General features: G+C 38.6%; 29 protein-coding genes and 2 non-coding genes across 47 annotated transcripts; 17 read left to right on the top strand and 14 right to left on the bottom strand.

Moving 5' to 3' along the window:
- Positions 1-1,079: 1,079 nt before the first annotated feature.
- On the bottom strand, positions 1,080-5,217 carry LOC121760369 (beta-glucosidase 13-like). The gene is made up of 15 exons (XM_042156051.1): positions 5,107-5,217; positions 4,961-5,030; positions 4,755-4,834; positions 4,548-4,614; positions 4,385-4,443; positions 3,772-3,847; positions 3,515-3,592; positions 3,212-3,299; positions 2,875-3,124; positions 2,607-2,722; positions 2,317-2,531; positions 2,113-2,144; positions 1,824-1,929; positions 1,641-1,731; positions 1,080-1,539 (listed from the first exon to the last, which is right to left on the bottom strand). Exons 1-15 carry the CDS (start codon positions 5,215-5,217, stop codon positions 1,368-1,370), a joined length of 1,611 nt encoding a protein of 536 aa, XP_042011985.1. The 3' UTR covers positions 1,080-1,367.
- Positions 5,218-10,431: 5,214 nt separating this feature from the next.
- On the top strand, positions 10,432-11,188 carry LOC121761737. Its single transcript, XM_042157362.1, has 2 exons — positions 10,432-11,007; positions 11,102-11,188. Exons 1-2 carry the CDS (start codon positions 10,436-10,438, stop codon positions 11,157-11,159), a joined length of 630 nt encoding a protein of 209 aa, XP_042013296.1. The 5' UTR covers positions 10,432-10,435; the 3' UTR covers positions 11,160-11,188.
- A 42-nt stretch (positions 11,189-11,230) lies between these two features.
- On the bottom strand, positions 11,231-15,907 carry LOC121760368 (uncharacterized transmembrane protein DDB_G0289901-like). The gene is made up of 4 exons (XM_042156050.1): positions 15,682-15,907; positions 15,292-15,567; positions 13,437-13,587; positions 11,231-11,234 (listed from the first exon to the last, which is right to left on the bottom strand). Exons 1-4 carry the CDS (start codon positions 15,905-15,907, stop codon positions 11,231-11,233), a joined length of 657 nt encoding a protein of 218 aa, XP_042011984.1.
- Positions 15,908-25,366: 9,459 nt separating this feature from the next.
- On the top strand, positions 25,367-26,193 carry LOC121761717. The gene is made up of 2 exons (XM_042157345.1): positions 25,367-25,956; positions 26,046-26,193. The coding sequence occupies exons 1-2, from the start codon at positions 25,373-25,375 to the stop codon at positions 26,083-26,085; spliced, it is 624 nt and encodes a 207-aa protein (XP_042013279.1). The 5' UTR covers positions 25,367-25,372; the 3' UTR covers positions 26,086-26,193.
- An 8,530-nt stretch (positions 26,194-34,723) lies between these two features.
- LOC121760367 (B3 domain-containing protein At1g05920-like) lies at positions 34,724-35,203 on the top strand. Its single transcript, XM_042156048.1, has one exon. It carries the CDS (start codon positions 34,724-34,726, stop codon positions 35,201-35,203), a length of 480 nt encoding a protein of 159 aa, XP_042011982.1.
- A 644-nt stretch (positions 35,204-35,847) lies between these two features.
- On the bottom strand, positions 35,848-36,537 carry LOC121761776 (transcription factor bHLH91-like). Its single transcript, XM_042157442.1, has 3 exons — positions 36,488-36,537; positions 36,096-36,417; positions 35,848-36,017 (listed from the first exon to the last, which is right to left on the bottom strand). The coding sequence occupies exons 2-3, from the start codon at positions 36,306-36,308 to the stop codon at positions 35,892-35,894; spliced, it is 339 nt and encodes a 112-aa protein (XP_042013376.1). The 5' UTR covers positions 36,309-36,417; positions 36,488-36,537; the 3' UTR covers positions 35,848-35,891.
- Positions 36,538-37,717: 1,180 nt separating this feature from the next.
- On the bottom strand, positions 37,718-39,532 carry LOC121761257 (transcription factor bHLH91-like). Of its 2 annotated transcripts, none has more exons than XM_042156890.1 (4): positions 39,451-39,532; positions 38,501-39,356; positions 38,030-38,419; positions 37,718-37,958 (listed from the first exon to the last, which is right to left on the bottom strand). In XM_042156890.1, exons 2-4 carry the CDS (start codon positions 39,332-39,334, stop codon positions 37,854-37,856), a joined length of 1,329 nt encoding a protein of 442 aa, XP_042012824.1. In that variant the 5' UTR covers positions 39,335-39,356; positions 39,451-39,532; the 3' UTR covers positions 37,718-37,853. The 2 variants fall into 2 exon arrangements, with proteins under 2 accessions (XP_042012824.1, XP_042012822.1); XM_042156888.1 differs by having other exon boundaries at positions 38,501-39,370; positions 39,451-39,513.
- Positions 39,533-69,373: 29,841 nt separating this feature from the next.
- On the top strand, positions 69,374-70,992 carry LOC121761233 (F-box/kelch-repeat protein SKIP25-like). The gene has a single exon (XM_042156863.1). The coding sequence runs from the start codon at positions 69,677-69,679 to the stop codon at positions 70,835-70,837; it is 1,161 nt and encodes a 386-aa protein (XP_042012797.1). The 5' UTR covers positions 69,374-69,676; the 3' UTR covers positions 70,838-70,992.
- A 5,314-nt stretch (positions 70,993-76,306) lies between these two features.
- LOC121761007 (3-ketoacyl-CoA synthase 20-like) lies at positions 76,307-78,747 on the bottom strand. Its single transcript, XM_042156590.1, has 2 exons — positions 78,056-78,747; positions 76,307-77,329 (listed from the first exon to the last, which is right to left on the bottom strand). The coding sequence occupies exons 1-2, from the start codon at positions 78,713-78,715 to the stop codon at positions 76,562-76,564; spliced, it is 1,428 nt and encodes a 475-aa protein (XP_042012524.1). The 5' UTR covers positions 78,716-78,747; the 3' UTR covers positions 76,307-76,561.
- Positions 78,748-99,510: 20,763 nt separating this feature from the next.
- LOC121760048 (AUGMIN subunit 7-like) lies at positions 99,511-103,502 on the bottom strand. Its single transcript, XM_042155650.1, has 9 exons — positions 103,247-103,502; positions 103,079-103,164; positions 102,685-102,746; positions 101,982-102,073; positions 101,751-101,876; positions 101,301-101,391; positions 101,056-101,163; positions 100,190-100,288; positions 99,511-99,892 (listed from the first exon to the last, which is right to left on the bottom strand). Exons 1-9 carry the CDS (start codon positions 103,378-103,380, stop codon positions 99,695-99,697), a joined length of 996 nt encoding a protein of 331 aa, XP_042011584.1. The 5' UTR covers positions 103,381-103,502; the 3' UTR covers positions 99,511-99,694.
- Positions 103,503-109,481: 5,979 nt separating this feature from the next.
- Positions 109,482-110,924, bottom strand: LOC121760366. The gene is made up of 2 exons (XM_042156047.1): positions 110,106-110,924; positions 109,482-110,021 (listed from the first exon to the last, which is right to left on the bottom strand). Exons 1-2 carry the CDS (start codon positions 110,922-110,924, stop codon positions 109,482-109,484), a joined length of 1,359 nt encoding a protein of 452 aa, XP_042011981.1.
- Positions 110,925-123,912: 12,988 nt separating this feature from the next.
- LOC121760365 lies at positions 123,913-127,068 on the top strand. The gene has a single exon (XM_042156046.1). It carries the CDS (start codon positions 123,913-123,915, stop codon positions 127,066-127,068), a length of 3,156 nt encoding a protein of 1,051 aa, XP_042011980.1.
- Positions 127,069-129,560: 2,492 nt separating this feature from the next.
- On the top strand, positions 129,561-131,138 carry LOC121762559 (xylulose 5-phosphate/phosphate translocator, chloroplastic-like). Its single transcript, XM_042158457.1, has one exon. The coding sequence runs from the start codon at positions 129,731-129,733 to the stop codon at positions 130,955-130,957; it is 1,227 nt and encodes a 408-aa protein (XP_042014391.1). The 5' UTR covers positions 129,561-129,730; the 3' UTR covers positions 130,958-131,138.
- Positions 131,139-138,771: 7,633 nt separating this feature from the next.
- LOC121761325 (B3 domain-containing protein Os04g0386900-like) lies at positions 138,772-139,860 on the top strand. Of its 2 annotated transcripts, none has more exons than XM_042156978.1 (3): positions 138,772-138,825; positions 139,101-139,208; positions 139,333-139,860. In XM_042156978.1, exons 1-3 carry the CDS (start codon positions 138,799-138,801, stop codon positions 139,639-139,641), a joined length of 444 nt encoding a protein of 147 aa, XP_042012912.1. In that variant the 5' UTR covers positions 138,772-138,798; the 3' UTR covers positions 139,642-139,860. The 2 variants fall into 2 exon arrangements, with proteins under 2 accessions (XP_042012912.1, XP_042012911.1); XM_042156977.1 differs by having other exon boundaries at positions 139,101-139,232.
- Positions 139,861-140,958: 1,098 nt separating this feature from the next.
- Positions 140,959-141,981, top strand: LOC121761421 (B3 domain-containing protein Os04g0386900-like). Its single transcript, XM_042157071.1, has 3 exons — positions 140,959-141,061; positions 141,295-141,420; positions 141,511-141,981. Exons 1-3 carry the CDS (start codon positions 141,032-141,034, stop codon positions 141,826-141,828), a joined length of 474 nt encoding a protein of 157 aa, XP_042013005.1. The 5' UTR covers positions 140,959-141,031; the 3' UTR covers positions 141,829-141,981.
- Positions 141,982-146,126: 4,145 nt separating this feature from the next.
- On the top strand, positions 146,127-151,239 carry LOC121762715 (chromo domain protein LHP1-like). The gene is made up of 6 exons (XM_042158678.1): positions 146,127-146,539; positions 146,645-146,670; positions 146,742-146,828; positions 149,210-149,992; positions 150,782-150,842; positions 150,953-151,239. The coding sequence occupies exons 1-6, from the start codon at positions 146,234-146,236 to the stop codon at positions 151,004-151,006; spliced, it is 1,317 nt and encodes a 438-aa protein (XP_042014612.1). The 5' UTR covers positions 146,127-146,233; the 3' UTR covers positions 151,007-151,239.
- A 594-nt stretch (positions 151,240-151,833) lies between these two features.
- Positions 151,834-152,497, bottom strand: LOC121761397 (non-specific lipid-transfer protein 8-like). Its single transcript, XM_042157047.1, has 2 exons — positions 152,123-152,497; positions 151,834-152,030 (listed from the first exon to the last, which is right to left on the bottom strand). The coding sequence occupies exons 1-2, from the start codon at positions 152,455-152,457 to the stop codon at positions 152,021-152,023; spliced, it is 345 nt and encodes a 114-aa protein (XP_042012981.1). The 5' UTR covers positions 152,458-152,497; the 3' UTR covers positions 151,834-152,020.
- A 1,306-nt stretch (positions 152,498-153,803) lies between these two features.
- Positions 153,804-157,370, bottom strand: LOC121761159. The gene is made up of 5 exons (XM_042156754.1): positions 157,008-157,370; positions 155,948-156,463; positions 155,143-155,382; positions 154,963-155,054; positions 153,804-154,776 (listed from the first exon to the last, which is right to left on the bottom strand). The coding sequence occupies exons 1-5, from the start codon at positions 157,104-157,106 to the stop codon at positions 154,026-154,028; spliced, it is 1,698 nt and encodes a 565-aa protein (XP_042012688.1). The 5' UTR covers positions 157,107-157,370; the 3' UTR covers positions 153,804-154,025.
- A 6,563-nt stretch (positions 157,371-163,933) lies between these two features.
- LOC121762073 (serine/threonine-protein phosphatase PP2A-2 catalytic subunit-like) lies at positions 163,934-171,686 on the bottom strand. Its single transcript, XM_042157835.1, has 11 exons — positions 171,308-171,686; positions 167,665-167,721; positions 166,953-167,036; positions 166,490-166,561; positions 166,133-166,204; positions 165,947-165,987; positions 165,237-165,303; positions 164,757-164,948; positions 164,593-164,682; positions 164,392-164,499; positions 163,934-164,295 (listed from the first exon to the last, which is right to left on the bottom strand). Exons 1-11 carry the CDS (start codon positions 171,398-171,400, stop codon positions 164,230-164,232), a joined length of 942 nt encoding a protein of 313 aa, XP_042013769.1. The 5' UTR covers positions 171,401-171,686; the 3' UTR covers positions 163,934-164,229.
- Positions 171,687-177,120: 5,434 nt separating this feature from the next.
- LOC121761495 lies at positions 177,121-178,510 on the top strand. Of its 2 annotated transcripts, none has more exons than XM_042157137.1 (2): positions 177,121-177,417; positions 177,520-178,510. In XM_042157137.1, the coding sequence occupies exons 1-2, from the start codon at positions 177,171-177,173 to the stop codon at positions 178,287-178,289; spliced, it is 1,017 nt and encodes a 338-aa protein (XP_042013071.1). In that variant the 5' UTR covers positions 177,121-177,170; the 3' UTR covers positions 178,290-178,510. The 2 variants fall into 2 exon arrangements, with proteins under 2 accessions (XP_042013071.1, XP_042013070.1); XM_042157136.1 differs by having other exon boundaries at positions 177,121-177,459; positions 177,553-178,510.
- Positions 178,511-183,826: 5,316 nt separating this feature from the next.
- Positions 183,827-183,900, top strand: TRNAV-CAC. The gene has a single exon. It is a non-coding gene; the product is annotated as a tRNA-Val (tRNA).
- A 391-nt stretch (positions 183,901-184,291) lies between these two features.
- Positions 184,292-189,662, bottom strand: LOC121762504 (3-hydroxyisobutyryl-CoA hydrolase 1-like). 2 transcript variants are annotated; one of them, XM_042158394.1, is made up of 14 exons: positions 189,434-189,659; positions 189,087-189,167; positions 188,356-188,424; positions 188,148-188,211; positions 187,454-187,533; positions 187,243-187,326; positions 186,805-186,889; positions 186,343-186,428; positions 185,680-185,801; positions 185,255-185,315; positions 185,058-185,156; positions 184,799-184,900; positions 184,673-184,714; positions 184,292-184,584 (listed from the first exon to the last, which is right to left on the bottom strand). In XM_042158394.1, the coding sequence occupies exons 1-14, from the start codon at positions 189,461-189,463 to the stop codon at positions 184,447-184,449; spliced, it is 1,143 nt and encodes a 380-aa protein (XP_042014328.1). In that variant the 5' UTR covers positions 189,464-189,659; the 3' UTR covers positions 184,292-184,446. The 2 variants fall into 2 exon arrangements, with proteins under 2 accessions (XP_042014328.1, XP_042014329.1); XM_042158395.1 differs by having other exon boundaries at positions 184,443-184,584; positions 184,673-184,706; positions 189,434-189,662.
- A 5,209-nt stretch (positions 189,663-194,871) lies between these two features.
- Positions 194,872-198,439, top strand: LOC121762384 (uric acid degradation bifunctional protein TTL-like). 2 transcript variants are annotated; one of them, XM_042158249.1, is made up of 6 exons: positions 194,872-195,168; positions 195,242-195,333; positions 195,871-195,928; positions 196,458-196,559; positions 197,041-197,200; positions 197,819-198,439. In XM_042158249.1, exons 1-6 carry the CDS (start codon positions 194,935-194,937, stop codon positions 198,271-198,273), a joined length of 1,101 nt encoding a protein of 366 aa, XP_042014183.1. In that variant the 5' UTR covers positions 194,872-194,934; the 3' UTR covers positions 198,274-198,439. The 2 variants fall into 2 exon arrangements, with proteins under 2 accessions (XP_042014183.1, XP_042014184.1); XM_042158250.1 differs by having other exon boundaries at positions 194,875-195,168; positions 197,816-198,439.
- Positions 198,440-198,831: 392 nt separating this feature from the next.
- Positions 198,832-199,608, top strand: LOC121761789 (late embryogenesis abundant protein 6-like). Its single transcript, XM_042157458.1, has 2 exons — positions 198,832-198,930; positions 199,115-199,608. Exons 1-2 carry the CDS (start codon positions 198,853-198,855, stop codon positions 199,373-199,375), a joined length of 339 nt encoding a protein of 112 aa, XP_042013392.1. The 5' UTR covers positions 198,832-198,852; the 3' UTR covers positions 199,376-199,608.
- A 202-nt stretch (positions 199,609-199,810) lies between these two features.
- On the bottom strand, positions 199,811-199,883 carry TRNAA-AGC. Its single transcript has one exon. It is a non-coding gene; the product is annotated as a tRNA-Ala (tRNA).
- A 139-nt stretch (positions 199,884-200,022) lies between these two features.
- Positions 200,023-202,236, bottom strand: LOC121760223 (protein ABHD11-like). The gene is made up of 5 exons (XM_042155870.1): positions 201,991-202,236; positions 201,402-201,637; positions 201,014-201,126; positions 200,514-200,654; positions 200,023-200,424 (listed from the first exon to the last, which is right to left on the bottom strand). Exons 1-5 carry the CDS (start codon positions 202,226-202,228, stop codon positions 200,172-200,174), a joined length of 981 nt encoding a protein of 326 aa, XP_042011804.1. The 5' UTR covers positions 202,229-202,236; the 3' UTR covers positions 200,023-200,171.
- Positions 202,237-206,199: 3,963 nt separating this feature from the next.
- LOC121762976 (pentatricopeptide repeat-containing protein At2g33680-like) lies at positions 206,200-208,587 on the top strand. The gene has a single exon (XM_042159003.1). It carries the CDS (start codon positions 206,356-206,358, stop codon positions 208,513-208,515), a length of 2,160 nt encoding a protein of 719 aa, XP_042014937.1. The 5' UTR covers positions 206,200-206,355; the 3' UTR covers positions 208,516-208,587.
- A 605-nt stretch (positions 208,588-209,192) lies between these two features.
- LOC121761227 (RING-H2 finger protein ATL52-like) lies at positions 209,193-210,284 on the top strand. Its single transcript, XM_042156854.1, has one exon. It carries the CDS (start codon positions 209,428-209,430, stop codon positions 210,178-210,180), a length of 753 nt encoding a protein of 250 aa, XP_042012788.1. The 5' UTR covers positions 209,193-209,427; the 3' UTR covers positions 210,181-210,284.
- Positions 210,285-216,837: 6,553 nt separating this feature from the next.
- On the top strand, positions 216,838-227,317 carry LOC121761802 (putative acyl-activating enzyme 19). 4 transcript variants are annotated; one of them, XM_042157474.1, is made up of 18 exons: positions 217,061-217,193; positions 217,377-217,399; positions 217,766-218,257; positions 218,403-218,599; positions 219,015-219,218; positions 219,590-220,297; positions 220,378-221,036; positions 221,521-221,596; positions 221,692-221,778; positions 222,516-222,559; positions 222,932-223,040; positions 224,369-224,428; positions 225,024-225,108; positions 225,399-225,463; positions 226,120-226,179; positions 226,385-226,429; positions 226,606-226,715; positions 226,784-227,317. In XM_042157474.1, exons 3-18 carry the CDS (start codon positions 217,855-217,857, stop codon positions 226,974-226,976), a joined length of 3,105 nt encoding a protein of 1,034 aa, XP_042013408.1. In that variant the 5' UTR covers positions 217,061-217,193; positions 217,377-217,399; positions 217,766-217,854; the 3' UTR covers positions 226,977-227,317. The 4 variants fall into 4 exon arrangements, 3 of the variants coding, with proteins under 3 accessions (XP_042013406.1, XP_042013407.1, XP_042013408.1); XM_042157472.1 differs by lacking the exon at positions 217,377-217,399 and having other exon boundaries at positions 216,838-217,193; XM_042157473.1 differs by lacking the exons at positions 217,377-217,399; positions 226,606-226,715; positions 226,784-227,317 and having other exon boundaries at positions 216,838-217,193; positions 226,268-226,397.
- A 6,312-nt stretch (positions 227,318-233,629) lies between these two features.
- On the top strand, positions 233,630-250,722 carry LOC121761827 (protein transport protein SEC23-like). 5 transcript variants are annotated; one of them, XM_042157506.1, is made up of 14 exons: positions 233,630-234,185; positions 234,560-234,838; positions 235,086-235,259; positions 236,208-236,369; positions 236,703-236,845; positions 237,200-237,275; positions 237,355-237,530; positions 237,636-237,717; positions 239,006-239,083; positions 240,051-240,212; positions 240,845-241,108; positions 241,518-241,622; positions 243,059-243,206; positions 250,403-250,722. In XM_042157506.1, exons 1-13 carry the CDS (start codon positions 233,715-233,717, stop codon positions 243,200-243,202), a joined length of 2,316 nt encoding a protein of 771 aa, XP_042013440.1. In that variant the 5' UTR covers positions 233,630-233,714; the 3' UTR covers positions 243,203-243,206; positions 250,403-250,722. The 5 variants fall into 5 exon arrangements, with proteins under 5 accessions (XP_042013440.1, XP_042013438.1, XP_042013441.1 ...); XM_042157504.1 differs by having other exon boundaries at positions 243,059-243,228; XM_042157507.1 differs by lacking the exon at positions 250,403-250,722 and adding an exon at positions 244,126-245,059.
- On the bottom strand, positions 246,004-250,393 carry LOC121761828 (probable replication factor C subunit 3). 5 transcript variants are annotated; one of them, XR_006042109.1, is made up of 7 exons: positions 249,350-250,393; positions 249,070-249,102; positions 248,174-248,342; positions 247,919-248,096; positions 247,311-247,818; positions 247,166-247,240; positions 246,004-247,071 (listed from the first exon to the last, which is right to left on the bottom strand). XR_006042109.1 is itself a non-coding variant. In XM_042157508.1 (5 exons), exons 1-4 carry the CDS (start codon positions 249,869-249,871, stop codon positions 247,966-247,968), a joined length of 855 nt encoding a protein of 284 aa, XP_042013442.1. In that variant the 5' UTR covers positions 249,872-250,393; the 3' UTR covers positions 246,004-247,818; positions 247,919-247,965. The 5 variants fall into 5 exon arrangements, 2 of the variants coding, with proteins under 2 accessions (XP_042013442.1, XP_042013443.1); XR_006042108.1 differs by having other exon boundaries at positions 247,166-247,818; XR_006042107.1 differs by having other exon boundaries at positions 246,004-247,240.
- Positions 250,723-284,873: the final 34,151 nt, after the last annotated feature.

Raw genomic sequence — 284,873 nt, 5'->3', positions numbered from 1 at the left:
TTTTTGAATTTAGAATTTTGAAATCATAATTTATAGTATTTTTAATAGAGACTTTTCCTAAATACTCTATACACAATATATTAGTGCGATAAATTTATAATACAGTACTTAATATTTTATCTTGATAGGCTTTACTAGGATAATTAAGGTGTATACACGCCTATTAGACATAGTTGTGTATATTTATTATTCATTTTGACTAGATTCGTTTTACAGCTAGCTAGTAGTATCATACGAGTAAACAGATAGGAATATAAAAGAACTACAAATAAAATTTGATACTTCATCTAGGCTTTGATATAAAAATACTATACAGAATTGTATTGTCAAATAACATACTGCTAAATAAATTAAATATAAATTTTAAAGGTTGTATCACAGTAGATTCTAGGAGTGTCGAAACGGGTAGCGGGTATCGGGAAACCCTCAACCCGACCCGCTACCCGGGTACCCATTACCCGACGACAATGGGAAACGGGGCGGGATCGGGTAGTGTGTTTTAAATTTTTGCGGGTATGGGTATACCCGTTAAACCTGATAATACCCGTTATTTTTAGGATTAGGGTTTTCAAATATTTTATTTTAGGTAATTAGTTTCAAATCATTATATACTCCCGACGATACACTTTTTTTTCAATTATTTATCCGTTGTCAAATGAAGGATCACAAGATTGGTGAAAGTGAAACTTTTATTAGTTTAGTGTCTTAAGATTAGAGATTTAAAATATTTAGACTTTTAGTTGAAGTTATTTATATTTAGACTTCTGATGAAAGTGCATTATTTTTTATTTTATATTAAATTTTTAAATGGTGATTTAATTTTAGACATGCTTGATGTTTCTATCTTAATATTTGCTTATTTGAAATTTGAATTTGCATTATATTTCATACGTAGTCATATTATATTTAAGAGATGAGAAATCACTGCATAGTTAATAGTTGGAAATTATGCAAATACAACAAAGTAAAAAAATACAAATCTAAAATCATACTAGTGTAGCAACTAGCAACAATCCCAAAATTCATTCTAGAATTTCAAACGTGTACATAAAATTATTGTATTAGATGACTAGCATTGATGATAAGCGAAAACTAAAAGTATAATATCATTGAATAATATAATACACAATTCAAATTATGCCTGTGGGTTTGGGATACCCGATGCGGGTATGGGTTACCCGTTTAACTATATGGGTCGGGATTGGGTAGTGTAATATTGAAGTTTTCGGGTACGGGTACCTGCAAAATCGGGTTTGGGTACCCGCGGGTATCCGTTTCGACACCCCTAGTAGATTCAAATCCGTAATCTCTAGTACAAATATTAACCACTCTACTACTAGATCAACATATGCACACAAGAACAATTTTTACTTGTAGTTGAGGAAATTCTTAAACCATAAAGCAGATCGTTTAGGAATTCTTTTAAGCCCATTCTCGAAATCCACGTAATAAAACCCAAATCGAATCGTGTAACCCAATGCCCATTCAAAATTGTCCAAAAATGACCATGCGAAAAAGCCCTTTACATTTACACCCTTCCTGTCATAAAGAAATAAAATTACTATATTAATAACATTTGTTGTATATATATAGGTCTATTATTTCACAATAATACTATATGCATGAAAAGAAATACTTACTCAATGGCTTGTTGAACAGCTCTAATATGACCATAGTAAAAATCAATTCGTTGTTGGTCTTCTGTACTGCTATTGTAAAAGTCAGCTCTACCTAAAATTAAAAAGATAATGTTTTAAAAAAATAAACATCTACCAGTACAAATACATACATATAGTAATAAAAAAAAGAACATTTTCAAATACCTGTTTCTGTTATGTAAATAACTTTGGAAATATTGTATTTTTGCTTGGTGTAGAGTAGAATATCATGAAGTCCTTGTGGATAGACACATAAAAGGCTAACTGCAGTCTAAAATTTTATCATTAATTAGATCGCTATGTACAAATTATCCATCACGGATCAAATCATACATTAAATATTTAATTCAACTTGTTTCTCTATGGATCTTGCTGAATCACTAAAACCAAATTAAGCCTTCTAAAATTATGATAACCAAAAAAACAAGGCATTACGATCAAATTTACAACTTACCGGTTCACCAATTGGCACACCATCAATATCCACTGCCAAATCGTAAAAAAAATAAATGAAAGTCAATAAACATAAAAACGAAAGCAGATATTTTACATTCTATATTTTTTCTTATTTATGAGAATATTTTGAAATCACTAATATTTTGCATGATCCAAACAAGAATAAATTCATCGGAATAAAAAAATCTAATAATTAACTTACAAGAAAAATGAACCATATTATCAGTGGAGCAGCTGATATTGGGATTGGGAGTGGAGATATGTGCTGCATAATTTGCTGTATAATAATTCAATCCTATGAAATCGAATGACCCTTTCAACATTGAGCTTTCCTCCTTTGTAAAATTTGGCAACCGATTTTTTACAATGGAACGCATTACTGCTGGATAATCTCCTTCTACTATTGGATTCATAAACCTACATTTACAATGCAAATATATTTCACATTTACAATATCGATCAAATTATATATGTATTTTACTCGTAACTCACCATCCATACATAAATTCAAGGGCTCTTTCGGCAGCTTTGATATCGAGGTCGGTGCTCGAATAAGGTACAAACCAGTTGGAATATAGTGTTATGCCTATTTCACCCTTTTGAGTTGTCTATCCACGAATATATATCAATATAGTGAATAAAAAGATTAATGAAGTTTCAATATATTATTGTGCATGCAAATGTAAATGTATATCAATATAGTGAATAAAATGATTAATGAAGTTTCAATATATTATGCATGCAAATGATGAATTCAAACCTGATATTTGTGTTTGTATAGTTTGACAGTTGTGGCATGAGAGAGAAGCAAACGATGAGCGACGATGTAAGGTTCGTTTGCAGAGTCACCTCGAGGGCAAGAGGAGCATCTCCCAGGGGCTAACTCTCCGTACAAACCTCCATCATATCCATTTAGAGAGAACATATATGCCTCGTTTATTGTAATCCAATGCTTAATTCGATCGCCATATTCTTTGAAACAAACTTCTGCGAAATCTCTAAAATCATCTCTGAAAACCCCAAAATATATAAGTACTATGTTTAGTACTATCATTTTATTTTGCTTAATCAATAGTTATATACATTGATTGACTTACATAATGAGTGGACTTAGGAAACCTCCATACTCATTTTCTAGTGCTTGAGGAACGTCCCAATGAAATAGTGTCACAAATGGGGTTATACCTTTACATCCATCCATCCAAAGAAATTGGGAAAAACAAGTTAAGAAAAATAAAATGCAACCTAAATGAAAAATTGGAGAAAAAGTCCAGCTATTTTTGTGTGGTTTCTTGTTCAATAAAAAAAATTATGCATGGGATCAAATGTTATAAGTTATGATGCAATTCTATATAAAATATTATCTTTCAATACATAAATCTTTCAAGAAATAAGATTACCATTTGATATGAGCTCATTCAAAAGGTTGTTGTAAAAGGCTACTCCTTCTTTGTTGATTCCACCACTTAGCTTCCCAACTGATAAGAGTTTTTGTATAATAAATAATTCGGTTATGTTAACAAAATGAACTCTACTAAGGATGTTTGGGTATACTTAATTTTGGACACTTTGTAAGTTCCATATTTTGTTACAAATTATAACTAATGAGTTTATAAGGAAGTAATATAAAATATCCCATCAATTTACTTATTCTTACGAGGTAATATTCGAGGCCAAGAGATGGACATTTTGAAAGCATCAACTCCTAAAGTCTTCAGCAACTTTACATCATCCTGCCAAATCAAATTTCCACATCAATTATTAATTTATTCAAATGCAAGTTTTGGAAAACTCGATAATAACATTTTAATTGAAACACTTTGATTTTCAATGAAAGTGTTAGGGTAGAAAATATTTCAATTCAACAAATGTTTGATTTGCATGATATGGTATGTGATGGATAGCCAGCAGCTCGCATCTCTACTGATCTAATTAAATCATTAGTATTATGTTATAGCTCCAAAATTACATTGAGTATTTACTTATATATACTTCAACATACAATACAAAATTCCAAAAATACTGTGCCACCAAATTTGGTTTTAGTTTGTCCCCAATTTTATGTATTTTTGCACGACTATAAAACAGGAATTCTAATTTTGCATTTTAATCATATACAGTTATTTAACCATTCAAACACAAAATTAGATAATCCAAATGGTCAAAACATGATGAAAATATACACTTTAGATCATATAAATATAAGATAGACGAATTATCTATCTTACTTACCAAATTGTTAAGAAAAAGATAGGAATAACAAATTAAACCTTATAAAAATGGTAGAAGTTTGTAGCCACATCACCGTTGGTCCCGTCTGATATTTTGCCTGCAAACTTTTAATTTCAGTAAATGTCACAATTTTAAGAATTTATAAAATAAACATTAAAAAATTATTCGAGAGCATATTATAATATAAACATTAAATTAAACCTGGTGTGTGGCTGAATGTGTCCCACACACTTATTCCTTTCCCCCCTTCAAATGCAGCTCCCTCATACTTCCATTGTCACAAAATTATAAACCACACAAATTTTATCTTCAATAATTGCAATTATGAATGGGAACAAAAAAATATTAATAACATCTCTAGTTTGATTAAAATGTCTAGCAGAAACTATTCGATGAATTAATGTCTACTTGATAGGCCGATGATGCAGCACCAAATATAAAATCTGGTGGGAGGCTGCTTCGATTCAGATGTGATGAATTATCATAACCTGCATTACGATATTAATTAATCACATAAAAAACAAAACATTAATAATACTCCTAGTAATTAATTTAACTTAATACTAGTAGTACATCGTTAAACAACAGATAAGAAAGTAGTGCCAAATTAGAACCTGAAATCTCTTGATTTAAAATGCTCCAAGAATCTAATATTTTATCAGCATCTCCTTCCCAAAAGCCGTACTGCCACACAAAAATGAAAGTTATAAAACGATGCATAAATATACAAGGAAGTGGTGAGTAAGGAAAAGCTTAGTACTTGTTTGGAATTGGGGTTTGAATAATTTATTGATTGAGAAGAAACAATCACTACTTCTTTCCAAATCAAACACACCACAAGCAGAAACAGAAACACAAAATGCGAAGCCATATACAGACGCAATTCCGCGAAAAGAAGATGGAGACATGTATTTATATCTCGAGGAAGCTAAATTACAGATTTACCCTTACGATGTGACATGTCCATTTGTATTGTTTGGGCTACGCTATCATTAATTTAATAATTGACTAAAAGGCGCATTTGATCCTTAACATATTGCGATTTTTTGATTTTGGTCAAAAATATTATCTTTGAATTATTCGGTCCATCACAAATAAAAACGGGTCACATTTGGTCCATTTTGGACGGTTCCGTTAAAATTTGACGGAAACCCTAAAATTTGACCTAAACCTCACGAGGAGGCCATCGGCGCCGCCGATCTCGATGAAGATCAGCTCCTCTAACGAGGAATTGCGGGGTGAGGGTGGAGTTAGGGTGGGGGGGGGGTTGGGGGTGTCGTCGGAGACATATCCGAAGCTAAGCTCGGTGACGTGCGAGGTATGGCGGGGGTGTAGAAGAAGTCGCAGACGACGCCGTGGGGGGCGGAGGAGCAGAGGTCGTCGGGGAAGAGGCGGCGCCAGGCGGCGTCGGTCGAATTGCCTGCCCTTGCACGTCGCCGTGCACTCGAGGACGATTTTGGCTGAGCTTGGGGAGGGGCAGTGCGGCGGCGGTGTGTAGGCGGCGAGGACTGGCGGCGGGCCGTAGGTGAAGGAGAAATCGTGTTGGAGAAGGAGGTAGGAGCATGGTGCAGTGGCAGTGAGCTGGATTAGTTTGGTGAGGGAGGAGGAGGACCGAAGGTGATGGTACGGTGGAGCGTGGCAGTGGAGATGCTGGAGGGAGGGATTTCTGTCAATAATTTGACGGAACTGTCCAAAATGGACCAAATATGATCCGTTTTTATTTGTGAGGGACAAAATAATTCAAAGGATAATGTTTTGGACCAAAATAAAAAAAATCGCAATATGTTAAGGATTAAAATTGACCTTTAGACTTAATTATTTAACCAACAAACTAATCAACTTTAATTTCTTGAGCTATACATCTTGATCATTCAATTTTCTCAATCAGTCATTCAATGTTGACGCATCCACTCCTCCTGCGATTGCACCCCTTTTTCGATTTGTTGTTTCTCGAACTACATATGGATAATTGGGTGATTATATTCGACAAATCAAGTAGGAATAACAAAATTAGAAAATAATTCAAACATTCAACTTTCTATTTATTTACTTTATTTATGTCTCCTATTTTAAATCATTAATTTTTTTTCTTATTTTATTCATTTTTGATACTTTAACACATTTATCACTATTTTCTCTCTACTTAAACTCCTTAAAATAAGAGGGTATAAAATCCAATACAATCCCAAAATATGTCATCTTCCCCGTGATAGATAGAGTACATTGTACGTTGAACCGAAGCAAACGGCCAGAGATTGTATCTTTTACATAATTATATTACAAATGCCCAAAATTAGTGTCAATTTCTTTAGTTCACTAAAATTAATTAATTTATAAGAGTACTCCCCTGGCCTATTAAAAATAAAACATTTCTTAAAATGAAAATAAAATTATCTCTACTTTTTCATCTCTCTTACTTTATTTTTTCTTCATTAACTCACAAAACAACATTATATAAAATCCTTACCGAAAAATAAATATTTTATATTTAATGGAACGGGGGAGTACTTCTAAAAACATTTGTTTACTATATTTTACACAACTAAGAGCATCCACAACGGTGCTCATGCAGACGAGACAACTTGTCCCGGTGGGAAGAGATGGCATCGAGTCACCGTTGCGGGTGGCTCGCCGCGGAGACCACGACTAGGTCTGTAGCTCACGTTTAGCCCTTTTTGTCTTATTCATTATTTTTATGAATTTTGGGTGTTGATTGACCTTGCATATAAACTTTATAAATGTGTTATTATATGCTTAGACTTTCACAAAGACTATAATTTTATCCAATCTGTATATCCGTTCAGTTATTGACTTTGACGTAGCATGTCCAATGCAATACTATATAGTTACATTACATATGTTGGGTTTTCTATTACACCATAGTGAACTATATGAATATATAGGTGATAGAAATCCATGGGTTCCATCCTAAAATCAATTGGTAATAAGAGGAGAGGCCCATGAGACTTATATAGTGGATTAAGCTCTTTGTGTACACTGATGTGAGATATTTTTATGTTCATTTTATGTTTCAATTGCCAACACCCTCCCTCAAACCCTTCAAGGTGAATCTTGGAGGGGTTGGACTTTTTCAAACCCTTCAAGGTGAATCTTGGAGGGGTTGGACTTTTTTATGATCGATTGGACAATCGGCCCAATTTTTTTTCGATCGGTTGGACCACTGGCCCAAATTTTCAGCCCAGTTATACTGATGGGTCAGTCATTTTTTCGGTTTCAGCCCAGTTATACTGCTGGGTTAGTCAATTTTAGCCCACAATCGGTGACCCGCTCTGATACTATGATAGAAATCCATGGGTTCCATCCTAAAATCAATTGGTGATAGGAGGAGAGGCCCATGAGACTTATATAGTGGATTAAGCTCTTTGTGTACACCGATGTGGGATATTTTTTTATGTTCATTTTATGTTTCAATTGCCAACAATAGGCTCAATTCTTTATAATATCCAATAGGCCCAATTAATTTATTTAGTGTTAGTATTTAATGCTAGACCATCCACTGCAAAGGGTAGTGAAATTTTGTTTCCAATTTATAATAAATTTGTGTATCATATTCATATCAATTTTATATCAATACTTTTTACTTTTTTTCACATGATTAAATTAATTTTTAATTAGTACATAATTTCTAAAAATACTCTTTTATTGTGAAGTAGTTGTACCTAGCACTACGGTGCTAAAATGTCCAAACCGTAAAAAATAGATAGTTGTTGATATGGCACATACGTGATTGTTCACAACAAATTGCGACAGTTCACAACAATTCCTAACCCCAGACTCGGCACAAGATACTGACATTTATATAAAGATCCAAAATGATTGGTCTTAGGAGACGGTTTGTTAAATTTGTTTACAATAAAGGTTTCGCTTCGAAAGGAGAAATTATCTTGAAGGAGAGAACACATAACTAGAAAAGAGCAATTATGTTTGAGAAAACCTTTATCTCAAAAGAACATTCATTCATTGTACAAAAACATAAAGTTCACTAAAATCGTTGAAACCCCCTTGCGATGCATTAACATCGTAGATGGTGTTCGGTTTTCAAAATAAAATAGTACCAGGATATAATCTAGGATTGAGTTGTGAGATTATTTTAGTCATATGGGGTTAGCTATGACTAATTATACCATGATTATCCATCTAGGATTGAGTTGTGGTAATGAATCTCATGAACCAAATACAGTACATATTTAATTTCGAGATACAATCTTGCAAATTGAATACACCTAAGGTACAATTCTAGCTTTGGTTAGCAATATAAAAGTACAAAATGCTCCCTAGATCTAAGGACTTAAAAAGAAATTTACAAATTCAAAACTTTATTTTAGAGTCACGAAATGGATCAAAATTATCAAATTTTAAAGGTTTTTTGTTGGCTATTTGCTCTTTTTCTTTTTTACATTACTTGGACGAGTAATATTACTAATATTGATTACGGAGTACTACTCTATTCACATGTTTTTAAGTATTGCCCACAACCATTGAATATATTAAAAAATTAAACATTTACACTATTCACCTACTTCATTTATTTCTCAATTCTTATTTATAACTTAAAATTTCCAATCTAATTAATTTACAAATAAATAAAAATACAACTTTAATAAAATGAATCCAATTTTCAAATTTATAAAAAAATATCACCCAGTGATTGGGCGACTAAAGAGAGTAGGCTACATCAATAGCATTTCACACTCATCACAAATAAAATCAATAGTATATGAAGAAGAATTGTTTCTTGAATTGCATTGCCACTATTAAGAAATGACGGAAGAAGACGGCGGCGCAGCGTCGAACTTTCGCAAAGTCAGTGTGATCCACGAATTTAACTTCTTCGACGAAAACCACACCACCAGCCTCCCCTCCCAACAATCAAGCTCCACCTCCGCCGCATTACACGCCGAGGACGATGCGACGTCGTCGAGTCATTCCCGAATTCGACGAAAACCGCACCGGCCCCCGATGCAGCCACGTCGTCCCCACGCAGGAGAACAAGGACGCCGACGAAGGCCTCCCGCCGCCCTTCCTCCGAAGCATCGTCGAAAGAATCTACGACCCTCAAGTGGCGCTGCTGTTCGAGAAGAGGCTGGCGGTCACGGACGTGAGGGAGAGGCTGAACAATCTCGTCGTGATAGAGTGATGGCGGCGCTGACGGAGGAGGAGAGGAGGAAGATGGTTGAATAGTTTCCTTTATAATTATCCAAATTATAAATTAATTTATCATAGTTTCCTTTATAATTATCCAAATGACCAGAGTTATGATGATTGAATAGCACTCTGGTCTTCCTCCGATGTTAAATAGAGTCCAAATACTTTATCACATGGAACAATTTGAACTCGTGAACCTTTTAATTTGATGAAGAAGATGCAAAAAAAAGTAAACTTCGCGCTTAGCATGATTTGGTGGGGACTAAACAAGACTTAATTTCAGGATTTCATATATTCACCGCAAAAAACTTTTAGGATGCAAAAGAATGCATCCCTAAGTTGAGGGAAAATTATCTTAATATTTTGTTTTTTTAGGATGCTTCTATTTTGTACCCCTAATTTTAGTTGGGATACTGAACACTTTATGAATCGTTTATAGTTTAATTATATACAAAAATTAGCATTCTTAACGGTATTAAAAAGTATCCTTATATTTTTAGTTGTAGTGATTGGAAGATAAATGTGATTTGTCACAATTTGAATTTCTTGCATATAGAAAAGAATGTACTATTCGATAATATTTTTAATGCCAGGATATATATAATCTTATCAACATAGATACTAACATGCAAAAAGTAGAATACATTCAAGCAAAGAATTAACAGGAATTTTATATTGAATAAAATAACATTAAGATATACACAATTCTTGGATATGTCTTATTGTCATTGATTTTAGAAGGCTACATAATAGTCCTCCGATTTCGAATATATATCATATACAATAATTATAAGATATTAATTCTCAATATTAATTTTATTCGTTCTTGAATTGGATTCACAATAGTACCGGAAATCCTATATAAATATAAATAGAGTTGCATTCCGTCGACAAAATATATTTAGAGTTATAGCAAAAGAGTAATGGAGATGAAGAACGATGAGGATTCATCGTCGGAACAAAGAGTCGTCTATGAATACGATTTCTTCAACGAAAACCGCACCTGCCCCATTCGCAGTCACATTCTCCCAATTGAAAGAGAATCAACACCAGCGGAGATGAAGAAACAAAGAGTCGTCTATGAATATGATTTTTTCGACGAAAACCGCACCGGCCCCATACGCAGTTTCCTTGTCCCAATTGAAAGAGAAGCAACTCCAGCAGATATGTTTGAAGTGTTTGAAAAGACGCTGGAGGCCATGGACTTGTCGAACACGCTTTTCGTGAGGGAGATCGAGAGAGTAATGTGGTTTCTTAGAGAAAAAGAGAGAAAGAAGCTAGAGAGAGGAGGGTTTCTTGAGGTTCCAACGATAGATCCAAGTGGCAACGTTTACAAGATGCAGTTGAAGCAAAGCCCTATCTTCATCGGCGTGGCTGAGATGAGTGGAGAATGGGCCAAGCTTGTTGGTGACAACAAATTGAAGAAAGGGGATTGGGTTTATGGTTGGGGATATCGCAGAGACGGACACTTCTGCATCGCCATCAATTACCTGAGGTTGCCCTAATTTTTTATATTGGGGTTTTCTTATGTAATCATGATTTTGTTTTTCCTTTGTCTTAATGAGTTAATGTTATGTTGTTTCATGCAGGTTTAAGGCCTCATGCGATTGCAATAAAAGTTTACTTCTACCTTTTAGTTGTTTTTAGTTTTGACTTAGAGTCAAATTCTATCCCGTGTTTATCTTTTTGTTTCTAATTAGTAATAGGGTTTTTATTGTCTATCTAAAGATATTATTGTTTGTTTTAATGGTATCTTTTTGGAGAATTTAATTAACGAGATTTGAAAACTTGTGTTTTTTTTTATCGGATTGTTTCATTCCCTTTGTATGTTCAGCCGTTCTCGCGAATGATTCGGTGTCATTGTTTCTTTTCTCTCTCGTTTTCTTTATCGAGCATACCCAAATTCACAAAATAATCATCATTAAGTATTGCACTACTGTGCTGCTTTACTTTATGATTATTAAACCGTAAATTAAGCGGGGAATTAATATGCAATAATGTGTTAAATGGTATAGACAACATATTTAGAGAAGAAAGCAATGTGAGAAGATTATTGTATTTTGATTGAATGATGAAATGGTACTCAACACCCATATATTTATAGGGATGTTGGTGACTTTTGAGATCCTACAATAAATGTATATTCATGGAACTACACTACTATTGGAACAATGCATGCACATCTTCAATGCTTCTTGGAACTCCATTCTTGGAACTATATTCTTCTTTAATGCTTATTGATACTTCCCCTTTTCTCAACACTCCCCCTCAAATTGAGTGGTGGGATCTCCAAAACTCAATTTGGAAAGCACATCTTCAAAGCTCCTTGAGTTGACTGCTTTAGTTAGGATGTCGGCAAGTTGATCCTCAGAGCGAACAAAAGGGAGTTCGACAATCCCATTCTCAATGTTTTCTTTGATAAAGTGTCTGTCAACCTCCACATGCTTCGTTCGATCATGTTGTACTGGATTTTGTGAGATGCTTATAGCGGCTTTGTTATCACAATACAACTGGCACTTGCTTGGAGGGAGATTAATCTCTTTCATCAATCTCCTTAACCATAAAATCTCGGTCAACCCACTTTTAATCCCACGAAATTCTGCTTCGGCACTCGAAAGAGCCACCACCTTCTGCTTCTTACTTCTCCATGTTACCAAATTACCTCCAACAAAGGTAAAGTAGCCTGCTGTAGACTTCCTATCGTTTGGGTTCCCTGCCCAGTCAGCATCTGTATAACCATGAATCTCAAGATGCCCATTTTTAGCGAACAACACTCCATGCCCTGGAGTTCCCTTCAAATACCGACAAATCCTAAGTGCTGCCTCCATGTGATCTGTCTGCGGCTTATGCATGAACTGACTTACGACCCCAACTGCATAGGCAATATCTGGCCTAGTGTGCGAGAGATATATGAGTTTTCCGACTAGTCGCTGATATCGACTACGGTCAGCCAACTTGGCTCCTTCTCTGATTTGTAATCCGTGATTAACTGCCAGAGGAGTGTCTGCTGGTTTACATTCCAGTAGGCCGGTCTCTGCTAGGATGTCCAAGATATACTTCCTTTGTCGCAGAAAAATTCCTTTGATTGACCTTAGCACTTCAATCCCAAGAAAGTACTTGAGATTCCCCAAGTCCTTCATCTCAAATTCCTGAAAAAGATTTTTCTTTAATTCCTCAATCTCTTCTAGGTCGTCACCTGTAATAATCATGTCATCAACATATATGATTAAACATGTGATCTTATCACCCTGCTTCTTAAAAAATAGCGTATGGTCTGAATTGCTCTGTGTATATCCATAGCTAATCATTGCCCCAGCAAACTTCCCAAACCATACTCTTGGAGATTGCTTCAATCCATACAAGGTCTTCCTCAATCGGCACCCTTCACCTGCTTTAAAATCTGTTGCAAAACCTGGGGGTGCCTCCATGTAAACTTCTTCTTCCTTCTTCAACTCTCCATGTAGGAAGGCATTCGTCACATCAAACTGGTGTAATGGCCAGTCCCTATTAGCAGCAATGGATAACAACACCCGAATTGTGTTCATCTTAGCTACTGGAGAGAAGGTCTCAGAATAGTCAACTCCATATGTCTGAGTATAGCCTTTTGCGACAAGTCGTGCCTTGTACCTTTCTATCGAGCCATCAGGTCTTCTTTTGATAGTGATGACCCATCGACAACCCACTTGTCGCTTCCCTTCTGGTAGAGCACATTTCTCCCATGTGTGGTTTCGAATCAGTGCATCAATCTCTTTCTTCATTGCTTCCCTCCAATGCTTGTATTTCATAGCTTCTTCCCATGTCTGTGGTATTTCTTCTTCCTCATATAGTGCATTCTCGAAAGCCCGAGCCATCTCTGATAAATGGCCTTTGGCTAGGTTCACAACAGAGTACCGCTTTTTCTTGTCAATCCTCTCTGGCGTATACCTTTTGGGTGGAACTCCTCTGTTTGACCTTGGTGGAAGTATGTACCTCCCAGTGTCAGGGTCAACTCCTTCGACCTCGACTTCCTCAATTTCCCTTTCTTCGGCCTCAATTGAATTTTTTTCTGCACTTACAGTGTTAGCCAAACAATTATCTGTATCCACAGGATTACTTACAGTGGATAACCTTAACGGAGAAATATTTGAGGCGATGCCACTTTCTACGATGGACTCTACCACATCAGAGACTTGCTCAGCGGAATTGCTTACTGTTTTCTCTTATAGATCCGCATCAGGATTGCTTGGCGTTGGCAGTGGCATTGAGATCCAACTTAGCGGGTCCGTATCATTGTTATCCCTAACATTACTCTCCCCCTGACCGCTAAGATGGGTAAAGAAGTACTCAGTTTCAAGAAAGTTGCAGTTCATTGTAACAAACATCCGGTTGGACTTTGGATCGAAACACCTATACCCCTTTTGATTTACCCCATATCCTACAAAAACGCATTTGATAGCGCAAGGGGATAGTTTAGTTCTTTCATGTTTAGGAATGTGGACAAAAACGGAGCATCCGAAGACGCGAGGTTCAAGAGTCAAGGGCGGAGGAATTTTTGTGAAGGTGGACAAGACTTGTAGAGGAGTTTTATGTTTGAGAATACTTGTGGGCAATCGGTTTAAGAGATAGGCTGAGGTGGCAATGGCTTCTGGCCAGAAGTGTTTCGGGGCTTTTGACTCTATAAGCATAGAACGAGTCATTTCGAGGAGAGATCGATTTTTCCTTTCAGCCACACCGTTTTGTTCGGGAGTATGAGCACATGTGGTTTGGTGTATAAGGCCTTTGTTTTGGAAGAGTTATTTCATGGTAGAATTAACGAACTCCCCCCCATTATCTGACCGAAGGACCTGAATGGTTTTGTGAAACTGAGTTTGGATAAGGTTATAGAAATGGGTAAAGTGTGACAAAACTTCAGATTTTTGTTTCATGAAATATATCCAGGTCATGCGAGTGCAATCATCCACAAAAACTAAGAAATATCGAAAACCTTGCCCCCCAATAACTGGTGCGGGCCCCCAAACATCAGAGTGTACTAAGGCAAATGGGGTTTCAACACGAGTATTACTTAATGGGTAAGAGTTCCGATGACTTTTGGATAAAAGACAAGTTTCACAGTACATGTCATGCTTAGGAATAATACTAGGAAATAATAATTTTAAGTAACCGATAGATGGATGACCCAAGCGCCGATGCCAAAGCCAAGCTTTCCTGTCAGCTGATCCGTGAGTTAACATGGCAGTCCCTTTTTGAGCTATCTCATCCACATAGTAAAGCCCATCACGTTCAGTGCCACGCCCAATTATCTCTCCGGTTCGGATATCCTGCAACAGACAAAATTGTGGCTGCATTAGTAACGTACAATTCAATTCCTTTGTGACATGACTAATGGATAATAACTTATGAGACATCGAAGGAATATATAGACAATTTGATAACTGCAAAGTTGGGGAAATGTTAACGGTTCCAGCCCCCTCAACCACCGTAAATTCCCCATTGGCAATTTGGATATGAGATTTTAGAGGTTTCTGAAGGTTGGTAAGGTCTGAGGCATCATATGTTATGGTATCGGTTGCCCCACAGTCAAAAATCCATTTATCATTTTTCTCATGGCCATTAGATACTGCACACACAACTCCAAGCTTCTCGAGAGGCTGAAATCGATTTTGGCAAGTGGTTTGGGAAATTATGGAATTTTCAGGAGATTTGGGGGCTAATTGTGACTGAGAATTTTGGTGGGGTAAAACCTGCAATTTCCCAAAGATTTGGGGGCTTCCAATAAAAGAGCCCCCTAACCCTAATCTACCTGAATCGGGCGCCGCCTCTCCCCTCATCAATTCTTCACTCCAATCATGAATTACACTCCCACTTCCGCTGGCAACGAAGTTTGCTGCCCCGGTTGTATTCGCCGGCTGAGCAGCTTCATTTCTGGTCCTTCCTCCTGGCTGGACAGCACCGGCGGTTTGCGCGACCCCCTGCACGGCGTTGCCTCCGTCGCCTCCAACTGCTGCGGCGGCGTGCCCGCCACGGTTCCATGGTGTTTGCGGTTGCGGCGGCTTGCCGTGCTTCTCTTCCCACCAATCTGGATATCCAACTAGTTCAAAGCATGAATCTTTTGTGTGTCTTTTCCGTTTGCAGTAGGAACACACCAATTTTGACTTGTCTTCTTCATCACTTCGCCGATTTCTATCATTGCCACTGCCGCGACCACCACTGTTGCTGCCGCGACCACCACCGTTGCTGCCGCGACCGCCACCCTGAGAGCCGCCGGTAGGGTTCTGCCACCCTCGGATGGCGAGGCCAGTTCCAATTCCATCCATGGCAGCTGCTCCGCCGGTGTTTGCCTGTTGTAACACTCGAAGTCGTGTCTCCTCCTGCTGAATCAGGTTGTACGCATAGTCGACGGAGGGAAGTGGGTCCATTTTCAGTATCTCCCTCTTGGTTGTTTCATATTTGCTATCAATTGCATAGAGAAACTGACATACTCTCTGATCTTGTATGAATTTGTTATGAATCTCCATATCCTCTGGACATTTCATTGGGTTCGTCTGTTTTTGGTCGATTGAAATCCAGATCTCTCCCAATCGGCTCCATATTTCTTCTAATGAACTGCTTCCTTGCCTCAGTGTGGTTGCTTTGAACTGAAGATCATACACCTGGATTTTATCTCTTCCGCTCCCATATGTGACGGCCAACGCATCCCATATATGCTTTGCCGTCGGATGTTGTGAAACTCGACTGACCAGTCGAGGCTCAATGTTTTGTATTAACCAAGTGATCACACAGTGATCGGCTTGTTCCCATTGTATGAAGGCTGGATCGGTTCGCGGTGGAGAATGAGGCACTCCGGTGACGTGAGATACCATTCCCCGACCGCTTATTGCCGTCTTCATCAATACGGACCAAAGGGCGTAATTTTCTCCATTCAACTTATTCCCACCAATGTGGAGGGGCTGCGTGTCAATTCTGAATGGCATGGCAGCTGTTTCTGGTGGATTTGGTTGGTTCATCGCAAAACTATTGCGCATAAAGTTGGCAAATTGCCGGGCAAATTCATCTGCCATAGATGAATCTGAGGTTTCGGTTACTATATAGTTGTCATTTGACATTTTGGCTTATGGTTATAGATACAGCGGAAAAAGGAAAAACAAAAAAACGGGAAAGGGCCGAGAAAGGTATCAAAGACGATGATGATACCTTATCTGAGTCCAAACCCGCTCTGATACCATGTTAAATGGTATAGACAACATATTTAGAGAAGAAAGCAATGTGAGAAGATTATTGTATTTTGATTGAATGATGAAATGGTACTCAACACCCATATATTTATAGGGATGTTGGTGACTTTTGAGATCCTACAATAAATGTATATTCATGGAACTACACTACTATTGGAACAATGCATGCACATCTTCAATGCTTCTTGGAACTCCATTCTTGGAACTATATTCTTCTTTAATGCTTATTGATACTTCCCCTTTTCTCAACATAATGAACTTAAGAAATGGTTAGTTAATTTTAAGATTGAAACCAAAATACTCCCCCCATACACAAAAAATAGTTCCATATGTGGAAGACACGAGTTTTAATGAAAGATTTGGTAAAGTAAGAAAGAAGGAGAAAAAATAAGTAAAGTAAGAGAGATGAAGAAAAAATAGATAAAGTAAGAAAGATGTAGAGAAAAAGTATGTAAAGTATGGGAGATCGGAGAAAAAGTAGGTAAAGTATGAATGGGAGATTTTTCATTTATAGAAATTGGTCTATTTTTTATGGACATTCCAAAAATAGCAAAATGAGACTATTTTTCGTGGATGCAGGAAGTAATTGATATTATTAGACATTCGATTTCCATATACCACAAAGAAAAAAGGTGTTTTGCATAAGAAAAAAGATGTCAAGCACCAAAAGTGCCCGAAAATAACCAAATGTTCTCGCAAAGGAGGTGTTTTCCAAGCACTTTGCAAGTACACTTGTGCTCCCCATTAGCCTCGTCGCAAATATTGCGGGCAAAAGGCCATCACATTGCTTGAAATGTGCGTGCCCGCAAATTCTCTAGAAAATTTACTAGTACAATTAGGTAATTTTGAGCAGCTTTTTGGTCGCAAATCTCCTTAATGTGGTCGAAAAATTCAACCACATGCGAACATTATGTTGTGCTAGCAAATAATTCAACTGTCTTTTTAATATTTTTTTATATTTTCAAATTAATATTAGGATTTACTTTTATTACAAAACGAATGAGCCACTAACTGCTCCTAAATGCCTAGCCAAACACATATAAGTCTATTTATTGCTTCTCGTTTTTTGAACTTGTTGAGTAAGGACCTTTACTAGCTTCCGCAATTCTTTGATATCCTGCTGCATTGACTTTTCACTATATGTCTTAAAATTTGTGCTCAGTCAAACGTGGCCTTTGTATTCATGGACAATGAGAATACACAATTCTTTTAGAAGTCTCACCGGTATTGTTTATAGAAGGCTACATAAATAAATTCTATCTGTTCTTGAATTGGATTCCCACTAGTGCCGAATCCTCTATATAGAGCATACATAGAGTTGCATTGCGTAGACGCAAAACATATTTAGAATCATATCAAAACAGTGGAAATGAAGAACGGTGATGGTCCAACATCGAAACAAAGAGCCGTCTACGAATACGATTTCTTCTACGAAGACCGCACCGGCCGCGTTCGCACTCACCTTCTCCCAAGAGGTTACTGACATGACCGAACTTCTCACCGCTCAACCAATTCAGGTAGAGATGCAATGAGCAAGTTGAGGGGGAAAGGAATACGCCACGTCGACAAGTGAGTGTAATCGTCTAATATGAGCTGGCGGAATTGAGCTGACTCAGCGGAGTGTGCAACTATAAATACAAGGCAAGGGGCAGTAGCTAAGGAGTCATGAAAATTGTGTGTGTGGCGTGATCAGCACTTGGGCTAGGATCCGGGATCCGTAGCATTTTATCAGTTCTCTTTATCGTGTTGATTTCACTATCATTTACTTATCGCATTGTTTCTCTGATTTCATTATCAATCTACATTTGGTGATTATCTCGTTCCATAGTTGCGTTCAATTGTTTGTTGTGTTGATTGTGTGGTTGGTTGTTGTGTCGATTGGTAGTTGTGTGACGATCTTAGCTGGATCGGGCTTGAATCGTAACAAGTGGTATTCAGAGCTGTTCATCCTCGGACATTTGAATTGGTTGAATTCATATCATGTACTCCCTCCGTCCTCCAAATTTTGTCATAGTTTGACCGGACACGTGTTTTAAGAAATGTAATGGAAAGTGAGTTGAAAAAGTTGGTAGGATGTGAGTCTTACTTTTAAAGTATTATTTTTATAATGAAATGTGAGTGAGAATAAGTTAGTGGAATGTGGGGTTCACTACCAAAAATGGTAAAAAAGTGAAATGTGGCAAATTTTACAGGACGGACGGAAATGGAAAAATGAGACAAAATTTGAGGGACGGAGTATTACATTTGATCAGTGGTGTAAATTCAAACTATGTAATTAAGAAATTACTACGAAACTACAATAAATGACTACAAATCTACAATCAATTGTTAAGTTAGACGCACTTTCTTCACACAAATATTTATGGCAAAGTAAGTGCTTCATGTATCATTTATTTTGAGTGATATATTAATAGATTTATAAACACAGATGTATTTGGAGATGTGAACAATGAATTGGATCTCCTTTGCGTTTCAGTATTTTTTTTTAGTATTGTTTTGTGAATTAAGTAGAAGAGAGTGATATTTTTAATTTTAGGGTGAAATGTTTGAAAAAGAAAAATATGTGAGAGAGTCGGTGGGGCTGGGTGATAGGGGCTCAACCATGCAGGGTTTGATCCAAACTAAAAATAGATCTGTGGATGAAGAAAATTCAGAAATACTACAACCACAATTTCACACCCTTGACCGACCACCGCCTATACCTCACCGACTTCCTATTCGATTATTCCGCGACCGAATGGTTTGGATATTTATTGGGAGGCTAACAATACGGTACACCATGGAATGATTTCTTCATGGATGTTAAGCTATGGTTTGATCCTCATCTCTACCTATTTATTTAGTTTATGAGTAGTCTATGATTTATTATTGCCTCATTGGTGAATTTAATGTTTTTGTATATACTAATCTACTCCATCCTTCCCTTAAATTTTTTATTTTTTTTTTATTTTTGTATGTTCCACAAAATTTGTCAAATTTCAGATTTTACCCACTTTTTGTAGTGGACCACATGTTTCACTAACTCATTCTCACTCACATTTTATTATAAACCTAATATGTAAAAATATGACTCACTTTCCACTAACTTTTTTCAACTCACTTTCCATTACATTTTTTAAAATCCGTGCCCAGTCAAAATGTGACAAAATTTATGGAAATTATTGCTTCTAATGTTGGTGTATTTCTAAGTGATGGAGAATATGGTTATTCACTTTTTAAATTGATTTTTTAAATATTACGATCCAATTCCAAACAAAATAGAGAATAAGAAGGAGGAGAAATACAAAAGATGGAACAAAAGGAAGAATAGCGACGCCCTATACATACTCCATGTCAGTTACTCTATGTTCTAGAGTAGTTGAGGCATTTCTTTTGACTATGAAATTTAAGAAATAGGTGTGTTAAAGATTAACGTGGAAACAATAAAATGTGAAAGTGAATAAAGTATGTGCGAGATTAAAGTGTATACCAAAAAAGAAAATGACTCAATTACGCCGAAAACGAATACTCCCTTCGTCCCTTAAAAATATTCAAAGCACAATTGGTAATGTAATAAAGATATAAAAAAATGATTGAAGTAGGGGAGAATGAGTCGAAATAAAAGTTTCCTTAACTAAAAGGTTGATAATATTAAGAGGAAGTATTAACTTTGAAAAAAGAAATGATAATTAATAAAATTTATCCGGTGGATCTTGAATTGGATTTCCCTTTTGGATCCCTTCTATAAATAGAAGATAGTTGGAGTTGGATTGCAGAGATAAACACATTTAGAATTATAGAAAGAAAAAGAAAAAGATCGGAGATGAAGAGGGGAGAGGGTTCATCAAGAGTCGTCCATGAATACGATTTCTTCGACGAAAACCGCACCGGCCCCCGACGCAGCCACATTGCCCCGCCTCTGCCACTGTTTGCGATAAGAAGTATAGTGAACGAAGATGAAACAAAGATGATGTTCGTGAAGACTCTGGAGTTTTGGGACGTCAATTACTGGCCGAACTGTATTTCTCTGAGGTCGGAGGAGATGATGTTGCGGACTCTGAAACAAGAAGAGAGAAGCAAATTGGCGAGAGAAGGGTTTCTTGAGGTTCCGACGCTAGATCCAAGTGGAAACGGTTACAATATGCGGTTGCATCATAGGCCGTGGGCAAAAGAGGCTGCGATGAGTGGTGAATGGCACAAGCTTGTGGAGACCAACGGCCTCAAGATTGGGGATAAGGTTCAAGGCTGGGAGGTTCGAGGAGAAGACGGGCGCCTCCGCTGCGTCCTCACACTCATGCACAGAGTCAATTGATCTGATCTGATCACCAATTTCTTTCGTGTTATGTTGGTTTGAATCTTTTATACTCACGATTTTCTTCGTGTTATGTTGCTTTGAATCTTCTATACTCGAGATTTTCTTCGTATTATGCTTGTTTGAATCTTCGTATTATCGTGTTATCTTGTTTCTTCTCATTTTCTCTTCTTTTTTTGTTTATTTATCATTTGCACTACTGTTTTACTGCATGGTTAATACTCAAGAAATGGCTAGTTAATTGATTTTAAGTTTGAAACCCAAATAATTGGTTATTTGAAACAAAATGAGACGTGCCTACATTGGTTTGTATAGTATATCAAAATATTTCTATAAATTTTAGGTTACATTTGTTCACAATAAAAGGGAAAAATAACTTGAGGGAGAGAACACTTGTGTTTTAAATAAAAACTAATTTTTCGCGACTGCAATTCAAGAATCAATTTCTTGTGAAGCTAATGTAAGTGAAAAATCAAATATGTAGTTGAAAGATAAGAATACTATTAAACATCTTAAAAATTAATTAATCCATTAGTAAATTAGTTTTTCTTAATTATTTATCTTACCATTCAAAGTAGACATAATTACAGAGGCAGCACCTCATTCTAACAAAACATAAATAAAGCAGAAAATAAAAACCTAAAAATAAAAATATGGAAATTTAGCATTTTTGGCCAATGCCCTCTTTAATAAAACAAGTAAATAAAGTAGTCCTTTGATTTGGAATATTACTTTTAGTTTTGTACCAATTGTCCCAACCGTTCCCAGGGGCAACAAGTTTTTGCTTGCCCTACTATTTTCTTTTAATTGTTGTTTTGTTAGCATTGGTTATAAATCATAATTAAACTGATTTCATGCGTCTAATTGAAATGGTTACAAATAATTAGTTTGAGAAAATAATTACTATCCGAGATGATATAAAATGGTCTCCGAGAATATATAGCAATACACTTTCAAACAACCATAATATTTCAGCTTGTATTCGTCTAGTTTAAAGTGAATTAAAGGTAATACTAGTACATATTTTAGATAAGATAAAGGGTGATTCTTGGAACTTCACTTCAGCATCAAGTGTTGTTTAGAACAAATCCCCTCTCTATAACATAAAATTTAATTGATCAACTTAATTATGACAAGAAACGCTATATACAGATTAGAGAGAAGGCATGCATTAATTATCAAAACAAAATATGTTAATTGGATTCCATAAATGCACAAACATGTGAAATTAATTTTGCCATGTGCTTAGGTCTTAGGTACTCGAAAATGCGACGTATACAGCTTCGGAGTCTGCTTATGGGAAATATATTGTTGTGATCCGGCTTACCCTGATATTATACGTCTTCGGAGTTTGCTTATGGGAAATATATTGTTGTGATCCGGCTTACCCTGATATTAGCGATGCCGATACGATAACAACTGTTGTTAAACAAGTAAACTTATTTTTCCTTCATATTCGTTGCTCTTTTTAATTGCTAGTTGTTGATAGTTAAGTTTTGAGCTTGTTTGATCTTTGATTGTGTAGAATCTACGGCCACCAGACATCCCTCGTTGTTGCCCAAGCTCTCTTGCAAGCATAATGAAACGGTGTTGGGATGTGAACCCGAATAAACGGCCGGAGATGGATGAGGTTGTGAGAATGCTCGAGTCAATCGACACCAATAGAGGCGGCGGCGACATGATGCCGGAAGACAAGTCATTAGACTGTTTGTGCTTTGCTCCCACTAGGGGGCCATAAAAATTGAAAAAATGTCTATGTTTTAGAAAACTTTCCAATTGTTGGTTTATTTCTTTTATATACTCCATTTGTTTCATTTTAAGTGAAAAATTGTAAATATGTTACATTTTAAGTGAAAATTTGTAATTTAAATACAAATATTTTGTAAGTTAAGTGGAGAGAAAATAAAACAGAGAAATAGATGTTTTGTATTTTAGGCATTACAGTGGCTTCCCCAACAATAATAATATGCCCCGCTGCGAATACTTGCATATTAAGATATAATCGGTTTCCTATGTCTACGCATTTAGTTTATGAGTAGTCTATAATTTTGTTATTGCCTCATTAAGAATTTAATGTTGTCTAAAATTTTTATTGCTTCTAGTGTTGGTCATTTTCTTTAAGTGATGGAGAAATTTGTTACTCACTTTTAGTTATTACGATCAAATTCCAAACAAAACAGAAAATGGGAAGGAGTATTAACTTTGGGAAAAGAAATGATTATTAATAATTACTAAATTATTTCCGCTCGATCTTGAAATGAATTCCCCTTTAATTCCCACTACGGATGAATCCTATAAATAGAAGATAGAAAGAGTTGGATTGCATAGATAAACATAATTAAGAATTATAGCAAAAAAAAAGATCGGAGATGAGGAGGGGAGAGGGTTCATCAAGAGTCGTCCATGAATACGATTTCTTGGACGAAAACCGCACCGGCCCCCGACGCATCCACCACATTCCCCCACCTCTGCCGCTGTTCTTGATAAGAAGTGCGGTCAACGAAGATGATGCGAAGATGATGTTCGAGAAGACTCTGGGGTTTTGGGACGTCAATTACTGGCCGAACCATATTTCTCTGAGGTCGGAGGAGATGGCGTTGTGGGCTCTGAAACAAGAAGAGAGAAGCAAATTGACGAGAGATGGGTTTCTTGAGGTTCCAACGGTAGATCCAAGTGGAAACGGTTACAATATGCGGTTGCTTCACAGGCCGTGGGCAAGAGAGGCTGCGATGAGTGATGAATGGCACAAGCTTGTGAAGACCAACCACCTCAAGATTGGGGATAAGGTTCAAGGCTGGGCGGTTCGAGGGGAAGACGGGCGCCTCCGCTGCGCCATCTCTCTCATGCACAGACTCAATTGACCTAATCACCAATTTCTCTTCGTGTTATGTTGGTTTGAATCATCTATACTCGACATTTTCTTCGTATTATGTTGGTTTGAATCTTCTATATTCATGATTTTCTTCCTCTTATCGTGTTATGTTGTTTAGTTCTTCTTTTTTTTCATTTTTTTTTGGTTTATTTATCATGTGCACTACTGTTTTCCTGCATGATTAATACTCCAGAAATGGCTAGCTAGTTAATTGATTTGAAGTTTAAAACAAAAATAATTGGTTTTATGAGACATTTTATTTCCCAGAGTTTATTATTTAGAAACAAACCTATTATTATCAAAACATTTCGTTATGAATTTTACGTTACATTTGTTTACATTAAAGGGGAAAAAAATAAAACACAATGAAAGTATTTTTAAATTCTTAAAAATACATATGAAAAATGACCAAAATTTTTCGCGTTTGAGAACCGACTGCATATCAAGAATCAATTTCGTGGAGCTAATTAATGTAACTACTTCATGGATCATTTAGTTTGAGTGAAAAATCGATATAATTGGCTTTATGAGACATTTTATTTCCCAGAGTTTATTAGTATTTAGAAACAAATTAGATGCAACTATTTTAGTTAGTTATTATCAAAACATGTCGTTATAAATTTTACGTTACATTTGTTTACGTGATTTGGGCTCTGAAACAAGAAGAGAGAAGGGTTTCTTGAGGTTCCAACAGTTACAAGATGCGGTTGAGGCATCGTCGGTTGACAAGATCGGCTGTGAATGGTGCAATCAAGGAAGGGGATAGGGTTCAAGGCTGGGAGTAATTACTCTTTTTCTTATGTTTTTTGTTTCAGCATTTTCTTTCTCCTCCATCTTCGTCTTTTGGGGGTTTTTTCTCTCTTTCGTTTTCTTTCTTTATCGATCATATCCACATTTTGCAATACTGCATTGATTCCGGTATGATTAATAAACCATAGATTAAGTTGCAATAATTGGTTAGTTAGTTGAATAAAATTTTGGTGAAGATGCAAAAATAGTAAACTTCGCGCTGAGCAAGATTTGATGGGGACTAAACAGGGCTTAATTTTGGGATTTCATATATTAATTGGAAGATAAATGTGATTTGTCACAATTTGAATTTCTTGCACATATAGAAGAATGTATGCGATAATATTTTCAATGCCATTATATAAATGATCTTATCGACATAGATACATACTAACATGCAAATAGTAGGAAATTTTAAGCAAAGAATTACGAAGGAATTGTTTTTAATGATTTTTATATTGAATAAAATAACATTAAGATATACACAATTCTTGGATATGTCTTATCGGCTTTGATCATAGAAGGCTACATAAACACTCCTCTGATTTCGCATATATATCCGATATAATTATAAGGAATTAACTAAAATAAATTTTATCCGTCCATGAATTGGATTCACAATAGTGCCGAAATCCTCTATATATAGAACATACATAGTGTTGCATAATAAACTTAGAATTATAGCAAAAGAGTGGAGATGAAGAACGATGAGGATTCATCGTCGGAACAAAGAGTCATCCATGAATACGATTTCTTCGACGAAAACCGCACCGGCCCCATACTCAGTCACATTCTCCCAATCGAAAGAGAAGCAACGCAGATGAACAACTGTGATGGTTCAACGACATCAAAACAAAGAGTAGTCTACGAATACGATTTTTTCGACGAAAATTGCACTAGCCCCATTCGTACTCACCTTGTCCCAATCGGAACAGAAGCAACTCCAGCAGGTATGTTTGAAGTGTTCGAAAAGACACTTGAGGCCATGGACGTGTCGAACACGCTTTTCGTGAGGGGGAGCGAGAGAGTTATGTGGTTTCTTAGAGAAGAAGAGAGAAGGAAAGTAGAGAGAGGAGGGTTTCTTGAGGTGGAAACAATAGATCCAAGCGGCAACGGTTACATGATGCGGTTGAAGCATAGCCAAATCTTCGTCGGCGTGGCTGAGATAAGTGGAGAATGGTTCAAGCTTGTTAATGACAACAAATTGAAGAAAGGGGACTACGTTTATGGCTGGGGATATCGCAAAGATGGACACTTTTGCATCGCCATCAAATACCTTAGGTTGCCCTAAATTTTTTTATTGGGTTTTCATGTGTAGAATATTGTTTTTACTTTGTCTTAATGAGTTAATGTTATGTTGTTTGATGCAGGTTTAAGGCCTCATGCGATCAAGATGAAGAATTGCAATAAAAGTTTACTCCTACCGTTTAGTTTTGACTTGAGTCAAATTTTAACTTGTTGATGTGATTGAATTTATCTTTTAGTTTTCTATTAGTAATAGGATTTTTTGTTGCCTATATAAAGGCATTATTGTTTGTTATAATGGTATATTTTTGGAGGATTTAATCAACGAAATTTAAAAACTTGTGTTTTTGTATTGGTTGGTTTCGTTCCCCTCGTATGTTAAGTGTTCTTGAGAGTGATTCAGTGTCATTGTTTCTTCTCTCTCATTTTCTTTATCGGTCATACCCAAATTCACAAAATAATTCATCATTAAGTATTGCACTACTATACTGTTTTCCTTTATGATTATTAACCATTAGTTAAGCACGGAAATAAGATGCAATAATGTTAAGAATTGGTTAGTTAATTTTAAGATTGTAACCAAAACAATTGATAATATGAGATATTCTGTTTTCCAGAGCTTATTCAAAACAAATGAGATGCACCGATATTGGATATAGTAAAGTTAAAATATATCCTTAAATCATAACTTATAAATTATGTATATGGGATGAGTCTTATTAGGCAGCTTACACATTAAATTAATAACTATTGTCAAGTCTAATTCATTCGATCAGAAAACAAATGATCAAGATCAATTTCCACGGGATGTTAACTAGCTGTTTTAACAATGTCAATATGTGTGTACTGAATACTGATGTCAACATGGTGTGTACATAATTTCAATCAAGTGTATTAATGGAAACTAAATTTTGTTAATTACTCCCTCCATCCCACAAATTTTGTCACACTTTAACCGGATATGGGTTTTAAGAAATATAATGGAAAGTGAGTTGAAAAAGTTAGTGGAGAGTGACTTCTACTTTTAAATACTCCACATGTCCCATAAAAATATGTGCACTTTCCTTTTTCATCCGTCCCATAAAAATATATGTGTTCCATTTTTGGAAAGTTAACCAATTTAATAATGTAGGTCTCACTATCCGCTAACACTACTTTAACTAACATTCTCCTCATCTCTCTTACTTTATTATACCATTCTCCTTCTCTCTCTTACTTTATCAATTTTATTTTCGTGTCATAAATATGGGACGGAGACTGTATTAGTTTTATAATGAACGTCATGCATGCACGTAGATAAGAATGTATTCAACAATATTTTGAATACCATTATTTATATATGATATATCTCATCGACATAGATACTAACATGCAATTACTAGTACTCCAGAATATTTCAAGAAAAGAATTACTTAATGAGGGAATTTTTATACTGAGTAAAATACATTATGATACACACAATTCTTTCATCAGTCTCATTGGCATTGATTATGGAAGGCTACATAAATGAATAGTATGAGTTGTTGAATTGGAATCCTATATATAGAGCATACATAGAGTTGCATTGCGTAGACGCAAACAAATTTAGAAATATATCAAAAGAGTGGATCGGAAATGAAGAACGGTGAGGCTTCAACGTCGAAACAAAGAGTCGTCTACGAATACAATTTCTTCGACGAAAACCGCGGCCCCACACGCACTCACCTTCTCCCAATGGGAAGAGAATCAATGACGAATCAAAGAGTCGTCTACGAATACGATTTCTTCGACAATAACCGCAGCGGCCCCATTCGCACTCACCTTGTCCCGATGGGAAGAGAAGCAACTGCAGCGGATCTTGAGATGGTTCAACCAGTTGAGCTGCGGTTTATTCCAACTGAGGAAAATGAAGCGGACATTTTGTTTGAGAAGACGCTGGAGGCCATGGACGTGTCGTCGAGCACGCTTTTGGTGAGATGGAGCGAGGAAGTGACGTGGGTTCTTACAGAAGAAGAGAGAAGGAAGGTAGAGAGAGGAGGGTTTCTTGAGGTGGAAACGACAGATCCAAGTGGCAACAGTTACATGATGCAGTTGAAGCAGAGCCGTGTGTTCACCGGCGCGGCTGAGATGAGTGGAGAATGGTCCAAGCTTGTTAGTGTCAACAAATTGAAGGAAGGGGATTGGGTTTACGGCTGGGGATATCGCAAAGAAGGAAGCTTCTGCATCGCCATCAAATACTACGTACCGCCCCTTGTTTTTTTGTAATCAATATTTTATTTCTCTTTCTCCTTCTCCTTCCTCTTCATGTTATGTTAATTCATTCTTCTCTCTCTGATTTTCTCTTTCAACAATGACATGAATTGGTTGAATTCGTGTAAATTCATATGTATAATCGAATTACTTTTCATATGGCAAGATATACAAAATAATCGAATTACTTTTCAAACCATCTATTACCTTCCAGCTCATCGGTGAAGCAAGTTTGTTAGTAGAAGTTATAGAGTTAGTTTATTTGTTAGTTAGTTGCAGTTTTATTTCAATCTTTGATTATGATTTCATTTTTTAATTTGGATTTTCTGCTATTTTGTTTCTTCTTCATCTTCATGAGTATGTTGTTTCATTTCACTCTTTGATTATGATTTCATTTAATTTGTTTCCCCGAGTTTATTATTATGACGTACCGATCTTGGATATACAAAATTAAATATATCCATCCATAAATTATTAAAACATACTAGTACCTCCATCCTTGGAAAATAGCTATTTTGAAGTGGCACAAATTTTAATGTACAATTGATAAAAAAGAAAGAAGTATTGACAAAAAAAGAAAATGAGTTAAGTAAGAGAGAGAAAGCAAAAAAGGTAATGGAAATAGAGTTAGTGTGTTTTGGGAAAATGATACTCCCTCAGTCCCAGAAAATTTGTCATATTTTTCATTTCCGTCCGTCCCACAAAATTTGTCACATTTTTAACTATTTGTGGTAGTGGACCTCATATTCCACGAACTCATTCTCTGTTACGAACACAATCGACTTGCCGGGGAGTAACCCAATAAGAGACGAGGAGAACACATGTGTGGAGAGAGAACAGGGGTTAGATGCAGAGGGAGAGATGACGCCCGACACAAGTGGGGAACTGGAGGAGCCGGACAAAAGAGGTGCGACGACGGTGAGGACATTTCTTTTGGCTATGAGATTTAAGGAATTGATGTGTTAAAGGTTAACGTGGAAAGAATAAAATGTGAGAATGAATAAAGTATGTGTGAGATTAAAGTGTATGCCAGACTCAACTACCTTGGGACATGCCGAAAATGAATACTCCGTCCGTCCCCTAAAAATATGAAATTTTGAAGGCACAAATTTCAATGTATGGTTGAAGTAATTATTAGTGGAGAATTATCTCACCTCACTAGAGAAATAAAACTTTCCTTAACTAAAAAGTTTTACAACATTAAGTTTTTAGTTTTGCAATATTAAGAGATGGATTAAAAAATGAAATAATTCATATTTTTAACTTTGAAAAAAGAAATGATAATTAATAAATTTTAACCGGTCGATCTTGAATTGGATTTCCGTTTCCGATCCCTTCTATAAATTGTAATGGTAGCAAATACGCGACTCAATCTTGCTATCACAACAAGATCGATTCCGGAACAAGAAGAACAAACACTCGGTATGAAAATGAATAAAGCTAAGAACAACTCTCGGAGAATTAATGGAAATCTTGTATTCAATTTCTTGTGGAAGATTACAAACTGATGGATGAAAAATCTTTTTCTCTCACTCCTGCTTGCACAGCTCGGTTATTCACTCTATATAACACTAATCTAACAACCAAAACAAATCCAACGGCTGTCATTTAAGCTAACTAACTAATCGCATCCGACGGCTCACGTTTGTCTATGCATCAGTTAATAACAACGGCCAACACCGAACTCGACTAAGTTCGGCCAACACCGAACTCGACTAAGTTCGGCCAATACCGAGCACGATTAAGCTCGGCTAACACCGAGCTGCAATCAATCACCTAACAGTATATCAGTCCCTGCCGCGCACGATTAAGCTCGGCTAACACCGAGCTTGACTGATTGTGCAGTTTTGCCCCAATCCTCATAACAAATCTCCACCTTGGGACACAACTGGACAATCCACAGATCATATCCATCTTCCACAATCACTCCAGCTGAATCAGATTCACCAAATCCATGCAATACTTCAACTTAAGTCCGGGTAACCCCTTTGTTAGCATATCAGCAGCATTGTGCTCAGTAGCTACTTTCTCAATCTTTACTGAGCCCTTTTCAACTTCATCCCTCACAAAATGAAGCTTAACATCCACATGCTTGCTCCTCTCATGGAATGTCTGATGTTTTGATAGACATATGACACTATTTGAATCACATAATACAGTCACAGCTTCTTGATCGACTCCAAAATCCGAGCAGATTCCTTTCAGCCACATGCTCTCCTTTACAGCCTCAGCCATGGAAATATATTCTGCCTCAGTTGTTGAGAGTGCCACCACAGATTGTAAACTCGATTTCCAACTTACAGCAGCTCCATACATGCAGAAAACATAGCCGGATTGGGACTTCCTTGTGTCAATGTTAGTTGCAAAATCAGAATCACAATATCCCAATAGAGGCTGTGTATCAAAATTCTTACTTCCATCAAACAGTATGCCATAATCCCGAGTGCCATTGAGATACCTTAATATCCATTTTAAAGCTTGCCAATGCTGTATACCCGGATCAGCCATGTACCTGCTCACAACACTTATTGCCTGGCTGATATCTGGCCTTGTACACACCATGGTGTACATGATACTCCCCACTATGTTTGCATATGGGACCTTATCCATTTCTCTTCTCTGTTCATCATCTTTAGGGCTTTGATTGCTGCTGAGCTTGAACTGTGAACTCAGGGGCATGCTCACTGGTTTGCTATGATCCATCTGGAATTTCTTGATCACACTACTGATATAATCCCTTTGAGTCAGCCATATCTGCTTGTGATCTCTATCTCTGATAATTTCCATCCCAAGAATCTTCTTGGCATCACCAAGATCTTTCATATCGAATTCAGATTTCAGATCAGCCTTCACTAACTCCACCTCTTCCTTATGCTCTGCAGAGATCAGCATATCATCTACATATAACAGTAGATATGCTACAGCAACTCCACCTCTTCTCTTGATGAACACACAGTGATCATACAAAGATTTTTCAAACCCAATCTTCTGCATGAACACATTGAACCTCAGGTACCGCTGCCTTGAGCTTTGTTTGAGACCATAGAGACTTCTTTTTAGCAAACACACTTTCTTTTCATCTCCTGGCTTCACAAAACCAGGTGGTTGCTCCATGTATATTTTTTCTTCAAGTTCACCATGGAGAAAAGCAGTTTTAACATCAAGTTGTTGCAATTCCCAATCTCTTTGAGCAACTATAGCAAGTAATAGCCTGATGGAGCTGTGTTTGACAACAGGTGAGAAAATTTCATTGTAATCCACACCCTCCCTCTGTGTGAACCCCTTAGCCACCAACCTTGCTTTGAACCTGATATGGTTGTTGTTGAAGGCCTCAACCTTCTTTTTGTAAATCCATTTGCACCCTACTGTTTTCTGATCAGTAGGCCTCAGTACCAAGATCCATGTGTGGTTTTTATACAAGCTATCAATCTCCTCTTGCATAGCTAACAACCACTGATCCTTTTCAGGGCTTCTGATTGCTTCTTTATAAGATGAAGGTTCATGGTAATCCATCTGTTCAGCCACTGCCAGTGCATAGTGCATCATGTCATAATCATTAAATCTAGAAGGGAGCTTAATATTCCTCTTTGCTCTGTTTCTAGCAATCACTCTCTCTGGTGTTCTGATTTCAGCTTGCATTCCAGAAGCTCCACCACCACTGACATCAGATGTAGCATTTAGATCAGTCTGAGTTACATCTGTAGTTACTCTCTGGTTCTCCACCTCAAAATGAACTTTCTGATTATCCTTGTTGAGGAAAGGCATTTCAGATTCTTTGAAGATCACATCTCTGCTAACCACCACTTTCTTGTTTCCTTCCTCACAGCACCACAGCCTGTACCCACTGACTCCCATCTGATACCCAATCATTACACACCTGAGAGCTCTAGGTTCCAATTTACCTTGCTTTATGTGAGCATAAGCTCTACACCCAAATGGCCTCAGTTTTGAATAATCCCCATAAGATCCATACCATTTGCTGTCTGGGGTCTGATTTTCAATGGCAGCTGAAGGACATTTATTGATCAAAACAACAGCAGTAGAGGCTGCGTCACCCCAAAATGGTTTAGACATTCCAGACGCTATTAACATGCACCTCACCCTTTCAAGAATGGTTCTATTGATCCTCTCAGCAACCCCATTTTGTTGTGGGTTGTGAGGGACTGTTCTGTGCCTCTTTATCCCCTTATCTTTACAGAATCCATCAAATTCATGGGACAAGAACTCAAGCCCGTTGTCAGTCCTAAGACACCTCAATGGCTTTCCTTTCTCCAACTCAACACCTACACACCATTCTTGAAACCTCTGGAATGTTTCTGACTTGTCTTTCATTATTACTATCCAAACCTTCCTTGAAAAATCATCAACAAAGGATAAGAAATACCTGCCTCCTCCAAGGCTATTCACTGGTGCAGGTCCCCATATGTCACTGTGAACATATTGGAGAGGCTCTTTCGATGTGTGCTTGCCCACTCCATATGGCAGTTTTTTGCTCTTACCAAGTATGCACTCCTCACAAGATCCAATGTGTCTTTGTACATCAGACTCAGACATCTGAATTATGCCTTGTTTCACCAACTGCATCATCCCAGCAACTCCTACATGCCCGAGCCTTGTATGCCAATTGATGGTTTGTTGAGTTGAATTTGCAGAACCATCAATAGGCTCAGCTTGTAGATAATAGAGTACATTACTTCTGATAGCTCTCATAATCGTCTGGCCATCCTTTGTAACAAGCATTTCTCCACCATAAAGGGTCAATCTATAACCTATCTTCTCAAGAAGTCCCAATGAGATCAAATTTCTCTTGATGGATGGGATGTACCTTACATCAGTAAGCTTTCGCAGTGATCCATCTTCCATCCTCAAGCATATGTTCCCAACACCTCTTACATCACACACATGATCATCTCCTAGCAACACCGAGCCTTCAGATTCCTTTAAATCTTGGAACCAGTCAAGGTTGGAGGACATATGGAAACTGCAACCTGAATCCATGATCCACAGCCTTGATAATGGACTATCCTCCACCACATTGAGAGCTCTTGCCTCTTCAATTTCCTCAGTGATAGCTGCTGTACCATCTGCTTTGTGATTTTCAGCTTGTCTTTTCTTCCAAGCAAAGCAATTTTGCTTGATGTGTCCTGGTTTCTTACACCAAAAACAACTTCTTGACTCCTTCTGATCACCTTCCTTCGCACCCCGTGGTCTCCATTTATCAGATGAGGGTTTCTTGAATTTGAATTTTTTCTTTGATGCAGTCTTCACATTAAGGCTTTCAGCAGCTTGATCGATTTGCTTGCTGACAGATTTCTGCATTCCCTTCAGCTTTAATGCAGAATATACCTCCTCTAAAGTCACCTTCGAATCCCTTCCAAGAAGTATTGAGTCTTTAAATTGCTCAAAACTCTGAGGCAGAGCATTCAATAACATCAAAGCTTTATCCTCATCTTTCATGGCATCATCCACACTCTCAAGATCATCTATGCACTTGCGAAAATCTTCTAATTGATCTGCTAAGTTCTTGGAGTCAGAAAACTTGAAATTGAATAACCTTTGTTTGAGATGCAATCTATTTGAGATCGACTTCTCCATATAGATTTTCTCTAACTTCTCCCAAACTCCTGCGGCATCATCTTCCTTTTGAACCTCCCTCAAGACTCTATCGCTGAGGCACAAGACAATCGAGCTATACGCCTTGTATTCCAGTTCTTGAGATTTCGCCGCATCCATTCCTTGAATCTCCTCCTCATCCGCCTTGGATTTGACATAATCCCAGACTCCTTGCTGCATAAGAATAGCTTTCATTTTCAATCTCCACAGGCCGAAATCATTTTCGCCGGTGAACCGCTCAACGTCGAACTTCGTGGTAGACATTGTTGAATGCGTCGTCCTTCTTCGTTTTCCCACAGACGGCGCCAATTTGTAATGGTAGCAAATACGCGACTCAATCTTGCTATCACAACAAGATCGATTCCGGAACAAGAAGAACAAACACTCGATATGAAAATGAATAAAGCTAAGAACAACTCTCGGAGAATTAATGGAAATCTTGTATTCAATTTCTTGTGGAAGATTACAAACTGATGGATGAAAAATCTTTTTCTCTCACTCCTGCTTGCACAGCTCGGTTATTCACTCTATATAACACTAATCTAACAACCAAAACAAATCCAACGGCTGTCATTTAAGCTAACTAACTAATCGCATCCGACGGCTCACGTTTGTCTATGCATCAGTTAATAACAACGGCCAACACCGAACTCGACTAAGTTCGGCCAACACCGAACTCGACTAAGTTCGGCCAATACCGAGCACCAGCAAGCTCGGCTAATCACCGAGCACGATTAAGCTCGGCTAATCACCGAGCACGATTAAGCTCGGCTAACACCGAGCTGCAATCAATCACCTAACAGTATATCAGTCCCTGCCGCGCACGATTAAGCTCGGCTAACACCGAGCTTGACTGATTGTGCAGTTTTGCCCCAATCCTCATAACATAAATAGAAGATAGTTTGAGTTGGATTGCAAAGATAAATACATTTAGAATTATTGAAAAAAAAAAGGATCGGAGATGAGGAGGGGAGAGGGTTCAAGTTCATCGTCGAACACAGGAGTCGCCGTCCCCGAATACGATTTGAACCACCACATTGCCCCACGTCTGCCACTGTTCGCGATAAGAAGTGTGGTCAACGAAGATGATGCGAAGATGATGTTCGAGAAGACTCTGGACTGTGGGGACGTGAATTGCAGGCAGAACTTTCTTGTCCTCAAGTCGGAGGAGATGGTGTTGTGGGCTCTGAAACAAGAAGAGAGAAGTAAATTGGCGAGAGAAGGGTTTCTTGAGGTTCCGACGCTAGATCCAAGTGGAAACGGTTACAATATGCGGTTGCAGCGTAGGCCGTCGACAAGAACGGCTGCGATGAGTGATGAATGGTACAAGCTTGTGGAGACCAACGGCCTCAAGATTGGGGATAAGGTTCAAGGCTGGGCGGTTCGAGGAGAAGACGGGCGCCTCCGCTGCATCCTCACACTCATGCTCAGACTCAATTGACCTAATCTCCTATTTCTTTCCTACGTATTATGTTGCTTTGAATCTTCTATACTCACGATTTTCTTCGTGTTATGTTGATTTGAATCTTCTATACTCACGATTTTCTTCCTCTTATCATGTTATGTTGTTTAATTCTTCTCTTTTCTCTTCTTTTTTTTGTTTATTTATCATTTGCACTACTGTTTTTCTGCATGGTTAATACTCAAGAAATGGCTAGTTAATTGATTTTAAGTTTGAAACCCTGGTTATTTTGAAACAAAATGAGATGTGCCTACATTGGTTAGTATAGTATATCAAAATATTTCTATAAATTTTAGGTTACATTTATTCACAATAAAAGGGAAAAATAACTTGAGGGAGAGAACACGTGTGTTTTAAATAAAAACTAATTTTTCGCGACTGCAATTCAAGAATCAATTTCTTGTGAAGCTAATGTAAGTGGGAAAATCAAATATGTAGTTGAAAGATAAGAAATACTATTAAACATCTTAAAAATTAATTAGTAAATTAGTTTTTCTTAATTATTTATCTTACCATTCAAAGTAGACATAATTACAGAGGCAACACCTCATTCTAACAAAACATAAATAAAGCAGAAAATAAAAATATGGAAATTTAGCATTTTTGGCCAATGCCCTCCTTAATAAAACAAGTAAATAAAGTAGTCCTTTGATTTGGAATATTAGGTTTAGTTTTGTACCAATTGTCCCAACCGATCCCAGCGGGATTTGGGGAGGTGGCATTGGTTATAAAGCATAATTAAACTGATTTCCCCTGCAACTGCACTTGCATACACAATTGAGCCCTCACAAATCTGCCACCATAATCATGTAGATTAATATAGATAAACAAGTGCAAAACTAAAATGAAAGTAGTATACAAGTTAATTAACCTTGGAGTTAAAATGGTAAGTGTAGTAATCACCAGCAACATGATTCAGGTCAAGCTGCATTTCATCAAGCACCTTGGATGCAGACAGCAGGCAGTTGATCCTCCTCTGCTGCACCAGCTTCACCGTGATCTCATCGTCCACGATCCGCACATCCACCTCGGTGTTCTTCGATTTCCTGTGCAGCCACGATGATCCACCACCCTTCTCATCCATCCTCTCTCGCACGTCTCTTTCTCTCCACCAGAACCTTCAGCTCAGCCACAGTCGTCTTCAGCTCCTTGATGTAGCCAATGGCGTCGCCCACGATCGACGCTCTGTCAATCTTCACTCACCAACATCAGTCTTCAATTAATTAATTCAATAGAATGTAGATGAGATTAGTAATACATTACCTTAGTTGGAGTTGGAATCAATGCTCGTACACAAAATTACCTTATAATTGAAACTGTATAGTACCAGAGATTCGGATTCCAAAAAAGAATTATTGGTCAAAAACTATATGGCATTTTAATTTATTACAATTTGGCATTAATTCAAATTTCTTTCGCTAGTACTATATCAGATTTGATGCTAAGTTGATTCATCATTAACCCAATCGTATACAACAAAACAAACATCAAACACCATTTCATTCTCATGTGGCAATAAATTAAATAATTGTACATCAATAATGTCAAGAAATAGAAGAACGATTAAACAAACATCTACTAAATAAGTGGGATTTTGATTTTTGCTGCAATGTGTTTTATTATTATTATTATTTGGGATGGTTGTGGTTACTTATATGAGTACTATGTCGTTACTAGCTTGGCTTTGAGCGTATTTATGCATAAAAATATTAGAATAAATTATGTATGATTTCAGTCAAGGATTATGTGTATAATTTAGATGAGACGAGAAATAGGTCCCTTTCAACTACCTACGAGAGTCGCAAGTTGGCTTTCTGAATGAAGAAGGAGAATGAAAATGGAAGAAAAGTAGTAGTAACTCTTAAAACCAAGTAGCGTAGATAAGAAATAGTACTCTTATACGTACTACAATAATTACGATGATACATGTTGCCAATAAGAATAATATATTCACATAATACTTGTTTTACTTAATAAAGCTACTAAAAATATTGAGCAATAAGTTGTATGCTATGTCTATATATAGTTATAAAACATTTCTCGTTCATGAAATGAATAATGGTCAAATAAAAGTACAATTTGCTTTTCCGATCCATTGTCCGTGATCAATAATTGTCAATGTAATCATCATCATCATTATTATTAGTCTTGTCTGTAATTTAAATCTAGTTGATATATGCTCGGGAGGGACTGTTATACAAGTAAACTATTTGTAAAGTAATTAATAAATATTATGGTATATTTTAAGAATATTATAATGTAGTATTATGTATAATAGTCAATTATTTTTATTTTACAGTATCAACATTAATCATCCAAATTATTTGGCTATCACCTGTGTTTTATGGTGCTTAAGCATTTTACACAATGATTGAAGGTGTCAATTGTGCTATTCTTTGGCCTCGTTTTATTAGCATATTAGTAATAAAACGGTCACATTAGGAAACATGAACCATCTAATCAGTAGCTTGTAGTAATTGACATAACCAAAATAAAGATGTTTAGCCATTTGTGCACCTTCCACAAATGCATTAAACTATTACAAGCATGAATTAATGTTATAATGTTGAAGTAAGATTTTCTAGCTACAGATCAACTGTAATAGTTAAAACTAATTTTAAACATCAGCTCAATAGCTACCTACCGGCGGTGGAACCGCCGCATACTGCTTGTCCACAACCTCGATAAGCTTGTTCGCCACAGCGCTCGCGTACACGATCGAACCCTCGCAAATCTACATATCAAAACGACTGAATAAAATGGAGAGAAAGTGGTTGAATTAATGGAAATAGCAATGAAACAAACCTTGGAGTTGAAAAGGTAACTGTAGTAGTCCCCAATAAGGCCACCGGCAACATGGTGGAGATCGAGCTGCAATTCATCAAGCACCTTGGATACAATCAGTAAGCAGTTGATCCTCTTTTGCTGCACCAGCTTCACCGTGATCTCGTCATCGATGATCCGCACATCCACCTCCGTGTTCTTCGACTTCCTGTGCAGCCACGAGCTCCTTAGCGAGGATCCATTCATGTCGCCAACGCACTTCGATTCGCCTTCATGCTCCTCCGTCTTCGGCCGCTTCAGCCTCTCCCTCGCACATCTCTTCTTCTCCACCAAACCTTTCAGCTCCGCCACCGTCATCTTCAGCTCGTCGATGTACCGGATCGCGTCGCCAACGATCGAAGCTCTATCATTCTTCAATTTTCAATTTTCAATTTCAGTCACAATTAGTTGAATTTTACTCAAATTGATGAGATTAATCGATTGATTTCATACCTTAGTTGGAGTAGGAACCAAGGATCTGAGAGCTTGATACTTATCATTCAACAGCACTCTCCTATGCTTCTCCGTCGCGAAATGCTTCGCGTCTTTGATTCCGTCTCGATTTTTACCACCGATATCGGCCGCGTTGAATTCGTAGACACGATCAACGCCGTTTTGGTACAGACCGACGTTTGGCTCTCTCTCGTCAACGCCGTTAGTGAAGAGACCTCCCCCGAGTGAGTAAACCCCACCGCCGTGGGGGAGAGAGTGGAAGAGCTCTCTGAGGAGAGGCGGCTGAGGGGGGAGATTCAGCGGGAGGAGAGGATCGTAGAGGACGCCGCTCGAGGCGGAGGAGCAGTCGGCGGAGGGGCTGACGTTGACGTCTCCGAGCAGCCCCAGCGAGGTGAGGAAAGCCGGGGATTTCTGCGAGAAATTGGGGAGGAGAGACGAGAGCGGGAGGGGGAATATGTTGAGCAAATCGGGGGCGTCGGCAACCATGGAAGATGCGGCGGCGTACATTTGGTTGAAATCGGCCGCCGGATTCTGCGATTGGTGGTGGTAGTGGCCGTTCTCGGCGTTGAAACCAGCCATCTCTTGCCAATTTGAGGAATCGTGGGGGATCTCGGCGCCGGTTTTGTTGGTGTAGCAGTGCTCGATCTCGAGCTGCTGCTGCAGCTCCATCTCCAGGGCTGAGGCAGCTGCGACGGCGGCGGCGACGTTGTTTTGGGGGTATGATTGCTCCTCCATTGAGAAATGGTTTTGGGAGAAAGCGTTCTCAACTTGAGACATTCCACTTCCGTGTGAAATGCTGCTTTGATCGAAATCGCCGTTTTCCTGATTATACATCTTTCTGCGATTCAGTTGATTTCTGTGAAAAGGAAACTAAAAAAAACTGTTAAACAGATGTAACTGAAGAAAGCATAACATATTTGAGCTTTTTGTGCAGTTGAAGAAATCTTTACCAAAAAAGCGAAAATCAGAAGTCTGAGTGAAAAGGGAGGTGAAATTTTTGTGGGTTTGGTTGAGTATGGTGTGGGTTAGGAGGGGACTAACGCTTATATGTATATTTATTTTCTCATTATGGAAAAAATATTTTACTTTTTAGGAATTCTTTTATTTGTATGCTTTCTATTTTCAATAGTCTTTTTGTATATCTCTGTTTCCTGTAAGGAGAAATTTGTTATACTGAACTGTTGAAATGGGGCCCACACATGATCCTCTGTGCATTTCTGAATGATATGCATACACCGTTTATTCTCCATAATTATGTCTCAAAATATATAACCAAAAAAAAAAAAGTTGTTCAGTTTAATGAATTGATTGATTCTTCAACTTACTATGGTGGGGAATTTTTTTGCCATTATTAGAGAAATAGGAGTATCGTTTTATCTAAGCATCAAGGTTTATTAATATTCAGGTGATTAAGAGTTTCGGTAAAATCGAGAAATTATCAAATTTGATCGATTTCTGGTTAATTCCTCAATTAAAAAAATAATGATTGATTATATTACTCCCTCCGTATTCAAAAAATAGAAACATTTGAAACGACACGGGTTTTAATGCACAATTGATAAAGTAAGTGAGAAAAATTGGTAAAATAAGAGAAATGAAAAAAAAATGAGTACAATAAGATATAGGAAGAGAAAAAGTAGTGAAAGTAGAGTTAGTAGATTGTGGGATTCATGTCCTAAAATAGAAATATTCTAAAGTTTCTATTTTTAAAAAACGACCCAAAATAGAAATAGTTGCTATTTTTAAAAAATGGGGAGAGAATATAAATTTGACATTTTTCTCAATTTCCTTATAATCTCAAATTTGGAGGAAATTATGTATGATAAGGCAAACGGAACATACTATGTGAATATTTTCATTTTTCCCCAATTTCCTCATAGGACTAGTTAGTAACGTCCTTATTATTTACACATGTACACATCGTGTCACATTAATAAATTTAAACATAAAGCACGCCAGTATATATTTTTTTGTCATGGGTGAATTAAGAAAAATATCAAATTTATTATTTGATCGACTTTTTTATGATTGTGAAACTAATCACAAATTAACCAAACTTGATGGTTTTTCAAAAATTTGCCGAAATATAATTACATTTATCGACGCATTTTTTTTTTCTACGGTTTAAGTTGTCAGTAAAAGAGTTTGTTAACCTAGAATTAGGTCTCTTAGAGCATCTTTAATAGTAATAGGTCAGCCATATGCTAGTCACAAACTCCTCCTACCACATCATTAGGACTAAAACTCTTCCTGTCACATCATCAGGACAAGCTACTGGACAAGCAATAGGCTAACCATAATAAACAAAATTATAAAAAATAAATAATTAACAATCACATAAAATACGGAATTAAATTTACACAGATACGAGAAAATTCAATGATAATATTTAAATTAAATAAAAGTACATTAATTAAAAAAAATTACATAAATTAAAAAAAATCTAACGACGTGCAGTCCTCCGCACCCACAACTCTTTAATTAAATCCTTTTGGAGTCGAATATGAGCATCCACTTGGCGCATGTCGGCATGTGCCTTGAGGCGGCCGACTTCATCGTGAGGTACCCCCCTTCGTACGTTGGGGGCGGCCACGCCGTGGCTTGGACCGACTTCATTAGCATCGTCATTGGCCCAACTAGTCAGTTGTACACCTTCATCTTCGACAATCATGTTGTGCAGGATAATACAGGCGTACATTATATCAGCAATGCAGTCGACATGCCACAAACGCGTTGGACCCCTAATTGCCGCCCATCGAGACTGGAGCACACCAAATGCGCGCTCCACGTCCTTGCGTGCCGATTCCTTCCGTTTCGCAAAGTAGGATTTCCTCTCATCTGATGTACATCTGATCGTCTTCACAAAGACGGGCCACCTAGGGTATATCCCATCCGCCAAGTAGTAGTCCATATCATGCTGGTTCCTGTTGGCGATAAAACTGATGGCCGGACCGACGCCCTGGCACTGCTCGTTGAAAAGGGGCGACGAGTTGAGGACGTTGAGGTCGTTGTTCGACCCGGCTACCCCAAAATATGCATGCCAAATCCACAGCCGGTAATCAGCTACGGTCTCGAGGATCATCGTGGAATTCTTTCCCTTTTAGCCGGTCGTGTAGAACCCTTTCCAAGCAGCAGGGCAGTTCTTCCACCCCCAATGCATACAATCTATGCTGCCCAACATCCCGGGGAACCCATGATTCTCCCCGTGCATCTGCATCAGAACCTGGCACTCTTCAGGGGTAGGGCTTCGAAGATACTGATCACGGAATATTTCAATGACGCCCTGACAGAAATACTTCATACAATCCAGGGCAGTCGTCTCACCGATGTGGAGGTACTCGTCCCACATGTCTGCCGCGCCTCCGTAGGCCAACTGCCTGATTGCCGCAGTGCACTTTTGTATAGGTGTGTGGCCGGGTCTGCCAGCCGCATCGTACCTGAACCGGAAATACAAATATCGACTTTCCAAAGCATCAACGATTCGCATAAACACTGCCCTACGCATCCTAAAACGCCGCCTGAAAAGCGGCGCCCCAAACCGCGGCTCCTCCGCAATGTAGTTTTCATATAGCCACTGATGTGCAGCTACGTGATCCCGATCAATCACTGCTCGTCGGTGGACAACGGGTGGAGGTCGAGGTATCGCCGGCTGCATGGCCCTTTGTATTAACCGGTTTATCTCGCGGAACGTATAGGCCTCCAACTCTTCATTCATTTGCCGTTCGTGCTCCTCAGCATCCCCACCACTACCACCACTACTACCACCCGCGTTACTCATTTCACGTTGTTGCTATTGTACAGAAATTAAGATGGAGAGAAAACTCGTTAAAACAAGTGGTGCGAATGAAAATGACGTGCAAATCGCGTATATATAGTGTTTCAAAAAATTAAAAAATAAATAAAAATCGAGCTGACCGATCGCTCGCCGATTGGGAGCCTGCAATGGCGGCCAACCGACCAGCGAGCGGATCGGCTAGCGCCCGAGAATTGGCGTCCGCTCGCCGATTTTTTCACCGATTTGGCGCTAGCCGACTCCAATGGTTCGGCGTGCGGACCGGTCAGCGCCGGGAATCGGCTAGCCTCCATTGGAGATACTCTTACCAGTTTTTTGGTAATATATATAGATTATACATCCCACCATTTTTTTAAACTCTCTTCTGTACGTCTTTTTTTCACAATATACTTGAACACGAGACCTTTAGTCTTAGAAATTACTATTAAATCAACATACGAGCACACGCATAAGACCAACTCTTTGTTATGACTTAATTTGTCAATACTGGTCATATAACCATTTGTCTATGTTTTTAAACTCTCACATATGTAGAGAAAGCAAATATCTTCTCAATCCAATTATAATGGTTCGCTTTCATTTTTCACGTCAGATATTTAGAAAATAAATTTATTGTTCTTTTCTTTGAAGGAAAATAATAGTTAAAAACAGATAATTTCACGTTTATTTTAATCTCTTTTAACATAATTTGTGGGAGTGGGATGGAGCATGGCATCACACAAATTTACTCATATATTTTTTAACCCTTTTATTATAACCTTGCAACCAATTAAGTGAATTCACCTTAACGTTCATTGGAAAATAGAATTGATGCGCAATTGTTATTTTTGCCCCTATTAATTGCTTTATACTAATATTTTTTTTCACAAATATTAATAAGGGTTTTTTTAGTAAAACAACAATTCAAACAAAGAAAACAGATTGCATTTTAGGACATACCAAAGAAGGATAAATGATTAATTTTGAGTTGATGGAAGGGTGATCAATGTCTCTGTCAAACTTCTAAGGTTCGAGCTCATTATGGTGATGTTACAATTAAAAAGAAGAATTTTGTAATTTATCACTTTTTTCTGTTTGTAATTTTACCGCACTATTGATTAAAATATTACTCCGTATGTAATCTTTAAAATAAATTTCCATAATTAAAAAGATTCAGAATTATAAAAATTTCAAATTTGAACTGACCGTACCCTGTGCGTATCAGATATAGTTAAATTAGCTAAAAGGAGATTCGGTTTTACGAATAGAAAATAAAATTATATTTTTTGTTATCTTTACACTCATGTTGATTTTTAAACAAAATATAATACTATTCCCTCCGTCCCAACTAAGATGATACACTTTTCTTTTTTATTTTTCTCAATCCAAAATGATACATTTATGTTTTAGGTAATTTTCTCTCTTCAATTAACACACTCAGCCATTTTTTTCACTCCAATTAAATATTCATCTATCTTTCTCACTTCATTTAATAGTTACACTCACTCTTTCTCTCCATAACTAAATACATTAACCAACAATACCTAAAATCTCGTGCTGACTAAAATATGTGCCAATCTTAGTCGTGACGATGAATGTGTTTTGATTTTTTAAACTTTTCAGCAATGATAACTTTTCTTTTATAAAATAAGTTAAAATTACAGTTTGGTGGGCCCGGAACAGGTAAGTATTCTGTCCACGCAATTTGGGCACTCTAACTAACTCAACTATAACAGCCATTAATTTTATAAAAATATACTCATAAATGACGGTTTTAAAGAAGTAGAAGATGAAGAAAACATACACCGTATATCAATAAATTATTTCCGCTCCTCAAAAACATTTCCGAATTAATCTGCAGACGCATATCGTAAATGTGTTAATGCAAATACGCAATTTAGAAATATATTAAAATTCACCCACGCAAAGCTAGTGTGCAAGATTATCGTGAATTTTACCAAACCATTCACAAAAATTAGTCTGGGTAGTCGACGACACGTGTTTTAATGCAAATTAGTAAACTAGAAGAGAGAGATAGAAGAGAAAAAATGGTTGAAATATTGGTAGTGGAAAATAGGTCACGTCCAATTCGAGAAAATAACATATCATAAATAGAATGCAAATTGTTAAATAAATCACGAAATATAGTTAAATTATGGTCTGTCCATACTTTTCAATATTGCAATGACAACTCACCATGTTTCAAGATTTCGCAATTATTCATATGTTGTTTTTTGCGATGAAATACACGATGACGTGACAACTAGATTTATCTACGCGGACAAAACGACGGTGACGCATAGCGATGTTGTGTGGTTTATGGTTTTCCTAGAAACGGTGGTGGGATTGTTGTGTAATCTGTTTGTCGTATCAACGCAGGTTTCATCGGAAAATTGGCATATGAATAATTGTGAATTTTTGAACACTTCGAGATTTATCATTCCAATTTTGAAAAGTAAGAGACAAATCAAAATTTGACTAAACATTGTGGTTTATTTAGCCATTGGTTCTAATTAAATAGTGACAAATTATGGTACACAAACTAAAATGAAAAAACATGATTATTTTTTAGTTTTAAATATTATAATTAACATCATAGCCTAATACACATTTAAAGTTCAAACCATATTAACATTGCTATTATATACTCCTCTGTCCCAAAGAAATAGACCATATTTCCTTTTTTGCCCGTTCCATAGAAATAGTCTATATCCATTTATGGACACCATTTTCTCTATTTTTTTCCTTTATCATTTATGGGCCCCACTCCCCGCAATCCATTACACAATTTCAACTAATTTTTCTCATTCTCTCTTACTTTATCAATTACACATTAAAATCCGTGCCGATCCCAAATGACCTATTTCTATGGGATGGAGAGAGTATTGATTTTTGAGTACCAAAGATACCATCAAGTATGTTACTAAATTCATAGTAGAACGAGATCTCTAGCAACAGTATATATGTTCTTTTAATGTAGGAAATATTAGTTGAGGTGATGAAATTCATTATAGAATTGACATTATTACTATTGGAATTGGTGTTATCATAATTTTGTTATTAGTTAGAACTGAAGCTTCTGCGATATATTTGGATAAGAAACGATCAATGATTGGATAAGGTTGTTCACACAAATGCTGTGGAGGCAAAACCAGCAGATTTGAAGGATTCTGTTTATCTCTAATCAAGCATACATGGTAGTAATACTTTTTCTATACGTTATTTCATTCAATTTGAATCCCATAATTTTATACTGCATCATTATTATTAGAAATAGAAATGAGTATTCACGACAGTGACTTTGTTTATACGTAATTTCTGTAGTTATTTAATTTATGATTTTTTTGATGAATTGTATTCACATCAAATTTTATATTGAGGGATTTTTTGAAGAATTAGTATTCACACGAATAGTGGTAGTATTTCTATAGTTGGTTGCATCTGTTTGGACGAAAGTAATTTTTTTTTTATCGTGGAATAAACAAAACAGTAAAAGATAAATGGATGGTGAAATATGAATACGGACTTCCTTGGTCTTACTCGATCATCTTTTGTTTTAGCTTCGCAAGCATATTTATAGTGTTGGAGATGGTTGATATAGTATAAGATCTGAGCTTTATGATATCCATCCAAGATTGAGAATTGATTTGACATCAAAATGCAAGATTATTTTGCGCATTTTGGATGATGATAGCCTATCGGCGTTGTCGAGCACACGTAATCGATGAATTTGTGAACAAGAAGCAATAAAACCAACCCTAACGTGAGGCTAGGGTTTCGAGAGCACCAAGATGAGAAAACGTGTGTTTATTACTTTAATTCTCAATGACTCGATCTATGGGAATTCTACAATATATAGAATTCCCCCTACTTGATTCGGACTTACGATTCGGGAAAGAATCAAGAAGAAAACCCGAAAAGATTTGACTCTATCTTTAAAAGTAAATAGTTCTGCAAATAAGGAAATAAATAAAAAACAAATCAAAATAAATCAAAACAATTATATCTCTAATGTTGGACGTAATCTCGATACTTTGCGGGTCGAGATGCATTCCTTCTCGGTCGATCCTTCTTGGTCCATCTATTCTTTGGTCTGCCTCTTGCACTCGGCTCCGCGTCCCTGCTCTGCTCTGCTGGACCAAGCTGCATGTAGTCGTCGGGCATCTCGCAGTTGATTAGGGTCGTATAAGATGACCTACATGACTGAGTCACTTTGTACCAAAAGTGACTTGGTCGAGTCATGCTCTTTGAAGTCATTCGATTGCCCTTGTTGTCTCGGCCTAGTGGCTTAGTAGCCCTCATTAACTTGGCCAAGTCACACTCTCAGTTCTCCAAAACTTGTCAAATGTGAATACTTCTTTTATTTCATCTATTTTTTCTATGTGTTGCTATAAAACTCTGCCAAACACGTTACAAATTTTGACCTTAAAACACTAATTTATGAGTGCATAATCGGATCATGAGCGTCAGTCTTACGTAATATGGCACTTCCTCCGTCCCATAAAAATATGTGCAATTTACATTTTTATCCGTCCCACAAAAATATGTGCATTCCATTTTTGAAAAGTTATATCAATTTAATAATATGAGTCACACTATCCACTAACACTACTTTAATTACCATTCCCCTCGTCTCTCTTAAATTACCATATCATTCTCTTCATCTCTCTTATTTTACCAATTTTATCTTAATTTTCGTGTCATACCCAATGCCCATATTTTTATGGGATGGAGGGAGTATATGTTAAGGGTAGCCTTCCTTAACGTTCGAATTCCACACACAATCAAGAAACGAGAGCCCTCGTTGTCGAGCGCTCAAGCGTTTGGGTCGGCGACGTGAACGGCGGAGGGGCGGCTGAGCGCGAGTTGTGCTCGTCGGCAGCCTAAACGAAGGTTTCTTGATGCACAATTTATGTGAGCCAAATAATTAATTTCATAGATTGATTGACTGAATAAAATGATAACAATCTATCCCTATTTATAATACTAGAATACTAGCTTATGGAACAAGAAAACAATACTAGAATACTAGCTTATGGAACAAGAAAACAATATATGAAAAGATACTATGAATCAAAAGATAACTAAATAACAATATATGAAAAGATACCATGAATCAAAAGATAACTACATAAAAGATATGGAAGATATGACATTAATGTCTCAGTATATTTGATCTGGGCTAGCTTTGAGTTTAGTAGTGATGGACCGACTTGGGCCTAATAGTGTCAAAATTTGATGAATAACTAATATATATATATATATATATATATATATATATATATATATATATATATAGGATTGTATTCAAATCATTTTCCCCTTATTAATCCAATCTCCTTCTTAATCTCATCCATGGATTTGTAGTGATCGGATGGTTAAAATATTTGGCTGAAATTAGTTAATTCTCTTAATATTTAACGTGTAAAGGGCTTAATAGACATTAGCATTTGGAGTTAGTTATGGAATGCTCCATGATTTCAGCGGTAGAGTATTCCAGCAGTTTAGCAAAATATTTTATGCAGATTTCGTTGAATTGTTACTCCATTCGTCCGGGTTTAATTGAAGAAGGTGAAGCAGTCGATTTCCCCCGGCGGCAAACTCGCTGAATTCCTGAACTCGCTCTTCGCCGGCGGAAACATGAAGAAGAGCAAAATCGGCGGTGACGTGTCACCGTCGCTGAAATCCACAAACGCATCGACGTGCTCCTCCGCTTCGTCGTTCTCCCGATCCTGCCTCAGCAAAACGCCGTCGTCTAGAGGCAACCACTCCGCCGGCTCAAAGGGATCCGTGAGATTATCTCCGGACAGCGTGATTGTCGACGACGATCGCCGCCACAATTCACTACAATCAGAAATCAGCAACAAATCATCACCAAATCGCGACGTTTCCATGAAGAATCACAACAACATGAACAACATCAGAAGCGTGATCAACGAAGAGCTCATGGCGCCCGTCATGGATCAAAACCGCCGCGTCGAGGAGGTGGCGAGAGATCTGCTGAGGAATTATCAGAGGAAAAATCAAAATCCTCACGTCAAACACGAGGTTGTCGATCGAAATTTCGATGAAGACGAAGACGACGATGCATTATATGTGATATACATAATCTACATATTGTATAGTATAATGCAGAGTGTAGTTTCTGTAATGCATTATATGTGATATGCAATGAATATTTATCTTGACCCGTTTAATTTAACTTATGTCGTGTTTTGATGTTTGGCGCACGTGTCTTGTTTTCTCTAGGGGTTTAACAAGCCTAGGGGCTAGGGTGTAGTATGTTCTAAGTCTAATTAACGTTGTCCAAATACACGAGCTGCAGTAATTCATCTGGGGTTGCACATTCATAGCGCGTAGCTTTATATTGAAACATGATTGCCAGTTTTTGAATGTGGGGTTTATGGTTCATTCATTCCCCTAGGGTTGCCCAATTATGGGGGCTAGGTGTGTAGTATACTGTGAGAAACACAACCTCTACGAAGGACCGCGAGTATGAGGCATTCCTTTACGATTTAATTTTCGGTTTGGCTAGGTTAGTAGTTTAAACCGCTACAAGTAATGCATCAAATGTTATTAGATAATGGATGGTATTGATTATATAATGCATGATATGCGAACGGCAATGTATAGGTTTTATGAGCGGTTTGTTTGTATATGTTATAGAATTTCGTGAATAGGTCAGTCGTTAAGGGTTTAGGGTTCATTCACTCCCCTAGGGTTGCCCAATTCCGGGGGCTAGGGTGTACTATAGTGTAAGCAACACAACCTCTACGAAAGGCCGCGAGTATTAGTCCGTCCTTTAGATTTTGGCGCGGGTAGGGTAGTAGTTTAAGCCGACACACATAATGCACCAATTATTTATAGATAATGCATGTTATTGAATATATAATGCATGATATGTTAACTGCAATGTATTGATCTTTTAGTCGTTTAGTCTGGTTTTGATTATTTGGGGTTTAGGGTTCATTCATTCCCCTAGGGTTGCCCAATTTCGGGGGCTAGGGTGTAGTATATTGTAAGCAACACAACCTCTACGAAAGACCGCGAATATTAGTCCGTCCTTAAGGGTTTACATATTGTAAGCAACACATAATGCACCAACTGTTTATAGATAATGCATGGTATTGAATATATAATGCATGATATGTTAACTGCCATGTATTGATCTTCTTAGCCGTTTTGTCTGGTTTTGATTATATGGCGTCGCTGTTGTTTTCTATATAAGCAAACAAAGGATGCGGAAGTGTTACAACATGGTATTATGTTGTATGTAATAGCGATACAACATAATGACTAAAAACTAATACATGATGTACTAATAAATAATGCATAGAAAAAGCCAAATAATGTACAGATTCAATCAAGTAATGAACATACAAATAATGTATTCACTCTTTGCACCATGTAGAACAGCAGTCACATAATGGCTAAACCATGATAAATAGTGCATCGAAATATCAACATTATGTACAGATTCAATCTAATAATGAACATGCAATTATTGCATTGACCCATTGACCCATGTAAAACAGCAGGTTTATAATGCCTAACACATGATAAATAATGCATAAAAAAAGGTAAATAATTTACAAAAAGGTAAATCCTGCCCCGTTTCATTTAAGTTGTGCCGTGTTTCGATGTTTGGCGCACGTTTCTTATTTTCCCTAAGGGTTTAACAAGCCCAGGGGCTAGGGTGTAGTATGTTTTAAGTCTTAAAAACGTTGTCCAAATACATGAGCTGCAGTAATTCATCTCGGGTTGCACATGCATAGCGCGTAGGTATTTTTTAAAACAGACATACATAAAGAATATTTTAGTGTAGTATAATGCGTAGTTTAGTTTCTGTCATGCATTATTTGTAATATGAAATGAATATTTATCCTGACCTGTTTAATTTAAGTTGTGTCGTGTTTCGATGTTTGGCGCACATTTCTTGTTTTCCCTAAGGGTTTAACAAGCCTAGGGGCTAGGGTCTAGTATGTACGACAACAACCACGTGATGCATAAAACATGATAAATAATGCATTCAAATAGTCAAATAATGTACAGAATCACTCAAGTAATGAACATACAAATATTGCATTCATTCTTAGAATCATGTACAACAGCAGTCTAATGATGCATAAATCAAGATAAATAATGCATAGAAATAGCTAAATAATGTACAACGGTCAGAAATTTCAATCTCTAGAGATGGACGACGTTACAACCTTGTATTATGTTGTATGCAATAGGGAAGGCAAGAAGAAGTCGAACGAGGATGACCAATTGAATGCACGAGTTTCACTTATTCATCTAGGGTTCAGATATCATCTCGGCTAGGGAGTAGTTTTTACCTATACACATAATGTACATATAATGCATCATTCACACATGTACACAAGCAGTCAATTAATGCATAATACTTGGTAAATAATGTATAATACTTGATAAATAGTGTACAGAAGCAATCAAATAATGCACAAAGGAAAATGACTTCCACCCATTCACATATGTACACAAGCAGTCAAATAATGCATAATATTTGATACATAATTTATACTATTAGTTAAATAATGTACAAATTCAATCAGATATGCACAAAGGAATATTATATAAGCAGATTTGGGAATTCTGGTTTTCACTCATGCACCTATGTATACAAGCAGTCACATAATGCCTATTACTTGATAAATAATGTAACGTACTAGCTATATAATGTACAGCTTCAATCAAATAATGCACATAGGAATATTACATTCACCCATTCACCCATTCACCCACGTCCCTCAGCAAGCAGTCAAATAATGCCTAATAATTGATAAATAATGTATACTACTACATAAACAATGGACAGATTCAATCCAATAATGCGCACAGGAATATTGCATTAATCCAATCACTCATGTACACAAGCAGTCAAATAATGCCTAATACATGATGAATAATGTATACTACTAGATAAATAATGCACATATTCAATCAAATAATGCGCACATGAATATTGCATTCACCCAATCACTCATATACACAAGCAGTCAAATAATGGATAATACATGATAAATAATGTGTAATCATTAATTAATAATGTACCCAAACAATCAAATAATGCACACAAGAATTTTACATTCACCCTTCCACCCATTTACAAAATTTGTCGACGAATGCGCCAACGAAGACTACTTGATGTAGATCCTAGCCAATGCCATTAGCGAAGGCTCAATGATACCTCCCCTAAGCCTCAATACCAAATGCAGAGTCGGCTCTATAGAATTATTCATCACTCCGCTAATCAGAATACAGAGCGTAACGGCATAACTAAATCTAGAAATGGAGAGAGAGAATTACCTTTTTGTATGTTGTAATCAGCAATTGTTAGGCCATCTTCAAGCTGCTTTTCGGCGAAAATCAATTGCTTCTGATCTGGTGGGATTCCTATACATAATTTCAAATGGAAATCACATCAATTTACCATCAACAATTCGTCACACCCCATTTTCTTCAAATTAACATCGAACGCCATAGAAACCTTTTGCAACCCTACCTTGTCGACGCCTTCAACAATTTGTTCGCGCGCTACCGGAGTGAGAGTTGGAAAGTGAAACCGTCGAAAACGATCACTTTCTGAAGATACCCGACGAAAAAAAGTGGCGGCTAGGGTTTGAAGAGTGGTGGAAAATGGGAAGACAAATTGCAGAGACGTAGAGAGAGGGATAGACGTTTGGAGTGAGAGAGAGGGTGAGTAGATGGAAGGTTGTATCAAAATCTCGCTGAAAATTCGCTCCTTCCGTTTTGGGCGGTTTTCAATTTGGTTGTTTTACTAGTTTACCCTTATAATGCACACAATCCATCATATAATGCACAAAATCCACCATATAATGCAACACGGGATTAAAAAATGGGATTTCATCCTGTCCCTCCATCCACCAAATCCAACGACCCACATTAAGAAGGAACTTAAATCTAAGGGAGGAAAAGGAGATTAACACTACCCTATATATATATATATATATATATATAATATATATATAACAATAACATAGTATATATGAAATTATATAATATTTGCAGTGAGACCGTTTCTTGCAAGAGGTTGAGCAATGCTGAACATGCCTCCTAACTTAATTCAAGGTTGTTGACTCTATACTACTCCGTATATACTTAATTTCTCGTCTAAATCAATGGTTTAGTTATAAAATTCCAAATACCTAAAAGAAGAAATACTAATTAAAGATATGTGAAATCATAATAGAAAATATGCTTTGTCTCTTGTAAAACAATTTCCTTCCAAGAAAAAGGATCAACATTTCGTTACAACTAAAACACTAATTAAATTATAAGTGAGTTGTAATCAAAACATATCTTTTTTCTCTCTCATACTAAAATTGTTAAAACGATTGCTTAAGAAGCGGCATTGGAATAGCTTCCACGCAGGTTTTGGGAAGTCTGACAAACAAAAGTTTTACAGTCTTGCATCAAACTGGACTCTTTTTAGGGAACAATATAATTGTGGGTTTCATCTATCTTTCTTCAACACAATTAATCTCTCTCTAAGTCTTTATATATATATATATATATATATATATATATATATATATATATATATATATATATATATATATATATATATATATATATATATATATATATTGCGTGCACCTAACTAATCAAAATTGCTAAAAATATGGGTAGTTTTGAGTTACTAGATAAGGACTTGTAGGACACATCAAGTAATCAAGAAATACTAACCATAACCTCACTAATAAAATAAATATATGTTGTGGAAATCATGAGAAGCTCATGACTCTTAAATCATTTAATTAGGATTGAGAAGCAACTCTCGGTTGTTTTTCTAGAACGTAATTTTTTTTAATTTTCGATGGTAACGTTAGAATTTCCATATAATTTCACCTACTAAGTACAAATATAGAGAATTTGAGATGAAACAATGGGACGGGCTACGTGCGTAAATATACTTAGTTTGTCCAGTCAATCATAATTAAAGAAGTACTCATTTTTTTCTTCGTTCTGCAATTGTAATTGTCTGGTCCACTAAATTTTTACTCCTAGTTTTTCAGAATTCTAGCCACTCCATGCTAGTAGGGGAGTTGCAAGATGATTTTAGAAGCAAAAATATTTTGTTGCGATTTGATAATTTAGATTTTGTATACTAACAACAAAATAATTGTTTAAATCGAAAGTTTCGCCTGAAACTTTTTAGCAATGTCTCAGTCACAAAAGGACATTCATCATTGAAAGGAGATTTGCTCTCCATCTCTCTTTCACCCTTCTATTCTATTTGCTTATCGTTGTGGTTGAAATAAAGCGATAAAATGCATGAAGAAGAAGGAAGTTCTCTGAATTGTATGAATAAACATATTCGAGTGAAAGTATTCACTGTTTCTTTCTTTAATGTCAAAATGCTCAAAGTGTTGTTACATATGTGTAGCATAGGAAACATCTAAAACTCTACACTAATCCATCTAGTACAAGTTAAAGCAAGATTATAAAGTTAACATAACAAACTCTGCTAATCTACTTCCTTCTTTAATCCCTTTAGCACCACGTCTCTCCAAGTACATTCATGGTCCTGCATCTTAGCTGTGAGCATGGGTACAGTCACGAGCTGAGCTCGTGAGGTGTTGGCTCGTGCGATAACAGCTTGTTGGGAGCTGTCACTTGCTTTTTCTCGTGCACGACTTTCATGCAAACTCTTCACATGCACATCTTCACTTTTCTCATGCAACAAGGCTTGGTTGATCAAGCCATCGGCTTGGTTGATCAAGTCATCAGCTTGGTTGTTGATCAACCCATCGGCTTGGTTGATCAAGCCATCTTCAACACGCCCCCTCAATCCAAGGGAGGCTAGAGAAACCAAACCCAATCTCTTTCTCAGCTTCATGAAGGATTGGTGACTGAGCGATTTAGTAAATATGTCTGCTATCTGATCACCAGTAGGCACATGCCTTAATTCCAGTTCATGGTTCAAGACTTTGTCACGAACGAAGTGCATATCCAGTTCAATATGCTTAGTCCTTGCATGAAGAACTGTATTTGAGGCTAGAGAAATTGCACTCACATTGTCCACCCAAATGACTGGAGTATTCCCTTTCTTAATCTTTTGTTCTCCAAGCATTGAGGTTAACCAAGCTACTTCGGATGTTGCTTGAGCCAAGCTCCTATATTCAGCCTCAGTACTTGACCTTGCCACCACAGTCTGCTTCTTGACACACCAAGATATCAGGTTTCTCCCATGATAAGCACACACTCCAGTAGTTGACCTTCTATCATCAATTTTAGCAGCCCAGTCAGAGTCAGAAAATGTTGTAATGCCTCCATGTGATTTTCTGATTTGAATTCCATAATCCAGTATCCCTGATATATATCTCAAGATCCTCTTTACTGCTCTCCAATGTGTATCAAGAGGATTCCCCATGTATTGACTCACCTTATTCACAGCAAAGTTGATATCTGGTCTGGTAATAGTTGCATATTGTAATGCTCCTACTATGCTTCTGTAATGCTTTGTATCTGAGATAGGTTCACCAGAATTCTTGCTTAGTTCAGAGTTGGACACCATAGGAGTAGGACATCCCTTTGCTCCAGTCATGTTAGCTTTCTTTAGAAGATCTTTGATGTAGCTAGATTGACAAAGATGAAGTCCATTGTCACTTGTTTTAACCACTTCAACACCTAGGAACAAACTCACATCCCCAAGATCTTTTAAAGAAAATGACTTGTTTAACTTAGATATAACCTGCTGAATAGAAGAAGGAGCATTTCCAGTAATGAGCATATCATCAACGTAGATTAATAGGTATATGACCTCATTTCCCAGCTGCCTGAAGAACATAGAGGCATCAGCCTTTGACTGAGTGAAGCCCAGAGTCAGTAAGACAGAGTGCACTGTGAAGAACCAGGCTCTTGAAGCCTGCTTAAGGCCATACAAAGCTTTGTTGTGCTTACAAACAAGATGAAGTCCACCTTGCTCAAATCCCAGAGGCTGCTTCATGTAAATGTCTTCTTTCAAGTCACCATTCAGGAAGTCAATTTTCACATCAAGGTGAGTGACACTCCAACCAAGTGAGACAGCTAGACTGAGGATGAGTCTAATTGTAGTAGGCTTCGCAACTGGACTAAAAGTTTCATTAAAATCAAACCCAGGTTGTTGAGAGAAACCTTGACCAACAAGCCTAGCTTTGTGTCTAGCAGCAACACCAGAAAGGTAAAATTTAAGTTTAAAAATCCATGTGCAACCAATAAGATTCTTGCCTGGTGGAAGAGGTGTCAAAATCCAAGTTTTGTTTTTAATAAGAGCAATAAATTCATTCAGCATAGCATTTTTCCAGATGGGAATGAGAAAGGCCTCAGAGGCTGATTTAGGCAGGGAGGGAGATGTAGAAATGGTGAAGAGTTTAGGCTTAAAGATCCTAGATTTTGATCTGGTTGTCATGGAATGTGTGGGGAGAATTGTTGTATCTAGAGAAGGAGGGGTACTTTCTGCAACAGATTGATCAGGAGAATGCAAGATATGTTGAGAATGTGCAGAGGCTGACTCAGAAAGAGGCTGTGAGTCACTATGTGATGATGATGGAGGAGATGGACTAGCGTCAGGTGGAGGATAGTGATGAGTTATAGGAGCATACTTGAATGGAAAGAACAAGGTATGAGAAGGTGGAGAAAATGAGTCAATGGATTTTAGCTGATCTGAGGAAACCTGATGAAATGGGAAAACAGACTCATCAAAGACTATATCCCTGGTTACTACGACTTTCCCATCAGGAATGAGAGCTTTATATCCCTTATGTGAAGGACTATACCCCAGGAAAGTACACTTCGCAGACCTAAATTGCAATTTATGTTTATTGTAAGGCCTGGTGAAAGGGTAGCAAAGCCAACCAAAGACTCTTAATGCAGAATAGTCTGGTTTATTGTGGAAAAATTATTCATATGGAGAGGAGTTGTTGATGACTTTGGAGGGCATTAGATTAATCTAATGAACTACTGTGATGAAGGCATCATCACAAAAAGGTTGAGGTAAAAAGGACTGGGCCAAAAGGGCCAACCCAGTCTCCACTATATGCCTATGTTTTCTCTCAGCTATGCCGTTTTATTGGGGAGTATAAGGACATGCGACTCTATGCATGATCCCACACTCCTTAAGGTAAGGTACTAGACCTTGAAATTCACCTCCCCAATCAGACTACAGGGTTTTGATGTTAGAACCTAAGAGGTTTTCAGCTAAGGCCTAGAAATGTTTAAAAACTGAAGTCAGATCACTTTTAGCCTTGAGAAGAAAAATCCAGGTAAATCTAGAAAAGTGATCAACAAATGACACATAGTAAGAGTATCCATTTCTGGATTTGACAGGAGATGGACCCCATAGATCACTATGAACAAGTTCAAGAGAAGAATGGCCTTCTGATCCATAGTTAGAATATGGCAATCTATGTGCTTTGGAGACTGAACAAGGCAGACAAAGTGAAGAATCTTCATTTCATTAAAAGGGATATTACAACTGTTTAGAACAAGCCTTACTACATCAAGAGTAGGATGACCTAATCTATTATGCCACAAGGACAAATTTTGACTAGATACACGGGAAAAGCTACTGCTGGATTTAGTATTGGCTAAACCCAAAGAGTGAACTGCAGGAAATCCTTGACTGGAGGGAGAAATGGAGCTAGTGTTTTTCTTGATTGGTGAATGATCTACTAGAAAGTGATAAAGACCTCTCTCAAGGGTTCCTTTGAGCACAACTTCCCTGGTGCTCAGGTCCTTAACAAAACAGAAATTAGGGTGAAACTCAAAGAACACAGAGTTATCTTGAGCAAATTTGGATACACTGAGGAGGTTTTTAGTAATGTTAGGGACATGCAATAGATTTTTAAGATGAAGCTTTCTTGAAAAATTAGCTGAATGAGATTTAAAAGTACTCTCACCAATATTTGCAATATTAACACCATGTCCATTACCAAGCAAGAGTGTCTTACCTCCAGTATACTCTGAGCTGATTTTGAGATTGTTGAGATCATTTGACACATAATGAGTGGCTCCTGAGTTAGGGTACCAGCTTGAAGAAGAGCTTGTCCCATAGTTAAATTCTGATGGAGTGGCAACCGATTAGGAACTTGATGGAGACCTTGGAACTGATCGAAGCAGGTGTGCAGAGGGATTAAAGAACCCCTGTTGTTGTTTCTGTGGTGCACTTCCTCTTAAGTGAACTTGAGGAGGTGTATAGTTCTGTTCAAACCTATGCCAACATTTGGCTGCAGAGTGTCCAGGTTTCTCACATAGCTGGCACACTATCTTGTTCCCTCCTCTTCCATAGAATCTACCACCACGGCCACCTCTTTGGTTTCTGCCTCCAAAGCCTCTTCCACCTCCAGATTCAAATCTGTTGCCATTAAAGCTCTGCTGGTCCCTCTTCTGTCTAGATTGATGTTGAACAAGGTTGAGTGTTGGTTGAGATCCCTCTTAACTCACTGATTGAGCTCTAGTAGTTTCCATCCTTGATTCAAAACTGAGCAAAAAGGCACTAACATCTCCAATGTTCCATGGATATGTCCTCGAGGTCACAGCACACACTGCTGGATCATAATCTTGGCCAAGACCTCCCAAGATGTGGAGAACCTGTTCTCCTTCAGACACTCTACATCCAACAGACCCAAGAAAATCAAAATAGGTTCTCATTTTACCTAGATAATTTGTCATGCTCAGACCATCTTTCTTCAAGCTCTGCATTTGTTGTCTATACTGCATCACTTTGGCAGTTGACCGGCTTGCAAAATTGGTTTCTAGGGCTCTCCAGATGTCCCTTGAAGATCTCAGCCCAACCACTAAGGTTAAAGCATTTTTAGACAGAGAAGACAACAGCAATCTAGCTACTCTTCTGTCTTGTCTCTGCCATGTCACAAAGGTCGGGTTGAAAACCATTGTTTCACCATCTAGGATTTGCCTCTCCGGAGGATCCACTTCTCCTGTGAGAAAGACTTCAAGGCCATAGCTATAAACCACAACATCTACCTGTTGCTTCCACATAAGGAAATTCCCATCATTTAGTTTAACTGAAATTGGAGGAAGTTGAGAGAAAATGGGTGGCAGTGTTGCCAAGGGAATGGTTTCATTGGCTTCTCCCATTTTTGGAAAATAAGGAGCAAGCTAAGTTCAAGATATAGGAGAGACAGGATCAAAGGGATCCTGCTCTGATACCATGAAATAAAGCGATAAAATGCATGAAGAAGAAGGAAGTTCTCTGAATTGTATGAATAAACATATTCGAGTGAAAGTTTTCACTGTTTCATTCCTTGATGTCAAAATGCTCAAAGTGTTGTTGCATATGTGTAGCATAGGAAACATCTAAAACTCTACACTAATCCATCTAGTACAAGTTAAAGCAAGATTACAAAGTTAATCATAACAAACTCTGCTAATCTACTTTCTTCTTTAATCCCTTTAGCACCACGTCACTCCAAGTACATTCATGGTCCTGCATCTAAGCTGTGAGCATGGGTACAGTCACGAGCTGAGCTCGTGAGGTGTTGGCTCGTGCGATGACAGCTTGTTGAAAGCTGTCACTTGCTTTTTCTCGTGCACGACTTTCATGCAAACTCTTCACATGCACATCTTCACTTTTCTCATGCAACAAGGCTTGGTTGATCAAGTCATCAGCTTGGTTGTTGATCAACCCATCGACTTGGTTGATCAAGTCATTAGCTTGGTTGATCAAGCCATCTTCAGTGGCTTGCTCATGTTAAATCACCGAACTGATCCAGTCAGCCTATATATGCCTGCTACCTGCAAAATGCGGGTGAGTGGATCCAGAGAAAGCTCAGGCTGATCAGCCCAACTTGGATTCGACTTGAGATGAATATAAAGGGTAAAAAAAGATGTGTCCTCTAAAAACCTTAACTCACAATACTATTAACTAGTATATGGAAGTAATGATCGATCCCACAAAGATGAGGCGTTTGATATTTGTTTGCATGAAAAGAAAACCAAAACAGATCAGAAGTAACATGCATGAGAACGAAACACAATCAGTTGGAAACGAAAACATGGCTTCAGATTTACTAAATCAAAACATCAAGAGTAATTAACATCAAAAGCAAACTAAAAATGAACTACGAAAGCTGTAAATTGTTTCATCACCCCTTCTCGGAGTGGAATAGCAAGAACAGAATGATTAAAAGTGCAGGAAACTACCACCAAAAACTAACTAAACTAAACTAGAATGGGATCAAGTGTGTGTGTGCAACGAAATCAAGAAGATGAAGTGAAAAGAGCTCCGATTTCAACCCTAGAAGAGAGCTGAATTCCTAAAGATATTCTATTTAAGAAAGCTTATGAGACCCCCCTTTCACCACTGGCTGGGACTCCATCTTTCTGGTGTCGGGCTTCCTTTATATAGAGAGGCGTAGGGCTCTGGTCCCTAGGGTACCATCCTCTCTGAAATGTCGTTCTTGCCCTTCACAATTGGTGGTGGGGTCTTTAGCTTTATCTCTCAATGCAGAACTCCTGCTGGCTCCGCTTGATTTTTTACTTGATCAACTCAATGCTGCAATTTTTGTCTTCTTTTCTTGATCCGTTCGTCCGCCCTAATGATTTGTTCCTTCCTCTGAATATGGCGGTTTTCACACACACCTGGCTCAAAATTGGCTGTTAGTTTACAGAATTTGATGCAGAATTTACTATAGAGGACATGCATGAAACGAGCCACATCAATCATCTTAGTACAATGTCATAATTTCGTTCTAAGAAATATTTGGACATACGTCTATTTCCATACAAACTAAAATATTATTGCTACAATTTACAATATAAAATATGTCCAAAATCAAAGTATAGTAAAAAATTGTAGCAATTATGTTGTTGGCCAAAAAAATTGATAATGGATCTAATAGGACGTGACAGAGCCAGGATTTTGACGTCAGAAGAAAAACTATGGGTCCACGATAATTTTCCCAAAGTTAGAATTGCAGTTGTTACAACGCCTTATCCTGTTGAATACGAATATGAGTATGAATATGAATACATCATTCGTCCTCCTATGCATGCATGCATGAGAGAAGAAATCCTCCCGAATCAAATCGTATATATACATCCAAAAATATACATTTAAAAGAGGCAGGGAGAGATAGGGAGAGGAGGGCAAAGGACATTATTGAAGGAGGAGGAAGGAAAATAAATTAATGGAAGCTGATGAAGAAAGAAGTTTTATCATCCCATTGATCTGCACCTTCTTCTGCTTGTGCGTGACCATCGGCGGCCTTCTCCTCGTGTTCTACGTCTTTGTTCCGGGCCTCTCTCGGCCGTGGCAGCCCGTTGCCGCCCTTGCCCTTATCTGCTCCACCTGGCTCTTTTGGCTCATGGCCTACATTTACGCCTGCATCAAGCACTGCCTCTTCCGCCCCAACGACAACGACCACAAGCCCCCTGTCGCCGCCAGAAACGCCTCAATGTCGGTCTCCTCCGCCCACCAAGGCCGCTGCTCCGCATGATCATTTATACATACATTAAAATGTGTTTTGTCACATTTTTATTAATATTCATATATGTATGTATTTTGATTAGAGAAAAAGATGATTTATCACTGATCGTAATACACATTTGTTGATGATCAAAGAGGGAAATTGAATCCAATTAATCCAAGGCAAGGCATTTCTTCTGTTTAATTTTGTTGGATCTTGCTTTAATTTGAACAAAAAATGAGCTTATATAATGTTGTTTATATGTGTTTCTATAAAACAAAACTTATTTACCTGTAATCATATGTATGTATCCAGTTTAACTTCAAGCTATGCTATATATGTAAATAAAAAACATACTCGAACTTAGTTTTGTATATATGTATACATTGTCTTCATTTTCTCTAGTTAAATTGTAGTTTAACTTAGTATGTTAACAAAATTTGGTGTACTACGTTTTTTATATATTAATATCTGAATATAATTATTTTTTGTACACTTAAAATCAATTTTTAGTTATAATACGAATATTTCTGATGATGGTGGTAGAAAATACGTAGCTTAGAGTCTTTAAATACTCCCTCCGTCCCAGGATAGGAGTCACATTTTGGTGTGGGTTTTAAGAAATGTAAAGAACAGTGGGTTGGAAAAGTTAATGGAATATGAGGTGAACTTTTTTATATTGGTTTTATAATAGACCGTGAGTGAAGTGAGTTAGTGGAATGTGTGACCTATTTATCATTTATGGTAAAAGTGAAATGTAACTCTTATTATGGCACGAACCGAAATGACAAAATGTGACTCTTATTGTGGGACGGGGGAATAAAAGATTATGTTTTTTGAAAAACAATACTATAAAAAAGATAGTAAAGATTTTAGAAAATATTTGGTTAGAAATTGTGACCGAGTTGAATATAATATATTAAAAAATGACGTATATTTAATTTTAGTAGATATTAAGAAGTAGAGAGATTGAGTGGTTTGGATGGAACATAGGGAGCATATAAAAGTGCGGCACATATTTTCTTACATTTTTAACTTATATGTTTTTCACATTGCTTATAACTCGGGTTAAAAAATTATACTTTTTATTGTGGAATATGGGAGTATGATTTTATGTTTTGACCTAATATATGTTGAAGTATTTGTACTCCCTCCGTCTCACATTACTTGAGGCATTTCTTTTCGGCACGGGATTTAAGAAAGTTGTATTTAGTGAGTTAAATAAAGTAGAAAAAAGAGTAAAGTAAGAGAGAGGAAAGATGGTAAAGTAAAAGAAAAAATAAAGTAAGTGTGATTAAATGTTTTGTTTTTAGTCAAAAAGAGAAATGACTCAAGTAACTTGGGACAACCCAAAATGGAATACGACTCAAGTAACTTGGGACGGAGGGAGTATGTATTTAATATTTTGATAATAGTATTAATATCATTGTTACTCTATTCAATCATCATATATACGAGTCATAAGATGTGTGTTTCACTTCATTCCATTCTTATCTTTAATTAATTATTTCATTTCTAAATCTATTAGTATTTCCCATCTTTACTGATTCATACATATCAATTGTCACCTTATTAGTAGGATTAAATATCACTTTAATAATAGCCAAATTCCAATCATAGGCAGGTTGGTTGTTTGAAGATCAAGTCGAATTAAGTCGTAGCAACAATTACTATGGTAAGCAATCATCCATATGCACGTGCTTTTTTATATATTTTCCATCTATCATTAAATATTACCAAAATATATGGATTTCATTTTCTTATAAATTCTGAAACTGTTAAGCCTGAAGAAATCATAAACTGAAGGATCATAATTCTACACTTTGCTGAAAAAAACACAAATTGAAGGATCATATTTCTACCCTCGATTGGTTGCAATGAGGAATATTTCTGTTTTCATAACTCTCATGCTTTTTGTCTTCCTTTTCGGTTAGTTCTCGATCATATGTTTGTTATTAAACCTTATAATTTATTTTGTATAACTATCTCGATTTAAATTATTTTTCATAAGCCTATATCAAATTAAAAGTAATTATATCAGGATTATGGAAAAAGTTCTAATTGCATATTTACGTACGAAGAAATCTGCACAATTAACTTGAATTATAACAATGTTCATTTTGTAATATTATAATGCCTTAAATTTATGTATGTAGTGCCATGAATTCAATGTTATAATAATGGATAAGTAACCAATCAAAATTCACACATAAGCCACATTAAATTAAGGTTCTTTGTTTTAATTGATTTCTCAATATTAGTTTTGTATTTTTATCAAAATTAGCAGTATGTTATTATGTGAATATAATGATTTATGAATATGTTATATTTTGAGTAAATTCAGGCAGTGGGAGTGTAGATGGAGCTGGGAAATGTTGTAGGAATTTCCCAAGTGTTGGGAAATGCATACCAAAGGTAGATGATAATCCAGAAAATGATGGGAAATGTTGGCTTTATTGCATCAATGACTGTGAACGAGGAGGTTTCTGCAAACTTGTTGGAAAAACTCATGTCTGTCATTGTTATTGTTGATCTTACAAATATTAAGTGTGACAATTTTATTCAACTAAATATGTAAAAGTGAAGCAAAATGTTACACTTCTATATATTCTTATCCAAGTGGGTGTTATCTACTAATGCTAATGCTAATGCTTATATAAATTTTAATCCAAGTGGGTATTTTCACTATAAGTCTATAACCCTATGTTAAATAACTATAACCACTGTAACAAAGTACGGTTCACTTGATAATACTTTTTTCTTTGACCAATAGATTGAGAATTCTAAATAATACTTAGTGATAGCATAAAATAATGCAATGATTTAAGTCTCTAATTATATTATTAATAGCCTTCTATCAAGGGATTGTATCAATCCTTGATTTATCTCTTTCCTTGTTTAGTTTAGAAAATCCTTATATATATTGTGAAGTGTGTGATGAATATTCTCAATGCAAATACAATATTTACATTCACATGGTATCAGCCTAGGATACTGAAACCCAAATCTCTTCTCGTTCTACATCTCTAGTGCTCTCCCTCAATTCACAGGCCTTAAACCATGGCTGCTTCTTCAAACCCCTCTTCTGATACATTGCCATATGGTACTTTGATCCATATGCTCACTATTAAATTATCATCAACAAACTACTTGTTGTGGAGAAGCCAAATATACCCACTTCTCATTGGTCAAGGGCTTATTAGCCTAGTTGATGGATCACGTCCAGCACCACCGACTGATGTGGTCGATGATGAAAACTCAACACCAAATCCAGCACACCAATCTTGGCGTGTTGATGATCAGAGACTTGTCAGTCTCATATTCTCTTCCTTGTCCGAGGAAGCAATGTCCGTGGTGGTTGGCTGCACCACTGCTCGCGATGTTTGGCTCGCACACTTTTAGTCATCAATCTAAGGCTCGAGAACTCCGTCTAAAAGGACAACTTCAGTCCATCAAGAAAGGAGGTCGCTCGGTCTTTGAATTTGGACGAGATTTCAAACTCGTTTGCGATCAATTATTTGCAATTGGGCGATCCGTTGATAAAACAGACAAAATCCATCTATTTATTTATGAAAGGACTTGGCTCTAACTTCTCCAACTTCTCAGCAACTCAAATGGCTATGTCCCCAATACCATCCTTTTCTAATCTTCTCAACAATGCTGAAGTTTGGGATATGTTTCAACAAACACTTGAACCAAACATGTCGTCCCCAGCTGCTTTCACCGCGCACACATACTCTCGGTCTTCTAATAACCAAATGTTTCATGATCGCGGTTCTGGTCCGAAAAAGAGTGGTCGTTGTGATTTTAGCCAAAAAGCACCAGCCTCACTGTCAAATATGCAGGACAACTGGCCATTATGCCAACGTTTGTCCCAATCGATTCAATCGTGAGATTGCTACTACCACACATGTGGCCAACATTGCTAAGGCTTTCTCCGCATCAAGTATTGCCTCTGATCCTCCCATCTCTAACTGGTACTTAGACACGGGTGCATCAGGGCACATGACTCCTACTCCGGCACAACTCCACTCATCTACGTCATACACAGGTTCAGATTCAGTTGTAGTCAGTAATGGTGCTTTATTACCTATCTCTCATATTGGCACTTGTTATTTGAATAACTTTATTCATCTGTCTGAGGTGTTAGTTGTTCCCGGACTCACTAAAAACTTGCTTTCAATGAGCAAATTAACTACTGATTTCCCTATTGATGTGGTTTTTACTAATAATTGCTTCAAAATTCAGCATCGGGGAAATCAACACATTCTGGCTCAAGGCAATCGTAGGGATGTTCTGTACGTGTTGGATGATACTAAGTCAGCTCTGGTTGCAGTTCGTAAACCTAAAGCATCTTTTGAACTGTGGCACTCTCGGCTTGGTCATGTTGCATTTGATATAATTTCTTTTTACATAAAATTGGGAGCCTGATACTGCTTTGTTACCCAAATCGATGATTTGCGACGCTTGTGAGAAAGCTAAAAGTCATCGATTACCTTTTGTTCGTGATGAAAAACGATCGTCTTCTATTTTAGACATTGTGCATTGTGATTTATGGGGCCTTGCGCCGGTTAACTCTGAATCTGGTTTTCGCTATGCTATTTTTGTGGATGATTATTCTAGATTTACATGGCTATATCCATTGAGATAAAAATCTGATTTCTATGAAGTTCTGCTTCAGTTTAAGGTTTTTGTTGAAAATCAGTTGTCTAATCGACTTAAAACTTTCACAGTGATGGGGCACAGAGTTTACCAATAAAAAGGTGCAGATGTTAGTCCGGGAGTCGAGCATACACCATATATTTTCATCTCCATATACGCCTGCTCAGAATGGACGAGTGGAACGTAAACATAGGCACGTTACTGAAACACGTCTTACAATGTTATTTAATTCCTTTACTCCTATGAAATTTTGGATGGAAGCATTTAGTACTGGCGTATATGTTATAAATCGTTTGCCCTCCAAGGTGTTAGATGGAAAATCACCCTTTGAGTTATTATTCTCAACTGTTCCAAACTTTGCACACTTTCATCCGTTTGGCTGTAGGGTTTATCCGTGTATGAGAGACTACACTACAAACAAGTTTGAGCCACGGAGTAGAGCTTGTATTTTTTTAGGTTACAGTAGCTCGCACAAAGGGTTTCATTGCTACGATCCTTCTACTTTCCGCATCTATATATCTCGTCATGCTAAATTTGATGAGTCATCTTTTCCATTCCCTAAGTCTCCTGATAGGCAGAATTCTCAATTTCTTCCTATCTCGAAATTACTGAACCAATGTGATTGGATGGTCCATTGAAATTGCAGCTCCCAAATGTTGATTCGGCTCCTCAACCAAGTTCTTGCAATCTATGTGATGAGCCGCCTCTACTTTCTGGATTACAGTCACACACCAACCAAGATGAGCCTACTATCAACACTCATGAGCTGCCTGCTATTCCACATGAGACACAGTCACAGCCCAACCAAGAAGAGCCTGATATCAACGATCAACATGTTAATGAGTCGTCTCTCGATCCTACCATTGAGCCCGCTCTACAAATTGAGATGAATCCACTTGTTCCTCCACCAATTGAGATGAATCCAATTGTTCATCTGCCAAGAGTATCTTCTACTCATCATATGCAAACTGGATCACGGGCAGGTATCATCAAGCCAAAGTACATATCAAATTATGCATGTACTCGTTTATTTCAGGCTCTCATTACTGTGATTACACCTCGTGGAATCAAGTCTGCCTTAAAAAGACCAGAATTGGTTGATGCACTAAAGCAGGAACTTCCTTCCATGGCTCTTAAGGACAGTTGGGATCTTATTCCTCGTCCTAAAGACGTAAATGTTGTGGGATCCAATGGGTTTTTCGAATGAAATTCAAGGCGAATGGCTACTTGATCGCTATAAAGCCAGTCTTGTTGCACAAGGCTTCACACAACTTCCAGGTTTTGATTACTGCCATACTTTCAGTCCAGTTGTTCAAGCTTCTACAATTCGAGTCGTGTTATCCATTGTTGTTTCCAATAATTGCCCTCTACATCAGTTGGATGTCCAAAATGCCTTCCTAAACGGCGTTCTATCCAAGCCAGTATATATCGAACAACCCCCTAGCTTTATTGATCCTCAATTTCCAAATCATGTATGTTGTCTTAAAAAGGCGATATATGGCCTAAAGCAAGCTCCTCTTGCGTGGTATCAACGACTCAGTGATTTTCTCGTACACGTTGGATTTTTCTGTAGTCGTTCTAATCCCTCACTGTTCATCTATAATCGTGGCTCGTCCACTATATATCTCTTGGTATATGTTGATGATATCATTCTGACATGAAATTCTTACGATGACATGAAATCTTTCATCTCTCTCCTTCATCAAGAATTTGCCATCACTGACCTTGGAAAACTTGGTTATTTTCTGGGTCTTGAAGTCACTTATACTTCTTCTGGCATTTTCTTGAATCAGGCTAAATATGCTCGTGATATCCTTCAACGAGCATCTCTTGAAGAGTCAAAACATGTCTCTACACCCTTTGTTGCAGGTTGCCAACTTTCAACGGACGGCCAACCATTTGAGGATCCTACTTTATATCGGTCATTAGTTGGATCGCTACAATACCTGACAATTACACGTCCTGATTTGTCCTTTCCTGTAAATCTTGTTAGTCAGCATCTTCAACATCCTACCATTGCTCATTTTCAAGCGGTAAAACGAACTCTTCGCTATGTAAAACACACTCTAGCTTTTGGCTTAAGTTTTATACGTAGCTCTTCCTTTTCTCTTGTTGCATATTCTGATGCCGACTGGGCTCGTCGTGTTGAAACTAGCGATCTACTTATGGATATTCTATTTTCCTTGGCGGTAATCTAGTATCTTGGAGTGCTAAGAAACAACCCACGATCTCTCGCTCTAGCTGTGAATCCAAGTAACGAGCTCTTGCAAATACAGCTTCTCAAATGGTGTGTGTGCTCCAACTTCTTCGTGAGCTTCAAGTCCAGCTGTCTTCTTGCCTGACTCTTTATTCAGATAACAATAGTGCTATCTTTCTCAGTCAGAATCTGAGTTCTCATAAATGTGCTAAGCACATTGATATTGACTTCCACTTTGTTAGGGAGCTTGTTTCCAATGGTCAGGTAGAGACTCAATTCGTATCATTAGACTTACAGGTTGCAGACATTTTCACGAAGCTCTCCATCGCCCTTTGTTTGAATTTTTCAGAGACAAGCTACGCGTTGGACCTCATCCGACGTCTTGCTTGAGGGGGATGATAGCATAAAATAATCCAATGATTTAAGTCTCTAATTGTATTATTAATAGCCTTCTATCAAGGGATTGTATCAATCCTAAGATTTATCTATTTTCTTGTTTAGTTTAGAAAATCCTTGTATATATTGTGAAGTGTGTGATGAATATTCTCAATGCAAATACAATATTTACATTCACACTTAGTACTTTTTTTTGTTACAACTCACACAAACCTCGCTCCATGTCTTGAACTTCCAACCTATTGAAGATGAAGCGTCTTACCACCATGGTTGCACTTTGTCGTTGTGCATTTGAGTAATCTTAGGTGTGTGAATGTTTTAACTTATTTGTGTAAATTTGAAGAAAAATAAGTTGTGAACATTCTTATTAAATATTTTTGTGTATTTTACTTGTCATAACATGTGACATGAATCTCTAGTTATGCGACACACCACATTACTTTCACAATCTACCACTTCATTAATGGCCGCAGTGGCAGATCCAGGGGGGTCGGGAGGGGACTACTGCACCCTCCATGCGACTAATTTTTCTTATTCCGACGTAAAATTTCCTTGTCTACCTTCTTCATTTGCTTCCGACGTCACCCCGAACACTAAAAAAATACCTTGTCTGCCACCCCTTCCATTTCCGAATCTCGGAATCGCCCCTGAATACGAAATGAGATCAATGTCTCTGTTTTTAGAAGACAAATGAAGTAATATAACAGAACTAGTGTATGGTTTATAGGTTTTTTTTTATCCCTTTTTAGTTGGAGGTTGAGATTCGTAATGCAATCTTTCAATTGATATAGGTAAAAAACTAATCCACTGATTTAAGATTTATAAAATATCAAAATAGAACGAATCAAGAGTAGAAATTCGTTAATTGTATGTTGAAAAGAGAAAACGACAGAAAGGATAAAACAAATCCAACTTTAGAATATTATTTAATATTTCTTTATATAAACCAACCAAACATCTAGTATTAATTTTTATTTAGTATATATCATTTATGGGAATAAAATGCTTCATAAAAATTTTTTGCCAATCGGAATAATAATAATGAATTTGCACATATATTAATGAGAATATATTTATAATACAATGGTAATATTTTAGGTATTTTATAAATATTTTTTAAAACACTTTACATATTTAATAGTACACACTAAATAGTTAAGAATTTAATCCAATAATTTCTATGAAATGTTAGTAACACTGACAATTTTTTCCAATCTTTTATCTATTGAATTTACTCAAATATCCACCGAAATATCCTCAAAAATGAGACAAATATTCCTTTTCCAACACACGTGACACGTTAGATAAATAAGAGAGTGACATATTGTTAGATAAAATTCTCTAATTCACAATTCATATCATATTATACTATATCCCACTACATGAATGAGAACTTAAACTAAAAGTCTAAAACAGAGGAAAACAAGAAAAATTAAAATAAAACCTACTTTCCTCATCATAACAAGCAAATCGACAGACATTTGTTTGTATCAGTTGAAGGTTAACATTTGTCCTCTATACTTTTGCAATATTTATTAGCCAAAAATGATGGTTGCATTAGTTCATGCAAAACCTACTCCACTTTGGCACATAAACTGGTCCAAAGACAATGCTTAAAAGGCAAGTAAAGTTGATTACCTTTTATCCTCATCAATCATTCTTATACAAGCTTTCCCACAAGACCAGCAACAGCCTCCATGGAAGCTGCAAAGAAACAGTGCAAAAACAAAGACATCACCCTCGATGGGAACGACTTGCAAACCGAGCCTGTCCTACTCCCCGGCCTGCCAAACCATCTAGCCTCCCTTTGTCTTGCAAATCTCCCACCTTCCCTCCTTTACCGAGTCTGCATTTCATGGCGCCGCTTCATCTATTCTCCCAACTTCTCTCCATTCTATTCTCTTTACGCTCTTCTAGCACCAACCTCCCCTGCACCGGACTCTGCATGCCAATTCCATTCGGCTAGTTTCTTCTGCTTCGACCCCGTTGCATGGAAGTGGAGATCCCTTCCAAGCCCTCCCACTTCTGGTGCACCTCTCTGCATGCTAAGCCGGCATCCTTCTTACATATCAAGGATCCTTCCAGTCCAATCTATCGCGGCATCAGGCCATCTACTTCTCATAGCTGCCAACACTCACAATTTTCTCCCAGCACTTAACCATCCACTAGTATTCAACCCTCTTTCCAGCAAGTGGAGCTTTGGGCCTCCGTTTAACTCTCCTAGGCGTTGGTGCGTCACTGGCTCAATGGATAGCTCAGTGTACGTGGCAAGTGGGACGGGCGCACAGTACCAAAGAGATGTGGCAAGATCTCTTGAGAGATGGGACATGTCAAAGAAGGAAGCCGACTGGATCTGGGACACGAGGACAGCGTGTAAAGATGCAAAGTTTAGTAGAGAAGCCATTGAAGCGATCGGGTACAGAGGGAAACTCTGCATGGTAAACATTAAGGGGAGAGCGCTGAAAGAAGGCACTGTGTACAACATTTCGATGAATAAATGGGAGCAAATGCCGAGGGGGATGCTTGGGGGATGGACTGGACCAGCAACGACAGGCGACCAAGTTATGTATGTGGTAGATCAGGAAACTGGAAGCCTGAGCATGTATGATCCTGATAATGATTGCTGGGAAGAGTTTGTTGGGCCTTCGAATCACCTGAAAGGGGCTCAGCATATATCTGCAGGCCGTGGAAAAGTTTGCGCTGTTTCAGCTGATGGCGCCAAGATTTTTGTGGTGGATGTTTCGGCATCTGTAATTGCAAGGCCTCCTAACTTTTGGACATTGGAGCCACCCGAAGGTATGGAAGTCATTGCAGTCCACATATTACCAAGGATGAGCATTCATCAGTCTTCTTGTTGAATTCTCCCAACTCTGTACAGAATCTGAAACTGTTTTAGATAAACACAAAAGGAGGAAAATATCAATTTTTTAACTTCACTTTTAGAACAAACAAATGATAGCCTTCTCTTTGCTTCATTAGTTCCAAACTTTTTCTTCTCTATTCCAAATTTGAATATTCTCCCCATAAAGATTCCAATACTTGTTTCTGCAACTTATGGAACTTAATTTCATGTCTACTGAGTGCTAGATCTTCCTATGTATCAGCAGCAACCAAGGAAAAACTACATAAATCATAGTGTCTTTTAATTTTGCATAACAGTAACAATATTAATGACAACTCACTTTTAAATAACTGCTACATGAGAAGTTTTCAATAATTAAGCGCTGGATATGAGGAGTTTCGGCATAGAGCCTATGGACAGGACAAGATTAAGCAAAACAATTGTATGTTACAGAACTCCATTGCACGCCTACGTATGTTAATAAACAAGAGTCCAAAGTCCACAGTCCAAAATTAGTCATCTAAAAGCATAAGTGAGATACAACAGTAATCCAGTAAATAGTTCACTCTATGGAGATAAAAGTGCAGAATATAACTCATAGCTATTTAATTTATGCTAAGTAATCCTTCGACCGATCAAGGATCAAGACTTAACTGTGAAGCTTTCAAAGATTCAAGATCCCCCAGATATATTACAAGATTCATCAGATTCTTTTATGGGATATTTGGTTTCTCAAACTTATTTCTATGGAATATCTACTAATATACAAACTGGGACTTTGAAGAAAATGGAATATAAAGGACAGGCTTGCCTTTAGAATTTTTTTAACTTTAGCCTAAAGCATGAATGTTCTCGTACTTGAATGGTCCCAATAAACGGATCATAACCTTTAACATATGCTGTTGGAAAGAAGGTCCTCTGTTCAGCCAGTCAGAGTCTAGACATAACATCTACTTTTTGACAAAAGCAAAATGCACCAAACATAAAAAATTTCCTGATTGCTTGAACTTACCCTATAAAAGGACAATGATTATTAGTAATAAGGATTCTTTCATATAGTAAACTTAAATAGACTTCAGCTATCAAGAAAATGCCAAGAAGAAACCTTCCAGTTGGAATTTTAAAGCATGTTATTGTTTAATTATATTTATCAGTCTTTGAACACCTTTTCAACCACTAAATCAATAACCCCCAAACAACTCCACCATCTTCCTGTTAGGATAACAACTAGGATACTATTATACAACCAGAACTTATGTGTTTGTCTTGTTCTCATCCACTAAAGATAGAAAGTCACCTAAATGTTCAAATTCTAGAATCCTAAACCTTATTAAAATAAGCATCTACAGAGGTTCTAATTGAAAGACATCCTAACTATCAAGCTGTCAAATGCCAGTTGGTATGCATATGTAAGAAGTGGCCTAATCTTTGAAGTAATCAATAAATCAATAGTCATACTTCCATCCCTGCATAAGTCTCTTATAATGACAATTCTACCATATTTGCAACAATCTTCATAACTCTGCTTTCACTTGTACATGCATACAACATCAAGATTAGGTGCAATGGCTTTACATGTATCACTAAATGTACATTAGACTTTTCAATGATGTGGAATGGGAACAGTGAACTAATACCTATTATCTGCTTCCTTGTATAGTTTCAATGAAGAAACAATGTAAGCAGTGAAATAATTAAACAGAAAATTTCTCATAGAGAAATCAAAGTACCTGCAATGTTCCCCTTTTACTTAAAACCTAAATTGTAGAGCACGCAACTTCTTCTCGCCTCCTCCAGCCTACCGTTCTTCGCAACTCTGTCCAAGAAACTATGATGGGCATCGAATCATTTCGTTCTTAATGTACCAAAAAATCATGCCACAATTCTTGATCTAGGTGTGTTTGTAAAATGTGTTCTCAATAGGACACAATTCTTAAATCAGACAAGTGGCAATAGCTTCATTTTCGACCCATTTGCTAATCCTGCTCCAAAATTCGTCCTATTGCAGTAGATATTGTGAGCATGTCAAGCTACTTTACTACTTTGTAAGTTTATACTGCCTCTCATTTCAATAATGGAAACTATCTCTTATTCAATTTTTCTCCTTTTCTCTTTATTCATGATGCACTTCTTTTAGAGAAATTTCGGAATAAGGGTTTAAATTCGCTGACCTTTCGTAATTAGGGATTCAATTCACTGATCTTTCATAATTTGGGATGGAGGCATGCGTATTCGTCATAATAAGGGATTTCTGATATTTTAGCTTATTTATGTGTTTTTTTAATATTATTTCCCTCTAACCATTTATCAATCGTCTAAATTACCTCCGTCAATTTTTTACCAAAATTCTATAAAAATAGAATCAGCTCCACGATAATTCAACGGTCATTATCTATTATAGTCCTCCTGTCCTGTTCAAGAAAATAAAATGTATGTCAACAACTGAATATATATTTACACATGCAAATACTAATGCTAGCACATATGCCTGCAATGTTAAAAGTAGAGGCGTGTCGTCGATTAATGGTTTCTATTAGTATTTACCAGCAGTATCCCAGAGGCCTAGGTTGACGGTAGCACCATTTACGACAACATTTGCACTGAAATTATCAAATACACCGGGCACTCCATCGTCGATTACAGTAATCTCTCCTCTCCCCTTCAATTCATTACCTATTTCTCTCGATCCCCAATTTTCTCTTCTCTTCCCACGCAGACATTTGCATTTCTCCCCCAAAATTTTAATGATTTATGCTTTGATTTGATTTGATTTCATTTTTCTAGGGTTCTCAAACATGTTTGATCATTCCCATTCACATTCACATTCACCATCACTGATCAATTTCTCCGTTTGCTCGAAGAATAATGAGCGTCGCTTCTAAATTCATAACGTGCATCACCATCGGTGACGCCGCCGTCGGGAAGACATGCCTATTGATTTCCTACACCAGCAACACCTTCCCCACGGTCTGCATTTCTTTCAATCCATCGCTATATTCACTTGCAAATTCTATTTTTATAGAATTTTGGTAAGAATTTGAAGGGGTAATTTAGACGATTGATAAATGGTTAGAGGGAAATAATATTAAAAATGCACATAAATAAGCTAAAATATCAGAAATCTCTTATTACGAAGAATACGCATGCCTCGACCTCAAATTACGAAAGGTCAGTGATTTGAATCCTAATTACGAAAGGTCAGAAAATTTGAACCCTTATTCCGAAATTTCTCCTTCTTTTAAGCATAGTTTTATGAAAATGATCCACCCTCCATCCCGACCTAAATGAGACATCTATTTTGGGACTGAAATTTAAGTTGTTGTGTTAAGTGAATTAAATTACAAAGTAAAGTAAGAGAAAGAATTAAGTAACAAAGCAAAGAGAAAATAAAAAATGAGTGAGATTAAGGTAATAAATAAAATAAGAGAATAAAGTAAAAGAGATAATAAAATAGAAATGAAGGAGATTAGTGAGTTAATTATTGTCATAAAAAGAAAAGTATCACTTAAATTGGGTCATACTAGAGGTGCCCAAGTTTACGGTTTCCGCGGTTAACCGCGAAACCGGTAGTTACGGTTCTGAACAGAAACCGTGAGAATTTATCCAAACTGAAATCGTCGATTTTAGAACCGTGGTTCAGTTCAGGTTCGAAAAACCGAAACCGTTTTAGAACCGTGGTTCAGTTCAGGTTCGAAAAACCGAAACCGTGCCGGAACCACTGGTTACGAACGGTTCCAAACCGGAACCGCGAAAAACTGTCAGAAAACCGTAAAACCGAGCTGGAACCGCCAAAAACCGCCGGTTCGGAACAGTGAAAAACCGCTGGAAAACCGCCAGTTCGGAACCGAAACCGGCAGTTTTGGAACTGGAACAGTTACCGCGAAACACCCTCGCAGTTCAGTTTCGGTTTGGCAATTTCCAAAACTGAAACCGGCGGTTTCGAACCGTAACCGCCGGTTCCGGAACCGTGGGCACCTCTAGGTAATACCAAAATAGACCGGAGTATTGTGGAGAAAGAAAGTAAAGTAAGAAAGAAAATAAAGCATGACTATTTTATTCTCAAATTTTAGTTATGGATAGATTGTGAAATTTGTCATAGTCGGGGAACTCAGGGCCGTCGCCACCCTCTTGCTGCCAGAGCGCCACCGCTGGAACAGTCACCGGATTCCAGCAGAAACATGACTCCAAGATAAGTAAATAGCTATATTATTTCATTATTTTGGTGAATTTAACGTGCTTTTGTATTATTATTATACTACTACACATCTGCATTATTTTGTGTTTATTCTTTTGATGGTATCTTTGCAACATTGCGGCTGCTTTGAGTAGAAAGAAATTCTTTAACTAATTTTTTTTAAATGACGCATGTATTTGAAAGAATATAATTAGAGGTTTCATACCAAAAGTGGAGAGGAAGAGATTGTTGAGTATGAGGATAGATTGTCCAATTGTTTGCACCTCTTCTCCTTTGATTAATAACTTGAGATGATTGAAGATTTCAATGTTTTGATGGTGGGGCAATGAAAAGTGTAAGGTGTTTTGTGAATTGTGAAGAATTCTATACTCCCTCCATCTCCGTCTCCGTTAAATAGTAATTTTTGAAATGTTACAGGTTTTAATATAAAATTAGGAAAATAAGAGAGATAGAAAGAAAAATATATTAGTAGAAAATGAGTGTCACCTTATTCGAGAGAAAGAAATTCCCTTAAATAAAAAGTTTCTACTTTTAGAGGACGGACAAAAAATGAAAGAATTTCTATTTTTAGGAGACGGAGTGGATATATATATATTATTGCAAAATTGTAGACCCTCTTCCTTGAGTCTTGTAAAATCTCTTAGCTTGTGGGATTTCTTTTGTCAAATCTCTTAGCTTGTGGGATTTCCAAATTCTTAATAACTTAGTTTTGCTTTAAATACACATGTCTATCTTTTTGCCAAATAAATCTGTATTACGAGCATTAAATGCCATAAGAGTTGTGGGGATTCTATTGATATTTTTAAATTCATTATATGTCGTCAACTGCGATACGCTCCTGCAGGCTATTTTTAAATTCATGCATCAATTAACTCATGACATACGTTTTTGTAAGCCTAAAAGTTTTCGAAGGTTGGGTTTTTGAATTATATTGGAATCAGGTTATTCACACCAGTCGTCCATTAGGGCAAAACTGCCCATAAAATCCGTCTCTCACCCGTTTTCCCAGGCACTCAACATTTTCATTTTCAACCGTAGCACCTGCAATAGCGCCAACACCAAATTCAGCCCCCTACTTATTTCATCATTTTTATCTTTTTTTTGAAGTGACGGTAATTTATTTAAAAACAAAAGAAATTGTCTTTAAATGAATAAAAAGCGTAAAATGGACTTCATTGTTGTAAATTTATTTTTGTTGTAGTGAATGGATATATAAGTTAAGGGGAGCACTACGGTGACAACATAGTTAAAATGACAACCTAGACAAGCAATTCGGCATATAAAGTAATCTGTGATACGAAATTAGAGCACTATAGTGACACCATAGTTAAAATGACAAATCAGGCAAGCAATCTGCTATACATAGGCAAGCAACTCGACATATGGTTCCAAACAATCTGCGATACAAAATCAGAAATAATCAAGCAATCTGCGATACATTCCTTAAATATAACATTCATTTGCTCTATCTATGAGAGCAATATACATTCACAAAATAGGAGATATAATATGAAATACAGGTTCGGTTCGGGTTCGGGTTCGGGTTCAATTAGGCAGAGAAATAGGAAACTGATCGATGACTTGTAGCCACGGGTTATCCACCTCATGAGGAGGAATAGTCCTCAACGCCCTCCACACTCCACTCGCACACTTGAAACCCGACCCGAACCCGAGCTGCCAAACCCGGTCTCCCCTCCGAACCCGTCCCTTCGCCTCCGCATAAGCCAACTGATACCACACCGAACTACTTGACGTATTACAATACCTATAAAGCGTCATCCTCGAAGGCTCCATATCCCACGCCCTCAGCTTCAAACTCGTCTCCACCGCGTCCAGCACCGCCTTCCCGCCCGCGTGGATGCAGAAATGCTCGAACGCCGCCTTGAAATCCGGCACGTACGGGGCCAGCCCTTTCATGTTGAGCCATTTCCGGCCGATGAGCGTTGCGAGGAACATGAGTTTCTCGGAGGTGGGGAGCACGAGTGGGCCCAGGGAGGTGATGTTGGCCTTGAGGGCTTCGCCGGCGACGGAGGGGAGGTCTTTGGATATGGTCATGCCGAGGCCTCCTTCTTTGTCGAGTTCTTGGAAGACGCATTTGTAGGAGCGGTCGTCGGCCCCGCGGTGGGTGCGGAGGGTATGGCTCAGCTCGTATTTGGAGATGCGGCGGTCGGAGCGGCGGTTGGATAAGAGGACGGCGGCGCCGCCCATGCGGAAGAGGCAGTAGGGGAGGAGCTTTGATTTGTCGTCGCCGAGGTAATAGCTGCTGGTTGGGCTTTCTAGGCTCACTATTAGGGCGTAACTATTGCGTTGAACCTGCGTGCGTGCACTATCATTAGGGTTTATCAAGGTATAAATGGACAATTCACAAATTTGTAGTACTAATACTACAAGAATTGGTGTATTTGACATATGATTGACACAAGCACTTAAACAAACAACAACAAATCTAAATTAGAAACACATTGGTATTGATTACTATAACCAAAATCACAATTTTAATAATGAAGTTGGTTTTATAAAAAAAAGGGAATATTAGCTATTGAAATCACAAAGTTATGTTATTTTTGGTCAGCAAATGATGTTTTTTGGCAATGTTCATACGATACCACTTCAATAAAATTAGTACCTAGACGAGATAAATTAAAATTTTAGATTTAATATTCATTTTAGAACTTTATGGGATTGACAACTATGTGATTTAAATGTATATTACTTTTTCAAGGGCAAATTATCAAATAAATCACAAAAGATTGCACAAATCCTGGTATGTCAGATGTAGTTCAAAATCTGAAAAATAAATCACAATTTGAATTTTTTGCAATTATCCCATCTTACCCTTTTTCTAGCGGACAACGCCATTTCAAACTTAATTAGACGTTTTCATTTTTCACAACGCCGTTTTTTCACATGTTTTAAATCAGCTACCACATCAACGTGCAATTATTCGCTGGAATGGGAAAGATGAGATTATTGCAAAACTTTCAAAGCTCGTGATTTATTTGGCAATTTATCCTTTAAAAAACTATGTTAGTATAAAACCTGGAGGAGGCGTTTGGCGAGGTCAACGGCGATGAGGCCGGCGCTGCAGCCCATTCCTCCCAAGTTGTAGGTGAGCACATCCTCTCTGAGCTTGTATCTATTGACGATCATGGCCGACAGCGACGGCACCGGATTGAACGTCGATATATTCACCACCACCACCCCAATCTGAGCAGCCTCCACCCCAGTCTTGGCCATCAGATCATCCACGGCTCCGCAGAGTACAATCTCCGCCTCCCCCATCGCGCATTCGAACGACGATTTTGGCGGGAAGTCTCTGAGGCCGTAGATGAAGGTCTCCTCTCCGGTTGCTGACCTCTCCATGACCTTGGTCATGAAGGAGAGGTTCTCCGGGCTGACCAGGCCCGACATCTTCTCCATGAAGGTATCCCGGTGGGTCGAGAAGGCCGGGTCGTGTCGGTAGCATGCGAAATCCACCAAGTAAACCTTTCTCGGACGGAGGAAGAAGGACAGTGATATGCACAAGACCAATATGGCGGCGGCGGCGGTTAGGTAACAACTGTCGTTGTAGAGGTGGTTGATGATTGAGAGATGGTGGATTGCGGCGAAGAGGAGGGATGAGATGATGAGGAATAGGGCGTTAGTGGTGATGTGATGGTAGCATTGATTCGACAAGATTTTGAGGTTTTTTGGTGCCATCTTGTGTTTGGGTTCGGGAATGAGAAAGGTGTTGCATGGATTATATCATTATATAGAAGAGAATGAGTGATGTGTCATTTCTTTGCATAGTGCAGTCCATTTTAGACTTAAATTAGATTATTATGATTAAAGTTAGAGCATGTGATTTGGTTCCCCTTTCATTTTCAATTATGGCATGAGTTGGGACCGAATTTTTTGTATCACATCATTGTGATAATAGTCATATATTATCTTTATATGATTTAAGGAAGGGATGTTATTAAATACAAATTCTAAATATTGTATAAATTTTGAATTATTATTTGGATCATTAAAAATTGTCAACAAATAATAAAATAGTACAACATCCGTCCACTCTAAGTGAACCATTTTTCATTTTGGGGTGTCCTGCTATAATTGACATATTTCTAAAAATAGAAACATCACTCTCTCTACTTCTTCTCTCTCTCACTTTATTCTCTTCAATTAACTCACGAAACAACACTAGATAAAATCTCGACCGAAATAGAAATGCTCCACTTAGAGTGGGACAGAGGGAGTAACAACAAAAATGTCAACACGGTGTTAACGGTTGATGTTGTGTTGATAATGTGTTGACATTTCTTGTTGCTACTATTTAGTCATCTGTTGATATTTTCAAACGCTTCAGGTCATAGTTTGAAGTTTGCACAATATTTAGAGTTTGCATTTTATTACTATCATATTATTGAATAATCCCTTTTTTACAATATTCTTTTAAGAACGTGAGTAACTCATTTTCATAATGTATCATAATAGTCAAAATTAATGATGAGTTTCTTTGTTTCCCATGTAGAAATTCGATAATCATTTTAGTCCACACTAGGCATGCACAAACCGACCCGGCCCGGCGGTTAACCGCCAGTTCGGGCCCGCCGGTTCATGAACCGGAACCGGGCCCGGAACCGGCGGGTTGAACCGGCAGAAGGGTTGAAGGGTCGCAAGGGCCGGTTCAGGTTCGGCAATATATTGAACCTGAACCGGCGGTTCGGCGGTTCGAACCGCCGGTTCAAAGGGTTAAATAGTGTTTCGTAGGTTAGGGGTTCGTAGGGTTCGCGTAGGGGTTTAGTATAGCCGTTGAAACCGGCGGTTCGCGGGGTAAACCGTCGGTTTGAGGGGTAAATCGCCGGTTTGTCGGGGTAAACCGCCGGTTCGGGAGCCGGTTTCTGACGGTTCCGGCAACTTTTCAGAGGCTAGGCCGTAGGGTCAGTGTGTAGGCCTGCAAAACCGGTCAGAAACCGCCGGTTTTCGGTCAGAAACCGGCAGTTTTCCGACGGAAACCGTGGACAACCCGCCGGTTTAGGGTTGAACCGCCATATGTTTTTGTATATGCAAAAACAATTACATAATTGTATTTGTATATACTCTAGTCGATGAAGTATATTTAGGGCTGGGAAAATATACCGAAATACCGCACTTACCGTACCGAAAAAATACCAAAAATACCGAATTTTCGGTATACCGTACTTTTCGGTACGGTATCATACCGTACCGACAGTTTTAGGTACGGTAAAGGTATGCAGTTTGCATATACCGCGGTATACCGCATCATACCGCACCATACCGCAATTGCGGTATATACCGCAAATTTGCGGTATATACTGTAAATTTGAGGTATATACCGCTATTGCGGTATGGTTCGGTATGATGCGGTATACCGCAAATACGGTATATACCGCAGATATACCTGGGTTTTTAATTTTTATTTGGATTTTTCTTTAATCGAGAAATTAGGATTAAGAGTTAATCTGCTGACGTGGGTGATTACTCATTCTTTAGTCATACGCGCGCTATATAGATTATCGAATAGTAGTAATTATTTTATTGATGAAATTTTGAATAAGTTTACAATATTTGCAAAATTAATTTAACATTCGGCAGTATTATGAAGAATTGAAGATCATATATGTATTATACATACCATTTCCAATTTATTTTAGTCAAAACGGTCACCCATAGAAAATCTCTGATTAATAAACAATTCAAATTCAAGCCGATAAGGAATTTTTGGTTAACTGCAACATTGTAACATTAAAATGATGTATCCCATCAAAGTATCATTTTATGATGCAAAAGTATCATTTTATCATCCAAAAATCTAAAACTATCATTGTAAAACAAAAGTATCATTTTATTATTTGAAACTATCATTTTATCCCGTCAAAGTATCATTTTATGATGCAAAAGTATCATTTTATCATCCAAAGAACTAAAACTACCATTATTAAACAAAAGTATCATTTTATCATCCAAAAATCTAAAGCTATCATTATTAAACAAAAGTATCATTTTATCATTTGAAACTATCATTTTATCCTGTCAAAGTATCATATTATCATCCAAAAATCTAAAACTATCATCATTAAACAAAAGTATCATATTATCATTTGAAACTATCATTTTATCCCGTCAAAGTATCATTTTATGATGCAAAAGTATCATTTTATCATCCAAAAATCTAAAGCTATCATTATTAAACAAAAGTATCATTTTATCATTTGAAACTATCATTTTATCCCCGTCAAAGTATCATTTTAATGATGCAAAAGTATCATTTTATCATCCAAAAATCTAAAGCTATCATTATTAAACAAAAGTATCATTTTATCATTTGAAACTATCATTTTATCCCGTCAAAGTATCATTTTATGATGCAAAAGTATCATTTAATCATCCAAAAATCTAAAACTATCATCATTAAACAAAAGTATCATATTATCATTTGAAACTATCATTTTATCTCGTCAAAGTATCATTTTATGATGCAAAAGTATCATATTATCATCCAAAGAACTAAAACTATCATTATGAAACAAAAATATCATTTTATCATTTGAAACTATCATTTTATCCCGTTAAACTATCATTTTATGATGCAAAAGTATCATTTTATCATCCAAAAATCTAAAACTATCATTATAAAACAAAAGTATCATTTTATCATTTGAAACTATCATTTTATCCCCTCAAACTATCATTTTATGATGCAAAAGTATCATTTTATCATCCAAAAATCTAAAGCTATCATTATTAAACAAAAGTATCATTTTATCATTTGAAACTATCATTTTATCCTGTCAAAGTATCATTTTATCATCCAAAAATCTAAAACTATCATCATTAAACAAAAGTATCATATTATCATTTGAAACTATCATTTTATCCCGTCAAAGTATCATTTTATGATGCAAAAGTATCATTTTATCATCCAAAAATCTAAAGCTATCATTATTAAACAAAAGTATCATTTTATCATTTGAAACTATCATTTTATCCCGTCAAAGTATCATTTTATGATGCAAAAGTATCATTTAATCATCCAAAAATCTAAAACTATCATCATTAAACAAAAGTATCATATTATCATTTGAAACTATCATTTTATCTCGTCAAAGTATCATTTTATGATGCAAAAGTATCATATTATCATCCAAAGAACTAAAACTATCATTATGAAACAAAAATATCATTTTATCATTTGAAACTATCATTTTATCCCGTTAAACTATCATTTTATGATGCAAAAGTATCATTTTATCATCCAAAAATCTAAAACTATCATTATAAAACAAAAGTATCATTTTATCATTTGAAACTATCATTTTATCCCCTCAAACTATCATTTTATGATGCAAAAGTATCATTTTATCATCCAAAAATCTAAAGCTATCATTATTAAACAAAAGTATCATTTTATCATTTGAAACTATCATTTTATCCTGTCAAAGTATCATTTTATCATCCAAAAATCTAAAACTATCATCATTAAACAAAAGTATCATATTATCATTTGAAACTATCATTTTATCCCGTCAAAGTATCATTTTATGATGCAAAAGTATCATTTTATCATCCAAAAATCTAAAGCTATCATTATTAAACAAAAGTATCATTTTATCATTTGAAACTATCATTTTATCCCGTCAAAGTATCATTTTAATGATGCAAAAGTATCATTTTATCATCCAAAAATCTAAAGCTATCATTATTAAACAAAAGTATCATTTTATCATTTGAAACTATCATCTTATCCCGTCAAAGTATCATTTTATGGTGCAAAAGTATCATTTAATCATCCAAAAATCTAAAACTATCATCATTAAACAAAAGTATCATATTATCATTTGAAACTATCATTTTATCTCATCAAAGTATCATTTTATGATGCAAAAGTATCATATTATCATCCAAAGAACTAAAACTATCATTATGAAACAAAAATATCATTTTATCATTTGAAACTATCATTTTATCCCGTTAAACTATCATTTTATGATGCAAAAGTATCATTTTATCATCCAAAAATCTAAAACTATCATTATAAAACAAAAGTATCATTTTATCATTTGAAACTATCATTTTATCCCCTCAAACTATCATTTTATGATGCAAAAGTATCATTTTATCATCCAAAAATCTAAAGCTATCATTATTAAACAAAAGTATCATTTTATCATTTGAAACTATCATTTTATCCCGTCAAAGTATCATTTTAATGATGCAAAAGTATCATTTTATCATCCAAAAATCTAAAGCTATCATTATTAAACAAAAGTATCATTTTATCATTTGAAACTATCATTTTATCCCGTCAAAGTATCATTTTATGATGCAAAAGTATCATTTAATCATCCAAAAATCTAAAACTATCATCATTAAACAAAAGTATCATATTATCATTTGAAACTATCATTTTATCCCGTCAAAGTATCATTTTATGATGTAAAAGTATCATATTATCATCCAAAGAACTAAAACTATCATTATGAAACAAAAATATCATTTTATCATTTGAAACTATCATTTTGTCCCCTCAAACTATCATGTTATGATGCAAAAGTATCATTTTATCCAACCAAAGAACTCAAACAATCAATTTATCATGCAAAAGTATCATTTTATCATTTGAAACTATCATTTTTTCCCCTCAAACTATCATTTTATGATGCAAAAGTATTATTTTATCATCCAAAATTCTAAAACTATCATTATGAAATAAAAGTATTATTTTATCATTTAAAACTATCATTTTATCCCCCCCAAACTATCATTTTATGATGCAAAATTACCATATTATCATCCAAAGAACTAAAACTATCATTATGAAACAAAAATATCATTTTATCATTTGAAACTATCATTTTATCCCGTTAAACTATCATTTTATGATGCAAAAGTATCATTTTATCATCCAAAAATCTAAAATTATCATTATAAAACAAAAGTATCATTTTATCATTTGAAACTATCATTTTATCCCCTCAAACTATCATTTTATGATGCAAAAGTATCATATTATCATCCAAAAATCTAAAACTATCATTATAAAACAAAAGTATCATTTTATCATTTGAAACTATCATTTTATCCCCTCAAACTATCATTTTATGATGCAAAATTATCATATTATCATCCAAAGAACTAAAACTATCATTATGAAACAAAAATATCATTTTATCATTTGAAACAATCATTTTATCCCCTCAAACTATCATTTTATGATGCAAAAGTATCATTTTATCATCAAAAAAATCTAAACTATCATTATTAAACAAAAGTATCATTTTATCATTTGAAACTATCATTTTATGATGCAAAAGTATTATTTTATCCAACCAAAGAACTCAAACAATCAATTTATTATGCAAAAGTATCATTTTATCATTTGAAACTATCATTTTATCCCCTCAAACTATCATTTTATGATGCAAAAGTATCATTTAATCATCCAAAATTCTAAAACTATCATTATGGAACAAAAATATCATTTTATCATTTGAAACTATCATTTTATCCCCTCAAACTATCATTTTATGATGCAAAAGTATCATTTTATCATCCAAAAATCTAAAATTATCATTATGAAACAAAAGTATCATTTAATCAGATTATCCATAGTGTTTAAGAACGAAATTAATCAATGTCAATATCACTCTCATCTCATGTATTAAATCATTCCACAATAAGAACACAAATCTAACCATTCAACACTAGCTACTGAGCTAAAATATAGAACTCCATTCTATAAGAAAAAATATATGTTTAAAATATAGGGATTAAATGTTTTTTTCATAAATAAAAATTTGAATATTCGCCTTCAATATATTCTATTGTAAATATGTAAAGCTCGAATTCAGAAATGATTGTCATTATCTTTATAAAATATATTATTATATAATTTTATTAAACATAATACATAATTGGGGAGGAATTCGGTATTCGGTATACCGTACCGTGATTTCGGCATACCGCATATTGCGGTATACCGAAATCACGGTACGGTATACCGAAATGTCGGTAAGGTATCGGTATCGGAATTTTGGTATACCGACTTTTCGGTATACCGGTATGCGGTATACCGAAAAAAACGGTACGGACCGTACGGTAAAGGTATGCATTTTGGCCATACCGCACTTTTCGGTACGGTATGCGGTATGGCCATTTCGGCGCGGTATACCGTACCGTTCCAACCCTAAGTATATTTCTCTATACGGCTAAATGAGGGAAACTTTTGACAATTCTACTATATTTGTTGATTGTTAGACGAAACTCAACATTTAAAGTTGAATTGCTAAAGGTGTCCTTAATTTAGTTATGTAGAAAGATCTTCTTCGCCGGTTAAGAGTATATATATAATACACTTATACGTTTAAGAACTTCAACATCGTTTCTTGTCATTTGTAATTAGTTCTTCACTAGTAGTCTCATTTGTATTTAAATTTTGTTTAAGACTTCAAGACCGCCATATGTTTTCAATTTGTAATTGTTGTAACTTGTAACGTGTAATTTGTAAACATGCAATTTCAATAAAATTGCAGCTTTATCCGTATTTTTTTCAATTTTATTTACTCACATTTCATACAAAAAACAAACTTGAAAAGTGTAATGTAAGTTGATTAAAATTGAAAAGTTGAAAAATGCAAAAAAAAAAAATCGTCGAACCGTCGAACTGGCCCGGAACCGGCGGTTCAAGCCGAAAACCGGCGGTTTTGAACCGCCCCGTAACCCGCCGGTTTTTTGAACCGGAACCGCCGGGAGCTAGGCGGGCCGGTTCAGGTTCATACATTCCCCGACCCTTGAACCGCCGGTTCATGACCCTGAACCGGCGGTTTTCGACCCTTGTGCATGCCTAGTCCACACGAACATGGGTTTGTTGAGAAAAAGTTATTGTAGTATTGTTAGTGGAGAATAAGACTCATCTTAATAGAGAGAGAAAAAAAATTCTTAAATAGAATCGGTCTACTAATTAGGTGTGCGGAATCCAAATTTTTTTAATTGGGTATGCAAATTTTATGATAAAACAATATTAAAATAAAAACAATATTAGTTTATGATATTAAGGGTGCAAATCCAGACTAAAAATAATATTGGTCTATTAATTAGGGGGTGTGAATCCATACAAAAAATAACATTGATCTATTAATATTGGATTCACGCCCCCCAAAATCTACACTAAAACTAATATTGATCTATTAATTTATGATTTTGATTGGATCCAGATTTTTTAAATTGGGGATGTGAATTTTATAATAAATAAAAAAATAACACATAAAAATATTTAAAACAATATTGGTTTTAAGTATATTTAAATAAAATTTAACACACAAATTAAACTTAAAATTGATATGATGTAATATTTAAAACAATATTAACTTTAAAGTATATTAAAATACAAATTAACACGAAAAATTATACTCAGTTTTTATGACGTAAAAAAAGCTACTACTTATATAACCACAACTAAAGAATAAAAAAAATGTAAACTAGATAGTTACAAATAGAGTATGTGTTCAACAACTCAATACAACTATGTTTTAAAGAGGAATAAGTATAAAATAGTAACTGAATATAAAAATGTAACGGAGGAATCAAACTCGGGTGAGTACCGTGAGAATGAACTCGGCAACCATTAGACCAAGTTTAGACTACGTTTATCGGTGGCATAGGTCGACCGCTACCTCATTTAATTGTTTAAAAAAGAGTAAACCATATCAAAAGTCCCTAACATTTCCATTTGTGTTACTGCAGACTCCTAAAAACAATATCATCAGACAACCCTAACCTTAAACATAATCACATATCGTATATTTATAGTCATTTTTTGGACCAAAATACCTAAATGCCTTCAAGGGCATTTTAATCAACTTACCAAAAACCTGTACACCTACACTGCAGACCTCCACTGTCAAAGCATTTGAAATAGAGAATTTCGAGGAAGAAAAGCATAATAATAATTTCTTCTCAAGCTTCAACTTGTTAGGGCCATTTCATAATTTTAACTAAAATGTATTTAATCCAATTTACACACACATGATTGGTCGACTATTTCTCGTCCAACCTTTTCTTTTCTTTTTTTTGCTTCCAACCACAAATGAGTCTCCACAATCATTTTCTTTTTATAATTTTATTATCAATTCATCTCAAAAGAAATAATATTCACTATTCTTAAAAAATTATCATTTTGAATCTAGATTAATAGTGTAAATATTAGAGTTTAAAAAAAACATTATCCTATATAAACATATACTATATGAAATGCAAGTAAAAACTCAAATAATCTGTATATGGAGTATAAAAATTAAATAAAAATGAAAAGAAACACATATTTGGCAAATATAAAAAAGAAACGTGTATGATCATGTCACATGAGTGGCAAAGTGGGTAAAGTCAAAGAAAACTTTAAATGAGAAAGTGGATAGACCATGTTTAATGTGGTTATGCCCATTGAGTTTCTTGCATTTAAAAACACATAAATCAAGTTTGCATTTAAATAGTGGAACATGAATTAAGGACAAACTTCGTTTTTTTCACGTTACTATGAGAATACGACGCTAGGTTGCAATTATTGTATATTTTCACGCATCTATCTACCTCCCTTAATTTCTATTGGTGCGAATTTATTCTTCACATAAATTTTGAGCTTGTACTTCAAAGGACATAGTATTATATTACAAGGTGAATATAGTGAATACGTACATTTATTTGTCGAGTGATATGTTGTAGTATCTAATTTTATTCATCTCTTCAAAAATTAAAGGAGATATAATAAATTATGTTTTCAGTTTTATATATGTGATTTATATAGTTGATAATTGCAATGATAATTTATGAGAAAAAAACACTAAAATACTAACAAATTACATGTCTAAATAGCATTTCATTTTTTTACTGGAAGTTGAGTTTAAACGCACTGATCAAGTGGCTGAAGTAAATGGTAGATTTTGAAAATAGAGTAAATTTTTAATGATGATATTATTAGGTAGTATAACTAAAAAATTTAGTTACATGGATGAAAGCCTGAAAATTGCGGGAGGTCTAATTTCGTTATAGTGGTTTGGATTTCTCATTTGTCCACGTCGCGCACATGCACGTCACAGCGACCGTCAGCATTATTTTTTTTTAAATCTCAAATACAAAGTTCACAACACTATCAAATGCATCAATTATAAGAGCATCTGGTGAGCACTGCCGCGTTCGTCTGTCTGTGCCAGCGGCACAGAGACGCGGTCCGCCGCTGCGCTCGCGCCGCTGGCACGGCGCTACTTGATGCATTGAGCACGTCCGTGCCAGCGAGCTGGCGACGTGGCAGCGTCTGATTGGCCAACGGCTATCCCTTGGAAAATCATTTTTTTTATTTTTTTTTTAAATCGAAAATAATACTAAAAAATATAAAAACATATTTTCCTAATCCCAAAAAATGACCGTTTTTTCCCCGTTTTTCTGTATTTTTCCCCCCAAAATCATCTATAAATACACATATTCATCATCCATTTTTCACATCAAATCATCTCTAATTCATCTCTTATTCATATTTTTCATACCACTTATCTACACATTCATCTCTCACTCAAAACCTCAAATGGATTTCACTCATCTTATTGCAGAAGCGGAGTGCGAAGAACAAGAATACTATGAACAACATCGTGCCGCTGTTGAAGCATATGTCGCAGCGAATACCCCCGCCCCTCCTCCTCAACCAACTTGATCAACTAGCCGCTACATCCATCGTGACCGGGAGAGAGCCCACCGACTATTTTTCCGACTCGCCGCGGTTTCCGGAAGATTACTTCATGCGCCGTTTTCACATGTCAAAGCGCTTGTTTATGCGTATTGTCAACTCATTGTCCTCCCGTGTTGAATTCTTCCAAACAGGTCCAGATGCAGCCTGTCGACAAAGTATCTCAGCGTTGCAGAAGTGTACGTGTGCCATCCGAAAACTCGCTACTGGGCAAACGGCGGACCTCTTCGACGAGTATTTGCATGTCGGTGAGTCCACTGGAATCCTTTGTCTTAAAAATTATTGCGAGGGCGTTCGTATAGCTTTCGGTGATGAATTCCTTCCGGCACCCACCACCGATTATTGCCAACGGTTGCTTCGTCTTCACGAATCAGTCCATGGCTTTCCCGGAATGCTTGGCAGCATTGACTGCATGCATTGGAGGTGGAAGAATTTCCCGACTGCTAGGAGGGGGCAACACTTAAGCGGCCACAAAGGTGGCGGCCCAACACTTATCCCTGAAGCGGTCACCGACTACCGCCTATGGATTTGGCATGCATATTTCGGCGTTGTCGGATCCAACAACGACTTGAACGTGCTCTATTCTTCACCCATCTTCAATGATGTGTTGAATGGTGTAGCACCGACGATCGACTCCACCATCAACGGAAATACATACCACATGGGTTACTATCTCGCCGATGGTATCTACCCAAGGTGGTCGACTTTCGTGAAGACGCTCAGCAACCCGCAAGACCCGAGACAGGTTCTTTTTGTACAGCGTCAAGAGTCCGCGCGGAAAGACGTCGAAAGAGCCTTTGGGGTCCTTCAAGCCCGATTCACAATTGTGAAGGCCCCGGCTCGGCTATGGTACGTGAATAATATCGACGACATCATGTACACGTGTATTATCTTACACAACATGATTATAGCCGACGAAGGACCGGGGGCGACTAGCTTCTACGACAAGGATGAAGCCTGAAGCTCAACCGCGAGGTCTCCCTCACGCCGAGGTGTGCATACGACGGTGGGTGAGAGGATCGAAACAAGGCACACAATGCGCGATACCCGAACCCACATTGAGCTACAAGAAAACCTAATCAAACACATGTGGGCGAAATTCGGCAACGAGTAGTGGGTTTTTTTAATTTTACGAATTTAATTATATAATTTTTAATTTTTAGGAGTTTAATTATAAAAATTTTAATTTTTAGGATTTTAATTATGTAATTTTTAATTTTTAATGTATTTTTTAATATTATTCCGGGTATGTGTAATGTATTTTAATTTTGTGGAAATGTTTTTATTTAAATTGAATAATGGAATGGTGGGACTCTTGTGCTCGTCCTTGCAGAAGAGCACAACTGTGGGTGTTGTTCTCTTGCTTAAGAGCAGTCAGAAAAAGTGGCGTTGGGCCAACAACCGTGCTCGTTTGGAAGAGCACGGTTATGGGTGCTCTAAATCAACAAGAGTTAATGTTCCTAATCGATGTGCAAATTTTGCGTCGTTAATATTTGGTACATGAATAAACTTCTCACTCTGTCGCCGGCGAAATAGCAGCATGCAGGCTGCCACTGTCAGAATGTTCACTGAAATAATCGGAATGCCATTTTAGGGCTTAAGGGCAATATAGTAAAAAATACGATATATGATTATGTTTAAGGTTAAGGTTGTCTGGAGATATTTTTTTTTGTTAGGGACCTGCAGTGACACAAATGGAAACGTTAGGGACTTTTGATATATTTCACCCTTAAAAAAAGAAAAACAAATGAAGGATCTCTCTATCTCTTCGACCAATGGTCTATTTGACATCAACCACAGACCGCTTGGTCTCTCTTCTTTTTTATATATCAACCAATGAGATTGTGCCAAATGGCACAATTTCATTGGTTGTTAAATATTTTATTTTTAAACTAAAATATCTTTTATATATAATATTTAAAAAATATAAAAATTATACCAAAATTCATAATTTTTCATGGGTTAATTCTTTTTTGATTCTAAGGCATTATTTACATTCTTATTGTGTACTGCGTTTTTTTAAAATTACAAATTTGGGAGAGACGCATAAGTGTCATGCGTCTTTTGTTAATGAAACGTATGATGCTCTTGCGTTTTAGGCTAAGACGTAAGACAGTTATGCATTTTTAAATTTTTTAATTTAATTGCAAGACGCATGAGCGTCATGCGTCTCTACCTAAAACGCATGACACACATGCGTCTTTATTTTGAATTGTTCTGTAAGCTTATGCTGCCTGATATAATTCAAAATAAAGATGCATGTGAATCATGCGTTTTAGGTAGAGACGCATGACGCTCATGCGTCTTTCAATTAAATTAAAAACGCATAACTGTCTTGCGTCTTAGTCTAAAACACAAGAGCATCATGTGTTTCATTAACAAAAGACGCATGACACTCATGCGTCTCTCCCAAACTTGTAATTTAAAAAAAACGCAATACACTATAAGAGTGAAAATAATGCCCTAGAATCAAAAAAGAATTAACCCAATTTTTAATTCTCTATATATAGAGACCACATTTGGTATAGTTTTGCACAAAAATATTTCATCTTTTCTCCTCATTTAAAGGTCATTTATTGTGTTTTTTTTTCATAAATTTTATTGTACAATAATAAATTTTTCATGTAATAATATTATTTTTATAAAATGATATAAAAATATATATATATAATGGTGTGATTGAGTGGTCATTGATAAACCTTTAAAATATGTATGGTTTGGTTGGCTGAATATTGTGATGTGGAAGAGGATGGGAGGAGATAGAAATTAATTAAATATTGATAAAGTAGATGGTTGGGTTAGGTTAGATGGTTGCTGATAAACATGGTCTTATAGGTTGGGGGAGGCCGACCTCCATGTCATTACACAATTAAAAAAATAGAATTGATGGTTTATGTTGAATATTGGACCACATCTCATATTGGGCTGAATCATTCTTTGGTCCATTGTGAATTAAATGATGGTCCAAAAGTTTTGTGGCTCATTTACTTGATTCACTACCCTGATAGCTCCGATGGCCGATGATAAGGCTAATTTCGTGCATTGGTTAAATGGTTAAATTCGTGCATTTGCAGGGTCTAACACATGTTTTAAGCCAGGTGTGTAGAAGGGTTTCGCCAGGTCCAGGAAAAGAAGAGGACATATGCATGGTCCAAGGAAACTAGCGAATAAGTGAGCAATTTGGAGAAAATGACTAGACGGAGGAGACAACGAAGCTGAAGGGTAGAATGGAGATTTCTACGAAGGCTTCTAGAAGATCAACTCCGCGCCTATATAAAGAGGAGAGCATGCAATCTGAAAGGAACGACTCGGTGGAGGACTGGTGACCAGATTATAGCTCGTAGCTCACTCACTTTTACACACTTGGGGAGAATGTTCGGGAATTTGTAGGGGTTCGGTTCATTTCACTGGTAGTCAGTAGTTGGGTAACACCGTTCTTGTGGAGGACGAAGATATAATTTAATTACTTTCGTTTTAATTTGCTGTCGTGAATTTCATCGAGCTTCGTTGTTCGAAGCTCGGCCTTGTTTTCTGTTGAATTTCCGTTGGTTTATGAAATTTCTCTTTTCCGTATTTGAGCTGCTGTTGATTTCGATTATGGATGCAAATTGTTTGAAGTTTGATGTCGTTGCTGAGTTGGATGTTTGATTTTTGCGTTGGTTTACTGAGTTTGAGTGGAATTATTGGAAGCTTGTGTTGATCGGGGCAGATCTGTTGAAATCGGAAGTTATGGAGTTGATGTTGTGGATTGTTGGGTTCGGAATGCTTGGATCCGGAGTGGATTAAGCATCCGACGTCTGGATCTGAAACAGAGGATTCGTGATTGATACCAAGTTTTCGTGTGTTCATTTCATTTCGTCTAGTATATGTAGATCTGTTTAATTTCCGGCTAATTGCAAGTTTCCGACGTCCGCACTTTTACATTCTGTTTGAATCTGGAAATGTGCTCTGTTTTCTTCATGTTCGCGTGTGATTTAGGTAATGAAATGCAGGTAGCTGTTAGTTAAATCCTTAGTGTGTTATTTGCAGTTTTTATTCCGTACTTGCTGTTTCTGGAAAATGGTCCCCGCTGTTTACTCACTTTCTGTCTAGCTATATTAGGAAGTTGTTTGCTCGATCTAAGAAGTTAGTTTAATATCTCGCAGTTATGAGGAAGTTCGATGTCAGCATGATGTTTTCAGTTTCCTAGGTCTAGTGTTTAATTCGTTCCTAGGTCTAGCAGTAGTTATACCTCAACCCAAAATTGCGTGGCAGCAGCCATTCACCATTTCCAAGGTCTTCTAAATGTTTTCTTACGCGTCCATCTTCGTGGGATCGATCTCTGCTTTTCTGTACTAATTCATAGTATAGCGGGTTGTGGGTTTTGAACGCGGAATCAGTGTGTCCAACGACTGAGATTTCTGATATCTAGCGGATTCTCTGGATCTGAGAAGCTTGACCTAGCATTAAAAGCACACACGTTTCCAAAGCGAGTTTCAGCCGACACCTGGCACTCCACGCAAGTCTTGACTGATAGCCGTCGGATTGAGGGTTGTGTTAGTTTACTGAGTAAGTTACTCCGCCTATTCTCTTTTCACTCATTTAGTGTACTCTATTCTTTCTCTCTCTCTCTCTCTCACTCTCTCTCTCTCTCTGTAATGATTTGTTCTTCCTTCTCTCTACTCTCTCTCTCTTCTCAAGGTGGTTATCGTCGGCCATCTTCTCTGATCATCTGTTTCCACCGATGATTCTCTATTTTAGTGAGATATATCGGTGAAGACCTTGAGTTTAGGCTACTGCTTCGGTTTCCTTCGAGATCTGGTTTAGATCTGACTTTGAAGTTAGATCAGAGTGTGATTAGAGATGTTCTTGAGAGATCCTATGTTTTGAGGCTGAGATCTGTGAGAATCGTGACGATCCGCGTGTTAAGTAGGCCATGGTGAGCGGTAGTCGGTAAGATCTAGGGTTTCTGTCTAATGGTCTAGTCCATTCAGCGATTCTTTCTTTGTGACAATTGGTTGAGATTAGGGGAGGTCCGAGGCCTAGTGCAGTCACTACTGTGATCTGAGCCATATCCTTACATCTTTGATTCTTTTGTCTTGTTTTCTTTTGCTTAGATCCTTTGAGATCGCATTGTTGTATTACTGATTCTGCTACTTAGTGTGTAGGCCTTTCAATCGGTGAGAGTTTGAGGTTCAGTCATGGTGGAGGGTCTGAACATAGCTAGGGTTCTGATTGTTGGTTCTTGTACTTAGTGTACTTGTAATCTTGTATTCTCTTTTGTATTCGGCTTGTATCTTCTGAGATTAGCCATCTCAGGTGTAACAAAAGAGACACTGGTAATTAGTGAATCCATGGTGGTCTGATCTCTACAGTTGTATCAGAGCCACATGGGGATCACCGTGGCATGCCGGGTAGCAAAATAAGGAGGTGGGCTCGTCAGAATAAAGATCAAGCCTCCGGTATAGGATTTGAGGTAAGTCGGATACACCTTAACAAAGGGTATCCGCTCTGGTATATTGGTTAAACCTCCCCCTTACTGCTTTCTAGACTTAGGGATGGGTTTTGCTGCTGGTAGTGTCAATGACCGAGACTTAGGCCTCTGTGCTCTTGTTTATTTCATGCTAGTTGCTTACTGTTATTTCTTATTGCTTCCGCTTCTGCTTGCTGCTTGTGATTTCTCCAAAATAAAAACCCCAGAGCTGATTTCTTTTGTCTAAGAGTAAATTGCCTATCCACCATGTGCCTTAACCGTCTTGAGTGACCCCCTGTGCCCTATACATTGGTTGATTGCGAACTGGGAAATCCTCCTATCATGGTACACGTTACAGATAGGGAGGAAATCCTTCTTGACTAGATCTCTGAGTCTGGAATCATTTTGGGCTTGTTCCTCTGTGTATGTGCACTTGTTGTTACTTGTATATGTGAGCTTCGTGCATGTCAAATTCATGCAAACTTGTTCTCGGTGGACTTCTTGATTGTTCTGTGTTCAAGTCCACTTACTGTGTATGCATGGTTACTTGTTGTGCCTTGTGTGTGTTGAGTTCTTTTGTGTGTGTTAAAATCTTTTCTAAAATGACTCCTCCGGTTGGTATCACTCCCTTTAATGGGAAAATGATTTTGTAATCTGGAAACTGAAGATCAAATGTGTTTTAATTCACAAGAAGGTTTTCAAAGTTGTAGAAGAGACTATAATCCTATAATCCTAAAATGGCTGAGTCTGCTGAGAAAGTGGCTGAAATGAATGAATTAGCCAGATCCACTATAATCCTAAACGTTTTTTATTCTATGATTAGAGAAGATTGAGTTTGCTTCTGAGATGTGGACAAAGCTAGATACTCTCTTTACTGAAACCTCTACGTCTCCGTGATGTATTTTCTTGAAAAGCTTTTTAAATTCAAACTTGACCTTTCCAAAGACATGAGGATAATATTGATCGTTTTCAAAAACTTGTCTAAGACAATATAAAGGTCTAGGGACAAAACAATTGATGAGTACACTAGCATTGCCCTCATAAATGGTTTTCCTGACACTTACAGTGTTGTTAAGGCTGCCATTAAGTATGACAGGGATAGTGTCCCTCTAAACCTTATAATTAGTTCTTTAAAATCAAAGGAAATGGAAATTAAGCAAAACTCTATCACTAAATCTTCTCAAACTAAGGTTTTAAATGTTAGAGGAATGTCTAAATCAAGTCTTTACTCTCTCTTACTTTTTTCTCTCTTCATCTCTCTACCTTTTTCATTTCCTACTTATTCTTCCTTTATTTAACTCACTTACCACACTTTTTTTAAAATTGTGTGTCGAAAAAAAATGCATCTACTACTATGTAACGGAGGGAGTATTATTTTAGTCATATATTATCTGTTGCACATGTCTTTTTAACATTAGTCAAGTAGATTGTCTATACTTAAATAGCATTAACCTCTTTATATATTAAGTACATTTGAATTCATTTTAGTAGTAGTAGTACTGTAGTAGTATATTTTAATTATAATATGATAATTATATACGAAATTTTTGTCCATATATTACTCTCTCCGTCCCAAGGAAAATGACTCATTCTTTGAGCGGCACGAGATTTTATGCAGTTTTATTTTGTGTGTTAGGTTAAGAGAATAAAGTAACAAACAGAGAATAAAGTACGTAGAGATAAAATGGTTTTTATATTTAGTAATGAGACATCTTGAATGAGACAAACTAAAAAAGAAAGTAGATCAAGTTTACTTAATTGTCCCTCATAAACCATTTAATTGCAAGAATACAGTTTTGTGTGTAGTTTTTAAGGAGTCGATCCACTGAAGTCGAGCCACTTTCTATCCGGCCGATCCAGTGCCAATTCAGCACCAAGCTATCCACTCGGGAGCCGGGTGGATCCTCCTGGTCATCATTCTTAGCTCTCACATTCGTCTAACTCTAACAATGAAATAGTATACGTAAATGTGTCCAAAAATGTGTTTATGTAATTTGCTATGATTATAATACAAAATAATTAAGATATAGTATATTTAAGAAATACTGATGATATTTTTTTCCAGAGATTTCTTAATAGTGAGGCTCAATTACAGTGAATTCACATTCTTCATGGATTTACACATTTTTGGACACATTATACGCGTTTAATGCAGTAGTTTCATGAATAAAATGTGTTTTTATTTCAATCATAAATATGGCTCGAATTAATAGAAACCCCACCCAAGTTATGTAGGTTCGTTAGGTTAACCAGATCCAACCCCTCTGTGCTCAGACAATTATAATCTCACGTCTACATCTCCATTCTTTCCCTAGCCTCCCACTCTTTAATATATTGGAAATTGAGAATTCAACTAATAATTTAAATTCAATGAAAATTCTGAAATATACTACTCCCTCCATCCCAGCCTAAGTGGCACATTTCTTTTTCGCACATGTTTTGTGAAAATGATAATAAATAGTAGTAAAAGTGAAGGGAAAATAAAGTAAGAGAGACGATAGTAATAGAGTTTATTTATTTAGGCAGATTCAATATGAAGTTTAAATTCAATAGTCTGCTCTGCGGATTAACTGTCAATTAAGCCATTAGAAAACGTCTCTTTCTCCATTACTGGATGGTGCAATCAGTCTGCTTGAAGGAGACGAGCTTCCTCGTGAGATCAAACCCCACCAAGAAATTGACTTGTGCCAAATTCCCAAGAATGGCTATGCGGACGATGCAACGAGTTTTAGTTTGCATAGCAGTGGTGACTACTCAGTGTAAGAATACAGCTTACCTCAAATGGCGGTGTACCAACTGATAGTTTCACCAGAAATTCTCCACCAGAAGGTAACACATCAGCGGTGGGAGTACCCGATGCCAAATAATCAGTACGCTTCTTGGAGCGCTGTAGGGCTCCGTTTAAGAGGTTTCTGTAACTTGGTTTTGAGTTTTGCATTGAAGAAACCAAGGAGTCTCTGTGAATCATATCAATGGTAAAGCCATCATAGTTTAGTAGTGAGACAGAACATGTAGCCAATAAGGCTAAAAGCAAGAAGGATAGAACTGTATGAAAGGACATGATTAGGGCACCCGCAACGCTGTGCCGTTGCGGTTCCTATGCCGTTCCGGCGGAACGGTTCCGCGGCGGCACGCGTTGCAGGCCTCGTTCCGTCGCCATTCCGTTCCCATACCGGGCCGCGTTCCGTTCCGGAGGAACGCGGAACGAAACGTTCCGCCACGCGCCGAGGCGACGTGGCGGCCTCCCATTCGACGCGTGAAGCCCACCCGCTGCCCCGCGAGTGGGCTTCGTCCCGGTGACGCAATAATTCAATTTTTTTTAGAAAAATTCGAATTTAATAAAAAAAAAAATTGCAACGGTAATGTGACCGATTTTTATATCCGTTTTGTATTTTTTTTTATTTTTTTTTATTTATTTACTCTATAAATACTCCTATTTCATACTCATTTCAATCACAAACACACATCTATTCCTCTCTATTTCCACCACAATTTTCATCTCAAATCAACTCTGCTTTCCTTCTCCCAAATTTAATCAAACTAATGGATCCTTTTGAACAAATGCGTCAAATATTGCAACAATCACTTGAAGAAGATCGACGACGGGAGGCCGAAGAAGCCGCGCCGCCCCAACGACGCTCCCGTACGTACATCCATCGTAACCGGGAGGAAGCCGCTGCAAGGTTAGTACGCGACTACTTCTGCGATAACCCGGTTTGGAGAGATACGTACTTCCGTCGCCGTTTCCGCATGGGGAAACCTTTATTTCTCCACATCGCGAATACTTTGGCAGCCCGGGAAGAGTTCTTCCAGGAAGGGTACGACGCGGTTGGCCGTCCCAGCCACACGACGCTGCAGAAATGTACTGCAACAATCCGCCAGCTTGCGACTGGACAAACGGCCGACATGTTCGACGAATACCTCCACATCGGAGACAGCACTGGGCGAATGTGCTTGCTCAAATTCTGCAAAGGCGTCCGGGCAGCCTTCACCGACGAATTTCTCCGGAGGCCAAGCACGACCGATTGTCAGTTCCTGCTCGACCTTCACGAAACAGTGCACGGATTCCCCGAGATGCTCGGCAACGTCGATTGCATGCACTGGCAATGGAAGAATTGCCCGGTGGCGTGGAAGGGGTCCTACACGAGCGGCCACAAAGGCACCCACCCAACCGTTATACTTGAGGCCGTTGCCGACTACCGCCTTTGGATCTGGCACGCGTACTTCGGGGTCCCCGGGTCGAACAACGACGTAAACGTGCTCCACCAGTCCGACCTCTTGACCGAAGTTTTGGATGGTAAAGCGCCGGCCATCAACTTCGTCGCCAACAACCGGCTTTATAAAATGGGGTACTATCTCGCCGATGGCATCTACCCGAAGTGGCCTACCTTCGTGAAGACGTGCAGTGGGTCTGCGAACCCAAAGCAGGCTTTTTTTGCGCAGAAGCAGGAGGCTGCTCGCAAGGATGTGGAGAGGGCGTTCGGGGTTCTCCAAGCGCGCTTCAACATCATCAAAGCCCCGGCTCGTACGTGGTTCATGGAAAACATGGTCGACATCATGTATACGTGCATAATCTTGCACAACATGATTGTCCAAGACGAAGGACCCGAGGCGGGAAATTGGTTCGACGACGAATCCCCCGGAAGCTCAACCGCAAGTAGTCCGCCTCGAAGTGGAGCGCATCCGTCTATACAAGAACGGTTATCTATTCGTGCAAGGACACGAGACTCTAGTGCCCACACCCAACTCCAACAGGATCTAATTGAGCACATTTGGGCAAATTTTGGCGGATGAAATTATTAAAATTGTGTACTTTTATTTTTTTAAGATTTTAATTGTGTGCTTTTAATTTTTTTAGGATTTTAATTGTGTGCTTTTTATTTTTCTAAAAGTTTAAATTTTTTTTAATGTTGTGTGTTTTTTAATAAAGTGTGTTTGTTTTTTAATAAAGTGTGTTTATTTAAATTGAAGTGGGTTGGAAATTAAAAAAAATGAAATTGAATGAATAGTAATTTAAGGAACGGTTAAGGAACGGAGGGTTGCAGGTTCCGTTCCTTAGTTAAGGAATGGAGTAAAAAAGTACAGTAGGGCCCTCAAATAGTGGTTTAAGGAACGGTATAGGAACAGCGTTGTGGATGGCCTTATCGCCAGATTTATATTCTATGGTCTTCATATACAATGAAGTAGGTAGCTTTATATAACACAATGAAGAGCTTATACAGAGAAATGGAAATCAAAGCATGATTATGAACAACCTCTATAATATTTCTTTCCCAGTATCTGCACTCATTGCTAGATCCTTACAGATAACAAAACATATCTGGATGGTTATATTGATATCTGGAGTTAATGTAGATATTTCAGTATGTTAGAACTTAGAATGGGCTAATTGATGAACTTTGCCAATACAATAACAGAGCGAATACCACAACACATACTCAACCGAACAATGAGATACACAATTAAAACATTGACCAACTTCTCTACACATTTATAAAGAGACGTCCTCGCCCTTTTCACGAGCAATAGATGCAGAGAGGATTCCAAGATCCCTGTTCAAGAATGTTAAAGCAGTTTCACACTCTGAAATTATTCGCATTACTGAGGACGGCTCTCCAGCAACTGTTTCAGAAGATCCAACTGCTACTGCTGCATGTGAATCCCGAAGATTCTTCAAGTTTCCCAAGAACTATCACAACAAAAGAAAAGTATTACTTCATTTACTTTGAATCAAAGTTCGAGGGATAAACGTAGTTCAGTTCAGGATATTTAAAATTTGAGGTCATAAATCGAAAAATGCTGAAGTTGAAGGTAGTAAACTACTATTAACCCAAAGTTTAATATAACCAAACGTGTCTCGAAGAATAAATCACAACTGGTGACAACCACTACATTTGAAATTTTTAAACGCTTCATTGAGCTCAACAGCATTGTTGATGCTAAGAAACATTCCTTTATGGGATGCAAGTATATTAGCATTAGGTACCTTCAAAAGCATTTTATATGCCTCCAACAATCTATTTGCAGCTGGTCCAAAACCATGAAGTTGGGGAACCTCCATCATATGTGTCCAAGGACGTATTTCCTACAGATAGTAAAGTAGTTAGAACAAGATTATAAACATAAATGGCATGTAAACAGATTTATAGTACAAAATTGACCAGTGACCAGTACACTCGAAATTTACAAAACGTCATAAAGCAATGCAATCGATAACTCAGTTTTGATAAGAAATTCTTATGATATGAACTAGTGTTCTAAAATTCATATATTTATAGCTCTAAGTTTGATAAGGTGCCTAAGAGCATAGATGTTTACATCAATATAGTAGACCTAAATGTCAGCCATTCAGAGAGATATTACAGGTCCAGGTAAACATTGGGAAACCCGATTTCATTTTCAAGGAACCAGTTTAATCAAGCTGAATTTTATTTTGGCTGATATTTAAATTTAGCAAAAACTACTTGGTAAAATACTAATCATAAGCACTAGATGCTCAGTACTCAACTGAAAGTTGATAAACTTAGAATACTCAAAGTATAATTTTTTGTCACCATTTTGACTCAGATCTCCCAGGCAAAGGAGTACAATACATGTATGTACCATATTCGATAGAATAGTAGACTTCAAAGGTCAGGACCAATTAAGACTTCAATCATCAGCATTGCTTATTTCATGCTTCGATAGTAGTAGTCTTTAACTAAACTGTAAAAACACTAATCATTCCACAAGTCATTAAAATTAAAATAACAATTGATCTCGTTTGCCACCAACAGAAACAATGCAGTAAGCATGTGAGTTGAGCCACAAGAGGCAACTCAGAGAAGATTAAATGAATTAATGAAAAAAAACCTTGGTGTAAATGGTGTTGAACGATCTTGCAGTTTCAAGGAAAGATTCTAGATGTTCCCGTAATTTTGCTTCAACGTCAATGTAATCTTCATCTGGGTTATACGGATGCTACAGAAGGTAACAACATAAATACTGTTAATTGATAATGTGATAGCATCAGTGCAGAGAAAAGAGATGAAGCTAATGCCACAAGCAGGTGAAGCTTGTATTATTAAAGAATTAGAGTATAAAAGCTTGATACGAACCTTAGAAGCTAGATCATCAACCATCTCCTGAAGGTTTAGAAGTCTGTTTGATTGATCTGAAAGCTGTTTCTCCAAATCAGATATATCTGGCCTACAAGTAAAGTTTGATTAAGGGAACAGAAGATAGAAAAACACTGAGTTCAAATCTGATTATGAAAACCAGGTAGACAATACTTCGTTCTAACAGAATGTAACTAAGGGCCGTATTGCAGTAAGAAAACGAGTAAGAAAGCCAATCTTTTCCATAAGCAACAAGAAGAGAGCTCAAGCCAGTAAATACGGCAATAGAGCAAATTCATTAGTAAAACTGAGCTAGTTCACAAATCAACCATCCATTACTAAAAGGCTAAATGGAATTCAAATCAGTATTACTTCATATTAACAACAAAGGGAATATGAAAAGTGGTTCAAAGAAGGGTACCCCATTGATCTAGAAAAAAATCTACTCACAGTGGATATATTGATTGGATCTGCACATCTGCTGGAAACAATTTGCACTCTTCAGAAAAAATTTGAGCTTGTTTCTCAGCTATAGCATCAATGAGCTGAATATCTTTAGCTACTTGCTCATCTACACTGGAAAAATGAAGATATACACATTAGCTGCATAAACATATCATGTAATGATCAATAAAAAGAGGATATACACATATTGACAATAGTTATACTAGACATAAACACCTCCACTCAGGATTATCAGCATGGATGCTTGCCTCCACAAGATCCACAATAAGATGCAACATTTCGGTACGATCATCATAACTTCCTCGACCCTGCAATATAAGTTGACATGTATTAACAGCAAGAAATATATATAAATAGTATGTGTACTGTATTCTATACATATTCAGAAGCAGATGCAACCTTCATGGCCAGGCAGCCCAGGCCAGATGAATTATATAAATGTCACTTGAATAAAACGCAAGAGATGAAAGAAACAGCACCAGTTTCATGTAGTTTCAGATGTTTATTATCAATAGAACACAAGACTGGGGAATTCAAATTTTGAGCATAAATAGCTGGTTCGCTTGTAGGTAAACATGAATGATTCACAGATATATTTGCCTTTTTTCATTCATCCAAATGCACAAAAACAGAAAATTAAATAAGCTTATTAAACCAAGCGACCAAGTTGTAGGACGTTCAACAGTGAAAATTCTCAGGGGCTTATGAGGACCGGAAGAAGTAGGGATACTAGGATACATGTTCCCCCTTGATCCCATATTACTTCTATACATCAAAAAGGAAAACAAAAGAAGAGGATAGGCTTGACTTGGGGAGGTCCAACCACAGTCCTCAAGACATGATATGATGTATCACGGCATGACAAGAAAGCATATTCAACCAAAACTCAGAAAATCAACATAACATAATCCGAACTCACTTGGATAGCTTCAGTGTCTATAGTAGTGGTGATACCCAAAAATTTTGCAATCTCTGCCAAATCTGTAACACAAACAAAAAATTGAAAAAAGAATTGTATGTCACGTATAGTTTAGATGTTCTATTCATAATTCTAATCAACGATACTCCAAAAGATGCATTATATGGCAGCACAGATTCAAATTCTGCAGAGTAATCAATCTAAACACAATGTCGACAAAGCCTACATCAAATTATTCTCCGGATTAAAAAAACAGAAAATGAAAAGGTAGGTAGGCCTTCAATAACAGTTACAAAAATTGTTAAACACATTCAATCTGGAAAATGACGCCGATGGACTAAAATATGGAAGAAACAAATCAGGGCTTAACAGAGGTTCAGAAAAGTATAACTACATTGTATCCTGGAGGTCTCTTCATCTCGATCCACAGCATCTCCCTGTAGATTCTGCTGCGAGAAAGGAGATTTATCACCCAATAATCTGCAATCATTCAAAATATTCATCATCGAAATTCAAACACAATTCACGCACGGTAAAATCAAAATAAGTGAAGTAAGCCTACTTGAAGAAGAGCCATTCAAGAAGGGCGTAGCGCTCCATGCCGGCAAAGAGGAGTGACTGCGCCGGCGTATTGGCTCTGGGGTAATTCAACATCGCCAATTTCTTCTGCACTTCTTCCATTTGCTTCGACGCCATGAGATGTGGCCCGATTCCAACGTGAGCCCGAGGAATTAAAGTTCGGATTTGGGGGATTTTACAGCAAGTGACAGTGGGAGCAGATGATTTAAAATTTGTTTTGGTTTTTCTACTAAAGTGGATTTTCGTTAGTTCAAAACTTCAAATCCAGATTGTTTGTTAGGGTGTCGTCTATAAGCGGACAAGCCCAATAGCCCCACCTCAGTTTTTGTCCATAACCCCAATTTTGTTATCTACAGCCTCAAAGTTCTATTTCCGCCACTATAGTGGATACTTCCAATAGCCCCAAATTTTATAATCAATTTTCATTTTAAAATATTTTTACTTTCAATCAAGTGTAATTTAAATAATCGCAGTGTAAATAACTAGAAAACGAGGTAATTAGGGCCGAATATTCGTTGTATTGCAAACCGGTAAAATTATACAACGAATAATTAAAATAAAATACAACTACAAAACTCCGCCACCGTCTACTCGGTGTCGGAGTCGGCTTCCTCGTCTTCCTCTTCTTCTTCTCCTCCTCCTCTCTCGCTGCTGCCGGCCGCGGTATCCCCAGGCGCATTATCAACCAACCCCAGTCGACTCTCAATCCGAGTGATGAGCCTCTTGTAGACGTTCCTGACGTACGGGCCAGTTTCCCCTGCGTATGACCTGCATACGTCTTGCAGTTGTTGCATCAACTACACGTCTATGGTATTGGCCAATACCTCGTGGGGTTGCACCGTGGGCTGTGGGATTGGGGCGGGCTAGTGGATGCGCGATCCGGACGCGCCCGCCGATAGGAGGGAGGCACTTCTACCCCCTCTGGCGCTGCGGATAGAGGCCCTGTTGTCCCATGGGCCGTCGTCACCTAGTGTGAGTATTGGCTGGCTCTTCGACTTGTTCGTCGGACTGCTCGAACTCGTGCGAGCCGCTTCCACTGCTGTAGTCGCCGGCAAGGTTGTGCCTTGTGCGCTTTGGCCCAGGAGCTGTTCCCACCTTGTGCGCCACGATCGACCTGAATTTCGGACAATCCGCGAGGACAAGATACTCTTCCCACAAGGTGAACTTCGGCCAGCCCTCCGTGTGGTATTGGCCCTCAGACAGGCTCTTAACATCTGCTGCGCTGCGGCCACTCTCAGCATGGCGAAGGTTGTTCTCGTATATGGACGCGAACCGCTTGGTCGCCCGGAGAATCCCACCCCACTTTTTCCGGAGCTGTTCTGGGTCGTGCCTCTCGGCGCCGTCTGGTTTGAACTCCTCGTATGCAAACATGACGCGCCTCCAAAAGCTCCCCTCGGCCTGATCTGTGCCCACCACGGGGTCCGAAGTGATAGCATCCCAAGCCTTCGCCACGGCAATGCTCTCGTCTTTGGTGTATGGCTTGCCCCGGTTGGACCCAGAACCAGAGCCACCGCTACCGCCAGTGCCATTGCCCTCGCCACTCGGAATGCCGGCCCCGCTACCCGTGCGCCCACCGACGTGGCCGGTGCCACGACTGCCGCTACCTCCTCGGGTCAGAACGGGCGTTTCCACCCGTGCTGCCGGCGTATCTGGGATGTCGGAACTGAGCAGACCCATCATAGTATCAAATGCGTCTTGATCTGCTTCGGTGAACGGAGATTGGCTGGCTTGGAAAGGGAAACCCGGACGCGGCTGGTGAAGCGCATCTAGGTTGGGTCTGTAATCTCCAAATGCGGAACGACTCAGATTCCGCTGTAAAGGTGGCGGAGTTGGAGAAGACCTCCACGACTGAGATGGAGGAAGGGGTGGACTCGATGCCCACGGTGGGGGAGATTGATTCCAACTCCAATGCTGGGACGGAGGTGCATATCCGCCAAAGCCCGACGGCTGCGAAGGATAGGTCGAGGGGTTTGATGGATTGCTGCCATATCCCGATTCCTGAGAGTCAGGTGATTCGTCGTCTCCTCGGTGCATTTTTTAGAGAGTGGTTGTGTAGATAGTGAGTGGATGGATTTTGTGAAAATGGTGAAAAATAAGTGGTGGGGAGTGGTATTTATAGAGGAAAAAAACAAAAACAAAAAATTAAATTTTGTTTCGAATGCGCCGCGGCGGATGTCCGCACTATAGTCTCCGCGCCTATAGGCGCGGCTATGTCCCCCCCGCCGTGTCCTCGCCCCTCACCCGGCGATCGCACGTCCGCCGTCTCTCGCCACATCCGCCGTCACTCGCCCCCGGGGCGGACAACCTCGCCACTATAGTCCGCCCACTAACCGCCCACCCTCGCGGTTATAGCCGCGTCCACTCCATAGTGGACACTCTTATTAGTAGGTCATCTCTTTCAATTATATTGATGATTTGTTATGTTAATGAAATTTTTTATCCATCTTCACATGCCGCATTTTTAATTTATCTACCAATCCAATTTTCTAAATTTTTACTCCATTCGTTCCTTTTTAATAGATACGTTTCTTTACGGCATGGAGTAGTGTGTTAAGTAAATAGTGAATAAAATAAGAGAGAGGGTTACTTTTTGCTAAAAATAAAAATTAGTCATTATCTTGGAACTTCTCAATATAAAAAAATAACTCAATTAACGTAGAAAGAACTGAGGAAGTACTTATTTACTATTTGACCCTCGTTGTGAAGCTTATGTTGTGTGGAGTACTTATGGCTCATGTCATTTCTCACACATTTTCTGCCAACCTGATACGGAAGGGAGTTGTATTGTAATCTGACTCGTACTGAGCTCCATAAACGTCCACGGGTCCTCGAAACACGCTATCAAACATTCAAGAAGGTTGTCACTACCCAGGGATATGATGGGATCCGAGTCAAAACATTGGGATTGTCATAGATAGTGTTTGGAAAAAAAATAATGTTTGTTTCGGTTATTCCATACATATAATTTTATTTTATTTTGTTGCTTGTAAATATTCAAAACACATCCTTGTAGCTAGGCATGCACACGGTTCAAAAACCGCTAGTTCCAACCGGAACCGGTCCGCCAAGGGTTCCGGTTCCGGTTCATGGGCCGGTTCAAAACCGTTGGTTTTTGGCCGAAACAGCCGGTTCCAGGCCGGTTCGGCGGTTTGTATTTTTATTTTTATTTTTTGCATTTTCTTATTTATTTATCTATGAAATGTGCGTAAATAAAATTCAAAAAATCACGATGAAAATTGCAATTTTATTGCGATTACAAGTTACAACAATTACAAATCACAAAAAACTTGAAGTCTTAACCAAAAAATTTAAATACAACGACACTACTAGTCTACAACGGAGCTAATTACAAATTACAAAAAAGACTAGAAGTTCTGAACAATAAATTTATAAGTATATATACTCTTAGTCGGCGAAGGAGGTGTTTCTACCTAACTAAATTGAGGACACATTTAGCAATTCAACCTTAAATGTTGAGTTTAGTCTAACAATCAACAATTATAGTAGAATTGTCAAAAGTTTCCCGGATTTAGCTTTATAGAGAAATCTACTTAACTGATTAGAGTATATATAAATATAATTATTTAATTGTATTTGCATATTTTTAAAGTAGAAACAAATGGGAAAAAAATAAAGGAAAAAGGACTTAAGCTCAACTTAAATTTTAAATTTAAGTTGAGGTGCCTACGTATGCCCAATACTCATTTACATTAGGGAATCAAAGCCCACGTAATTCTCTTACCTTACTTACCTATTTAGCTTGGCCGACGGTTGACGGTTGGCCTACGATTCATCCCCGGTGAATTCTTCTTGTGATTCCTCCTGACGATCATCCAAATCATTTTATTGTTCTCTGACGTCAGCTTTGGCCCAATCATCAAGTAACATCACAGCTTCAATATTTTTCACGGAGAGCTTACTTCTTGATTCATCCAACACACGTGATCCAACACTGAAAGCGGACTCGACGGCGACAGTGGAAGCCGGAACTGAAAAAATCTCCTTGGCCATTGACGCAAGTATGGGAAAATCTTTCTCGTGTGTTCCCTACCAATAAAGACGTCGATTTGGGCGGGAGAAGTAGGACCTTCATCACCAAAGGAAAAGAGTGAATCGAAATATAAATCTAACTTACTTTTCATACCTGAGGTCGACCTTCCGTCGGTGTTGTAGCTGTATAGATCAGCTAATTGGGATTGCGCGTCGGGGTCATCATAATCAGTATGAAATGCGACGCCAAAATTATGTTGTTGAGGAGGGGAAGGTCTTCTGACTTGGTGGGTACTGTTATACTTGGTTTCATATTCGGTGTAAAGAATACACAAGTTAAACTCGAAGGTTTGTTGTACAATTGACCGGTTCGGGAGGTTTATTTGAAATGTTTCGGTTAGGTTTACTCCCCATTGGTCATTGGTATCCGTTTGCAATGCTTGAAGTGGACCGATATCAATAGAACTCAAATTGTTATAATAAAAATCTAAAATCCTGGAGGTACCGGCTAATTTCCATTTTGGATCCAAGACCTTTGCAATCAAAAACACCGTTGGAATCTCACTGAAATACTTAAGCCATTTCTCAATTACTCCCTCCGTCCGCGAATAGAAGTCCCGTTTTTCCGTTTTTGTCTGTCCGGCAATAGGAGTCCCGGTTCTACTTACCATATTTGGACAATTTAATTACCCTCACCCTTCTCAACAAATTACACTATATGCCATTAATTAACACACCCACCCAAAATCTAATTTTTTCCCTCACTCTCTCTCACTCTCACTCTCACTCTCATTCAACCTCATTTTATCTCTCTCTCTCTCGCTCACTCGGTCTCTCACCCTCTCTCTATTCCAAAACCCTAGATCTACTCGCCGCCTCCTCCTCCTCACACTCGCCGCCTCCTCCTCCTCTTCACTCTAGCCTAAATGGACTATGTACCCTCTGAAACCCTATCCCCCATCAATGGGTTCGATTCGTTCGATTCGATGTCCACTGTGGTTGATGAAACTCCGATGGTGGAATCGAAGGTCGATTCGACCGATTCTAAGCCATCTATGTCCGTTGAAACCCCAGATCTGGAATGTAAGCTCGATTCGGAGCTAGTCGTCACTGATACGCCGGAGACCATGCTCGATTCGGAGCTATACGTCCCTGATATGCCCGATGCTTGGCTCGATTCGGAGCTTATCGTCCCTGATACGCCGGGTTATGGTGTTGATGACTCCACCGTGGTGCCTGAAACACCGCGGGTGAAGAGGCGACGGCGGCCTGTTGAGGAAGAGGAGTGGTTCAAGGAGATCCTCTTGATTCTCTTGCCTGGCATGAAAGACCTCCTCTAATGTTGTGAGTTTTTAAGAATCACCCCCTATCTAGGGTTTGGAGATTCTCGTTTGGTCTGATTTTGGGGGTTTCTGTAGGGTTATTTTGAGTTGTTGTTGTTTAAGCCACCCCATTTTGGGTTAGGAGGTTTGATCTTGCCCTATGTGCTGATATTAGGTTTGTTGGTGGAATTGAATGTTTGTTGGTGGAATTTGTGCATTGGGCTATTCTGTGGTTATTGTATTCTGTTTAAGCCACCCCCAGTTTGGGTTAGGAGGCTGAATCTACTGATATGTGATGGAATTTCGAAAATTAGTCTCTGCTGCTTTAATGATGATGTATGTGCTGGTTATTGTGAGTGAAAAGCCACCCCCTTGGTTAGGTTTGGAGGCTTTACTTGCTGAACTATGATGAAATTATTCTGAGTTGCTAATATGATGGTGAATTGTGGCTATACTTGGTGGAATATGTTGTTTGTAGTCTCTGTGATGATGGGGTTTGTATGTGTTCAATATGGTTAAGTTAAAAGCCGCCCCTTTAATAGGTTTGGAGGCTTTACTTGCTGCAATATGATGAAATTATTCTGAGTTGCTAATCTGATTGGAATTGTGGCTATACTTGGTGGAATATGCTGTTTGTAGTCTCTGTGATGATGGGGTTTGTATGTGTTCAATATGGTTAAGTTAAAAGCCACCCCTTTAATAGGTTTGGAGGCTTGTGTCCATACCCTATGATGAAATTTTTCTGAGGGTCTTGTATCATCATCCTATGTGCATTACATTAGGTTTGCACTATGTCTATACACCAAAAAAACAAAAACAGCAGACCCTAACCCAAAAATAATAGGGGCTGACCAACACACCAAAAAAATCAGACTACCCTATTCCAAAAACATCACTTTGGCTTACTTAGATGCCAAATGCACTTAACAGGTGGCCTATATCATACACTGACCCATAATTGTTCTCTGGCATTTGTAGCCATTGTAGCACCTCTCTCACAACACCCTCCTCCACCTCAAGCTGATTGGGCAGTCCCACTGTTCTTTGTAGCCTATCTTTGTTGATGTGTGGAACTTTGTAGCCATTTCCACCCCTGCACCTGAGGATTTCAGTGAGGCAAGCCTGCAAACTTAGGAATACTCTGTTGAGTGTTTGTGGTGAAAGCTCTGCAAAATAGCTACACACATTCCCCACAAGTTCATCCACAGTCTTGCATGGTTTCTCATACTGCAGTGACTGAATTGCTCTAAAAAAACCCAAGTCTAAGATGTTAGTGTCAGGGGAATTAGCTGGTTGACAAATCAGTTGGATTCTAAATCCATCTGAATTGGCAACAGCTTGAAACTCTGGATCCATGGCTGTTATGTGTGGGGTTGCATTATCTTGCTGAATGTAGATGTCTTTACTTGCCCAAACAGGCCACCTGGCCTTTATTGCAGGTATAATCTGTCATGGAGAACAATATGGTTAGCTAAATGATGATCTTTCATGAGTTGTTAAGATCTGATAGCATGAAAAAGTTGGATATACCTTGTTGATCAGGCAGTCCCTCATCACTTCCTTTGTTACTGAATGGACTGCCTTGGTTTCCATGGTCCCTCTGGGCCTGTTCTTTGATCTCCTCTGTGTTGGCATTACTTCAGTGAAGGGAAATATTCCCACCTTACCATCATATGTTGGCTGCCCATCCATACCAAAATGTGGTCTACTGACAGCACACATAAACATAACTTTGGTTATGAATCTCTTGGATTTGCATGCCCTATATGGCTCATCCTCATCCGGCAAGAGGTAGTACCTGTCTGAGGCCTTGGTCATATAGAACCATTTTTCATCTATATGCACTACATTGTGCATGCTTTGATATGGAACTCTACCTTGAGTAATTTGTGGCTGAAGTTGACTAAGACTCCATCTAACCCTTGCTATCTTATTGACATTGGTGAGTGCATGTTTGATTGCATTTGTATGTGGCCTTAGTTTACCATGCTTTACCCACTGACCTAATGTGCTCTTGCTAACATTTAATTTGAAAGCCATTTTTCTCAGTGAAGCTCTCTCAAGAGTAGATAAGTTTCTAACCTTTTCTTCATCAATTTTTAATTGATCAGCATGATGGTATCCTTTAATCTTTCCTTGCATAATTGCAGGTTCTCCCCTTTGCATCAGCTCCTTGGCTGTCTTCCATACCCTGTACACGGTTTTCCTACTAACTTCAAATGCATCTGCTGCTTCCATAACAGCCCCTCTTGCGAGCACTCCATCATGGCTGTGCTTGAGTAGAAACTGCACCATGTTGTTCTTGATGCTGCTATTCAAGTGTTTTGTTGGCCGCTGCCCAATATCCATCCCTATGATGATTTTTTTCTGAGGGATTTACATCAACAAAACTGTTAGGAGCTTTTTTTGGGAGTTTTTCAGATTGAGGTGGTTAGAAGTGGAGTAAATGAGTGTAGGTGAGGTATTAATAGCAGCTTTGAAGTTGTACTTTTAGGAGTTCAAATTTCCCTCATTTTTTTTGTAGAAGGAAATTTGATTTTTAGCTTTCCCTCTTTGTACTTTGAATCAATAGCAGTGACTGAATTGTGTATGGTGAACATATTTCAAGCTAATTTGATGAATTATGATTTGAAGGGTTTTTTTATTATGTTGAGTGTAAATTTTAAATTCAGTGTGAAGGGTTTTTTTATTATGTTGATTTAAATTCAGTTTTAAATTGTGACTTTGGGATCAAAAATCAAATTTTGGAAGCATAAGTAATGCAATTGAATTGAATTGAAGAAGCATATTTAATGCATATATGAAGGCAGCAATTTTTGAAATTTTGAGAGCCAAAAAATTAACAAACTTGAAGTGGGTCCCAAATTCCACTATCATACACCATTTATTACACACTCTAACAACTTTCTTAAAACCCGTGCCATGGAGAAATGGGACTTTTAATGCTGGACGGAGGGAGTATATAATACGAAACACACATCAATTCAGGAGAAGAGTAAGCATTTTTCATCGCAGTTTTAAAACCAAGTGATATATACATGCAATGCTCTAAAACACGAACAGTAGTGCAATAATAAACACCCGATAATTCAACAGTCGCATTTTTTAAATATTTGAAAATTTTAAATAAACTCACGCTATGATCCCAACAACTATGCGATAGATATAAATCAGAAACGGGATAGGTTCTAAAAAAATCACATAAAGAATCTTTATGCGCCAAAGTATAATTCAGACAATCATATGTCGAATTCCATCTATGAGACACATCCATGGTAAAATTCGTATATCTTACCTTCTTTTGATGGAAATCCTTCTTCCAAGCTTTGCCAATAGGCGGCTTTTGATGGATTAATCTAACTGCAGTTCTAATAGGACTAACATGCTTTTGCCATAATTTAAGCGCATCTTATACACATAAATTCAAAATATGACATATGCATCTTTGATGAAAATACTTACCACCAATAACCGGAGCACAAGCCGCAATCAAGTCATTAATACTTGCAGTGATAGCAGTTGCATTATCAAAACCAACAGAAAATATCTTATTGCATAATTGAAATTCATTCAAAACTTGAATAATTAAAGAAGCAATTTCGGGTGCAGTGTGTGGTGTCTCAAATTCTCTAAAACCAATCAAACGCTTGTTCAAAGTCCAACTATTGTCCACAGAGTGAACCGTAATGCCCATGTATGAATGTCTATTAAAAGAATCAGTCCATACATCTGAGCAAATGTTCACTTTGTGTCCCAAGTTGAGTAAATAACGTGATAATTCAAATTTTTTCTCCAAACATTGTCGAACGGTAGATCGTTGAACGATCATTCGACCTACTCTTTTGATAGCTACGTTCAAACCACTTTGCATAGTAACCTCAAATTTTTTGTCATCATAAAGATTAAAAGGATAATGCTTCATTGCAGCCCATCTAGTCATAACGTCAGCAAATTTTTTAGGATCATATTTAAAAAGAGACGTACCTGACGAACCTGAGCCACCGGGTTGGAAGTTTAGTTGGGTTTGGGTAGAGACAGTGTCACATTCTACCGGATGCTTTGTCACAAAATGACGACGGAGGGTGCCATATCCCCCACCACTCGCAAATTTGTAGAGTTTATCATAATAGTTACAATATGCATGAAACACCGATGTCTCTTCTTGAGAGAGCAGATCATTAGGATTTGAAATTACCACCGGGACCTTCTTGTAGTGTTTAACAAAAATATCAGATTTCAATGCTTTTTTAGTGGGTGGAGGGGGAGGCATGTCCTCAATTCCGTCGGTGCTAGACGGAATACGAGAATGAGATCTATCATCATTGTTGTCCGTACCCGACGATATAGACACGTTGTACTCGTCATCTTGTTGTTGGGAACTACCACCGCCCTCCCCCTACCTTGATGCATTTGAGCGAGTAGCATGGCGGTCCAATGATCTTCTTCTATCTATAAATATTATATAAGTTGAAGTTTTAATTAGGAACGCAAAAAAATTTTAAAAACTCAATCTTATGAAATCATGAATTATAAAAATAATTTTATTTTTTAGAACTTATTTGCATGCGTTCAGCCGCCACTCGGGAAACCTCTTCCATAACTTCTCGACGACTAGGTCGCTTTGATTTTTGGGGACGACTACTTTGATCTTGGGCAATTCCATTGCCCCGATCACCACGTCCCGGTCCACCACGAGAAGAAGACATAATGCAAAATGAAAGTAGTATGGAATATGTAGTATTGAACAAATGGTAAATTACGAACACAACAACAAATATAGTATAAATAACTTGAGCAATTAGAGAGAATGAAGATAGAGGATAGAGAAATTGAGATTGAGAAGGAAATACTTGTTAACACAAGAATGGGGTGGGTAAAAATGATGGGGGAAGTAGGGTATTTTATAGGAGTAAAATTGGAAGAAATAAAAACAAATTTAATTCAAATTTTGGCCGGTTTACCGCCTGAACCGGCAGTTTCGGACTGAACCGGCGGTTCAGTCCACGGTTTCTGACGGAAACCGCCGGTTTCTGGCCGAAAACAGGCGGTTTCTGACCGGTTTTAAGGCCTATACTGATGCGATTATTATTATTATTATTATTATTATTATTATTATTATTATTATTATTATTATTATTATTATTATTATTATTATTTAGTTAGTTAGTTAGTTAATTATGGATTTGCATATCTTTTTCATATCTTTTGTCTTGCTCATTAAGTTAGTATCCACTATTATAAATAGTGGACATTGTTAGTCATTTTGATCATTCAAGAAATATCAATTATCCTTCTATTTTCTTTTCTCTTACTCTCTTTCCTTTCAAACGTGCAAAACGCACAAAACTCTAATTTTGACGCAGATTGATCGCGGGCAAAAGCTCCCGCGACGTTCGACGCAAAATCAACGAGTTAAGGAACTTCATCCTTAACAATTGGTGCTTTCATCATGAGCTCTTCCTCCGAATCGCTGTCTACATGTCGTACGGCTACACCGGATATCAACTCCGGCAGGAGGATTACCACCCATGGCAGCCCGTACCTCAACCCTTGCTCCATCCGATCAGAGCGTTAGATCAACAAACATCATATCCATATCCACAGGATGTGAGACTCCACCCACAACACCATCCCTACCAAGCCCGTCAACCCACTTCCTGGGACCCGCCATGGCTGCGCCAGGAAACCGCGTGTCAGCAACCATCGTCCTACAAGACAGATTTGTACTCGCCACCACCGCCCTCTTGTTGGGACCCGCCAAGGTTGTGCACGCAGCAGGGATACTCTCAGCCTTATCAACCGCCTCAGCAGCCACACCACACCGCGCTCAGACAACCCACTAGCTGGGATCCACCTGCCTACTGGGAGACACCGGGACAACGCCCCTTCCACGAGGTCTCGTCATACGATCATTCGCTGCCCCCCAACCATAACTCAGGATGGAATCAGCCCGCGCCGCAGCCACCTTGTCCAGCCATCACCACGGCACATCCGACTCTCGCACAACTTCAACAATTGTTGGAAGCGTGCTACAGGATGGAGTCTCGCCTTGTTGCAGCCGACCGACGCATCGACAACATGCTTCCTCTCGAGCTGCCTTAACCTATGCATCCCTACGGCTCTCAAATTTTTGGGTTTGGGGACCTCGTTCAGCATCTTCCTCCATCAGGAAATAGCAAGGCTTCGCCGGGGCCGTCGGATTTAGTCCCCTACGACTCATTGGCTCCACCGTAGCAGTCGAGTACAACACCACCACCCTTTGCGCTGCTTCCCGATACCGCCCTCGATCCGCCGTATGCTCTGTCCAAGACTTCAGTTGGGAATGTTTTAGAGTGCAATAAGAAAGAGATTATGATTCTAGACTGTGATCGAGTCGATGAAGGATTTGATGATTCTTCGAAGAAGATTCTACATTCTTCTTCTCGTTTTGGTGGAGTTGAAAAGGTTGAGAAGATAGAGAAGTCCAGTCCGGATTCCGCACGTAAAGAGAAACCGGTTCACGGTTGCATCGAGATTTAGTGCGCGCGACAATTGAATGCTTCTCGATTCAAGATTCCCCAAGTTCAGATTGGTTTGGGTAGTTCCATTGTGGACAACGCATCGCTGAAATTATTGAGTGATTCATCTCATGTCAGGGTTATCGCAAGTATGAATCATCGATCAACATCGCTCGACGCCGATGCCAGAGTGATTCCTCCGCAAAATGACACTCTATGCTTGAGCCTTCATGGACGCATTGATGCAGAGAGACACTCAACTATTCGGTGTATGTTTGACCCAGGAGGATTCCTCAACACTCATCGTTGCTTCATGGTGCCCACCTTGAGGGCAATGTGGATTTCAACCGTGGGGGAGTTGATACAATTATTATTATTATTATTTAGTTAGTTAATTATGGATTTGCATATCTTTTTCATATCTTTTGTCTTGCTCATTAAGTTAGTATCCACTATTATAAATAGTGGACATCGTTAGTCATTTTGATCATTCAATAAATATCAATTATCCTTCTATTTTCTTTTCTCTTACTCTCTTTCCTTTCAAACGTGCAAAAAGCACAAAACTCTAATTTTGACGCCGGATTGATCGACGGGCAAAAGCTCCCGCGACGTTCAACTCAAGATCAACGAGTTAAGGAACTTCATCCTTAACATATACACTGCCACTTATACGCTGCCGCCTGAAAAAGGCCCCGAACAGTCGAAAACCCCAGTCTCTGCCGCAAACCGCCTGTTTCTGACGTAAACCGCTGGTTTTTCTGCACACCTAGCCTGAAAACCTAGGCCCTAGCCAGAATCCTACCGTTGGAACCACTAAACCGGCTGTTTTGAACCGCCGGTTACGGTTCACGCTTTTTTGAACCTGAACCGGCCCGCTTGAACCGCCGAACCGCCGGTTAACCGGCGGTCCGGTTCGGAATATGCATGCCTACTTGTAGCGAAACCCCTTCTCAGATGCATATTACCACAAAGAAGAGCAGAGTTTTCTCACCTTACAACCGTTTTAAGGCTAGCTGGCGTGAAAGTGGATGGTGCACAGGAGATTGTCACCTTCTCGAACTCATGTTGATTTAAAAACCACAACCCAGGAATTAAAAATCAATTTGTCGAAGATTCTGACGAGGTTAACTCTCTACACGTTGGCTATCCTATGACGGCAAGGCGCAAGCTAGTCAACGATGACCCTAATTCACTTGATCGCGAGTCTTCAAACGTGAAGCAGACGTATTATATTGCCCCACAACCCAGTGGAGAACTCGAGTACATACTTGGGAACCGTCCTCCACGCCGCAATCTCCCTTCCTGTCTTCCCCATGGTACTAGTTCATGTGCATCATGGAACCCTTACACCACAAGACGCAAAACAACTCTTCGGAATAACAACATTATTATGGGAAATGTCTCATCTGAATGCATAATGAAAAAATTTATCGATCTCATCATATTCACATTCTTTAAAAGATGTTTTAGCACAAACAATAAAGACCATATGATATATTTCTTCATTCTTTGTTACAAAATACATAGCCTAAACACCACATAAAAACCATGGTGTTTGACTGATCATGTGCAAACTTACCTTAGAATTACTCCAGTTGTGTGATCTTAAAGTCTGAGTGCTTGGTACTGGGTAAACGAAACAAGAAATACAATACTTACAAGATTACACAGTGTGCATAAAGAACTGATAACTATACCTACACGAGGAATAATTTTATACGTATGATGTGAACTTATTTGACTTACTCAAGACTTGTCTTGTAGCTTCTACAAAGATAAATCACAATGAAAGTTGAATTAATAGTGTTTATACTAAGTGGATACCACCCAATACATAATGTTAGAAGATACACAAAATCAAGGAGAATATCAAGGAAAAGATTACATGAGATCAGGGAATTATATGGAAAATATTGTAAATTAATGGTAATTAGGGTTACCTTAATTGTAGATATTTTAGTCTATATAACTTTGTAATAGCTTTGTTCACAGTGAATACAATCGAATCCTTTTCCCTACCAAGTTTTAACATGGCATCAGAGCAAGTTGAAAAACTTGGCTCAGAAAACTTTCATCATCGCCGATAATACCTTTCCCGACCTTTTTTTTCCGGCTAAGATCAGGCCATCCGAACGACCTTTCCCGACTTTTTTTTTCGACCAGACCTTTCACAGAATCAAATCATCCGAACCTACACACAAAATGTCAGATACAGAGGAAGTAAAAGGAGTAGATCAGGCAGTAAGCCTTCGAAACAGTAAGAGTATCACTGTACCATTCAAACTGAATGGTAGGAACTACCCGCTGTGGGCCCGTTTAATCAAGGTGAAGATTGGAGGCAGGGGTGCATACCCCTACATCAAGAACGATCCCCCAGAACCGGGGAGTAAAGGGTATGACGAATGGGAAGAGAACGACCTCGTGGTATTCTCGTGGATCGTCGATAACATTAAAAACGACATCATTGCTGACTTCGCACACCATCAGACGGCAAAGGCTTTGTGGGACAATCTCGCTGTGACGTTCGAAAGTAAAGCCGATCGGTACATCATCTATGACCTGGAAGAAAAGGCAATTAACATCAAACAAGGAAGTATGGACCTGGAAACATACTACAGAAAAATCCATGGATTATGGATCAATATAGATCGAAGCCAAAAACAACCGGTTAGCTGCTGTGACATGGGGATCGAACAATTCAGAAACTACTCAAACTCCAAAAGGCTCATCAAATTCCTGACCGGATTAAATCAGGAATACGATTCAATCCGCAGAGAGATATTGAAGGAAGAATCGGCGCCATCAGTAGAGGCGGCGTACGGATGGGTGAAGACAGAGGCGGCTCGACGGAGAATCATGCCACCGACATCGCCCTCACCCACCGACGAAGCCAACGGCGGAACCGAATCGTCATTTGGCGGAGGGATCGGACAAGGGTTTATTGCACAGAACCAGCCGTCATTTGGCGGAGGGATCGGATGCGGGCTTATCGCACAGAACCAGCGACCACCACCCCGCAGCAACGCGCCACCATCGCGACCCATGGCCGCCAGCCGGCCGGGAAACAGACCCGACACCTCCAAGTTGTGGTGTTCCCATTGTGGGAGACAAAAACACACTTGGGAGACCTGCTTCAAACGAATCGGCTATCCAGAATGGTGGGAGGAACGACAGAAGGCGAAGGCGATTCCGGCCCAGGCAAAAATCGCCGTAGGCGTGAATGGAGAAGGAGCCTCGCGGAGAATCGAGGCTGGAAACCATGGGGAATCAACCGGAACCGGAGCAGGGGTGCGTCAGGAGCTTCCACCGACCGGCGGCAACATCAGGGGCGTCGGAAATTTTGCTGAATGGACGGAGAACGGTGGGATCGGAGGCGGCGGTATGACTAAATGAGGTAAAGTGTTTGGATATAATCCAAACCCTAATCTAACTCCCTCATATTATTACTTCCCCCCTCATAAGTTTGGAAAATATACAATTCGGCCCCACCATGTTATGCATGAGACCCCCAACTTCCAGAAAATCCAAAAAGGCCCCCCAGCTGCTCATAAATCCGAAATTAGCCCCAATTTTGTGTCTGAAAATATTTTTTCACCCTTACGAGAAATTTCCGCTGCATTCCATGTCTATGATATATCAGAAAAAAATTCGAAAGGCTGGATATTTGATTGTGGGGCGACTGATACCATGACCCCGGATAAAAATGACTTTATTGAGTGTACTGAAGGTTCTGATAGATCTTATATTCGAACTGCGAATGGGGAATTGATTACTGTCGTAGGTTCTGGCACTATTGAAATATTGTCTTTATGTTCCTACCTTGTCTCAAAGATTGATGTCAATAAGTCATGTGACGAAAGAATTAAACTGCACTCTCCTGATGCATCCCGATTTCTGTATTCTGCAGGATATTCAGACGAGGAGGATTCTTGGGCGTGGCACTGAGAAGCAAGGGCTCTACTACGTGGACGAGATAGCTCAAACTGGAAGTGCGATGCTGGCTCACGGATCCACGAAACAGGAAACTTGGCTTTGGCACCGAAGACTAGGACACCCTTCTCCTGGTTACTTTAAATTGCTTTACCCGAATCTCTCAATTCCTTTGAATTTTTCATGTGAAACTTGTGTTTTGGCCAAGAGCCACAGACAGAATTTTAAACCTACAAATACTCGAATGTTATCCATGTTTTCCTTAGTACACTCTGACGTGTGGGGCCCCGCGCCTTTTGTTGGTGGGAATGGCTTTCGTTTTTTTGTGATTTTTGTGGATGATTGTACTAGGATGACGTGGATTTATTTTTTGAAACATAAGTCGGAAGTTTTTGATAAATTTTCATCCTTCTTTAAACTAGTCCAGACACAATTTCAAACCACCATCAAAACCCTTAGGTCAGATAATGGGAGGGAATTTGTTAACAGTGCTATGACCCAATTTTGTAAAGAGAACGGAGTTATCCATCAAACATCTTGTGCATATACGCCTGAACAGAACGGGGTAGCAGAAAGGAAAAATAGGGTGATCCTAGAAATGACCCGAGCCCTCATGATCGAATCCAAAGTTCCCAAACATTTCTGGCCAGAAGCCGTCGCCACATCCATCTACCTCATAAATCGCCTGCCGACCAAGATCCTAAACATGAAAACCCCCCTTGATATCCTTTCTAAACAAGCCCACATTCCCGAATACCTTAGCCTTCCACCAAAGGTCTTTGGATGTACCGTCTATACTCACATACCTAAACATGAAAGAACGAAATTTTCACCTTGTGCCATCAAATGTGTCTTTGTGGGATATGGGGTAAACCAGAAAGGGTATAGATGCTTTGACCCTAATACCAAGAAAATCACTACCACCATGAACTGTAATTTTTTGGAAACCGAACTCTTCTACCACACCCACCTTAGTAGTCAGGGGGAGAGTGATCCAGGTAGTTCCATAGACTATCTAAGTTGGGTTGTGCCAATTCCAAGCTCCTCGATTGAGGAACCAACCGATCCAGTTGTCACTTCCGCCGAGCAGGTCTCACCACAATAGTCATCTCAGCCAAACCCTGGAACTCCTCCTCTGACGATATCCGAGGTAATTCTTGACCCGAATATAGTTGAATTACCGGTTACCACTGACCCTACTGGAACAGAATCTCAAGACAATACAGTTGACGGAGATACAGGCAGATATGTGCTCCCTCATCGGAGCACAAGGGGAATCCCACCGAAACGATACTCCCCAGAGAAGATCGGGAAAAAGAGTTGCTATGCTGTAGCAAACTTTGTGCAAGGGAATCTGACCAAAATGGCTCGGGCATTTGAGGCTGCGTTATATGAAGAAGAGGAAATCCCACAGACAGCAGAAGAGGCAATGAAACACAAACGATGGAGGGACGCAATGATGATAGAGATGAAGGCGTTAATGAAAAACAGTACTTGGGTACGAAGCAAACTACCTGAAGGAGCAAAGACGGTTGGATGCAGATGGGTATTCACGATCAAGAGGAAACCAGATGGTACTATTGACAGGTATAAAGCTCGCCTCGTGGCGAAAAGGATATACTCAGACCCATGGTGTAGATTATGATGAGACCTTTTCACCAGTGGCAAAGATCAACACTGTCAGAGTATTGTTTTCAATTGCTGCTAATAAGGAATGGCCACTTCATCAGTTCGATGTGACAAATGCCTTCCTTCACGGGGAATTGCCAAAACCGGTGTACATGGAACCTCCACCCGGGTTCTCTGGAGACTTTATAGATGGGGAAGTGTGCCAACTAAAGAAGACACTGTATGGTTTAAAGCAATCCCCGAGAGCATGGTTTGGTCGGTTTACAGAAGTGATGAAGAAGTACGACTACGAACAGAGCAATTCAGATCATACGTTATTCATCAAGAAGAAGAATGGCAAGATCACGTGTCTGATTATATACGTGGATGACATGATCATTACCGGAGATGATGAGAAGAAGCTAGCCGAGTTGAGAAAGAACCTGTTCCATGAATTCGAGATGAAGGATCTCGGGCCTCTCAAATACTTCTTGGGAATTGAAGTGCTAAGATCAAGAAAGGGTATTTTCATAAATCAGAAGAAGTATATACTCGATCTACTAGCAGAAGTTGGGATGATTGACTGTAAACCAGCAGATACCCCAATGGTGCAGAATCACGGATTACAGATAAAGGAAGGGGCAAGATCAACCAACATCGGGAGATACCAACGACTTGTGGGAAAGCTCATCTATTTATCTCACACGAGACCAGATATTGCATATGCAGTGGGAGTGGTGAGCCAATTTATGCATGCACCTCAAGAGGAACATTGGGAAGCAGTCTTAAGGATCGTCCGATATCTGAAGGGAACGGCGGAACACGGGCTTATGTTTGCAAAGCATGGACACATGGAGATACATGGTTTTACTGATGCAGATTGGGCAGGAAACCCGAATGACAGAAGATCCACTGCCGGGTACTTTACATTTGTGGGGGGGAACCTCGTAACATGGAGAAGTAAGAAGCAAAAGGTAGTATCACTATCTAGCGCAGAGGCAGAATTCAGAGGAATCAAGAGTGGACTAACAGAGATATTGTGGCTACGAAAGTTGATGACAGAACTGAGTCTTCGACCTGCTCTTCCATGCAGATTGTTTTGTGACAATAAGGCGGCCATAAGCATCTCGGAAAACCCGGTACAACATGACAGGACTAAACATGTGTAGGTAGACAGACACTTCATCAAGGAGAACATTGAAGCTAAAGTGGTAGAAATGCCTTATGTTAAATCAGAGGATCAACTAGCAGACATCTTGACAAAGGCCGTGAATTCGAACTCATTCCATGACGTATTGTGCAAGCTAAGTATTGGGAATCCCACTACCTAGCTTGAGGGGGAGTGTTAGAAGATACACAAAATCAAGGAGAATATCAAGGAAAAGATTACATGAGATCAGGGAATTATATGGAAAATATTGTAAATTAATGGTAATTAGGGTTACCTTAATTGTAGATATTCTAGTCTATATAACTTTGTAATAGCTTTGTTCACAGTGAATACAATCGAATCCTTTTCCCTACCAAGTTTTAACACATAAAGTGCGACTTGATTGAAAAGTTAGGATCTGTCGGTCACTACCTGACAGGGTGCGCATAGGCACTCAAAAATACTCGGTCAGGTATATAAACCTCTCTTTCTCAGCCGGTGTTTTACCATGTCGAGTAAAATAGGTGACACTCAGATCATCCAATCATGTAATACTCTAGGATTCCACAGTTCACGCATGGTTAGATGGTTTACTCGGTGTGGTGCCACCCTCTAACTTACATTCTTGACCCGAATGCTCAATCTGGACTATGAGCACCAACTTTATATTGGAAGCCAAAGTTATAGTAGTATTAAGTATAAATATTATATTTGGTATAAATCTGGGTATGTAATTTATTTGAAATATGAAAATGTACAAAATGTCCTTCATAGATTAAGGGGCATCTTAATCCCAAAAAAGTTTTTATAAAATGTAAAAGCACAGTCCAAAAGCTTCCCTTAATATTCTTTTTCCATAGACCACAAATATACAAACCTAAAAATTCATTTAGTTGTTCACTCTATTATTTACATGTTGGGTTTATTAGTGCATGTCATTCGTTACATTATTCCTCTACTTAAAATGAGTACTTCCTTTATTCCAAGTTAGTTGATTTTTGTTTCTTAAATGTTAAAATAAAGAGAATAAAATGAGAGAGAAAAATTAAAAAATAATTTAGGAATTAAAAAATAAGAAAAAGAGTAGAAGAGTTTTTTAGTAAAAAATAATGGAGTAATTAGAGGGAAGTACTACTTTTTAAAATTGCATCGGACTCAAAGTGTCACTATTTAAAATGGTACTTATTGCATGACAAACACACTAACATAGCTTATTATTTTTACTTTATTATTGGAATCATTGTTTTATCACCTTGCTTTATTAATGATTAAAGTCTTCTTTCCTCTCATTTTTTAATGAAAAACACACTCAACAAAAGTTCTTTTTTTTTTATCTCTATTTCGTAGGAGTATATTGAAATAGAGATGAGTACAAAGGCTGTCGCATTCGCACAAACAACATACCCCAATTGTCCGTTACGGCGGCGACGGATGTATCGCTGTTACGAATGCATCCACACCAACCCCATTGGACGTGAGTGTAGCAGGGGAAACGGCTGGCGAGCAGTTGACGGAAGCGCCAGCCGAGGACGAGGAGCGAGCACCATCCGAGAACGAGGAGCGAGCCGAGGACGAGGAGCGAGCACCAGCCGAGAACGAGGCCGAGAACGAGGAGAGAGCCGAGGACGAGGAGCGAGCACCAGCCGAGAACGAGGAGAGAGCAGAGAGAGACGCGGAGCCGAGCAGGAGCTTGAGGCCAAGGGATCGGTTGAAACCTCCCAACCGATTCCTTTAATTAGTTAGAGTCTTTTGGTCATTTAATTATTTTTGTTATTTAATTATTTTTGGTAATTAGTTAGTCATTATGTAATTAACGTTTTTATTATTTTCCGTCGGGTTTTCTTTGTTGGTTCTTTCCCGATGTAGTTAGGATAGGTCGAACCAACCCTAGGGTCCATAGATTATAAATAGGGCTCTTCATTGTTCCGAAAATCTTATGAATGAAGAATATTATTTTGCCCAAGAAATTGCGTAATACTTTGAACCTTTGTATTCTGCCGACGAAGAGTGAATCTTCGCGCCAGATTTTGTTTCAGCCGCCGATCTTCTTGTTGAAGACGCCGGAACGAGTGTTACTTGGTGGAATTGGTCAGGATATTCCCGTTAAGAGCAGGAGCATCTTAACAAGTGGTGCTTTCATTCCGTACTCATGGATGTGTGGGACGTCAACAACCCGTCTCGCCCGCCGCTGACAGGGGGCAACGCGACGGAATTGGGAATCGGCTCATCTCGCCGCCAATCTGGGGTTGTGATTCGGGAGAACGCGGGTCAGCCGCAGGAGCAGGCGCGCGGGGTTAATCGTGAAGGGGACGTCGACCCTTTCAAACTAGGGTTTGATCGAATTATGTCTCGTTTCGATCAATTGGAGATGCGTATGGATAATTCTGATCGTCGGATGGATAATATGGAGGGTCGACCCATACAGGAGGATGATCTCTCGGTTGAGGAGTCCGATTCCGACGATCGCGAGTATCGTTCTTATCGCGATACGTACGGCCAGCCCAAGGATTGTAAACCTAGACGTCAGGCAGGTTATCGCGGAGGGCGACCGCCACGGGGCGGGCGAAAGGACGTGTATAAAGGGCGTGATTCTTATCGACGAGAGGAGGGAGCATCGCCCGATACACGCCCGCGGCGCACGACAAGTTGGGACCGGCCCTCTGCGCGCCTGAAAGGGGGCCCTACTCGCCGCCCAACGGTGTGGGACAGTCCCCGACATCGGGAGCAGGGTGCTTGGAGACATGGAGGTGATGACAACACGGGCGTCACTATGCGGGCACCGCACTTCGACGGCTCAAATGCGACGAATTGGATATCACGCGTCGAATATTACTTTAATCACAAACTGATGCCCGAGGAGGACAGGCTACATTACACAGTTATGTTATTCGAACCTCCGGCGGCAGAATGGATTTTTAACTATCAGAAGAACAATCCCTACGTTACTTGGCCCGAATTTTTGGAGGACGTACGTCATCGCTTTGATCCTCAGAGTTTCAAGAATTATACGGGTCCCCTTGCGAAATTGGTACAAACGGGCTCTGTTACTGAATATCACAACACCTTTGAGAGGTATTTGGACAGAGTCCAAGGTCTTTCGGACGAGGCATTGATCCCAATCTTTATTGAGGGTTTGAAACAACCGCTCCAGGAGACGGTGGAGTTGCAACAACCGCAATCACTAGCCGAGGCAATGGCGCTGGCGCTGCGGTTGGGAGCAAGTCAGGAGCAGCGCGCGCAGCAGGCTGCTGCAACCCAGAAGCGGCAGTGGCAGAACAGGGACTCCCGGCTCGCTGCGGGGGCCCCGACGACCAGCTCCGCCCCACCACCGACTGGGGCGCCATCGACCAACACTCGCTTTGCTCCAGTCAGGGTTTCGCTGGCTGAAAAATCGGAGAGATCGAGGAAGGGGTTGTGTTGGCATTGCCCCGAGAAATATACCCCGGGACATGTGTGTACGGTGAAATTGTTGTGTTATGTCGGGGAGGAGGATGACGAGGATACACGACCGGATACCGAGTGTCAATTACAGGATGATCATGTTATCACGGCAGACCTATCTCACCTGCATTCGTTGAATGGGAACAGCCGGTCTAGGCCATTTAGGGTGACAGGAAACATTGGATCAACGGAGGTGGGCGTACTTATTGATACAGGGAGCACCCACGACTTCCTGCACCCGCGAATTGTGGAGCGCCTCCAGCTCGCTTTGACACCTATTCGACCCTTTCGGGTATACGTCGGAAACGGAGCCTCGTTATTATGTGCCCACGTGTCTCGTCGCACGAAGTTGACTATACAAGGTGCTCAGTTTTTGGTGGATTTGCACATTCTGGAAGTGCATGGAGCGGATGTGATCCTAGGGATGGACTGGCTCGAATCACTTGGCAAAATCTCGGCGGATTTTGTTGGGAAAACCCTGGAGTTCCGACGGGGAGAAGATGCGATCGTGTTGAAAGGGGATAGACCGGGACCGCAGCAGCTGTCCTTGAATTCATTGATGATGCTGGCAGCTCACTCTCCATCACACGAATTTTATGAGATTGTGCCCTTCGATTCCGAACCGGGGACAGGCGAGTTGTTATCCGTCGAACCGTGTTTTCCACCTGATCTACCGCCACAGTTTAGAGCAGTATTGGAGGCTCATCAGCAGGTGTTCGCGTTGCCAGTAGGGATGCCCCCTAAGCGAGCTTTCGATCATAAAATCCATTTGCTCCCCAACACCAAACCAATTAACGTGCGACCATACCGTTACCCTTACTTTCAGAAGAACGAAATCGAGCGTCAGGTTCAGGAGATGTTAGAACAAGGGATAATACAGAAAAGCCAGAGCCCTTTCTCGTCTCCAGTATTGTTGATTCGGAAGAAGGATGGTTCTTTCAGGTTTTGCATAGATTATCGTGCCCTGAACTCGGCGACTATTCCGGACCACTTCCCGATCCCGACCGCGGATGAACTATTCGATGAGCTAGGTGCGGCCAAGTTCTTTACGAAGTTGGACTTACGTTCGGGATATCACCAAATTCGGATGAACGGCGAGGATATTTTTAAGACTGCATTCCGCACCCATGATGGGCATTTTGAATTCCTGGTCATGCCTTTCGGACTGAGGAACGCGCCGTCCACGTTTCAGGTAGCCATGAACGGAATATTTCAGCCCTTACTCCGAAAATTCGTCATCGTGTTCTTCGACGATATTTTGATATACAGTCCGTCTCTGGAGGCCCATTGCGAACACTTGTCCGAGGTTCTATCCTTACTACAGTCCCATCAGTTCTTCGTAAAGTTGACGAAGTGCGTGTTCTGCAGCACTACTGTCGAGTACTTAGGCCATCTCATTACGGAGGGCCTCTTGAAGGCGGATCCGGCGAAATTGGAAGCTATGACCGCTTGGCCTACCCCGCGGTCGGTCAGGCAGTTACGTGGATTTTTGGGGTTGACCGGGTATTATCGCCGCTTCGTCGCGAACTACGCCATGATTGCAGCTCCCCTTACTGATCTTTTAAAAAAGGACGCCTTCGAGTGGGATGCCGGGGCAGCGGACGCCTTCGAAGCTCTCAAGTTAGCTATGACGTCGGCGCCGGTGTTGAGTCTGCCCGATTTCTCGAAGCCATTTTGTATTGAAACGGATGCCTCCGATGTCGGCATTGGGGCAGTGATCATACAGGATGCTCATCCGATCGCCTTCTTCAGCAGGAAATTGGGGCCCCGTCGACGAGCTGCTTCCACTTATCACAAGGAGTTATTTGCTATTGTGGAAGCCGTCCAAAAATGGCGCCAGTACTTGTTGGGAGGGAGTTTGTAATTCGTTCCGATCAAAAGAGTTTGAAGGAACTGTTCCAACAAGTTGTTCACACGCCGGATCAGCAAATGTATGTCGGGAAGTTGATGGGGTACAAGTTTAAAATTGAGTACAAGAAGGGGATATCGAACAAGGCGGCTGACGCTCTGTCGCGTCGTGAGGATGGGGTCACACCACCGGGTGAACCGGAGGCTTCTTTAGATGAAGATGCTGTCGCGGGAGCGGCGCTGTTGACGGCTGTGGCCCATCCCCTACCGCGCTTGCTGGAGGTACTTCGCTCCGAGACAGCATCCTTTCGCGATTTGGTGGAGCTGGCGGCGAAAATAAAAAAAGGCGAGGCCCCAGCGCACCTTTCATATACAGATGGTCTGATCTACTTTGGCCGCCGGGTCCTTGTCAGCCCGTCATCGGCCATGAAGAGGTTGCTGTTAAAGGAACACCATTGTACCCCACTCGCAGGCCACCCCGGTCATGAGCGTACGTTCCGTTTGTTAGCTGCGGGGTTCTACTGGCCCAAAATGCGGAAAGAAGTGCGGGATTTTGTAGACGCGTGTGTCGTCTGTCAATCTACGAAGTATTCAACCCAGAAACCGGCCGGCCTGCTACAACCGCTCCCGGTCCCGTCGCAGGTTTGGGACGATGTCTCCATGGACTTCATAACGGGTCTGCCGCAATCCCGGGGATATACGACCATTATGGTTGTGGTGGATAGGTTGTCCAAATATGCTCACTTTGCCGCTTTACCCACTCGGTTTGACGCCCTGCGCGTGGCGCATCTCTTCGTCAATACAGTGGTCCGTCATCACGGATTTCCAAGGACTTTAGTGTCGGATCGGGACCCGGTTTTCTTGAATTCCGTGTGGGAAGGAATCTTGCGACTTAGCGGCACGAAGTTGCACTTTTCGACGGCCTATCATCCGCAATCCGACGGCCAGACGGAGAGTCGGAATAAGGGACTAGAGCAGTACCTCCGCGCATTCACCGCGGATCGCCCCTCGACGTGGTCGAACTTCCTACCTTGGGCCGAATTGGCGCTGAATTGTTTTCATCATGAGGGTCTCGGGACGTCACCATTCCGTGCTCTGTATGGCCGAGAGCCGCCACCCTTGATTGCTGCTCCCCCGTCGGCCAAAACCCCTCCAAACGTGGCAGATTTGATTAAGGAACGGGGTGCGCTCTTGGTGGAGTTACGCCGGAACCTTCAGAGGGCACAACAACGGATGAGAGCGTCGGCTAATAAACATCGCCGCCACATTGAGTTCGAAGTGGGGGATTTCGTGTGGCTGAAACTGCAGCCGTATCGTCAGCACTCGGTGGCAAAACCGGTTTCGGCTAAGTTGGCGAAGAGATTTTATGGACCTTTTGAGATTCTGCAGAAGATAGGTCCGGTGGCGTACAAGCTGCGTCTTCCCGAGGGGAGTCGGGTGCATAATGTTTTCCATGTTAGCTTGTTGCGCGCTTTCGTGGCGGGGGATGAAGTGGTTCCTCTGCCCGACAAGTTCAGCGGGGTCAGACCCATTGCTCATCCGGTGGCCATTTTGGAGTCTCAGATTTTGTGGCATGAGGGAAAGGCGGTCGAGCACGTGTTGGTGCGTTGGTCGGATGGAACGGACTCACCCTCGTGGGAGCCGCTGACGGAAGTCCGCAAGCGATTTCCAGATCTCCCCCTTGAGGACAAGGGTGCTGCTAAGGAGGGGGGAGTTGTTACGAATGCATCCACACCAACCCCATTGGACGTGAGTGTAGCAGGGGAAACGGCTGCCGAGCAGTTGACGGAAGCGCCAGCCGAGGACGAGGAGCGAGCACCATCCGAGAACGAGGAGCGAGCCGAGGACGAGGAGCGAGCACCAGCCGAGAACGAGGCCGAGAACGAGGAGAGAGCCGAGGACGAGGAGCGAGCACCAGCCGAGAACGAGGAGAGAGCAGAGAGAGACGCGGAGCCGAGCAGGAGCTTGAGGCCAAGGGATCGGTTGAAACCTCCCAACCGATTCCTTTAATTAGTTAGAGTCTTTTGGTCATTTAATTATTTTTGTTATTTAATTATTTTTGGTAATTAGTTAGTCATTATGTAATTAACGTTTTTATTATTTTCCGTCGGGTTTTCTTTGTTGGTTCTTTCCCGATGTAGTTAGGATAGGTCGAACCAACCCTAGGGTCCATAGATTATAAATAGGGCTCTTCATTGTTCCGAAAATCTTATGAATGAAGAATATTATTTTGCCCAAGAAATTGCGTAATACTTTGAACCTTTGTATTCTGCCGACGAAGAGTGAATCTTCGCGCCAGATTTTGTTTCAGCCGCCGATCTTCTTGTTGAAGACGCCGGAACGAGTGTTACTTGGTGGAATTGGTCAGGATATTCCCGTTAAGAGCAGGAGCATCTTAACAATCGCCCACTAGCGCTCTTCTTCACTATTTTGGTTTAGACACGTACGATTTATTTAAAGTTTAAACGAATCGAATCAAGATCCATCCTGTCATTACAGAAAAGAAAATTTAATTATTTTTCCCTTAAGCATATGCGCCGAACCTAAACCCTGCTACTTTAATATTGGGGGTAGCTGCGCTGCGCTGCGCCCCTCCTTCATATTCAAGTTTTTCTACTCTTAAACCTATCCTCCCCAGTTTCTCCCCAACTCCATTTGTCGAAAAATCTGCAGTAAAAATGCTATCTTTAAACCTTCTTCCGCCCTCAAATGTCATTCTCTCAAAACCCAGCAACAGACACCGCATTAACGGATCCCTTCTGGATCGAAACAGAGCTCAATCAGTCAGAAATCAGGTTAATGGATTCTCTCCCGCCGCCCCCATTTTCCGGATCCCCGAATCAAGATCGGATTTTGGGAGGTTTCGGGTGCTCCCTTTGGGATTTTCAAGATTCCCATCTCAGAAGGTCGGGGCAGCAGCATCTGGAGCCCCGCAAGAATCGAGCCCGGATGGAGAAATCGGAGCCCCGAAGTCCGGCATGAACAAGAAGCTAGCGATTGTCTTCGGGCTGTGGTATTTTCAAAATATTGTTTTCAATATTTACAACAAGAAGGTTTTGAATATCTTCCCGTATCCATGGCTTCTCGCATCGTTTCAGCTATTTTGCGGCTCTGTTTGGATGCTAATGCTCTGGTCCTCTAAGCTGCAGCCATGCCCGAAAATAGATAAATCTTTCATTATAGCTCTTCTTGGACCTGCACTTTTCCACACTGTAGGCCACATTTCAGCTTGTGTTTCATTCTCTAAAGTTGCTGTCTCATTCACTCATGTCATTAAATCTGCTGAGCCTGTTTTCACGGTTGTGTTTTCGTCGTTGATTGGTGATTCGTACCCGTTGAAAGTGTGGCTCTCGATCCTCCCTATTGTGTTTGGTTGCTCATTAGCTGCTGTGACTGAGGTTTCCTTCAATTTTGGGGGGCTGTGGGGTGCTATGATTAGCAATGTAGGGTTTGTGCTTCGTAATGTTTACTCTAAGAAGAGCTTGCATCGTTTTAAAGAGGTGAATGGGTTGAATCTGTATGGTTGGATCACAATACTCTCTCTGTTTTATCTGTTTCCGGTGGCAGTGTTTGTGGAAGGCTCCCAATGGGTTGCCGGGTATCATAAGGCCGTTGCAAGCGTTAATCCATCAACCTTTTACCTTTGGGTGTTGGTATCTGGGATATTCTATCACCTCTATAACCAGTCCTCGTATGAGGCCCTCGATGACATTAGCCCCCTCACCTTCTCTGTTGGCAACACAATGAAGAGAGTTGTGGTGATCATAGCTAGTGTCTTGGTGTTCAGGAATCCGGTCCGGCCTCTGAATGCTCTCGGATCCGCCATTGCCATTTTCGGGACGTTCTTGTATTCGCAGGCGACAGCGAAGAAGCCAAAGATCGAAGGAGCTGAGAAGAAGGAGTAGAATTGCATGAGGAGGTGTTTTACTTGTTACTACATTTCATGTTGGTTCAGAAGTTGGACTGCCTTTAGTCTTGCTTGTTAGGAATTTTGGACTGAATAAAGCTTTTGACATTAATTCTAATTGTTTTTGGTGAAATGGTGAATGGTTTGGGATCATGGTTGAGTTAAAGCTTTCCAGATTATGACTGTCTTTTATTTTTATCAATCCCTTGTGTGTTGAGATTTCTTGGATGCCTCTTTAGATTAGTGACTCCTTGAACAATCTTTTTAATTTTCTTTGGTTGAAGCTCTTATGGAATTAGTATGATGAGTGGAATGGAAGTAGAGGATGTGAATTGTGATGCCATCATTCTTCAAGTCCAGATCTTTATCTGCTGTGTGTAGTGTTAGGTTTTTATGTTTGCCTCTATTTTGTGGAGAAAGTGATACTATTACAAATACTATAAACAGTAAGCTTGTATGTTTAGGAGGGTATGTTAGATCAAAGGTACTGATATCATATTGGCCTAGCAGTGCAACCCCACCATTTCACCACTTTTTTATTCATTTTTTAGTTTATGAATCACCAATTTCATACTATCTCTGTTTACAAAAGTGGTAAAATTTTATCCTTAATGAAGGGAAATTTATCTTTACTAACAACATATCAATCACTTTTATCTTTATTCGTCTCTTATTTTACTAATTTTGCATTAGAACTTGTGTCATTCACTTCCAAATTTATGTTTCATGAATAGAGTCAATATAATTTTTTTTAAACTACAATATTTATGAAATTTTATTATCCTGTCAACAATTTAAAAATTATACTCCCTCCGTCCCGCACTACTTGCACTTATTTCCTTTCTGGGCGTCCCAAGTTATTTGCACTCTTTCCATTTTTAGTAACAATTTATACCTACAGCCGTAATTGTTGACTTTGTCTATCACTCATTCCTTAATCTCCGTATCCAAAAGGAAATGTGCGAGTAGTGCGGGACGGAGGGAGTAATAAATAATTAATTTTTCTATAAATTGAAGTTGACTTGTTTGCCGAATGGGCCATATGGCAAAAAACAATGAGTAGTCAAACGATGTTTTCTGAATAGAAAAAAGTAATACATGAAACTTTCAAAATTTCTAAAATTTCCTCCAAACTTTGAGATTTTATCATCCTCCCCCAAACTTGTAGAATTTTCTTATTTTCCCCCTAGTGATAGATTTTTCAAAAATTATTTAACACCCAACACTTTTAAAATTCAGGTATGAGTATACATTTATATATTAAAATATAAAGGGAATGAATTTTTTTTAAATAATAGTAATTCATTAATTTCTATAAGAACACATCATTTAAATAAATAAAAAAAACTACACATAATGTTAAATCACAAAAATAAAGCGTATATAAAGATGAAAACAATTATCATTCTAATCCAATGCAATTTGAAAGATAAAACTCACTAATATCTCAATTTCCTACATCTCTTAAAGTTTGTTATTTTTTCAAGACATTAGACATATTTCAAGATAATTTAAAAAAGATTTATTGTCCACAACAATAAAAAATTATAATTTAGAAAAGGATAAATTTAGATTAAATCACAAAATAATTTTATTTTGATTGAAATTGTTCATTAGGTGGAAAATCAGAAAAATTCGTAGTTTATGTATTTAAGTTAGAAATATGTAAGTTTAGGAGGAAAATCATAGAAAATTTAGATTTATTGTCATCTTTCGCCGCCACGTAGATGGTAATTGACAAGTGTACTTCACATCAACTGAAATTTGACCGGAATTGCTTGTCGGGGTTAAATTAAAAATGTTTAAAGTTCATATATTTATATTCAAAAATAAAATTATGGAGAAAAACAAGAAAACATTGAAAATTAGTTAGTATATTAAAGATACATTACATAACTAAGCACAACAACCGATTTAATGTTGAAATAGTTGAGAATGATATATTAGTCATTAATAATAAGAGAGTAAAAAATGATGAACGGTATTTTGTGTTGTACGTATTGAATTGAATACTTTTTCGTATAGAAGTACTGTTGCTCTGCATAACTTATTCATGATATTTTTCCGATATCTTTTGACTCTAGAAATTGATATTCATCTTCAATTGATTCTTTCCTTTCTTGTAATAGAGATAGGTCAATTGACCAGATCATGTACAATTCCCTTATCCACTGTGGATACAGAACAAATAAAGTTCATATTATTTCTTAATATACTTGTAGTGAAGCAATATTATAGCATATATTCAAATATAAATTATGAAAACTAATATTTATAAAACAATAAAATGTAATTAATAATATATATCAAAAAGCTTCTCGCTTAATATATGAGTATCATCATTTATGTTGTATTTTATAAATTTTCAACTTCAGATTCGGTGAGATATCGTCATTTCTCTTTCTGATATTATAGTTACACGACATAATTTTAAATTGCATAGGTTAAATATTTTTTTTATTATTTTATGTATGTTACATGTCTTAATGTTTAAATAGAAATTTCAATTCATCTCATAAAAAATGATATTCATACGTATCTATCTAAAGAGAAAAAAGATGTATATTAACTTATTTATGATTAATTTTACATAAAAATAATTAATTTAGTGAATGATAAAGTATAACTAAATGGATGATACGAGTAAATATATTGTAATTTATAATTATTAATTATAATATGAATTTTTTATTAGTGTATATGAAAATTTTCATAGTTAATACATATATGAATCATTACTCTTCAATGAATACCACTCAAATCCATGTGGTGGAGTGGTATAGGTCTTCCTAACCTCCCAAGAGGTCTTTGTTCAATCCTTGGACACTACAAATTTGAATGATTTTTATGAAGAGACATAAAGAACCGGTTTCCGATTACTGGTCTAACCGCCGAGTCAACTGGTTCAAAGCGACAGAATGTACAGGTGGTTTTTAAGGCTGACCGGACCGGATTGCTTACCGGTTCGCGGTCGAACCGGCCAGTTCGGTTCGGTTTTTAAAACACTGGAGCTAATATCCCACAAAATAATTTTTTCCTAAATTCAATCCAATGTGATACATTTTTGTGCACCATTTTCTTGTTGGGGCGTTGCAGTTTTTTCTGTCTATAACTGTATTAAGCTCGTTAAAGTGATGGAGCTCCACAAAAAATTAAGTACTACTACTATCTTTAAACCCTAAAAAATCAAGATGCAATCACTTATTGTAAAATTTTTAAAAAATTACAATTTAGGACTCCAACGAAAGCATTCTTAAATTAAGTACAAACTAACTCAATCTTTTGCTTTTTTAGGACGCTTTCATTAACAATCTCTAATTTTAGTTGGGACACCAACAATAAGGATATTTTTTGAAGAGTTGGTTGTATATTTAGAAACACAAATTAGCATCCTTAATTACACACAAAAAATGTCCTTAACAGTTTTTTTTGTTGTAGTAGATGTTGCGTCGGTGGTGTTTTATTCTCACAATGCTTTTTGCAATCTCCAAATATCGTGGACGCACCTCGATTTAACTTTCACTTGTGGTCGAGAAGCTCGAGCTGATGACCGTCTCTCCTCGTTCACGGCCACGTACTTTCTCCATCGAACTTCAGGGTCAGAGGAACCTTTAACAAATATTGATCGACGACTCACGTGATCGTGCAAATCACGTGACCTTGACCCAGTTATGGTTCCAACATTGTTGTATTCTAATCAAACTAGGATGCACGAAACCACATTAATGTAATGAAAATCACGAAATGAAAATCTCTACTATGTCTCATTCACAACTTGATAAGAGTAATTGCCTTATCAAGATGCAGGAGACTATAAAAGAGATAAAAGAGAAGTCCCGGGAGGCGGAATCCCGTCGACAACTCAAGCTTAAACAAAGTGCATAAAATAAAATAGAAAAAGACGTAAATTCATATATTCATTCATTCATTGAAGAGAATAACAATAGCCCTATTTATAATACTAATACTAACTTAATGAGCAAGACAACCAAGATATGAAAAAGATATGCAATCCCTAAATTATCTAACTAAATAATGCAACTAAATAATTAAATACTAAACGTATCACAACTACAAAGAGGTAATTAATGGAGTACAAATTTGTAATATAAATTAATCAATTAGATGGACAATTCCTCAAAACTCAGGATTCCGTTCCGTGTATCGTTAATGGTAACTTCTAGTTTCCGCTCCACATTGTAGTATGTATTTTCTTTCTTAGCCTCTTTTTATGCACTTTTTCTATCAAAACTTGACAAATTAATTAAACAATCAATTAATAGGATTATATAGACAAGAGTATACTTATGATATTCGATAAAAAAGCGTAACCCGAAAAAATATGCATAAAATTCAGGTTTATCATATGGACGATTCCTAAAAGGCTAAAACAAATTACATAAAATTCAGGTTTATTCATGATATGACCTACACTAAATGACAATTAGTTCGTAATATAATTCATAATTCCACAATAAAATTCGTAAATACTATATCCGTCCATAAAAATAATCTTGTTTTTCTATTTTGAGCCTTTTTCATAAATTAGTTCCTATCTTATTAAATTCTCTTTTTGTATAAGGTGAGTCTTATTTTCCAACAACAACACTCCAATCACTTTTTATCTATATCTCTTTCTTACTTCACTAGTTTTGCAGTAAAACATATGCAGGCCCGTCCCTTGGCCCGTGCGGCCTGTGCGATCGCACAGGGCCCCCAATTTTCAGGGGCCTCTGAAATATTTCAGCCCATATACATGTATTCCTATTTTTTCAGCCCAACAAAGCTATTTCTCTTGTATAGCAACGCCCAGGCCTTTTTCTAGCACCGTGACTCCAATTCTGATCGGTTTCTTTTCCCGATCGTAGACCTGGGAGCCGCCTGTTCGTGTTCGGTGTTCCTCATCGACAAACGCCGCAACAGGGACCAGCTCACCAGAGCCATCGTTGATCGCTTCTGCAGCGCCTGCCATCGTCGGCCATTGCAATTGGGAGCAGCGCAAACGCATCAATTTGTCTTTTTTTCTATAGTATATTTCTTTAAAATGCATTGTCTTTTTTTCTTTAATTATCATATAGCTTTAAAATGCATTGTCTTTTTTTTCTATAGTGGTAGGCCTCAATTTTAGATTTTTGCACATGGCCTCTGATTTTGTCGGGACGGCCCTGAACATATGTATAATGTTCACAAACAAGTCTACTTTTATGAACGAATGCAATATTTACATGTCTCTTTCTCACGAATTGAGTATATAGAAGGAAATACTACGAGAGAATTGTGTGGTAGTTATGATTGTTAACAACTCAAAACACCTCAAATATTTCAGTTGTTTTTTTTTAAAGAAATTTCATTTGTTTATAACTATCACTATCCCAAAAGGCTAGATCACTATTTGATATCCTTAAAATATCCGTCCTTCCAAAATAATCATGTTTTTGTTATTTTATATTAAACTTCATGTCATACTTAAAAGTCTCTATTTTTAAGAGATAGAAAAATTATAGTTTCCATAAGAATATAATTCAATATTGTATAATGTACTCATTTCATTCCATTCGAAATGAAAAGAATGTAACACATTTGAAAATATCACCCTCTTTATTGTATTTTCTGTAGTATTTTACTTTGTCACCATTTAATATAAAAAGCAAACTACATAAAATCACGTTCTACAATAAAAATGTTCGACTCTCACTATTTTATTTTCTATACTACATTACTTTTACACCATTTAATATAAAAAAACAAACTATATAAAAAAATAATATGCTTCACTCTCTGAATGATAAAGTCTTAAAGAGGAAAGGCGTGAATGTGTGTGTATCTTTCTAAAAAAATGAAAGTCAATATGGATTGGAAAAGATGTGTCGATATTGGTTAGAAAATTGGGCGAGATCACATGAGTTGATCACTACTATTACACACCGGATAAACCTATTCATTAGTCCATTAGGCCACACGCAACGCGTCACGCGGGTGGCCTATATTCCGTCACGAAGGAACGAGACGGCGGCGTGACGCGTTGCGGCGCCCCGTCTCGTCTCCAGCCCGTCCCCAGCCTTCCGTGTTCTGTCACGGCGTGACGAATGGCGAGACGTCTCGCCACGCGCCGAGGCGCCGGGGCGCGCCACGGCGCCATGCGTGAAGCCCACTCGCCGGCCCGCGAGTGGGCATCGTCACGCTGATGCAATAAATCATTTTTAAAAAAATTCTAATTTAAAAAAAATTAAAAAGTGGAAAACGGTAATATTACCGTTTATAGCCGTTTTCCATTATTTTTTATTTTTTTATTTTTTACTCTATAAATACTCCTAATTCATCCTCATTTCACACACAACTACACATCTATTCTTTCCAAATCATCTTCATTTCATCTCCAATTTTCATCTAGCATCTCATCACAAAATGTCCGGCGACGGAAACTCCGACGGTGGCAGCTCCGGAGGGTGGGATCTCAACGCGTTCGGCGACTGGGAGAGCATGTACAACACATTGGGTGGTTCCGGTTCGTCGACGCCAGAGGGTACCAACCACCCAATTTTGACGTGGATGCATATGCCAGTCCCTCCGCCTCGTGGTATTCGCCGGGATTATCCCAGATTCAGGAGGATTATTCCGTTGAACCCACTCCGGAAGAAGGGCGAGGCGGTGGAAGCTCCAGGGCGGAGGAGGAGGATCAAGGCCGACATCCGTACGGCCCCAAAGAAACGATGGCGATGTACAACGCCTGGATCAACGTCTTGTACGATCCCATCGTCGGGAATCAACAACCCCGGAAGTGCTTCTAGGAAAAGGTCACCGAGGCCTACCACCAGATTAAGCCTAAGGGGTCCCGTCACCGCACATATAAGATGCTCCGAGCTCACTTTGACCGAGTCGACAGAGAGGTCAAACGATTCTGCGCCATCCACAAGAATGAAGCGGCTCATTACCAAAGCGGAGCCACGGGAGCCGACATTCAAATATGTCGATGTTTGGGAGGTCGTCAAGGACGAGGAAAGGTGGCCGGCGGTGTGCGGTCCAGCACGGGCTCGACCTCGAAGCGCACGAAGCACACGGCGAGTGGCCAATACTCGTCTGGTGAGGGCGGTTCAGGCAGCGGGCCACAAGAATTTGCCTCGCAGGAGGTTGAGACCCCGGCAGATGATGCCGGGGGGTCCTCCCGTGGGCGCCGTCGGCCGCACGGGAGAAATACGGCGAAGGCGGCTAGAGGGAGGAGGGGCCGAGCCGAATCAAGCCAGTCGGGCTCGGGGGATCCCCCAACTCCTTTATGGCCATGTACATGACCGCCACAATGGCGGACACTTCCCACATGACGCCCGCTCAATACCAAGCCTGGCTTAACGGAATTACGTTTATGGCAGCACAACTTGTCATTCCACCTCCTCACGGCTTCAGTGCACCTCCACCGCCTTCGGGGGATGATTCGCCGGCGGAGTAGCTTTTTTTATTTTCTATAAACATTGTATTTTAAATTATGTCATTTTTATTTTTTTAGGATTTTAATTATGACTTTTTTTATTTTTTTGAATTTTAAGTTGTATTTTTATTTTATGTTAATTTTATTTTATTTTTAATGAAGTGTGTTTTTTTAATTGAATTTGGTTGGAAATAAAAATAAAAAATGAAATTGAATGAATGGTTAAGGGGCGGAGGGTTGCAGGTTCCGTCCCTTAGTTAAGGGATGGAGTAAAAAAGTACAGTGGAGCCGCGAATAGTAATTTAAGGGACGGTTTAGTGACAGCACTGTGGATGACCTTATACCTTTCTTTCTTTCTATATAGCACTCCTTCGTTTCCATTGAGAATAGCACAGCACATCACACCATCACAGCACAAGATGTCGTCCTCTACAAAGGATAAGGAGGTAACACTAACACTAACACCAAACTGCCTGAACTTTACTATCCAATTTCTCTCTTTTTTTTACATAAATTCTACTCCAGATATTAGGTTTGAGGTGATGGATCTCATGTTTTAGGGTAAAGATCTTGTTCAAGCCAGCGAATATGATTTTTTTGAGACGTGTGTTTTAATTTAAAAATAGTTTAAAAGGGATTTTAGAATACTATGTAGAAAAAGCAGCCTTGTTAAATTTTTGCTGTTAATTCATGGATGATTGAATTTTAGATGTCTGTTTAGGTGTGTGAAGGAAACACAGGTGGTGATGGAGTTAGAGTTGGAGTTGGAGTTGGGTGCTGTCTCTCAGGGAACAAGGATTTCTTTGATGTCATTCTGTCAAATTCACATGTCACCTCCCTTCCTTTTAATCTTGTACTTATTCAATTCTCTTGTTTTTTCATTACAACCTTTGAATTCTTAGTGTGTTGTGTGTGTAATAAATGGTGCATTTCCTTGATTTTGGTGGCAACAGCGTCCACCGGCACATATTCTTACCAAACTTCCTAGTGTGAAGGTGCCTTTGGTTCTGAGGCATGGTGACAAGCAATGGCAGATGATGTATCTTGGAAACGATAGCAGGCCGAGGTTCGAGTGCGCTGGTTGGAAAATATTCGTGAATGATAACAATCTGAAAGAGGGAGATGCTTGCATCTTCGAGGTGATGGAGTCGAGCCCTCAGATCCTCAAGCTCGACGTCGTCGTCATCAGGAACACCATGGATCTGCCACCGGCTCTGCTGTCCAAGATTCAATCCAAGGGAAGACACCGGAGACAGCCATAGAGCTTTAGCATCACTATTTTCACTATTATGCTTTACATATTTAAGTCTGGACTGTAGCTTGTTTATGTTTTCTACTCTTCTCTACTCTGTTAATTAGGTTAATTCGTGTCTTGTCTTGTGGAAGTTGGATTTAATGTGCATGCTTCATCATGTCCATTCTCCTTTAATAATGCAATTAGTCAATCTGGCCTAGTCCATATGATTGAAATCTTTATCCTAGATTATGGCTGAATGCCACGTGATTATGTTCTTGTTTTTCATTTTGATGAACTTACTAATAGTATAACAAAAGTAGTGTATCGTTCTTCTGAGCTGTGAATGTCTAACATGCATGTTAGGATTTTAATTTTATCAACTACATACATTCCTACATAAATCAATTATGATGTCTATATATGTATAGATGGCCCTGTACACTCTGCACTGAATTGTAAAAAGTCATACTAGAATAATTGGTGATTTGGTATTTGAATTCATGCCTTGAGGATAACATTTATTTATCACACTTTGTACATGTTTTGAAGTTTTATGGAGTTCTTTGCCTTTTTTAATTTTTATTTAATATTGTCTCCGTCTCTTAAAAATATACTTTCCAAAGAGCAAGAAACATATAAGCGCTTGGAATTGTGGAATATTTCCGAGCATAATCAGGTGCTTGGAACTATTTCCATCAAGCACCTTAGGTTCTCAAGAAGTGCTCGGTATATCTTGTTTTACCGAGCACTTTGGTACTCGATAAACATTAATTTTTTTGTTGAGAAATATAAGATTTTCCATTAGAATATAATCCAAATTCTCTTTCATTTTTTAACCTTAAAAACATCTCTAATATACTAAATAATCACACATTTTCTGTGTAATATAATCTGTGCAAATTAATCAAAGCACATTTCCAACTAGTAATTTGTTATAATCCGTGCAAATTAAATGAGCTATTTTTCCTAGGATGAAAAGAGAAGATGAAGTTTAGTATTTTATTAACCATGTCATTCACCTAAATTAATTAATTAATTTATTGGTAAAATTTCATTGATATTAACTAATCATAGATTCTTCTCTCCATCACAACAATAGGACACCGATTAAGACAAAAGAGTGTTTAGTCACCCATGTGAAGAAAGACTAAAGTAGAAAAATGTGATATTTCAATTTTCACATGTTAATTTGAATATAAATTCTGAAATTGGAAATGTGTAATAAGTGAATCCATTTCAAAAATATGGAAGTGATGGAGAAATGTGGGCCACCACTAGTTCCAACACGGGTCTCCAATAATTACTCTATGTTCACTCCGTTGAGTATCCATTTACAATTACATAGTGGAGTAGTATTTCTTTCTTTCTTTCTTTCTTTCTAGTGAGGGAAGATTATCACACTATCTCAGCACAAGATGTCTCTCCCTACTGTACTCAACAAGGAGGTAACACTTCTATCCAATTTCTTCTTTACAAAAATTCTACCTACTTTATATTTTTGGTTTGCTTGATTGATCTCATGTTTTTTGCCACTCTCTCCATTTTCATTTTCATTTTCATTGTCCTTTTCAAGCCACTGAACATGATTTTTTGTTTGCTAAAATAAAATTAGTACTTGTAGTGTTGTTAAATTTTTGGTGTTACTTCAAAGATGGTTGAATTTGAGTTGTTTGTTTAGGTATGTGGAGTGGATGAAGGAAATGAAGGTGGTGATGGAGTTGGAGTTGAGTGTTGTCTCTCAGGGAATAAGGATTTCTTTGATGTTATTCTTACAAAGTCACATATCACCCGCCCTCACTGTTTGGTACATATTCTCTTGTTTTTTCATTACAACCTCCGAAATGGTGCATTTTTTGAGTATCAATCAATGATTCCTTGATCTTGGTTGCCACAGCGTATGCCAACACATATTCTTCCCAAACTTCCGGGTGTAACGGTGCGTTTGGTCCTGAGGCATGGTGATAAACAGTGGGAGACGATGTACGTTGGAGGCAACAACAGGCCGAGGTTCGATTGTGGTGGTTGGAAAACGTTTGTGGATGATAACAATCTGGCAGAGGGTGATGCTTGCATCTTTGAGGTGATGGAGTCGAGCACTCAGATTCTGAGGCTCGACGTTGTCATCCTCAGGAACACCATGGATCTGCCGCCGGCACTGGTGTCCAAGATTCAATCCCATGGCAAGACACCAGAGACAGCTATAGAGATTTAACTTTCACTATTTTCACCATCAAGAAGCTTTACATTTATGTCTGGACTCTAGCTTATCTATGTTTTCTCTGACTCACTGTTCATTATGTTAACTTAGTGTGTCTTATGGTAGGTGGATTTAATTTGCATGAATCATCATCTTCATCTTCCTTTAGATCAGTCCATCAGATTTCTTGGTCAGCTTTATATGGGATGTTGGCTAATTAATTGAAATATGGCCTAATGGCACGTGGCGAATTTCCGATATATTTTTCAATTTTTAATTATGTTATGTTATTTTCACGCCACAAATATAATATAATGTCATCTCATCTCATCTCAATGGATTAATTAGTACGTTGGAATTTATTGGCACCCTTAGCAAATTCCATGGTTTTTTAGCGAACTTTAAAATTCGTGATTTTGAATAGTTATTTGATATTATAGGCACTAATAACCCAAATGTGAAATGTTAATACATTCGAATTACATATATTTCTCTTAAGTTGTTTCTTGCATACAACTCTAGGAGTATAAACATATGCACAACCACCTTTCAACAAAAATAGCGACGAAACATAGATTGATTTAAGGCACATTCCCTCTATCGATAGGATTGAAAAAATTGGAATCAGCTCCTCATCCTTGCTAGATATGAGGGGAAGGTTTACTTAGCTACATGGTCTAATGAAGAAAGATAACTTGAGTAAAAAAGAAGAAGTTAGAAGAAGAAAGTGAAGAGTGATCACATTCCTAATGGAGAAGCCAGCAAAACATGTTACATTTGAAATATTACTTTCTGTTTCACTATTTTGTTTCCATGTAAAACTAGGGTTTGCAAGTAGACATAGCTAGGTTGAAATATGTTTTGTGTCTTGCATTTTGTATCGTTGCCTCATGGCCTATATTATTTCCATCACTTTAATTTGCTAAGATTATGATTTTTTTTATATGTTCTTACATGTAATTTTGAGCAAGAATATATGTGGGTAGACTATTTTTCTCATTCTTTTAAATAGTTGTAGCTGAAAATTCTAAGAAGAATATTAGCGTTTGAGAACACGCGCGACCACGTGTATATATGATAATTTCATGGTCACAACCTTCACTTCCAAACATCATTTTGTTAACTTTATGGAATCCAAAACATAGGAAAATGGGTACCATTTGAGTACCTTTCCAATTGTATATACATTTTGTTTCTTAATCGGACACCCAATGGAGTTATGAGCCTATGAAGTCAGAGTATGTTAGTGATTCCTGCAAACTTCCATCAGAATTTTAATTCTCATTGCGATTCGAACGACAAAATTTGAAATAGTTTTGGGGCTTTCAAAATCTAGAGTAAGGGCTATTTGTTGATATCTCCAATTTCGATCGGACACCCAACAACGGAGTTATGAGCCTATGAAGAGAGTGTGTTCGAGAATCCTGCGAACTTCAACCTCAACTTTAATTGTCATTGTGATATTGCGATTTTGAATGTTGAAATCTGAAATAGTTTGAGGGTTTTAGAACTCTAGGGTAAGGCCTACTTGTCGATATCTTCAATTTTGTGGCCGGTTATTAAAGGAAGGGTAATTAAGTCACATAATATCCAAACATAAATTTCGTAATAACTTGAGTTTAAACTTGGTGTATTTAGTTATATGGCCTTTATTATATGGATTACAAGTCTGTAAAAGTTCATATCAACTTAAAACCAACCTGTAAAGTTAAGTTGCTTATTAAAATTTCTTTGCCACAATTAATATTTGGAAAACTATTTCTATTTCAGGCAAAGAGAAATGAGTACCTCATTACTGTAAAGTGATGTAAGTGCTGATAATGAAAGGCTCAAATCTCGAAAATAACATTGCAAAATTGAAAAAGAAGATTACTATTCTTTCTATCCTATAGTATACTTTGCTTAGGGATGTCAAACTAGCTCGAAATCTGCGGGTCGATCCGAATAATCCGGTAAAATTATAAGGTTAGGGTCGGAAAATCGCAACCCAAATACATAATAGGGCTACACGGGCTGACCCGTTTGGGTCAGCGGGTTATGCGGGCTGGCCCGGGCAGGTTGCTGGTTAGCCCATGGGTTGAACATTTAAAATAAAAATATAATTAAAATTTTGGGTTATATACTAATATGAAGTATATATGGTAATTACAATATTAAAAGCGGCGTTGATATGAAGTATATATGGTAATTACAATGTTAAAAAGCAGCATTGATATGTAATATATATGATAATTATGTATTCTCTCTGAAATTGAAAGTTAGGGTTATATGGAATATAGATGTAATTAATATTTATTCATATTAAATGCCGCATTACGTCTTTCCTCTCGAAGATAATGATCCGGTTGAAGCTTCAAAAGTTATTGATGTAGAAGAATGTCATTCAACATCATAAAATTTATTTTTTATATACTACTATCTATACTATCTTTTTTTAACTATTTAGAATTTATTTTTTGGGTATACAATTAAGAATGTCATTCAACTCCTTTTAAATACATGATTTCCATTTAATTGTAGTCAAATTCACGTGTGCTACTAATTAGCTATATGTTTATGTATTTTGTTTCAATTTTCAATTGTTATTATTTTATATCTCTTGATCACTTTGATTATACTTTACTATTTGCGACAATCTGTTATTTTTATAAGTTAGAATATTAGATTGGATATAAAGTAACACATAAGGTCACTTTGGGCCTGAATAGCCCGTGGGTTAGCTCGAAACCCGAAGATTTAGGGCTAGGGCCGAAAATTTATAACCCGAAAAATTCACAATCCGAACAACCCGCACCCATATAGCCTGACAACCCGAGTGGGTTGGCCCGAACCTGAGCGGGTTAGCCAATTTGACATCCCTATACTTTGGTAATGACACAAGATTTTAGGGGATGTTATTTTATGTATTAAGTGGTGAGAGAAAATATTATATTTATATTAATGTGAGAAATAACTTTTTTTTTAAAGAAATGTGTCATCTTTTAAGGGCCAAATTAAAAAGGAAAGTGTGACATCTATTATGGGAGTTGTGAGAGCATCCGCAATAGCAGACATTAGCACGGACTAGCCATAGGCTAGCGGGAAGGGCGTGAGGGACGTCCACTATTGCATTAGGCTAACGTGACGGACGTCCCGAAGACGGACGAGCTCTCATTCACGGACTAGCACGGTTAGCCGATGGCTCGTCCGCTATTGCGCGGACAAGCGATCGGCTAGCCAATTTTTTTTATTTTATTTTTAATTTTTTTAAATTTTTTATTTATAATCTATATTTACAACTCATTGCACTCCATTTTTTTAATATTAGATAAACACCAACAATTTAAAATGAATTTTCCGTATTTGTGAATTTATTTGCTTGGCTAGAGCATCGGCTGGCCTATTGGTAGCCTATTACTAGGCTGTGGGAATTCCTGATGATGTGGCTGACTGTGGGAAGTCCTTGATGATGTGGCAGAATGTGTTTTTGGCTAGTCCTAGTGCTAGCCTATGGGAAGGGCGTGCCTATTGTGGATGCTCTGAGCCTATGAAAAGAGTGTGTTCGTGATTCCTGCGAACTTCCACCTCAACTTTAATTATCATTGCGATATTGCGATTTCGAACGCTGAAATCTGAAATAGTTCGAGGATTTTCGAACTCTAGGGTCAGGCCTACTTGTCGGTATCTTCAATTTTGTTGTCGGTTATTCAATGAAGGTGTAAATAAGTCATGATATCGGAGAGCGAATTTGGTAGTAGCTTTAGTTCAAACTTACTCCATATTTATTTATATTGATTACGACTTCTGAAATCTAGGGTAAGGGTTATTTGTCCATATCTACAACTTCGATCGGACACCCAACAATGGAATTATGAGCCCGTCAAGTTAGAGTGTGTTCGAGATTCCTCCGAATTGCTACCGCAACTTTAATTGTCAGATATTTTAATTTCAAACACCAAAATCTGAAATAGTTTAAGGATTTTCGAACTCTAGGGTAAGGCCTACTTGTCGTTATCTTCCATTTCGTTGCCGGTTATTCAATGTAGGAGTAAATAAGTCATATGATATCCGAGCATGAATTTCGTAATAAGTTGAGTTTAAACTTAGTATATTGAGTTTGAACTTAGTATATTTAGTTATATAGATTGTATTATATGGATTATAAGTCTGTAGAGTACATATATTAACTTAAAGCCTATCTGTAAAGTGATGTTGTTACTTAAATTTTCTTTTCCACAATTAATATTTGGAAAACTAGTTCTATTTGAGGCAAATAGAAATAAGTACCCCGTTAGGGTAAAGTGATGTAATAAAAGGCTCCAATCTCTAAAATAACATTGCAAAATTGTAAAAAAAAAGGCTGGAAACCCTCTGCAGCCAACCCGAGGTGGACTCTAGAGAGAGAAATCCGCTTTGTAGTGTGAGAGACAGAGAGAGAGAAATGAAAACAGGGAAAAAGAGGATTACCAATTCTGACCCCGTTGAGTCGTCACCACCTCCTTCCTCCGACCTCCCCACCGCCGACGCCGGCGATGAGGACAGCCTGAAAAATTCAGCTGACAGCTGGAAGCGCGACGATGCGGAGGAGCCTGTGGAAGAGGACGACGCAGACGAGGAAGATTCCGAAGCTGAGAGAGAGTACGAGCAGGACGAAAACGTTCCAATTGAGGAGGCTGGAGGCGAGAGGACGAAGCTCGCCGATGGATTCTACGAGCTTGAGGCCGTGCGCAGGAAGCGAGTGAGGAAGGTGAATTGTTGCTTGCTTTTGTCAATTTAGAATGCATTTTTTTCAAATTTGAGGGATGAAATCGAGCTTGATTTGTTGATTGATTGGAATGTGGAAAAATTGCAGGGCCAATTGCAGTATCTGATTAAATGGTGAGTGGTTTGAAACTTGAAATGGCAGTCTATTTTGATATGTAACGGCTAATTGTGTGTTTTTTTAAAAGGCGTGGGTGGTCTGAGGCGGCGAATACTTGGGAGCCGGTGGAGAATTTGTCGCAGTGTTCTGATGTTATTGATGCATTTGAAGAAAGGTTTTGTTTTTTTTTTTCATTTTTTCTGAATTGTTTTACTTTCTGTTGTATCACTGTATGTTTTATCCTTTCAGTGCCTAGCTAGCTAATATATTTGTGAATCAGATGATAAAATGAAGTATTCAGTAATCTGTGAGACTAGGATCGAATTCTTGTTTTCAGTGATTTTGAAAAAATAGGTCTCCGGAAGCTTATAGTCGTATTTTATGAAAGGGTAACACGTCACTAATGGCATGCTTAAAGAGAAAAATTCCATCTTTGATGGCGCGCGTTTCATTGAAAATTTGAACAAATTATAGAATTGGCGCGTGCTTCGTTGAAATTGCTACTGACGTGTAAGCCTCCGTCTTCTCTTTTAATATACCATTAGCATTGGTGTATTTCGCTTAAAACACGCCATTAGAATTGCATGTTTCCGTTGAATACAAAAAAGGTTCCCGTTCCGGGAATCTATTTTCTAAAATCACCTAAACGAGTCCCTGACTAGTGCTTTGCTTTTTTTCTTTCTGGTTTTGAATGTCTTAGTGTTCGGATGTTATTGATGTATTTGAAGAAAGGTTTTCTTTTTTATTTTTTTCTGAATTGTTTTATTTTCTGCTCTATCACTGTGTGTTTTACGCTCTCAGTGCTACCTAATGTGTTTGTGAATCAAATGATAAAATGAATTGTTAATAATTTTTTCTGAATTGTTTTATTTTCTGTTCTGGCACTTTATGTTATATCCTTTCAGTGCTAGATAATGTTTTGTGAATCAGATGATAAAATGAATATCTAGTAATTTTTGAGTCCCTGACTAGGATCAAATTCTCGGTTTTTGGTGATTTTAAAAAAAAGATTTTCTAAATGGGAACTTTTTTTGTATTTTATGATAGGGAAGCACGTCACTAATGGCATGTTTAATAAAAAATTTAACACGTTGTAGAGTTGGCGCGGGTTTCATTGAAATTCTTACTGACGTGTGAGCCTTAGTCTTCTCTTTAAACACGACATTAGCATTGGTGTATTCTCTTCAAATGTGCCATTAGGATTGGCATGTTTTTTGTTTATTACAAAAAAGGTTCTCATTCAGCGAATCTATTTTATAAAATCACCCAAAACGAGCCCCGGACTAGTGCTTTCTTTTCCCGCTTTGTTTTTTCTGGTTTTGAATTTGTCGTAGTGTTCGGATGTTATTGATGTCTTTGAAGAAGGTTTTCTTTTTCAATTTTTTCTGAATTATGTAATTTTCTGTTCTATCACTGTATGTTTTACCCTTTCAGTGCTAGCTAATGTGTTTGTGAATAAAATGAGTAGTTAATAATTTGTCACAGTGTTCGGTGTTATTGATGCATTTGAAAAAAGGTTTTGTTTTTAAATTTTTTCTGAATTGTTTTATTTTCTGTTGTCACTGTATGTTATATCCTTTCAGTGCTAGCTAATGTGTTTGTGAATCAGATCATAAAATGAATACTTCATTTAGTAATTTTTGAGTCCCTAACTATGATCATATTCTCGTTTTCGTTGATTTTAGAAAAATATTTCCGTAAATGGGAACTTTTGATGGCATGTTTAAAGAGAATTACGCCATCTTTGATGGCACGTGTTTCATTGAAAATTTGAACACTCTGTAGAATTGGCATGTGTTTCATTGAAGTTTCTACTGACGTGTAAGCCTCCATCTTCTCTTTAAACACTATTAGCATTGGTGTGATTCTCTTTAAACACGCCATTAGAATTGGCATGTTTGCCTTTAATACCAAAAAGTGCTTTTCTTTTCCCCTTTTTTTCCTTATGGTTTTGAATTTGTTGCAGTGTTCAGATGTTAATGATGCATTTGAAGAAAGATTTTCTTTTTTAAAAAATTTTGAATTGTTTTATTCTCTGTTTTGTCACTGTATGTTTTATCCTTTCAGTGCTAGCTAATGTGCTTGTCAATTAGATGATAAAATGAATATTTAGTAGTAATTTTTTAGTCCCTGACTAGGATGAAATTCTCGTTTTCGGTGATTTTAGAAAAAAGGTTTCCTAAATGGGAACTTTTTTTGTATTTTATGAAAGGGAAACACGTCACTAATGGCATGTTCAAAGAGAAACGCGCTATATTTGATGACACGTGTTTATTTAAAAATTTGAAGACAACGTAGAATTGGCACGTGTTTCATTGAAAATTCTACTGACGTGTAAGCCTCTGTCTTCTCTTTAAACATGCCATTAGCATTGGTGTATTTCTCTTTAAACATGCCATTACAATTGGCGTTCCTTTGATACAACAAATTACAAAAGGTTCCATTCAGGGAACCTATTTTATAAAATCACCCAAAACGAGCCCCTGACTAGTGCTTTTCTTTTCCTGCTTTTTTCTTTGTGGTTTTGAATTGTTGAAATTTCTGTTGGATCCGTAGCCTGCAAACTGGGAAGAGTAAGTCGGCGCGAAAGAGAAAGCGCAAGGCTGGTGTAGCTAACATTCAAACCAAGAAAAAGCTGCCTCATAATCATCATCAACAGCAGCAGCAGAGGTCTTCTACATCTGCCAATTATAATGTGCCTCCTCATGTGATCAGGATTGTAGAGGAGCCCATCTCCTTTCCCGGACTCAATGAATCGAGTTTTACGAATGGGAATGACGAGAATAATGTCAGTGTCACAAAGAGTGTAGAAACCTCCAAGCAAGTAAATGAGAATGGTGGGGGAATGGGTTCTGTTACAAGAGAAGAAGATCATGCGCAAAATGAGTTGGATATGAAACTGTGTGAACTGAAAGGAGCGATGGTGGTAAATTCAGAAAACACTGACAGAGTTGCTATAGCATCCCAAGAAGTCCAACAAACAGGAGGGGATACCTTGGCGAACGGATTAAAGAAGATGGATGTAGAAGATGCAGTGCCAGTCCATTTAGGTCGTGTTACTGGAGCTAAAAAGAGGAAATCTGGTGTCGTCAAGAGGTTCATAAAAAATCCAGAATCATGCTCTGTGGATGGTGCACCAAATGGACCCCCGGCAAGTGCTACACTCATACCCATAAATGTTCAAAAATCGGAGTTTCCTGTATCCATTATGAGTTGCAAGAGTAAATATGAGGATTCCAAAAGCTTCTATACCATCATCGAAATTGTCAAGCCTGTAAGCTATAAGGCTTCCATATCTGGGAATGACCAAGAAGTCCTGGTAGCCTTTGAGGCCATAAGGTTCGTGATCCAATACCCATTGTCCACTTCATTTTTTTCTGATGAATTTTATGCTTTTGTTTATTTGTTCAATTCAAGGAGATAATGCACAAAAGATGATAATAATTTTAAAAACAAAATAGCTATGAAGCTTCGACCTTCATCCCTTTTTTACAAATTTGACATGACTCTTGAATATTAGCAAAATTAAGTCACAAACTTTTCATGATTGTGCAATTTCACTCGAGGATCAAATATCTGAGTAAGGTAAATTCCTTGCCCCTCCCAGTTCCCAGTATCACTTACATCTTCATTGAGTAAATTTTGATCACACCATTCTCCTATTTTTGCACTACTTTCTGTTCCTTGTCATTTTTTGCCACTGCATTTCCTTTTACTTTATAAAGTTATCAAATTGCTTCTGTTATAGTGGAAAACCATTTCTCACTGCACATTTATTTTATTTCATCTAAAATCACAAAAAAAAACTCAGGTTTGTTTTAGTTTAGCCATGGTTGATTTCTAAGACGAAGAGATAGCATAACTTGCTCTATATTCCTTTTGTAGTCTGTTGTATTAATGAGTCATCTTGTGTGGGACGGAGGGAGTATCACTTTGTGGTATCATTATATTACTACTAAGTTTATTTTAGGTACTGTTACGGTCTCTCCATATACATACTTAATATATGGTTGCTCATTGCTAGTTTTTCATCAACAATGACTAGATTAGTGACAAGAGACATTGTTCCAGAAATGAGTCTAACTTCATACATGTTTCTTCTGTTACAATGATTTCATTCTGGTGCAGGGCTGATGGAACCAAATTAATAGTGGATAACCAATATTTGAAAGCGAACAATCCACTTTTGGTAAGTTTTTCTAGTTGCTTTGTTGCATTTTTCATTGAGAAACATGAATCTGATCATATGTGAACTCATATCGCTAACTCTCTATTTTATTTTCTCCAATTATCATGCAGCTGATAGACTTTTATGAGAAACATTTACGGTACAACCCGACTTCACCAAAATGATTAAACGGCCGAGGGCACACAATCAGAAGCAACATCGTTTCATGTTACTCTTTGTTTACTGGTGTTTTTCATGTTTCTCTTTGTTTATTGCTGTAGTTTGTTGCAAAAAAGGACCACAGTTTTAAGACATTTAGCAGAGTGCCTATAGGAAGGGTGGTAAATAATGTTGGATTTGTATAAAATCTAAACTGTTCTTGTTGCGGGTTAAGTTTATAAATATGTTCTCTTTTTAATTGATTTATGTGCATTTTCAAACATATTTGAATTTTGAATTGATGCTTTGAAAGTGTTAATGAAGTTTTCTTGGAGGTCGATTTAATTAATTTAATTGATTAGACATATTTGATGTGGTGGATAAAATTGAATCCACACAAATGTTTGGGATGCAATTTACTATTTTGATGGGATTTATTTAATGTGGATAAAAATGAATCCAGACAATAGTTTAGGATGCACTTTTTGTCATAATGTATGCAAACCTTGTTTGACAAATGTACTAATAGTTAGTCTTCTTGTCTTGATTAAAAATTGTGTCCCTTCATTCTAAATAAAGTATTTAGATATTCTGTCAATGAGCTTCTATTGATTTAAACTATAAATTTAATTTTCAAGTTATTTTCTTTTCAAAAGCACTGATTGCGTGCCTCCGTTTTCAGTTTATAGATAAAAAAAATTCTTTATAAAAAAGACCTCGAGTTAATTATCAACTCCTGGATCTGTCACTAAATTTAACATTAACACAATCATGTATGTATGCATATAATCATATTACGTCCATGAATATAACGTCTTTTACACATATATAAATAAATATTTTTAATCCAAGATTGAAGAAAAAACTCACAAACATAAATAGAAATACATATGCATGTATACTCTCAAAAAGAGCATACAAGAAGAGTACAAATAAGAGATGCAATTAGCCTCCAAAGAAGAGAAAAAATTACATCTTATTCCTCATACACTAACATAAATCCATGCATCATCACACACATTAATTTCCTTCCATCCATCTTAACTGATCCTACAAAAAAAAACAAATCACAATAAATTAATCAATTAGTCATCAAATTAAACACACACACAACCAAGCCAAAATCCATCAACAATACTCACTTAGAGCAATCAACATTAGGAGAGATTTGAAAGGGCATCGAGATCCCACAGTTTCCGGGAAGAGCCTTGGCGAGCCCCGGCTTGATAGTGATGCTCTTAGCAGCATTCTTGATGCAGTTGCAGGCGTCCTGCTTGTCGGCCTTGGCCGTGGCGGATGCGGCTAGGCTGGAGGCGCCCGCGCAGCAGGGAGGGGGCGGCGTCCCGCTCCCGCTCTTGAGGTAGTTGATGCACGGCCTCAAGTCCTTCATCACGTCGCTGCACGTGATCGCATGCGACGGCGATGCCACAGCCGCAAGCACGGCTAGGAAGAGGATTGCTTGAGTGAAAGAAGGCATGTTTGTTTATTGAAAGTTGAGGTGTTGTGTGTTGCTTTATTAATTCTAGGGATTTTATAAGGAGGAAATTTAATTAAATAATGTTTTTAGGGTTTTCGTGTAAGAGATTTGATGGAAAGTCAAGTGAAGGAGAAATTAAAGAGGGTTTATGTGCTGGTTAACTTGAGGGTTTGAGTATATACCATACCTACTCCACTTTTTGAGAAAATTTCAAGTTAGTTTGAGTGAAAATTGGAGGGGTTCAATTAATTTTTATTTTTTGTTGGAGTTATTAGATAACTTATGTAAGGTGTATGATGACTTTTACTCACTTTCTATTAGAAAAACATTTGATTTTGTATGCTTTAGTTTAATTTTGTAATCACGGTAGATTTTATTCCACCGATTTAGGATATATAGTTATTTTTATTATTTAATTTCGACACATCATTATTAGGGTTGTTAAATTCGAAATTAGGAAATTTAAAAGGTAGAATAACTCTTTTGTCAAATTCGAAATTAGGAAGTTTAAAAAATAGAAAAACATTTGATTTTGTATGCTTTAGTTTAATTAGTATGTATAGATTTTCTAGATTTTTTTGGTTGAACTGTGTACCAAGGAATTGTTTCTACATTAGATTGACAATGCATGTGGATTTGATCAATATATTGTGTAAACTAAACTACACCCTATATATTGTGTTTAAATGCTCAACAAGCAATAACAATTAATAATTTAGATCTATTTATAGGCAGTATTTTCCGCTACGTATCATGCATGAATTCCCTAACACAGAAATAATTAATCTGATTTGAGTAGATGAATTAAGACGGTTCAATATATCATTAATTAATATGAAGACATACAGAAAGAACTAAAACCAGTTAAGCATGATCAGGAATTTCATGATCAAAAAATGATGCCTCACCTATATGCAATTATGTTAATAATTCGGCCAAATATAGCACATCCAGCTGTTACACTAAAACTCAATTAGCTCGAATTTTTCATAATTAAGAATGAGTTTTCTTGCCGTTTTTAACAAAGTAGTTGGAGTTGGGTTCACGTACGTAAGCGTACTCATGAAATTTGTGTTGTGTCGTCGTGTATATGGAACAATTGCTGGTAGTTTTGAGTTGTCGTCGACCTCAAATATTCAGCATCGATGTATACCCATTCCTATGAATTCGAGTGACCTACGTGCACTCGTTGATTTGTCCGATAGTTTTATCAGTCTCGACATTTTTGCAACGTCAGAAGCTCTTCGGACCTAACTGCTCGTGCGTTTCCTTTTGCTGAAATGCATGCTTTGATCATAGAGGTTAATAATTGGTAGAGTATAGTAACAATAAGGGAGAGAGAGGTATAAAGCTAAGAATTTTAAGATAGCATCTTCTCTTGTTGGAGCAAGAACAACAATCTATACAACTATTTCATCTACTCTCAAGCTAAGCTAATATTAGTGTACCAATTAGCTAGTTTGAAGGTGAGTAATTGGAGTCCAGAAAGTAAAACCTGGACACACAGCAGATCTAAACTAAACGCAATCCAGTTCCGCAACGGATGCAGCTGTATGTTAAGCACTGAACTACTTGTTAGAGACTGCAGAATCAACGTTGTCAAGAAGAAACCGATATAACTCTTTCCTCAGCTTCTCTATCCTCTCATCATCTCTCTCTCCTCTAAATGCACCATTCAGCCACTGGTTCACTCGTTTCAGTTGCCCAAGAAGGATTCCCATCTGAGAACTCTCGTCCCTTCTCAATCCAAAACCACGGCTTAGGGAAACTTCCAAGTAATCCAAGAACCAGGAACGTGAAAACGAGAGCAGATTTTCTGCTAATTTAGCCACATGTTTTAATCCTGGTGGCCTAGCTTCGCGGTCAGCATCCCTTCCTTTGGTGGTGGTGCTGTGTCTTTTTGAATGAGAAGTCTCGTTTTTCAGCCTTGATACTGGTTTGCTTGAGCTCCGGAGGCTTATCTTGGGTTTGGTAGAACAGTTCTCCGTGTCAGATTTCTCTGGATTGTTTTCTATCACAACATAATGACATTTCTCACCATTTGTAATCCCATTTTCGCCTCCCTTTCTGTATAAAGAGAATTTGGAAAGATCGGTCTCAACTGCAGCTTGAACCCATAAAGAGGCATTTTTACTCACAGGAATGGAGCAAGTCCCGGCTTCAGAATCCGTACTATCATTCGCATCAGAAGACCTCACATTTATAAGGGTTCTAATCACCTCAGCAGCCTTTTTGATGCTCTCGTGGACGCTCAAAAATTGTTCCACTAATGGACCAGATGTATCTTTCTCCGATAACTCACATAGCTCTGCAAACATGCTACAAAAAAGTGAAGATTTTTCAGCAAACGGATTACATTCAGGTAATGAATGATTGCCAAAATATAGACTGCTTGAACGCTGGATATCATGAGTAACTGCTTTGCATATCAGTCAATATCATGTGTAACGGCTTTATACATCACAAACTAGATGCTGAAGCAAGAAGACGAAGAGAACTATGTACCTCATGCACCTAATGACACACTCAGATAAAGATGCTTCTTCTAATGCACGAACTGCAGAGGTGCATGCAGAATTCCTGTGGCTTCTAACTTCCTAAAAGCATTCGAAAGAGATATTATCATATGTTAAAGAAAGGGACTGAGCCTTCTTGTATGTGTCTGTTGCTTTTGGTAAAATGTACCTTTCCAAGGTCACATATGGTAGGAGGAAGAGCGTCCCACAAGATTCTTAGTTCAGATCTTTTTTTGGAACCGAGAACAACCTTATTGAAATCATCGGGGAAGCTAGTATCATTTGATAACTTCATACTCTTCACTGGCTTGATAAGAAGATTGGGTGAGAAAATGATATTCTTGCTTTTAAGAGGTGAAACATCTGACTTCTTTGGTGACTCCTTAGAGAGGGCCTTCTTTACGACAACCTGCATCTCAACATGAGAAAACAAGAGAATGTATATGCATCATTCAGGGAAATGAACAAAATAGAAACGAAGAAGATTTGTTCAGCCCCAGTTCTTGCCTCAACCAAAGAAATGAGTTCAAAATTATTGAGTTTGCCATGGATTTATTAGTCATTACTGCTTATAGTTGCCATTTCTTAGTGGCTGTATTTATTTCTCTGCCAACAATCCTTCTTCCACAATAAGCTACTTCTTCAGCCTATCCAACAAACAAAGCTTTACTAAAAACATCTTCGAAGAAATAAAAATGATATCTTAATAAGAAGGAAATAAAGATTCTTAATTAATTTAACTATAACTCCTATGCAATCCAGAAAAATTAATTCAACCATAAAGAAATAACAGAAATGCAATCTTCCAATGGCATGGGGTTAACATCCTTTCAACGACGAGATTCAAGCAACCAGTTTCAGCAATCGCCCTTAACGAACTCAAATGAAATAAAACCGAGGATCACATGACGTTCAGACATTACCAAGAAAACGGAACAATATGTGCATTAATATAACGAAAAAAACAAACTTACAGAATGTGAAGGTGAAGAACTGTACTTTTGCTTAGACTTTGATAAACCTTTGCTCCCATTTTTACTCTGTAAACCGGAATCCCATCCTCTTCGTGCTGAATCCAAGCTCAGTCTTCTACTCTCCACAGCTCCTCCAACCTTGCCACTCCCAAATGATAGCCTCCTGAGACCTCCCTCTTCGTTCCCTATCACTTTCTTGACTTTCCCCTTCGATTTAGCCTTGGTTTCCACTTTCTTAGCATTCAAGAAATCACTAGAGATCAAGTCCTTAGGATCTCCCACACAAGGCCGCCTCTTGGTGATCGGCTTGATGCCACGTAGCACCGGGACAGGGGAGCCGTAGTCGAGCCAAGTCGCGTAGATGAACTGCCCCAGCTGGACCATGTCACTCAGTATCAATTCCACATCTTCATCTGATACCGACACATAGGCCGAATGCAGTGAATCTGAAACCCTCAAATAGTAACCCCTGCTCTTCCATGGATCATCTTCTAAAGAGGGTACAATACCAATCACCTATATATATGCAAAAAAACATCACTCAAATAAGCAGAAGCAACAAACATCTAGGAGCAAACTTTCTGCAAATGACTTCCACATGTAAAATAGTGTAGAGAAAAAAATCTCCATCCTTAACATAAAATGCCATAATCACCCTAAAAATCAGAATCTCAGGTGCAAGAACCTTTTTTATTCTAATTCATAAGCCCAAAAAGAGGAACACAGGCAAGCAAGAGAACAAACCAACAAAAATCCTTCAAGTTTACAAGTACAAATAATGTAGAGAGGGGAAAATCTCAACCCCAAACACAAATGTCATATTCAGCCCAAAAATCAGAAACACAAACTAAAGAAGGTTTTTTTTTCTAAGTTCATAAGTCCAGAAAAAAAAAGCAAACAAACACTGCATTCTAAATACAACAGTGGAGAATAGGAGCACAAAATCAAAAAGCAGAAAGAAGTCACAATAATGGGTCCGACCGAATCTTCTCCCCTTTTTCTTGTAATTTATTTTCGAAGATTCAAAAAAAAAAGAGAGTCAAGTTTGTTGAAGAGTTGCCTGGAGAAGAGCGGAACGGTGTTCACCAGCAACCCTGAATTCCTTATCACCAACATTTTGTAAGAGTTTTTGAAGTGTGCCTGGACTTAGCGAAACCATTTTCCTTCAGAGCAAATAAAAATGTGTTCTTGGAAGAAATCCATACAAAGAGGAAGAGGCTGAGAGGAATCTGAATGCTGAAAAGAGGAACAGAACGAATCTCAAAAAGGGACAGGTGGCGAATTGGGATGTGAGCGAGGTAAAACAACAATTGTATCATAGGAAAGTTAATAAAAACAAAATCTTGAAATGTGACGATTCAGAGAAATGAAAAATCTTGAAAGCTACATGCTCATGTAAACTTTCAATATATCTGTTCGTATGTGCGTGCTTGCCTATTCTGGTTGTGATGGAACGGACATCCAATCAAATCGACCTTTTTTATAGTATATTTTTTTCTAACTGGATTTTTTGTTTTGGTTTTGGCAGTCAATAAAGTTAATATTGGAGAATCACGAGGTTTTTAATTCTAATATCCAGATTCGCCTGCACTGCACATAAAAGGCATCATATTTATTACAGACGCGATTTTGACGTTTTGGCAGTGGCGCGTAATTTCCCGCATAATTCTCAAAAATAACTCCTGCCACGTCATACGGACTTCTCACTGCACCGCCACATCATACGGACTTCCCACTGCACAGTGACGGAATTCCCTGCGGAATTCTCGACGGACTTCCACAATAATGCAATAAACGGGAATTCCGCGCGGGAATTCCGCGGGAATCAACGCAATGGCGAACGTCCGCACGGAATTCTGCGGAACGCCGGGGAACTGCGAATTCCTTGACGGAATTCCGTATCCGTGCATGCCATGCACAATAGCGGACGTCCGTCATGGAATTCCCGCACGTCGGTGAGAATTCCGCGGTGACGGCCGCCACTGCTGATGCTCTTAGAGCTTGGGTTGCACATAAAAAATTAGTCTATATTTATTCCTGAAATTTTCTCATAATTTATTATTTTATACATTTACTTATTTTAGTACTCTCTCCCATTAAAGATGACTCACTTTATTTTTTAGTTGTCCCAACTAAGATGATTCATTACTAAAAATATAAACACTTTTTTATCTCTATTTTATTCTCTCTATTACTTTTACTTTCTCCACTTAACAAAAAAAATAAAGCTGCATAAAATTCTGTGCCGCCTGAGGAAGGGGTCATCTTCCTTGGGACGGATGGAGTAATTTGTATTTATCTCACTCATCACTTCAATTATTTTATCTCTTTTGCTTTTATATTTCAAGCATATTTTATCTTTCTCTCTTATATTTTATATTAATTACTTCATCCGTCCCACAAAAATATGCACTTCTAAATTTAAACTTTTTTCTCTCTAATAAGATGAGACTCATTCTCCACTAACTATACTTTAATTACTTTTTGTTTCTACTTTCTTTTTTTTAACAATTGTGCATTATAATTCGTGCACAACCAAAAGTGCATAGTCTATTTTTCATAAACGAAATGAGTGTTAATTTTAAGTGAAATGTGAGTTAAGTGAACTAATAGAATATGTAACTTAATTATCTAATATGGTAAAAATTAAAAAGCGAACTACTAGACAATATGGTTTTCACATTTCCATACTTGATAAAAAAAATGTATTTCACCAGATGTCTTTAGATAAAGACTTAATTTCATTTTTTATGAAGGTATTCCCTCCGTCCATGAATATGAGTCTCGTTTTGTCATTTTGGTCATGTCCGCGAATAGTAGTCACCGTTCATTATTTCTATAAATGGTAAAAGGTTCCACTTTTTTTAACATCTGTGTCGGAAAGAAATGAGACTCTTATTAGCGAACGGAGGGAGCATTATAAATAACATTTCAGCGCACTCGGACTTTACATTGGCTTACGAAGAACGTCATAGTCTTCGTATGCAATTAGAAGTTCCGGTTGAGTTTACCATGGATTTTTAAAACATAAAGGGAAAGTATGTAGTAGAAAAAGATATAGTGAAACGAGATAAGTTAACGGAATGTGAAACATACTTACCATTTATGGTAAAAGTGAAATAAAACTTCTAATCTCGGACGAACTGAAAGTAAATTGAGACTACTAATTGCAAACTGAGAGAGTAATACTACTGACTAAGGTGTAAAATCAATTGAGTCAAAGTTAAATTCTACTTATCTTATGATAAAAAGATAATCGAAACTCCTAATTGCGGACCAACTAAAAATAAATCGGGACTCCTAACTGCAAGTTTACCCACATCTTGACATCAATGCAACTAATATGTTGATCCAGCTTTCAGTATTTTTCTTTGATTTTGTAGTAAGCATTTATTGTATCGTTATATTGTTGCTGGTGTGTAAATCGAAATATGATAGTGGGTGACAACTAATGTGACCTGAACAAAGAGCGTGATCGCCTTGACTGAATTAACTCCCCAATGTAGGTCACGAGTTCAATGTGTACTACTAAAATAATTTTGTCAATATCCATGTTCTTGTGTTTCATACTACTCAGTCCTTCCGTCACGTAATATTCATGTTTTGTCATTTCGGTTCGTCCCATAATAAAAATCATATTTTATTTTTACCATAAATAATAAGTAGACCTCACATTCCACCAACTCAGTTCACTCACATTTATTTTAAAACCAATATATAGAAGTGAGATTCATATTCTATTAACTTATTCATCTCGCTGTTCTTTTACATCTCATAAAACTCGTGTCATAACTAAATAAGACTCATATTTCAGGATAAAGGGAGTACTGTAGTGGAGTACATTTTTTTTAAATGTATTTCTTAAAAGCGTATATCACAAAAAGAAAGTAAATGAAAAAAAATAATTGAATTTTATAAGAATAAGTTTTTATTTATAAAAAAATATTAAAAAATAATGCTAAAAATTTACAATGGCCCATACTTAAAATTAGGCCTATAAATTTGTGGAAGAGTATGTTTGGTGGTTCTCTTTTACTAAGTCATTTGTTATACATACGGAGTACTATTTATTTTTTCTATTTTTCAACGTGAAACAAAACTCTTTATTTTATAGCTGTAGTTAACAAAGAAGTTTGCTTTACTTTTCAATGTGAGACAAAGTTGGCTTTGTAAATATATTCATTTGTTTTGTTATGATTATCAATAGATATGTTTTGTTTGAGTTTTTTGTCCTTTAATAAGATAGTTCGAAGTAGTATTTGTATTACATAGAGAAAATAACACACGATTTAAATTTTAGGTGATATATAAATAGCCAAATAGGAGTATGTGTATACGAAACATACAAACCCTCTATAATTATGCAATAATAATACCAATTGAAATGTTTACATGAATGAATATACAAATAGATCTCCAAACTATTATACAGATGGATCACTTTTATTTTAGTTATTTTAATTGTAATTTACTCTTAAGTTGTGCTAATTTTAATTACTCTTTATTTTTAGTTAAATTGCAAAAAAAATTAATTTTTTAATACTAAATTTAAAATAAAATAAAAATGTAAATTGAGTTGTGGCTCAAAAATGAGACTAAAATAAGGCTGAATATTGCAGTTGCCTGAAATAAAAAATACCGATGTGCCAATTGAGAAATTGTGGATGAAATATGGCTATTTATTTGGCTTACAACGTGAATGTTTTTCAGTAGTACTGTATTGTCGATTTTTATACTATTATTTACTTTATTAGTATGTGTACAGTGTGTGTTGATTAAGTTGCACTTGTGTGTCTAACTTTACACTGAAATCTCAATATGAAATCTAGAAATGCTTAATTAAAACTAGACGCTCAAAATTATTTCAAATTATACCCCAAAGTTTGGCTGAACCCAGTTTCAGCACTAGTAGAGTAATTGATTTAGGTACAACTAATTTCATTTTTAAGCATAGATTAGATATATAATGATCTTATTGATTGTAACTAAACTTTGATTTTCCCAGTAATCAATTATCTACCAATCATGATTTTAATAGTACAACAAATTGGTTAAAACCCCAATAGTTGAAACTCTAAAGTTGAGCCAACAAACAATCTAGTAGCAAATCAACATTTAATTATACAGGGATTGTATATAGAAAGAGAAACATGATAATAAGTTTTGAAACGCTCTAATCTCTTAAAAAATAAGCCATTCATATAGTGATGGAAGAACAACCTTTTCCTCTAATACCTACATCTTATTTGAGAGCTCAGAAAATTATGATAGAATCATTATCACTATAAATTACATATAAAAAGTGTTATGATATAATTTTACTATGATTTATTATTTTTAATCATTATGAAAATTTTGATCTAAGATGACAACTCTATCAAAATTTTTGTTATTAATATTTACAAAAACTAGCTGGAGTATATGAAACGACGGGAATACATTAATTTTAAAAATCATAATTTCTCAAGACTTAGTACTTTTAAGACAACCAATTGCATACAAAAGAAGGGTAAATTCAACCTACGAAAACTTGAAACAAACAATAATTAAATGGAAGACTAGGAAATGGAAAAAAGAAGTGTTGAAAGGTGAATCGAACATTAATTGTCGTTACAACTTGTATTTTTAAACTACTGATCAAGTGTTTTAATATGTAATAAATAAAATATGATAAAGAATACATATTTTAGATCATTTTCGTTTATATAACTCTAAGATAGATAAGTTATCTACCCTACCAAACTGTCTCTAATTATATACAAAATCATCTCCATTCTCCCATAATCTTAAGGCATTATACTATAGTTGTAGTAGTAGTTTTCATGGATGAGATACAATATCTCACTATTGGTATCAAATTTACTCAATGTCACTTCTCTAATTAATCGAATACAGTATTAAAATAATATATATTTGAAAAGGATTAAATTTTTAAAAGTTATACAAACACCTTATTTTTGAATTTATCACCTCTAATAATCAATTTTCATTTAGTAAAAGTGACGATAAATTCTAAAAGAATAATTATATACTCTAATTTGTGCTATAAATTCTTGATACTAGGTGAAGTAGGACATAAAATTCTAATACTATCATTGTACTCGATCCATCAATTATTATTTACACAAAGTTAAGTATGCGAGATTTACCAACAACCCAGAGGTGAGAGGTACGGTAGGTTAAAAATTAACTAATTTATAGACATCAAATTTAGTACTCCACAATTAGTATCAAAAGATTATTTAATTATTTATAATTACAAGTAATTAGATTTCACTAATCTCAATTATTTTTTTATGTAATTAATTAATTAATTATAAATAAATAGGTGAGGGCTCCAAGACAATAAACCTTGAAGAAATACATGCATTGTAATACCCAAAACATACTACTATCTTGAAGGGTTCAGCTTATCAACTTTGGTCTCAACAGATTGGAATATACCAACAATAACATAATGACATTTCACCTCTCATAATTAGAACCAAAATCTCCATTAATTAAATCCCTACCTCAACATTAACCTAAATGAAACCACCATTTAAAGTGAGAAACAATTTGATTCTTCTCCAGCAAATGGGAGAGATGGAATCACAAAAACCTCATCACAACATCTCCATGTCAAGAAGAACAAGAAAGGCTCAGAGTGAGCCTAAGAAAAGCAATGTGGAGAGAGAGAATCAGAAAAGCTTGAAGCAGTTCATAGAAGGAAGATGTTCACTAGCACAGCACTTCAGAGAGGAGGAGGAGGAGGAGAAGAAGGTGGTGGTGGTGGTGGTTAGGCCACCTGATGAAGATGGAGATGAACGGTTGAGATCGAAAAAATCAATGGTGAGAAATTACGGTCTACTTCTAAGGCATTTCATCAAGGTAAAGCAAGATTCCTATATTATTAGGTCATGGAGGAAAGCTGCACTCCCAATTAAACTCATCAACCACAAGTGAAAACAAAACCTCTATACCATCATTATTCTCTCTCCTTCTCTACGACTCTATCTATATATATATCGCATATTCATTATCTAGGAGCTTTGTCACGATTTATCGGTCCATCGAAGATGCCATGTACATTTATGTAAGAGAATTTATCTTGTGCTACTACGGTGAATCAACTTTTCATTTTATTTTCTTGGCATGTGATATATGTATAATGTAAACTATCATGTTAACACTTTGCATATATATTTAAATGAATAATGTTTTGGTAATATTCATTTTAATTAATATTACCTAAATATCCCTATTGAGATGCAGCACATTTATAGTCATCTTGAATAGGAGCTGCCTCCAAAGTTCGAAATCGATAGTTGGAAAATAAGCCAAAAATGTGAACTTGATTATATCTCTTACAAGTTGCAATTTCAATTAATTTTAACTTGTGTGAGTTTTATACTTCTACTACTTACCCCATCCTATGAATATAGCTCTATTTTTTTTACATATATTAAAAAAACACTTTTTGTTATTTGAATAATACGTACTATAATTTATGTGAACTTTGTCTAATTTTCCTTATTTATTGTACTCTACATTATATACATTTTAATAAGAACATCTCATAAACCTTGCCCGCGATTAATAGTTGCAGGGAGATCGAGTGAATTTATAATATAGCAATAGAAGATATATCAAGTGAATAATTTTATAAATTTACACTAGATCAGATGATCTTATTCAAGAGCTAACAAGTCGAGCACCCAAAGCTAAGGTTGCCTCTCACATAATCGATTAACTATTTTAAATCAAATCGTTATTTAATTTGAAGGATTAATTAATTTTAAATTTTATATTTTATTTGACTCTCTTATCCCTCAAACACTCACAATTTTATATTTTGTCAATCTATACGATAAGTAGATATATGCTATAGTTCTAGTTATTATGTACAAAAGTGATTTTTTCCACTAAATGGAGACGAATATAGTCTATTTTAGCAAATTCAATCGCCGAAGAGAATCACATGAACAATATTTTATGCAACTAAAATGAGAAAAGGAAACTAAGAATTTTTTTTTTGTTATACAGAAAGGGTGTATGTGAATGTCTCCACCAAATGACAGCAACGAATAAGGAGTACAAAGTAGGGAGTACAAAATATGATCATCAAAAGAAAGAAAGAAAGAAAAAACAACATAATATTTGAAAAGGAAAAATTACAGAAGACAGCAAACAGAAACATAATCGCTACCCAACTAGGGGACCCTAAACAACCTTATGCACTATCAAGCCTCTTTGAAACTCGGATCTCAACAAATGGCCCCAAGATGCGGCAACAGTCAGCTCTACAAGAAATAATCAGGCGTTCTCCTGGTCACGTCGGGTTCCCCTCTCCTTGGAGCTGGCTCAAACTGCAAGTACGCGATCACAAGGTACATCAGAGGCGATTACAAGAAATTACAGATATCAATATGAAAGGAAAACACAAGATTAGACAGGGGTAGAACCTGGATAAATGTATGATCTCTGTGATCGTCAACTTCCAAGATGGATGCCATATTTCCACAGCGGTAGCAGTAATTAGGTGCGCTGAAAATAGTGACGACTTTTTGTTCCTGCAATACAGGTCCACATCATCTAAGAAAACCAGTCTTTACTAATAGTGATAGAAGATACAATGTCTAATGCTTGTAAAATTGCAGTCCTACATGTGCCCAGTTATATCCCTCCATGACCAGCTGATGAGCTCTAGCAATTAGCTTCAAACTGTTGGTGTGGTTGAATTGCTCCGAAATGTCCTGTGGAAAAAAGCTAATTACCTAAGCTGAAAGGAGGAATCAGAAACAAATCCTTGATCAGTAGATGAGAGTACCTGGCCAAAAGTATATCCAGCACCACGTGGAGATATGCCCCAACCACAACGATCATCGGGATCAGACCACAACAGATCACACATGGGACCTTCATGTGGAACTTCTTGAACACGATCAAAGTTCCTAATGTTATCAAGGGTTTCAATGGATGGGGATAATCCACCATGCAGACAGAAGATTTCTGATTCGACCTATTCACAAGATTAGGACCAGGATCACTTAAAAGTTCTGAACCTTCAAAACAAAACTAGTATCTGCATATAGGATTATTATTTTTGCGACTAAACTTCTCATTTATTATCACATACAATTTGGTCTTTCATTTACCAGGCTGCTCATGATTTAATATTTATCAACACAAAATAAAATTGCAGTTCACCTCCACCAAGGTCAAACTATAAAGCAGAAAGAATTATTTTATTCAAACATGTGACCAACCCCAAATGCACGGAACCATGATAAGGAAGAAGCTTACTAACCAATGCGGTCAAAGGAAAATAATCAAATAGGTCAGTGAATGTCTTCCAAACATTGGCACTCCCATACCTACAATCAAATAGGGATTTTCATGGGATATACCATTTACCAAATGAATAGAAAACAAATGAAAAACAGTGTTTTCAAAATATATCCAAAAACACATGACTGAAATAGTATAACACTATATATCAGGAATATTCAAATTAATGTGAGCATATAATCATCACAAATAATCTCATTAAAGTATCGGAAAACATATTTTGGAGAAAATCATACTAATATTTTACACACTATGGAAATTGAAACAATTATAAACAGCACTCTACAATTGTATTTGGTATAGAGGTCATTGTGTTTGGTTTGTTTCCAACTATTAACATTATTCGCTCCTCCATCACTGACATAACATTCCTTTATAGTCGTACGAAAAACTTAAGATTTAATTTACACAATCATCTGATAGTATTCTTTCATAAGAGGAGCATACATCTATCATATGTGAACAAGAAATTTCTACATCTGCACTCTCTTAAGAAATAGAAATGTCTATGTAGCCTTATTCAATTAGCCAAATTCTATTTCATAAGTATGTCTCGTTATTTTGCAGGACATTTTTAAAAGATTTGAGGAAATAAAAATGTGAGTACACACAAAATGAATCCTAGAGCTAGCTGAGAATAGATAGCACGGATATATAATAGAAACTCACTTCCTCAGACATTCATCATAAAAACCATAGACTTGGGTGATCTGCAGGCAAGTAAATGAAAAATAGTGTTAGATTATGGCAGAAAAGGTGTAAATCACAGTATAAAAACTAAAAGATCTGGAAACAAGAAAAGATGGAATATTGTTGTATCAAGAATAACAAGGAAACTAGGAGTGAACTCAATACCTGTCTACTCTCATGATTTCCTCTAAGAATTGTGATACGTTGAGGATAGCGTACTTTCAAAGTCACTAGTAGCTGCAGGAAACAATTTGTTAAGCTTCTCTCGCTAAAAGATTTTTAAAAAATAAAGCGAGGCAGCTAGCATGCTAACATTATCTTTTTTTGAAGTATTATCACAAAATTGATAAACTCATAATGGGAAGAAAATGATATATAAAGAAAATAAAATCATAATCACAATACAAATAACAGAGAGGTATGAGCTATAAAGCATTCATTCATCATATTATCATAGCCTTAATATCAAAAGCAAACATCAATAATGCCAGAAAGGCAAGGCAAAGTTTTAATTTAACTTACAGTAACTGTTTCAACTGAATAGTAACCACGATCGACATAATCTCCCATAAATAGATAGTTTGTGTCCGGACACTGCCAATAAAGAACAGGATAGCATGAGGAACACAGAAACTAAAATCATAAACGTATTGAGATCAATTTCAGCATTGTGGTCAGATGAGCTTGAAAGAAATACTTTATGAATCTTAACAACCTAGCAATTGGCTTCCAGATACCCAGACAGAGAGAAAACACGCAGGCCAAACTCTTTGTTTTTCCAAAGTTATTAGATTTGATAGGCACACAAGTATCAAATAGAAACCTACTAATGACAAAAAAGTGTCTATTTAATTTCAAGCAGTTAATATATGATCAAACAGCTTATCCTTAAAGCAGAATCCTACAATAACTTCCATGGATTCACTAATCATAGTTCACAACAAAAAATAAATCCAAGCAGGTGAACGTTATAGGCAATAAGTACCTTCCCTCCAATGCGGAATAGTTCAGCAAGGTCGTGAAATTGTCCATGAATATCACCACAAATTGTCACGGGACTTTTTACAGGCTGCATCCAGTAGAAAGAGATTAATATAGACCTAGGGCCGCACAGTAAAATCCATCCGTGTAACCAATAATTGATAATTTTGTCAGGGAAAACTAATAGATTACATACAAAACTCAGATTTAGGTAAGACCTAGATACTGAACCACATTGGACAAGCATGAAAGTAAAGATTAGTAGAAATTACCTCGAATTTTTTAAGTTAGAGCCAAGATTCATGATTTCCAAGATCATTATAACTAAAAACTGATTAACATGAAACTTTCACCAGAGGAGCTATGAAGTAAAATATCAAAGGTTTAGGTATAAAATTTTCCAAATAAATATACTGCAGCATAATCTAACCCCGCGATTATTGGCATAATACAACATTTTCCTCCAGTTAATCCATGAGATACGCATATCAGCAAATCAATCAAATCTAAGCGAAGATGTCCAGAATACTCAAATAGGGTACGCTTTCAGGGGAACGAAGGCAACATTCAAACAAAAACAAATTAGTCAAAAACATTATTTCCATACATTTGATTGTGATGTGATGTGATTAAATTGCATAAAAATGTTGAGTTATAGCAAAGGGCATAGAAACCAAATCAGTAAATACCAAATCAAACTATTGTAAAATACACACCTGGACATTGCTTTCCTGCATGAGTATCTCCTTAGCCTTCTCACATAATGTTCTAACCTGCATTTTCAAAAGAAAGAAAATTCACATTCATAATAGCTCCTTTCTTCTCAGAATTACAGTGATCAAACAAGATGCAATAATTCAGTAAAATAATAAATGTCACATAATAGGCACAGTCCAACTTTCCTTGTCTTTATATAACATTTTTATCCACCAAAATGAGCATAAATATCATTTCAAGGTTCATGATAATAGAACTGGAGTACCAACTTCTTATCGTGCCAAAAAAATGAACATGAAGTTTTATTGGTCCAACCAAACTCGTGTAATAAATTAGTACTTGCTAACACATAATTAGATGAGTACACAAAATTAATTGTTCCGAAAAGGACCATAAAGATCACAAAGTAATCTGGGATAAGTTAAAGCTGAACTACCGCACTTCATATTTATTGACATGAAGAGAGTTCACCATTTTTCAGTTGTAGCAACTTTGTTACAGGTATGGACAAACATATAGGGAGTTCTTTAGGCCATAATATACTCAAATTCGCAGATAAATTCAAATCGGGTGTAAACTAAAATTAGCATATAAAATTATAAATTCAACACTCCCAGCGCCATTTTTAGAAATTGAAGCGCTATTCAAAATGGTCTTCAATAGAAGGAAGACCTTTTAAAAACCGTAGAAGGTAGATGAGAGAATAAATGGTATGCATGCAAAATATAGAAGATAGTAAGATACTCACCATGCAACGCACGAAGGAAACATCATTTTATGACAAAACAGGGAAAAACTTAAAAAGATACATTAGCAGGACATGGCACCGCATAGACAATCATAGTCATGCAGCATATGTTTCCGTAATCTTTAACCATAAAGAGAGTCATATCCATTAGATTTTCCATTTTTTAATGAATAAAGAGAAACTAAGGAAGATAAATTATTCATTATTGCATTCTACATCAATTTGCGTACATCCCAGAAATGCTCAAGAAGCTATAAGGCATTTGTCCATTCTATCAGAATACATTAAAAACCTAGATGTTGAGGAGATATTTATACCAAAATGAATGGAGAGCATCAGACCTAAAGATATTGTAATATAGACAATCATAGTCATGCAGCATATGTTTATGTAATCTTCAACCATAAAGACAAAGATATCCATTTGATCTTAATTTCTTATGAGTAAAATTCTTAGAGGCAGAGAGTAAGAGAAAACACATTAAATCTGAACTGAATAAAAAGAACTACATTAAAACACTTTCCAATTGAACCAAACTGAATTTAGTTTAGTTAGATTAGTGTGTTTTAAAATCAGCGAAAACAAGATGACAAAATGGTGTATCTGTTGTGTAAATGAGATTTAGAGACATGAACAAATTACAAAATCAAGAGAGTTCAGAAAATCTGTAAAAAGCAGGGCAAATGAAAATGGGAAAATGAAGCAAAAGTCAAAGATTGAGAAACGAACACAGATGAAAGAAAGGTGCAGAAAAGGGAAAGACAAATCAATCAGGAACTCGGTAAGAAGAGGAAAAATAGAGCTGAATCATGAATGAAAGATAGTTAATTCAGTAATATCCATAGACTCTGCATCTTTTCAATTTGAAAACCAAGAACTGAATTATTTTAGGTCTAGCAACTGAACTGAACCAAATAAACTACATTGTATCAGATTTGTTAAGTAGTTCCGTTTGTTTAATTCTCTTCACTTTTTATGATAAGTAGAATCACATGGGGAAGTCACTCCTAAACCAAATACAACACCATGTCTACCCAATTTTATGTATTTCTTTCGAGCTCCCAAAATTTATGAAATTAAATGTCAAACTTAGTATTTTGGTCCATCAGGTGTCTGGTAATACATTCAACCATCGTACTACAAACTATATGTAACTTGATTTCCGACAGTAAATGTTCCATTCGGGCTGGTGCTGTCAGGAGCGCAGGACGCACTAGGGCAATCAGGTAAAAGGCGCACAGACAGAATAGTTTGAAGCAAATATGACTTAGATTAATTAACCAACAAATATGAGTTAGTTTTGTAATTGGTTATTTATAAATGTGTAATCAATAAACAATGATCAAAATCGAACAATTACTAAGAGGAAAATCTAGTTTACTAAAGAAGAAAAAGGAAAACGGGAGAAAGAGAAAAGAAGAATTATATGATTTCTTTAATAATACTAATAAAAAAAATTCATCGTACACCACGTTCTCATTTAATTTCCTACGTATTTTCATACACAGTGGCCAGTGCTATTAGGAGCACAGGGCACACCGAGGCGATTAGGTAAAAACCTGAGGAGCAGGGCAATTGGGTAATAATGACTTAGGGTATTTGTACTACAAATTCTCCAACTAACAAGGGACTTACATGAACTGTAATAAATGCATTTAAAAGTAATAAATGCATCTAAAAGACCTACACTACCAATTAGTGAAAAACGTTTCAATTTTCAAGTATAAATAACATAATAGGTAAAATAATTTGTCCTCCTTAGCAGCCAACCCTAACTGCTGCCGCGAGCAAATTAAAAGAAGGGAAGTCGGAAATGTGCAGAAGAAGGGATGTGGGGCGAGATGTGGAGAAGGGATGTGGATGTGGAGAAGAAGGGAGAAAGAAGATCAGATTTTGGTTTAGGGATTGCCCCGTCACCATCATCGCACCAGCCACCTTGGGGTGACTCGGGCCTTGCTCTGTGCGCCCCTAGAAATTTCTCTTCCAGAGTCTATCTCTCTCTCTCTATCTCGATAAATTCAAGGAGAGTACTCAATATTCAGACTTTTCCTGAAAAATCTGAATCGAGATGCCGTCGTTTGTGGAAGTGCTGCTCAGAAACAAGAACAGTTGCCCCAACTACACCCTTGAATGCAGCTCGCCTCAGCCACCTTGGGGTGATAACTGTCTAGCCTAGTGTGTCTTGCTCCCTGGACGTGCTTTTGACACATTGATTGCGTTGTGCCTCATAGCTGCCACTCTGATAGCTGATTTGACCCACTATTTTTTTCATATTACATGATTATATGCTGAGGCCGACTCGGGATCTATGCAAATATAACATAGTGCATGAGTAGCATGGTTCAAGATTTGTTTTAACTGATACACCAAAACTACCAAGCAGAATTAAATGCCTATACATACACACTCTTACTTGAGAGCATCTATTTCCCCCATACTATTTCTCTTTCTCTCACTGAATTTCTAATTAGGGTTCTCTATCCCTCATCCACCAGTGATCTGTACCAAATTCGAGTATAGTATGCCAAATCTCACTCTCTATCCCCGTTAACATTAACTGCGTCCTAATAATAAACGAGAAAACATCCAATTTGACACCCAATTATAATGAAATTGAACTGCCTTCATGTCCCAAGCTTCTAAATTTAGTCATTTCCAAGATTTCCTTAAAAATGGTACCACAGAACTATCTATCAATAATCAAATCCAACCAAGAAAAAAGATTTTTTAAAAAATACATCTAAGAATGGCATAGCTGTGGCAAATAATTAATCAAAAAAGGAAGTATCACATGCATATGAAAATCAAAAGCGAGAATTTATAGAATCTAGCAGATCTATACGTTTAGGTCACCGATAAATACCAAACGAAATGAAAAGGAAAAGAAAAAAAACCTCTGGCTCAGACAAGGGTTTGCACTGCATAAGCTGTGCAATCTGTTCATCCAGATTCCCATGGGCGGTCGGAGCCACCAGATCCGCACTCATTTTGCTTTAACTTCTGAATTGAATCAGATCCGCCGCCGTCCGATGCGACGTCACTTTCTTGTGCCGAAAATGGTGAATGGTTATTCCTTATCCCGGGATAGGATGAGAACCCTAGGATGATAATTACTGTAACAAAACGTATCTACATGTGGAGAGAGAGAGAGAGAGAGAGAATGGTGTTGGTGGAGGAAACGATGAAGAGAGGGAAGGGGAGAGAGACGATCAAATTTTAGTATTATTAAATATTTTTATTGATTGTAAATGCAAATGGATCGTTCACTGAAGATATAATTGAACATCGTTGTTTCTATCTCTTGGTTTTATCAAAATCCTCCATTTATTTAAATTTATTGTGTTAAAAATAACTACTAGTATAACAAAGCAATGTATGATGGTATAAATAAAGTACTCTCTTTTTAAAAACAAAATTAACTATTTGTATGAAAACAACTTATAGATTAAGATCTACATATCACAACTGTCACAAAATTACGATTTACGGATCAAAATGTTAAATAAATAGATGCATCAATGAGTTGGCCTAAATAAATTTAAAAGATTGAGACCTAAGAGCATCTCCAATGGCGGACGTCGGGTCGGACGTCGCGACGGGCGACCCGGACGTCCGCCATTGTGGCGTTTAGGGTCGGATACGGACGTCCCGTGAGGACGTCGGGTGTCCTCGGACGTCCCTGCGACGGGCGGGCGGACGTCCGCCACTGTGGCAAGGGTCGGACGTCCCGCTCGGACGTCCGAAATTTTTTTATTTTTTTTAAACCCTATATATACGGCTCGTTGAACTTCATTTCATTTGCACCACTTGTTGTTAACAAGTTTCTCTCTTCTTTTACTACAAATTTCATTTCTACTTTTAATGGAGAACGATGGGAACTCCCCGGCCACGAGCGAGTCGCAGACTCCGGCGTTTCCCATCGACCTGGAGGGAAACGTCAGCGGAAATGCGACAACGGTACCGGGAATGGGACAGATGGGGGGCATGGGTGGGATGATGTCCCCTTATATGTACAATTGGATGGGACAGATGGGTGGTATGGGTGGTATGATGCCTAAGGCAGTCGGGATGGGGGGCATGACCCCAAATATGATGATGCCGGGGATGGGGATGGGGGGCATGACCCCAAATATGATGATGCCGGGGATGATGGCGGGGATGATGCCGGGGATGATGCCGGGGATGATGCATGTGGGAGGGGGTGGCAGGGGCCCTGAACCACTAGCGGACGATGTCTATCGGCCGGTTGTGGATATGCAGTCTACTGATACCCCTTCCACTTATGTTCCGGATACTCAATTCACTAGCATAGACACTTTCTCTTTTGAGGAGTTGGGGATATCTCCAGTCAGGCAGACGCCCGATGATATGAGCGGGGGCAGGGGGAAGGGACGTGGCAAGGGCAAGGGGAAAGCCCCAGGGTCTTCCTCACGAACGGTGGCAGAGGAGGAGGATGAGGAGACGGGAAAGATGACGATCTGGAGCCAGTGGGAAAACGTCGCGCTTGCGAAGGCTTGGATTGCAATTGTCGAGGATCCCTATGTCGGTGCCAACCAGCATATTGACAGACTGTGGCATCGGATCGCTGAAGCCTACCACACACACAAACCGGCTGGGGCGAAGCGTCGCCTTCCCGAACAGTGCCGGAAACAGTGGGAGCGGTTGAGGCCTAAGCTTAGTCGATTTGCTGGCCTCTACCAAAACAACCTCCGCCAGGCAAGCAGCGGTATGTCCGAGGAGGATGTCCGGAACCGTGCCTTTGCTCAGTACCCTGACAGAGCCTTGAAATTCAAACAATTCGACCAGTGGGAGGCCTTTCTCGTGGTGAAGGATTCCCCAAAGTTTTGTGGGGGAGTCGAATCGGGCTGGGCGAAGCGGACGAAGATCAATGCTTCCGGTGAATACAGCAGCAATGCTGGTTCGCACGAGCTCCCGGAAGCCGACGAATTGTCCCCGCTACCGCAATCAGACTCTCGCCGTCGTCGTCGCCCGGTTGGGCAAAAGGCTGCGCAGCGGAGGGCTAGGGGAACCAGCGGCGGTAGCGGGTCATTCGAGGTCGAATCGGAAGCCTCTGCTCCCCAAGAAGATATCGACCGCCTCGCCCGCGTGCAGTTAACGACAAGCTTGGTCCGGACCATGCATAGGTGGCATAGCACGACCGATCCGCTGTACAAGAGGATGCTGAAGGATGTCATCGATGGATGTCGGCGCGATTTGGGGATGCCCCCCATTGGAGATGATGGCGCCGAGATTAGCGGAGGGGACGACGGGGGCGGCACGGGCGACGGTGACGGCACGGGCGACGAGGACAGCGCGGAGTGAGCCAGGGATGTTGGATTATGTATTTTTCTTTTTTTGAATGACTATGTATTTTGCTTTTTTTCTAACTATGTTTTTTTTATGTTTTATGAATATGTATTTTTGCCCGTATTTTGCTTTCCCGTATTCCGTGTCAAATTTATATTTCCGTTTTTACGTAATTAAATTATTGTGATTTTTTTTATTGCGGGATGTCCTAGTGGGAAGGGCGGACATAGGAGGGGAAGTCCTAGTGACGTGGCAGTGGTATGGGAAGTCCTAGTGACGTGGCAGGAGGTGTTTTTGGGATGTCCTAGTGGATGTCCTAATGGGATGTCCGCCCACTGGAGATGCTCTAAAATCGACCTGTTATAATTGCAAATAGTAATCAGGCTATTTGTCTTAGCAAGAATGAGTCGTTGGGCTACGTGGAATGACTCGATCAAGCGAATTGCAAGTCATCGCGAATACGAAAGGTCGAAGTGTTTTATATAAGAGTGAATAAGAACATGAATAAACATTCAAATTATAGTAATAAACATAAAATTTTTAGGGCTTTTTGTTTATACAGTTGGGTTCTATTTAACTATCTTTCGATTCAATAGTTTTCAATATCTCAATCATTAAAGAAAGTGCATAAATTTGAAAATTTCAATAGATTTATGGATAATATCTAAATTTGGATTCAGTTTTTCCATATAATGAATAGTGATAAAGATATTTTGTTAGAATATGCGTACTTTACATATTTGTATTTGTGCAAGATAGAGATCATAGAGAGATCAAAATCTTTATATAGTTGTATTCGAGCAAGATAGAATATGCGTGCTTTTCATATTACCCTCCATTTATTAGTAGTACAAACTATTCGAAGCAAGATAGGGATCGGGGATGTTACTCTCTCTGTCCGCAAATAGGAGTCTCGTTTCTCTATTTTGGTTCGTCCACGAGTAGGAGTTTCAGTTCACTTTTACTATAAATGGTATATAGGTTTCACATTCCAATAACTCATTATACTCACATTTTATTTAAAACTAATATATACTTTTGAGACTCATATTCCACTAAATTTTTTCTACCCACTTTTCTAAACATTTCTTAAAATCCATGTCGGAAAGAAATGAGACTCTTATCCGCGGACGGAGAGAGTATTACTTAACGTCGACTTTTTCATACTATTTATTTCACTCCAGTGACAAGTCTCTCAACCATTCATACCATATAAATTCTCTTTTTAATACTTCTGATATTTAGTCCTAAAATGGTTTGAATTTGGTAAATTTCACAAATTCATATTGCGCAATGTCGAATTATTTGCTTGGGACATTTTCTTGAAAATGCTTAATTGCGGACGATTAATTGATTTCGATATTCCTTGCTTCGAGCAATTAGGATTTCTTTACAAGTTTGTTTATTCTTAGTTTGATCTTCTTATATCTTAGAATCAGTATCCATATAAAGGCTTCATATGTGATTGACGAAATCATTCAACATTTTTCAATAATATTTTTTGTGATTTTATCTTTTGAGTTGTCTATCGAAATTTCAATTCCTTGAAAAATTAATCCGAAGACTTCATACCAGTAGATGAATGATGTCACAAATGGGGATGACTAAATTGTGTGATAAGTCGTGGATGGAATGGTTGACACCATAAACGAGGGTGAAAATTCGTTTGATAAGTCAAATAAAAGTCTTGATGAATTAATTGAAAATTCAAAAGAGATATAAACTGAGAAAAAATATCATTGAAAAAACTAATTAATGTTGAACCATGTTTAGCTACCAAAAATTTACACTTTTAAGGATACAAAAATAGAGAGCAATTACTTGTGATGAAATTTTTTGAAAACTAACCACAATTTAGGATGAAAAAAAAAGCATTTCTAAGTTGAGTATAAATTATCTTAATCTTTTGTTATGACGCTTTTATTTGTGTTCCCTAATAATACTTATGAGATATCAAATGTTTTGTTTAATAAGACCTACAACTCTATAAACATACAAAATTTCATCTCTAATATTTATATACTCCCTCCATCCTATGAAAATAGACTAAATTTTCTTTTTCGTCCGTCCCACAGAAATACTCCATATCCATTTATAGAAACTTTTTCTCCTTTTTTACTCTATCATTTAAGTATTAAAACTCATATCCTCAATTAGTTTATTTCTATGGGACGGAGGGAGTATTTATTTATTACACTTTGATTTATGTGTTAAGAGTGTATTTTTAATTGAGTTTATTCCACTTCTTAATTCCAGTATGGCAATTTTAAAGAAAAATTATATAATTTGCAGTCTCGATGTTTTTATGGTGATATCACCTTGACGAATGTTTATAAATTCTGTAACTAAATAGGTATATTTATGGGCATTATATAACAGAGTGATCTAGAATAAGCAAGTAGATCAGATCGGCCAGAGTCAATAGGAAAACGAAATATGGTTGAATTGGACTAATAGTTGAAGTGGTCTCGAGTCATTTTTAAAAAGAATGACCTTCCCAAACTTAAGCCCCTTAGAAATCCAGTTCGGACAATACTCAATACCATCAATCCTATATTATACTCCATATGTCTGTCTGCTATTAAGAGTCTCGTGATCTTAGCGGCATGAATTTTAAAAAAAATGTTAATAAAAGTGGATGGAAAAAAGTTAGTAGAATATGAATTTCATTTGTATATATTAGTTTTAAATGAAATGTGGGACCCTATTACCATTTATAGTAAAAGTGAACCGGGACTCATATTCACGGACATACTAAAATGGAAGAACGGGACTCCTATTCGCTGACAGAGTTTCTATTTAATTATTTTTACTATATTCATTATACTTTCTTCAAATATCCCTTCTTTAAATTTAATTCTCTAAAATATAATTATAATAAAATAAACTTGAACATGCATATTTATTTATTAAATATTATTATAGTGTTTCTTGTATTTTGAAAACAATCTAACAATTACAATACGTATGCGAACCATATTTAATTTTTTTTTGGTAATTTTATAATTTACACGTATGAAGGGCATATAAATATTTGGAAGAAAATTACGAATAGTTTGTTACAAATAAAAGATGAAACAAAATACAGAGTGTATTAATAAATTATAATCTCGTTAAATAGCTAGGCTAGAAAGAAATAATTAGCATTGGGGTTTTAAGTTTTATATGTGAGTATAATAAAATAATACTATAAAATGAACAAAGTGTGATTAAATTTGTTAGGTCTATGGTATGGAGCGATGATATCTCGTTATTTTAATTTCCTAAATCGAATGGAATTGAGAAATCCTATAGGCATTATCTTATGTTATCTTTACTTATTAATTCCTAAATTATAACCCTACCCTATAAAATGACATCAATCTTCGGTTCATCAACACTCACAACACATTCAACTGAATACAATCAAAATATTCCTACTGTATTCTAAATATCTATAGCTGAAGCAGAATGAAAACAATCAAGCTATTTGGATCCTCTCTCCCGGCTAAACAACATGATGATCAAGATACTATTACCACCAACGATGACGCTTCAAGAAAAAGAAAGTTTAGCCCTAATCAAGAAGAAGATGATGATGATGATCATTCATTTATTCCCAAGAAACCTAAACTGTGTGATGATGGAGAAGAAGGAGAAGATGCCGTGCCACCATCAGACTTCCATCCAGTCTCAGTTACGACCGGAGAAGATGATGGTGATGCAGTTTCACCAATATCAGCGTTCTTTCCGGAAGAAGGTAATGATTTATTTATTCCCAAGAAATCTAAACTGTTGAAGCTGTCTGATGATGGAAAAGAAGGAGAAGAAACCGTCCATCCACTCTCATCAGTTACAACCGACGAAGCCATTTTGGGGAAAAGAAAGTCAAGTTTTAATCAAGAAGAAGAAGATGATGATGATGATGATTCATTTATTCCCAAGAAACCTAAATTGGCGACGGAAAGCCCTAATCCAGAAGAAGCAGTTCCACCTAGAATGTTGGCGAAAGGAAGCTCAATTCAAGAGGAAGACTATGATTTATCTCTTTCCACAAAACCTAGAATGTTCAAGTTATTTGGAGTCTACATCTCCATTGATGATCAAGAGGGTCACACTGTTATACAAAACCCTAATCAAGATGATCAAGCACCTATACAAAACCCTAATCAAGAGGAGGAAGAAGAAGAAGAAGAAGAAGCTCCTGATCCACCAGAGGGAAATGATCTAGTTTTCATGTTCGAGAAGGAGCTTACTTCTACAGATGTTGCGCGGAATCAGAATCGGTTGCTCATCACCAAAAGGACTAGTTTGCGATTGATGGCAGCTTTGACGGAAGAAGAGAGGGGAAGGGTGGAAGTGAATGGAGGAGATAATCTGAGGGTGGTGACAACAGATCCAAATGGTGTTGAATACATATTGAAGTTGAAGAGGTGGGCTGGTTCAAGTGCCTTAGTGTTGAAACATGAATGGGGGAAGCTCGTGCGCGCAAACGGATTGCAGATGGGGGATTCCGTTGTCGGGTGGGGCTATCGCGTAGATGATGAATTCCGTTTGTTTCTCTATATTATCAAGAATCAATTCAATTAGAAAACTCTTGAGAGCCATGAACAGCCTACACGCCGAAATCTCAGACCCCGAGCGCTATCAAGACTGTGTCCGTTGTTAAGTTGTATGTCACGTCATTAATGTAATAGGATATAGAGTCGGACGTAATTATAAGTCCCTTTCCGGGTTTTCTATGTGGTTCTTTCCCGGATCGCAAAAGAGAGTCGAACCACCCTAGGGTCCTTAGTATAAATAGAGACTTATATGACTTATTCCTTTAAGAAATACTAGTAATTAATTAAGCTCTATTTTTAATTCTCTTGATTCACGCATCAAATCCTCACTGAACCAAGGCGATCGACGCTGCTGGACTCACCATCCCTCGAACATTTCTTAGCAGAATATGATAAAGGTGAAATTGCCTTATCAGTCCTTGAATATATTTTTGCTTTTTATTGTGTAAGGGCATCTCCAGTGGCTTTCGTCCAGCAATAGCTCAGCCACAAACTCCTCCTGCCACATCATCAGCACTAAAAATTCTCCTGCCACATCATCAGGACAAGCAAATAGCCCAACAATAGCCTAGTCACATCACCCCTAATTATATAAACCAAATAATTGACAATCACACAAAATAAGAAATTAAATTTACGACACAGATACGGGAAAATCCAATTATTTTATTTAAATTTTAAAAAAGGTACATTTGAAAAAATTACATAATTAAAAAAAAAAACTAACGTCGTGCAATCCTCCGCGCCCACAACTCTTCAATTAAATCCTTTTGGAGTCGAATATGAGCATCCGTTTGGCGCATGTCGGCATGTGCTTGGAGGAGGTCGGCTTCATCGTGCGGGACCCCATTTCGTACGTTGGGGGCGGCTATGTCGTGGCTTGGACCGGCTTCATTATCGTCGTTGGCCTAACTAGTCACTCGTATACCTTCATCTTTGACAATCATGTTGTGCATGATAATACAGGCGTACATTATATCAGCAATGCAGTCGATATGCCACAAACGCGTTGGACCCCTAATTGCCACCCATCGCGACTGGAGCACACCAAATGCGCGCCGACTCCTGGCGTTCCGCAAAGTAGGCCTTCCTCTCATCCAATGCACATCTGATCGTTTTCACAAAGACGGGCCACCTAGGGTATATCCCATCTGCCAAGTAGTAGCCCATATCATGGTGGGTCCCGTTGGCGACAAAACTGATGGCCAGACCGACGCCCTGGCACTGCTCGTTGAAAAGGGGCGACGAGTTGAGGATGTTGAGGTCGTTGTTCGACCCGGCTATCCCAAAATACGCATGTCAAATCCATAGCCGGTAGTCAGCAACGGCCTCCAGGATCATCGTGGGATTCTTTCCCTTGTAGCCGGTCGTGTAGAACACCTTCCAGGCAGCGGGACAGTTCTTCCACTCCCAATGCATACAATCTATGCTGCCTAACATACCCGGGAACCCATGCTTCTCCCCGTGCATCTGCATCAGATACTGGCAGTCTTCGCGAGTAGGGCTTCGAAGGTACTGATCACGGAAAATTTCAATCACGCCCTGACAGAAATATTTCATACATTCAAGGGCAATCGACTCACCGATGTGGAGGTACTCGTCCCACATGTCTCCCGCGCCTCCGTAGGCCAACTGCCTGATTGCCGCAATGCACTTTTGAATAGGTGTGTGGCCGGGTATGCCAGTCGCATCGTGCCTGAAGCGGAAATACAGATATCGCTGCTCCAAGGCGTTAACAATACACATAAACAGGGCTATGCTCATCCTTAAACGGCGCCTGAAATGGTTGTCGTTGAACCGCGGCTCCTGTGCGAAGTAGTCTGCGTATATGCGCTGATGTGCAGCTACGTGATCACGTTCAATCATTGTTCGGCGGTGGACAACTGGTCATGGTCGAGGTCGAGGTACCGCCGGCTGCAAGGCCCTCTGCAACAGCCGATCAATCTCACGGTTCGTATAGGCCTCTAACGCTTCGTTCATTCGACGATCGTATTCCTCATCATCCCCACCACTACCACCACTACTACCACCAACGTTGCTTATTTCCCGTTGTTGATCTTGTACAGAAATTAAGATAGAGAGAATACTCGTTAAAACAATTGGTGCGAATGAAAATGACGTGCAAATCGCGTATATATAGTGTTTCAAAAATTTTAAAAAAAAACATTAAATTCGCTCGCCGATTGCTCGCCGGTCCTGAGCCTGCAATTGCGGAGAGCAGACCGGCGAGCGCATCGGCGAGCGCTCGCGAATCGGCCAGAGCTCGCCGAAATGGCGCTCGCCGGTTCCAATGGTTCAGCGAGCGGACCGGCAAGCGTCGGAAATCGGCTAGCCAGCCCGCTCGCCGCCATTGGAGATGCTCTAAAGCCATCCACAACGCTGTTCCTATACCGTTCCTATACCGTTCCTTAAACCACTATTTGAGGGCCCCACTGTACTTTTTTACTCCATTCCTTAACTAAGGAACGGAACCTGCAACTCTCCGTTCCTTAACCGTTCCTTAAATTAATATTCATTCAATTTAATTTTTTTTTATTTCCAACCCAATTCAATTTAAATAAACACACTTTATTAAAAAACAAACACACTTTATTAAAAAACACACAACATTAAAAAAATTTACAACTTAAACTTAAAAAAATAAAAAGCACACAATTAAAATCCTAAAAAATAAAAAGCACACAATAAAAATCCTAAAAAAATAAAAGTACACAATTTTAATAATTTCATCCGCCAAAATTTGCCCAAATGTGCTCAATTAGATCTTGTTGGAGTTGGGTGTGGGCACTAGAGTCGCGTGTCCTTGCACGAATAGATAACCGTTCTTGTATAGACGGATGCGCTCCACTTCGAGGCGGACTACTTGCGGTTGAGCTTCCGGGGGATTCGTCGTCGAACCAATTTCCCGCCTCGGGTCCTTCGTCTTGGACAATCATTTTGTGCAAGATTATGCACGTATACATGATGTCGACCATGTTTTCCATGAACCACGTACGAGCCGGGGCTTTGATGATGTTGAAGCGCGCTTGGAGAACCCCGAACGCCCTCTCCACATCCTTGCGAGCAGCCTCCTGCTTCTGCGCAAAAAGAGTCTGCTTTGGGTTCGCAGACCCACTGCACGTCTTCACGAAGGTAGGCCACTTCGGGTAGATGCCATCGGCGAGATAGTACCCCATTTTATAAAGCCGGTTGTTGGCGACGAAGTTTATGGCCGGCGCTTTACCATCCAAAACTTCGGTCAAGAGGTCGGACTGGTGGAGCACGTTTACGTCGTTGTTCGACCCGGGGACCCCGAAGTACGCGTGCCAGATCCAAAGTCGGTAGTCGGCAACGGCCTCGAGTATAACGGTTGGGTGGGTGCCTTTGTGGCCGCTCGTGTAGGACCCCTTCCACGCCACCGGGCAATTCTTCCATTGCCAGTGCATGCAATCGACGCTGCCGAGCATCCCGGGGAATCCGTGCACTGTTTCGTGAAGGTCGAGCAGGAACTGACAATCGGCCGTGCTTGGCCCCCGGAGAAATTCGTCGCTGAAGGCTGCCCCGAACGCCTTTGCAGAATTTGAGCAAGCACAGTCGCCCAGTGCTGTCTTCGATGTGGAGGTATTCGTCGAACATGTCGGTCGTTTGTCCCGTCGCAAGCTGGCGGATTGCTGCAGTACATTTCTGCAGCGTCGTGTGGCTGGGACGGCCGACCGCGTCGAACCCTTCCTGGAAGAACTCTTCCCGGGCTGCCAAAGTATTCGCGATGTGGAGAAATAGCGGTTTCCCCATGCGGAAACGGCGACGGAAGTACGTATCTCCCCAAACCGAGTTATCGCAGAAGTAGTCGCGTACTAACCTTGCGGCGGCTTCCTCCCGGTTACGATGGATGTACGTACGGGAGCGTCGTTGGGGCGGCGCGGCTTCTTCCGCCTCCCGTCGTCGATCTTCTTCAAGTGATTGTTCCAATATTTGTTTGATTAAATTTGGGAGAAGGAAAATAGAGTTGATTTGAGATGAAAATTGGGGTGAAAATAGAGAGGAATAGATGTGTGCTTGTGATTGAAATGAGTATGAAATATGAGTATTTATAGAGTAAATAAATAAAATAAAAATTTTTAAAAAAAATAAAAAACGGATATAAAAAAAAAGGGCTCATTATCGTTGCAAAAAAAAAAAAATTTATTAAATTCGAATTTAAAAAAAAAATGAATTATTGCGTCACCGGACGAAGCCCACTCGCGGGGCAGCGAGTGGGCTTCACGCGTCGAATGGGAGGCCGCCACGTCGCCTCGGCGCGTGGCGGAACGTTCCGTTCTGCGTTCCTCCGGAACGGAACGCGGCACAGCATAGGAATGGCGACGGCACGGAACGCATCCCGCAACGCGTGCCGCCGCGGAACCGTTCCGCCGGAACGGCATAGGAACCGCAACGGCACAGCGTTGCGGGTGCCCTAATGAGTTTGAGTCATAGAGTAATATAAACTCTTTTCAAGCAGAAATTCCTTATCTGCTTCCTCATTTGTATACATTTCTTGTTTGTTCTCTCCCTTCAATCTGTTTTTGACTCATTTCTATTAGTTCTCTAGTACAAGATGTTTTTTTGTCTTAGGGTCCGTTCGGTACACGAAATTGGAATTGAATTGGAACTAAAATTCTACAGAATTGAATTTGAAAGAATTGAATTCAATTCCAAATCCTTTGTTCGGTAAATTGATATAATTGATATGAAGTTGAATTCAATGAAATTATACAATGTGTGTATGTGCGTGTGTGTGAAGGTATGTGTATGTATGTATAATGTGTGTGTGTGTGTGTTTGTCCAGGTGTGTATATATATATATATATGTGTGTGTGTGTGTGTGTGTTTTGCAGGTGTGTATATATGTCTGTGTGTGTGTGTTTGTGCAGGTCAGCAGGTGTGTGCGTGTAGGTGTGTGTATATGTGTTCAGGTGTGTGTTTGTGTATGTGTGTGTAGGTGCAGGCATGTGTGTGTATGTGTTTAGGTGTGCAGGTGTGTGTTTGTGTGTGTATATGTGTTTACGTGTGTGTGTTTAGGTGTGCAGGCGTGTGTTTGTGTGTGTGTATATGTGAGTGTGTGTGTTTGTGTGTGCGTGAGTATGCTATGTGTGTGTGTGAGTGTGCTGTGTGTATGTGACAGTGTGTGTATGTGTGTGTGTGTGTGACCGTGTGTGTAACTGTGTGAGAGTGTGTGACCCTGTGTGTAACTGTGTGTGAGTGTGTATGTGTGTGACAGTGTGTGAGACTGTGGGTGTTGTGTGTGAAAGTGTCATTTTTTTAACTATTTAGAATTTCAATTTTCTACTTGGAATTCAAATTGTGGAATTGAAAGGAATTGAAACTTTAATTCAATTCTAAATCCGGATATTTTGCGGTACCGAACAGCGGATTTGGAATTGAAGGCTCCAATTCCAATTCCAATTCCAATTCCAATTCGATAGCCCCAATTCCGTGGTACGGAACGGAGCCTTACTAAAAATGAAATTAACTACAACTCAACGTTGTCTGATTGTTCAATAATTTATATGATGAATTAGTTAAAGAGGAGTAAAAGAAGGGAATAAGGTCTGGGTGGTGTAGTCGGTTATCACGCTAGTCTCACACACTAGAGGTCCCCGGTTCGAACCCGGGCTCAGACATAGATTTTTTATATATATTTTAAAAAATTAATATCACAACCAATTTTCTCACATATTTGTAGGTTTGTGTTGGGACACTACTAAAATTACCAAGCTTGAGCAGTAGCAGACCTCATACAAATTGACTAGAATTCATTCCGGGTCCGGATTTGGAAAGTTTTCACTATCAAAATGTGTCTTTGTCGTTCGGCATATCTAAAGGTTGTCCTCTCGTGCTCAGAATTTGTCGCCAGATGTTCGCAGCTGTAGCTCGAACCATCAGCAAGCTCTAACTCCACTGTTCCAAATCCCGGCTCAATTACTTAACTATCGAATATCCGACCAGAAGATTGATTTACCACACAAAAGTTTTAACATCAGATGGATGCCTCTAAATTGACATGCTGAGACATACTACATTGAGTCACCATATGGATAAATGAAGAACCATTCTTGATGCAATCAATACACTATCATGGGATAACGTTCTATGGTTCTAATTTGAGGTTAATTTATGTAATGTTATATATTTTGTACCAAATCATACAAGTCACTGACGAATAAACTTTAAAGCTTAGCAATGGCATAAGCAGGCAACCTAAAGTTTACAGGGAGTTTCAGATCTTCCCAGTCAGCATCATCCACCTTGGAGAAGTAACGGTCCACCATTTTGTCACTGATCGACTCTAGCTTTGAGGGCGCCCACTGCAAAACCCGGAAACAAGAAAAGGAGGGTATCAGCAAAAAGTCGTGAGCAAAATCTTCGTTTACAGATATAGAATTGAGCATGCACCTTTGGATTTCTATCCTTGTCCACTAGTATAGCTCTGCATCCCTGAATTATGAGTAGTTTTTTCTCACAAGTTTAATTATTGGAAAGTGTATAGAGTTGAAGAGTTAAGAGTAGGTGCATAGGTACCTCAACGAAATCCTTGCTGACTTCTCCGAGCATCACGTGACAAACCATTCTAAACTCTCGGACAAGGCATTTGCCAATGCCCTGGAGCCTTCCTTCTCTAATCTGGAGGGGAAACGTCAGACGTTAGAATCATGTAAAATTTTGAAAGCAAACAGAAGTCTGCGTAGGCTATTAGCTATGCCAGAGCCCAACAGATATGAGGAATCCGAAACTTCTGAGAAGTCAAATAATAAATCTAAGAATTCTCACTGAAGCATACCGATCTCAGAGAAATTTTAAGGCTCATAGGGGAAGCTTTCTTCAGTGACTGAATGGTGGAAGAGATCCAATCGTCCTTCTTGTCAGCGGACACCCTTTCCTAGAAACATGAAATTAAACAACATGATGAGAAAATGTAAAACTAGAAGTAGCCTGGGCAAAAAGCACTTGATCAAATAAGTATGCATTGTCCCTTACAAGAGCTTGAATAATATCTTCGACTGTTCTTCGAGAAAAGCATTTGTTGATGACGTCCAACCTGCAGATACCGGTGCATCATAATCGGTAATCCGATTGAAAAGTCTGGTCTGTGCCCAGACTACTAAAGTAATCACATAGAAAACTAGTTATGCAATTTTTTTGAGATTATAGGTTACATATATACCATTAAAGGAACAAATATGACAAGACAGACAGATCACTCATAATTTATTGATGGACTACTGAAAATTAAGTCGATCAAAGACCATGTACGGTATAATCCATTCAGTTAGTAAAGTAGGGGTGATATTCAGAATATCCATATCGGGAAAGATTTTCTAGTTGTACCAAGAAAGAGTAATTTGATACTATAGTCCAGCATAACGAATTCTTCCAACATGAGGGTGTTCGAATGTATATACCTGTGATAAGCACTATTCTTCTTCAAATTCGGAGCATTTGAAAATCCTTCAATTACAGAAGATATAACCATTGGATCACTGGTAGCTGCTTTTACAAGTGCTTCTTCTAACAATGGCAAGCTCTGTCCAACAATGGAAGCATATAAAAAAATTAAGACATACCCTATGATCTCCAACGCTAAAATATTCTACAACTACACGGTAAAGACAAAATTGTGCATCGGTCAAAAGGGTAGCCTGAAAAGGAAAAGAAACATTGCATAGGTAAGTAGTCAGAGCATATCACTGGAAAATTGCTCTGAAGTTGGTTGACATAAATTAGAAAACAAACTAACAGTTGTCCAACTAAGAGATGAGGTCTGTTAATATAATAGTAAGGAAATGTGCTAGAAGACAATCTGAATATGGTAAGCACTAATCAGAATAGATGCACTCGGTGCTTGGCTCTCGCGGAAGGTCTGCCAGCATATTCTTGTTTTCTCCAAGTTTGCTTCTCATTTAGTTTTTTGTTCCTCACTCTATAAAGTTATGTTCGAATTATCTTCTTCTCTAAATACTATTCACTCCACCACCACACCCTTATACTGGACATGGAATCTCTTTGTTTTATACTAACATAGTAACTACCTTACTCGTTCAGAAGGAGTTTGAAAAGGATTATACCTCTGATTGAACAAAGTGAGTTGCCAGACCACATGCAAGCATTTCAGCGCCATCTAACCTTGCACCTGTCAGACCAACATACTCTCCTGCCAGGAAAATTCCAATTTCCAAGAAATTAAATAAATAAATGCTATTGGAGCTCATGCTTTTCCAACATAAGACCAGTAGAGAATGCAATAGATATCAACACCGTAAAACAGTAGAGAAAATGAAAGGAAAATGTGTATGCATTCACGTGTAGTTTCTTGCGAAGGTAAGACATAAATATAGTAAGCTAAAATTCGGAACCATCTAATTGGAATGTGAATGCATGGAAATAACTCATATATTTGACTATACAATTCCTTCTAATAATTTCAAGCAAAAAAGATGCATATTTATAAAAAAATTACTGGAAAGGTACTGTGTTCTGTATATTATCCTCAAAAATGATAAGTGGAAAGAGAAGCAAAGAGAAGTTACCAAAAAATCCAGGGAGTCTTGACAAAAAGTAGGAGGCACCAATATCTGGAAAAAGTCCCAAAGCTGTTTCGGGCATAGCAAAAAGCTGCATGAAGGTCCGAATGTCTCTTAATAAAACAGCAATTTTCTAGACTATCTAAATAGTACAAACTTACAACCATGTCATATCAGATGCACCAATGTAAAAAAAACACCACTCAGTTTAGATTTACGATGGTTCCTATAATTCAGATGCTAATTTTTGTGGGCGTAGCAAAATGATAAAAATGGATTGTGACAAAAATGGATTGCTTTATAGGACGGGGAAAGTATCTTTTATTAAGGTACGCATGCTAATAATGATGAGCGTTTGTCATATGTGATAAAGTTAACTATTGTCAACATGTATCAAGCAAAGATCCCAAATTCTTTAAAAGTTAAGAAGATCAAGATAAGTACCGATTTCTCCGTGGCAATGCGGAATCTACCATGTACAGAAACACCTGCTCCTCCTCCCATGACAATTCCATTAAGAATTGAAACCTTTTTAATGCATTTTTAAAGGGAAGTGAGTCTTGCATCATTGTTTAAATAAGAAAGGTAGCCAACAACCACAAATAGTTATGACAAACATAACAAACCAAAATGTATTTTTTTTCTAAACAAGCACCTGGGGTTTGATGTATGTAGCTATGACATAGTTCAATGTGAATTCCTTTCTGAAATATTCGGCACCCGATTTCCAATTACCTGATGCTCAAAGGAAAGTGTCAATCATTATCAAGTATATGGAAAGAGCTTTTAGTTATTAACTCAAAAATGCTGACAGCATAATTCCACAAGCAACAATTCCAGGAGCAAATGTATGGAAACAGGAGCAGACAAAAGAATTTCAAAGACAGATATCACTCGGATCCTAATGACTAGTCAAAACCTGGTAGCAGCCATATTAGCTTATTAAATACCGGTATCCCAGAAGAACCAAAGCACGCATTACTTAGTTAAACCAAACTAACTGCAATAGACCAAAATCAGAAACAAAGGGGGCCTAATGGCCATCAAATCAAGAAAATGTTTCAAATTACTAATATCCATTATACTTACCACCAAAAATTGGATGCTTGTATTAGTCTCAATTATATAAAAAAATCTAATACACCAACTTCTTAGCATTCTGAAATTATAGCCAAGATAAGTTACACATAATCCACCATTTTGTGTCAACTTATATGCATACAACATATTCAACTAATAATCAGGTTTTGTGCGATAGCCTCCAAATGCAGGTTGCAACCTAACATTGTTTTTTGATCGACTAAAGGAGTTCATGAGGTGTACCACTTATGGAGAAAAGAGACTTTTACCTCGATTAATATCATAAACAACTGCTGCTACATCACCTCCGGCACAGAATGCTCTCCCCTTTCCCTATCATTATTTCAAAGAGAAAGAGAAGACAAAGATTAACAAAGTACAAACTACAGCATAGGAAGATCAGTACACTAGAGGCCCACATCCTTAAACACTTCATCACTGGCCTAGGACACAAAGCTCAATTTGATGGAAATATACCTTTACAATTATGAATTTGACAGAAGAATCTTCTGCGCAAGAAAGAAAAAGCTCCAACAAACGAGACACCTAGAGCAAGATCAGAAACAACTTCAGCACATTATCAAACTATGCTTAATCAGCAAAACAATTCATCTAACTATTAAACATTAGTAACTAAGGAAAATGAGAATGTAAGCACAGGAAATATTAGACAATTTCGTAGCATTAACAAAATACTTTCACCGACTCAAAACTTTCTTTCTAGAGATGAGTTAAGTCCAAAAAGCTATCAAAGTGGAAAGATAGATGCAGCACCGTGCACATGTTGTGAGCAGAAGAAAGCAGTCCAAAAACGGATACAGGAGCATAGTGCAGAATACAACCAAGGTTAAAAGGGGAAATATTTGTTTTGATGTAGTTTTACCAATTCAAGGCAATCCAAGTTCCTATATTCTTAGAACAATGAATGGCTCTCATCAGTGATAGCCGGTGATGTTCTATAATTGCATCTATTCATTCAGCTAAACCTATAAAACAACCAAATCCAGAAACACTTGGAATTCGTTGCACAGTCCCCCCTTATTCAAACTAGTAACTACTAAAAAATCTATTCCCTAATCAAAAGTTGAAGAAACAATCTTCAATTACTAAATCAAAATCTAAAATAGTTAGGTATCAACTACAGTCAAAACACTCCCACAAGCTCCCATCAACTTAACCGAGCAGCCATTGATCGACATAAGACATACCATTACAGCCGAAAGTGCATTAAGCTGCTTAGGCCTGTTCAATATAAAAATCCTCCCACATGATCTCTCTTCCACCAAAACCTGCAATTTCAACATAATTTATAAATATTTAAGTGGAAACTAGACGACAAAACAAACCCACTACACTTATGACTGCAATCAGGAAAAATTTCAGCACAAGACACAATTTTTAGTTGATCGGAGCAAACGAATCTAGTAAAAGGCCATTTCTTGATTGTATACCGAAAAGGGAGGTAGTTATACAGCGACATGGAGAAGCAACAAAAAATTAGGAACAATATTAGAAACTTAGAAATCGAAGAACTATGTGGTGAGATTTCACATACCTGATCGGTTTCTCCATTGGTTGAAGCCATTGTATTGCCCAAGGTGGTTTGATGAAGAGGATAACAATCAGCAAATGCAATATTAATACGTCTCTGTTTTCAATAAGCTTTCACTGAATTTCCAACCGAATGAATCAACAAAAACCGGATCCATTATATGCACCGAGCCAATCGATTTTCAAATATAAAAATGAAATTATCACACAAAAATATTTCTCCCTCTTTTTATCTTTTTCTTTATCTATAAAATAATTAGGCCAGATTGGAGATCAAAGGAGTTTAGGCTTTTTTTATTAATTATTTCCTCATATTTTAAATATCCAATATCCAATATTCATTAATTAATTAAACGTGTTGCTGATTTATTTTAAATAATTTATTTTATCACGAATTTTATAGTTCCAAACAATTATTTATTGTACTGAAACAAATTCCAAATGATTCGTATTTACGTGTAATAAAACCTTAGTCTTCTTAAACACCTCAAGGGGATATGATTAACATGACCTCGATCAAGAGTCACGATGCGATTTAATGTCATAACAATACTAGCACATGTAATCAATCATTATTACTCCCCTCTATGAACAGGTGCCCTATTTTTTTCATTTTGATCGTCTACGAACAAGAGTTTCAGTTCATTTGAAACTAGTAGTATATACAAGTGAAACTCATATACCACTAATTTTTTTACACCAACTTTTCTTAACATTTTAAAACCCGTACCAGAAAGAATTGAGACTCACATCACTAACAAAGGTAGTATTACCCAAGATGTTAGCATTAAGTCATGTTACAAACTTCACCTATTAATAAGTCAAAGTAATACTCAGAAAAGATTAAAGGTTCATTTTGGTCCTTAACATATTGCGATTTTTTATTTTGGTTCAAAACATTATCTTTTGAATTATTCGGTCTCTCACAAATAAAAATGGGTCACATTTGGTCTATTTTGGACGGTTCCGTAAAAAAAATTGATGGAAATTCCAAATTTGGACGAAAATTCAAAAATTTGACGGAAACATGCCGACTTCCGACTCCCGGTGTTTTGCCGCTGCTGCTCACCGTCAAGTCGTCGTCTCGCCTCCTCCCCCTCTCCCTCACCCTCGACCCCTCCATCGACCACCTCCCCCTCGCCCTCGTCGTCGTCCAGGCACCCTCCGCTACGGCTGTCTCCCCCCGCCGCAGTTCCACCTCCCCCTCTCAAATTGTGGTTGCAGCAACACCGAAGGCGTCGTCGTCGCTAATTTTGCAGGAGATTAAATCGATCGGATACACCCCCGATTGCGGCACCTGCAATTACCTATTTCTGACTCTTTCGAAAATCGGTCAATTCGCCGTCTCGCCTCCTCTCCCTTTCCCTCACCCTCGACCCCTCCATCGACCACCTTCCCCTCGCCGTCGCCGTCATCCAGGAACCCTCCGCTACGGCTGCCACCCCCCGCAGCAGTTCCACCTCCTCCTCTCAAATCGTGGTTGCGGCAACACTAGAAGGCGTCTACGGGGGATTAATTGCTGAGTTGAGCGAGGCGAGGAAGGTGGACACCGTGGTGGAGGTGGTGAGGGAGATGATGTAAGGAGGGGGTGAGGCTGAGGGATGAGACGGTGACGACGGTGGGTGAGGCTGAGGGATGATGGAAGGCGGACGTCGTGACGGAGGTGGTGAGGGAGGTTTGGGTTTAGGGTTTCCGTCAAATTTTTGTCAGAACCGTCCAAAATGGGCCAAATGTGACCCGTTTTTATTTGTGACGGATTGAATCATTCAAAAGATAATATTTTAGACCAAAATCAAAAAATCGCAATATATTAAGGATTAAAATGAGCCTTTAGTCCTCTGAAAATTATTTAAGGATGCTCAATATTATATACATTAACTTAGAAAAATAGTTCTGAGATCTCGTCTTTTATGTAATCAACAAGAAATATTATCTCATTGTAGTCCTTTCAGTAGACTACATCAGTGTCAGTCGTCATCCCATATTAAAAGACTTTGGTCTTGAATCTTGATATTGTATCCTTCCACAATAGGTAGTTTATTTCTTACATAGGTTTTGAATATTATTAATTTATTTCTGCAAGGAATTTGGTAAGTGATCATATCGTGATGAAGCGATTATCATTTATTCGACAATATCATTACTGTTAGTCCTATATTTTAATTATTTTTATTTATTTATTTTTACTCTATCCGTTATATTTTCTTCAAATACCACTTCTTCAAATTTAATTGTTTAAAGTATAATTACAATAAAATAAACCTGAACATGCATATTTATTTATTAAATAGTATTTCTTGTATTTTGAAAACCATCTAACGGTTATATATATGAACAACATTTACATTTTTTTTGGGTAACTTTATAATACCGCGTATGAATGACATGTATATATTTGGAAGAAAATTTCCAATAGTTTATTACAAAAAAGTTTTGCAATAATAAATACTCCATCCGTCCCAAGCTACTCGCACTTATTTCCTTTTTTGGCGTCCCAAGTTACTTGCACACTTTCCATTTTTAGTAAAAATTTTCACCTACAGCCGTCATTTTTTACTTTTCTATACACTCATTCCTTAATCTCCGTGCCGAAAAGGAAATGGACGAGTAGCCCGGGACGGAGGGAGTATATGTAAGAATGAAACAATATACAAATATAATGTATTAATAAATTTGAATCTCGTTAAATAGACAGGCTAGAAACAAAGTATATGGGTTTTTAGTTATATGTGAATATCATAAAATAAGGAATATAAAAAAATGAAATGAAGTATGTTAAATTTTTTAAGTCTATGCTATGGAGTGAATATCTCGTTATTTTCCTAAAGCGAATGGATTTAATTGAGAAATCCCACAAGTGTTTGGAGATAAGATATGGATTGACCCTCTTATCTTATTATCTTCCTAAATTAAAACAAAACACCCATATACTATAAAATGACATTAATCTTCAATTCATCCACACATTCATATGACTACTTCCTATGCTACGTATGGTATTCTAAACCAAAAGATATTTTAATATTTTTCACATTCTAAAGTAATATAAGTACCAAAGATATGTAATAAATATAAATATAAGTACTTAAATCAAAATTGTGCATATACTATTTTATCTTTTACCTCAATATAATATATACATCAAATTTATTTTAGTTAGTGTTGTATTTCATTTTTTTTAACGAAAATCAATAATGATTTATGATCTATTTCTCTAATAACTCGAACCCTCGATTCACTTAATAGATGAAACATCTTGTTAATTGAGTTGCGCTTCGTTATAGTGGTTTATTTCCACTTCATGACGCATTAATTCTAATGAATTACTCATATTTTTTTATTCTATCACGTCACTTCTAAATTTAATTTATGAGACAATTCCAAATAAATTAAAACTCCACGGCTTAACATTTCAGTTTTAGATTTTATGGATTTGACCAAAATCTGACAAAAAATTATACTCTAAAATACTATTCACCCTATTTACTATGGGATGAAATGTAACCACGCATCATCACAGCCGCACATCAGGTGTCATCAAGATCGACGGCTGGGATTTGGATCACAGCCGCACATCAGGTGTCATGAAGATCGACGGCTGGGATTTGGAGGCAACGTTCAAATCTGTTGGGAGGCCGTTGCAACTGGGATTGCTCACCGTTGGAGAAAGCGTGTACACTTCATATATAAAGGAGAGATCAGATGTTGCACACGCAGAGTGTGGAGTAACTGACGTGAATCGATTCTTATTTTCACTTGCTTAATTAGCTTTGGAGAGAAAGTGAGATTAGAAGTAAGTATGGGGTATAGGGTTGTGTTCATAGCTATTGTAATCTTCAAACCATCATCAATAAAGCCATCTTCTTCCTCGCCCGTGGACGTAGATAGAAAGATCGAACCACGTAAATCACCGCGTATTTATCTTCAGCATTGTGTGTGTGTGTGTTGAATCGGTCGCCATTCGCAACACTGTATACATCTTGAGGTACTTATTGCTATTTATTTAAAATGTGAAAATGTATTAAAATGTTGTTCATAGCTATAGCTTGGGGGTATCAATTATCATAGTCCCAAAAAAGTTGGAAACATGCATAGTACCTAAATTGTGTAAAATGCAAAAATCATAAACTTTCCGTACGTAATTTTTTTCACATACCGCTAATTAAAATGCAAACAACAAAGTTTAGTGACCATTTATATAATTCACTCTTATATAAATGTAAATTATTAATGATTGTGCTTATCCTACATCGTGAAATTCGAAGATACATCATTAAAATGTTTCTCCTTATTACCAGAATAGACGATAATAGGCTTTATTAAGCTTGGAGTCTCGAAGTATTTGATAGAAAATATAAGGTTCGGCTTGCTAATTAAAATAACTAAGATTGAGTGTAACGGTATTTGATTCGACTCGATTCGATTCGATTTCCCTCCTATCCAGGTCGAAATTAAAATATATCCTTATACATATCAACGGAGAAATACCTAAAAAAATTAGAATCTTTAATTATTTTTCATTACTCACTTTATTTTTTGTCATAGACATCTAGACTTTTTATTACTATCCATATTCAATTCTTTTCTCCATCTAAGAATTCGGCAATGATGATGGGATAACAACATTTGAAATTTCAGATGAAAAATAACAAAATATTTTACCTGAGCAATTAAAGTACAATCATTATTGTCCAAATTATTTGCTGGACTTAATCCATAGACATGTAAAATAAAAGTCCAAATTTAGATAAGTGACAAAAATTTCCATCATCGTTTAATTAAGAGGGCTAAAGAATAAACATCAATTTTCCTCTAATGTTCAGTACAGTAGTTTCGAGGGAATTGGCTGGCAGATTCTATTAATGCATTAAAAATAATAAAACTTATTAATAATTTTGTTTTTTAGATGATCTAATTGGCACATTGTCAAATTTTGCTCATTCGATAAAGAATTTCATATAAATCATACCATAAATTGATTAAATATAGCTTCATTTTTGTTTACGTAGAAATATATAAATTTCAAATCAATTGAAATATAGATTAGATTATAGCATTTGTTTTTGAAAAACAGTTCCAAAACAAGTGTCGAATTAATTCAAAAGAACATCATTTAGTATAAAACTTAAGTAATTTCCATAATTAAAACATAAATTAAATTTATATCTTCATAATTGAAAACTTAAATCTTACTCCATTACAATGTTCAATCCAAAGTAATAAAAAAAAATAAAAAGATATACATCCTTGATGGTTAAGAGCAAAATAGAAAAAAAGTACTAACTAACATTTTTCATTTTCTCAAAGATATGTTATGTTATTTTACATTTTGTAAAAATAAAAAAAATGTATGTACTCAATTTTCAAGGTCAATGCAAAGTGGCACGATTTATACTAAATATTAGGTGTAGGTTCAAATATGTATGACTTTATCACAATGTTTTATTACCCAAAAATAAATCATACGAATACTACTCGACACACAGTAATACACACACTCTCTTTATGTGTCGAATCTTCAATGCTGTTTTGATGATTCAGTTTTACGCGCTTCACACTTCCACACTCAACTCAGCGAGGCAAAGTTTGAGGGATTTTGGAGTAATGGATTCGCCTAGTGAGAAGGAATGGCTGGCATGCTGTGGGAGCGCCAAATTTGCACAAGAAATGGCTTCCGCCGCTCCATTCTCCAATTATCAACAAGCCGTCGATGCTGCCAGAGATATCTGGTTCAATAAAGTATCCATCTCTCTCGCTGATCTCTCTACATATCATTTCTCGCATCTATTGACTCAATTTTGTGCTTCTGTAGGTGGATGTGAATGGATGGCTTGAAGCGTTTGCTGCGCATCCTGCCATCGGAGAAACCCCTTCCAAAACCGTCAAGAGTCAAACCAGTGCTCAGTTCAGTTTCTAGCTCTTCAATTGCCCCCCCCCCCCCCCCCCAATTTTAATACCTAATTTACCTAGTGTTTGTTCGTGATTTTTGATAAACCATTGTGATTGCAAAATGTAATTTTGCCCTATTTATTTTTTGATTTATGTGGTTATCCTATGTTTATAGCGGAAAGAATAGAAAAAAAGGATAATCTTTGATAGAGAATTTTGATGATTTATGTGGCACAGTGTACTTTAGATATAAAAATCATCTTATTGAGGAATTTACGTATCTTAAGAAAGAATCCAATTCATACACTTCTCAGTAAACAGTGGCTTTTTTGGTTTAACGTCTCTTTTGATGTTTAAGCCCTGTTTGAACTTCTGTATTTATTTTATAAAGAAAACTATTATGTTTTGAAAGAAGTAAAACAAAAAAGATTGGGGTTATATACGTCCAATTTCTGATTGTACTTGTTCGATGTGGTGAGATTTGTTCTTCTCATCTCTGGGAGTAGATGGTTTTATTATAAGCCTTGAAATGATAAGTTGTTTCTGTAACAGGTGGAGCAAGGGAGAGCAATCGACTGCCTTGGCAACTGCTACCGATGCTACATTGCAGGTATATACAGTTTAACGGGTGTGGTGTTATGTTTTTGTAAGTTATCATTTGTGGATGATTTTGAAACCAAATTGAACAACTTCCCCTCAGTTATAACTTATAATCCCGAGTCTACTATTTTAGTACTCAATATTGTCCCAGGACGGTCGCAGAACAAATATTCCCCTATACTTTGGCATTTCCAGGATTATTGGGTCAACTCCCGAGATCTTTTTTCTTAGTGCCTGTTTGTGCAGTTCTGGGCGTTTTGTTTGTATTATACTAGAAGTAAAAGCCCTTTCATATTTCTTTTGTTTCAAACATTCTTATAATTCCTAATGACATTTGGTGAAGTGGAAAATTTACAAACTGAGAATCAATGAGATGTAAGTAAACATGAACTGGATGTGATAACATAGACATGCAGATTATGCAGAAATGTAAATTGTATCTCTGCATGCCTTCTTCAGTTATAACCTGCCAAGGCTACATTGTTCTCTTAAATAACATTTTTCTTTCGTTTAGATGTTTGACCGACTGTATTTTGTAGGAGCTATATGATTGGAATGCTCGCTACAGGCAAAAGTTTGGTTTTGTCTTTCTCATATTTGCATCTGGAAGAAGTACCCCTGAGATACTTGCTGAGATTAAGGTAAATATCTCGTTAACCTTTTGAGATCATTGTCCATGTAAGAAGATAGATCTTATCTAGTTTAAAATTTGGTTTGATGCAAAAGCTTTTCTCTAGGTCTGTATTGTACAACTCATATTCATATAATAGCGGGAAATGTGAGAGATGTCATCTTCTTTTAATTTTTCCTTTACTTTATGTAGTTGGATCATGAAGATTGTAAAACTTTGTGTAATGTGAATCCATTTTTACTTTATCAAACAATTTTGCTTTGCACCAAGTGTTTCCTTGTCTCCATAGAAAAATAATTAAATTTTGTATGATTTTTTATTTTCAAATTTTCAATTCATAATTTGATAGTAGTTTTTTTTTCACATCATAAATTACGAGATGATCTTTCTTTCGAGTCCCAAATCTATAACACCTCCTAGTGTTCATTGGCTGCTTTTGTCCTCTTTTATAAATTTTTTCATAATTGTCATTCATTACTTTTATTGGGCAGCAACGGTACCATAACAGGCCAATCATTGAATTTGAGCTTTCGGCCAAGGAACAAATGAAGATCACTGAACTACGTATTTCCAAGCTATTCCCAGCTAATGCAACTGTTGCTTCTATCACCAAGACCCCTCACAATGCAGATGTGGTGACAAAAGCAGGAGGTTCTGTGTCAGATTGGCTATTTCCGTTTCTAATCTTTAGTTTATGCTGGTCTGTGTTTTATCTGGTTTCTTCTCGTGTTTTTGAGTTTTCGGACCCTAATTTTCTGGAAAGGGAAGAACTTTAAATCGACTAGAAGTTGCTTTCTCTCCACTTGGAAGTGCCATTGTAGTGCGCAGGTTGCGGTAGTAAATTGTTCCCAAAATACCACCAATGTAGTTTATCTCTTAATTATTTTAAAGAAAGTTGATAAAGGATTATAAACACTCTCCTTACATCTTATTTTTTCTCATGTTTTGAGATAGTTATCCTGTGACTTGTACACATTATTATCTAATAGATGAAACACAATAAATGGTTAAAAAGGAGGAAACATAAATTCTGTGTGTGTGTGTGTGTGTGTGAGAGAGAGAGGTAATACAAACAGAAAAAAAGATTATATATGTAAGAAAATTGAATGCATACATTGAAAATTGTTGTTGCCTATATGTCTGCATACATGAATATGCATCTGTTGTAAATTCTTCATATGTTATATAGATTTCTAACACAAGATTTGTGTACTCTGTTTTAAGATTTTAAGTTATGGTGATCTGATGCTCTCTTCGTAACTGTAGAAGATCGCATAAGTGTGATTGGAGGCCATTTGTCCACTGCAAAGGAGACTCCTGCAGCCGAGCCCCCGAGAGCATTCACTAGAACACGTCCACCAATCACAACCCACATCCTTGATATTGCTCGTGGTGCCCCAGCTTCTGGCGTTGATGTGCGTCTGGAGATTTGGGCAGACAAGCAATCACGGCCATTGTTTGGCAAGGCGGATTCGGGGCTTTGGAAACTCGAGGGTGTGTCAAGTACAGACAGAGACGGGCGGAGCGGTCAGTTGATAAGCATGGTGGATGCTCTCAGCCCCGGGATATATCGGATTAGTTTCGACACGGGGAAGTACAATCCTGAGGGGTTTTTCCCTTATGTTGGAATAGTGTTTGAAGTGAAGGAATATCAGAAATGGGAGCACTTTCATGTTCCATTGCTGCTTTCTCCATTCTCGTTTTCCACGTATCGTGGGAGCTAGATTCTAACCTCTTTGATAATGGGTGTGAAATTGTAATTTTCCATGTCCAAATCTAATGTTTTTATGGAGATATTGAGGTGTATTTTGAACCTTAGTAATTGTGTATCCACGCCTTTGCACATGGTTAAAACTTAAACATAATAAATGAAAATTGTGCAATTCAGTACTTACGTTGCTCTAATTTTGTTTTGTAACAATCTTTTTCAGTTAATTTTTAATTAAAGGATATATATGTAATTGTCATGTTTAAATTGTTTTATCCATCTATGATTTTACTTAAATCTTGTACTTACTGAAACTCTTTAATTTTGAATATAGGAGTGCAATTTAATATGAACACTTAATGAAATAATTGTACGAAACACATTCTGAAATCAGAGATTGCCATGAATTTCCATTTTATGGTGTCCACTTTTAAAACCGATTTCATGGACAGGAAATAAACTCTCTTAGCCATTTATAGGGGAAAAACTAAAGAAACCATAGTCAAAATAATTGCCTATAAAATGATCATTTGAATACATTTGCTGCAAATTCAGAAAAAAATAAACGGTGAATTTAAATTCAAAGTTTCAAAAAATGCAGGCCATCAAGGAGAAGATCAATGACTTGAAGGAAATCCGAAAAGCCAAGGCTGAAGCAAAAGAAGATGAAAGAGTAAGGACTTTTCCATATCTCAACAAGGATAAATAATTTCACATTATATAAATATAAATACATTAGGATTGACAATTTTTAACACGATAATTTGTTATCATACTTGCATCATTGCACGGGATATATTATGTTCGTGTTTGAGTCCTTAATTATGTTCGTAACATGTAACGATTGGAGTGTGTAGGCGGAGAGAGAAATGGCGAGATCTCGAATCGAGGTGGCTCATGAGGTGAGGATGGCGAGAGAGGCGGAGGCGGCGATGGATTATCACACGCAGAAAGCGGCAGAGAAGGCGGCTGAGCACGAGAAGAAGTACCCTCAGCCAGAGCACGCCGGGGCTGAGCAGGCCGACGATAGCCTCTCTGTTGAATCTCAGGGCCGGACTAATTCATCTGCTGGTTACAATTCATCAGCAGCATTGTCTAATAATTACAGCAGCCGCTGAGTCCGGCCTCAACAAGGCCACTTACACCGACGCGCCCTCAACCCTCGCGGAGGAGGACGCCGTCTACCCGCCGAACAATCCGCAATAGATTCATCCATATATGTTATAATTGAATAAACTAGAGCAGATGCATTGCCTTTTGCAGTCAGCTGCTATTATTTTTTTATGTGATTAGGTGTTTCTGAACATATGGATTTGTTATTTCACATTAGGATGGTGAAAACCAGCTTCTGTATTTTAGTTTTCGTGGTTAAATAGTTAGTTATGCAAAAGATTAGAAATGAAGTTGTGATTGGATTAGGAGAAGCATTTTATTTTGTCATCTATGCCATCACTGACTCATTTTTCTATTTCGGAGAATTCTTCATAGTTGAGTCATTTTCATATTTCAAAACAAAATACTACTGAAAATTTCTATTTCAGGAAGTTCGAAAATGGAGATGCGGGGTATCGATCCCCGTGCCTCTCGCATGCTAAGCGAGCGCTCTACCATCTGAGCTACATCCCCATCACATCTGGTGTTCCTTATATTATATATCTACCATTATGAGATAAACTGAAAATCTAAGATGCTGAAAATATTGATGTGGATTGCAGATCACCATTATTTGAGGTGGCTTTTGTTCGTAACGTAAGGATGATCCTGCTTAAAGTAAAGAAGATTTTATTTATTGGGCTAGAGATATCAAATATATAGCCACCAACCTTATCACTATCCCTATACTCCAACAATACAATTGAATGATGCTTTGAGCTATCATATTCCACAAATATTTTTAAGAGAGATCAATGGCGCCTAAACTAGACAGGCAACCTTGGGAGCCACAATGTCGAGAAGTCCTTTAGGATTGTCTACATGAACCCAGTGCCCCGCGTCTGGAAGGACATGGACAGAGACTTTCCCCTTGGTTGCATGATCTCGTCTAGAAGTAACATGTTCGAGCTGCTCTATGATATCTGAGTCCCATCTATCGCTCTTCTCTGCACGTACAATGCCTACCTTCGTGCCATTGGGTGGGTTTTCCAAAAGGGACCAATAGTCCATCTCACTGAGCGATAATTCAAAAGGAAATGATTATATCACAGCATTTTGTGTTTCAAAACAGCCTATATTGAGTGCCAAATTGCAGATTATTACCTGTAAGATTTAAACATCTGGACAGCGCCATCTAGATTGAATGCCCAGGTCTCATGTTCTCCTGATTTCTTAAGGTTGCTTCCTATCCATTGAGATAAAGACTTTGAAAAGCCAAGTTTCAGCATATGGTCTACCAGCCACCTGCATATAACACATGTTATTGACTGATAAGCCGACTTTAAAGAATAACTCTTCTATTTTTGTCTAGGCAGAAATATATAAGATAAAAGTTAAGTGCATACAAGATGCATCTTAGCTTTTTAAGGATAAAACACGTTAAACAGCTAGAAGCTGGCATCATCACCACAAATAGCATCTACTCCAAATTAACAAGTCGTTATGCAACAGCATGCTAATAGGACTGCATGTCACTCAAAAGAAAGCAAAGCTCAAATGTTCAATCCTCCAATTCCCGCTATTCAGTATTCCTACAAAAAGAACCTAACGCAGCAAGAGTGATTTTTCTGAATGAAGTAATATATAAAGGACTGAGGAAGTACTTCCTAGATGGTATTTCTGGTGGTAGACTCTGCAAGATCTGCAGAACTTTCTCAACTTCACCTTCATCATTTCGTGGGATCAATTTTCCAGGCACAGAGTCCAGTACCCACAGCTGCTCTACAACAGTTTTATACACATCCATAAGCCAATAAATTATCCAAATAACATAAAACTTAAGATTTTGCATACACGCATCATTTAGCACAAAAAGGAAAAAAATGGAAGATGCACATAGCAAAAGCAGACTGGCATGTTTGTTTTTTCTGACATACCAGTTTTATAGAAACCAAACTAAATGCTACCCCCTCTTTTCCCCTGATTAGGAGCAAACCATAAGTACTTGAAGTACAATGATAGAATGGTAGCCTAAACTGTACAAGTAAATACCTGTTTGGGCAAGCTGACATTATCCCCATAATCCCCGTTAGCACAGCTTTGCGCAAACTGCAACGCAACCTTTCCTCCCATGGAGTGGCCCATAACAACATCTGGCCAATCCCAGCCTTCTGCCCTCACCAAATTAGCCAGATCTTTGGCAGCGTTATCCAAATTATGTGGAGGCAGCAGTTCTATTTCCGCAGATTTCCCATGATTCCTCAAATCAACCAGAACAATCCTCCAAGCTGCACATGCAAAATAACCATGATGATCATTCCATTGTTTTCTCATCTCCCAAATGATCACGGATACACAAATGCCCATCCTATGCATAGTAATAGAAATTTAAAAAGCTTTTCATTGTCAGGTTTTAACAGACTCTACCACGATAATTAAACAACATGTAGTCCAACAACCTTGAACACGTTAAATCGAAATTCACATCCAATTGCGCAACACAATTTTGCATTTTAGGGAACGATTTCTGAAAATGTCACATAAAATTGAAACGGTGCAGCATCAAGTATTATGCTTAGCAGACTAAAATTGAAGGTAAATTGAGAACTAGCAAAACAGCAGAAAATGTAAATATACGTACGGGCTGGGGAGAGATATGAAGCGAGGGACCGAGAGAAGGAACGCCAGTTCCGACCGGAGCCGAGGAGGCCGTGTAGCACGAAGGCCGTGAATTCATAGGGTTTCTCCGGCAACGATTTGATCTCTTCATATGCCAGGGTTTGCAAGGATCGGTAAGTATGGTGGCGGACCAGTGCCGGTCCATGGAGGAGCCGGTTCAGATTGTGGCGTAGACAGATACCTCTTCGAGCTGTCGACATTTTTTGGGTTGGAGGACAAACACAGCAGTGCCTAAACGACGCCACTTTGATCATGTTTCTTAGAGCATCCACAACGCGTGGCGTAACCGGCCCGTGTTCCGTGCCGGAGGAACGAAACTGCGGAGAAACGCGTTGCAGACGGCCGTTCCATCCCCAGCCCGTCCCGAGACGCGGCACGCGACGTCACGCCACCCGCCGAGGTGACGTGGCGAGCTCCCAGGCCATGCGTTTCGCCCACTCGCGGGCCGGGCATCGACACGATGACGCAATAAATGTATTTTTTTTTTTAAATTCGAATTTTAAAAAAAAAATTAAAAAAAAATGTAAATGGTCCAGCCGTTTTTCAATTTTTTTATTTCTTTACTCTATAAAATACTCCTATTTCATACTCATTTCACTCGCAAACACACATCTATTCCTCTCAAATCCTCTCTATTTCCATCTCAATTTTCATCTCAAATCAACTCTGTTTTTCTTCTCCCAAATTTAATCAAACTAATGGATCATTTTGAACAAATGCGTCAAATAATGGAACAATCACTTGAAGAATATCGACGATGGGATGCGGAGGAAGTCGCGCCGCCCCAACGACGGTCCCGTACGTACATCCATCGTAATCGGGAGGAAGCCGCCGTAAGGTTAGTACGCGACTACTTCTGCGATAACCCGGTTTGGGGAGATACGTACTTCCGTCGCCATTTCCGCATGGGGAAACCGCTATTTCTCCACATCGCGAATACTTTGGCAGCCCGGGAAGAGTTCTTCCAGGAAGGGTTCGACGCGGTCGGCTGTCCCAGCCACACGACGCTGCAGAAATGTACTGCAGCAATCCGTCAGCTTGCGACTGGACAAACGACCGACATGTTCGACGAATACCTCCACATCGGAGACACCAGGCGACTGTGCTTGCTCAAATTCTGCAAAGGCGTCCGGGCAGCATTCACCGACGAATTTCTCCGGAGGCCAAGCACGACCGATTGTCAGTTCCTGCTCGACCTTCACGAAACAGTGCACGGATTCCCCGGGATGCTCGGCAGCGTCGATTGCATACACTAGCAATGGAAGAATTGCCCGGTGGCGTGGAGGGAGTCCTACACGAGCGGCCACAAAGGCACCCACCCAACCGCTATACTCGAGGCCGTTGCCGACTACCGGCTTTGGATCTGGCACGCGTACTTCGGGGTCCCCGGGTCGAACAACGACGTAAACGTGTTCCACCAATCCGACCTCTTTACCGAAGTTTTGGATGGTAAAGCGTCGGCCATCAACTTCGTCGCCAACAACCGGCTTTATAAAATGGGGTACTATCTCTCCGACGGCATCTACCCGAAGTGGCCTACCTTCGTGAAGACGTGCAGCAGGCCTGCGAACCCAAAGCAGGCTCTTTTTGCGCAGAAGCATGAAGCTGCTCGCAAGGATGTGGAGAGGGCGTTCGGGGTTCTCCAAGCGCGCTTCAACATCATCAAAGCCCCGGCTCGTACGTGGTTCATGAAGAACATGGTCGACATCATGTATACCTGCATAAACTTGCACAACATGATTGTCCAATACGAAGGACCCGAGGCGGGAAATTGGTTCGAGCCCGAATCCCCCGGAAGCTCAACCGCAAGTAGTCTGCCTCGAAGTGGAGCGCATCCGTCTATACAAGAACGGTTATCTATTCGTGCAAGGACACGCGACTCTAGCGCCCACACCCCAACTCCAAGAGGATCTAATTGAGCACATTTGGGCAAACTTTGGCGGATGAAATTATTAAATTGTGTTTTTTTTATGAATTTTATGTTGTAAGTTTATTTTATTTAATGAAGTGTGTTTGTTTTAATTGAATTGGGTTGGAAATAAAAATAAAAAATGAAATTGAATGAATAGTAATTTAAGGAACGGTTAAGGGACGGATAAGAAACGGAGGGTTGCATGTTCCGTTCCTTAGTTAAGAAATGAAGTTAAAAAGTACAGTGGGGCCCGTAAATAGTAGTTTAAGGAACGGTATATCAACAGCGTTGTGGATGGCCTTAGAACATCTCCAATAGCAATATGTCAGCCATAGCCTAGCCACAAACTCCTCCTGCCACATCATCAGCACTAAAAACTCCTCCTGCCACATCATCAGGACAAGCAACTGGACAAGCAATAGGCTAACCATAGGCTAGCCACAATAAACAAAATTATAAAAAACAAATAATTAACACTCACACAAAATACGGAATTAAATTTACGACACAAATACGGGAAAATTCAATAATAATATTTAATTTTAAAAAAAGTACATTAATTAAAAAAATTACATAATTAAAAAAAAGATAGATTAAAAAAATTACATAATTAAAAAAAAACTAACGCCGTGCAGTCCTCTGCGCCCACAACTATTCAATTAAATCCTTTTGGAGTCGAATATGAGCATCCACTTGGCGCATGTCGGCATGTGCTTGGAGGCGGCCGGCTTCAATGTGAGGTACCCCGCTTCGTACGTTGGGGGCAGCCACGCCCTGGCTTGGACCGGCTTCATTATCGTCGTTGGCCCAACTAGTCCGTTGTACACCTTCATCTTCGACAATCATGTTGTGCTTGATAATACATGCACACATTATATCAGCAATGCAGTCAACATGCCACAAACGCGTAGGACCCCTAATTGTTGCTCATCGAGACTGGAGCACGCCAAATGCGCGTTCCACGTCCTTGCACGCCGACTCCTGTCGTTCCGCAAAGTAGGCCTTCCTCTCATCAGATGCGCATCTGATCGTCTTCACAAAGACGAGCCACCTAGGGTATATCCCATCCGCCAAGTAGTAGCCCATATCATGCCGGTTGCCGTTGGCGACAAAACTGATGGCCGAACCGACGCCCTGGCACTGCTCGTTGAAAAGGGGCGACGAGTTGAGGACGTTGAGGTCGTTGTTCGACCCGGCTACCCCAAAATACGCATGCCAAATCCACAGTCGGTAATCAGCTACGGCCTCGATGATCATCGTGAGATTTTTTCCCTTGTAGCCGGTCATGTAGAACCCATTCCAGGCAGCGGGACAGTTCTTCCACTCCCAATGCATACAATCTATGCTGCCTAACATACCCGGGAACCATGCTTCTCCCCGTGCATCTGCATCAGCTCCTGACAGTCTTCGGGGGTAGGGCTTCGAAGATACTGATCACGGAATATTTCAACCACGCCTTGACAGATATACTTCATACATTCAAGGACAGTCGTTTCACCGATGTGGAGGTACTCGTCCCACATGTCTGCCGCGCCTCCGTAGGCCAACTGCCTGATTGTCGCAGAGCACTTTTGAATAGGTGTGTGACCGGGTCTGCCAACCGTATCGTGCCTGAAGCGGAAACACAGATATCGATGCTACAAAGCGTCAACAATACGCATAAACAGGCCCTGCTCATCCTAAAACGCTGCCTGAAAAGGTTGGCGTTAAACCGCGGCTCCTGTGCGAAGTAGTCTTCATATAGCCGCTGATGTGCAGCTACGTGATCCCGTTCAATCACTGCTCGGCGGTGGACAACGGGTCGAGGTCGAGGTACCGCCGGCTGCCAGGCCCTTTGTATCAGCCGGTTTATCTCACTGGACGTATAGGCATCCAACTCTTCGTTCATTTGCCGTTCGTACTCCTCAGCATCCCCACCACTACTACCACCCGCATTACTCATTTCACGTTGTTGATCTTGTAAAGAAATTAAGATAGAGAGAAAACTCGTTAAAACAAGTGGTGCGAATGAAAATAATGTGCAAATCGCGTATATATAGTGTTTCGAAAATTAAATAAATAAAAAATAAAAAATTGGCTGGCCGATCGCTCGCCGATCAGGAGCCTGCAATGGCGGCCAGCCGATCGGCGAGCGCATCGGCCAGCGCCTGAAAATCGGCGTGCGCTCGCCGTTTATCTCGCCGATTTGCCGCTCGCCGGCTGCAATGGTTCGGCGAGCGGATCGGCCAGCGCCGGGAATTGGCTAGCCGGTCCACTCGCCGCCATTGTAGATGCTCTTATACTATTGCTTCTTTATCAACAACTCTTATTACTGATTATTAAAGAATAGTAATAATAGTAATTTATCTAAAACATACTATTAGTATAAGAAATGAATTATTATTATTATTTAGCTGCAAAGATGGGATATGGAGTATGGTTAGAGATGCCCTTATGAACCACGCTGTTGCCTTGCCGCCGCAGTCGCGCCATCTCTTCGTCGGCCTCCGCCTCTTAACCGAGCAGAAAAACATTTACCCCGGAAAATGCATCCACTCCCATCTCCTCAAAATTGGGATCCTCCCCACATGCGCACCATTTTCCATCGGTCTCCTCAACTTGTATGTCAAATGCCACCTCATCTCCGACGCCCATCGCCTGTTCGACGAAATGCCGCTGAAACATGAAGCAGTTCCGTGGAACATTCTTATAAATGGCTACTCTCAACTGGGCCTCTCCCGCCACTCATTCTCTGCTCTCCAACTGTTCAAAGAAATGCTCCAAAGCAGTATCCTTCCCGAGTCGCATACTTTTGCCGGAGTTTTCTCCGCCTCCGCTGTTTTGGAGGACGCGGTTATGGCCCAACAGGCGCACGCTTTCGTGGTGAAGTTGTGTGATTATTGTGACGTCTTCGTGTATAGTTCTATGCTGAACGTTTATTGTAAATTTGGTTCTCTTGGTGAAGGTCGTAAAGTGTTTGATGAAATGTCCGAGAGAAATTCAATCACTTGGTCTACTTTGATATCTGGCTATGCTTCGCAGAGGCTTGGGAGTGAGGCTTTTGATGTTTTCAGAGCGATGATTTTTCAGGGGCAGGAAGTGGTGAATGAGTTTGTATTGACTAGTGTTCTGAGTGCTTTCACTTCGCCTGATTATTTGATTATGGGAAACCAAATTCATTCTTTAGCAATTAAGAACGGCTGCTCCCAAATTGCTTCTGTAGGGAATGCAGTTATCACCATGTACGCCAAGTGCGGAAGCTTAAAGGATGCAGTTTGTGTGTTTGAGCTTTCCCCGGATAAGAATGAGATCACGTGGTCTGCCATGATTACAGGGCACGCGCAGATGGGGGCTGGTGAGAAGGCGCAGGCCTTGTTCAAAGAGATGCATTCTTTTGCAATGAAACCGAGCAAGTTCACCCTTGTAGGAGTGCTTAATGCTTGTAGTGACTCTGAAGAAATTGCTGTAGGGAGGCAAGTGCATGCTTATTTGGTAAAATTGGGATTTGAGTTTCAGATGTATATAATGACGGCTTTGATTTACATGTATGCTAAATGTGGTTTCATTGTGGATGCTCAACGGGGGTTTGACACCCTGGATGAAGCTGATCTCGTGCTGTGGACCTCCATGATTGGAGGGTACGTGCAAAATGGTGACAACGAGAGTGCTTTTGGTTTGTATTATAGAATGCAGAGGCAAGGGATTCCTCCCAATGAATTAACATTGGCGAGTGTGTTGAAGGCCTGCTCGAGCCTTTCAGCTTTGGAGCAAGGAAAGCAGATGCATGCTCATGTGGTTAAGAATGGTTTTACTCTTGAAGTTCCAATAGGAAGCGCTCTCTCGACTATGTATGCAAAGTGTGGGAGCCTGAATGATTGCCATTCCGTCTTTAGGAGAATGCCTGCTAGAGATGTGGTGTCGTGGAACGCAATGATTTCTGGACTTTCTCATCATGGCCGGGGAACTGAAGCTCTTGACCTTTTCGAAGAAATGTTGCTGGAGGGTGTCAAACCCGATTATGTTACCTTTGTGAATATCCTTTCTGCCTGTAGCCACATGGGGTTGGTGGATCGAGGCAGGGAGTATTTTCAGCTGATGTCGCAGAAATTCTGCATACCTCCGAGGCTGGAGCACTATGCTTGTATGGTTGATATATTAGGCCGTGCTGGGAAGCTCCAAGAAGCAAACGAGTTTATTGAATCAGCGACTATAGATCATGGTCTCTGTTTGTGGCGGATCTTGTTAAGTGCTTGCAGAAACCATCGTAACTATGAGTTGGGTGCTTATGCTGGAGAAAAGTTGATGGAGCTAGGCTCAAAAGAGTCATCCGCCTATGTGTTGCTGTCGAGTATTTATTCAGCGCTGGGGAGATTAGATGATGTTACGCGAGTTAGAAGAATGATGAGCAGCAGGGGGGTCAACAAAGACCCAGGATGCAGCTGGATTGAGCTCAAAAATCAGGTTCATGTGTTTGTTGCTGGAGAATTGCTGCACCCGGAGATGAAGGGCATACGAGAAGAGCTGTCGAGGTTTAGCACAGTGATGAAGGATGATGAGCTTTACCAACCGAAATATGATCCGTTTTTCGGGGGATAGAAATAGATGAATTCATACAATGAGATTGTGACAGGAACATTTTTCTATAAAACCATTCATACGGGTTGTCGATGCTCTAAGTCCACAACAATGCTCTCTCTTAAAATAAGAAGTGTGGAATTCAATTTCATATAAAGATAGTATACTATCAACGATTCCCATCCTCAAAGTGTACATTGCAAATAATAAATTAACAGATCTTGAAGAAAATTCATCCAAAGCTTGTAATTTTATGATGCACGTAATTCCCAAAATGTTTTTAAGATAAAATTGAGAGAGTAGGTGGAAAGCCGCTTTTGTTATTCTTGGTAAAGTATATATATTCGCTTTCATCAACTAACTTGAAATGTACTTTCAATTGGTTGAGCAGTTTTTCCACAACCTCCAACCGACACCATTTCTTTGCTAAAACAATTACAGTATTTTACATATAATTAAGAACACATTAGCCTCGAGATTCAAAACCGCTTAACCAACATTTTATTTTATAAAACATTATTGTTAATATTAAATACACATAACTTATAAACACTTTTAGCATTTACACGATCAAACTTATATGTATGTCGATAAAGAAGCAAATGTAGTTGATGACGAATAAATACGTTCAAAATTTAGTGTAAATAACAAATTACATAGTATCCAAATATATGGAAAGACTTTATCCATACATCATCATTGGGTAATTTTCCTTTATCCATATAATATTTATATATATGTAAAAAAAAGTAGAATTATGAGTGAGAAAATAAAAGATTAGAAGACCCTATTTTTCTTCCCTTCTAAGCTCTCTTGGCTTGCAATAGTCTCAACCCAATCAATCCACCAAAACTCAATCCCTAAACAACGAAAACTCATTCACAGAAATATCAGAGGAATTAATCTGAGATCAATAGATTTGGATTTGATGAGATGGGATCGGATCAGAGTTCATGGACGCCATACAACTACAAGGATTGCTCACTAGGAATGTGCAGCATCTACTGCCCCCAATTTTGCTACTTCATCTTCCCTCAGCCTCCGCCGCCGGACTCCGCCTCCACCTCCCCTTTCACGCCTCTCATCATCGCCGTAATCGGCGTCCTCGTCAGCGCCTTCGTCCTCGTCAGCTACTACACCATCGTCACCAGGTACTGCACCAGAGCCCGATCAGGCGACGCCGAGTATCCTCCGGCGGGTAATCAGTGGCAATCTGCGGCGGCGGCGATCGGGCTGGAGGAGGCGGCGATCAGGTCGATCGCGGTGCGAAGGTACCGGAGGGCGGAGGGGCTGATCGAGGCGGCAGAGTGCGCGGTGTGCTTGAGCGAGTTCGAGGAAGAGGAGCGGCTGAGGCTGCTGCCGAAATGCGGCCACGCATTCCACGTGCCGTGCATCGACGCGTGGCTGAAATCGCACTCCAATTGCCCCTTGTGCCGAGCCGCCGTCGTCGCCGCCTCTCCGCCGGTGGATTCGGATCCTTGCGAATTGCGTGAGGTGATTGTGGTGGTGGAGGAGGAGGAGCAGGAAGTGCCGAAGAGTCCGAATCGGAATGCGGAAGAAGAAAATGGTGCGAGGCGTATGAGAAGATCGGTTTCGTTGGGGGATGTTAGGGTTTCGAAGGGGGATTTTGGTGATGATTTGGGGAGGAATAGATGTCGATCTTCGAGGGGATTGAATTTCGCATGAACATACAAAGCCAATCTGTAATTATTTTATTTTTATGATTGAACGAACATGCATGATCATTTTTCATTTTGTACATACTCCTATTTATTAATTAACACAACAAAAATTAAAAGGAATACATTTGTTTTTAGTTTCAGTTTCGATTTCCCAATTATTTTTACACAATGCAAACTGATTAGCTCATTGGTTTTTGTGGAAACGTCTCATAATTTTGGTATGATTAATGAGTTGATATTAATTAATTTTAGGTTTGAATGATAATTAAGAGTAGGTAAATAATGCAAGCTATCACCTTTGGTGATTTTATCAGTTTTATTACAACTTTTGAATTTTTCCAGTTTTATTTTATCACAGTATTTAATTATTATATTGATTATAGCCTAACCTTTTTAATATATCAATTTATCATGCCTTTAGAATTTGTATTTATCAATCAATTTTAGGCAGTTCTTTTCAAAAAATAAAAACTAAAGTAAAATATTTAGGGGTGAGTATTCGGATTTCGGTTCGATTTTTTGTCAAAACCGAACTAAACCCGAAAAACCGAATTTAGTTCAAAATTCAAACCGAACCGAACCCGAAAAACCGAAAACCGAACAAAAACAAAAAAATAATATATATTAATATATATATATATATATATAATTTTTTTATTTATATATACTAATAGAATATAAATATATAATATAAAATTAATAGAATATATCTAATACATATTATATAAAATATATTAAAAGATTATATATTATATGTATGATATAATATATTAAATTAATAGAATAAATATATATAATATTACATTTAAAATATAATTCAATTTTTCGGTTTTTCGATTTTTTTCGCCCGAACAGAACCGAACCGAACCGAAAAATTGAAATTTTTGTATTTTTAAAACTTAACCGAACCGAATTTCAAAATTTCGGTTTGGCTCAGTTCGGATATTCGGTTTTCGCTTTTTTGCTCACCTCTAATAATATTAATACCTTTGTATACTCCTATAACTTAGTACTATTTCATAACAATATTATAAGCCCACTTTTAATTACACCACATGTCACATATGTATAATCGGAGTACTGAAATTTTGATAATAAAATCGATACAGGTTTTTTAATTAGTATTATTAAAATTAAAAGACCGAGATATAACTGACACAATGATTAAACATTGGGATAACATTGAAAAATTCCAAAGATTGATATAGAAATAATAAAATCAGTATAGATTGAGGAAAACTTGGCCAGTAAGTTAACTATTTAAATAATTAAGGTGCAAAAACAGAAAATAAGTGATACACATACATGAATTTATGGAGGCCTTAAATTAAAGCCTTCAAGTTAATCTTAATACTTAATTCGACGTTTTACATCCATCAAATATAAGGTGTAATTGCTTAGAGTGTCCACAGTGGGAGAGCCGCGGCCCGTGGCTCGGGTGCGCGGCCCCCACTGCAGAGAGCCACGATCGGTGGCTGGGAGCCGAGAGCCGAGAGGGAGCCGCGGCCGCGGCCTTCACGCGGCTCAACCGTGTGTTCCGCGGCCCACCACTGCAGCGGGCCGCATTTCGTGGCCCAGCCACCGATTTTTTTTTTTTTTTTTGCTTTTTTTTTTTATAAATACACGTCATTTTTCCTCCATTTTTCTATCTCAATTCAAACACCACTCTTTCCAATCTATTTTAATTCAACTTCTGAAATATGGATTCCGACGATGAACGGTACCAAGAAGCGGTAGATCTGGAGTTCCAAAACCTGGTTGCAGCGGTGCAACATGAAGCTGACGAGGCGGAGGCGGTGGCGGTGGCAGTCCCTCGGCCGTTCTATCATCGGCTGTATATCGACCGTGACCATGCCGGGGCTGACCGCCGGTTGATGGAAGACTACAACACTGCAGACTGATTTGGTTGAAGAGGTCTGGAACCGTAGAAGGAGTGTCGCAGAGTGATATGTGTTTTCGGGTTGTTGTTTTTAAACTAGAAAAATTCCGTTGTATAATTTTCTCATTTTAATATAATACAACGAAGTTCTTGTTAAACTTTTTTTTGGTTAGGTTGTGATTTTTTTTTTTTTACAATCCAAATTATTTTATTTTAATTAAAATTATAAATATCATATATTATAGTCTAATAAAATTTATTGTAGTTAAATTATAAAATATCATTAAAAAAAGTAAATTAATTAATTTTTATTTTGGAGCGGGCCACATTTCGTGGCCCTTGTTATTTACTATTGTGGAGAACCCAGGAGAGCCACATTTGATAGCCGGGTCAACTTTAGTGGCCCTTGAGGGCCACCATTGTGGACACTCTTAGAGGTTTGGAGTGATTTGGAACTTTATCACATCATTTTTTTTCTTCAATTTGTACTTAATAGATAAGTTGAATTGAAAATAGAAGGTGACACGTACCTCTCACATATTCGCTTTCACCAACTAACTTGAAATGTACTTTCAAGTTCCAATTAGTTGAGCAGTTTCCTTTAGAGTATCCACAATGACGGAGCTAGCCGCTCCGCTCGCCGAACCATTGTAACCGGCTAATCGAATTTCGGTGAAAAAATCGGTGAGCGCGCGCCGATTTCCGAGCGCTGGCCGATGCGCTGGTTGCCATTGTAGGCTCCGGATCGGCGAGCGGATTTTTTTTATTTAATTTTCGAAACACTATATATACGCGATTTTCACGTCATTTTCATTTGCACCGCTTGTTTTAACGAGTATTCTCTCTATCTTAATTTATGTACAAGAGCAACAACGCGAAATGAGTAGCGCGAGTGGTAGTAGTGGTGGGGATGCTGAGGAGTATGAACGACGAATGAACGAAGCGTTGGAGGTCTATACGTCCCGTGAGATAGACCGGCTGTTACAGAGTACCTCCACATCTGTGAGAGACTGCCCTTGAATGTATGAAGTATTTCTGTCAGTGCGTAATTGAAATATTCCGTGATCAGTACCTTCGAAGCCCTACCCCTGAAGACTGCCAGGAGTTGATGCAGATGCACGGGGAGAAGCATGGGTTCTAGGGTATGTTAGGCAGCATAGATTGTATGCATTGAGAGTGGAAGAACTGTCATGCTGCCTGGAAGGGGTTCTACACGACCAGCTACAAGGGAAAGAATCTCACTATGATCCTCGAGACCGTAGTTGATTATCGGCTGTGGATTTGGCATGCGTATTTTGGGATATCCGGGTCGAACAACGACCTCAACGTCCTCAACTCGTCGCTCCTTTTCAACGAGCAGTGCCAGGGCGTCGGTCCGGCCATCAGTTTTGTCACCAACGGCAACCGGCATTATATGGGCTACTACTTGGCGGATGGGATATACCCTAGGTTGCCCGTCTTTGTGAAGACGATCATATGCGCATCCGATGAGATGAAGGCCTACTTTGCGGAACGGCAGGAGTCGGCGTGTAAGGACGTGGAGCGCGCATTTGGTGTGCTCCAATCTCGATGGGTGGCAATTAGGGGTCCAACGCGTTTGTGGCATGTCGACTGCATTACCGATATAATGTACGCCTGTATTATCATGCACAACATGATTGTCGAAGATGAAGGTGTACAACTGACTAGTTGGGCGAACGACGATAATGAAGCAGGTCCAAGCCACGACGTGGCCGCCCCCAACGTACGAAGCAGGGTACCTCACGATGAAGCCGGCCGCCTCCAAGCACATGCCGACTTGCGCCAAGTGAATGCTCATATTCGACTACAAAAGGATTTAATTGAAAAGTTGTGGGCGCGGAGGACTGCACGGTGTTAGTTTTTTTTAATTATGTAATTTTTTTAATGTACCTTCTTTTTTTATAATTTTTTAATGTACCTTTTTTTTAAAGTTAATGTAATTTTTTTAATTAATGTACTTTTTTAATTTTAATAATATAATTGAATTTTCTCGTAACTGTGTCGTAAATTTAATTCCGTATTTTTTGTGATTGTTAATTATTTGTTTTATATAATTTTGAATGATGTGGCTAGACTATTGCTAGGCTATTGCTGGACTATTTGCTTGTTTTGATGATGTGGTAGGAGGATTTTTAGTGCTGATAATGTGGCAGAAGGAGTTTATGGCTAGACTATGACTGAGCTATTCTTATTATGGATGCTCTCACAACCTCAACACACAACATTTCATTGATAAACAAACAATATAACACACTCTAAATACAACTTAATTCACTCAAATCTGTTTAAGTAGCTTTTATTTAGTTGAATGCAATTTTGTCAATTTTAATGATAGTACATGCGTCCCATTTAAGATGTCATCTTCCTTTTTAGTTTGTATATTCACTTTTTATATTTGGAATTAAATCCCTCATTTTTCTCTCCCTATTAAAATATTCAATCATTTTTTTCACTCTACTTTATTATAAATAATTATTCCACATAAAATTCCGTGCCACTCAAGAATGTGACCATCTTGAGTGGGATGAAGGGAGTTGTGGTTATCGTGTTAACCCAACCTACATTACGTTTGTACTATAAATGTATACAAGCAAAATTAATGGTAACATATCCTTATTCAGTTATATTATAATTTAATAAAAACATGTCTTAACCGTGGGTTTCGATTCCAACCTAAAAAATACATTATGATAGCGGTTCGTGGATGAGGCCCATAATGTAGTTGATGATAAATAAATACTCTTACTTGAAGCATTGAAGTATGTGGTATGGAATAAATGGATAAATTATTGTTGACCATAGTTTCCTTCCCTTATAAGCCCTATCCTCTCAGCCCAACTAATTATAAAGACTCATTCAGTTAGATAAAAAAAAAATTAAGAGATGATTAAATTATTAAAAAAATGATGTTTTCGATAAATTTGTAACTGATATAGCAATTAAGAAATTTTATGTCAATAATTTAAACAAACACCTCTATTCATAAATAATACTAGTACAAAGTTGTGTTGTTAAAAAACGTCAACAGTATATTACACGTAGACCTACGTGGTATTTATGCTACGAAAAATGGTGAAAAATCCAAACTTCATGATTTTCCAAACTAATTTTTAAAGTTGTAGGATGGACCATAATTTAACCAAATTTCAGGTTTATCAACAATCATTGTTAATAAATTGCAATTTATTACTACTTTGTAGAATTATAAAAATTCAAACTTTAATCAAATAGAAGTAGTATTTTTTTTCTAATAAACAATAACCGTTTATACTTTATATAAAGAAATTATTAATTTGAAGACCCAAATATAACTAGCAAATATAACGGGTGCTTCGTAAGCTGTATTAGAGCAGCGAGCATGTATGTTAATTATTTGAATGCAGGTGATCATTGTATCTTGAACACAGTTGCAACCATGGATGATATCAGGAATTTATATTGGCAAAATTAAGAGATTTAAAAGAGACAATTAGTAAGAAATTAAAATAAACAAGCTGTATAATAAATATTGTATATATATGTGAGAAAATTGGAAGTGAGGCATTTGCGCCCCTTGCTAGCTCCTGGCGGCAACAACTAGCAAGAATAGAATAGTAGTGCAATTTCACTAATAATCTACTTCATCCATTTCACAATTACTATCATTTATATCTTCTATATAATCTATTTCATCCATTTTATAATAACAATCATATTTTGTTATTTTAGTTCATCCCATAATAAAAGTTATTTAATTTTTACCACCATAAGTATGTCTCACATTTCACTAACTTTTTCAATCTACTATTGTTTATATTTTTTAAAACTTGTGCCCACACCAAATGTGCTCTTATTATGGGATGGATGGAGTAATATTTTTATATTCTTTGAACTTCTTTTTTTTAATCTAAATTGTGCAATATTAACATGTACTGTACACAATTTAAATGAGGATCAAATCTCATACATATTACTTACGATATTGAGTTTCTTAGTACTCCTCCCCCCATTCTATAGTAAATGTGCATTTTTTCTTTTCGACACGCAATTTAAGAAAAATTGTGTTAAACGAGTTAAGTAAAGAAAGAAAATAAAAAAGGGTAGAAAGACGAACAGATAGTAAAATAAGTGAGATGTGTTGACTAAAAAAGAGAAATGACACCACTACTATAAAATGTAGTACTAAAATGACAAAATGACTCCACTATTATAGAACAGAGGGAGCAATATTTGGTTAGCCATAATGTAAGCCACAGACATATACTATTCACGTGTCACGTCAGGATTTCAAAATTTATCAAAAAAACCCGATAACTATTACAAATCACAAAATCTAACTAGACATGGTGTTCGGTTTCCTAGATAAAATAATAACAAGATGTAATCTAGGATTGAATTGTGAGATTATTTTAGTCATAGGTGATTAACTATGATTAATTATCTTATGATTATTCATCTAGGGTTGAATTGTGATATTGAATCTCATGAACCAAACACACTACATATTTAATCATTAGATACAATTTTACAAACCGAATACCCATATTTACAATATAATCATACTACTTTCCTTTCCTGTTTATAATTTTTTTATTAATATTTATTTCAACACATTTAAATGATCGATATTTTAAAAATTAGTAGTAATAAATAATTAAATTTCAAATATTACATGATTCAAATAAAGTTAGTACTTGAATTTCTTAATAAGTTGAATTGGATGGATGCTGTAATAAATTTGAGTAGTAGGAGTAATTTTTTTACTTTAGATTTTTAATCTAATCCTAGACTTTGAACTTGAAACCTTTCTCTCCGGTTACTCGAAATTAAAATGTCCGGCGCCGGAGCGGCGGACTGCAGGAGGTCGCCGTGCTGCATATCGCACGAGTTCTATAAAGCCGCCTCTAAATCCCCCAACAAGATAGCCGTTATACACGCGTCCTCAATTGCCCGCGATTCCGCGCAACCAGCTGCCAATAGTACCAAATTCGCCACCGCGGAATCCCGACCTCCGCTTTATGATGGCGACGAGCACTTCACATTCTCCGATATGCTCTCCGCCGTCGAAAATCTCAGTTGGCGGCTAAGGCGAGTTCTCGACGGCACCACTAAGCCGTCTTTGATCATACCTCGTTCAGGTATAGGCGAATGTTTTAGACCAGCGATGTTATCTGTTTGCTCTAGCACTAAGTATTTTCTTTACTAAAGTGAGCTATTTTTGCTACACTACTCTGGTTAATTGAAGAAGATATAGTATTTCTTAGCATAATTTCCCAAGCTACGTCTGGAATTTTGAGATGATTGTTCTTTTCAAATTGCAGCGGATCATTTGGATAAATTTGAGGTAGGAACATTTTGTTGCCGGATTAAGAGTAAATTAGACAAGGAAACGTGTTGAGAAGAAAGAGTAATTAGAAGCCATAACCGGTTTTATGCCATGTTATCTATTTTAAAAGGATGGCATGGATTTACATCTCTGGAAGTAGTGCTTAGCAATTGGCGCTTGAAGTTGTAATGCTTTGAGTAAACATTGTCATGTAGCCAACTGAGTTAATCAGAAGACGTGGGAGGATAATATGGAGCCTCCAAAAGCCTGAAACTGGCATAAACTTTAACATCCTATATCTGATTTTTTTTTGTACAGGGATATTGTCTAGCAGACTTGTATAATTTTAATTGGATATTATACTTATATTTGAATGTTTTTCAGTTAATATTGTAAGAGACAAGTCTGTACACATTTCTGAATATTTGGAAAGCTCAAGTCAAAGCGTACAACAGCCAACTAAGACTAGGAACATGCACATTCCAAAAGTGGTAGGAATATATATGGAGCCATCCGTGGAGTACATTGTCGCTGTCCTTTCGATTTTAAGATGCGGGGAAGCATTCATGCCTCTTGATCCCAGTTGGCCGAACGAAAGGATATTGTCACTATTATCATATTCAAAAGCTGATCTAGTCATTGGGACTGATAAGTCAATCGAGGGGAATAGTTGTCACAGGCTTGATTCATCAGAATGGCTTGTTGATGAAGGACGAATTCCTGTTTTGTCTTTTTCTGTGAAGGAGAGCATTAATAGACAGTCTCGTTTAATATTGGGTTGGCCTTGTGAAAATGAAAGCTTAAGATCATTCTGTTACTTGATGTATACTTCAGGATCTACTGGAAAACCTAAAGGTGTATGTGGCACTGAAATAGGTGAGCATTCATGTCAATTTCCTTATTGTTAAGTATGAGGTCCTCTGTTTCAATAGTATATATTTTCAGATAATTGTGACAAGTCTAGATCATTTAATTTGTTCACCCACGCCAGTGCTCTCATGGCAGAACGAAATTATTGTAGGTCTTCTTAATCGGTTTTTATGGATGCAAGACATGTATCCTCTACACGAAGGAGATGTTGTGCTTTTCAAAACATCAATAAGCTTCATTGATCACATACAAGAGTTTCTTGGATCGATACTCTCTCCTTGTACGTTGGTGATACCTCCTTTCAGTCAGCTAAAAGAAAATGTATTTTGTATTGTAGACTTTTTACAGGTACATTTTAAATGATGTGCTGCAAAGTGATGTTTATAATGCTTGACGCGAGAACCAACTGAAAACCACTATGTTACTGAATGCCGTATAGTGATAATGGCAACAAATTTGATTGTCGCTGAAGAGTTGTAGTGGTAGAACCGTAGAATGTGTCTAGTTCTCCATAGTTAGTTGGTTACACCCGTTCTTTATTTCTTGATATGCATATTATATTATTGGCAATCTAGGTGTAGGGAAGTGTATAGAATCTGCATCTTCTGCTTCTAGGACAACTGAGAGATGTAACATTATAAAACTTATATACTAGGTTTTCCTAAAACGAAATTATGCTCTGATCAATTCAAACGGACAGCTAAATTATACATATTATTATTTTGAGTGTGCGAACTACTACTTAAAAGCAGCTTTCCTCCAGGGATACTTCATTAGCAGATTTGTAGCAGTACCGTCCTTAATGGGGACAATCCTTCCTTCTCTACGTGGTCCATTATTAGCAGCAATTCAAGATTCACTGAAGTTACTTGTGCTAAGTGGTGAAGTTCTGAATATTCCCTTGTACAATATGCTTCTGAAGTCACTACCCAAGACTTCGATATTGAATCTTTATGGTAGCACTGAGGTTAGATCTGAAAAACTTGGTACTTGTTTAAGCTTCTGATTGGTCCTGATGTATACATCAGTTTAACCTTTATAAACCAAAAGATGTATACATCAGGTTATTTTTCTGAATTAAAAACTATATTTATTATTTTCTAAATACAGTTTTTCTCCTGTATGCATGTGGAAGCTGATTATACGTCAATAAATCCTTCTATTCCAATTATATTTCGCATGTGCATGTTTTCCAGCCATTTGGACCCACTGCAGGCACCTTTTACTGCTTTGTTCTCAAGAAAAAACTTCTGTATTCTGGATTTATATATCAGTTCACCCCTCTTTTTTTGTACCTCTTGGTTCTCACAGATATAAGCACTTGTGTTTCAAATTTAGGTGACAGGTGACTGTACGTACTTCGACTGCAAAAGATTGTCTCTGCTTCTGGAAAAGGAGGTGCTAACCAGTGTACCAATTGGTTTACCTATGTCTAACTGTGATGTGGTTCTTCATGGTGAAAATACTCCACATGAAGGGGAGATATATGTTGGTGGACTATGTGTTGCAGCAGGTTACTTCGACCATCCATATCTCAAGCCCTTAGCAGATATGACTTTGACTTCAGAACATGATGCTAATGGATGTAAAGTTCAGCATTACTATAAAACTGGTGATTTTGCCAGAAAGCTCCCTAGTGGCGATCTGGTTTGTCTAGGAAGGAAGGATCGTATTGTAAAGGTTAGTGGGCATCGCATTGGTCTTGAGGAAATTGAGAGTGCGTTGCGAGATCATCCTGATTTAGCTGATGCAGCAGTGTTATCCCGCAAGGTTGATGAAGAATTCTTACTTCTTGAAGCTCATGTGGTGATGGAGAAAACTGCCAAACATGATAAACTCTTAAAAAGTGCCCTAAAAAATTGGTTACTGGGCAAGCTTCCAAGGATAATGATACCAGTCAACATCATGTTCACCAAATCACTTCCTTTGACATCTTCAGGGAAGGTTGACTTCCTTTCATTAGCTGATTCAACACTTCCTGACCAACAATCCAGGATTGATATAGGAGAAATTCCTCAGGACCACCTCATTCAAGTCATCAGAAAGGTTCTCCTTGCAGATCACATAAATTTTAAGCCTCCTTACTATGAAACTTCCTAATATTCATGTATTTTTTCCATATTCAGGCCTTTTCTGAAGTGTTAATGGTTGAGAAGGTTTCAGCTGATGACAATTTTTTTTTGATGGGCGGTAATTCTATATCTGCAGCTTATGTCTCATTCAAGCTGGGAATCCATATGAAGTTTCTATACACCTTCCCTACTCCGTCAAGGCTTCAAATGGCCCTTTTGTCACCCAGTTCTCATCTGGAAACTGATTCTGATTTGGAAATAGATTCCAGAAGGCCTGAAGGCAGGATTATATCAAGCGAATCAAGTATTTCCAGTACTCTTCTTGAAAAGACTAATAAAATGTTAATTCAGGCTGATACTGATGGAGGCATTTATAATCCTACCAAGAAGTCAAAGACAGAGTCAAATGCCTGTTCCTCGGAGAAACAAAGCCCTACCAATAGTTTGTGTAATCCCACAGCAGTGCAAACTGAATGCTCGTTTAGTCGATGCAACAAAAGCGCACATGGAAGGCAATGTGACAGAAGTTACTTATGCAATAGTATCGGGCCCAACATTGTACCAGGAGATGGAAAAGGATTTATGCGAGAACTCTGGAAAGTTGACATGGGTTCTTGTGTTGATGCATCACCTCTTGTGGTTTCCAGAGGAAGTAATGTCTATTTGTTCATTGGATCTCACTCGAACAAATTTGTTTGTATAGATGGAAGAAGGTAATATTGCTTGAAGTTCTGTTAGTTAAATTTTTTTTTCATGTTGTAATAACTAGTTATGAAAATGTCAATCTCTATTGCCCACGGCAAGCACCTAATTATGGTTCCTTTTTTATGATATTTGGTCGTATCTGGTTGCTTGTTCATCTGCTCTGATGAACTGTTTCTGTTAGTTCCCTGATGTTAGTTTATAAAAGAACTGCAGGAAGTATCTGCGTTTAACTATTTGATTTCTAGAAAAACTCTTATATTTGTAGTTTTTTATATGGGAGTCTCAAAATAGCTGCTGGCTTAGTTTTGTCACAAGGTATAGTTTCATTATATTGCTCCTTCTCACTCATACATTGGCTTAGAGTGCTTAATGAAGTAGTTTTACAGTGGACTGTGCCACGGCCAGTGATTTGTTGTCATATAATCTTGGCAATGTGTTGATTATCATCAAAAACGTTTTTGCCTGAAAATCATTACTATTTACAATTTGAAGTGGAATTGTTCAATGGGAGACCAGATTAGATGGACGTGTAGAATGTTCAGCTGCAATTGTCGATGAACTTTCTCAGGTTCGGTGACGGGCTCATGTTATTTTCTCGACTGATGTCCTAACTTGTTTGTTCCTTTCGGAAAAACTCTAGATTGATTTGGGTGGATTTTGTAGATTGTAGTTGGTTGTTACCAAGGAAATATTTACTTCCTTCACTTTTCAAATGGCAATGTCAAATGGAGTTTTCGAACTAATGGTGAGGTATGGTAACATCCTAACCTTGCTTCCTTTCATCATTAATGGAAGTGTAGAGTAGAAAGTATTTTTTGGATAAGATTTTATCTTTTTCTTTTTAGGTTTCATTTGATTTTGTGCCTATGAAGTCTCTGTTACATTCCATAGGTATCATACTATCATTGCATGGAGGAACTTTACTAACAGTATGTTTGTAGGGATTTCTATCAGTGCGTCCACCCTCCCTGTTCAATTAATGTTTTTTCTGACATATATGAAAAGTACATGTACATATTTAGTTGATTAAGATACTAAATACTACTCCCTCCGTCCGCCATTAAATGTCCCATTTTTCCTTTTTCGTCCGTTTGCCAATAAATGTCCCATTTCACTTTTATTATATTTGGTAAGTGGACCCTACATTCCACTAACTCATTCCACTCACATTTTTATTATAAAATCAACTATAAAAGTAGGCCTCACATTCCATAATTTTTCTACCCACTTTACTACATAAAGTCAAACAATTTCTTAAAACCCATGTCAGTCAAATATGAGACATTTAATCATGGACGGAGGGAGTAAACCCTAAGACCATATAATTGTTTCCTTTAGGATCATAAACCTTTCAAAACTGGCTGGTTGGTTGCATCTTATTACTGCTATTTTATTTAGTTTCACTGCCCATTTTCTTGAAACCGGTAATAGTTTGTGTAAACCTTTCAATTAGCTTTATTGATTCCTATTTCTTCGAACTTTTGAAGGTAAAATCGCAGCCAGTGGTTGACAAGAGCAGACATTTGGTTTGGTAATCCTTCATGCTTTTTTTTGAAAAACTAGTTTTTTACACCTTGTTACTAACATTTTTTCCCCCTAAGTATGAATCAATCTGTTGCATTATTGTTAACCAGGATTGGGAGTTTTCAACATAGATGCTGATATTTCAATTCCCCTATGTGCTTGAATCTCATTTGGATTTTATTCATTTTTTTTACTTTTTATCTGTACGGATATCAATGTGGTGCTATACCTGTGCAATATGAAAATGAAGCTTTATTTTGATAAAATACTTTTTTTATATTTTTTTTATTTACAAAGCAGCTGATATGAACATGTAGCATAAATCTGCTGCTTATCATTTTCTTGCTATGTATTTACCTGTGAGTTAACACTTTACCAGGTGTGGATCTTATGACCACAATCTGTATGCCATTGACTACAAAAGCTACTGCTGTATTTATAAACTTCCTTGTGGGGGCAGTTTATTTGGTTCACCTGCTATAAATGAGGTTAGTTTGGCAAATTCATTATGGCATGCATCTTTATCAACGAAGGGACCTTGACTATTCATTCATCTTATCACCATTTCCCGTAGCCCCAAAACCAATCTATGCTGTCTTGTATTTCCGGGGTTGATCTTCTACTTATTATTGTTTTGTTATTTTTATATCGGCTAAGTTTACAAGTTCTAATGATGTGTTCCAGCTTAGTCTAGCTTTGATTGTGGAAAGCTCATGCTTAGAATTAATATTTTAGAGTGATGATAGCATTAAGGTGAACAATCAGGAGTACTGAAAACTGATTATAATAACAGAATGCAGAACTCCTCAAAGTGGGCTACAGCAAAGCTGTCCCAAATCCTCCAGAAAACCTGAATGACAGTAACCTCATCCAAAACCCCCTAACATTCCCAAACAAAATCCCGCTCATGTCAAGCTTGGTGAACAAGAGTCAAGACTGAATAATTCAAATTCAAATAACTAAAATAACTCAATCATCAATGATATCTATCTTCCCACGTTTGGTGACCCTCTACGGCGTACATATGCTGTCAGAAGATCTTAATGCCGAAAGGGGCACTGGCAAACTTTTATTGCCATTAAATTACAAATCCAGGGCCATTAAAAGACAATGTTCACCTTGCATGACATATTAATAAGATTAAGCAAGAAACACCACCTGCAATGAGTGTTGCCTATTTGTGATTCTCAGGAAAATAAATTATTCTCATGTCTCATGTCATAATTTTAAAGCTATCCTCTGCTATGGAAGGACTGTTTTTGTTAAATGTTTCAGTCTTGGATTGCCATACCATCAGCAGACTTCAACAGATCGCTAGCCCATCTTTTGGTAGATGCTGTTACGAACCCTTATTCTGAAACTGTTTGGCTGCCTATCCTTAGGTTCTTTCTTTAGGTACTGATTTTAGGTTGTACTGTAAATTTGAATATACAAATTGAAAATTTCAGGACAATGTTTTAATATATATTTGGCCTTCTAGGATGTTAATATGATAGGAGACAGTGAGGGAATTTCTTTGTCCTCTCACATCTAGATGTGGTTATAAGGATTCAAATATCTGTTAATGCATTTATTTAAGTACACACCATATGATATAGAGACTCAATTTTCTTCCAGACATATATCATATATGTAAATGCATAAATCAACTGACCATCTTCATTATGTGCTCTAAGAATCTAGTCAGCGATTATTTGTATTTATATATGCCCTGATGGACGTTGAGATTATTTACAGCTGCTTAGCATGATCACATCTGGTTTTCTTTTTATATGGACTATTTGCTTAGCTTGTGGCCTTTCTTTTGGTTTTGCAGATGCAACAAATGCTTTATGTAGCATCCACCAATGGGCATGTTACAGCATTAGAAATTAAGGTTTGAGACCTCAAATTCTAACATTTTTTCTAATTGTCTTCTTCCTTGATCACCAAATTTAACTAAAAGCATCAACTAAAATCAAACTTTACCTAATTCTTTCTGTTAACAGGCTTGTAACAACTAATTGAGGTAGATTCAGAAATCATGCACCTAGATCATGTTTGTGGAATGGTTAATTTAATTCATTTTAGTACAAAATATTACATTCTCTGGAAACACTGCATTATTTATTTAGATACTGAGAAGTTACAAGATTTGTTGTGCTCCACTGTTTAAAACATTTATATTTGGATGCTCCTCTCAACTATTTGGCATTTGCGTATAAAAGAAAAAAAATGTTACATCATCATGGATATATATTTGCTTGAATCTTGTATCATCACATGTGATTTACGTTCTCCATTGTTTTCACTTACCTGGCTCAGTGAGTAAGTATATTGTATTTTCCATTCTTTCTTGTTTTCAACAATATCTTTTATTTATTTATTCATTCTGTTTTCCTTTGCTTTATCTTGTGGGGGAACTGTCACACACTCACCTGAGATGCAATGCAGATGGCTTTTCCTCATATGAGATTTTATGTGTTATGTAGAATCTTCCCTTTAAGAAGTTATGGAAGCAAGACGTGGGGGCACCTGTTTTTGGCTCTCTTTCAATCAATTCTTCTAATGGAAATAGTATGTATAATTATCATTTAACCATATGGTTTTGTTTCTTGATTTCCTTAATCAGTATAAAGACTTGTTTCCATCATTATGATGCCATTTCTTTGCAATTCATTTTCTTCCATATTTTAGGAGCATGATCTTTTAAGCGTATCTGCTGAGAAATTATACTTTGCCTTCAGTTATCATTTTTTTTGCATGTATTATTAATTTATTACCATTAAGTCCATGTTCATACAGTAGTGAACTTGTAATGGGCGTTGAGATACCTCATTCATGTTATTTTGTTTTCTGAGTTGCAGTAATTTGTTGCTTGGTAGATGGGGCTGTTGTTGTCCTCAAAACCTTTGGGTCCATTGTTTGGAAGGTACTAGATAATTTTCTGCTTAGTCATGTCCTCTATCATCTTGACATTAATTATTAAATGACGTTTGTGCACTAATGCTATTTAAGATTTTCCATATTAGTGTTGGGTACACAAGTTACTTGGCTGCTGAGAGATTCTTGAGTTATTAAAAAATCCTTGTGCTTGACGAATTAGTGGCTTCTTCCTGGTTCAAAATGTTTGATACATTTCTTTCACATTTTCACTGGGTGTTGTTTCTGACATTTTTCTCGATACTCAATCTTTGCTTTCCTTCATTCATGTTTTAGTTAAAAGTTACTCCCAATAGGAAATAACTAGTTCTTGTGGAGGCTAATCTATATGTTCACAATTATAGGAAATAACTAGTTCTGTCAGAGGCTAATTTATATATTGTGGGTGCAACTGCAATTAGGTGTTTATGGACAATCAAACAAACAAATTGTCCCAGGCATGTCGTTACTTCACTGTTTATTCTTAATATTCATAGGTTTAGTCACTTGGAGGCATCTCATTGATGCTTCCATGATGTGGCTTCTTTTTTTGTAATAAAGCCTGTGTGGATTTTTATCCATGAAGAAGTGGAATAAACTTCTTTTTATCAAGATGACACTCGTGTAGAATATTAGAACCTAATCCTCATTGACTTCTTGCTTCAGGTCAGTACTGGTGGGCCAATTTTTGCTGGACCCTGCACAACTCAAGCATTGCCTTCTCAGGTTGGTTTTTAGTTCCAGAGACTGACACAAACTTTTGTTGCTAGATTCTGATTAGTGTATAATGTATGGTTAATTTATTGATTTACAGAGTACTATAAACATCAAACCCTGCAAGCATGGCTGAAATCTTTTGTCTGACATGCTATTATTTTCATCAGTTAACGCGACTCCGGGTTCAAAGTTATTTAACTTAATTTGTGTACAGGTGCTCATATGCTCTAGAGATGGATGCATCTATTCTTTTGAGATGGTGAGATTTGATTTATGCATGTATTTAAGCCTCCCGTCAAGTTGAATTCTTAACCTGTTGTGTCTCGTTTCCACACCACGAGAATCAACTGGAATATGTGGGATTTCCATATAGCTTGGAGCATAATCCAAAAAGATTAACTAATTCGCTTGTCATGCTGTAATTTCTAATTTCAGGAGACGGGTAATCTGATCTGGAAGCACGCATTAGGACGTCCAATCACTTCATCTCCTTATGTAGATGAGAACACCCAATTGATGTCCAACAACTCCAGCTCATCTGACAGGTGTTTGTTTATGGTTTGGTGTTACATTGGCTTGTAACGTAACCATAACTCTTCCTCATTCTTTTCAGGTTAATCTGTGTCTGCGACAGTTCTGGTAGTATTTTTGTTCTTAGAGTTGACTCCGATATGAACAAAGTCGAGGAATTTGCTCGACTAGACCTGGAAGGTGATATCTTTTCTTCCCCGGTGATGATCGGGGGTAGGATTTTTGTGGGTTGTAGGGATGACTATGTGCGTTGCATTAAGCTCGACATCAAATAGCTCAAACTTCAACATGAACAGTCTGTCCGTCTCCACTTCCTCGACCACGATGAAGATTTTAGTAGTAAACGTTTGAGTGGCATCACATGGTGCGGTGTTGGTGGAGAGCTCAGGATCACCTGAGAGATGGGATCGGCCATCGAGATTCTGGCGGAAGAATTGTAGCTAAACAAGCTGTTTGAGAGAGAGGAGAACGTAGATAGTGTAGAAGAAGATATACAATGCTACTTAAAGAAGAATAGCTATTCCAAGCTGGCGGAAGAATTGTAGCTAAACAAGCTGTTTGTTGGCGGTTATATTAATCTATCTATACATATATAAAAGTTGAGTTTTGGGCTTCATTTTGAATATATATAAATTTTGGTCCCCGAATTTTAATATTTATAAACTTTGTGCAAATTTGCATATTTATAATAACTAATGAATATTCATGTATAATAAATGCCATGAAATAATTTAAACTATAAACGGCATAACTAATGAATTTAGGCTATGAATAGCAATTACAAATATTTATGCGTTTTGGCGTGTTTGGAAAGGGACGTTTCGTTTCGTAAATTAACATAACATCTATTAATAATTAATCGTATGACTAATATATCTAATATAGTATATTACTAGTATGAAAATTGGGTATGCATATAATATTTTTATTAGCATTAAATTAGCCATTCAAATTTGGTCGACTAATATGGAAAATGATTGCAATCAATTTGGTAGCTGAATATCAAATCATGTAATTTTGATTTAATTAATCATCATAAACGATTGATGAATTATATCTTCATGTAAATGTGATCAAATTAGTGTACGATTGTAATTTCTAATTTAACCGTTAGAATTTAAGTGAATCAATTCCTATATTGAATTCTAAATAAATCGGTCAGCTACTTTAATAAAAAGAAACGCTCCTATTAAATATTTTAAATAACCATTTAATGGAAATAGCTTAGAATTTATCCTCTTTCTGTCTATAAATATTAAACTCCATCAAATCATACGCATTACAGGAAACATGGAAATGAAAGAAAGAGAGAAACAATTCCTTTGAAATTGGCGTAGCACCACTAGAGTTCAAGGAAGCTTTCCTCTCCTTCCATAATCGCTTTCGGTATAAAAGTTTTCGATCCTATTATATTTTACGATTAATTACGTGAAATATATGTGGTTCAAAGATCCTACATTATCAATATTCAATTATATTTTTCTTGAATACATTTATAATCAATAATTTCTTACATCTATAAGTGTGACTGAATAATTTTGATTAACCCTCATTGTTTACATAATTGCAGGAATTATATACACTATGTGAATTATGGCATTAGAGGCAATTGTTTACGCATAAAACTAAAGTCATTTCATGTAAGTATGAGATTTGAAGTTTATTTCGAGAACTGATATTGAGTTGTCAACATTTCCTTCTTTTAAATTATATATCTAAAAGTTAAATATATTACACCTTCTAAGATAATGAAATTTAATGTCTGACCACCAGTTGATCGAGAATAAGGAAGAACATGGGTTGATGCGTAGGTTGCAACAAAGGTAGATTGCAGGAGAAATGAACAGATGAATGAAGAAGAAGATGTGACATTGTGTTTTTGTTTGGTTAAGATTTCTTTTGTTTATTTAATTTGTAAGTACTTTTAAGTTTGTGCTTAGAGTTTTGAGTGTTGGGCTTGGTTTGAAAATAAATTTTATGCATAATTGTGCAAGCAATATATCTTTTTTTCTAAATGCGAGAGACATTGTGTGAATATTTTGAAATTTGTAATTTATATCTACTTGCTTAATGGTACTTATGATTTCACTATTAATATTGTTTACAAAATGTGGTATTCATAAAGAAAGTAGTAATTGGAAGCTTTTAGTTATTTTATAAATACTGCACTTTTGTACAATTATCTTAAATATGTTTAGCACTTGATTGATTTCTAAATTTGCTTAATTTTATGTTTTGGGATTACACATTTAAATTATTTTACATGTTCGTGATTTTTAATCCTTAGTTATATTTGATTTTAAGTAGTTAATTTAAAGTATAAATTTAAAGTGAAAAAATTAAATTAATTTGTGCATCGCACGAGGTAATTTTTTGAAGTTGTAATAGAGATCCAAAAGTATTATAGTCAAAAAAATAAATGAGACCCATATTTCTTATTAACGTTGTTTCACTATTGAAGTACACGTGTTCTTGATTATATATTGTTGTGTTTGTAGTTTTTGCATTAGATATAAAAAATATTTTAATCACTATTTATAGGTAATGAATGAATTTTTTTTATACTCTGACTTTTACGCATAATAATTTCATAATATAATTTTGAAGGAAATACAATGGGTCGTGCATATAATTGCCATAAAATACTGCTATGTCTTAGTGAGGAAAGTAAAATGTTTTTCCAATTGTTATGATATATGTTTAGAGTTTATGGTTTAGGATTTAAATTTTTAAAATGAAAAGGTTTTTAAATCAAATAACATAAATGTTATTGAAATATCAAATGTTAAATATTAGAAGTGATAGTAAATTTATTTAAAAGATTTCTTTAGTTACAATATTATTAGTATTTGATTAAAATGACAAGCCAAAAGCTGAAAATCCCCAATTTAGTAGCATATGAAATGTAAAATTTATACTTTAAATTAACTACTTAAAATCAAATATAACTAAGGATTAAAAATCACAAACATGTAAAATAATTTAAATGTGTAATCCCAAAACATAAAATTAAGCAAATTTAGAAATCAATCAAGTGCTAAACATATTTAAGATAATTGTACAAAAGTGCAGTATTTATAAAATAACTAAAAGCTTCCAATTACTACTTTCTTTATGAATACCACATTTTGTAAACAATATTAATAGTGAAATCATAAGTACCATTAAGCAAGTAGATACAAATTACAAATTTCAAAATATTCACACAATGTCTCTCGCATTTAGAAAAAAAGATATATTGCTTGCACAATTATGCATAAAATTTATTTTCAAACCAAGCCCAACACTCAAAACTCTAAGCACAAACTTAAAAGTACTTACAAATTAAATAAACAAAAGAAATCTTAACCAAACAAAAACACAATGTCACATCTTCTTCTTCATTCATCTGTTCATTTCTCCTGCAATCTACCTTTGTTGCAACCTACGCATCAACCCATGTTCTTCCTTATTCTCGATCAACTGGTGGTCAGACATTAAATTTCATTATCTTAGAAGGTGTAATATATTTAACTTTTAGATATATAATTTAAAAGAAGGAAATGTTGACAACTCAATATCAGTTCTCGAAATAAACTTCAAATCTCATACTTACATGAAATGACTTTAGTTTTATGCGTAAACAATTGCCTCTAATGCCATAATTCACATAGTGTATATAATTCCTGCAATTATGTAAACAATGAGGGTTAATCAAAATTATTCAGTCACACTTATAGATGTAAGAAATTATTGATTATAAATGTATTCAAGAAAAATATAATTGAATATTGATAATGTAGGATCTTTGAACCACATATATTTCACGTAATTAATTAGAAAAATATTTAGTGTCACATTCAATGCTGGATGACCTCAATTGTACATTAAATACAATTAAGATAGTTGACTATTTCAATTTAATCATTTCATTTTAATTAGTGAAACAGCTACCGGTAGAAAAATATTTAGTGTCATATTCAATGCTGGATGGCCTCAATTCTATTCAATGCTGGATAACCTCTTGTTTTCTTCACCCGGCTCCTCTTCTGCTCATTCCGTGCCGGATAACTGAGCCATCAGGAGCATGAAATAAATATAAAAAATTTAATAAACATTATTATGGACTAAAATTTTTAATTCCCAAAATGCCCCCAAAAGAAAGTCAAATGTTTTTCCAATTGTTATGATATATGTTTAGAGTTTATGGTTTAGGATTTAAATTTTTAAAATGAAAAGGTTTTTAAATCAAATAACATAAATGTTATTGAAATATCAAATGTTAAATATTAGAAGTGATAGTAAATTTATTTAAAAGATTTCTTTAGTTACAATATTATTAGTATTTGATTAAAATGACAAGCCAAAAGCTGAAAATCCCCAATTTAGTAGCATATGAAATGTAAAATTAATTCACACATATTTTGTTTTACTTTTAAACGACATCTTGACCTTCTCAATTCCAACCGTTCTCTTTCATAATTTCCAAAATAAATAATTACACAAGTAATGTAACTGAAGAAATCTTTTAAATAAATTTACTATCACTTCTAATATTTAACGTTTGCTATTTCAATAGCCATTTATGTTATTTGATTTAAAAACCTTTTTATTTTAATGCTTGGATGAATGCAAGCAAGATTTTTTTTGTTTACCGTTCACATAGCCCTGTTGTAAAGCACTTTCTTGATACGAGCATATAAACAGATTTACAGACAAGATTCAGGTAAAAAACCTCCACTACCAGTAAGGATTATCAAGTAGGCCAACCCTATGTAAGATATCGAATACAGATCTAAAATACCCAATTTAAAATAAGTGCTCAACAAAGTAAAATTGAACTGGGACGGAGGAAGAATTTTTTTTATATTTGGCTCATTTGCTGGTCATGATGAGTATATTTTGAATAAGTGATCAACAAAGTAAAATTGAACTGGGGCGGAGGGAGAATTTTATTGAAATTTGACTCATTTGTTGGTCATGATGAGTATATTTTAAAGCTAAGGGTTTAGGATTTGGGTTTCACTTTCATAATTTCCAAAATAAATAATTACACAAGTAATGTAACTGAAGAAATCTTTTAAATAAATTTACTATCACTTCTAATATTTAACGTTTGATATTTCAATAGCCATTTATGTTATTTGATTTAAAAACCTTTTTATTTTAATGCTTGGATGAATGCAAGCAAGATTTTTTTTGTTTACCGTTCACATAGCCCTGTTGTAAAGCACTTTCTTGATACGAGCATATAAACAGATTTACAGACAAGATTCAGGTAAAAAACCTCCACTACCAGTAAGGATTATCAAGTAGGCCAACCCAATGTAAGATATCGAATACAGATCTAAAATACCCAAAATAAAATAAGTGCTCAACAAAGTAAAATTGAACTGGGACGGAGGAAGAATTTTTTTTATATTTGGCTCATTTGTTGGTCATGATGAGTATATTTTGAATAAGTGATAAACAAAGTAAAATTGAACTGGGGCGGAGGGAGAATTTTATTGATATTTGACTCATTTGTTGGTCATGATGAGTATATTTTAAAGTTAAGGGTTTAGGATTTGGGTTTCAAAGGGTTACTATATTGCAATGAAATAAAGTTCGACTAGGAAGTGTCTCACCAGTGCAATTTTAAATTATTGCAACGTAAACTTGCTCCTGCAGTTATAACTCAACGGTTAATTCATATTTTCACAGAATTAAAATGCTTTTGAATTTTAAGTCTGATATTTAAATGTTAAGACAGTTTATTAAAATGTCAACACAAATATGTGTTGAAATTTTAATGTGCTCGTATTGACATTTTTAAGAAAAGTCACTCTTGTGGCCATGTGGGGTTAATGTGATTGAAAAAGTATAATCCAAAGTAAGAGGATGTCGAATATTCTTTTGGTTATCATTTCACAAATTTTATTTCGCATAATGAAATAAATATGAAGAAATTAAAATGATTTGTGCATCGCACGGGCGTGATAATTCAAATAAAATTATACTCGTCCGCCACTTATATTTGGGTAGTACTGTATTGATTCAAATAAAAATAATGAGCTAATTAATAAAGTTAAATTAAAGAATCAATTTCGCAATGTAGGGGTATTCTATTTTCTTTAATGGACCAAATTAATAAAGTTATGGAGTACTATTGAAGACTCAAATTATCTGTATGTAATGTTAAATCAAATTCATGATGATACTGTTATGAATTTGTGTGTTATTGGTGTGACTAGATTCCCTTCTTTCTATAAAAATAAACTCTCATCCATAAAGGCCCAACAAATACGTTGAACCTAATATATTTCTGAACAAATAACATGTATGAAAAATAACTCTATTTATAATAAATTACTCATAATTAAAAAGAGACTTCAAAAATTGACTTCTAAAACAATCAGTATAGCCCTATTTATAATAAACTATTGATAAAGAATAACAGCGGTTAATAATCTCAAGAAAAATCAGTAGGGAACGATCTCTATTAGAACCACTAAAATGTGATAAAACTTCTCCTATATTTTTCTTATCCATAGATGAATCTCCAACAAATATAACACATTTTAATGCTTGTTTGATAGGAAAGATGAGATATACGGAGATTTGCAAAGTAAGATAAGAAATGCGGACTTCGTTTCAAGATATCTCTGTTGTTTGATAAACAAGAAATGAGGCAGAAATACTATCCAACCAAATTTATGAGATACATATCCTTGTATTTTGAGAAAAAAACTGCAAGTTTGAATGGACCAACTTTGACTTATCTGATAGATTAACTATGATATCAAACATTTGGAAATATAGTTTATACGTAAAAGCAACTTTTAGGCCTTCATATATGTGATGAGCCCAAATTCAACCCCAGACTAAAGTATATCTGGGCCCAACGATACAAACCAAGAAAGTGACATCACGCCACGAAATGATTAAAGTAATACAAAAATAATCAGATTAATAATTTCCATGAAATTCTGAACTTCAAACGCACTTTTACTTGAGTAAACGACCACCGCATCCCGCCGTCCGCCGCCGCTACAATGACGGAATTCCTAGACCTCGAAATTCAGGACTCCGTCCGCATGCCGTGGAACGTCCTCCCCGGCACTAAAGCCCACGCCGCCAACTGCGCCATCCCGATCGCCGCCATCTACACGCCTCTGAAGACGCTCCCCGAGGCCACGCCGCTCCTCCCTTACTCGCCGCTCCGATGCCGCAGCTGCCGATCCGTGATCAATCCGTTCTCGATCGTCGATTTCTCCTCCGTCAACAAGATATGGATCTGCAGCTTCTGCCTCCAGCGCAACCACTTTCCGCCGCTTTACCAGTCGATTTCCGAGCAGAATTTCCCGGCTGAGCTGTTCCCACAGTATACGACTATCGAGTACGAGACTCCTGCTCCGCAGCCGCAGGATAAGGCGCAGCCTGGGAGCACTAATGTTTTTTTGTTTGTGGTGGATACTTGTGTTATCGAGGAGGAGCTGGGGTATTTGAAGTCCGCTATGTTGCAGGTTCGCATATCTTTATCACTTATTGCGATTATTTCAATAAAGTAGCGTACGCAGAATATTCAAGGGATCACGATTCAAAAATCACTTTTCCTTACTACTTGACCCCGTACCTGAGTTTTCTGGTGATTAGAGCTGCTAGTGCGTGATTGAATATAAGGTTTTTTGCATTGGTGCTCAACTGAGAACCTGTTGGGAGCTAACTAATTTTTTGATTAATTAGATTCTTACGCCATGCACATAAAATGAAATTCTATACTCCAAACAATTTTGCTAACCATACATGAACTCATTTTAACATTTGAATATAATAAATATATAATGTCGTAGTATTTGGACTGCTGTAACTTACTGATGGGTTATTTATCTGGATGTAGGTGTTGGGAATGGTGCCTGAGAATTGTTTGATCGGATTGATTACATTTGGTACATATGTGCATGTTCATGAGCTTGGCTTTGGGCTGATTCCAAAAGTTCACGTGTTCAAGGGGACAAAAGAGGTGACTAAGGATCAATTGTTGGACCAGATGGGCTTCTTTACAAAAAGACCAAGGCCGACTACAGGTGTCATAGCTGGCGTGAGAGATGGTCTGTCACAGGAGAGTGTTGCAAGGTTCTTGTTACCTGCGTCAGATTGTGAGTTCGTTCTTAATTCGGTATGGTTCTGAAGTATGGTATTATTGTACTTTTTAATTCTAATTCAAGAAGTGTCAGTGATACCTTTTATGCTTGTTTATTAATGGTTCAAAAAATGACACCTCCTTAAATGCATGTTATAGATGTAAGTTGCTTGCTCTATCTAAATTGTCTCTTGGATCATAATATTTTGTCAGCTTGGTTAGTTAATTTACGGGGTCATCAACTTATGACATTTTATTGTGCATTGTTTGTCATATATACAAGATATTAGAGGAGCTTCAGAAAGATCCTTGGCCAGTTCCATCTGATCAACGGGCTGCTAGGTGTACTGGTGCAGCATTGAGTCTGGCTGCTCATTTGCTGGGGGCATGTGTCCCTGGTTCTGGCGCTAGAATTATGGCATTTTTGGGTGGACCATCAACAGAGGGGCCAGGAGCTGTAAGTTGACCAGCCTGTGGTGTTTTTGTTTATTAGCCATTATAGCTGTTATTAAAACATCTTTAGGGTGTCTTGTTAAAAGACTATATGTTCTTCTATAAGAATTTAATCTTCCACATCATTCTGAACTAGGGACAAAGCCACATTGGGGCTTGGGGGATGCCCCCAGCAATTTTGAAAATTGTCAAGGTTATTTTCGTAATTTTATATTTGAATTATAAATTTTGAAAAAAAAATATTTTAGCTATATTTAAGAATTCAGAAATTTGTCTCGAACTGTGATAAAAATAAATTGCTGCTTGTAAACACATAAAATCCACAGGTATTGTTGGAAAGCTCTTGATGATAGCTTTCTAATGTTACCCATAATGTTGGGTTTTGATCACCGAAAGTGGTCATAATGGCTTCAAACTTGTTGCCATTAGAAAGGTGTGATCGAGAACTTTCCAATAGTACATCCGAACTTCACTTCTGAATATGGAAAACCGAGTTATTGCCTTATTGGATAATGGAATTTGGACTTTTACTAAATTACAAAGTACTTAGAATTCATGTGTTTTTTGACCAAAAAATAGAGTTTGTTAAAAACCAAAATATGGGTGTACATAGCAGTTCATATACTTTAAGCAATTAATTCATTAAAAATAGGACTTTTCGGCTTTTGTAAAAAAGAAATAAGTTGTGAGTTTAACTTTTATTTTGATTTCAAGAAAAACTTTACCTAGGAAGTTATGAAATGTCGAATTGGCCCTCTTTGCATGAAATATATGGCTCCATCAGTGTTCTGAACCATGCTTAGTTGGGACAAACAAGTAGCACATACATATTGTTTGATCGCCAATTTGCAAAATCATTCTTATTTTTTACTGCGAAGCAAATACTGTTTTATCGTGCTTTATAAGTGAAATAGATAAGATTTTGCTGAAGTTTCTCCATTTTAATTTGCAGATAGTGTCCAAAAGTCTGTCTGAACCTATACGTTCCGACAAGGACCTGGACAAAGATTCGGCTCCTCACTACCACAAAGCTGTGAAGTTCTATGAAGCACTTTCAAAACAACTTGTTCATCAAGGACATGTGCTAGACGTTTTTGCTTGTGCACTTGATCAGGTACTCATTAATGTAGATTGCATGTTAGAAAAGATAAAAATATGGTCTCTATGCTCTTCAAATGTTTGAACAACTTGTAGTTAGGATTTTATCACTTTCTAATATACTCCATATTTTTTATTTCTTAAATTGGTAGCATGTGGATCAGTGTCTTAGAAATTTCTAACAGCCAACTATGTCAGTAACTTTGATTTCACTGGTGCCTAACTGTGCCAATTATTGACTGCCGTCTCTGAAATTCTCTTAATAATTCCTAGTGGTTTCTTTAGTAGTATCTCACATCCTTGTCAATGAGGAAATTGGTATTCATCTCTTTTTGTATGTATGTAATAGGTTGGGGTTGCCGAGCTTAAAGTAGCAGTTGAAAAAACTGGAGGGCTTGTTGTTCTTGCTGAAAGTTTTGGCCATTCAGTTTTCAAGGATTCCCTACGATGTATTTTCCAAGCTGGTGATCATGATCTGGGACTGGCATCAAAGTAAGGTTTGGATGGGTTTTTGTCTATATAACATTGGCTAATACTCTTGGCACTAAATCAAGATATTGGTGTTAGACTTGTAATTTGGTTAACTTCACCTTTGGGAATCTTTTATGCCTTATTACCTATTTCTGATTTCTAATTTATTTGTCCTATTGAAGAAAAGTTTCTATTTACTTGTATGAAATGCTCTGGCTGTGCATGCCATTATAGCGTCTTGCTATGAAAGTTCCAAACCATTTTAAAGTTTGAACTGTTATGATTCTTTTGTTTTAGCATACATTTTTACTAAGTAGGTAGTAAGTGAGATGATTTTAGATAGGAGTCCCAATTGAGTCTTTTTAATTTGTGCAGTGGTATATTTGAGATCAACTGCTCAAAAGATATCAAAATTCAGGGAATAATTGGGCCTTGTGCATCACTTGATAAGGTATGGTCCCCTTAACTTCTGAAGGATCCTATGCAGTGTGCATCTAGCTAAATTTCTAACAGTTTTTGGTCTTGTACAGAAAGGTCCTTTGTGCTCTGAAACTGTTATTGGCCAAGGGAACACCACTGCATGGAAGTTATGTGGCCTTGACAAAAATACTTCCTTGTGTATAGTATTCGATGTTGCTAAGAAAGAGAGTCCAGACATTGTTTCTCAATCAGCAAACAACCAGTTCTATTTCCAGTTTCTGACATAGTAGGCTTCTGGATCAATTTTACCTTGAATCAATTTAACCTTGCAGCAGGTAGTTGAGTATTTCATTAAGGGCTTTCCTAACTTAAAGAGAAATTTTATTTCCAGTTATCAACACAGCAATGGGCAAATGAGATTCCGTGCTACTACTCTCTCGAGAAGATGGGTTGCTGGACCTGGGATCAAAGATGTAAGCATCTGTATCTCTTATTTTTCTAATCTTTTCTTGTATTTTAAATGGAGCCTTGTGGGACAATCATATAGTTCCATAATTTCATTCTCAGAAATTTTGTATCTGGTGGACAACTTAACCCTTTTCAGTGTAAGAGTTAGATCTGTAGCAACAGACATAAAAAAACGAAGACCTTTAGGGGAGGGGTTATGTAGAAGACTTGGTAAATTTTAGTTGCACACTTGCACTTGGTCATAGTTCTGGTAGCTGTGTATATAATATATATCAGGTTTTTCTTTTAGGCTTATAGTAATATAATACAGAATAGAGTATAACTTTAAAATAATGCTCAATAAGTTATTACTCTCTAAACTAGTAAGTTTATTTGTTTCCTACTTGTACCCATTCAAAAAACCATCAATTTTTATAAGAAAAATAAACTTTTGGAGAACCCCTTTGTAAACATACATGTCCTGTCAATATTATCAATTAAAAATTCTCAAAATATGAAGGGTTTTTGTGGTTACCTTTTAAGAGAGAAGCCATAGTTGGGATTTATGATCTTGAACTTTTTTCCCCATATTGAGATCTATATAGTAATGTATAATACATAAAGATATTTGATTAGTTACACTGAATTTGGTAGATGCGTGAAAATATTTTATTAGAGACAATGAACTGGTAGATGCAAAGGAAATATTTAATTAGTTACAATGGATTATTCGCCATTTGTTTTCACATATTATAACTTGACCTAATATTGTGATTTCTGAGATCAAGAAAACACTCTACAAATCAATAAATTATTCATTTATCTTTCGAAATAATAAAATTCCTAGGTCGCAACGCTATAAATTATTGAGGTTTTACTGTGTTTATTGCATTTAAGGGGAATTCTCTGACAAGATTTTGGAAGGGATTTATGGGATATGAAAAGAAATTCTTGTAGGCTATATTCATAGTACTTAATTGGGCATAACATTTGGTTGAATGGGGAACAATTAACTTAGACTCTTGGATTCACATACCATTAAATGTGCCACAAGTCTCACTATTATTTTCTTCTCTTGCTTATGTATGTTATCACTAGCTAAAAGTATGCGCAAGATTCCCTTAGATTCACTGTTCTGTTAATGGGCATGATCAAGGATTAGAACATAAAGACAGGGAAAGAAAGATGGTACATATGTATAGGGATGATAAAAAGTAGTTTCTGAAACAGTATCCAAGTCAGACCTCTTATTTTTTGAGGGGGTGTATCCCGGCACTTTAGGAAACGCATTTAAGCCTAATGTATATTCTGCAGGAACTGATATCTGGATTTGATCAAGAAGCAGCTGCTGTAGTAATGGCACGCCAAGTTTCTTTCAAAATGGAAACTGAGGTGATATACTATGCCTTTCTTTCTGAGATTTTGCGAAGAAGAATATAGAATTTTCATGTTTCAGATTCCATATGCTGTAGCATGAGACTACCTGTTGCGGTTCAGTTTTCAAAATAGCCTCCATTACCTTGTGTTGTATCCTAATGAACCTGCTAATATTTTTGAAGCTCATAACAGTTTGACCCATAAGTAACTATATCAAGCTACAGAACCTTTCACGAGGGGCTTTATTCTGATCAAACATATGTGAAGCATTTCTAATTAGCTCTCTCTCGCTTGCTCTCTGATTCTTTTGGATGGGTAGGAATATATTATTTTATTATTTAAGGATAACACTAGGATACAAGAATGCCAGCTAAGTGGTTCCACTCCAATGCATAATAGTATCACATACAAGGAAGGCATGAATTCTCTGTAGCTAAGCTAAATTAATTCCTCTTCTGAACCTTATCGGGTACTAATCCAAGTTTTCCAAAAACTCTTACTTGCAGTTTCTTTAAGCTTGATAATTTTCCATGTACATATCAGCCATTTCCTTTTGCTTTACAATTACCATTGTTTTGTACATACCAGTGTCATTATCTTCTTTATCACAAGGTCATGACATTTTTTTATATGCTATTCAGCTATTGAAATGCATATGAAATTGGTAATTGTCTGAATGTGGTTATTCTGAGGCTATTGTTTTTAGCGTCATCTTGTACATGCTGCTGTCCTATAGTATCTTAGTCTTAAGGAATGTAATACTTAGTGTTCCTATGAGATAACACTTGAAAGGGTTGCACTTGGTAGCTATTTTTTTGGTTGCTAGCAATTTGGTAAGGAATAAGAACTGATAAAGTTCTTATGTTTCTAATCATGTGCTTAGGATGGGTGCTATGCCTGTTGCGGTGTTGCCTTCTAGTTGCTTTTTAGTATTACTTGCTTTACCTTTTTGTCCTCAAATAAATTTTAATTTTCTCTACAGGCTGAATTTGACCCAATAAGGTGGCTGGATAAGTCATTGATACATATATGTACACAATTCGGAGAGTACCAGAAGGATAACCCATCTTCTTTTGGGTTATCCCCTAGACTATCAATATTTCCTCAGTTCATGTTCCACCTGCGGCGTTCACAATTTGTCCAGGTGCATGATTATCTCTCTTGAATATGTAGTGAGGGATTATTTGAATTAAATCACAACTACAATGATTGGATAGGAATTAAATGAAGTTGAACTGGAAAATAAGCCAGAAAAACAGTCGGTATGACAGGCACCTACTCGTCCCACATGATGAGAAAACTACTTACATAGTCATATACTCTCTTGTTGATGTTATTTTTACTTGTTGAGATGCTGTACCTCTTTTCTAAATGGGTACGTAATAGATGTCTCTCATACTTATTAAGTAAAGAAACAAATGCCATCTGTTTGGGTATAAACTATGCTCTTAAATTCAGATTCATCTGATTTTAAAGTGTATGTGATGTCCAGTAATCACACAGAGTTGGTGCTAACTATTTTTCTGCTATTCGCTCTGAAAATAATGTTATATACTTACCTCAAACAAAACAAATAAAAAATAAAAAAGGTTAGGTTAAACATGCTATTTCTTACCTTTTAAATGAAAAATTCAAGAAAAAGAGATCAAAACTTAAATGTTGTAGGATAGAGATAGCCAATATGAGATTGTTTCTTCATGACACCACCTCTAAAACTTTGTAGACTATTGTTTCATTGAGCTGAGATCTGAATTTGTTTTTATCCTCTCTATTAAGGTATTCAACAATAGCCCCGATGAGACGGCATTCTTTAGGATGATTCTGAACAGAGAAAATGTTTCTAATTCAGTTGTCATGATTCAACCTTCCCTGATCTCCTACGCTTTCAACTCTGGGCCAGAAGCTGCACTTCTCGATGTGGTTTCCATTGCTGCTGATAAAATCCTTCTTCTTGATTCGTATTTCACTATTGTTGTATTTCATGGAGCATCTATTGCTCAATGGCGAAAAGCTGGATATCATGAATTGCCTGAACATCAGGTAAGTCTGTCTGTTGCTGTATGAATTTTCTCCATACATGTACTTCAATTATATCTGGAAACTCTTGAAATGGTGGTACAAGATGATTTTAAGTTAACATGGAGTATGTTATATTGAATTCAGGGCTGCTTGTTGGTCTTAATATATAGAGATAATACATTGTACCCTATCACTCTGGCTAGAGCACTAGACATTGATCCATTCTATCTTAGATGATGAAGTAATCTGAATGTGCTATTGAGATATTTGTTTCATATCCACCAGAAAAAATATAATACGATGCTCGTATTATAATACATTTGATGTGGTGGAAAGTGATTATCAACCTAGAGAAGAAAGTTTTTAAGTCTAGGCATTAGTTCAGTGAATGTTTTGCATTGTTACCTTATCAAGTATTTTGTTATTTTAGGCTTTCGCTCAGTTGCTACAAGCTCCCCGAAGTGACGCAGATGCGATAATAAGAGAAAGATTCCCAGTTCCTCGTCTTGTAATCTGTGATCAGCACGGTTCTCAGGTTTTTTATTGTCTTTCATCAGAACTAGTATTTGAACGCATAACAAGTGTTTATGGTACTCTGGCCTCATTTGCATACATTGTATGTTGTTACTCATGGCACTGTAGTTTGTCTTAGTATAAAATCAACATTAGTTGAATTAAATGCTCTGGGAATTCACTGAATTATCTATATTAAGTTCAGAATATTGCTTAGGCTTTAACACAAGTTATATGGGTTGTTGGATGATTGAATATTCTTTATATTTGTTTTATTTTGTGTTGACTTAGCTTGAATCAATGTAATCAAACAATGAACTTAATTCAGTTGCATGTCCTAAAGCTATCTAATCATGTAAACTGATATTTAGAATGTGCGTCATTTAAAGGTGATCTCTTTGGTGGTTTTGTTACTATCCCATTGTCTTTTCATGCCAGCTCTATGTAGAGATATCAAGAAAAGGTCTATCAACTCTCAGATCAATGAAGTTAGTTTGGGTGTTTATAGCTAGTCAATTTCTGAGGAAATTATTTTCACCACACTGTCATTCAAGAATCACACCTTAGTCTGATGGAAAGCTCTTTCTCCTTGGTTTAATTCAGTACAATTAGTGTCTACCTCTACTATTTTGATTTGAAATCCTCAACATTATATGCTCCTTCTCCTTTTGCTTCCGGTGAATTTGTTCATCTCCCACTGTTACCATGATTTGTGCAGTGTTAATATCGTGTAAAATGAACATTAATACATTTGTTGTTGCTTTAGTTATGAGGTATGTCTGGGTAGCAGTTTAAGGCATAAAGCAGAATGAATCCTTCCCCAATCAATTCCTGTTTCTCCTCAACCCGTATACACTTGCAATAGTAAAATCAGTAATGCATTATCAATTCATGCCATCAGGGACAACGATAATTTGATAACTGAGGCAATGCAATGCTCCCCCATCAACCAGTATAGATTTCTCTCTTTTTTTCTTATGAGGGTTGATGCCATTTCAGTTGAACTTTGATTTCACTCTAACGAACCCGTGAATTAGAAGGAAATAGTATGATCACACATTAAAGTGGTAAAATCAGAATGATAAAGAATTTGTGAATTTCTAAACTTGGTAAGTACCATGGTGAATTGATCATTTGCTGATCTATATTAAAATGCTGGAAAGCATACGCTTTCAAAATCAATATGAGTTAAATTTGCACACATGGTACTAGAGTTTGGAGAGGCTACAAGATATAGCGATCCTAATGGAGGGAATTTAAAGAGGATCTATGATGCCACGAGGTCATGTTGTTGTGCTGTAGGAGGACTGTTTTAGATGCTGAAGATGTTTGTTTATCACTGTACTGCCAGATATAAATATTTGAGTTTATTTTATTGCTTATATCCTCATGTTGAAAATACTAAGGAGCTTTATCTGATGCTGCCCTAATATGACTTTATTGCCATAAAATGTGCAGGCCCGCTTTCTTCTAGTGAAGTTAAATCCTTCAGCTACTCATAATTCAGATACTCAGGCAGCTCCTGGAGGTGATATCATATTCACTGATGATGTCAGCTTTGAGGTCTTCTCGGACCACCTGCAGCGCTTGGCAGTTCAATAGAGTGGTACTTACCAACACTTTCTGAGGTTAGATAGTACACAACTGATTTTGTAAACTGTTCTTTTCTTTCTAGAAAGTAATATGAACAGTGTGTCTTAATTTTACGCCCTCATTGGAAAAGGCTTGTAGACTCTCTATGATCCTATTACTATTAATGAAAATTAAGGTTTGCTGTTCGAGTTTGTTATCAGTTTTAAATACCTGAATGGTCCCTTTGCATCTTTTTGATCGTGAGAGAGTGTGTGTGGTTGGAATAACCTGTGTGTATTATCAAGTTACTCCCCCCGTCCCGCTCTAATTGACACATTTCCTAAAATGGAAATATCACTATCTCTACTTTATTCTCTCTCCACTCAACTCAAAAAACAAAACTGCATAAAATCCCGTGCCAAATAGGAAATGCTCCACTTAGAGTGGAACAGAGGGAGTATTACTTAAAACAATATTGTCAGTCATAAAATAGTTCTTTTTTCTTTAATTCATATCTATGAATGAACCAGTAAGCTCTACTTTTATTCGTGTTTCCTTTCCTACCATTTAGCCATGGTGCCATGATCTATCTCCTGCTCATTGTAATACAAAGCTGTTCTCGTTCTGTTATTTGGCATTTGGTTAATTATCAGGTGAACCGATTTGATAAATTAAACCAAGTATTATCGTGACTGTAAATCTGATTTACCTTTCAATGATGTGCAAACTATTAATATTTTCATTATCAATATATTTCAACACAGAGCAAAGGACTGAGCTACATCATCCAGTTGATTCGTTCATATTATCATGTTATGTTTTTTAAGACTTGAAGAGAAAAGGCCTTTCTCTTTGTAGCTATTCCTTTACGTTTACGTGCATCTTTCCAAATTCTGCTATTTACTAGGGACCCCTGCAGAGATGAACATTTTCTTGTACACATCTATATGTAGATACTCCTTCAGATGGAAGACTTCTTCATTCCTGTCGTCGCTCTTGGCTTTCAATAATGTTCCCTTTTTCCGAGAGTCTACCATACCCCTTCAAATTGCAGACGGAGCTTGTAACTCCACCAGATTAACTTATCAGCTTAAGGCCTGGGTGATCCTCTTAAGAATCATGACAAGAACATTTGGCTACCTTGTCCCACGCGATAAGATACATTTGTATAGGAGCGAAGCTGCTGCTAAACTCTAGGTCAATCTTGGAAAAACATCCCTGAACAAGGTTCTAGCACCATGCCAAGCGTGTCCGAAGAAGAAATGCAAGCAAAGAAAGCATGCTCGAAAGTAGCATACCAAGCTAGAAACTGTATGTGAACTATTAGTATGGTCAACAATTCACTGCAATGCAAGAGGCAAACTACAATTATTCTGTCGGCTCTTTTTAATTATCACGTAGTGGTTCAGGCATCTCTTTGCTTAACTCACTGAGTTTGAAATTAGTTTGTAAATGTATCCACAAGATTCACTTTTAACGGTCCAAATGGTAGACTCTGGAAATGTTAATAATTGCACCATATATCACATTTTACTCAATGGACTGAACAAGAATCCCTCTTTTCCAAGCTTCGTGAGATGACATGACAAGAAACATATTCCATTGTGAAGGCTTTTGATTGTGCTTATTTTCCGGGATGGTACTACAGTATGTTCTTAAATACTAAATAGTGATTGATGTAAGTGGCCCAGGAACCTTCTTGTATAAAATGTAAGCAATTAGGGTTCTGCTGGTACTTACATATGCTGAGACATAATGTGCTACAGTACATGTGGTTTATGTGGTTCCAGTGATTAATAGAGGTCCACTGCACTGCTTATGATAAATTAATATTTGCTTGTGACGCTTATATCTGATATTTGGAAATTTCAATTGTTTCTTTGATAATATTGTGGGTTGAGTGAATGAACATCAGTTTCTTTTCACTTATATTTTCCTGGCTTATGTTTCTTAGCTCATTCTTTGCAGCAATTAACATTTCAAGTGATGTATTTTTCCTTATGTTGGTGTTTAGATCTGTTGAGTCATTTCCTTCCTTCTATTTACAACTTGAGGGAGCAAGAGCTAGGATAATTTGTTGAAGTATTACATAAACAGTCACTTTTAGTCGTATCTTGATGTAATACTGGTCCAAGGTTATCAAGATAATGGAAGTAGGTTCTGCCTTCTTTTTTCTCATCTTTGTTTTCTGTGAGGGAGTTGGAGAAATTCTCTATAATACCGTGTGGTGTACCTCTTGAGATGTACTAGCCATAAAGTTGACTCAAGAGGGTGGTGCTGGATTAGGTGGTGCTGTCTTTCTTAGATAGCAGATTCTCCCTGTGCTATCTTCCTTGTTTAACAGTAATTATTTTGAGCTCTTGAATTTGAAGTGGGTGATGTCAGATGTGGTTACTTATTTCTGTTGATAACTTTAGCAATTTCTGTAATTTATGCAGCACGAAAATCACATGTAAAGTGTTATTATTCAATCTTATCCATGCATACTTGGATTTCAGGAGGAATATGCGTCTAAAGAGAATTATTATTCTGAACAGTTTGAACTAATTATATATTATGAATACGACAGAAAAATTCCAGCATAAGGTTGCAAGCAGCAAAGGTTTTTTATTCAATGTTTTACAGGATATAGAAAGATAACTTGTTTGTTAATATTACTATTATTAATTTGTTTTACCGGCTTATATTATGCTGCAATCATGTATGATAAGGCATAGCTAGAACCCTTTCTAGCTAAAATATGGAATGGTGGATAAGATCTAAGGTGTCTCCTTAGACTCCTTTTAAACCCAAGCTTTGTACTAACTCTTGAATCTCGCTATGAACTCCAAAAGAGAAAGAAACAGGAGAAGTGTTAAGCACAAAATATATACATAATGATTGAACAGTCATTAGAGCTGTAGGAAGTATGAACTGTAGATTTTGCTCTTGTGATTAAAATGAAATTGATTTTCCCCTACTGCAAGAGAAATGAGGGCAAGCTCAAACAAATTGGAAGAAAGAAGTATGATCCCATTGCCTGAAACATCCCAATTCTAGCGTTTGCAAAAGTACTTGGCAAATAACAATTTGTTTCTATATTGCACTTGTGCTGCGTTGGTTTTAAGTTTTAACTGTGAGAAAAGCTGATGATGGATATTCACACTGGACATGCTAGCAAGTCTCACCATTGACTCTGGTTAATTGTAATTTTCACTCTACTGTTCATTGTTAACTTGTCCTCCCTTCATAGAGAAACAGACCTTATTCTGACATCCCTAGGCAGGTTCATTTTTGTTCATTCCTTGAGTATAACCAGTTTCAATATTTAAAACTAAACTGAGAAACCAACAATCTCAAAGTAGTTAATCAAGTTTGTGTAGATTTTACTCCATAAGGTCTCCTCTTGTTCAATTTGGGTTTAGGCTACTGTACAGAGAAGTTTTATCTAATTATTTCATTGTATTTTGGTGTTGGTTTATTATAGTAACGGTAAGTTGTTAAGCTAGATTCGTTTATGCTTTACTCTTTGTTTCAATAGAGAAACCAATTCTGTTATCATCTATTGATTGGGAACTTCCTGGAGTTGGGCACATTAGTGAAACAATATTGAAAATTCTAAATAACAATAATATCTTAGTTCTAGCACAAACATTTCTCTTCTATGCTTCAAAAATATCTGTAGGACTGTTTCCTGGCATTCTTCTGGAATTGCTCCTATTGACTATGGTTTCATATCTTAAGTGAAGGATCTACAATATTCTGTATTACTCTATATATCTCATTCTTATAATTGATTCTTATTGCTTACCTTCAATGTTCATGAACTCGTGTACATTCTTTCGTGGATCACTTGGTTGTTTTCCAGATTCCACTAGTTGATGTGCGGAGGCCAAGTACTTTCTAGTAACATGATTTTTCTGAGAAAGTGAGAATGGAAGGAATCTGTGGTTAGCTGTCCATGCTGTGTCACTTCTATCATGGACAAGAGAGTCTATAAAAATGTATATATACTTTACAGTCGTATAACTTATCAAACTGAGGCAGTAAATGTTGTGGAAGAATTATTTTTAATCCGTCTTTTAGAGCCTGCAAAAGGCATAATATGTTAACAAGATTGAAATTGTCGATGGTATGCATAAAATTGGATTAATCTTACTTGCAATAGGAAGCCTGGAGCCACATTGTGCTCTAAAAGTATTTGAAGTTCTTGACGGATATTGTAAAGCCTGTGGGTATATGCATTTGCACTGTCAACTTAAAAAATAGCCAATGGCCAAATTTAGAAGATAATCCATGTTAGATGGAATTAACTGTTTTGGGCTCTGCTCTTTGACAGCATTTCTTGCAATTTTAGCTATTGTATCTTCCCACCCAGTTCTGATTTGAGCTCCCTTCAGGGAAGCCTTGCAGCAACTTTATTGCACAAGGTATGGGAAATGGAGATATTAGCCAAATACTAGACTACTGGGAACCAGAGACATATAATTTATGGCATGAACTAAATATGTGCACTTTTCTATACTGAACTTGAAGTTCCAGGTAGCTTCAAATGAGCGTATAGCTTGTCTTAGGTTATTCCTGGAATTGTGAGTAATTTTATTGGCCAATTGTTGAGGTAGCTTTATCCCTTCTTGGTGTGCTATGGAGGCCAATACTTTCAGAATCTGTAGAAAAGAGAGAATTGCTTAGATGGAAGATATAAGTCAGTCAGATTTTGGGGAAGGTGAATCGACAGTTTGGAAGTATGAGACATAGTGACTGCACCTCTTCATTTGTAGGTTCGAGGAGTTGAATAAACCTGCACAGTGGCTTTATAGACTCAAGTTTGAGGCATCACTACAGCAGAAGAATACCTTGTTAAATCCTTTGAACTTCTCTAGCATCCATTTCATATACAACAGGGAATCAGTTGATAGCTTGTCTGCTTCGTATAGGATAATAGCTGTTATTCATTGGATACTGTTATTAATCTGCAAGTTTGAAGCCATATAATTCTTGTTAAAGATTTGATATATGTACCTCTACTGTTCCCAAGGTTGCTGTGCAATACTTTGTCAGAATTCTGATTTTTCTCATTGATAAGTTCAAGTATCACATGCTTTGCATAACCTTTGAGTTCAGAAAGGTTGACTTCAGTATGTTGAGGTGATACCATTAAGCTTACGTGGATGCTCTCCTCTGCTTCTCCCTGTGAGTCAAATATTTAAATATACTGGGAACATACAAATTTAATAAGTTCCTTGACTTGGTCGTATTTCCCTCTCATGTGTAAATTTGGTTAGGTAATGAAGAGGGGTTTGCTAGTATTTAGAAGTGTATGCAGTGAAAAGGCATCACTAAGCAGCTTGCTTCTTTCTTCTCGTGAGTTAAATCAGTATTTGGATCGACTGCTGTTTATAGATGGCTAATATTCTAAAAAGTTCAATTCTACTCTTCTAATTGTGCTTGCAAAGCTTATCTAATACAATTTTTGGGCTGTGGATATTCCATAAGTAGAAATATTTTTGTGTCCAAACCCCCAGGCAGGGGAGCCCGCCCCCTGCCCCCCAGAAAACTCACCAGCAAGTGGGATCGCTGCGGTCAAGGACGGATTCACTTCTTTTCAGGGTCCATACTTCTACATTTGTTTTTGTGCTTGTAACAGGTCTAGCATTTCGTTTTATGAAACCTGGCTAATTTACTAATTTCTGAGCACTATTTTATATGATTATCCATTGAATAAGAGTTATAAGACATATAATGCAATTATTAATTACTATTATTCGCGATGAAATATATTCCTTTGTTGCTCCATTGTTGTGCTGAAATTTAGTACAGTTATTATGCATGTCTAATAAGCTGAAAAAGAGAGAAAGTAATCCCCAAATTAATTAGGAATATTCTATGAGGTGCTACTATTTACTTATGCAGTTTACCTTGAAGTGAAATTCCTTGCGTTCTTCTTTTGCCTGTGGATAACAAAGTCAAATGATCACATAACTGCAAGTATGCACTAAGTATTACTGGGACAGAGTAGTATCCGCATTTGAATGAGTTTTCATGTCAATACTATGAATATAGGTAGTCTTTCAAAATGATTGGTTTAGTTGCTCTTAGAGTGATACTTAAGTTAAACTAGACTAAATTGTGTGCATATTAAGAACCGCATTTTCCGGCCCTTGATATCTGTTATATAAATGAGAATTTAACTGTAACCTGCACTTTGTCTGGTCCAAAAGCTTCCCTAAGCAAAGCACAAATCATGGTTCTCTTTCCTACTCCTGGGTTGCCTTCAAATATGAAGTGACCACAGTCTTCTCCTTTTTCATGAAGATTTCTTACTACTGCCTGTAGTTCAAGTGCAGCTTTCCTGTTGCATAGAAAATCCTGCAGGTGTAGAGGCCTATACTTCTCTGCCCAGATATACTCTCTTTCATATTCATTTGTGTTTGTCTCCTGGTTCTCATGTCTAACTCCTCCGGTGGATGGAGTCTGATGTGCTGGTGCTGGACTCTGTAAAACCATCGGTGATGTTGGTGCAGATTGTGATTCTGAGAGTGGTGTTGGCGGTGGTGAGGGAAATGATAGTACTTTCGGTTGTGTTATCTGAGGTAGTGTATGTGGTAATGATTCGAGTAGAGGTTCGTTTAGTGGTGACAGTGGCAGCATTGGTAGTGGCTCAAAGTCTCTCTCCCTCAAGGGCTTCTGGGAAGCCATAGTAGTATCTTCATTTATCATTCCAAGAAGAGTGCCATTTTCTCTCTCAGACTCCTTTTTTTTCTTCTTGGCTTTGACTTTTGCGGCTGCTTCTACACTCTCTGTGGTTTTTGATGCACAACCATCTTGGGAGGTTTTGTTAGAAGAAAACCTCGATGAGGAATTGCCTCGTTTATGTTTTTTCTGGCTAAACCAAGACGAGCTCCATTCACGCACCTTGACAGCAAAACGAGACTTGGAGCCAGAGCTGACTGACTCTCTCCAGGACTAGAGTCGGAGTGTTTTTCCATATTGATAGCAACGGAAAAGTCTGTTTTATAGCATGGCCTGATGGATTTTTCTGCATTTCTTTCGCTTACAGGGTTGTACCCTGAGAGTTTTCCTCTGTTGATATCCAGCGAAAAGTCGGTTAATCCCTTAAAATAGGGGCTGCTGTCATTGTACCTTGCTTCTATCAGTGCATTTCTTTTGTTGAATTCGTGCAGATTTTCTTCTGTCAGGTTTAGATCCATTTTATCTCCTCTGACATACTCACCGAGTTTCTTGGACCAGGTTGTCACCGGCGAACCAACTGAACGAGCTGACCTGGCCGGCTGGCTCAACAGAGGTAGCTTCAAGCGGGCTGGTGTGTTTCGAAATTAAGACTGACATCGAGAGAGTAAGATTTGATTCAACTCTCTTTTCTTTCCTGAAAAGAAAAAAAGTTGATCTTGTATTATGGTGTGTGAGGAGAAGGTGGTGTTCTTTTTGCCGCTCCAGACAGACATTAGAGGCGTTAACTATGAGAAAAAAGAAGAAAAAAATGGATTTGGTGTGAATACTATGGAGAATTGAAAATGATGGATCAATGCAATATCAATATTTTTTTGTCATCATGTCATGACAGACTTTTAGGAACAATCAATCAGCTGATTTATTAAGTGAAGAAGAGAAACTACAGATTTGTGGTCTTTTCTATCATTGTAATTTGATCCAGCTTGTTAAACATGTGTTTATAACCATCATTCGACGATCAGGATAATTAATTATATCGTTCCTGATTTTAATGAAGAGATAAGTAACGTTATCATTACTTTGTAGTAACTGTTTGAAACTCCTAACATTGAATTGGAGCAAACCTCCTCATATTGCGTGAAGGATATTTATTACTTTAACTAGAAATAAACTTATAATCCATCACTTTCCTAAAAATAGGAACTCTCATGAGATTTAATATAAAATTAATAAAGTAAGAGAAAGAAAAATGGTGTTAGTGAGAAATGAGTTCCATTTCCGAAAAAAAGAAGCTTCTTAGTAAAATTGAAAGTTTCTACTTTTAAGAAATAGACCAAAATGGAAAACGTTTATACTTTTAAGAAACTGAGCAAATAATTTGCAACATCATATCATGTCTTTTTCTACTAAAACATTATGTACATCGGTGCACGATGTAGCCTCTCCTGCGGGCTTTCCTATGGGAAAATGTTAGTGGAAAGTGAGAGTAAACTTTATATAGTTTTAAGGGATTTTGGCCCGTAAAACTATTAACTCAAAAATATGCTATTTCCTATGAATTATAAAATTGGTAAGAAAAATCACCAACTTTGGCGTTAATTGCATTTTCACATGACGGATCAGAAGGCGGATCCAGATGGATTACATGACATTTTTAATCCTAGTTGTCGCTACTTCTCTTCATGTAGTGTATGATTTGTAAAACCATAGAGTTAAAATTAAACCATTTAAGAAACGAAATATTAGCCGATTCGAAGTACGATTTGTCAGTCAAAGTTTTAGATTTATCGAAAAAGCTAGGGAAGGAAACAACGTCGTAAGGTTTTAAATTTCTAATGTGCAGACGCAGACTTTACAATTGTCCAAGTAGATCTATATTGTCGGGATATTTTAAAATCGGCTCGGGAGGGGGAAAAACATGCACCGCCAAAGTATGATTTTTCATACTACTTTTATAGATTATGGGAAATATTATATCTTTGGGAAAGTTAATGGTTTTAAGTACCAAAATCTCTTAGCTTTATAATAAAATGTGGGGTCTATCTACCATTCATTTATAATAAAAACGAATTGGGTCTCATAATGGTGGACGACCTACAATGGCAAACAGAGACTCCTAATGATAGACGAACTAAAATGGTAAACTGGAACTCCTAATAGCGAACGAAGGGAGTATGAAATTTTCATCTAAATAAATTTGAATTAAAATTGGATGAAATAATTGGTTCTTCAGTTTCTACTAACTGACCAGTTAAAAACTAGCTAGTTCTGATTCTGGTTCCTAATATATAAAATTTCGCAATCAGTTACCAATGTTTCAGTTCGATTAGAATCAGAACCGGTCAAAGAAGCCGACCTAGGGTCGGGCATACCACGAGTTCTTTCTTCTTTTGTTCTAGGCAAATAATGGAATTCCAATTTAATGAAGGAGAATAGATTTATTCTGAATGAGGGAGTGACGCATAATCGTTGTGCGTCGTTATTAATAAACGCACAACCCTTATGCGTCGTTCTTTAGTGACGCACAAGGGTTATGAGTCGTTTAACGACGCATAAAGGTTATGCGTCTTACCTTAATGACGCATAACCCTTATGCGTCGTTAAGTCGGCTTTTAACCCCCTGCGGGCTAACGCAGCGCACAGAACACACTTTCACTTCATCTCTCGGCGATTTCAGGCGATTTTAGGCGATTTTCGGCGATTTCTCCATAAGATCCGGTAATTTGTTCATCAATTTAGCTGCATTCATCATTATTCATGTTTATTTTGCTTTCATTTGTTAGTTTTACCCAATTTATACAAATTAGGGCTTGTAGGAAAAATGTCCATAATTGTCGTTGTTTTAAATGTTTTTGATGCAGAAATCATGCAAGTATTTGTGAGTTTGTATTGGGGTGGTAGAGTAGTTCAACTACCACATATGGGTATTGGTTATGAACCACCTCGTCCGAGGAGCTCCATCATATTAAATTCAGGTGTTTCCTATTCTGAATTGGTAGCAATGATCTGTGATGCGATGAGAATAGATATGAACCAACACACAATTGAATTATTATGGAGACAATGTATAGTCTTTGCTTCCGGTATGAGTTATACATGTTCTATGATTTGCAATGATGAAAGTGTAATGTTTATGTTCAACAATGCTCAAAATTCAAGTGGGTGTATTGAATTATTTGTTGAGTATTGAAGAGGTAACGTGGTGCGTAGGTGTCGTTCAAGTGAGGATATATCCTACTGGCAGGATAAAGATCCTAACTAAGCCTAGACCTCGTCTTCAAAGATTCCTCAACCCACTTCTACTGATCAGTATAGTGGAGGTAAGGGTCGAATCCCACAGAGATGGTGCGTTTAAACTACTGCGGTGATGTTTTGGAGGGTTGGTTAGCTACCACGCTCGGGTTGAGTTTCTACCTAGGCGAGTAATTAAAGGGTGGCGTCCTACTGACTAGGATGGGGGAGCAGATCATGGAATGCAACTGTGTACGTGGAAATGAGGGGACATGGTGTAACAGAAATTGTTTGGAAAGGACGGTATTTCTATTTTTGGCTAAACAGAATATTCAGAGTGTAGTGGAGGTAGTGGTGACTAGGCTGACAGATCTGCAGGTACAACCAGAGGTGAAGGACAAAAGAAAGCAAAAGTAAATAAAAGTAAGGTGGTCCCCAATCTGGATGTAGACATCGTCTTCTCCAACAACACAAATTAAACTCAGATAACAATTCCAGATCCAACCCGGCAAACGCAGATTAACAACTCGCGAACACAGATCTAAAACTAAGAAATCAAATCTGAAATCAAACGCTGAAACTGGACTTCTGCATGCTGGTCAACATGAAAGATCGATTCAGAAAATAAAACGAAGCCTTGCATGCAACGATCTACTTCCAGATCAAATAGTACTTGTTTACCTATCCTAAAGAAATTTGTTACGTAACAGAATTTAGAGATTTAGCACTTAAAACACCGAGAAATCTTAGATCTAAGCTAACTAGACAAGGAAAGAAAAGAACACTACAATGAACGAAACGGAAATCAACTTCATAGCATTAACACGTTCGGATATCCAAAGCAAGCATTTCAAAACAACAAAATCCCAAAATGTAACAGAAATCCAACGTAAAGACGGAGAACTAATTAAACTACGAAAGCAATTTAAAGATTGTTTGCCACTCCGGGCGATAAAATCTCTGACTGGAACTACGATCTAGCTAACTGGAACGGACGATGACTGGAACTCGGGAACATTCTGAACGTCAGGTGATCATGGCTCGGCGAGGCAAGAAGTGGGACACGGCTGAAAGACTGAAATTACCGAGAGAACTCTCTACCTAAAGATGATGGTGAATTGAAGTCTCTCCAAGGCTCCTTCTCTCTCCAACTTGGCTACCTTTTATAGGGAGGCTACCCTTGATTTTAGGGTAAATCCTCGCTGCAATTTGACTTCTTTGCCCTTAATTGTGGGTAATCCGTCCCAGCTATCCGTCTTCTTCATCTCAAGCCGTTTTAGCACGTATACGGATCAGTATGAGACCATGCTGGCGCTTTTTCTACCCGAACACTCCGGAACTTCCCTACTGGCCAGAACACTTATCCTGCACACTTTGAGCAACTGCTTTGCAAATATAATCATTTAAACCTGTCATACTGACCAGTAACCGAGGCCTAGAATACGACTTATCAAGTATGCACCGGTAAGGAGTGTAGAAATCCCACCAGTTGTTGATTATGGTATTGGATCTTCTGCGAGGTTTGAACAAATGTGTTTTGACTGTGGTATTGGATCATCTGCGAGGGTGGACCAAATGAGTTTTGATCGTAGTATGAATGAGCAGAGAGATGTTGTAGATGTTGTAGGTGTTGCTGATGTTGGTGTTGGATTGAATGATGAGGTAGATGTTGCAGATGATCTTGATGAGCCACGACCACTATCTGAGACAGAGCCAGACCCCGATCTCAGTGATGGTGATGGTGCTGATGATGTCGGTGGTAGTTCTGATGATGAGATAGTACCATGTAAACCTGTTATGCAAGGTGAACAACCACTTCCGAAATACAATCCTAGTGGGTTTAGATTCTTTCGTGAATTACCAAGTCGTCCTTCTGGAGTATCGGATGATGTGGGTGGTAATGAACACAGCCTTTTGTATTGGAATGAGAATGAGCCGCATCGGATTGTGTTGAGAACAAAATTTGATTCCAAGCTACACGTGAAGACTGCTATAACTATGTGGAGTTTGTGGAATGAAAAACAGTTTAAGGTTGTCGAGAGCAAATTAAGAAGGTGGCATGCAGTATGCAAATTTCCAGCAGGAACAACAGTAACAGGGGCAGACATCATCAGCACCACTGACGCTGAAAAGGCGAGGGAATGTAAGTGGGAGGTTTCAGTTACACAAAGGTCGCATGACGATATGTGGGAAGTTAGGAAGTGGAAGGCTCGACATACTTTTATAGGCCATCGTGCTAATAGAGATCATGCTAACTTTTCATCCCCAATGATAGCTCTGTTGATTCGACATCATGTGCGACAATGTGCCGATTTCAAGGTCTTCTCAATAATAGCTGATATTCAAGACAGATTTGGTGTGTTAATCAGTTATAAGAAGGCGTGGTATGCAAAGAGAAAGGCTATAGAGTTTGTATACGGTGGATGTGAGGAATCATTTAGGCAGTTGCCAAGCTACATGTTTGAACTCCAGTCACAGAATATGGGCACAATTGTTGAGTGGAAGCATAACGATCTGTTGAGTCAGAGGCGTACAATGGTGTTCAACTATGTTTTCTGGGCATTTGGGCCTGCAATACATGCGTTCCAGAAGGCCGCACCGGTGTTAACAGTGGACGGGACTCACCTCGGAGGAAGATTTAAAGGTAAGTTGCTTGTTGCTTGTGGTTTTGATGCTAACAAGACATGCTTGCCTATTGCATATGCTGTGGTGGATGAAGAAACCAATAACAGTTGGTCGTGGTTTTTGGATCATGTCAGAACTCATGTCGTGAAATACGAGAGGGAGGTGTGCATTATATCAGATAGACGAAGAAGAAAGAAAACACAAACACAAACACAGAAACACATAAAACACTAACAGATTGGGCTACATTTTCAACCATCCCTCCCCTCGGGATCAGGTGCAATCCGGCCTTAGACAGCCTTGAACTTCTGCCGCCCCCCCCTTTCTCTCCCAGTCAGTACATCTGCTTGTCAAGATCGCCCACACTCTCGGTCAACCACTAGGTTCACTCAGTCACTCGCACCTCACCAGGAACGTTAGGACTGAATTCTCTCATCATGCTCAACCACAATTGCTTTGGACTTAGATCTCACGTGCAACTACTGAAGGACTTTAAGGCTTGTAACGGGGCTGTTGGGTTGTAGTGTTTTGGGTAGATGTTCCTAAGGCTCTAAGGTTCAAAAACTTCTATTTAATTTATGAAGGGGGGTTGTGTGCATCAGGCTTCTGATCAGTTGCTTTTCTTAGCTGGTGCTTCTGGCTTGAGTTTCCAACTGGTTAGTAGGCTTCTTGTGGCTTCGCCACCCTTATTCCTTCATTTTTTTGTGTGGTCAAATCTCTGACCATTTTCTTCTTTTCTTTCTTTCTTCCTCTTTTTTTTCGTGGCTTCGCCACCCTTATCCCTTCTTTTTTTGGACCTGGAATGTCTCCCTGGTCGATTTTCTTCTAACTTTCCTGCCCAGCTGGTTTCTGCTTTTTTCACACTTCTTCCTGGCCAGTGAGCTCCATTTGTTTCATGCCTTACACACAGTCCCAGGGGCTAGGGGTGTTTATCTGGGTATAAAAGGTTAAGAAAAAAAAGGGTTCTAAAGGTGGTGGTTTTCTTCTTTTTTTTTTTTTTTTTTTTTTTTGGGGGGGGGTTCCTACTGCCTTCAGTATTTGCTACCCGTGATCACTTCACCCTAGGCAAATTGTGGCAGCCTCTCTTTTCTTTAAGTGTATGTGGAAAGTGGTTCCACTTTAAGGCTTATAACTCACATTTTAGAGGGCTTTCGTGTTTGGCTCTAAGTGTGGGCTTTTCTCTCATACTCACATCATCCATACTGGTCAGGAGGTACTAAGGAGAGTGGTTTCGGTTTTCCAGCTTGTCTTATCTCCCTCAATTCCCCTCACCTCCAGCTCAGGACGGTTGAGTTTTAAGCCCAAATCAGCACACAACATAAAAAAACTAGACCTAAAAAACACAAAACGAGCACAAACACAGAACACACATATATACATCATACTGGCCATTACGTCCCCCCTCCTACTTCACAAGTGTCTGCCCCAGATAAGGCTGTGAAGTGGAAAAAAAAGTACTGGCCAGTATGGTAGACACACAGACAACAAAACATCAAACAAAAATAACAACTCAAACAGAAACTTCTCACACTTAGGCTATGGAATAGGCTAAGTGGGAGAGGTTTGAACACCGGACAAAGTCCACTAAACAAAGAAACACGTATATACAAAAGAAACACAGAAAACATGCTACCAAGAAACAAACCCTAACTTCTCACACTTAGACTATGGAATAGGCTAAGTGTTATGAAGTGGGGTTTGCTCGCAAACACAGATTATACTACCTAACCGAATACCACAACATAACAAAAATACGAAAAGTTAAAAAAGCTTAAAAAAAAACTAACTTGGTCAGTAGGGGGGGTCTATCGAAGTCGCCTGCTCCTTCGTGGGGCAGGTGGTTCCTTCGGGTTGTCCTCTTCCGTTCCAGTTTCATTTTCCTTCGCCGGCTCCTCGGCTCTTGCCGGCACCTCGGCGTCCGCTGTCTCTTGCTCATCTGCTACTCCGGTTTCTTGGATATGTGGTTCATCAGTCCGGCCACCATGGCCACTCGGTCCTGCAGCTTGCTCCTTCCTCAGGTAGGTCATTTCTTCTAAGATGTTATCCATACTGGCTAACATTCTGTTCATTGCTTTTTGCATCTTGGAGTTTTCCTCCCCGAGATCTGATACGATAGCTTCCATGGCCGCCTGCCTCTGATGCATCATATCCTGCTCTGCAGAGCCCTTCAACATCCTTTCCACAACTCCTGCCAGCTTGATCACCTCTGCCTTCAATTGCTGGTTCTCCTCTGCCATTTCAGTGACTGTCCTTTCTAGAGCGGCTTGCCTCTGAGTCAGTATTCTCTGCTCCGCAGACTCCTTCAATACCTGTTCCATTGCTGACGCTAAACGAATCATCTCTTCCCTCATCTGTCTATTTTCCTCAGCCATCTTTTCCACAGATTGTTCAATTCTGTCTCGCCTCTGGTCATGTCCTGGTGCTTCCTGAGCTGTTGCTATCCGAGCAGTGGGTATTGCCTCTTCTCCCATCGCATAAAAGTGGGGCACGCCCTGCCTCATGTACACCGTGTTCGTTCGGACGAACAGAGGGGTGTCGAACAATCCTGGGGCGCTCACCATCGTTAGTGGGGTTAGGTCTTCGTCCTCCGAAACGGTGATGTTGTTCCTCATGAAGATTCCCAATATATGGCAGAGGGAAATATTCCGTGCTGGGTGAGTTGCGACGAGGTGACATGTGTATGCAGTCCAGAACCCTAAGTGCAGCTTCTTGCCCTTTTTTGCACACCATATAAGGTACAACTCCGTCATTGATGTCCGGACTGCCGAATTAGACTGCCCCAAAAGATTGTAGTCTAAAAAAAGTTGAACCAGGCGTAAAACGGGGTCGCTAAGGTGGATCGATCGGGAGATCGTGGATTGGAACTGCCCTGCTCCGGGGTGAGTAAGTTCCTCCCAAGCCGACTGGGGCTCAAATTCCACATGCCGGCGGGGAATCCCCCGCTCCCTGTTTCTCCATTCAAGTCCTATTGCCTCCTCCAAACTGCATATACCCAACCTCACAGTCCACTCAATCAGATTCATCCTAATTTCTCCTCCAAATACCCTGGAGCTAACACACTCTATATCCAAATCAGTTGTGACTTCGAATCGAAAAGTTGCGAAAAACTCCTTGGCCAAATCGACCGGAACACTTAACTTCTCATTCCTCAACAACCATTCAAAACCCAACTCATGCAAAAGGGCTAGAAACGATTCACTAATTTGCAATTCATCTAAGGATGGGAGATGAATTACCTTTCCACACTTAACCTTCTTGCCTTTTGCGTTCTTTGTGCGGTAAACTGACTGGAGCTTCTTGTCGTCAAACAACTTCATCTCTTCCACAACGTCATCCGTGAGTTCCACCGTCCAACGCTTATACCGGAGTGGTTCGGCAGGTGGATGCAACAGTTCTCGATGATCGTTGGGGAGTTCCCGCTCCTTGTATTCCTCCTCTTCCATGGTTGTGTCGCTATCTGATTCAGATTCTTCACTGGCCTCGTACTCACTATCACTCTGTGTCTGCCGGTTTGATGGGGTCCTCCGGGCAGTCTCAGTGATCACTATGCCTGTGTTCGGGGTACGCATTCTTTTGGTTTTTGATTTTTCCTCCACAACGGTCTTGCCCTTTCTTTTCCTTTCTACTTGGTATCTAGCTTCCTCTTCCGCCTCGGTTGGTGGCGTCTCCTGGGTAGTGGAGCTACACTCTTTCTTGGCATCTTCCTTCTCCAATTGTTCGGGGCTCACTGACTCGGGTGCGAGGTCCAGTCCCTCAGCCACCCGCTCGGCTTCCACACCCTGATCCTCTTGCGCCGGACAGGGTTCGTCGTCGCTCACGATTTCTAGGGGATCCTCCGCCGTGTTCGGTTTCGCCCTGTTGGGTGCCCACTTACCCAAACAACGTTGCGATTTCCTCTGCGGTTTGGGTGGCTCTGCCTTGGAGCCTGTCTTCACTACCAGTTTCCTTCTGACGGGGATCGGTTTAACTACCGGAGGTGCCACTGGGGTGGATGCCTCTACCTCTGGTTCTGTTGTCTCTGTTCCTGCTTCCTTGGCTTCACTCTGCTTTTCCCTCTCCTCTTCTCCTTCTGACTGGGATGTCTTATCCTTCGGTATGGGTTCTCTAAGAGCTTGTTCATTCTCTCCTACTGATCTTGGTGCGAGGTCCAGACCCTCAGCCACCAAGTCAGTTGTCTCCTCTCTTCGGTTTACCCTGTTCATTATCGAGTCAAACTCCTCGTCCGTCATGAGGCCCTGTTTCCTGGCTGATTCGTTCAGATCTATCTCTGGCCGTCTTACTTCTTGAAATACTGGGTCCTTCTCGGGCGTCATTTTTGCTCCGCCACTCTCTCCCTGGGTTTCCCTTACTTGGCTCGACCTTTTCTTTCGCTCCTCAGAGTCGGAGCTGTAAAACGCGGCGATAGCTTCCAGGTCTGCCGAATCTGGTACCGAGGGTTCCGATGCCGCGGTGGCTGAGGGAGATCCTTCCTCCGACTGTAGTTCTGCGTGTCTGACCTGTGCATGAGGAATTCCACTGGGTGCGGTTCCTATGCCCCCCGTGTGGCCGAAATTGGTCAATGCCGCCGTCCAGTCCCTAGTCGGGTGTTGTTGGCGAAGGAATACCATTACGGCATCCAAAGAAATAGTGGCCGGCGGTTGAGCAGTCGGTGCGGGTGGTTGGTTCGACTGTGGTTGGGCCTCCGGGGTATCTTCTCGCAGCGGCTGCGTATCTTGGGTGTTCGCACGACGGGGCTTGATTTTCCTCGCGATAGCTTTCTTACCCATGACTGTAATTTGTGATTTGACGGTAGAAATTAGGGTTTGGTTTGAGAACGATGGTTCTGTGAGAGGGATAGAGGAGAATTTCTTGAAAGGTATTTTGGAAATGAGGGTTTTTGAGGGAGAAAGGGAGGGTCGGTTGGTTTAGTTCGGATTAGAAATGGCAGTTGCAGGTGGTTTCAACCGGCTATCAGTGGTTACCGGTCATGCCGCTTCATGTGAAAAGTGGTTGGGCGACAGGCGTTGGTTCCTGATTGGCTAGCGTGTGTACTCTCTCTGCTCCACACCATTCCAGCACTGCCACCCTGCAAAAGCTGCACACGCTTAATTCAAATTTACGTCCTATCCACAATTTCCCTCTATACTTACCTATTACGGAAAATAATTCAAAATGGCACTTAAATACAAATTGGAGTGACACTAAATAGGTAATCTCTTGGTCAAAGTGTACCCCAACCTAAATTTAAGGCCCGAAAATATATTTTTGGATTTTTAGAAAATTTTCAAGCATGCAAAAATTAATTACGTATATACAGTATTTACATTCTCCTTAGGTAATTTGGAATCCTACCTGGCCAGTATATGCAGAATATTATCAAAATGAAACTAGCCACGTGGAATTCCAAATTCCTATCTTACTAATCAGTATGTGACCTTAGTATGTGGTAGTAGTGGAATTTCATCCACTACCCCCACCTCACTATTATCCCTAAAGATTTTCAACCTATGTCCATTCACAACAAAAGGCTCAGAGTTAGAAAGACTCCCTGAAATCTCCACCGCTCCATTAGCTCGGAGGGCTGTTACGATGTACGGTCCTGTCCACTTAGATTTGAGTTTCCCGGGCATTAACTTCAATCTCGACTGGAAGAGTAGTACTTTCTGGCCAACATGGAGCTCCTTGGTTCTCAGATTTCTATCATGCCATAATTTCGTTCGCTCCTTGTACCACATGGCCGAGTCGAAAGATTCCAATCTAAGTTCCTCAAGCTCCTGTAATTGCAGCTTCCTTTCCTCCTCACAGGCTGTAGCATCCATATTCACTTTCTGTACTGCCCAGTATGCTCGGTGCTCGATCCCTACAGGTAAGTGGCACATTTTTCCAAAAACTATTCGGTAAGGGGACATACCAATGGGGGTCTTGTAGGCTGTTCGATATGCCCAGAGAGCATCCTCTAATCTCACGCTCCAATCCTTCCGAGAAGGATTTACAGTTTTCTCCAAAATCTTCTTTATCTCTCGATTAGAGATCTCGGCTTGGCCGTTAGCTTGCGGGTGGTAGGGGCTTGAAAGTCTATGGTGCACACCGTACTTTTTCATTAAAGCTTCAATTGTACGATTACAAAAGTGTGTACCTTGATCAGAGATGATCGCCCTTGGGACTCCGAAACGGCTGAAAATGTGACTCTTTAAGAATTTGGCCACCTCCTTTGCTTCACACATACTTGTGGCCGTCGCTTCTACCCATTTGGAGACGTAATCCACCGCGACTAGGATATACAGATTGCCATAGGACGAGGGAAATGGCCCCATGAAATCCATTCCCCATATGTCGAATAATTCACAAACAATAATCGGTACTTGCGGCATCTCATCTTGGGCAGATATTCCACCGGTCAGTTGGCAACGCTCACAGCTCCGGCAGAACTCGTATGCATCTTTGTTGAGAGTTGGCCAGTAAAAGCCGCTATCCAGAATCTTCCTTGCCGTCTTCTTGGATCCGAAGTGCCCTCCACATGCTAACGAATGGCAGTGGGTCAACACATCCCGCTGTTCCCAGTCAGGAATGCACCTTCTTATCACTTGATCGGATCCTACCCTCCATAGGTAAGGGTCGTCCCAAAAATAATATTTTGCCTCACTCTTGATCTTCATTCGTTGGGCTTTGGTAACACTTGGTACCTCTGGAAGTTCTCCAGTTACTAGGTAGTTGGCCAGGTCCGCATACCATGGCTCCTGCCCTACCTTCTCTTTTCCTTTTGCTGCATCATTCTGACCAGTAAGTTTGTACACTTCTTCCCAATCAATTTTTCTGGGTGCAAAAATCACCTCACATAAGTGTTCCTCTGGAAACTTGTCGTGCACCTCCTCGCTGTTTCCTTCTTGCACTATTCTGCTCAAATGGTCTGCCACCTTGTTTTCGACTCCTCTCTTATCTTCCACCTCCCAATCAAATTCTTGTAACAAGAGTACCCATCGGATCAAGCGTGGTTTTGATTCTCTCTTGGTAACTAGATACTTAAGGGCTGCATGGTCAGTGTATACTACGACCTTAGATCCCAGCAAATATGGCCGGAACTTCTCGAAAGAAAACACCACTGCCAGCATCTCCTTTTCGGTGGTATCGTAATTCCGCTGGGCTTGATTTAGAGTCTTGGACGCATAAAAAATTACGTGCCTCCTCCCATCGATCTTCTGACCCAGCACGGCCCCTACCGCAAAGTCGCTGGCGTCGCACATTACTTCGAAAGGATGGTTCCAATCAGGAGCTCGTATGATAGGTGCGGATACTAATTTTTCTTTGAGAAGATCGAAAACTGCCTTGCATTGCTCATCAAAAACGAACTCCACATCATTTTGAAGCAGTCTGGTAAGGGGTTGGGCGATTTTGGAGAAATCCTTTATAAATCTTCGATAAAATCCAGCATGTCCCAGGAAACCCCTTATTCCCTTCTGATCAGTAGGGAATGGTAATTTGGATATGACATCCACCTTGGCTCGATCCACCTGGATACCTCTTTCTGAGACTACGTGTCCTAGGACTATCCCTTCGGTGACCATAAAATGGCACTTCTCGAAGTTCAAAACCAGACTCTTTGCTTGACACCTTTCCAAAACTATGTCCAAATGATGAAGGCAAGAGTCGAACGAGTCTCCGTAAACCGTGAAGTCATCCATAAATATTTCTATGCACTCCTCAATCAAATCGGAAAATATGCTCATCATGCATCGTTGAAACGTACCTGGAGCGTTGCATAAACCGAAAGGCATGCGACGGTATGCATAGGTTCCAAACGGGCAAGTAAAAGTGGTTTTGTCCTGGTCCTCAGGATCCACGTGAATTTGGAAGTACCCGTTGTACCCATCTAGGAAGCAGAAAATTTTTTTCCCAGCTAATCTCTCTAATATCTGGTCGATGAAAGGCAAAGGAAAATGGTCCTTCCTTGTTGCGTTGTTCAGCTTGCGCTAATCGATGCACATTCGCCAACCCGTGACCAGCCTTGTTGGAATCAGCTCGTTCCTCTCATTCTTGACAACTTGGATCCCGGATTTCTTTGGAACCATGTGGATCGGGCTGACCCCACTCACTGTCCGGCACTGAATAGATAATCCCTAGCGACAACAACTTCAAGATTTCCTTTAAAATTTCCTCTCGCATGTTAGGGTTTACCTTCCTTTGAGCATCTCGATGAGCCTTCGCTCCCTCTTCTAGCCTGATGTGGTGCATGCAAACGTCGGGGCTTATCCCTACTAGATCTGTAAGGCTCCATCCGATTGCCTTCTTATTCCTATTCAACACAAGCCAGTAGCCGCGCTTCTTGTTCTTTTGTGAGACTGCTGTTGATGATTACGGGATATGAGTTCTCCTCCCCGAGGTAGGCATACTTCAAGTTCGATGGTAACTTTTTTAGCTCGACTTGGGGTGGAAGTGTGTCTTCGGGTAGAGGGTTTTTCTGGGCCTCCCCGTCTTTCTTTAAGTCTTCCCCTGAAGGTTCTTCCGTACTGACTGGAAGCTTGGCCCCTGCGGCTCCAATGAACGCCGACTTTTGACAGAATTCCTTGATCGCTCCTTCTATTTCTTCGTCGGTCAACCCCTGGCTACTGATCAACTCACACCACGCAGCAGCTTCTTCGTCGGCCTGATCACAAGCATCTAAAGCCTGGAGTTTTTCCTGTAATAGTTCGGTCTCAAGAAAATCTTGGACTAGAGGGTCAATCACATCAACAAAGCATAGATTTTCAGAATCAATGGGTTTCTTCATGGCATCATTTATATCAAAAGTAAACTTCTCACCATTAAAATCAATGCAAATAGTCCCCTCGGCCATGTCCACTATTGTCTTAGCCGTTCTCAAAAAGGTCTCCCTAACAAGACTCCACTAGACTCTCTCGCTTCATGCTCACTCATTTTGATCACATAAAAATCAGCAGGGTATGTGAACTCCTGTACTCTAACCAACACGTTCTCTAAACTCCCTCAGGGCTTATGCACGACCTATCAGCCAGCTGGATCAACACCCTAGTGTTGACAGCCTCACTCATTTCAGTCGGTTATAGATTGATAATGGCATGACATTAATGGAAGCTCCAAGATCACACATCGCATGTTCAACTTTCACATCCCCTATAGTTATGGGTAAAGTGAACATACCTGGATCGGCCCTCTTGGGCGGCAGTTTCTCTTGCACAATTGCGGATGCGATCCCTTCCACCATGATTTGTCCATCTTTTGAGCTTTCCCGGCTATGAAATCCTTAATGAATTTTCCGAGCGGGGGTAGTTTCACGGCTTGGAGGAATGGTATGGTGACGTCCAACCTTCCAAAAATCGACAAGTAGTCGACCGGGTTCTCTTTCTTCCTCTTTGTAACAAATCGGAATGGGAATGGTTTCTCCCATTTTTTCTCTTCTACGGGTTCCTCAGCAACTTTCTTTGGTAGCTCTTGGGTCCGAGCCTCCATTCTGGGATTTTTCTCTTGAGGAGGTTCCTTCCTGGTCAGTAAGGCATCGGGTTCACCTCTTATACTTGGTGTATCATCCAGGGAAGAATGGATCCTGCATTCGAGGCATGAAATTCCCTATTTCCTCAGCTGAAATTGTCTCGCCCTCCTATCTTCGTTCCATTCGATCCTTCACTCGGCTGTTTCGGTTGAGGTGCATCATAAGTAGTTCCTGACCTCAACGTGACCTTACTCACATTTGCCTTCTCGGGCATTTGGACTGTAGATGGGAGTTTTCCTGCATTTCCCTTCAAATCACCCATCGAACTGGCCAGTTGAGCTAACTGCCTATTCATCATATCCATGTTCGCCTTATGTTCTTTCTGGGCATTTTGCATCCCCTGCACGACCTCATTATGGGCTTGCAATTCTCCTTTGATGTTCTGTTTGTGATGCTAGCATTTCACTCATCATGTCCTCAACGGATCTCCTCGGCCTGTTCGAGTTTGGAAATGACCCGGCCCTTGGTGTTGATAGTTCTGGAAGGTTTGCTGTCCTTGATTAGGCGGGGTATTGGTTATATTGGGCAGGAGGAGGTTACTGATCTTGAGGATATTGATTCTGGTGCTGGGCTTGGAATTGATTCTGGTTCTGATGGTGTTGGGATGCTTGGTTTGGTTGATTTTGGTAGTTTTAGAAATTTCTTCTGATGGGGTGGGCACGTAAACAGGGTTCGAGTTTGAGCTTTGTGGGTTATGGTTTTGGGCTTGTTGGTTCTCCTGACCAGTTGGCTGGAAGTCTGGGTTTGCTGGTCCACGGTTAGGGTTTTGGTTCGGGTAAGGGTTATATTGGTTCTGGCCTTGACCTTGGTTCTGGTTTTGGTTCCCTTCTCCCCATCGAAAATTCGGGTGGTCCCTCCATGGTGCGTCCCGTTGTCTCCCCTGGATCCAATTCCCATTCTGGTTAAAATACCCAGCAGCGTTAGCTTGCTCCGTACTGATCAAGTCATTCGGATGTTCGTATTGGGCCCCTTGATTCCCCTGCTCTGCACCCTTGTAGTTTCCAGTTGGGAGAGGTGGTGGAGTGCTCTTCTCGATGGCACTCAAAAGTGACTTCTTCAGCTCATCCATCTTCAAGTCCATTTTTGCTCCAGCTTGTTCTCCTGATCAGTAGTCGATTGCAACAGGCCGCTCTCGGTTGTATCCTTCCTTGAATGGTCATACTCTTTCTTTGCATTAAGTAGCTTCCTTAGGACTCTCTTTGCTTCGCTGACCCGTAATGCGTGAAGCTTCCTCCCGAAGATGAATGGCCAGGTCTTTGGTTACCGCGTTCATGCCCTCGTAGAAGTATGATGTACTTCAATGTCCGCCATGCGATGGTTGGGACACGATTCCAAAAGACCCATGTATCTTGCCCAATAGTCGCTCAAGGGCTCGTCATATCCTTGCTTCACATTCGTTATTTCTCTCTTCAGTGCGCTTGTCTTAGATGACGGAAAAAAAAATCGCCCAGGAATGCTGACTTGAAGTCGGCCCAAGTCTCAATAGAGTCAGGGGGCAAGCGCATGAACCAGGTGTTCGCTTCCCCCTTGAGCACAAATGGCAGAGCTTTCAGCCTATATCATCTTCAGTCGCTCCTGCTGGTCTTCTCTGCGCTCTAACAAATCTTACAAAATTCGTGAAGAAACTCATACGGCCCTTCATAGCTTTTCCCGCAGTATGTAGGTAGAATCGCTATGACATGAGGCTTCACGTCACAAGCAGTCTGTCCCGGGGTGACCACGATAGCTTGCGGTGGTTCTCCTTCGGTATGCGCATTCAGCGTACCGATCTCTGGATCTTCGTCCATGTTGGCAGCCATTCCTGGATTGCCTTCCAACAGGGCAACTCCACGGGAATTGGTCCTTCTATGGTGTACTGTTCTTCGTCGCTACTCGTGTCTAGGTCAGACAGAGTTGTTGACAGGCCAGAACGAGTGGTCACAAGTATGGATCCTCGCTGAAGTATCTTCGGTTCCACGGATTAGGATCCGAACTGCTTCTCATAAACTGAAACAAAAGAAAAAGAGAAAAAATTATACACAATATTTACGCCAAAGTATCACACACAATAGTATCTAAAACGCCATCCATCCCCGGCAACGGCGCCATTTGAAGAGGTAAGTGGTGCGTAGGTGTCGTTCAAGTGAGGATATATCCTACTGGCAGGATAAAGATCCTAACTAAGCCTAGACCTCGTCTTCAAAGATTCCTCAACCCACTTCTACTGATCAGTATAGTGGAGGTAAGGGTCGAATCCCACAGAGATGGTGCGGTTTAAACTACTGCGGTGATGTTTTGGAGGGTTGTTGTTAGCTACCACGCTCGGGTTGAGTTTCTACCTAGGCGAGTAATTAAAGTTTGTTGAGTTTTGTAGGTGTGTTCTGATTTTGGTGTTGGATTGAAATGATGAGGGTGATTTGCGAGCTCTTGATAGCACGACCACTATATGATACAGAGCCAAGACCCCGATTCTCAATGATGGTGATGGTTCTGATGATGTCCCCGGTGGTAGTTTCGATGAGAGATAAGTACCATTGGCTAACCTGTTATGCAAGTGCCAACCACTTCCGAATACAATCCTAGTGGGTTTAGATTCTTTGCGGGCATGACCAAGTCGTCCCTTCTGGAGTATCGGATGATGTGGGTGGTAATGAACACATACCTTTTGTATTGGAATGAGAATGAGCCGCATCGGATTGTTTTGAGAACAAAATTTGATTCCAAGCTACACGTGAAGACTGCTATAAACTATGTGGAGTTTGTGGAATGAAAACAGTTTAAGGTTGTCGGAGCAAATTAAGAAGGTGGCATGCAGTAATGCAAATTTCCAGCAGGAACAACAGTAACAGGGGCAGACATCATCAGCACCACTGACGCTGAAAAGGCGAGGGAATGTAAGTGGGAGGTTTCAGTTACACAAGGGTCGCATGACGATATGTGGGAAGTTAGGAAGTGGAAGGCTCGACATACTTTTATAGGCCATCGTGCTAATAGAGATCATGCTAACTTTTCATCCCCAATGATAGCTCTGTTGATTCGACATCATGTGCGACAATGTGCCGATTTCAAGGTCTTCTCAATAATAGCTGATATTCAAGACAGATTTGGTGTGTTAATCAGTTATAAGAAGGCGTGGTATGCAAAGAGAAGGCTATAGAGTTTTATACGGTGGATGTGAGGAATCATTTAGGCAGTTGCCAAGCTACATGTTTGAACTCCAGTCACAGAATATGGGCACAATTGTTGAGTGGAAGCATAACGATCTGTTGAGTCAGAGGCATACAATGGTGTTCAACTATGTTTTCTGGCATTTGGGCCTGCAATACATCGTTCCAGAGGCCGCACCGGTGTTAACAGTGACGGGACTCACCTCGGAGGAAGATTTTAAAGGTAGTTGCTTGTTGCTTGTGGTTTTGATGCTAACAAGACATGCTTGCCTATATGCATATGCTGTGGTGGATGAAGAACCAATACAGTTGTCGTGGTTTTTGGATCATGTCAGAACTCATGTCGTGAAATACGAGATACAGGGAGGTGTGCATTATATCAGATAGACGAAGAAGAAAGAAAACACAAACACAAACACAGACACATAAAACACTAACAGATTGGGCTACATTTTCAACCATCCCTCCCCTCGGATCAGGTGCAATCCGGCCTTAGACAGCCTTGAACTTCTGCCGCCCCCCCTTTCTCTCTCCAGTCAGTACATCTGCTTGTCAAGATCGCCCACACTCTCGGTCAACCACTAGGTTCACTCAGTCACTCGCACCTCACCAGGAACGTTAGGACTGAATTCTCTCATCATGCTCAACCACAATTGCTTTGGACTTAGATCTCACGTGCAGCTACTGAAGGACTTTAAGGCTTGTAACGGGGCTGTTGGGTTGTAGTGTTTGGGGTAGATGTTCCTAAGGCTCTAAGGTTCAAAAACTTCTATTAATTTATGAAGGGGGGTTGTGTGCATCAGGCTTCTGATCAGTTGCTTTTCTTAGCTGGTGCTTCTGGCTTGAGTTTCCAACTGGTTAGTAGGCTTCTTGTGGCTTCGCCACCCTTATTCCTTCATTTTTTTGTGTGGTCAAATCTCTGACCATTTTCTTCTTTTCTTTCTTTCTTTCCTCTTTTTTTTCGTGCTTCGCCACCCTTATCCCTTCTTTTTTTGGACCTGGAATGTCTCCCTGGTCGATTTTCTTCCTAACTTTCCTGCCCAGCTTGGTTTCTGCCTTTTTTTCACACTTCTTCCTGGCCAGTGACTTCCATTTGTTTCATGCCTTACACACAGTCCCAGGGGCTAGGGGTGTTTATCTGGGGTATAAAAGGTTAAGAAAAAAAAGGGTTCTAAAGGTGGTGGTTTCTTCTTTTTTTTTTTTTTTTTTTTTTTTGGGGGGGGGGTTCCTACTGCCTTCAGTATTTGCTACCCGTGATCACTTCACCCTAGGCAAATTGTGGCAGCCTCTCTTTTCTTTAAGTGTATGTGGAAAGTGGTTCCACTTTAAGGCTTATAACTCACATTTTAGAGGGCTTTCGTGTTTGGCTCTAAGTGTGGGCTTTTCTCTCATACTCACATCATCCATACTGGTCAGGAGGTACTAAGGAGAGTGGTTTCGGTTTTCCAGCTTGTCTTATCTCCCTCAATTCCCCTCACCTCCAGCTCAGGACGGTTGAGTTTTAAGCCCAAATCAGCACACAACATAAAAAAACTAGACCTAAAAAACACAAAACGAGCACAAACACAGAACACACATATATACATCATACTGGCCATTACGTCCCCCCTCCTACTTCACAAGTGTCTGCCCCAGATAAGGCTGTGAAGTGGAAAAAAAAGTACTGGCCAGTATGGTAGACACACAGACAACAAAACATCAAACAAAATAACAACTCAAACAGAAACTTCTCACACTTAGGCTATGGAATAGGCTAAGTGGGAGAGGTTTTGAACACCGGACAAAGTCCACTAAACAAAGAAACACGTATATACAAAAGAAACACAGAAACATGCTACCAAGAAACAAACCCTAACTTCTCACACTTAGACTATGGAATAGGCTAAGTGTTATGAAGTGGGGTTTGCTCGCAAACACAGATTATACTACCTAACCGAATACCACAACATAACAAAATTACGAAAAGTTAAAAAAGCTTAAAAAAAAACTAACTTGGTCAGTAGGGGGGGTCTATCGAAGTCGCCTGCTCCTTCGTGGGGCAGGTGGTTCCTTCGGGTTGTCCTCTTCCGTTCCAGTTTCATTTCCTTCGCCGGCTCCTCGGCTCTTGCCGGCACCTCGGCGTCCGCTGTCTCTTGCTCATCTGCTACTCCGGTTTCTTGGATATGTGGTTCATCAGTCCGGCCACCATGGCCACTCGGTCCTGCAGCTTGCTCCTTCCTCAGGTAGGTCATTTCTTCTAAGATGTTATCCATACTGGCTAACATTCTGTTCATTGCTTTTTGCATCTTGGAGTTTTCCTCCCCGAGATCTGATACGATAGCTTCCATGGCCGCCTGCCTCTGATGCATCATATCCTGCTCTGCAGAGCCCTTCAACATCCTTTCCACAACTCCTGCCAGCTTGATCACCTCTGCCTTCAATTGCTGGTTCTCCTCTGCCATTTCAGTGACTGTCCTTTCTAGAGCGGCTTGCCTCTGAGTCAGTATTCTCTGCTCCGCAGACTCCTTCAATACCTGTTCCATTGCTGACGCTAAACGAATCATCTCTTCCCTCATCTGTCTATTTTCCTCAGCCATCTTTTCCACAGATTGTTCAATTCTGTCTCGCCTCTGGTCATGTCCTGGTGCTTCCTGAGCTGTTGCTATCCGAGCAGTGGGTATTGCCTCTTCTCCCATCGCATAAAAGTGGGGCACGCCCTGCCTCATGTACACCGTGTTCGTTCGGACGAACAGAGGGGTGTCGAACAATCCTGGGGCGCTCACCATCGTTAGTGGGGTTAGGTCTTCGTCCTCCGAAACGGTGATGTTGTTCCTCATGAAGATTCCCAATATATGGCAGAGGGAAATATTCCGTGCTGGGTGAGTTGCGACGAGGTGACATGTGTATGCAGTCCAGAACCCTAAGTGCAGCTTCTTGCCCTTTTTTGCACACCATATAAGGTACAACTCCGTCATTGATGTCCGGACTGCCGAATTAGACTGCCCCAAAAGATTGTAGTCTAAAAAAAGTTGAACCAGGCGTAAAACGGGGTCGCTAAGGTGGATCGATCGGGAGATCGTGGATTGGAACTGCCCTGCTCCGGGGTGAGTAAGTTCCTCCCAAGCCGACTGGGGCTCAAATTCCACATGCCGGCGGGGAATCCCCCGCTCCCTGTTTCTCCATTCAAGTCCTATTGCCTCCTCCAAACTGCATATACCCAACCTCACAGTCCACTCAATCAGATTCATCCTAATTTCTCCTCCAAATACCCTGGAGCTAACACACTCTATATCCAAATCAGTTGTGACTTCGAATCGAAAAGTTGCGAAAAACTCCTTGGCCAAATCGACCGGAACACTTAACTTCTCATTCCTCAACAACCATTCAAAACCCAACTCATGCAAAAGGGCTAGAAACGATTCACTAATTTGCAATTCATCTAAGGATGGGAGATGAATTACCTTTCCACACTTAACCTTCTTGCCTTTTGCGTTCTTTGTGCGGTAAACTGACTGGAGCTTCTTGTCGTCAAACAACTTCATCTCTTCCACAACGTCATCCGTGAGTTCCACCGTCCAACGCTTATACCGGAGTGGTTCGGCAGGTGGATGCAACAGTTCTCGATGATCGTTGGGGAGTTCCCGCTCCTTGTATTCCTCCTCTTCCATGGTTGTGTCGCTATCTGATTCAGATTCTTCACTGGCCTCGTACTCACTATCACTCTGTGTCTGCCGGTTTGATGGGGTCCTCCGGGCAGTCTCAGTGATCACTATGCCTGTGTTCGGGGTACGCATTCTTTTGGTTTTTGATTTTTCCTCCACAACGGTCTTGCCCTTTCTTTTCCTTTCTACTTGGTATCTAGCTTCCTCTTCCGCCTCGGTTGGTGGCGTCTCCTGGGTAGTGGAGCTACACTCTTTCTTGGCATCTTCCTTCTCCAATTGTTCGGGGCTCACTGACTCGGGTGCGAGGTCCAGTCCCTCAGCCACCCGCTCGGCTTCCACACCCTGATCCTCTTGCGCCGGACAGGGTTCGTCGTCGCTCACGATTTCTAGGGGATCCTCCGCCGTGTTCGGTTTCGCCCTGTTGGGTGCCCACTTACCCAAACAACGTTGCGATTTCCTCTGCGGTTTGGGTGGCTCTGCCTTGGAGCCTGTCTTCACTACCAGTTTCCTTCTGACGGGGATCGGTTTAACTACCGGAGGTGCCACTGGGGTGGATGCCTCTACCTCTGGTTCTGTTGTCTCTGTTCCTGCTTCCTTGGCTTCACTCTGCTTTTCCCTCTCCTCTTCTCCTTCTGACTGGGATGTCTTATCCTTCGGTATGGGTTCTCTAAGAGCTTGTTCATTCTCTCCTACTGATCTTGGTGCGAGGTCCAGACCCTCAGCCACCAAGTCAGTTGTCTCCTCTCTTCGGTTTACCCTGTTCATTATCGAGTCAAACTCCTCGTCCGTCATGAGGCCCTGTTTCCTGGCTGATTCGTTCAGATCTATCTCTGGCCGTCTTACTTCTTGAAATACTGGGTCCTTCTCGGGCGTCATTTTTGCTCCGCCACTCTCTCCCTGGGTTTCCCTTACTTGGCTCGACCTTTTCTTTCGCTCCTCAGAGTCGGAGCTGTAAAACGCGGCGATAGCTTCCAGGTCTGCCGAATCTGGTACCGAGGGTTCCGATGCCGCGGTGGCTGAGGGAGATCCTTCCTCCGACTGTAGTTCTGCGTGTCTGACCTGTGCATGAGGAATTCCACTGGGTGCGGTTCCTATGCCCCCCGTGTGGCCGAAATTGGTCAATGCCGCCGTCCAGTCCCTAGTCGGGTGTTGTTGGCGAAGGAATACCATTACGGCATCCAAAGAAATAGTGGCCGGCGGTTGAGCAGTCGGTGCGGGTGGTTGGTTCGACTGTGGTTGGGCCTCCGGGGTATCTTCTCGCAGCGGCTGCGTATCTTGGGTGTTCGCACGACGGGGCTTGATTTTCCTCGCGATAGCTTTCTTACCCATGACTGTAATTTGTGATTTGACGGTAGAAATTAGGGTTTGGTTTGAGAACGATGGTTCTGTGAGAGGGATAGAGGAGAATTTCTTGAAAGGTATTTTGGAAATGAGGGTTTTTGAGGGAGAAAGGGAGGGTCGGTTGGTTTAGTTCGGATTAGAAATGGCAGTTGCAGGTGGTTTCAACCGGCTATCAGTGGTTACCGGTCATGCCGCTTCATGTGAAAAGTGGTTGGGCGACAGGCGTTGGTTCCTGATTGGCTAGCGTGTGTACTCTCTCTGCTCCACACCATTCCAGCACTGCCACCCTGCAAAAGCTGCACACGCTTAATTCAAATTTACGTCCTATCCACAATTTCCCTCTATACTTACCTATTACGGAAAATAATTCAAAATGGCACTTAAATACAAATTGGAGTGACACTAAATAGGTAATCTCTTGGTCAAAGTGTACCCCAACCTAAATTTAAGGCCCGAAAATATATTTTTGGATTTTTAGAAAATTTTCAAGCATGCAAAAATTAATTACGTATATACAGTATTTACATTCTCCTTAGGTAATTTGGAATCCTACCTGGCCAGTATATGCAGAATATTATCAAAATGAAACTAGCCACGTGGAATTCCAAATTCCTATCTTACTAATCAGTATGTGACCTTAGTATGTGGTAGTAGTGGAATTTCATCCACTACCCCCACCTCACTATTATCCCTAAAGATTTTCAACCTATGTCCATTCACAACAAAAGGCTCAGAGTTAGAAAGACTCCCTGAAATCTCCACCGCTCCATTAGCTCGGAGGGCTGTTACGATGTACGGTCCTGTCCACTTAGATTTGAGTTTCCCGGGCATTAACTTCAATCTCGACTGGAAGAGTAGTACTTTCTGGCCAACATGGAGCTCCTTGGTTCTCAGATTTCTATCATGCCATAATTTCGTTCGCTCCTTGTACCACATGGCCGAGTCGAAAGATTCCAATCTAAGTTCCTCAAGCTCCTGTAATTGCAGCTTCCTTTCCTCCTCACAGGCTGTAGCATCCATATTCACTTTCTGTACTGCCCAGTATGCTCGGTGCTCGATCCCTACAGGTAAGTGGCACATTTTTCCAAAAACTATTCGGTAAGGGGACATACCAATGGGGGTCTTGTAGGCTGTTCGATATGCCCAGAGAGCATCCTCTAATCTCACGCTCCAATCCTTCCGAGAAGGATTTACAGTTTTCTCCAAAATCTTCTTTATCTCTCGATTAGAGATCTCGGCTTGGCCGTTAGCTTGCGGGTGGTAGGGGCTTGAAAGTCTATGGTGCACACCGTACTTTTTCATTAAAGCTTCAATTGTACGATTACAAAAGTGTGTACCTTGATCAGAGATGATCGCCCTTGGGACTCCGAAACGGCTGAAAATGTGACTCTTTAAGAATTTGGCCACCTCCTTTGCTTCACACATACTTGTGGCCGTCGCTTCTACCCATTTGGAGACGTAATCCACCGCGACTAGGATATACAGATTGCCATAGGACGAGGGAAATGGCCCCATGAAATCCATTCCCCATATGTCGAATAATTCACAAACAATAATCGGTACTTGCGGCATCTCATCTTGGGCAGATATTCCACCGGTCAGTTGGCAACGCTCACAGCTCCGGCAGAACTCGTATGCATCTTTGTTGAGAGTTGGCCAGTAAAAGCCGCTATCCAGAATCTTCCTTGCCGTCTTCTTGGATCCGAAGTGCCCTCCACATGCTAACGAATGGCAGTGGGTCAACACATCCCGCTGTTCCCAGTCAGGAATGCACCTTCTTATCACTTGATCGGATCCTACCCTCCATAGGTAAGGGTCGTCCCAAAAATAATATTTTGCCTCACTCTTGATCTTCATTCGTTGGGCTTTGGTAACACTTGGTACCTCTGGAAGTTCTCCAGTTACTAGGTAGTTGGCCAGGTCCGCATACCATGGCTCCTGCCCTACCTTCTCTTTTCCTTTTGCTGCATCATTCTGACCAGTAAGTTTGTACACTTCTTCCCAATCAATTTTTCTGGGTGCAAAAATCACCTCACATAAGTGTTCCTCTGGAAACTTGTCGTGCACCTCCTCGCTGTTTCCTTCTTGCACTATTCTGCTCAAATGGTCTGCCACCTTGTTTTCGACTCCTCTCTTATCTTCCACCTCCCAATCAAATTCTTGTAACAAGAGTACCCATCGGATCAAGCGTGGTTTTGATTCTCTCTTGGTAACTAGATACTTAAGGGCTGCATGGTCAGTGTATACTACGACCTTAGATCCCAGCAAATATGGCCGGAACTTCTCGAAAGAAAACACCACTGCCAGCATCTCCTTTTCGGTGGTATCGTAATTCCGCTGGGCTTGATTTAGAGTCTTGGACGCATAAAAAATTACGTGCCTCCTCCCATCGATCTTCTGACCCAGCACGGCCCCTACCGCAAAGTCGCTGGCGTCGCACATTACTTCGAAAGGATGGTTCCAATCAGGAGCTCGTATGATAGGTGCGGATACTAATTTTTCTTTGAGAAGATCGAAAACTGCCTTGCATTGCTCATCAAAAACGAACTCCACATCATTTTGAAGCAGTCTGGTAAGGGGTTGGGCGATTTTGGAGAAATCCTTTATAAATCTTCGATAAAATCCAGCATGTCCCAGGAAACCCCTTATTCCCTTCTGATCAGTAGGGAATGGTAATTTGGATATGACATCCACCTTGGCTCGATCCACCTGGATACCTCTTTCTGAGACTACGTGTCCTAGGACTATCCCTTCGGTGACCATAAAATGGCACTTCTCGAAGTTCAAAACCAGACTCTTTGCTTGACACCTTTCCAAAACTATGTCCAAATGATGAAGGCAAGAGTCGAACGAGTCTCCGTAAACCGTGAAGTCATCCATAAATATTTCTATGCACTCCTCAATCAAATCGGAAAATATGCTCATCATGCATCGTTGAAACGTACCTGGAGCGTTGCATAAACCGAAAGGCATGCGACGGTATGCATAGGTTCCAAACGGGCAAGTAAAAGTGGTTTTGTCCTGGTCCTCAGGATCCACGTGAATTTGGAAGTACCCGTTGTACCCATCTAGGAAGCAGAAAATTTTTTTCCCAGCTAATCTCTCTAATATCTGGTCGATGAAAGGCAAAGGAAAATGGTCCTTCCTTGTTGCGTTGTTCAGCTTTCGGTAGTCGATGCACATTCGCCAACCCGTGACCAGCCTTGTTGGAATCAGCTCGTTCCTCTCATTCTTGACAACTTGGATCCCGGATTTCTTTGGAACCATGTGGATCGGGCTGACCCACTCACTGTCCGGCACTGAATAGATAATCCCTAGCGACAACAACTTCAAGATTTCCTTTAAAATTTCCTCTCGCATGTTAGGGTTTACCTTCCTTTGAGCATCTCGATGAGCCTTCGCTCCCTCTTCTAGCCTGATGTGGTGCATGCAAACGTCGGGGCTTATCCCTACTAGATCTGTAAGGCTCCATCCGATTGCCTTCTTATTCCTATTCAACACAGCCAGTAGCCGCGCTTCTTGTTCTTTTGTGAGACTGCTGTTGATGATTACGGGATATGAGTTCTCCTCCCCGAGGTAGGCATACTTCAAGTTCGATGGTAACTTTTTTAGCTCGACTTGGGGTGGAAGTGTGTCTTCGGGTAGAGGGTTTTTCTGGGCCTCCCCGTCTTTCTTTAAGTCTTCCCCTGAAGGTTCTTCCGTACTGACTGGAAGCTTGGCCCCTGCGGCTCCAATGAACGCCGACTTTTGACAGAATTCCTTGATCGCTCCTTCTATTTCTTCGTCGGTCAACCCCTGGCTACTGATCAAATCACACCACGCAGCAGCTTCTTCGTCGGCCTGATCACAAGCATCTAAAGCCTGGAGTTTTTCCTGTAATAGTTCGGTCTCAAGAAAATCTTGGACTAGAGGGTCAATCACATCAACAAAGCATAGATTTTCAGAATCAATGGGTTTCTTCATGGCATCATTTATATCAAAAGTAAACTTCTCACCATTAAAATCAATGCAAATAGTCCCCTCGGCCATGTCCACTATTGTCTTAGCCGTTCTCAAAAAAGGTCTCCCTAACAAGACTCCACTAGACTCTCTCGCTTCATGCTCACTCATTTTGATCACATAAAAATCAGCAGGGTATGTGAACTCCTGTACTCTAACCAACACGTTCTCTAAAACTCCCTCAGGGCTTATGCACGACCTATCAGCCAGCTGGATCAACACCCTAGTGTTTGACAGCCTCACTCATTTCAGTCGGTTATAGATTGATAATGGCATGACATTAATGGAAGCTCCAAGATCACACATCGCATGTTCAACTTTCACATCCCCTATAGTTATGGGTAAAGTGAACATACCTGGATCGGCCCTCTTGGGCGGCAGTTTCTCTTGCACAATTGCGGATGCGATCCCTTCCACCATGATTTGTCCATCTTTTTGAGCTTTCCCGGCTATGAAATCCTTAATGAATTTTCCGAGCGGGGGTAGTTTCACGGCTTGGAGGAATGGTATGGTGACGTCCAACCTTCCAAAAATCGACAAGTAGTCGACCGGGTTCTCTTTCTTCCTCTTTGTAACAAATCGGAATGGGAATGGTTTCTCCCATTTTTTCTCTTCTACGGGTTCCTCAGCAACTTTCTTTGGTAGCTCTTGGGTCCGAGCCTCCATTCTGGGATTTTTCTCTTGAGGAGGTTCCTTCCTGGTCAGTAAGGCATCGGGTTCACCTCTTATACTTGGTGTATCATCCAGGAAGAATGGATCCTGCATTCGAGGCATGAAATTCCCTATTTCCTCAGCTGAAATTGTCTCGCCTCCTATCTTCGTTCCATTCGATCCTTCACTCGGCTGTTTCGGTTGAGGTGCATCATAAGTAGTTCCTGACCTCAACGTGACCTTACTCACATTTGCCTTCTCGGGCATTTGGACTGTAGATGGGAGTTTTCCTGCATTTCCCTTCAAATCACCCATCGAACTGGCCAGTTGAGCTAACTGCCTATTCATCATATCCATGTTCGCCTTATGTTCTTTCTGGGCATTTTGCATCCCCTGCACGACCTCATTATGGGCTTGCAATTCTCCTTTGATGTTCTGTTGTGATGCTAGCATTTCACTCATCATGTCCTCAACGGATCTCCTCGGCCTGTTCGAGTTTTGGAAATGACCCGGCCCTTGGTGTTGATAGTTCTGGAAGGTTTGCTGTCCTTGATTAGGCGGGTATTGGTTATATTGGGCAGGAGGAGTGTACTGATCTTGAGGATATTGATTCTGGTGCTGGGCTTGGAATTGATTCTGGTTCTGATGGTGTTGGGATGCTTGGTTTGGTTGATTTTGGTAGTTTTAGAAATTCTTCTGATGGGGTGGCACGTAAACAGGGTTCGAGTTTGAGCTTTGTGGGTTATGGTTTTGGGCTTGTTGGTTTCTTCCTGACCAGTTGGGCTGGAAGTCTGGGTTTGCTGGTCCACGGTTAGGGTTTTGGTTCGGGTAAGGGTTATATTGGTTCTGGCCTTGACCTTGGTTCTGGTTTTGGTTCCCTTCTCCCCATCGAAAATTCGGGTGGTCCCTCCATGGTGCGTCCCGTTGTCTCCCCTGGATCCAATTCCCATTCTGGTTAAAATACCCAGCAGCGTTAGCTTGCTCCGTACTGATCAAGTCATTCGGATGCTCGTATTGGGCCCCTTGATTCCCCTGCTCTGCACCCTTGTAGTTTCCAGTTGGGAGAGGTGGTGGAGTGCTCTTCTCGATGGCACTCAAAAGTGACTTCTTCAGCTCATCCATCTTCAAGTCCATTTTCTGCTCCAGCTTGTTCTCCTGATCAGTAGTCGATGCAACAGCAGCCCGCTCTCGGTTGTATCCTTCCCTTGAATGGTCATACTCTTTCTTTGCATTAAGTAGCTTCCTTAGGACTCTCTTTGCTTCGCTGACCCGTAATTGCGTGAAGCTTCCTCCCGAAGATGAATTGGCTAGGTCTTTGGTTACCGCGTTCATGCCCTCGTAGAAAGTATGATGTACTTCAATGTCCGCCATGCGATGGTTGGGACACGATTCCAAAAGACCCATGTATCTTGCCCAATAGTCGCTCAAGGGCTCGTCATATCCTTGCTTCACATTCGTTATTTCTCTCTTCAGTGCGCTTGTCTTAGATGACGGAAAAAACTCGCCCAGGAATGCTGACTTGAAGTCGGCCCAAGTCTCAATAGAGTCAGGGGGCAAGCGCATGAACCAGGTGTTCGCTTCCCCCTTGAGCACAAATGGCAGAGCTTTCAGCCTATAATCATCTTCAGTCGCTCCTGCTGGTCTTCTCTGCGCTCTACAAATCTTACAAAATTCGTGAAGGAACTCATACGGCCCTTCATAGCTTTTCCCGCAGTATGTAGGTAGAATCGCTATGACATGAGGCTTCACGTCACAAGCAGTCTGTCCCGGGGTGACCACGATAGCTTGCGGTGGTTCTCCTTCGGTATGCGCATTCAGCGTACCGATCTCTGGATCTTCGTCCATGTTGGCAGCCATTCCTGGATTGCCTTCCAACAGTGGCAACTCCACGGGAATTGGTCCTTCTATGGTGTACTGTTCTTCGTCGCTACTCGTGTCTAGGTCAGACAGAGTTGTTGACAGGCCAGAACGAGTGGTCACAAGTATGGATCCTCGCTGAAGTATCTTCGGTTTCCACGGATTAGGATCCGAACTGCTTCTCATAAACTGAAACAAAAGAAAAAGAGAAAAAATTATACACAATATTTACGCCAAAGTATCACACACAATAGTATCTAAAACGCCATCCATCCCCGGCAACGGCGCCATTTGAAGAGGTAACGTGGTGCGTAGGTGTCGTTCAAGTGAGGATATATCCTACTGGCAGGATAAAGATCCTAACTAAGCCTAGACCTCGTCTTCAAAGATTCCTCAACCCACTTCTACTGATCAGTATAGTGGAGGTAAGGGTCGAATCCCACAGAGATGGTGCGTTTAAACTACTGCGGTGATGTTTTGGAGGGTTGGTTAGCTACCACGCTCGGGTTGAGTTTCTACCTAGGCGAGTAATTAAAGGGTGGCGTCCTACTGACTAGGATGGGGGAGCAGATCATGGAATGCAACTGTGTACGTGGAAATGAGGGGACATGGTGTAACAGAAATTGTTTGGAAAGGACGGTATTTCTATTTTTGGCTAAACAGAATATTCAGAGTGTAGTGGAGGTAGTGGTGACTAGGCTGACAGATCTGCAGGTACAACCAGAGGTGAAGGACAAAAGAAAGCAAAAGTAAATAAAAGTAAGGTGGTCCCCAATCTGGATGTAGACATCGTCTTCTCCAACAACACAAATTAAACTCAGATAACAATTCCAGATCCAACCCGGCAAACGCAGATTAACAACTCGCGAACACAGATCTAAAACTAAGAAATCAAATCTGAAATCAAACGCTGAAACTGGACTTCTGCATGCTGGTCAACATGAAAGATCGATTCAGAAAATAAAACGAAGCCTTGCATGCAACGATCTACTTCCAGATCAAATAGTACTTGTTTACCTATCCTAAAGAAATTTGTTACGTAACAGAATTTAGAGATTTAGCACTTAAAACACCGAGAAATCTTAGATCTAAGCTAACTAGACAAGGAAAGAAAAGAACACTACAATGAACGAAACGGAAATCAACTTCATAGCATTAACACGTTCGGATATCCAAAGCAAGCATTTCAAAACAACAAAATCCCAAAATGTAACAGAAATCCAACGTAAAGACGGAGAACTAATTAAACTACGAAAGCAATTTAAAGATTGTTTGCCACTCCGGGCGATAAAATCTCTGACTGGAACTACGATCTAGCTAACTGGAACGGACGATGACTGGAACTCGGGAACATTCTGAACGTCAGGTGATCATGGCTCGGCGAGGCAAGAAGTGGGACACGGCTGAAAGACTGAAATTACCGAGAGAACTCTCTACCTAAAGATGATGGTGAATTGAAGTCTCTCCAAGGCTCCTTCTCTCTCCAACTTGGCTACCTTTTATAGGGAGGCTACCCTTGATTTTAGGGTAAATCCTCGCTGCAATTTGACTTCTTTGCCCTTAATTGTGGGTAATCCGTCCCAGCTATCCGTCTTCTTCATCTCAAGCCGTTTTAGCACGTATACGGATCAGTATGAGACCATGCTGGCGCTTTTTCTACCCGAACACTCCGGAACTTCCCTACTGGCCAGAACACTTATCCTGCACACTTTGAGCAACTGCTTTGCAAATATAATCATTTAAACCTGTCATACTGACCAGTAACCGAGGCCTAGAATACGACTTATCAAGTATGCACCGGTAAGGAGTGTAGAAATCCCACCAGTTGTTGATTATGGTATTGGATCATCTGCGAGGTTTGAACAAATGTGTTTTGACTGTGGTATTGGATCATCTGCGAGGGTGGACCAAATGAGTTTTGATCGTAGTATGAATGAGCAGAGAGATGTTGTAGATGTTGTAGGTGTTGCTGATGTTGGTGTTGGATTGAATGATGAGGTAGATGTTGCAGATGATCTTGATGAGCCACGGCCACTATCTGAGACAGAGCCAGACCCCGATCTCAGTGATGGTGATGGTGCTGATGATGTCGGTGGTAGTTCTGATGATGAGATAGTACCATGTAAACCTGTTATGCAAGGTGAACAACCACTTCCGAAATACAATCCTAGTGGGTTTAGATTCTTTCGTGAATTACCAAGTCGTCCTTCTGGAGTATCGGATGATGTGGGTGGTAATGAACACAGCCTTTTGTATTGGAATGAGAATGAGCCGCATCGGATTGTGTTGAGAACAAAATTTGATTCCAAGCTACACGTGAAGACTGCTATAACTATGTGGAGTTTGTGGAATGAAAAACAGTTTAAGGTTGTCGAGAGCAAATTAAGAAGGTGGCATGCAGTATGCAAATTTCCAGCAGGAACAACAGTAACAGGGGCAGACATCATCAGCACCACTGACGCTGAAAAGGCGAGGGAATGTAAGTGGGAGGTTTCAGTTACACAAAGGTCGCATGACGATATGTGGGAAGTTAGGAAGTGGAAGGCTCGACATACTTTTATAGGCCATCGTGCTAATAGAGATCATGCTAACTTTTCATCCCCAATGATAGCTCTGTTGATTCGACATCATGTGCGACAATGTGCCGATTTCAAGGTCTTCTCAATAATAGCTGATATTCAAGACAGATTTGGTGTGTTAATCAGTTATAAGAAGGCGTGGTATGCAAAGAGAAAGGCTATAGAGTTTGTATACGGTGGATGTGAGGAATCATTTAGGCAGTTGCCAAGCTACATGTTTGAACTCCAGTCACAGAATATGGGCACAATTGTTGAGTGGAAGCATAACGATCTGTTGAGTCAGAGGCGTACAATGGTGTTCAACTATGTTTTCTGGGCATTTGGGCCTGCAATACATGCGTTCCAGAAGGCCGCACCGGTGTTAACAGTGGACGGGACTCACCTCCGAGGAAGATTTAAAGGTAAGTTGCTTGTTGCTTGTGGTTTTGATGCTAACAAGACATGCTTGCCTATTGCATATGCTGTGGTGGATGAAGAAACCAATAACAGTTGGTCGTGGTTTTTGGATCATGTCAGAACTCATGTCGTGAAATACGAGAGGGAGGTGTGCATTATATCAGATAGGCATAAAGGACTCTTGAATGCAATGGAGTCTGAAATCATGACAAGGGCCCCGCAGATACACCACAAATTTTGTTTGCTTCATGTGAGGGCAAATGTGTTGAAGAAGCACAAGGGCCCCAATGTGAAGGCCATTATATGGAAGTTGGGGGTCAGTTCTCAGGAGCGTAAATTTGCAAGAAGACGTCGAGCACTACATGATGTCAACAGTGGTGCGGTTCGAATGCTGAATAGGATTACAAAAGAGTGTTGGTCACTGTGCTACGATGATGGACTTAGGTGGGGGGTGGCCACAACAAACATGTCGGAGTGCTACAATAACGTCTTGAGAGGTGTGTGAGAGTTGCCGATTAGAGCGTTGGTTGATTTGACATTTTGAAGGACGGTAAAATGGTGGGTGGAAAAGAAGACAACAATAGAACACACCGAAGGTGAATTAACCCCATGGGCGAGGGACAGACTTGCTAAGAATGACTCAAAGGGGCGAAAACATTACATCACTGTAATTGACCGAGATACAGGGAAGTACCATGTCCGAACTCGAGGAAGAATAGAAAAAGGAGTGTCAAAGGGCAACAATGTTCAAATAGTCAGGTATTTGGAATCGAGTTGCAGTTGTGGTAAGTGGCAGATGTGGAGAATCCCTTGTTCGCATGCTTGTGCGGTTGCTAGAGACAGAGGTCATGTTATGATTGACCTCATAGATGAGAAGTACTACATAGGTACATGGAGATCACAGTACTATACTCAAGTTTCATTTGATGCACCAAGACATGAAGAGTATTGGGTTGCACCTTCATGGAAATTGTGCATCACCCCTCAGCAGTTGATTCCTAGAACGCGTGGCCGAGTTAGAAGAAGGAGGATACTTAATCAAATGGATGTCCAGGAAGAAGATGAACCGAGAGCTCCCCGCCATTGCAGAAATTGCGGGATAGAGGGGCATGACCGAAGAAATTGCTCAGCCGGTGCCGTTCAGTAAAGTCGTGGTAGATATTTGCACGACGTCGAGGATGAATATAAAAGAATGTTATGTTTATGTATTGACAAACTCATATTTTCATAGGTGTAATTGGAATGTTGAAGTGCTAAATGTCAATTTTATCACTCGAAATTGACTTCATCTAACCGATTATTATACCTTTGGAGTCTATATGTTTTGTTGAGTGTTCTAGGAAAGATAGCTGAAAAGAGGAGAAAATGGAGCATAAAGTGTTCAGAGGCAGCAGGGGCACGAAAAGAAGGACCCGGCCGGGTGGATTTACAGTGCAATAATCCGACCCGGTCGGGTAGAGCCAGAGTCCAGCAACGAGCCTAAAATGGAGACCCGACCGGGTTAATTTCCAGTGCAATAATTCTACCCGGCCGGGTACTTCTGTCTGACGCGTCTGAAAGCTGAAAACGCTATTTTTGAAGGGATTAAGAGGGAAAAAAGCCTAGGGTTCGAGGACACACGCCACCTACCGCCTACCACATACACACACACCCTCAAGAACACCTTGGAGAGAGAGATTTGAAGATTGAAGAGTCCACATCGGAAGATTGAAGCTTCATTCCATAAATCGATCTCACAGGAGTACTTAGTATCTTTATTTTATGTTTTTGTTGAATTCCTATGTGTTGAACATGGTTTTTGTCATGAACCTGGGTAGCTAAACATCTCTTGTAGAATTCCTGGTGATGATGCGTCACCGAGTGAATTTTGTTACGTACTGTTGAGTCCAGATTTATCGCCCGGTCGGGCGATTTTATGTTTCCCAAACGCCCGGTCGGGCGAATTTCACTGAATAATGTTTTATTATGTTGACTATCATTAGTGTGTTTTCTTTTGGATTTTATGACTTTTCCTGTCTTATGAGGATTAATTAAATATTGTTCATTCCACCATAGAAAACATTCCGAAGAATTTATGTTTCA

The sequence above is a fragment of the Salvia splendens genome, chromosome 13 (assembly GCF_004379255.2).
Source record: "Salvia splendens isolate huo1 chromosome 13, SspV2, whole genome shotgun sequence".
NCBI classification, from domain to species: Eukaryota; Viridiplantae; Streptophyta; class Magnoliopsida; order Lamiales; family Lamiaceae; genus Salvia; species Salvia splendens.
This window is presented reverse-complemented; position numbering and strand designations above follow the sequence as displayed.

Bases quoted from the DNA above. Each gene is read 5' to 3' on its own strand.
- LOC121761421 (XM_042157071.1), top strand. From the start codon at position 141,032: ATGTCTCTCCCTACTGTACTCAACAAGGAG. The intron at 141,062-141,294 runs GTAACACTTCTA...TTGTTTGTTTAG, and splicing joins CTACTGTACTCAACAAGGAG to GTATGTGGAGTGGATGAAGG. The intron at 141,421-141,510 runs GTACATATTCTC...TGGTTGCCACAG, and splicing joins TCACCCGCCCTCACTGTTTG to CGTATGCCAACACATATTCT.
- LOC121760369 (XM_042156051.1), bottom strand. From the start codon at position 5,217: ATGGCTTCGCATTTTGTGTTTCTGTTTCTGCTTGTGGTGTGTTTGATT. The intron at 3,593-3,771 runs GTAAGAATAAGT...AACTCTTATCAG, and splicing joins TTGGCCTCGAATATTACCTC to TTGGGAAGCTAAGTGGTGGA. The intron at 3,125-3,211 runs GTAAGTCAATCA...TGGGGTTTTCAG, and splicing joins TTCCTAAGTCCACTCATTAT to AGATGATTTTAGAGATTTCG.
- LOC121761776 (XM_042157442.1), bottom strand. From the start codon at position 36,308: ATGGATGAGAAGGGTGGTGGATCATCGTGGCTGCACAGGAAATCGAAG. The intron at 36,018-36,095 runs GTTAATTAACTT...TTATGGTGGCAG, and splicing joins CTTACCATTTTAACTCCAAG to ATTTGTGAGGGCTCAATTGT.
- LOC121760366 (XM_042156047.1), bottom strand. From the start codon at position 110,924: ATGGATATTGGGCAGCGGCCAACAAAACACTTGAATAGCAGCATCAAG. The intron at 110,022-110,105 runs GTATATCCAACT...TCTCCATGACAG, and splicing joins GGGACTGCCTGATCAACAAG to ATTATACCTGCAATAAAGGC.
- LOC121761257 (XM_042156890.1), bottom strand. From the start codon at position 39,334: ATGTATAATCAGGAAAACGGCGATTTCGATCAAAGCAGCATTTCACAC. The intron at 38,420-38,500 runs GTATGAAATCAA...TGAAAATTGAAG, and splicing joins TGGTTCCTACTCCAACTAAG to AATGATAGAGCTTCGATCGT. The intron at 37,959-38,029 runs GTTTGTTTCATT...TTTGATATGTAG, and splicing joins GTTACCTTTTCAACTCCAAG to ATTTGCGAGGGTTCGATCGT.
- LOC121761717 (XM_042157345.1), top strand. From the start codon at position 25,373: ATGAAGAACGATGAGGATTCATCGTCGGAACAAAGAGTCATCCATGAA. The intron at 25,957-26,045 runs GTTGCCCTAAAT...TGTTTGATGCAG, and splicing joins ATCGCCATCAAATACCTTAG to GTTTAAGGCCTCATGCGATC.
- LOC121761159 (XM_042156754.1), bottom strand. From the start codon at position 157,106: ATGGTTTCGCTAAGTCCAGGCACACTTCAAAAACTCTTACAAAATGTT. The intron at 155,383-155,947 runs GTAAGTTTGTTT...GTTGAGATGCAG, and splicing joins GTTCTTCACCTTCACATTCT to GTTGTCGTAAAGAAGGCCCT. The intron at 154,777-154,962 runs GTACATAGTTCT...ACTTTTTTGTAG, and splicing joins TGTGTCATTAGGTGCATGAG to CATGTTTGCAGAGCTATGTG.
- LOC121761233 (XM_042156863.1), top strand. From the start codon at position 69,677: ATGGAAGCTGCAAAGAAACAGTGCAAAAACAAAGACATCACCCTCGAT.
- LOC121761007 (XM_042156590.1), bottom strand. From the start codon at position 78,715: ATGGCACCAAAAAACCTCAAAATCTTGTCGAATCAATGCTACCATCAC. The intron at 77,330-78,055 runs GTTTTATACTAA...GCACGCACGCAG, and splicing joins TCGCCAAACGCCTCCTCCAG to GTTCAACGCAATAGTTACGC.
- LOC121761802 (XM_042157472.1), top strand. From the start codon at position 216,887: ATGTCCGGCGCCGGAGCGGCGGACTGCAGGAGGTCGCCGTGCTGCATA. The intron at 219,219-219,589 runs GTTAGATCTGAA...TTTCAAATTTAG, and splicing joins ATCTTTATGGTAGCACTGAG to GTGACAGGTGACTGTACGTA. The intron at 226,430-226,605 runs GTGAGATTTGAT...TTCTAATTTCAG, and splicing joins GCATCTATTCTTTTGAGATG to GAGACGGGTAATCTGATCTG.
- LOC121760048 (XM_042155650.1), bottom strand. From the start codon at position 103,380: ATGGCGTCGAAGCAAATGGAAGAAGTGCAGAAGAAATTGGCGATGTTG. The intron at 103,165-103,246 runs GTAGGCTTACTT...GAATGATTGCAG, and splicing joins CTTGAATGGCTCTTCTTCAA to ATTATTGGGTGATAAATCTC. The intron at 100,289-101,055 runs GTTTTTTTTCAT...TACTATCTGTAG, and splicing joins TCAACACCATTTACACCAAG to GAAATACGTCCTTGGACACA.
- LOC121761227 (XM_042156854.1), top strand. From the start codon at position 209,428: ATGGGATCGGATCAGAGTTCATGGACGCCATACAACTACAAGGATTGC.
- LOC121762715 (XM_042158678.1), top strand. From the start codon at position 146,234: ATGAAAACAGGGAAAAAGAGGATTACCAATTCTGACCCCGTTGAGTCG. The intron at 146,540-146,644 runs GTGAATTGTTGC...GAAAAATTGCAG, and splicing joins GCAGGAAGCGAGTGAGGAAG to GGCCAATTGCAGTATCTGAT. The intron at 146,829-149,209 runs GTTTTGTTTTTT...TTGGATCCGTAG, and splicing joins ATTGATGCATTTGAAGAAAG to CCTGCAAACTGGGAAGAGTA.
- LOC121762976 (XM_042159003.1), top strand. From the start codon at position 206,356: ATGGTTAGAGATGCCCTTATGAACCACGCTGTTGCCTTGCCGCCGCAG.
- LOC121760223 (XM_042155870.1), bottom strand. From the start codon at position 202,228: ATGTCGACAGCTCGAAGAGGTATCTGTCTACGCCACAATCTGAACCGG. The intron at 201,127-201,401 runs GTATTTACTTGT...GTTGTAGAGCAG, and splicing joins ATGTCAGCTTGCCCAAACAG to CTGTGGGTACTGGACTCTGT. The intron at 200,655-201,013 runs GTACTTCCTCAG...TGTTATATGCAG, and splicing joins CCAGAAATACCATCTAGGAA to GTGGCTGGTAGACCATATGC.
- LOC121761737 (XM_042157362.1), top strand. From the start codon at position 10,436: ATGGAGATGAAGAACGATGAGGATTCATCGTCGGAACAAAGAGTCGTC. The intron at 11,008-11,101 runs GTTGCCCTAATT...TGTTTCATGCAG, and splicing joins ATCGCCATCAATTACCTGAG to GTTTAAGGCCTCATGCGATT.
- LOC121762073 (XM_042157835.1), bottom strand. From the start codon at position 171,400: ATGAGTGCGGATCTGGTGGCTCCGACCGCCCATGGGAATCTGGATGAA. The intron at 164,949-165,236 runs GTTAGTAAGCTT...TCTTGTGAATAG, and splicing joins ATTTTCCTTTGACCGCATTG to GTCGAATCAGAAATCTTCTG. The intron at 164,296-164,391 runs GTTCTACCCCTG...GCGTACTTGCAG, and splicing joins GAGATCATACATTTATCCAG to TTTGAGCCAGCTCCAAGGAG.
- LOC121761827 (XM_042157506.1), top strand. From the start codon at position 233,715: ATGACGGAATTCCTAGACCTCGAAATTCAGGACTCCGTCCGCATGCCG. The intron at 236,846-237,199 runs GTAAGGTTTGGA...TAATTTGTGCAG, and splicing joins GATCTGGGACTGGCATCAAA to TGGTATATTTGAGATCAACT. The intron at 241,109-241,517 runs GTAAGTCTGTCT...TTGTTATTTTAG, and splicing joins ATGAATTGCCTGAACATCAG to GCTTTCGCTCAGTTGCTACA.
- LOC121762559 (XM_042158457.1), top strand. From the start codon at position 129,731: ATGCTATCTTTAAACCTTCTTCCGCCCTCAAATGTCATTCTCTCAAAA.
- LOC121760368 (XM_042156050.1), bottom strand. From the start codon at position 15,907: ATGGACCCACTTCCCTCCGTCGACTATGCGTACAACCTGATTCAGCAG. The intron at 15,568-15,681 runs GCAATGATAGAA...TTGGATATCCAG, and splicing joins CAGTGGTGGTCGCGGCAGTG to ATTGGTGGGAAGAGAAGCAC. The intron at 13,588-15,291 runs GTAGATTAGGGT...CTGTGGATACAG, and splicing joins AGAGGCGGCGCCCGATTCAG to ATAATTGTTTGGCTAACACT.
- LOC121761789 (XM_042157458.1), top strand. From the start codon at position 198,853: ATGCAGGCCATCAAGGAGAAGATCAATGACTTGAAGGAAATCCGAAAA. The intron at 198,931-199,114 runs GTAAGGACTTTT...TGGAGTGTGTAG, and splicing joins AAGCAAAAGAAGATGAAAGA to GCGGAGAGAGAAATGGCGAG.
- LOC121762504 (XM_042158394.1), bottom strand. From the start codon at position 189,463: ATGGCTTCAACCAATGGAGAAACCGATCAG. The intron at 189,168-189,433 runs GTATGTGAAATC...TTGAAATTGCAG, and splicing joins CCAATGGAGAAACCGATCAG to GTTTTGGTGGAAGAGAGATC. The intron at 184,715-184,798 runs GTACCTATGCAC...CTCATAATTCAG, and splicing joins TCAGCAAGGATTTCGTTGAG to GGATGCAGAGCTATACTAGT.
- LOC121762384 (XM_042158250.1), top strand. From the start codon at position 194,935: ATGTGTCGAATCTTCAATGCTGTTTTGATGATTCAGTTTTACGCGCTT. The intron at 195,334-195,870 runs GTTCAGTTTCTA...TTTCTGTAACAG, and splicing joins AAGAGTCAAACCAGTGCTCA to GTGGAGCAAGGGAGAGCAAT. The intron at 195,929-196,457 runs GTATATACAGTT...TGTATTTTGTAG, and splicing joins CTACCGATGCTACATTGCAG to GAGCTATATGATTGGAATGC.
- LOC121761325 (XM_042156977.1), top strand. From the start codon at position 138,799: ATGTCGTCCTCTACAAAGGATAAGGAG. The intron at 138,826-139,100 runs GTAACACTAACA...ATGTCTGTTTAG, and splicing joins CCTCTACAAAGGATAAGGAG to GTGTGTGAAGGAAACACAGG. The intron at 139,233-139,332 runs GTACTTATTCAA...TGGTGGCAACAG, and splicing joins CCTCCCTTCCTTTTAATCTT to CGTCCACCGGCACATATTCT.
- LOC121760365 (XM_042156046.1), top strand. From the start codon at position 123,913: ATGGATGTGTGGGACGTCAACAACCCGTCTCGCCCGCCGCTGACAGGG.
- LOC121760367 (XM_042156048.1), top strand. From the start codon at position 34,724: ATGAGGAGGGGAGAGGGTTCAAGTTCATCGTCGAACACAGGAGTCGCC.
- LOC121761397 (XM_042157047.1), bottom strand. From the start codon at position 152,457: ATGCCTTCTTTCACTCAAGCAATCCTCTTCCTAGCCGTGCTTGCGGCT.
- LOC121761495 (XM_042157136.1), top strand. From the start codon at position 177,171: ATGAAAACAATCAAGCTATTTGGATCCTCTCTCCCGGCTAAACAACAT. The intron at 177,460-177,552 runs GTAATGATTTAT...CACTCTCATCAG, and splicing joins AGCGTTCTTTCCGGAAGAAG to TTACAACCGACGAAGCCATT.
- LOC121761828 (XM_042157508.1), bottom strand. From the start codon at position 249,871: ATGATAAATGAAGATACTACTATGGCTTCCCAGAAGCCCTTGAGGGAG. The intron at 249,103-249,349 runs GTTACAGTTAAA...TGTTATCCACAG, and splicing joins TTGGACCAGACAAAGTGCAG to GCAAAAGAAGAACGCAAGGA. The intron at 248,097-248,173 runs GTACATATATCA...AATGAATAACAG, and splicing joins CAACCTTGGGAACAGTAGAG to CTATTATCCTATACGAAGCA.